The sequence below is a fragment of the Homo sapiens genome, chromosome 7 (genome assembly GCF_000001405.40).
Source record: "Homo sapiens chromosome 7, GRCh38.p14 Primary Assembly".
In the NCBI taxonomy this organism is placed as follows: domain Eukaryota; kingdom Metazoa; phylum Chordata; class Mammalia; order Primates; family Hominidae; genus Homo; species Homo sapiens.
The window spans coordinates 68,111,767-68,400,124 of NC_000007.14; the positions used below are offsets into that span (position 1 = coordinate 68,111,767).

The 288,358-nt window shown below is 42.7% G+C and overlaps 1 long non-coding RNA gene and 1 pseudogene across 3 annotated transcripts, besides 4 other annotated features; both read right to left on the reverse strand.

Moving 5' to 3' along the window:
- Positions 6,640-7,839: an enhancer, noted in NCBI's record as "CDK7 strongly-dependent group 2 enhancer chr7:67583393-67584592 (GRCh37/hg19 assembly coordinates)". NCBI's record gives its function as "activates an origin of replication core promoter dependent on BRD2, BRD4, P300/CBP, MED14 and CDK7 cofactors, with strong dependence on CDK7, by STARR-seq in HCT116 cells {active_cell/tissue: HCT116}" and the evidence as "EXISTENCE:reporter gene assay evidence [ECO:0000049][PMID:35650434]".
- LOC105375341 (uncharacterized) lies at positions 37,782-207,928 on the reverse strand. 3 transcript variants are annotated; one of them, NR_187905.1, is made up of 6 exons: positions 207,850-207,928; positions 176,289-176,467; positions 124,533-124,670; positions 73,024-73,150; positions 43,263-43,418; positions 37,782-38,557 (listed from the first exon to the last, which is right to left on the reverse strand). It is a non-coding gene; the product is annotated as an uncharacterized LOC105375341 (long non-coding RNA). The 3 variants fall into 3 exon arrangements; NR_187906.1 differs by lacking the exons at positions 37,782-38,557; positions 43,263-43,418 and adding an exon at positions 67,368-67,836; NR_187907.1 differs by lacking the exons at positions 37,782-38,557; positions 43,263-43,418; positions 73,024-73,150 and adding an exon at positions 122,360-122,530.
- Positions 126,544-127,301: an enhancer, noted in NCBI's record as "OCT4-NANOG-H3K27ac hESC enhancer chr7:67703297-67704054 (GRCh37/hg19 assembly coordinates)". NCBI's record gives its function as "activates a minimal SCP1, AML or CMV promoter by ChIP-STARR-seq in naive and primed H9 embryonic stem cells {active_cell/tissue: H9 hESC(naive and primed)}" and the evidence as "EXISTENCE:reporter gene assay evidence [ECO:0000049][PMID:30033119]".
- Positions 133,941-135,140: an enhancer, noted in NCBI's record as "MED14-independent group 3 enhancer chr7:67710694-67711893 (GRCh37/hg19 assembly coordinates)". NCBI's record gives its function as "activates an origin of replication core promoter dependent on BRD2, BRD4, P300/CBP and CDK7 cofactors, and independent of MED14, by STARR-seq in HCT116 cells {active_cell/tissue: HCT116}" and the evidence as "EXISTENCE:reporter gene assay evidence [ECO:0000049][PMID:35650434]".
- On the reverse strand, positions 154,553-155,096 carry MTND4P3 (MT-ND4 pseudogene 3; annotated as a pseudogene).
- Positions 177,457-178,008: an enhancer, noted in NCBI's record as "NANOG hESC enhancer chr7:67754210-67754761 (GRCh37/hg19 assembly coordinates)". NCBI's record gives its function as "activates a minimal SCP1, AML or CMV promoter by ChIP-STARR-seq in naive H9 embryonic stem cells {active_cell/tissue: H9 hESC(naive)}" and the evidence as "EXISTENCE:reporter gene assay evidence [ECO:0000049][PMID:30033119]".
- Positions 207,929-288,358: the final 80,430 nt, after the last annotated feature.

Genomic DNA, 288,358 nt, shown 5'->3' on the forward strand with positions numbered 1-288,358 from the left:
ATTAGATTCTCATAAGGAGCATGCAACCCAGATCCCTTGCATGCGCAGTTCAAAATAGGGCTCACATTCCTGTGAGAATCTAATGCCACTGCTGATCTGACAGGAGGTGGAGCTCTGGAAGGAATGTGAGTGAAGGGGTTCAATTGTAAATCCAGATGAAGCTTCACTTGCTCGCCCTCCACTCACTTCCTGCTGTGCCATCCAGTCCTAAGAGGCCATGGCCTGAGGGTTGAGGACCCCTGCCCTGGGGGATAGTCTATTTCCTTGCCCTTTTCAGCTTCTAGAGGCTGCTCACATCACTTTTCTCAGTTCATACCCCTTTCTCTGTTTTCAAATCCAGCAACATTGCATCTCTCTGACAATTCTCCCATAATCACAGCTCCCTCTCTGACTCTTTTTTTTTTTCAGACGGGGTCTTGCTCTCTTGCCCAAGCTGGAGTGCAGTGATGCTATCATAGCTCCCTGCAGCCTCAACCCCCTGTGCTCAAGTGATCCTCCTTTTTCAGCCTCCCAAGTAGCTGGGAACTACAGGCATGCACCATGATGCCCAGCTAATTTTTAAATTTTTCTTTTGTAGAGATGGAGTCTTGCTATGTTGCCCAGGCTGCTATCAAACTCTTAGGCTGAAGCAATCCTCCTGCCTCAGCTTCCCAAAGTTCTGGGATTATAAGCATGAGCCACTGTGCCCAGCCTCCCTCTCTGACTCTGACCTCAGCTGGAAAAGTTTCTTTTAAGGACTCATGTGATTAGGTTGAGCACACCTAGATAATCTGATATGATACCCTCATCTCAAAGTCCTTAACCTTAATCACATCTGCAAAGTCATTTTGTCCATGTAAGATAACATATTCACACGTTCTGGGGATTAGGAACATCTTTAGGGGGCCATTATTCTGCCCACCAAAGAAATGAACTGAAATATTTTGGGGTGAAATGATGCCAAAGGAGAAAGATGGAGTTCTTCCTGGGCTGGGTAGAAAAGAAGGGAATTTGCTGATGACATTGGTGTCCACGTGACCTCATGTTTAATTTAAACATTGATGAAGTCTGCCAACATTTGAGTTACACTTAGAATAGAGTCATTTGCAAAAGATCAAAAAAGATCCTGGAAAAAGAATAAGAGAATCAAAGGGGTTGAGGGAAGCAGTTTCCAGACTCAGATTAACCGCAGAGTGGGGAGGGTAGAGGTGGAGGGTGTGGTGTGGGAGGGTTGAAGGGGGCAGTGTGAGGGTGGGGAGGAGTTGCAGGCTCCCCAGATGTACTGTGAAATGTGAAAATGAATGGGTGAAGAGAAGAAAAAAGCTGAAAAGTATACATTTCCTTGTCTTTCATAAAATAAAGCTAAGATAGGTTGGGCACAGTGGTTCATGCCTGTAATCCCAGCACTCTGGGAGACCGAAGCGGGTGGATCACCTGAGGTCAGGAGTTTGAGACCAGCTTGGCCAACATGGTGAAACCCCATCTCTACTAAAAATACAAAAAATTAGCCAGGTGTGCTGGCAGGCACCTGTAATCACAGCCACTCAGGAGGCTGAGGCAGGAGAATCACCTGAACCCGGGAGGAGGAGGCTGCAGTGAGCCAAGATGGCGCCATTGCACTCCAGCCTGGGCAACAAGAGCGAAACTCCATCTCAAAAACAAAAACAAAAGCAAAACAAAACAAAAGACCAGAAAGCTAAGATAACTAAGCTCTCCAATAAAAATAGCAAAACCAGCTATTTTTTATTAGAGAGCTTAGTTATGGAGAGAGAATTTTGGTGTTAATGTTTTAAGGGAATTCCTAGCAGAATCAAAACTGCACGTTTGTCTTCCAAATGAGTGACAAAAATGAAAACAAGTAGAGCATTGCCCAGACATCAGAAGGCCAAATAGAAGATTCAATAGCAGAATATTAAAATACAGCATGAAATAGACTGACAGAGGCTGGATCTGTCAGTCCTCTGTCAGTCTATTAGTGTAAGGAGGCACTTACACTAATGATTTGTACCTAATGGTGTAAATTCCACTGCCAAGAAATGAAGACTCTCACACTACAGGACTGTATTTGTTTAATGAATTGCTGCTTGTGAGACATCTCGCTAAAGCTAAATGACCTCAACAGTCTGAAAGCAAAGTTGAGAAAGGCAATATTAATTTAAACAGAAAAGGTGAATTCTAGTATAGAAAATAGTAAAATAACATCTAAGGCAAAACTATTGACCATGACAAACAGGAAAATTACTTATGATAAAAATCTATAATCAATAATATAATTTTGAGATTATCAAAGTTTTATTCTTTGAATCAATATAATAAATAAAATACAACCCATGGGAAACACAATTCATAACTAGAGAATATACATATATATTTTTTTGAGACAGAGTCTCGCTCTGTCGACCAGGCTGCAGGGCAGTGACATGATCTTGGCTCACTGCAACCTCTGCCTCCCCAGTTCAAACGATTCTCCTACCTCAGCTCCCAAGTAGCTGGGATTACATGCACCTACCACCACGCCTGGCTAATATTTGTATTTTTAGTAGAAACAGGACTTCACCAGCTTCACCATTTTGGCCAAACTGTCTTGAACTCCTGACCTCAAGTTATCCACCCACCTCGGACTCCCAAAGTGCTGAGATTACGGGTGAGAGCCACCTCACTCAGCCTAGAGGATGATTTTGATTGTTATATGTTAATGACAAATTAAGGATCCAAAAATTAAATATGGATATAAATTATATAAACAATGAAAGTAAATTAGATGGAATGAATAGAATAAGGTTTTTTTACTTCATTGAAAATATACCGTCTTTTCTTTTGTTTATGATTATTTATACAAATGGTTATATGATACACACTAAAAAGCACAAAGATTCAAAAAAAGCATTCAATCAATATAGAATTTTGACAAACGTTTTATTAAATAACAATTGTCTCAAAACTCAAGGTTAAAACCACAGATTATTCAGAAAATAAGAAAACTTCTTTTTATTTTAAAACACTATAGAAACAGGCCTGGTGTGGTGTGGTGGCTCACACCTGTAATCCCGGCGCTTTAGGAGGTCGAGGCAGGTGGATCACCTGAGGTCAGGAGTTTGAGACCAACCTGGCCAACATGGCAAAACCCCGTCTCTACTAAAAATACAAAAATTAGCTGGGCGTGGCGGCACATGTCTGTAGTCCCAGCTAATTGAGAGGCTGAGGCAGGAGAATTGCTTGAACCTGGGAAGTGGATATTGCAGTGAGCCGAGATCGTATCACTGCACTCCAGCCTGGACAATGGAGTATGACTCTGTCTCAGAACACACACACACACACACACACACACACACACACACACACACACACACAAATAAAACAAACCCTGCCACCAAAACCACTGTAGAAACATATATTCAGTCATGTGCCACATAATGACATTTGGATCAATGATGAATTGTTTCTATGAGCCTGAGCAAAAGAGTGAGACTCCATCTCAAAAAATAAATAAATAAAACGCCAACAATTTCAAAAAATGAAACTAAATACTTGAAATTAGAAAAAAGGAGGTGTAACAATAGAAAATAATAATGCACTTATAACGCATGATTACAGATGCAATTATGAGATGTACATAATTACATTCTATTAATAATGAAACATCTTAATGAGATATATTATTTTTACATAACATAAATTGACAATGGCAAATTGATATAAGATCAAATAAGAATCTGAAATATACTAGGGGATGAAACAACTGAGAAATATTTAATGTGGGCGTTTTCTGCTCCCTGTCTTTACAAAAAGACAGAAAGCTATAAAATTTATCCTATGGGCCGGGCGCGGTGGCACATGCCTGTAATCCCAGCACTTTGGGATGCTGAGGCGGGCAGATCACCTGAGGTCAAGAGTTCAAGACCAGCCTGGCCAACATAGTGAAACCCTGTCTCTACTAAAAATACAAAAAATTAGCTGGGTGTGGTGGCCGGCGCCTGTAATCCCAGCTACTCGGGAGGCTGAGGCAGGAGAATCGTTTGAACGCGGGAGGTGGAGGTTGCAGTGAGCCAAGATCGTGCCATTGCACTCCAGCCTGGGCAACAAGAGTGAAACTCCATTAAAAAAAAATTATCCTATAAGGTAGATGTTTCTGTTCCCAATATCTAACCAAAATAACCAAAAGTATTTTAGAATAATCTCACTTGTGAATACAAAACTATGTGATTAATAACAATGTCAATAAGTAGAATGTAATGATACATTAAAATAATAAGATAAAAGCACAAAGGGTTTATCTTAAGTATAGAAGTGACCAATATTAAGAAAAACATTAATATATTACTATAGCTTATATTACCATCTCTGAAAAATGAGTCTATAAATCAATAAATGAGTAGATATTAAAGGGTGTTTTGTCAATTCAATCCATTATTATTTTAAGGTCTTAGAAAGACATATAGGAATAAGAGAACACTTCCTTAATATTATCAAGAATATATTATAAGCTATTAAGAATAATTGACACCATGCTCCAAGGAGACGTAAGCCCTCTAAGGATTTCTCTTCAAACAAAGCACCTAAGAAAAATACCTTGCCTGCCTTTTTAGTTAATTCACTTTTGAAAGTTATGAGAACCAGTTTTGTGTATCTTGGCTATCAGGGAGGTTAGGGTCTCAGCTTTTATCTGAAAGAACTCTAAGTATCTGATATAATTTGAAAGTATGTCCCCTTGAAATCTCATGTCAAAATATGATCCCCAGTGTTAGAGGCGTGTGGGTCATGGGGCGGATCCCTCATGAATGGCTTGGTGCCTGCCCCAGAGTAATGAGTGAGTTCCTGCTCTGTTAGTTCACTGAAGAGCTGGTTGTTTAGAGGAGCCTGGCACCTCCTCTTCCTCTCTTGCTTCCTCTCTCTCCATGTGATACACTGGCTCCCCATTCACCTTCTGCCATGACTGGAAGCTTCCTGAGGTTCTCACCAGAAGCAGATGCTGGCACCATGCTTCTTGTACGGCCTGCAGAATCATGAGCCAAATAAACCTCTTTTCTCTCTAAATTACCCAGTCTCAGGTATTCCTTTATAGCAATTCAAAATGGACTAACACAGTAACCTCGAGGCACAACTCTCTTCCTGCTGCCAGGTGGGGCACTGCTTGCTTTCCCACCAGGTACTGCTTTGGAAACACAGCACAATGAAAAGCAGAGAGCTCACCTTGATTTCTTAGGGGTGATCTAGTCTTAACCCCTCATTTTGCACATGAGAACACTGAACTTCAGAAAGGAAAAGTGAGTTACATAAGAGCAAACACCTACTGGCAGAGCTAAGGATAAAAAATCACAATTTACAGAACACCCGCCACTCACTCCTCAAACAGCCTTAGGGAAAAAATGCACTGCCTGTTACATTCTGTTATTTTGTTTTTTGTTTGTTTGTTTTTTGAGACAGAGTCTCGCTCTGTCACCCAGGCTTGAGTGCAGTGGCATGATCTTGGCCCAGTACAACCTCCAGTTCCTGGTTTCAAGCAAGTCTCCTGCCTCAGCTTCCCGAGTAACTGGGATAGCAGGTGCCCACCACCACGCCTGGCCAATTTTTGTATTTTTAGTAGAGATGGGTTTTCACCATGTTAGTCAGGCTGGTCTCGAACTCCTGACCTCAAGTGATCCATCCCCTCCTCGGCCTCCCAAAGTGCTGGGGTTACAGGCCCTATGACGTTCTTGCAGGTGAGAAGAGTGAGACTTGGAGGCATTCAATAACTGTCCTAAGATAAAACAGTAAGAAGAAGCAGAGCAGACAGAGCACCCAGGATGTTTGTTATTTTTATTTTTCATAACATTTCATAAAATAATGTTATAATGCTTATCTCTCTCTCTCTCTCTCTCTCTCTCTCTCTTTTCTGAGACAGACTCTTGCTGTCACCCAGGCTGGAATGTAGAGGCACAGTCATAGCTCACTGTAGCCTTGACCTCCCCTGCTCAAGGTATCCTCCCACCTCAGACTTATGAGAAGCTGGGACTACAAGTGCGCACCACCACACCTGGCTAATTTTTTTTTTTTTTAATTTTGCAGAGATGGTGGTCTCGATATGTTGGTTGGCTGATCTCGAACGGGGTTGAAGCAATTCTCCTGCCTCGGCCTCCCAAAGTCTTGGGATTACAGGTGTGAGCCACCATACCCAGTCTTGTACCTCTTTTAAATATTTGTTCACTATTTATTCAATGAGGTCAGGATCAGCATATCACCAACCATGTCAAGGGCAAATCACCAAAGCAGAAGTCCAGAGCAGAGACCACATTTCTGATTTAGTATGACAGGTTGACCTGCCCTGGGACCCTGTCTCTTAATCTGGTTCAGAGACAGAGTTTTGGATTGGAACTCAAATTTGCTGGTTCCATAGCCTGTGTACTGGGCTATGGCACTCAGACCTCCTGATTCCTGGACAAGTGTACTTTCCTTGTGAACCCCTCTCTGAAAATCGAAAATGAACATGGCACGGTTTTCTCCATCCAGGTCATTCCAGAGGTACTTCTTGTCCACCTACTTTGTGCAGAGTAATAAGCATGGGACCAGGCAGGCAGGGTCTAGCCTCACCTAGAGGATAAGACCAGGCTGAAACATGCAACTGCATTTGCAGGCTGTGGTTTAACATTTGTCTCTGGAAATTCCAGCCAGGTGGGGCTGGTCTTGACTTTTCTGGCAGGAATTTCTTTAGGAAGCTTTCTTTTCTGGTTCCTGATGTTTGGCTTTCTGCAGGAAGGTGCCTGTAAACCTTCTTCCCATGGATTCTGACCTTGCTGCTTGTAATCTGATCTTTGCTTTGCTCTTTCTTGCAGGAAAAAGCTTCCACTGCACAACTGGAAGAAACCACTGCCTTGGGAATTTTCTGTCCTGCAACCCTCAGCTACCCCCTTCTGGAATGCTGCCACCATGACTGCTAGAGACACTTCGTGGAAGCCCACAGGACGTGTCACCTTTTCTCATGGGCTCATTTTGTGGGCCAGGCACAAGCTTCTGTTCATTCCACCTATGGGGTTTGTAGGTCAACTCTCTGCAGCACCTGTTTAATCTCTAGAAGAAATGCTGATAAAACTTGGAAATGTCGTAGCTTAGGTATCTTCATTTTGATTGAAACAAATTTTGCAAAAATTATGACCGTGAGAGAAATATGACATAGAAAAATTACGACAGGGAAAGAAATCTCACCTAACTCATTCCATCTTGCTTCTAACCTCCAAGCTGCTTTTGTTCAATCCTGGACATAGACCAACCTAACCATGGGAGAAATTTAATTTATAGTTTAACTCTGAATCAAGGATGAGTGTCCCTTTCTAAAACAGACCCCCTCCTTGTCCTGATACTGAAACCACCTTTGTAAGACCCAGGAAAGACCACGAAATTGAGATTATAGGAAGGGTCTGAATTCTGCTAAGATGTAGGCATAGTTAAATAATAACCTGCCATTGTTCCATAGCTTGCTTTCTTATAATCCCTAATCACTCAGGATTCATGAAGCCACAGGTCATAAGATTTGTGACTTCCCCAATTGCTCATATAAATAACATCACTACTGTAGAATCTCAGAGGGGCCTTTTGAGATGTTTTCCAGACTTTTGCATTGTGACAACTAACTCCACTTGAACCCATGACTCATGACTCAACCAGTCCTGTGGTCCCCACCCAAAGGCTGACTCAGCAGACGAGGACTGTTTTCCACACCCCTATGATTGTATCTCCAACCAATAAACAGCACCCATTGCTTAGCCTCTCCCGGGCCAAATTATCCATGAAAACCTTAGCTTCCAAGCTTTCAGGGAGACTGATCTGAGTAATAAATTTCTATCTCCTGCTTAGCTGGCTCTGTGTTTATTAAACTCTTTCTCTATTGCAATACTGCTGTCTCGGTAAATTGGCTCTATCTGTGCAGTGGGGGAGAAGAATCCATCAGGCAATTACACGATTACTCCTTAATATTTAATTAACAGCAATAGTCATAAAGCACTATTTCCACACAGTCCTCAGAGGCCCAGTGACATAACCATGACACTCAAGTTCTTCAAAGTGATGCCTTAAACTTTCTGGGCTTTGTTCGCGTCCCAGATATGATGGAAATCGTTTCATTGCTTCCCTTTAGGAAGTTAAACTTATTTCTGATTCATGCCCTAACTGCATCCAGTTCTCTCTCCTGTAGTATTTTCTGCTCAAACCAAATGGGGCTTGTTGCATTTTTATCCTCATCCACAGCATGTATTTCTACACTGCCACCCCTTTGTCCAAGCCATTTCTTTTGCCTGAGATGCCATTCTCATGGATGGATCTCTGCCTTCCCACAGTCCACTCATGCTTCAAAATGCCTCTGAAAATAAAGATATCAAAAAGACACCTGCACTTGTATGTTTATCACAACATTATTCACAGTAGCAAAGATGTGGAATCCACCTAAGTGCCCATCAATGGAAGATTGGATTTTAAAAATGTGCTATATAAATACCATGAAATACTACTCAGCCATTAAAAAGAATGAAATGAAATCTTGTCGTTTGTAGCAACACGGATGGAACTGGAGGTCATAATCCTAGGTGAAATAACTCAGGAACGGAAAACCAAATACCTCACAGTCTCACTTGTAAGTGAGAGCTAAACAATGGGTACACGTGGACATACAGAGAGAATAATAGACAGTGGAAACTACGAGAGGTGGGAGGCTGGGAGGGGCTGAGGGCTGAAAAAGTACCTACTGGGTACAATGTTCACTATTCGGGTGATGGGTACATGAAAAGCCCAGACTTCACCACTCCACAATATATTCCCTAAGAAACCTGCACTAGCACTCCCTAAATATATAGAACTACAAAAAAATTTAACCCAAAACAAACAGAAAAGCGCTTCCAAATGACAGATGTTTTATGCTGTGCTATGGAATGTGGGGAACACATTCAAAATTCAGAGATTTTTTATGTCTGCCTCAGCAGGTTCTTTCCGCTGGGCTCCCTCTTGTCTCTGACAAACTAGGATGCATGGAGAGATCACACACACACACACACACACACACACACACACACGCATAAATACATATATACATACTTATAACTACATATATACATATTTATAACTAACATATGCATACATATGTATCACATCTGTCTGTATCTGCTTATCTATCTCTATATCCATCTATAACTATTTATCTACCTCTGTATCCATCTATTTCTATCTATCTGTCTATCTATCCGTTTCTCTCTCTCCATCTATACATATCTATCTATGATCTATGTATCGATCTATTGATCTCTATCTATGTATCTATCCCTATTCATCTATCCATATTCCTATCCATCCATTTTTTCTCTCCATCTATACATATCTATCCATCTCTTCCTCTATACCTGTCTATGTATGTATGTATGTATGTATGTATGTATCTATCTATCTATTCCTATTCATCTGTTTCTCTCTCTCCATCTATACATATCTATCTGTTATCTATCTACCTATCTATTCCTATCCTATTTATCTCTCCATCTATACATATCTATCTACCTATCATCTATCTATTATCTATCTACCATCTATCTATTGTCTATTATCTTTCTATCTATCATCTATCTATCTATCTATCTATCTATCTATCTATCATCTATCTCTCTATCTATGTATCTAATTTATTCTTCACAGTATGGCTTTGTGTCATTTATCTTTTATTGCTTCCAACAACACTCTGGGGTATAAACTAGTGTTATCCTCATTTTCAGAAGCAGAAACTGAGATGCAGAGAGATAAAGCAACTTGTCCATTTTTCCTCTGAGTTTATCCCATTGGAACTTTGGGACCCGATCTCTTATAAATATATTCTCCAGAGCATCTAGCACCATGCTTGCTTATTAAACGAATGAACACAAGTGTTCAAATAATAAGAGAATGTCTCAGGATGCTACAGTCTGATTTGCTTCCAGGCCTACTGCTGGTTGGGTCCGTGCATGTAATGTCAGGGGTGGATAACTTGGCTGCTATGACATATTCCATTTGAGGAATAATTTAGAAGTGTGGCCGCAAGATAAAAATGTCAGTCTGGCTCTGGGTTAACCGGTGTTTCTAATTAAGCCACGATATACAGTGCTCACAGCCAAATACAGTGTGGCTCCGGCGATAACTCAGCAAATAGTGTGTTGTCTTCATTATCTCATTCCCTGACATTTCCCTGATGAGTTTATAAATCCCTGTGGAATCATGGCCTCGATCTCTTTAATGAGGCCTTTAAAAACCGGGGAAAATTGTAGCAGCAGATAAGGTTGGCTCCGCTGTAGACCTTCTTTATAGAGATTTCTCCTCCCCTTAGTGAAGTAAACACCATTTGCTAGACCAAGGAGTTTAATTCCATGTGAATTGTTCAGGGCATATGATTAATTCAAGCAGCAAACAAATATTAAAAGCAGTTTCTGTCTTCCCTGACCTAGTGGGTAACAGAAATGGAAATATTCCTTTGCTCTAGTAAAGAGAAGAGTAGAGGTCAGTGGCTCACGCCTGTAATCTCAGCACTTTGGGAGGCCGAGGCAGGTGGATCACCTGAAGTGAGGTTCAAGACCAGCCTGGCCAACATGGTGAAACCCCATCTCTACTAAAAATGTAAAAATTAGCTGGGCATGGTAGTGGGCACCTGTAATCCCAGCTACTCAGGAGGCTGAGGCAGGAGAATTGCTTGAATCCGGGAGGCAGAAGTTGTAGTGAGCTGAGATGGTGCCACTGCACTCCAGCCTGGGCGACAGAGTGAGACTCTGTATCCAAAAAAAAAAAAAAAAAAAAAAAAAAAAAAAAGGGTAGAGTGGAGAGTCTGGCTTTCATAGTCATGAACCCAAGTAATAACTTTCTAATATTCAATGTTTACTGACCCCCTACTGTGTGCTAAACCATGGGGTAGGTGCTGAGGTTACAGCAATGAGTAGGGAACTTGGAGAAAGCTATGCAGTGGCATGAAAAGTACTGAGAACCATCAATCCATCAATGAGTAGGAGGAATACATAACCCTGATGGGCCAGACATGTGTCTGCAGCACACAACCCTATTTCCAACCCCTTATATGCCCCCGTTGGGATTTCAGGTGCAGAACAGGACCTGGGGCCTTGTTTTCCCCATTTCCTTGCCAGCAGGATTCTGGTTTACATGCTGCTCTGAGAGTCACACATGCAAGATTTGGAAGGAGGAAGAGAAGCAGAAGCCGTTTCCACTCCCCTGCCAGTGACAGGCAGAATCAACGGTTTGGGCAGACGTGCAATTCGGCACTGCAACACCTGTTGGCGGTGCTGCGGGCAGCTGTGATCTTCCCTGTGAGTTCCTGGCCTGAGCGACACTGGTGGTTTCTTGTTTCCTTGAATAGTAGTGCTGTGCCTTAGAGAGAAGAAGTCTTTCCTGACTTTTGCTGCTCTGCCCTTGATACTATTGCTTGGAGAAGACGGGGGCTATTAGTATTAGTGATTCTAATGAATATGAGCGGCTTGTCTTCCCCTCCAACCATCTGCCCAATTCTACTGAGACACCTTAAAGGCAGAAGTAGCTCCTCCACGCCTGAGGAATCCCATCTCTCTTTGCTTAAAGTCTGCAATGATGTTATCTGAGAGAGTCATCTGGCAAAGAACCAACCTCAAGAAGTCTCTCAAGAGCCACCACTGCCACCTCTCATTGTCTCTAGGTGAAACCTCAGTTTTTCCTAGAGAGATGTGTGCAAGGTCTGACCTATTGTTATCAAAATAATAGCAATCATTTGTAATTAGTGTTGTTAGAATTTCAAGGAATATGGATGGGAATAAATTCGAAGAGGTGCAGATCTGAAATCTGGGAATATTTTTCTTTTGGGAGAGGCTCCTAGTAATTCCATTCCTTATAGTTTAAGTTGATTGAAGAGTGTAGCAAATATAGCCATGGCCACGTTTCATGAGGGATCTGATATTTCATGATGTAAAGTTTGTTACCCAACCGGAGAGAAACCAAAGCTGAGGGAACATGGTGTGGATAGTGGAAAAAGGGAGTTCTAAATAACACTTGTGGCCTCACAAACAATTATAAGCAAACAAGCAAAATGGAGCACTGTAAAATATATGCACCTCTTCCTCTTCGCTTTATGTAAATATTTGCTTACAATAATCAATTACCTTTTAAGATTCTTCTCTTCTCTTCCAATTATACATAAGGAATATTGGTGGTGGTTAAACCAAGTGTTTATTTTTTAGGTTAAAGAATTGATATGGTTTGGCTCTGTGTTCCCACCCAAATCTCATCTTCTAGCTCCCATAATTCCCACCTGTTGTGGGCAGGCCCAGTGGGAGATAATTGAATCATGGGGTCTTTCCATGCTGTTCTCGTGATAGTGAACAAATCTCATGAGATCTGATGGTTTTAAAAATGGGAGTGTCCCTGCACAACCTCTCTCTCTCTTTGCCTGCCACCATTCATGTGAGATGTGACTTGCTCCTCCTTGCCTTTGATTGTGAGGCCTCCCCAGCCACGTGGAACTGTGAGTCCAATTAAACCTCTTTCTTCTGTAAATTGCCAAGTCTCCTGTATGTCTTTATCAGCAGCGTGAAAATGGGCTAATACAAGAATACTTAAGAGAGATTGGAACTGAGTAGAAGAACCAACATCTGCCAGAGATGGATACAGTATCTGATGGGACTAGAACCTTTTTCTTTTTGGGTAGAGAGTAAGTACATCTTTGTTTATACAATGTAGAGCTATATTATGTTAAGAGGAAGCATGATATTGCTGCTTTCTTTGAAGTTAAATATGAAGAATATATGCACAGATAAGGAGAAGTCAGAGGGTTGTCTGTGCCAGGTTTTCATCTGTTGGTATTTGGCACCATTCTCGCTTCTCTCTGTGTCTTCCCCACAGTGCAAGGCTCATTCTTTAAGATTTATTTAATCATTGTGTAGAGCGTGGACCATTTTCCATCACAAAGGACCAGTGAATGTGAGAAGCTGCAGAATTTACCTTCACATTAATTCACCATGAATACATAAATAAATAAAAAGATGGATTCTCTGTTGGGTGCTAAGCAATTGGAAAGAAATCCTGTAAATTTTTCTAATCTGTGGTCTTCCCCCCAAATCCAGCACATCTGCTCAAAACCTAGAAAAAAAAACAAAAAAAATTCTGTTTTCTTTTTGCCATATTAGTCTGGTTTGTAAATAATAAAGAATTTTAAAGTGAAAAAAAAAAAGAAAAAGTAAACTTCTTTCACAGGGCTGGAGGAAAGGGAGAATGAAGATTTTCTGGTCAATAACTCAACCTTTCACCATGTTACAAACCAGATTATGGTAATGCCTCTTGCTTTCCCTGTATTTTCCAGTTGATTCCTCATTGTGCTGGATGTTTTTAAAATAACTTTGCATCATCACAAACCCTTCTAGAGTCTTTCCTACACTGCAGGAGAGAGGTCTGGAGATATATTTCTTAGAATCTCCATCTCCATGTGGTTCTAAGTTAGAACTCTCCAAAGACAGGGCAAGCAGAAAAAAAAAGAAAGTAACACAAGCCAAAAAAAGGCAAAAAAGAAAGAGGAGCTTTTAGTAGCAGAAGTAGTAGTAGTAGTAGTATTGATGGCAGGTGCACATAGTCACATGGGCAGACAGCCAATATGAAGTTTGTAGTGCCTCTTGAGAAAGCTCCTGGAAGTTACCGGGCTTGCAATTGTGGGCAGCTGACATTGGTGGTGTTGGCATTCTCTGAGCTTCCCGAGATTTGCTGTGGGTTCCAGATGAGCTCTTGTTAATTACTTCCTTCTCAAAGCTTCCCAAACAGTCATTCTTGCAGCCCTTCCAATAATTATGTAAGCCCTTGATGCCCTCTGTTAAAGGCTTTTTTACTTGGAATACCTAGGGTGGCTTCTGTTTGTTGATGGAATCTTGATTGCAAGACTATAATCATGAGGTGGAGTTTTCATCTAGTGCATATTTAAACAAAGAGCAAAATGTGGAGGAGATACTGATGCAGGTCTATAAGAAATTGGCAGCAAAACAATGTTTTGAGAATTACCAAACACATACTTCATGGGAGGAACCCTATATACTTTTCTCTGAATACGTATATTTAATGAATCACAAGAAATGTTTATTCCAGTTTATGTTGCATGGGAAGTAACAATAAAACTGAAGCTATAGGGCTAAAGCTCTAATTCTTCTTCAGAGTACACTTTTGCTCTTTCCGGTTCAGGAAGATCTCATGTGTCCAACAGTTTACTCATCCAGACTATGCGTCAGCTTCAGAACCTGCATTACACATCTCAGAAAGGATATGGTGTTAGTTGAAGCTCAGCTTGCAGTCTCTAAACATCGAGGTTTTTGCCTTGTTTTGTTTTGTGCCAAAGAGAACTCAGGTGCACAGAATAGATTCATTGTAAGCCTTGGTTCTTGGAGCACTCATTCTTGGTCCATGCATGGTTATTTGTCATTTATTTATTTGTCAATTAGTGTATCTTAATAATGCAATCAGCACTCATGAACCCATTACTCTTAGATCCTGTGAAAACTTTCTCTTCTTCAATGTGCTCTGAAAAATGCTGGCAGAATTTTACATCTTAGCAAAAAGAGCTATGTGATTTTGCAGGTGTCTTTTTAACTTCATCGCTGGATCTATATCTTAGACAGATTCTACATTTTTTTCCCTTTTATGTGAAAACAAGGACTAGACATTTCAAATCCCTTTTGGCAGAAAGAATAATGTCCTCCTAGTAGTCAAAGCTATAAATGGATCAGTCTTGGGCAAAAATATAAATGCTTTGACGTTTCTGTTCTTCACGGTGATTTCTACATGACCAGGGTGGCGTGGCTTGCATTAAAACTTTGGAAACTCTCTTTTTGGATTAATAGCTGGAATGAACCTTTTAAATGTACCTATTCATTTTAATAGTAGATACTCAAAAATATTAAACAAATAAGTAAATACTGTTTAAAGGTTCTTAAGTGGCACATCTGTTAGACTTTAATCAAAGGAAATTATATCAGAAGGCACGACAAAATATAAATGTAAAAAACGTGTAAACAATTATCTCACTACTTGATTGCAAAGTTTCGACTTTTAAAAAGTATAGATTTGAACTGAACTGATAATGAAATATAGAAAACCACATTTAAATATAAACAATTTGCTTACCACTAAATTGAACAGAGAATATATTTATGTACAAATAATAAAACAAAATAAAATTTGGGAATTCAAAACAAGTGAAAATAACAGCAAATGAAATAGTTGAATCAATTGAAATCCAAAGTGAAAAAAAAGTTTTCTGAAGTGATTGTTATGTAACCAAAAAGATATTCTCTTTTTTCTTTTAAAATTATTTTAGAGAATCATCTCTACATGAAAAGATAGTCTCTAAAGTAAATGTAAACCACAAGGCCAATTCTTTAAGATTTATTTAATTATTTCATAGAGAGTTGATCAGTTTTCATCATAGAGGGCTAGTTAATTTGAGAAGCTGCAGAATTTACTTTTATGTGAATTCAACATGAATAAACACATAAGTAAATAAAAAGATGGATTCTCTGTTGGGCACTCAGCAACTGAAAAGAAATCTTTTAAAATTTTCTAATCTGTGGTCTTTCCCCCAAACCCAGGACATCTGCCCAAATCTCCAGGAGTAATAGCTAAGCATTCAACCATGTTTATGATAAAACAGGGATTTCTCTTATGATGGACTAGACCTAATGTAGACATCAAAGGAACCCACTCATGTGCAATTAGCACCACAGATCAAGTCCACTTATGTTTAAGGGATCTTCATTCTCAGCCTCCAAATCTGTGCCTTCTCCAGCCACAGCACATATTCAGAAATTTATAGGTTACAGTTACATCTGTAAGAAAATGTGGAGGTCCCCATGTCTTCTAACCTACTAAGCAATAAGATAATAATTGCAATCACAACAACCTCTGTTGGACAGTGTACTAGTCTGTTCTCATGCTGCTAATAAAGACATACCTGAGACTGGGTAATTTATAAAGGAAAGAGATTTAATGGACTTACAGTTCCACGTGGCTGGGGAGGCCTCACAATCATGGCAAAAGGCAAGGGAGGAGCAAAAGCACGTCTTACTTGACAGCAGGCAAGAGAGAATTTGTGCAGGGAAACTCCCTCTTATAAAACCATCAGCTCTCATGAGACTTATTCACTATCATGAAAACAGCATGAGAAAATCCCACCCTCATGATTCAATTACCTCCCACAGGGTCCTTCCCACAACACATGGGAATTACGGGAGCTACAACTCAAGGTGAGATTTGGGTGGGGACACAGCCAAACCATATCAGACAGTGTCAAATACTTTCATTTATCTCTCATCCTCATGCCTGCAGGGTAAATACTGTTATTTGAATTTCACAGGTAAAAAAAAAAAAACTGAGGAAGAAAAGTGATGTAACTTGCCTGCAGCTGCACAGTAGCTGAGTGATGGAGCCAGCATGTTAACACCAATCTTTCCCTTAAACTCACATTTGCGTGTGTGTGCTACATTACAGCGCCAACCACATGATCTTTCCAGATGCTCCAACCCTCCCAAGGATGGAGAGAAGGCAGCCTGGCAATTTGTTAGCCAACTAAAATTATTAGAAGAATCTGTCCTGTCACTTTCAGTCACTAGTACTACCCTCTGAGGCAAAAGAAAAAATATCTTGTACCTTTTCTCCATGTGACAGATCTTCAAGTATTTAAAGACCCCTCTCTGGTACTCTAGGTTTTCTCCTCTCCAAGTAGGTAGATGTTCCCAAGGAACATGTATCACTCAGAGTTTTGAGGAGAAACAGGATCCATAGGATGTCTATACATGTTCACACTAGAGTCACACTAGAATTCACAGGCTCAAACTAGATCTATTCCATATATATAATATACATATATATATATAGAGAGAGAGAGAGAGAAAGACAGAGAGAGAGAGAGAGAGAGACAGAGAGAGAGAGATTAAGATTTATTTATTTATTTATTTTTTGTCTTTTGAGACGGAGCCTCGCTCTGTCGCCCAGGCTGGAGTGCAGTGGCGCGATCTTGGCTCACTGCAAGCTCCGCCTCCCGGGTTCACGCCATTCTCCTGCCTCAGCCTCTCGAGTAGCTGGGACTACAGGCGCCCGCCACCACGCCCAGCTAATTTTTTGTATTTTTAGTAGAGATGGGGTTTCACTGTGTTAGCCAGGATGGTCTCGATCTCCTGACCTCGTGATCCACCCACCTTGGCCTCCCAAAGTGCTGGGATTACAGGCGTGAGCCACCGTGCCTGGCCAAGATTTATTTTAAGGAATCCACTCACATGATGACTTAGGGAACTGTCAAATTAGTAAGTAAATCTGTAGGGCTGACCGGAAACTCAGGCAGTTATAGCCTTGAGGTAGAATTCTTTCTTCTCTAGAAACCTCAGTTTTTGTTCTTAAGGCCTTCAACTAATTGGAGGAGCCCCTTCCAGATTGTCTCCTTTGCTTGAAGTCAACTGGTTGCAAACATTAATCACATCTACCAAATACCTTCACAGCAACATCTAGGCTAGTGTTGAACCAAACAGCTGGGCATGATAACCTGGATAAGCTGACACTTAAAGTTAACCATCATAGAACAGTTAAATCGGAAAGCCCTGGGGAAGAGAGTCATGTTTTGTTTCTAACAAAGCAATAGCTGAAGGAAGTAAGAGTCAGCTATTAAGAGGGCTGGGAACAGAAATGGAAAGAGAGACCAACCCATTATACTCAACTTGGAAAGATTATCTGCATTCTGACAGCCAAACACATGAGAAGTTTATAAGACCTTTTCCCCTCCGCAGAAGGAAAAATCATTTCACTGACGAGAGCCACAGTGCAATCTCAGGGTCTGTTTCAATGTGTAGGGCAGCCCATTGGGAAACATCTCTTAAAAAGTCGCTAGATTGCATCAATTGTGAGGTTACACACACACAAAGAGATAGAGTTCCAGGCACCTCTTATTCTATTCTTGAGACTCTTTTACCAGCCAGTTACCAATAAAAGTGAGCCAGGTTTCCACAGGCTTCTTCCTAACAGATCCTCTTACCCTGTGCCTAACGTGTTCCTGTTCTCACGCTTCATGCTTGGCATCTTCTTCTGTTTATACTTCTCTTCCTGTCCCTTAAACCTAAATTAGCCTTTAGTGTCTCATATCCCTAACTTTACTCAAACAGCTCTGCGAGAAATTGGGTCAGATTCACACTAGATCTCCTTATCTTCCTCTGTCTCTTCTCTTCATCCTCGTGTGAAATCAGGGGGTTTTACTATGGTTAATCCTCTGGGAATACATTCCTAACTCCAACCCACTCTATATGATAAACCTATCAAGCTCCCCTCATGGAAGTGATCAGACAGTTGAATTTTGTGCTTCTGATGGTATACAGTGCATAGTGTATTAATCTGTTTTCACACTGCTGATAAAGACATACCCAAGACTGGGTAATTCATAAAGAAAAAGAGGTTTATTGGCCGGCGAGGTGGCTCACGCTTGTAATCTCAGCCCTTTGGGAGGCCAAAGTGGGCGGATCATGAGGTCAGGAGATCAAGACCATCCTGGCCAACATGGTGAAACAAATTCTAGTTGTTCATGCTGGAAAACAGAGAAGAAATTGACATTTATGTATTAACTTTGGATACTGCAATCTTTCTATACTCACTTACTAGTTCCAGGAGATTTCTGTGGATTCTTTTGTATTTTCTATATAAGCAATCATATCATCTATGGAGAAAGGTAGTTTTATTTCCTCCTTTCTAATCTGTTCTTGTCTGATTGCACTAACTAGAACTTCCTTTAAATGTTGGTTGATGCAACTTGATATAGATACGTTAACTTATAAAATTCTGTAAGATAACAGCATTGTTCCCATTTTACAGATAAAGAACTTGAGGTTTAAGACATTTAATTGGTTGGGTGCGGTGGATCATGCTTGTAATTCCAGCACTTTGGGAGGCCGAGACAGATGGATCACGTGAGGTCAGGAGTTCAAGACCAGCCTGGCCAACATGGTGAAACCCCATCTCTACTAAAAATACAAAAATTAGCCAGGCATGGTGGCGGGTGCCTGTAATCCCAGCTACTCAGGATGCTGAAGCAGGAGAATCGCTTGAAACCGGGAGGTGGAGGCTGCAGTGAGCCGATATTGCGTCATGCACTCCAGCCTAGGCAACAGAGTAAGACTCTATCTCAAAAATAAAAAATAAAAAAAGACATTTAATTAAGTCAGAAAAAGGATAAAAACCTAGGTGTTCTATCTTTAAGTAGGCAAGCACATAGCATGGTGCACCTGTCTTTGCCACTTGCTATCTGTGAGAGACTGAGCAAGTTGTTTAAACTCTTTTAAGTGTCAGTTTCCTCAAATGTAAAATGGGGATGATGATAACAGGCCCATCTTGTTAAATTAAGTTAAATTAAATGTGTTAAAAATTTTAAGTACCTAGAAAGGTATGTTGCACTACTGTAAAAAAAGAAGAGAAACCAAAAAAGCCCGAAGCTTTTCCTGTTTCAGCATCTGCCTTTGAACCTGTCTTTATCTGAGAGTGAAAGATATTAATAGAATCAATTTCCTGAGTTTATTGTCTGTGAAATACAGACTAAAGAGACAAGCACCAGGTAAGTACTCAACAAATATTGTCTGTAGTTATTAAAATATTTACTAATGTGGGTGTTCTCCCATATTTCACTATTACAGATATCCCTAAAATGAGCATTTTTACACACATATTTTTGCATGAGAATGATTTTTCTGCAGACTGAAATCTGAGAAGTGGGATTGCTCGGTCCAGGATATGGATGTTGTAAATTTCAATAGATGTCACACAATTTCCCTTTAAGAATTGACTACTTTAAATCCCTCACAATGTTTTTATCACAACTCCACCAAGTTTTTTTGTTGTTCCTGTTGTTTTAGACTAGGGGATCTTACTTTGTCACCCAGACTGGAGTGAATTGGCACAATTATAGCTCACTACAGCCTCCAACTCCTGGGCTCAGGAGATACTCCCGCCTCAGCCTCCTGAGTAGCTGGGGATACAGGTGTGCACCACCATGCCTGGCTAGTAATTTTTTTTTTTTTTTGTAAAGACAAGGGTTTCTCTGTGTTGCCCAGGCTGGTCCCAAACTCCTGGTCTCAAGCAATCTTCCTTCTTTGGCCTCCCAAACTACTGGGATTGCAGGCATGAGCCACCTCAACTGCTCTCAATTCAGGATATTACCAACGGTTTTCCATTTTTATCAGAATAAAAGCAGAAAAGTGGTATTTTAGTTATTTCATTATAACTTATATTTATTTCTTAGTGAGATTAAGCATGCTTATATGTCCTTTGGCTTATTCATGTTTTTTATCCATTTTTAAAATTTTAATTTAATATTCATTTCTTAAACTTACGTATTATTATTATTTTTTTGAGACCAAGTCTGTCTCTGTTGCCCAGGCTGGAGTGCAGTGGCAAAATCTCAGCTCACTGTAACCTCTGCCTCCAGAGTTCAAGCAATTCTCCTGCCTCAGCCTCCGAGTAGCTGGGATTACAGGCATGCGTCACGACATCCGGCTAATTTTGTATTTTTAATAGAGACAGGGTTTCACCATATTGTCCAGGCTGGCCTCGAACTCCTGATCTCAAGTGATCCACCCACCTCGACCTCCTGGGCTCAAGCAATCCTTCTACCTCAGCCTCACAAAGTGCGGGGATTAAGGCATGGGCCACTGCGCCCAGCCAAACTTAATATTTTTTAGATTTTTTTTTTTTTTTTTAGAGCAGCTGTTATATGCCAGCATGGTTTCTGGGCACTAACCAAGCAGACAAGATTTCTGGTCTGGTTGGTCTGAGCTTGGGTACTGACATTTTTGCTTATCATTTTGTAAAGGATCACTGTCAATTCTGGAAATTCATCCTTTGTCTATGATGCGCTACAATTTGTGGAGGGGGAAGAAATTGCATTATGAAGGCAGAGACACACATGGTACGTCTTACAGATACAGTACACCCCATCTTTACAATATAAATAAATAACTGCCATAAGTGTGACAAAATCTTAATTCTTGCTAGGCATAGAGGTGGCTTTTCCAAGCTGGAAATGCAATCACGATTGAGTGTCAATGATGTTCTTGATTTACCAGGAAGAATCAGATGCTGAGGCCCTGACGGCATCCTTGATCGCAGCTGAAGCAGGGTAGGAACAGCAGCGTCAAGGTAATATCACAATCTGGAATGCCCTGATTTACAGCAATTCTTTCTTTTTATTCTATACTAATTAAACAACGCTGAGTGTTATGGCCTGACAATGAAATCTCAGGCCCAAATCCAAAAGTCAAAATTGAAGCAAGTTACCCAATGTGGCCTGATGATAGAGTCCTTCGGGTAGTAGATTGGAAATCAATAGTTTTCATCTGAGTATAAAGTGCTTTTATTCAAGGGGACAATTTGTATCTAATCCGTGCCAATGACTTAGCACCAAACATGCAGGGCGCTGATACCTGATGTTGATAAATGACAGCAACGTTTCATTACCATTTGCGTCAGAGGAGACTGGGATGGGCACCAATTCTGCTGACTAGGACAGTTCCTGGCAGTTTGCCTGAAAAGGTGAAATTAAGCTGCTGTCCTGGAGACAGCTATAAACACTTCTTCCGTCTTTTCTGTCAGGTGTTTTCTCACAAGGCAACCACATCCACCATGAGAAATCAGGTCAGGATCTGAAAAGCTATGTTCTCTGAGAAAAAAACAGAGCATGGTCCATATGACCTGGAGGGAAAGGATATTAAGGAAAGTTCTCAAGGCTCACACCTGTAATCCCAGCACTTTGGGAGGTGGAGGCAGGAAGATCTTTAAGGTCAGGAGTTCGAGACCACCCTGGGCAACATAGAGAGAACCCCCCCCCCCATCTCTACAAAAAAATTAGCCAGGTATAGTGGTGCATGCCTGTAATCCCAGCTACTTGGGAGGCTGAGGTGGGAGAATTGCTTGAGTCCAGGAGTTCAAGGCTGCAGTGAGCTATGATTGCACCACTGCACTCCAGCCAGAGGAACAGAGCAAGACTCCATTTTTAAAATATGTCTAATAATATATAAATTAATTAATTTAAGGAAAGGGAAACTTTCCACAACACACACACACACATACACACACACACACACACACAGACACACACACACACCCCGAATCACCTTTGAAATATCCTTCTTTAACCTGAAAATATCCTTAGAGAAGTGATCCTTTAGATGTTTGTTTATTATAAGGTAACATCTTAAAAGGTATAATTTCCACTTGCCTCTTGCTGCCTCAAAGGGCCAAATTGTGACTTTTGTGACAAGTCCATGTGATTTGTATATTGGACATTTGGGGCTATGGAATATGATGTTGAAACCAACAGTGTTTGCTTTTCTCACAGAGTTGTAAGTAAGCATTCTTAGCCCAGAATTATGTTAACGAGGCAGGTGGATCACCTGAGGTCAGGAGTTCGAGACCAGCCTGGCCAACATGGCGGAACCCCATCACTATGAAAAATACAAAAATTACCCAGGAATGGTGCCAGGCACCTGTAATTCCAGCTACTCAGGACGCTGAGGCAGGAGAATCACTTGAACCCGGGAGGCGGAGGTTGCAATGAGCCATGTTCTCACCACGATACTACTCCAGCCTGGGTGACAGAGTGAGATGCCATCTCAAAAAAAAAAAAAAAGTCTGTTCATTGGAAAACACTATAGAACACAAATGAGATGTTACAACAGACTAGTGACCCCCAAATATTTTCTCCATGTGAGCTTCTCAGGTTTATGACGCATTCTTCTGATTTTAGATTTAATAACAGATATTTTTATTTAGCTTATGCTATGTAAATTTATAATGTATGTATTTTGCTTATACTATGCATCTATAAGTTATATATTTTGTTTATAGTATGAATGTTATTTATAGATAAACATATAGACACTATGTAACTATATATGTATATTATATATGGCTTATATTATTTTAATTATTATATAATAAGCCATATGTAATACCCAATTATATATTTGAAAATTCCCAATTATATATTAAATCATATATGTATACCATGTATATTTTATATGTATGCATTGTTTGTAATCCTTAATCTTCACAAGAACCACAAAATATCCATTATTATACTCATTTTTGTAAATTAAAAAATTGAATTTCAGCAAGGATTGTTAGCTTGTTAAATGTCACACAGCTGATATGTAACACAACTTTGATTGAAATACCTATCATTCTTCCTCAATCTCAATGCTAGTATTAATAACAATGATAATGCCACTATGTTCTAGGCACTGTTCCAAGTACTATGTGTGTATATATATGTGTATATATATATATATATATATATATATATATATATATATATATATTCATTTTACCTTCATGAGATCGGTATTATCACCTCCCCATTTTATAGGTGAGAAAACTGAGACACAGCGAAGTTAAGCAAATTGCTGGAAGTCACGTACTTAATAAGGGTGGAAATGGTATTTAGACCTATGACGTTTAACTACAAAGACTAGAGATCTTTCTATTACATCTTTAGGATCTATTTCCTTTTTTCTTTTTTTTTTTTTTTTTGAGACGGAGTCTCACTTTGTCACCCAGGCTGGAGTGCAGTGGCGCAATCTCAGCTCACTGCAACCTCTGCCCTCCGGGGTTCAAACAATTCTACTGCCTCAGCCTCCCGAGTAGCTGGAATTACAGGTGCCTGCCACCACGCCCAGCTAATTTTTGTATTTTTAGTAGAGACGGGGTTTCACCATCTGGGCCGGGCTGGGGATCTATTTCTTAATGTAGAATTGAAGGATGGAAGGAAATCACGTTGAACCTTTTATGAACATTGCCAAGTTGCTTTCTTAGCAGATTATTCATATTTCCTCACCTGCCAGCAAGGTACATGAATGCCCATTTCAGCACACTCCTACTAAACACTTATTTTCTCAAAGAAGAAAAAAAAAACAACACCCAAACATCTTAGCTACTTTGGAAGATACAGTATGTTATATCGTTAATGTTTAGTGACTTTGCAAGTTTGTCACATATTTTAGTAGATATTTATAATCCCTCCCTAGAATATAGTTCTCCTCCCTTAGGACAATCGTCTTGAGTGATCATTTGATCACCCGGAGGACTGGAGTCGTTGAGAGCTGTGGCATCTCCCTCGTCTGGTCCTGTTGACCCTGGATGCTTCCAGCTTCCTTGCTGACTCCAAATGTCCCTGACAAAATACCCATGCCTCATTCTAGATCCACATTGAGTTCATCCATTACCATTTTGCCAGATTGGTCTTGTCTTAGTGAATGTATTTGATCCTGAAGGAAGAAAAGAAAAAAATCTTTCTTGGGGTCCAGGAACCAAATAGCCGTCTCTTTCCTCCATCTCTGTAGGCTGTTTGTTGTTGTTGCTGTTCCTTTCTTGTGTGACTCACTAAAAGAAGAAGAAAAGAAGAAGGAGGAGAAGGAGAAGGAGGAGGAGAAGAAGTAGAGGAGGAGGAGGAGAAGTAGAGGAGGAGGAGAAGGAGAAGGAGGAGGAGAAGAAGTAGAGGAGGAGGAGAAGAAGTAGAGGAGGAGGAGAAGGAGAAAGAGAAGGAGGGGGGGAGGAGACAGGAGGAGGAGAAAGAGATGAAGAAGAGGAGGAGGAGGAAGGGAAGAAGAAGAAAAAGGAGGAGGGAAGAAGAAGAGAAGGAGGATTAGAAGAGAAAGAAGAAGAGAAGTTGAAGAGGAGGAGGAGAAGGAGAAGAAGGAAGGAGAAAAAGAAGGAGGAGGAAGAAGATGGGAGGAGGAGGAGAAGGAGGAGGAGGGAGGAGGGGAAGGAGGAGGGAGGAGGGGAAGGAGGAGGGAGGAGGGGAAGGAGGAGGATGAGGGAGGAGGAGGATGAGAAGAGGAGGAGGAGGAGTAGAAGAAGAAAAAGGAGAAGGAGGAGGAGGAAGAAGAGAAGAAGAAGAAAGCCATTCCTCTGGCTTTGGAAATGACACTCAAGTGCCAGGTTCTACAAGCATTTCTTTGATGAAGGAGCCAATGAGACTCACAGCATTCTCCAGAGAAGAGGCAGCATAGTGCAGTTATGACCACAGTTTTGGAACCAGCCAGCCCTTGGTTTGAATCCTGACTCAACCACTCATAACTGGGGTAATGTAAGGAGATACTTATAATGTAAGAAGAATTTAGCACAGGGCTGGCACATAATATGTGCTCAACCAATTCTAGCTATGATCATTATTATTATTAGATTTAGGAGATTTATATTAGGGGTATATGGGAAGAAATAAAGAAGAGAAATGTTAAGAGGAAAGGGGAGAGAGAGTAGTTCAGTAGTTCCTTAGGAAAAATAATGTCCCAACTTTACAATTTTTCCAGGAAGCAAAATACCACCATCTCCAATTTTAGTCATTTAGGCTATTAGCCATGTCCTCCTTCTTCTGATTATAATTTACAACCAAATGATGTGGCTTCCGTTTTTGAACAAATGGTGCAAAGGGCAGAAACCTGAAATATCCCCTTGACTAATTAGGCCACTCATCAATTGGGCTTTAGCTTATCTATTGAGTCAGAAGGCAGTCAGAAGACATCAGACTCAGAGTCGTTACAACGGGCAAAGACATTACTAAGGGGTCAGAGATTGGAAAAGTTGAACTGTATCTCCTGGTAAGATTTTTGTGAGAACTTCATTTTCTAAACCTGCCTCTCCATATCCCAAAGATTTATACAGATGATTTAATGGTTTGATGTGAAGCTGAATATGCCTGTGGCTTCAGAAATGTCAAAAATATTGCTTGAAAATGAATTTCAGGCTGCCAACTTCATGGTCTACATGGAGTCATAGAAACTGTTTGGTTAATTCTTGCCATCATATTATTTCCATAAGTTCCCTACTCCACTTCCCATATACAAAGAAAATAGCTGAACCCTTCTTTACATACACATGCATTTATTTACTCAGTGATCATCTGGATTGGCACCCTCAATCAGCTTAGTCGTACAACTAACTGGTCAACACAGTGATAAAGCTTGGCTTCCTCCACCTCTGCCTCTCTCACATCTGCCTCTTCTATCTCATCCTCACTGCTCTTGTAGTTTTGTGAAATCTTGTGTAGTTTTGCATGCTATTTTTTCTTATTTTTCCCCAAATTATCCTCCTGCCAAAGCTATTTTTCTAAAGTGCAAATAGTCACATAGCATTTTCCCACTTATGCAAATTTTAAGGCTCCCAAACATCCATGGTAGTGCTGCCAATAGACAATGATGATGGGAATGTTCTATAACCGAGTTATTCAATATGGTAGCCACCAGTCACATGTGGCTATTGAGGATGTCAAGACTGGTTGGCTAGAATTTAAAATGGAATTTTTAAAAATTTTAATTAATTTTAATTTTAATAACCATATGTGGTTAAGGTGGTCCATATTGGATGCTACAGATCTGTGGGATAAAGTCCAAGTTAAGCACAGTACAGGGATGCCATGCTAATGGAAAATGATGGAGAGCCTCCAAGATTTAGCTTCTGACTGCCTTTTTAGTCTTAGCTACCACTCTTCTCTGCCTTGTATTTTTGCCAGCAATACATATACCTTGCAGCTCTTCCAACATACTTTTCCAGGCAATGCTATGATGTCTTTGTACAACCCATTCCTTTGGCCTTGAATATCCGCCTCTCCTGACTTTGTAAAACTGACATATCCTGTAGGATCCTTTAAAATAGACGTGGGAAAGAAATCACTCTATCAAAAAGACCTGCACTTCTATATTTATCATGGCACTATTCAAAACAGCAAAGATAAGGAATCAACCTACGTGGCCATCAAGGGAGGACTGGATAAAGAAAACGTGGCAGTTATCTACCATGGAATACTACTTAGCCATAAAAAAGAATGAAATTATGTCTTTTGCAGCAACATGGATGGAACTGGAGGCCATTATCTTAAGTGAAATAACTCAGAAATGGAAAGTCAAATCCAACATATTCCCACTTATAAATGAGAGCTGAACAATGGAGGTAGGAGGCTGGGAGGAGGGTGAGTGTTGAAAAATTGCCTATTGGGTACGATGTTCAATATTTGGATGACAGGCACACTGAACGCCTAGACTTTACCACTACATGATATTTGCATGGAAGAAATCTTCACTTGTACCCCCTAAATATATAAATTAAAATAAATAAATAAATAAATAAATAAATAAATAAAATGGACCTGAGACTTATCCCTCCAGAGAATCTTTCTTATCTAACCCAGAAAATCAATTTCTTTCTTTTGATTATTTTTTCCTCTGTAGGTGGTTTTACTATTGCACTGAAAACATTAAATTATAATTACTTACCAAATTGTCATTTTCTTAAGAACAAATTCATGACTTCAGTTGTTTGTTTTTCTAGCATCTGCCACATTACCCAGGATAGAGTGGTCACTTAATAAATGTGTGTTCAATTAGATGTCACTGAATTATTTCATTGACCTGACACAGAAAAAAAATTATTATTTAACTCATGCTTTTCTAGTTCAGTGAATATCCTTTAGACTCAGTTTTAAGTACAGCACCAAGAAATCTCATTTCCTTAGCAATAGAAAAAGAGTTGGGGATAGAGTGAGATTACTGAATAGAAAATTGGCCACAAATGTCAAATATCCGGTTTCACCTGTCCATTCAGCCCAGTTTGAGAATCAAAACACATTAAAAGCACAAAGCCTCTTTTCAAAAAATACTTTTTTTAATTGTAAAATTGTTTCTCCTACAACCTCTTACCAGATTTTGGTTGCATTTAAAATATATATAGTGCCGGTGTTTTCAGGAAACATATATAAATTAGATCTGTCCTTTGCACGGGTTAAAATATTGTAGTTATTTCTCCAGGTGGAGGGAATCAATTTTTCTTTTAGTGAGTTCATTCCTTTCACAGATGTCCATACAATTCACGGACTCCATGTGGGTATCTATGAATCTGACCTGGAAAACACCATGAATTGCTCTCTCATTTTTCCCTGGCTGCTCTTAAATCTAGCACGTAGTACTAGCCAGCAGAGTTTAGAGGCACACCTAGGCTTTATTCATAGGGCACTACAATAATATTGGGTTCTCAAATCCAAAGGATCTAGCGGACTCTGAAAGGCAGAAGTCAAAAGTCAGACATGAGACTGAAGCCTCACATCTGTACATCATTTCACAATTTGCCAAGCACATTTAACCCTATTATCTCATTGGATTGTTACAAGAAGCTTTTGAAATAAATAGCAAAACCCATTATCTGCTTTAATAAGAAAGAAAGAAAGAAAGAAAGAAAGAAAGAAAGAAAGAAAGAAAGAAAGAAAGAGAAAGAAAGAGAAAGAGAGAAAGAGAGAGAGAAAGAGAGAAAAGAGAGAGAAAGAGAGAAAAGAGAGAGAAAGAGAGAAAGCAAAAGAGGGAGGGAGGGAGGAAGGAAGGAAGAAAGGAAGGAAGGAAGGAAGGAAGGAAGGAAGGAAGGAAGGAAGGAAGGAAGGAAGGGAGGAAGGAAAGAAGGAAGGAACTGTTGGCCCTGTGGCTGATCTGACATGTCCAAGTTCTTACAGCCAGCACGGCAGGGATAGAAATCTTCTTCAGCCTGGCCAGAAGTCCAGAGCTATTTTCCCTACTCACTCTGCTGCTCAGATTATGGGTTGGCCATATCCCCTCTGGGACCAGGATCTTGCAGCCAACCATCCAAGTCTTCCCAAAACTGCAGTCTCAAAGTAAAAGTGTGTTCTCACCATGCCATCCCGCTATTTTCTTCCTGGAATGTTGCTTCTAGTAAATGAGGGGGAAAATTGCCAGTGATGGCTTGATAAGTACCCCCAGCCATGGTCGACAGAGGTTACCTTCAGCCACTAGGTGGGAAGTGGTCTCCATGGAAACCCAGAAGCAGAGCTATTTCTCAAACACTTTCCAGCAGCAAGAGCTCAATTATAAACTTTGTCAAGAGTTTGAATGTGCTAAAGTTTGAATCAGACTGGAGTCATACTTCTGAATAGGGGAAAAGGACTCCAAATAATCAAGAGATATATTTCTAAAATTTGTCTTTGGGTCACTGATGTGTGTGTGCCTGTGTGTGTGTGTGTGTACATCATATTGTATATCCTTTTAATCCAATTTGATACAACAATACCTCTATTTCATTGTCTCCTGGATTCAGGATTTTGGTAATACCCTAAAGGTGAAGGCATGTTATCATGAGGATATTAGAAACATTCTTTAACCAAACCTTGTATGGAGTCCAAATGGGACCTACTTCATAATAAACGTGACTTTGTCTCACATGTTCATACAGGGTTCTCTAGTGTTTTACATCAATGGATCAGTGAGTCTTACAAAACATTCCAGTGAAATACTGTACTTTTTTTGCCAGATGCATTTCATACGCAAGAAAATAAAAGTATCTCTATTTTCCACTAAGGACCTGGAATGAAAAGGGAAACTTATTCAGTCCTTCCCCAAATACCAATGGCTTGCCCTACAAATATGAACTTCCCACTACATCTCTGGGGACCTCATGTTCTTTATGAGGGGCCTGCTATAGACTGTCCTCCAGATGAAAGACTCTCTTAATTTGTATTTTGTGTCACACAAAATAAGTAGTAGACCATTGGCTAAATGTTTCCACTTGAATTCAGATGCCTTGGCAAAATGTAAATATAGAATAACACAGAGATAAGTGATATGGTTTGGCTGTGTCCCCACCCAAATCTCATCTTGAATTGTAGCTTCCATAATCTCCACGTGTGGTGGGAGGGACCCAGTGTGAGATAATTGAATCATGGGGCCAGGTTTTGCCTATGCTGTTCTCATGATAGTGAATAAGTCTCATGATATCTGAAGGTTTCATAAAGGGCAGTTCCCCTGCACACGCTCTCCTGCCTGCTGCCATGTAAGACATGGCTTTGCTCCTCTTTCGTCTTCTGCCATGCTTGTGAGGCCTCCCCAGCCATGTGGAACTGTGAGTCCATTAAACCTCTTTTTCATTATAAATTACCAGTCTCAGATATTTCCTCATAGCCATATGAAAATGGACCAATACAATAAGTAAAGGTAAAATATAAAATAGAACAAACTCTTAGTCATTCATGAGAGAATTGTCTACAACTTATGTTCAGTACCAAGCAGGTAACCTCCCTTTCTTCTGCTTCTAGATTGCTCACTTAAACCATGAGTTGTTATGAGTCTAAGCAAATGATACAATTTCAGTTACAAAAAAACCATTGTGAGAGCTTGTATCAGTTATTTATTGCTGTATAACAAATAACCCCAAGCCTAATTGCCTAAAATTTATAATTTCTCATGGTTTTGTGTTCAGCTGGATGTTTCCTTCACTCCATGCCCTACTGGCTGGGGTCATGTATTCAGCTGCATTCAGCAGGGAGTTTGACTGGGGTTAGGACATTCACGATGATGTATGTCACTCACATGCCTGGAAGCACATGTGGTGTAGCCTGAATGGCTGGTGGTTGGTGGGTCCCCTCTCTCCACCAAGGTACCTAGATTCTTAAACAGGGATTCAAGAGAATAAAAACTAAAGATACTAGAACTTTTAATGACTAGGTCTAGAATTGTTACAATGTTATTTCCATTGAGTTCTTTTTTTAAATTATTTTTTGAGATAGGGTCTGGCTCTGTCACCCAGGCTGGAGTGCAGTGGTGCAATCATGACTCACTGCAGTCTTAAATTCCCAGGATCAAGTGATTCTCCTCCCTCAGCTTCCTGAGTAGCTGGGACTCCAGGTGCATGCTACCATACCCAGCTAACGTTTTGATTTTTTGTAGAGACAGAGTTTCCCCATGTTGCCCAGGCTTGTCTCAAATGCCTGGGCTCAAGTCATCCTCCCACCTCGGCCTCCCAAAATGTTGGGATCACAGGCATGAGCCACCACACCCAGCCTGTACTGCCTTCTGTTGATCACAGAGAGTTAAAGTCGAGGCAAGATTCAAGGGAAGGAGAGGGAGAGTCTACCTCTTAATGGGAAGAGTTGCATATGCATGCAGGGATGTAAGAATCGGACATGGAGAGAGTTATTTGTGGTCATCTTTGGAGATAATCTACTAGTCTTCCCTATAGCCACAACAATTTATGTGCCCCCATAAGCAAATTTTACCCTTCCACCCCAAAGACAATCAGTTTCAACCGAACAGTGCGTCGATCTCAGGCCCAAAATCCAGGATTTAAACCAAGTTTGGATGTGGCTGGATATGGATGGAGCTACTCAGATATGGTTCCTCTTGATCTGGAAACTTGGAAACCAAAACAACAACAAATATCCAAGCTATCAGCTCCCCCTACCCGAAAAATCCACTCAACATACATGGTGAAATAACATACCCCTGTTGAAAAATTATCTGTCGTCAGTTTCCCTAACTGTGGGGGCAGGAAACATTCCTTGATTAGGGCTCATTTCTGCACTCTGGGAGTGATTCCCTAATCCATAGTTCTCTGCTGTAGGTTTTGCACTCAGAGCCCTTGGGTCTGCCCTAGAAATCATTCTTCTTCTTGCATAAGAAAGAGCCAATGCTTATGGCCAAGTAGCTTTCTCAGCCTGCTTTCTGCCAATATGTTGTCATTTTGAATCTTTCATTTCAGTTCAAGTGTAATTGCCCAAGGGGTTCTTCTTGCCTGCTGCACAGATAGAGCCAATTTACTGAAAAAGTGGTATTGCAGTAGAGAAAGAGTTTTATAAATGCAGAGCTAGCCAAGCTAAAGGATGGGAGATTATTGCTCAAATAAACCTCCCCAAGAACTCAGAGGCTAGAGTTTCTGTGGATAATTTGGCAGACAGGGGGTGAAGGAATGGGTGCTACTGATTGGGTTGGGGATGATGTCATAAGGTTGTGGAAAACAGTCCTTATGCACTGAGTCAGCTTCTGAGTGGGGCCCACAGAACCTACTGAGTCATGAGTCACAGATCTGGGTGGAGTTACTTGGTCACCAGAATGCAGAAGTTTGAAAAACATCTCAAAAGACCAATCTTGGCTTCTATGATAGTGATACTATCTACAGCAGCAATGGGAAAGTTACAAATCTTGTGACTTCTGGTACAGCAAATGATTATAGAAAGGCAAGCTTTGCCTACATTTTCAGAATTCAGACCACCTCCTACAATCCTACTTTTGTGGGTTTTTATTAGTCGTACAAAGGCAGTTTTGGTCCCAAGCAAAAAATAGGTTAGTTTTAGGGAGGGACTACTATCATCCTTGCTTCAAAGTTAAACTATCAACTAAATTCCCCCCATGGTTAGCTTGGCCTACATCCAGGAATGAGTGAGGACAGTTAGCCCGTGAGGCTAGAAGTGAGATAGAACCAGCCATGCTAGACTTCTCTCTCTGTCATAATCTTTGCAAAGGTGGTTTCACAAGCAAGGGTTGTTTTGCTGATACAATTGTTTTAAAACTTTGTGGGTTTCCTATGAATCTTAAGGAGTTCAATCCTTACCCTCAAAGCCACATTCATAATTCCCTCTAAAACATGCTTCTCTCTACTTGAGATCTGTCAGGGTGATGTGGAACACATCTTTAAGGTTCTTGGATGGTCTATCGTCTAGCTTTGAGAGTCTACTTTCAAAATCTTTCAAAGGTCTTAAAAAGAGGTCTTGCAACCCAGATTCAAGACGAACATACTGACACTTGTGCAGGATGGGTGTTGTGATGGTTAATATTGGGTATCAACTTGATTAGACTGAAGGATGCCTAGATAGGTGGTACAGCATTGTTCCTGGGCATGTCTGTGAAGATGTTGCAAAAGGAGATTGATATTTGAGTCAGTGGACTTGGAGAGGAAGACCCACCTTCAATGTGGGTGGGCACCATCCAATTGGCTGCCAGCATGGCTAGAACAAAACAGATAGAAGAAGATGGGATAATCTGGCTTGCTGAGTCTTCTGGCTTCCGTCTTTCTCTCATGCTGGAAGCTTCCTGCCCTTGGACGTCAGCCTCCAGGTTCTTCGGTACTTGGACGCTTGGACTTATACCAGTGGATTGCTGGGGGCTCTTGGGCCTTTGGCCACAGACTGAAGGCTGCACTGTTGGCTTCCCTACTTTTGAGGCTTTTGGACTTGGACTGAGCCACTACTGCCTTCCTACCTCCTCAGCTTGCAGATAGCCTATTGCAGGACTTTACCTTGTGATTAGGTGAGTGAATTCTCCTTAATAAAGTCCCTTTCATATATACATATAGCCTATTAGTTCTGTCCCTCTGGAGAACGCTGACTAATACAGGTGCTATGATGCTCATGGATGAGAGGCATTACTGGTGGCTATCTTTGGAAACAATGTACCAAAGAGTTGAAAGGGACCTTAAAGATCATATGACTGTACTCATTTTGGACCAAAATTAGCCCATTTTATTTATTTATTTATTTTTTGAGATAGACTCCTGCTCTGTTGCCCAGGCTGGAGTACAGTGGTATGACCTTGGTTCACTGCAACCTCCACTTCTTGGGTTCAAATGATTCTTGTGTCTCAGCCTCCAGAGCTGGGATTACAGGTGTGCACCAGCACACCTGGCTAATTTTTGTATTTTTAGTAGAGATGGGGTTTCACCACGTTGGCCAGGCTGGACTTGAACTGCTGGCCTGCCTCAGCCTCCCAAAGTGCTGGGATTACAGGCATGGGCCACTGCACCCGGCCCGAGCCCATTGTAGAGATTAAAAACTCAAGGCTTAAAGAGAAGAAAGGAGTTGACCACAGTAACAAAGCAAGAAAGATAAATCTTGTCTTGTATGTAGGTTCGGAGGGCTTACTACTACATTTCCCTTCATGCTCAGTTGAAAAGAAAAACTGCTTTAAAACTCATTATTAGGCATATCAAAGATAAACTATCTTTGATGTATCTTTTTAAAAAATTCATAACATTGCCATCTTCCTTTAATATGCAGAGTAGAGTTGACTGTATCAGAAAGATATAAAACCAGAGAACAGCAAGCAACACAAAGTGAGAAAGCAATGTCCGGATTCTTGTATTTTTAGTGCATCTGGAGGAAAAAGAAAATGTCATTTACTGGGAGGTTATAAGGGTGCTACTTTTCATTCATTCTTCATCCATTCATATCACACACTTTTTAAACACCTTCTATGAGTCAGACTATATTCTTCACATGAGATATTGGGCCTTTGATAGACTTTTAAAGGGTTGCAGGCAGTTGATAGTTGGAAATATAAACATATAGTGAGAACAGAGCAAGCAACTCTACCTGGAGCCGCTGAACAATATCTTGCAGAAGAAGGAGCAGAAATTCAACAGGGGTCAGTGCTTTCAGGGAGATCTGGGAGAACAGGCTGCCTGCAGTTGGACACGATTAGAATGGAGTGTGAATGGTGGGCAGTGATGGGAAGGGAGATGCTGGGGAGGTTGGAAACATCAAGCAGCACTTTGAGTTGAACGAGGAAGCTGCAGAGTCAGTAGCTTCATAAGCAGAAGTAGAAAGAAGGCAACATAGCAGTTTCTGTGCCAACCTCAAATTAGAGTTTCTTTCACCCTAGATTAGAATGTAGAGTTTCTAATTTATTGGTCAACATAATGTCTACTCAACCAAGTTTCCTTTTGTCTTTTCCTTTTTTTTTTTTTTTAGACGGAGTCTTGCTCTGTCACCCTCGCTGGAGTGCAGTCGTGCAATCTCAGCTCACTGCAACTTCTGCCTCCCAGGTTCAAGTGATTCTCCTGCCCCAACCGCTGAGTAACTGGGACTACAGGCATGCACCAGCATGCCCGGCTAATTTTTGTATTTTTAGTAGAGATGGGGTTTCACCATGTTGGCCAGGCTGTTCTCGAGCTCCTGACCTCAGATGATCCGCCCGTCTTGGCCTCCCAAAGTGCTGGGATTACAGGCGTGAGCCACTGCACCCGGCTTCTTTTGTCCTTTTTTTTGTTTGGTCATTGATGTTCCCTATGATAACACAACCTCATCATGGGAACCATGGCCAGAGATATTTGAAGGAGGCAGCTGGCAGAAAGACACACGGTCATAATATGAGCTAATCTTAGCAAAGACACATGAGTGCTAAGAAAGAGTCCATGCTGAGTGCACCTACATTTTCCATTTGGGTCACACCTTTCACCTCCCTGCTCCCCCGCTAGCCCCCACCCCCCCAAAAAAAACCATGTAGAATTTCCTTTTAAATCATTTATCCCTGCCTCAGGACCACTGCCATGAGACAGTTGGAACAGAAGTTGTAGAACATGCTTTAAGCAAAGTGAGTATACATTATTTGAAAACATCATTCATTTTTAGAACCTGCAGCATTTCACCAAAATGAACATTAGGGATCGTTTAGCTGAAAAATCTGTTGCAAGATAAAAAAACAAAAAACAAAAAGGCCTCATTGTTCTGTGCCCAGATAAACCTGGGCAGGGTGACTTTGATCAGATTTGTGTTCAACCTCCAAAGGCTGGCTGCCTGTTTAACCTCAACTGTGGCTCAAAACAAGGCTGGGGCCAGACCAGTCATATTCTCAAAGAGGCAATCAAGCCGCCTAGCAAAGACAACAGAGGCAGCAAGAGGGCATGGTGCCATGAAATAAATTAGAATGAACATCCCATTTTTATCTCCATGGCAGTCAGCCCATTCCATTCTTTGCATGCTATTTTCATATGTTAACAGCAGTTTGAGAGCTGAATGGGAAGGGAGGAAGAATAGTTTAATGAAATGAGAGGGGAAGAGAGAGAGGGGAAGAGAGAGAGGGGAGAGAGAGAGAGGGGAGAGAGAGAGAGAGAGAGAAACATTTGTTGACTATTAATCCAGACCTGGTAAAACCTGGTTGTGTCTATTGCAACCAAAAGTAACTGGAAATTGTTTCAGGGGCTTGCACTGAAATGATGGTATTTTCCTCACTCATCTCGACCCTCTCTGCCTCTCTCTTCAACCTGGCTTCCACGATTTTTGCAAGCTTTTAGTAAAGACATTGACATTCCCTTGGGTCTTCTCCAGGGATCTATCCAGTTGGGATTATGGAACCCTGATCTGGCGCTTAGAACTCTTTCTGGTGGAGGAAGGAGAGACTGTCACTTCTCATCCTTCTCTCTCCCAAGGGCTCAGCGGTCCTCCCACTCACACATCCCTCTGTTTTCCCGCACTCATGAAGCACTGCAGAGAGCATGATACCTCATGATGGGCTGGGTGCCAAGCCCTGAGATTGCATGAGAAAATGGCCAGTTTCAATGGCAGATTTTGTCCATTAAAACCTATTACTAGTTTCCTCCCAGAGCCCAGCTGGTTCCATTATAGAAAATTGGAGTGAAATGATGTCAGGTTTGTGCCATAAAAATGAATAGGAATCTTGCTTTTCATTATTTTAAATTGCAGATTGTTGCACTGATAGGTATTTATTTTTGTCATTTCTCTCTGGCCCTGGTGAGGGTCTGACCCCTGAATAATGAATAAACAGAAAGACACATGTTGGCACTTGAGCCTTGCCTGTGTCACCCTGGCTTTTCCTTCCCATTTGTGACAAATTCAAAAAATGCAACACTCTTAAATGGGTTTGTAATCTGTACTCTTTTAAACTGTCACTCAATCTCTGTCTCAGAAAATAGGCTATTGAAACTATGGAGGAAATATTTCACAGAGACTTCAACATTGCAAACTTGCTTTCAGGATTAGAGGCAGTCCTTTGGTAGCTTTAGAATTAAAATAAGAACTTGGAGTAATTGTTGCTTATTGAGATAAAGGAGGCTCATTTGGAAATGCCAAATGCACTTTAGCAACCTTAAACATGATGACTTCTTCTGTTTGGGAATAATCGAGTTTTTTAGATATTTCTTTCAGACCTAGGATTTTAACATGGTGAAACTCACAAGTGGACAAAAAGGGAGAGCAACAGTGACTATAATAGTAATGAGTGTGGGTGTGGTTTTGTCTTTCAATGTTACCAACATTTTTTTATCTTGTTGATTTAGCACTTAAGTGGCTACTTAAAGTATAAGGACTAAAAATATAATAAGTCCTGGAACTACTAGACATATGAGAAGCAGCTGAAGTACTATAGAGATAAGAGAACTTATACCCCAGGGCAGCCTTGATTTTCACGAAAATGTACAACTCACAATGGCCTCGAGCCTTAGAATCACAGAACAATACAAATGAAAAACCCTAGCAAACAAATAGTAATTGCTTGCCTTTAAAAAATTTTTAAACACCATTGTTTTAGTTTAGTTTGTTTTGTCTTGTTTGAGACAGGGTCTTACTCTGTTGCCCAGGCTGGAGTGCAGTGATGTGGTCACAGCTCACTGCAGCCTTAACCTCCCAGCCTTAAGCAATCCTCCCACCTCAGCCTCCTCAGTAACTGGGACGACAGATGCGCACCATCATACCTTGCTTATTTTTAAATTTTTAATTTTTTGCCAAGATGAGATCTTGCCATGTTGCCCAGGCTGGCCTGGAACTCTTGGCCTCAATTGGTACTCCTGCCTCAGCCTCCCAAAGTGCTGTGATTATAGGCATGAGCCAGCATGCCTAGCCTAAATACTATTGTTTTCATAGATGCATAAAATGTCCAGGCATGTATTTTTTTTTCTCAGTTTACTAATTAAAAAACGCAGCTAGTAGATCTCAGGGAAGACGGTGGCATGAGGAGCAATCCCACAAACGTCTTCCACTCAGTCCCATTCTCCTAGATGAGTCAGAGTCCACTCTTATTAGCAATGGCCACAAGAACTGCAGAACCTGGGCTGTCCCTGAAATTGTGCCATCTTTTTTTTTTTTTTTGAGAGGAGTCTCACTCTGTCACCCAGGCTGGAGTGCAGTGGCACCGTGTTGGCTCACTGCAACCTCCATCTCCTGGGCTCAAGCAATTCTCCTGCCTCAGCCTCCCTAGTAGCTGGGATTACAGGCACCCACCACCACTCCTGGCTAATTTTTATATTTTTAGTAGTAACTGGGTTTCACCATGTTGGCCAGGCTGGTTTTGGACTCCTGACCTCAGGTGATCCGCCCGCCTTGGCCTCCCAAAGTGCTGGGATTACAGGCATGAGCCACCATGCCTGGCCAAAATCATGTGACCTTTATATTCAGCCCTCTGGCCAATGGTTAAAAGCCTGGGCTTCAGAGAGATGGAGAATGAGGGTGGGGGGCAGGGCATGATCCTCCCATTGTCAAATTTGAATGTGAGAAATACAGAAATGTCAAAAATCTCTTATTCCCCTTAAATCAAAGTAAATCCTATCCTGAGATCTCTCCTGGTATGTTGAGAAATTCAAATTTGGTCATTATTGGAACTCCCTACCCCTAAATTCATGACTGTGTGAGAGAAACTTAGGGTTTCATGAAGACTCGAATATTTAAAAAAGGCTTCCAAAATGTATGTCTGTGCTGGTTATCCATGATATGAACTTTTTTTTTCTAAGTAGAAAGTCCTTTGCATAATTGCATCTTCACCATTGTGTGTCATAGTTGAAATGAGTTCCTTCTTGAGACGAGAAGTTCCCCACACCCAGGCGTCATGACCTTGGTGTGACTCAAGATCATTCATCTCTGAGATCCACCAACTTGCCAGGGAGTTGAACAGAAGTTAGCCTTGTTCTCTTTCCAGTCTTGGAGAAGCTCTTCCTTTCTCTTGTTGGCCAATTGTGTCTTCCTTTCCAACATCTTTCCTCCATTCTTTTTCTTCTGGGAAGATCTCCTGCCAATAGCCTTTGGAAACACAAAGAAAACATTGATGTCCTCACCCCATCCCTTTGTGAAAGGAGGAGCTGAAACTTGACAACTCTAAAGCATCGTCTTAAATCTGGATTTCTTTTATTTATTTATTTATTTTTGAGATGGAGTCTTGCTTTGTTGCCCAGGCTGGAGTGCAGTGGCGCGATCTTGGCTCACTGCAATCTCCACTTCCCAGATTCAAGGGATTCTCCTGCCTCAGCCTCCCAAATAGCTGGGATTACAGGTGCGTGCCACCACACCCTGCTACTTTTTGTATTTTTAGTAGAGACAGGGTTTCACCATGTTAGTCAGGTTGGTCTCGAACTCCTGACCTCAAGCAATCCACCTGCCTCGGCCTCCCAAAGTGCTGGGATTACAGGCGTGAGTTACTGTGTCTGGCCTTATATCTGGACTTAAATTTTCATGCCATCACTTACTACCTCTGGGACTTCGGAAAAGTTAAATAAGCTCTTTGTGCCTCAATTTTTTTTTTTTTTAGTGGCACAATTTCAGGCCAATATTATAAGATTACTGTGACAATTAAATGAAAGAAAAAAAGGCATGTACATTTCTTAGCTCAGTGCACACAAAACACTCATACAAGACCAACCATCAAGATGGAATTGTGGGCTGGGCACAGTAGCTCACGTCTGTAATAACAGCACTTTGGGAGGCTGAGGCACGTGGATCACCTGAAGTCAGGAGTTTGAGACCAGCCTGGCCAACATGGTGAAACCCTGTCTCTACTAAAAATACACAAATTAGCCGGGCATGATGGTGTGTGCCTGTAACCCCAGCTACTCCGGAGGCTGAGGCATGAGAATCACTTGAACCCTGGAGGCAGAGGCTGCAGTGGGCCGAGATGGCGCTGCTGCACTCCAGCCTGGGTGACAGAGCAAGATTCTGTCTCAAAAAAAGAAAAAAAAAAAAAAGGTGTAATTGTGGCTTAGCTATTCATTAGGCTTCAGATCTTGGTTGCAGTAGTTCTCCTGAATAAACTGTATTTCTAAAACTAGATGGTGATTTCTACCAGGAGGTGCCAATAACAAGATACAGGCTCTCATAAAAAAGAATGAGATCGTGTCCTTTGCAGCAACATGGATGGAGCTGGAGGTCATTATCCCGAGCAAACTAACGCAGGAACAGAAAACCAAATACCTCATGTTCTCACTTAAAAGTGGGAGTTAAACACTGGGTACACGTGGACACAAAGAAGGGAATAACAGACACTGGGGCCTCCTTGAGGGTGGAGAATGAGAGGTAGGAGAGAATTGAAAAACTACCTATTAGCAACCATGCTTATTACCTGGGTGACAAAATAATCTGAACACCAAACCTCCATGATATGCAATTTAGTTATATAACAAGCTTGCATATGGACCTCTGACCCCAAAGTTAAAAAAAACAAACAAACAGATGCAGAATCCAAAAAATAAGAAATAAGGTGCCTCTCTGTGACTTGTTCTCCAGCCAGAGCTCAAATAGGACAAGCCACAGAGGGTAGATGCATGCCCCATCATGTGGCTTTATACATGGGTGTTTCTCTTTATGTGTAACTATGCTGTGCTCATGGGCTCAGAGACCTACACCTACACCCAGGATGCTCTCCAGCCTCAGCTCAACACAGAATTCCTGCACACAACTCACAGATCATTGCTTTTCAAACAAAGCTAACACAACAACAGATGCAGATGTTTTAGAAAGAGGTCTTCAGAGAAATTATTTCTCTGGGTCATGGGTCTTGGCAGGATCGTTTCTGAAGGGTGTTTTAAGCTGAACAGTGGTCACCTACAGATATTGGTACCAGATTTTAATCATTGGAACCTCTAAATATTATGCGATTTGAACAAAGGGATTTTGCAGATGTGAATAAGTTGAGGATCTTGAAATGGGGAGATTATTCTGGACGATTCTCTGGGCCATAAATGCTCACAAGCATTCTTCTAAGAGAGGAGCAGAGAGAAATTAACACACAAAGAGAGAAGGTAATGTAAAGGCAGAGCAGAGAGAGACTTGAAGATGCTGGCCTTGGAGATGAAAGTGGTGTGACCACAAACCAATGAATACCAGCAGCCACAGGGGACAGGAAGTAGCAAGGAATGGATCCCCCTCAAGGGCTTTTGGAGGAAGAGTGGCCCTGCCAACACCTTGATTTTGGTGTAGCAATGCTGAGTTTGGATTTTCGGCCTCCAGAGAGAATAAACATCTGTTGTTTTAAGCCAACAATTTGTAATTTATTATAGCAGCCACAGGTAACTAATACAGTAGGAAGAAAAAAGAAAGCTGATGACAAGAAGACAAGAATATTTGATGACAATAGAGGGAAGAAGACAATGTATCATCCTTCCTAAAATTAATGCTTCATTCCCTTATGAAGTTAAACAGAGTTCTGAATATGGGATCTGTGGGGTTTTGAAGGTACATAGACGTGGTATATAGGGTATGAGGATATATAGCTTTTGAGGGTATATAGGCATTTATTGAAATGGCTGTGAATTAGATATAGGCATAGAGCAAATCACTCTATAAGCACAAGAGAGTCTGGCAGAGCAGTTTATAAGCCAAAATGAAAGGGCTTCCACTGCAGTAAACTATCTCAAGTGTGGCATCAATGAACAAGGCCAAGGACATGGTGATGGAGAGGAGAATGTTTTTCCCCTTCCATCCATAGCTACTGAAATAATGTTAAATTTTGTGTTTGCTAATGAAACAATATAATTCTGTGCCAGTAATACTTGCAATATCTATTCCTGGTATATGACCACCACCTGCTTTATTGTAATAGGAAAACAGATTAAACAAAGTTTAATACTCATAACATTTTTCAGTTGGGTCCTTTGAGTCAACAATGGGAAATGGCAGAGGATACATAAACAAACTGGGATAACTAGAAAAAATCTACACACACACACACACACACAGACACACACACCATAGATATAACATTTTCCTCAGAAAATAAAAACTTATTTCACAAAACAGAACAATATTTGAAAGTGGAAGTTTTCTATTCTGTTTGGAAAAAAAAGTACCACTATCGCTTAAATAAGAAGAGCTTAGGTTTTAAAAGATAAAGAAATGAAGCAGATAAAAAGAAAGTAAATAGTATGCAGAATAAGCTACAAAACATGCTCAGATTTATATCTAAGAAATATCTCCAGACTATAGAAGACAACTTTAAAAATAATTGAAAAGAATGTGCAGAAAGATAAATGGACATGTTGTAAGAACTCAATCCTTTTATTTTTACTTTGAAAAGTAAGATGGTGGATATAGAAGTTAGAATAAAAAGATCCAATCTGTTAATAAGAAAAGATTCCTTTTCCCCCTGAAATAAAATAAGTAGTTTAAAATTTTATCTTTAAAACTGATATGGAAGAAAAAAAAATCCAGAACTTATAAAAAAAATCCAAAGATGAGAAATCAGGTGGACAAAATAAGTTCAAATAAACCAGACAAATCTCTTGCAAAAATTTGAAATGTAAAGGATAGAAATACAATCCTGTAAGCTTCAAACAAGCAACCATTTACTTTCAGAGGAGTTAAAACCAGATTGGCTTCAGATTTTCTTGCTGGTACTATTAATATTTAAACATCTAGTTCTACAGCACTTGTCAAGGCCCATATAGACACTCTCAGCTCTTCAGGGTCTCAGGCTATATGCTGTTCAATGTGCCTTTTCAAAAAATATAATAATAGTAAAATGGGAAAGTGTTTTGCATGGTGCAGAGATGACAATTTTAAAGAACAGAAAATGGTCATTGAGATAAAGAGTTATTATATGGATGATTAAAGATACTGAGCAGTAATGAAATACAGATTGTTGCAGATGTAAGCTGAGTACCCCCAAATCCTCCAGCATGCTTTCCTGTAGAATCCAAATACAGTAGCCAGAGGCTCATCCCACAAACCCAAAGCATGCCCAGGGCCCACCTGTCCTTGTTTTCTTGTGGGGGGAGGGGGTCCCTGGACCACTTCACCCCCAAATGTGAATATAACTGACCGTATCCATTCCTTAAGCAACTACAAAGATGGTACTAAAATATAAATCTTACGAAACTAGGGATTTTGTCTGTTCCATACATCATGGTATCCCCAGGGTTTAGAGTGATGTTGCATGATTGAATGGATAAATGCTATTGTCAATGACATTTTTTTTTTTGAGGATTTGACAGTGGTGTTGGAGGTCAACAGCATCAAGCAAAAAATACTCAAAATTGTATTTAATGCATCACTGTTCTTAAAATTCTATGGCCATTTCTACCATTGTGTCATCTTTTTCATACAACATTCTCTGTCCTAAGGCTTCTGACCTCCTGCCCAGTAGCGAGGCTGGTCCTCTCTTTCAGACTTTCTCATCTCCTTCCTTCTCTGAGCAAAACGGGCCCAAAGGCTTTCTGTCTCAAGCCCTCAATAGGGAAAGTGGAAATCCATTCATGTTGAAGCACATCCTTATTTTTACTTGAAGCAGCCGTGTTAGCCCGGCCTTATCTACCATAACCCAAAGACCTTTTATCTATACTCTAAGGCAAAAGATGTGTTTACCATCCCAAAACAAAACGTTCCATTTGACTAAAGTTCAAAAAAATAATATATTTCCCTACATACATGGCTTTATTTTCCTTGGTCCTGTGCAATTGGTAATGACATGCTGAAAGAAAGAAACACTTGACTTCCAGGGTTCAGGCGATCCTCCTACCTCAGCCTCCCAAGTAGCTGGGACTACAGGTGCACACCACTGTGCCTGGTTAGTTTTGTTTATTTTTTGTAGAGACAAGGTCTCGCTCTGTTGCCCAGTAAAATCAGGTCTTTAATACAAATGTTCTGACTCCCATGCAGAATTCTTTCCTGTTGGCTGGGGAGAAAGAAAACATTACTCTCCATATTTCCTATATCTAGATCTATTATATCTATGTTTATCTCTGTTGCTATGTGTATGCCTGTGTCTATCTCTCTCTCTCTCTAGATCCCCTCACATTCAAGTTTTCTATTTAAGAGAGAACCACAAATTCAGAGTATTTAGCAGGATCAAGAGGTCCCATAGGGCAGACCAGAAGGAAGATACGCTCTCTGAAATCAAGTTTTTTATTATTATTATTTTATTTGTATAAATTTAGGTAGTACAAGTACAGTTTTGTCACATAAACATATGGCCTAGTGGTGAAGTCTGGGCTCTTAGTGTAACCAATATACGCAGTTTAACAATCTTGATGGACTAACTGGTTAGTTTAACTACCTGCTCTTTTTGTTAGACTGTAGAAAGGTAACGTGATATACCATAGAGATCTCTGAACCAGGAGACAGCCGAACCTGGTTCAGTTCCCCACTCACCCTTTCACCAGCTGGGTTACCATAGACATGTTAATCCACCCCCATCCCCATGCCATAATTTTAACAATTTATAAATAAGCTACATCAGTGTTTTCCAAATATTGACTCATGTAGCAGCAGGTGCATCAGGCTCCACATTCAAAGATACTGACTCAGAATCTGTTCTATTTAAGCTCCCCAGGTCATTCTGATGTAGAGGCAGGTTTGAGAATGACTCACATCGATGACCTCTGAGGTCACTTGGCTAATTCTGTATGGTGCTCACTTACATGAATACACCACAACTGATTTATCCATTCTCTTATTGAGGGATGGAGTTTATTTCCAAATGTTTGCTATTATGAGCAATGTTGATATGAGCATTCCTTCTTGTGTACGTGTAAAACTGTGCACCTGTGCAAGAACTCTGTAGGGTAAATTCCTAAGAGAAAAATCACTGGGTTATAGGATATGTGCATCTTCACATTTCCTAACTATTACCAATTTGTTTTCTAAAGTGGTTATACCAATTTACACTCCCATTAGCAGTGTACAGCAATTCTTCTTGTTCTATATATATGCTTACTCCTGATGTTGCCAGACGTTATCATTCTAGATATTTTGAGTAAATGCTTTGTATGAAATTCATCAAAAATAAACTGTTAGCCAGGTATGCTGGCTCACGCCTGTAATCTCATCACTTTAGAAGGCTGAGATGGGAAGATCCCTTGAGCCCAGGTGTTAGAGACCAGCCAGGGAAACACGAAACACAGAAAGACCCCATATCTACAAGAAAAAATAAAATGAGCTGGAAATGGTGGTGCACACCTGTTGTCCCAAATACTCGGGAGGATGAGTTGGGAGGATCACTTGAGCCCAGGAGTTTGAGGTTGCAGCAAGCTATGATTGCACCACTGCACTCCAGTCTGGGTGACTGAGTGAGACTCCATCTCTAAAATAAAATAAGGAAAGAACTTTTATTTTTTTTTTGGAGATGGAGTCTCACTCTGTCATCCAGACTGGAGTGTGGTGGTATAATCTCGGCTCACTGCCTCCTACACCTCCCAGGTTCAAGTGATTCTCCTGCCTCAGCCTCCCAAGTAGCAAGTATTACAGGCAGCCACCACCATGCTTGGCCATTTTTTGTATCTTCAGTGGAGACGGGGTTTCACCATGTTGTCCAGGCTGGTCTTGAACTCCTGACCTCCAGTGATCCGCCTGCCTCAGCTGCCCAAAGTGCTGGGATCATAGGCGTGATCCACTGTGCCTGGCCATGAACTGTTGTTAATGTCTGGTGTTGGCTGGTGTCCTTTTGCTGGTGCTGCATGTATGCGCTCAGTCTGCTTCAAGAGTAAGTTTATTAAGCAAGCCCTTGCCTTAATATTCTGTGCACTCAGCACATAAACAATCTGAACCAAACTTGAGAAGGAGAAATTCTTTTCTGGTGTCTCTTGTTTAGATTCCCGCTTGTTTGAAGACACCAAGTCTATAGTTGTCCATGATGGTGTTTATTATAGCTTACTATGAAATTAATAAGATAATAAATAAAAGTTTGTGAGGTTTAGATCAATGTTAACTGCAGTGGTAAATGTAATAGTGATTTAGAAAATGACTTTATGTTACTAGATCAATGGAAAAGAGATATCCTCTAAGTGGGTGGTTAGAATATGCAGGTCGTATGCTACCAGAATAGATGGATGGCTAAAGAATTTCTTCTTTGTATGTACATGGATGTATATATGTAAAGTCCTTTAAAGAACTTCTCCAGTGACAGATCCCTTGAAAACTGTATCCTTAGCCTTTGGAGACCTTGAGGGGATGTCTTAGGAGAATACATGTAGGAAATAGAGAATGAACAGGCAGCTGCCCTTGACCATAAAAAGTTAGACATAGAGTGCTTTTAGAGAATGAGAAGCTACCCTGCAACTAATAGGTTAAAGCTCATAAAAATATTAAAATATGGGCTGGGCGCGGTAGTTTACACCTATAATCCCAGCACTTTGGGAGGCCGAGGTGGGTGGATCACAAGGTCAGGAGTTTGAGACCAGCCTGGCCAACATGGTGAAAGCCCGTCTCTACTAAAAATACAAAAATTAGCCAGGCATGGTGGCAGGCACCCATAATCCCAGATACTCAGGCGACTGAGGCAGGAGAATCAACTGAACCCAGGAGGTGGAGGTTGCAGGTAGCCGAGATCGCACCACTGCACTTCAGCCTGGCGACAGAGTGAGACTCCATCTCAAAAAAAAAAAAAAAAAGAAAAGAAAAGAAAAGAAAAATGAAAATATGAATCCCATGAAGGTATCATAGACTTTTTTGTGTCCCTTTTTGTGTCCCAATATCATGGGATATTGAAAGAACCATTGGAGATAGCATGATTTTGAGAATGTCTTGCTACATTCCCAAATGCCACATTTGACAGGTCCCTGATTCATAGTGTGAGATGTCAGTCTGCTTTCAGATTCAGGAGCAAAGTTATTTGGTTGTCTGCCTGCCTGGGAGCTATGAGAAGATGACTTGGAAAGAGACACATTCAGAGTGTTCTGATTGTCTAGGAGCTGTTTCGTGTTTCTCTCCTTATGCCAGCATACCAATTCAGGGCTCAGAAATCGATATCCCGAAAAATCTCACTTTGTACATGCTGAACTGAAAAAGGAGGCTTAAGTTGTCTTTGACATTCTGTCCACCTTCCACACCCCACCACCATCTCTCCCAAAGCACAGGACAAAGTTATTCTCTGAAATTCCTTTATCTGCTTAAAGTTCAGCCCTACCAAAGAAGAAGACAATTACCTCCAGTATTGTCCATGCCCTGATTTTCATTAACTAAACTTATATGGCAGGAAGAATGGCTGAGGTCAACAAACCTGGACAGATTTTTGTCACAAACCATTGTCTGCTCTGCAAGCCCAGCAGACTTTGCCAGAGGCCATTGTATGTTCTTCAAGCCCATTGAAATCTCTCTAGTAATCATTTATTTCCCCTCAAAAAAACTCCTCTTTTTCCCCTCCTATAACCTGTTTTGCCAAGATCCAAGCCCCATTCTTTCTGTAACCTCAAGATGGTTTATAAGCTTCTGCACCCCACTGGGGGATTGAGTCTTCATTCTGAAGGCTCCTGTGTAAACACATGAAATAAATTTGTTTGCTTTTTCTCCAATTAATCTGCCTCTACAAGCTGATTTTTAAGTGAACCTTTTGAGGGTGAAGGAAAATTCCCTTTTGTTCCTACACCAGCCTCTAAGCAGCAGTGGTGTGGGTGGTTCAGAATTTGTACAATAAGGTAGGCATAGTAGTGGAAGGAGATCCAGACAGAGAATTCAGAATGAAATAAATGACTGAGGTAATGAAAAGAACTTGAATTTCACTGAATGTTTTTCTGAGAGAACCTCAGATTTTTATAACCAGATTGAATTGCAGACATCATTGGACTGGACTAAGATTTAAGTGGGAAAGGAGCAAAAAATGTGATGTTTATTCTAGTGGTTCAAGTTTCAGAACAGAGTGCAGCTGTGAGATTAAAACTAGCTCTGTGTTTAGTCACGGCTGAGATGAGATTCCTCACACAGGCTGACGATTATTGTAATTTTCTTATTATAAAAATAATACATATTTCCCACAGAAAATGCACTTTGTCTTTCCTCTTGAGTTTTCTATAATTTTAGTTGTTGGTTCCTGCTTATTCTGGGAGTCTTTTAGAGAAGGTATGGGCTAGGTCACCTAGAATATGATGACTTTCACTGCTATATTAAGTCTGTGTGTACAGTTAAGGTTTCCTTCATTGTTGGTGACCAAGAGAATCAAAAGGTTTTTTTTTTTTTAGGAGATCAGTGTATTTTTATGAGGAGATCCATGTAGTCCATTCTCACACTGCTATAAAGAATTGCTGAGACTGGGTAATTTATAAAGAAAAGAGGTTTAGTTGATTCACAGTTCTGCATGGCTTGGGGGGGCCTCAGGAAATTTACAATCAAGACCAAAGGGGAGGCAGGCATGTCTTACATGGCGGCAGGAGAGAGAGAGTGTGCGAAGGGGAAGCACCCTTTATTAAATCATCAGCTTCTGTGAGAGCTCCCTCACTGTCACAAGAACAGCATGGGGAAAACCACTCCCTTGATCCATCACCTCCCACAATGTACCTCTCAGGACACATTGAGATTATGGGGATTACAATTTGAGATGAGATTTGGGTGAGGACACAGAGCCAAACCATATAAATCCATTAGGGGAAAATATCTATGTGATAAGGCAGAGAAAGAACAGGCAGTTACATGCTACCATATAAATGTAGAGGCAGAATTCCTCTAGAATTTCATTTAGAATTTATCTACTCTGGCCTGGTGCAGTGGCTCATGCCTGTTATCCCAACACTTCAGGAGGCCAAGGCAGGCAGATCGCGAGGTCAGGAGTTTGAGACCAGTCTGGCCAACACAGTGAAACCCCCTCTCTACTAAAAATACAAAAAATCAGCTGGGTGTGGTGGCAGGCACCTGTAATCCCAGCTACTTGGGAGGCTGAGGCAGGGGAATCACTTGAACCCAGAAGGCGGAGGTTGCAGTGAGCCACGATCATGCCACTGCACTCCAGCCCAGGCGACAGTAAAAAAAAAAAAAAAAAAAGAATTTCTCTATTCCTATAACTTCATCCTATGCACCAGGACTACAGGCATGAGCCACCATGCCAGCCTAAGTGGTAACTTTTAGGGCATGATACAGATAATCCAATCACCTCCAGGTACAAGTCATCAGGAAATAGACCATCTGATGAATTAAACTCTTGTCTTCACAAACACCCCTTCACGTCTGTTAAATGCCTACTTGAGCTAAAGCATTGAAAGGAATAAACTACCAGGAATAAAGGTGTTGGAGCTTGATTCTTAAAGGTCAGCTTGGGGTGAGGGGGAGCAAAATTTCTTTCCTTTATGTCTAAGTTGCAAAAAAATGATTGACCTCTGATATTTCCTACAAGTTAATCTTTGATTTCATGAAAAGAATTGACTTAAGTACTAGAAATTCTAAAGAAAATTCTAAAGGAATTCTACCTCTAGCTTCAAATGGTGAATTTCCTTTATGAATTCCTTTTGGGGAGAAGACATGGCAATTTTTGTTGGCTGAATTCACATATCTTGAGCTTTATGAACTAAATGATGAGGAAGACTGTTGAGGACTGTTGGAGCAAATTCCTCCTACGCAACTAAGTCACATAAGTAGATTGTGTCATTTGAGAAATGATAGCTCAGAACTCCAACACGTTACAGAGAGGTTGTTGAGAATATATTGAAGGCCAAAGGTAGTGAATCACCAGACAGGCGTAAGTGTGCATTGAATGGTGTTTTGGGCTCTTACCGTATTCAAGGCAAAACACATTTACTTGAATTACTTCATTTAACCCTCACAGTAACCCCACTGAGTTGAGTGTTATTGGCCTCATTTTATAGGTGAGTAAACAGAAACTTTAAGAGATTTAATAACTCTCTCAAGTCTCTGAACAAGTGAGTAGCAGATTCAGCCCTCAAATCCAGTGTATAGTTTTGCTCTTAACCATTTTTTTTCATATTTGGTTGTGTTATATGCAGTCTGGAATATGATCTTGCTTTCATAGCATGATTTTGCTGTCAAACCATATTTTTATCTGGACTGAAAGTTACATTCTCCAGAGAACCAGAGTGTTATAAATGCAGATTTTCTAATAAATCTGGACTCAAGAAGGGAGGTTCTTATTGCAGAGTTTGGTTTCATGCACAGAAAAGGTAGAGTTCCTTATTTTCCAGGTATCTAGGAAATGGTGATGAATACCAAGAAGGATCTTAATGGATGTGCTTGTTTATTTTATTTATTTATTTGTTTTTGTGATGGAGTCTTGCTCTGTTGCCCAAGCTGGAGGGCAGTGGTGCAATCTTGGCTCACTGCAACCTCCGCCTCCTGGGTTTAAGTAATTTTCATGCCTCAGCCTCCTGAGTAGCTGGGAGCGTGCAACTACACCTGGCTAATTTTTGTATTTTTAGTAGAGATAGGGTTTCACCATGTTGGCCAGGCTAGTCTCGAACTCCTGACTTCAGGTGATCCACCTGCCTCGGCCTCCCAAAGTGCTGGGATTCGAGGCTTGAGCCACTGTGCCTGGCCTACAAGTTTATTTTTGATTTCATGAGAAGAAATCAACTTAAGTATTAGATAACCTTAACTCTGGTTCCACTTCTCCCATTATCTTGTTGTGTGGTTTTGGAAAAGTTAATGAACCTCTCTGGATGTTGGGTTTCTTAAAGCAGGCAAAGCACATTTACCATCCTTCATTCACAGCATTATTAGGAACAAATAAAATATTATGTGTACAACGACAAATATTTCAGTCCCCAGTAGTGAATGGAGAAGGCCATAGTTGTGTTTGAGGTGGTTTTTATGTATCTGTGGCCAGGATGTAGCCTTGGGCTGAATGTATTTTTAGGTTCTTGCATTTGTAGGAAAAGCAGTATAGATACAGGAAGATTTGGGCTCAGACTGGGTGCAGTGGCTCACACCTGTAATCCCAGCACTTTGGGAGGCCTAGGTGAGAGGATTGCTTGAGGCCAGGAGTTTGAGATCAACCTGGGCAACGCAGCAAGAGCCCATCTCTACACACACAAACACAAAAAACAAAATTAGCCAGGTATAGTGGTGCACACCTGTCATCCTAGCTACTTGCAAGGCTGAGGCAGGAGAATTGATTGAGATCAGGAGCTGGAGGCTGCAGTGAGCTATGATTGCACAATTGCGCTCCAGCTTGGGTGAGAGAGCAAGACCCTGACTTGCTTTCTCGATATAGGGAGACTCCATCTCTACAAAAAATAATTTTTAAAAATGAGCTGGACATGGCAAGACATGCCTGTGGTCCCAGTTACTCAGGAGGCTGAGGCAGGAGGATCGCTTGAGTCCAGGAGGTCGAGGCTGCAGTGAGCTCTGATCATGCCACTGTACACTGATCAAGCCTGGGTGGAGTACTCCCTCCCTTCAGAGGGAGACCCTGTCAGAAAAGAAAAAATAAAAAGATCTGGGGTTGGTGTTTCAAGTAAATAAAAATTTGCCAGTGAGTAGGGGGGCAATTGGATATCACTAAAGGGGGACACTTCAGGGAGGACTTTGATCACCACTTCAATGTTACCTAGAATTATCCTCCACCCCTACCATTAGAATAGCGACCCAGCTTGGGAAGGATAGGGATTCCCGCCTCCACCCCCCGCCTCCCAGTTTGGGTAGTTTCTTCATACACATGCACAGAGCAGTATTCAAAGATTCAGACAGAGGCTCACTCCTTCTGTCGCCTAGGCTGGAGTGCAGTGGTGTGATCTCAGCTCACTGCAACCTCCACCCCCACCAGGGTTCAAGCCATTCTCCTGCCTCAGCCTCCCCAGTAGCAGGAATTGCAGGCGTGCACAACCATGCCCGGCTACTTTTTGTATTTTTAGTAGAGACGGGGTTACGCCATGTTGCCAAGGCTGGTCTGTGAATCTCTGGATCTCTCTCTGGCTCGGCTTCCTTATCTCCAGGAAACATCCATGCAAACTCCAGCCTCCTGGCCTCCTGCCCTAGAACCACACTCTGTCCCCTTGATTCTGCAAGGCTTTGCTGTGCTCCCTGGCCATTGGGATTAGCCATGGTACCTCTCTGCAGGGAGTGAGTTGGGGCACTCCTACAGGTCACCTCATTGGCTGGTCTTCTTGCAACGATCAATGTCCTGTGTTGTCTATTGTTCAATCTCCGAAAACTCTTGTTTCTTCCATTTATCTGATGTTCTAGTCATTTAAGGCTGGAGTGGAACTCTGATCCTTGTTTTTCCTTCATGGCTAGAAATGGAAATCTTTCACTTCATTTATGTATTTATTTAATTTCATTTTATTTTTTTTTTGAGATGGAGTCTCACTCTCTCACCCAGGCTGGAGTGCAGTGGCGTGATCTCTGCTCACTGCAACCTCTGCCTCCTGGGTTCAAGCGATTCTCCTGCCTCAGCCTCCCGAGTAGCTGGGACTACAGGTGCATGCCACCACACCCAGCTAATTTTTGTATTTTTTAGTAGAGATGGGGTTTCACCATGTTGGCCAGGATGGTCTCAATCTCTTGACCTCATGATCTGCCCACCTTGGCCTCCCACAGTGTTGGGATTACAGGCGTGAGCCACTGTGCCTAGCCTTTATTTATTTATTTATTTATTTATTTATTTATTTGAATTTTTTTATTTTTTGAGACGGAGTCTCGCTCTGTTGCCCAGGCTGGAGTGCAGTGGCGCGATCTCGGCTCACTGCAAGCTCCACCTCCCGGGTTCACGCCGTTCTCCTGCCTCAGCCTCCCGAGTAGCTGGGACTACAGGCGCCCACCATCACACCCAGCTAATTTTATGTATTTTTAGTAGAGACGGAGTTTCACCGTGTTAGCCAGGATGGTCTCGATCTCCTGACCTCGTGATCCACCCACCTTGGTCTCCCAAAGTGCTGGGATTACAGGAGTGAGCCATCACCCCCAGCCGGGCCTTTATTTTTAATATGTGATTCAGGATTGCCTTTTCCACATAAATTTCTCCAACTATTTCAGTACTTATGCTCTCTCTCTCTCTCTCTCTCTCTATTTGGGGGGACAGGGTCTCGCTCTGTCACCCAGGCTAAAGTAGTGGCACTGTCTCAGCTCACTGTGACCTCCACCTCCTGGGTTCAAGCGATTCTCCTGCCTCAGCCTCCCAAGTAGCTGGGATTATAGGCGTACGCCACCACGTCTGGCTAATTTTTGTATTTTTAGTAGAGATGGGGTTTCACCATGTTGACCAGGCAGGTCTCAAACTCCCGACCTTGTGATCTGCCTGCCTTGGCCTCCCAAAGTGCTGGGATTACAGGCGTGAGCCACTGCACCTGGCCTCGCCTTGTTTTTAATACATGATTCAGGATTGCCTTTTCCACATAGATTTCTCCAACTATTCCAGTTCTTATTCTCTCTCTCTCTTTCTTTAGCGGGGACAGGGTCTCACTCTTGCCCAGACTGAAGTACAGTGGCACGATCTCAGCTCACTGCAACCTCTGCCTCCCAGGTTCAAGGGATTCTCATGCCTCAGCCTCTCAAGTAGCTGGGACTACAGGCACACGCCACCACACCCGGCTAATTTTTGTATTTTTAGTAGAGATGGAGTTTCGCCATGTTGGCCGGGCTGGTCTCGAACTCCTGGTCTCAAGAGATCTGCCTTCCTCGGCCTCCCTAAGTGTGGGATTACAGGTGTGAGCCACCGCACCCTGCCCCAGTTCTTACTCTCTATCTGTCTCCTGATAGATGGGGTGATGTGCAGCAGCCCCTTGTCCCTGTGCTAGGCAGCCAATTAAAACAAATCTCACTAATTCTGTATGCAGCAACTCACAGGAGATTCACAAGCAATCTGTATGGTAGGTGAGATCATTTTTGCTTCCGTGAATCAAAAGTAACATAGCTGATGGCAAAGACAGGATTTGGACCCATGTCCTCTGAGTCTTCATATGGCATGTTAAAATAACATCTATATAGAACAAAGGGTTAGAAGGAAGAAATGAGGGCCAGGCACAGTGGCTCATGCCTGTAAACCCAGCACTTTCAGAGACTGAGGCAGGAGAATTGCTTGAGGCCAGGAGTTTGAGATCAACCAGGGCAACATAGCAAGACCCTATCCCTACACACACACAAAAAAATCCCTACAAAATTAGCCAGGCGTGGTGGTATACACCTGTAGTCCCAGCTACTTGGGGGACTGAGGCAGGAGAATTGCTTGAGCTCAGGAGTTGGAGGCTGCAGTGAGCTATGATCACACCATTGCACTCCAACTTGAGTGACAGACTGAGACCCTGACTCTGAAAAAAAAAAAAAGAAAAGAGAAAAAGAAAGAAGAACATCAGGCCAGGCATGGTGGCTCATGCCTGTAATCCCACCACTTTGGGAAGCCAAGGCAGGCGGATCACTTGAGGCCAGGAGTTTGAGACCAGCCTGGCCAACATGGTGAAATTCCATCTCTACTAAAAATACAAAAAATTAGCCAAGCGTCGTGGCATATGCCTGTAATTCCAGCTACCTGAGAGGCTGAGGCAGGAGAATTGCTTGAACTTGGGAGGGGGAGGCTGCAGTGAGCCAAGATTGCACCACTGCACTCCAGCCTGGGTGACTGAGCAAGACTTTATCTTAAAAAATAATAATAATAAAAATAAAAATCTAGAAAAAAATACAACTGACTATTTAGCTTATCTACAGATATAAACAAAAGCACTGGGTGAAAGAAATAACATATTTTGTTGTAGGACTCTACTGTGACCAAACCAGATTTCTAGATTGAGTCATTTTTAATTTTTCACCCACTTTACCCCAGTAATAACAAGAGTGTAACCAATGTCTTTTTGCATAAAACTGTTCTTTCCTCACCAATCTTGAATTATTGCTTTAAGATAAGTTTTCAGAACCAGAATTCAGAGATAATGTTTCTGTGTACTTTTACTATTCTTTACAGATAATTCTGAAAAGAGGGAACTAATTCATATTCTAACCAAAAGTATATGAGGCTGCACATTGCATTATATATTCCTCACAATTTGGATCATCATTTTTCTATCTTTGCTAATTTCACAGACAGAAAAGGACCTCCTACTTTATTGTATTTTTCCATTTCTGCTGTGGCTATATATTGTTCTAAAAGTTTGTTAGAAATTCTTTGTGTTTTTTGTTTTATGAGTGGATCTCTAAGTGTTTATTTAAATTATTCATTTGCTCTGTAGAAGATAATTAAATATTAAATACACGAATCATTTGTTATATTTGTTGGAAAATGTTAATTATTTTAACCCCAAATTTTTTTCATGTAAAATATGGAGGTTGCCTTCCCGAAGCCCTGATATTTAAGCAAGCAGTTTAGAAGAAAGCAAGGCTGTGCTTGTATGAAATAAACATCTCTGCTGTCAGTTAACTATATCCACCTAATCCCCCGGATTTTACCTTGTATGTAACTGGCTTCCTCCCCACCCCATCTCCGCCTTCCATTTTTGAGCTGCAATTCCTCCTCTAAGTGGGATTTGAAATATGAACAAATGGTAATTGTCTTTTATCTCATCTCCATCTCTCTCTCCTCCCCTCCCAGACTCTGCTTATGCATTAAGTACCATAACATTCACAGGATGGGCCTGCGAACCATCTGCCATTACACAGAGAGAGCAGTTGAGAAGAAATCATGTGTAGATTAAAGGCTGTCTCCTTCTGTCACTTAAACAAGCACATCCCAGATTTGTACTGTAATATAAATGAGAGAGGTAAGCTAAATGTCTGGGCCGTTTAAGTTGTATGAAATTAGTACCGTGTGGTTGGACAATTCCCCAGAAGGTACTGGGAGAAACATCATCCCATGAATATCTCGGTGGAATTTTTTAAAATATAGGATGGAGGGCTGGGCACAGTGGCTCATGCCTGTAATCCCAGCACTTTGGGAGGCCGAGGTGGGTGGACCACGAGGTCAGGAGATCGAGACCATCCTGGCCAATATGGTGAAACCCCGTCTCTACTAAAAATACAAAAATTAGCTGGCATGGCGGTGAGTGCCTGTAATCCCAGCTACTCGGGAGGCTGAGGCAGGAGAATTGCTTGAAACTGGGAGTCGGAGGTTGCAGTCAGCCAAGATCATGTCACTGTAAAACAGAGAGAGACTCCGTCTCAAAAAAAAAAAATTTATATATATATATGATGAAGAGCAAGAGAAGATAGCAGCAGTTAATCAAGGCAGAAAGCTAAAGACAGCGAAATAAAATATTTGTTCAAAATCTGTTACACGTGATTGCATCTGTGCCATGTGAAAAATCATTTGTTCATTGATTCATTCACTCATCCACTTATTCACTCAACACATGGGCATGGCATGCTAAGGGCAAGGTGGTGACTGTGTGTGAGTTTGGTACAGTCTTGGCTCCTATAAACATCACGGGCTAATGGAGGTGTAGACAAGCAAATAAATAACCAAGTGCTATGATCAGGATGAGGTTCTTAAAAGGGCCTGCCCTTTGCAGCTGACACATCTCAATTAGACTTTGAGCCTAGGAAACTCACTGGCTGTATGACTTTGGACTTAAACTTTCTGAGGCTTAAATCTATCATTTATAATATATGCATAAAAACATCTCTCTCTGGCCAGGCGTGGTGGCTCACACCTGTAATCTCAGCACTTTGGATGCCCTCCTAGTTTTGGTAGTTTCTTTTTCCTCAATTTGGAGGCTGAGGCAGGAGGATCTCTTGAGATTGGGAGTTCAAGACCAGCCTGGGTGACATAGGGAGAACCCCATCTCTACAAAAAGATTTTTAAAAAATTAAGCAGGCATGGTGGTACATGCCTGTAGTCCCAGCTACACAGGAGGTCAAGGCAGGAGGATTGCTTGAGCCCAGGAGTTTGAGGCTGCATTGAGCTATGATCATGCCACTGCACTCCAGCCTGGGTGACAGAGTAAGACCCTGTCTCAAAAAAATAAAAAAAATCTCTAAAAGGCATTTTTGTGAGAATCGAATACACAAAATAGCAAACTCAGAGCCTATATTCAACAGGTATTTAATAGGTGATTAAAAACAAAGGCACAAAGTACAATGGTAATTCCAAAAAAATTAAAAATAAAAACACTTTAAAAAGAGTCATCACAATAGAGGGGATATTTGGGTTTTGGGGGAAATGTAGGAGTTCTCCAGGTAAACAAATCAGAGAGAAAATTCCAGGCACACAGATGAACATACACAAAGCCTGAGAAGAATGAAACTGCCAACAATTTGGGATAATACTTGAAGAAAGTCCTGTCGTAAATGTGGAAAGTCACCAAGAAAGTTTGACATATTTCCTGTCATGAGGCTTTGCATGGGGTCATGGTCAGTGAAATGTCCCTCTGTTTGGCAAGCCTAGAAACTTGATATTGTCATTGCACTCTCAGGGGAACTGATCTTCAGAAAGACTAACACTAACCCAACTCTCAATAGACTGATGTATAACCAGAAAGCCTGTGTTACCTCCCATTGAGATCCCTATAAATAAAGGGTACTTACAGTAGCATATCAACACCTTTCCCCCCTCTACATAGGTGCATGGAAGATGGCTTCTCAGATCAGACAGCTTGAGATACATTTTTGTCTAATAAGAAGAGTGAAAGGGCTGTAGTGCGCTCTCTCTTTTCTGCTGAGGGATATCACCAAGACAAAAGATGCCTCTCTGAATCTTGGCCATACTGACCAACAACTGCCTGTTCTAGTTAAAAAGAGAATAATTTTTGAGATTGTTAACTCATTCGCTTAGATCATGGTTAATCTTGCTCCTGTCTGGGAGGCAGTCAGTACCCCAGCAACGACCATATGCCTTTTTGCTCTGATCCTTCAGGTAACTTGCCTCTCACTGTAGCTATACTTCCTAGAACAGTGCCTCTCCACCGTCAGCACACAGCAGATATCGCTTAAAGAATGAATGAGTGGCTCACGACTGTAATCTGGCATTTTGGGAGGCTGAGGTGGGAGGATCGTTTGAGCCCAGGAGTTTGAGACCAGCCTGGGCAATGTAATGAGACCCCATCTCTAGAAAAAAAAAAAATTTTTTTTTTGAGACGGAGTCTTGCTCTGTCGCCCAGGCTGGAGTGCAGTGGCCTGATCTTGGCTCACTGCAACCTCCGCCTCCTGGGTTCAAACAATTCCCCTGTCTCAGCCTCCTGAGTAGCTGGGATTACAGGCACACGCCATACAAAAAAATGTTAAAGGAACCAGACATGGTGGCTCATGTCTGTAGTCCCAGCTACTCAGGAGACTGAGGTGAGAGGATTGCTTGAACCCAGGAGTTAGAGGCTGCAGTGAGCCGTGATCATGCCACTGTGTTCCAGCCTGGGCAACAGAGCAAGACTCTGTCTTTATAAAAAATAAATAAATAAATAAAAAGATAGAGAGAAAAAAATGAATGAGACATTTAACTGAAGAAGATATACAGAAGGCAAATAAGCACGGGAAAAGATATTCAATATCGTTAGCCATTAGGGAGATGTAAATTAGAACGGCAATGAAATGTCATCCCACACCTATCGGGATGGCTGAAATTTTTTTAAAAATAGTAATAACAAATGCTATTGATAATGTGAGGAAACCAGATCATTTATACACTGCTGGTGAGAATGTAAGATGGAAAAACAGTTTGGCTGTTTGCTAAAACAAGTCAATAGAAAAGAAGGTTGGAGGGAAGTGGGCGTGGCTATAAAAAGCAACAGGAAGGATCCTTGTGGTGAAGGAAATGTTTTGTATCTTGGTTGTATCAATATCAATATTCTGATTTTGTTATTGTACGGTACTTTTGCAAGAAATTTCTATCAGAATAACTGGGTAAAAGTTACATGGAATCTCTGATTTATTCTCTATAACTGCATACAAATCTATAATTATCTCACAAATTAAAGAATACATAAATTATTGGGTTTGCAATATTCTGATTTTATACCTAGCTTTCAGAAGGCTGTCTTTTGGCCGACTGAGGTGACTTCAATTCTGCTCCCTTTCCTCAGTGTTCCCGCTGCAGCCTTGTGCAACTAGAATTTAGAGAGTGTGCGGGCTGGTGGGAGACTTGGGGGAGAAAGTTGGGGTATAAAGAGTCTTGTTTTTTGTTTTTTGTTTGGTTTTGTTTTTTGAGACAGAGTTTCGCTCTTGTTGCCCAGGCTGGAGTGCAATGGGTGCAATGGCGCAATCTTGGCTCGCGGCAACCTCCACCTCCCAAGTTCAAGCAATTCTCCTGCCTCATCCTCCCGAGTAACTGGGATTACAGGCGTGAGCCACCGTGCCTGGCCCTAAAGAGCCTTGTATTTTAAGCCAAGGAATAATAATCAGAGACCTCAGTGAGGTCTTCCTCTATGTCTTCCTCTTCTGCACTGAGACAACTATCGTTTCTTCTGCCTTAGTTGGGTAATTCAAGCCTCTATGATGGTTAATTCCCAAATCTCAGAGGTTAAACACACTCTGGCTGGTCTCTCACTCAGAGCCCCAGGTTGGTATTTGCTGGTTGACCTTTCCTGTGTGATAATTCAGGAATTGAAGCTACTTGCATCTACTTTTCTGCCACCCTTGAGAGCAGAGTTTCTCTAAATGTGGTCCTGAGTCCAGTTGCATCGAGACCACCTGGGAATTTGGAAGAAATGCAAATTCCTCTGGGTGCGGTGGCTCACACCTCTAATCTCAACTCTTTGGGAGGCTGAGGCTGGAGGATCACTTGAGGCCAGGAGCTCGAGATTAGCCTGGGCAACAGAGCAAGATCCCATCTCTAGAGACAAATTTTAAACATTAGCCGGGTGTGGTGATGCATGCCTGTGGTCCCAGTACTGGGGAGGGTGAGGTGGCTGGAGGATCACTTGAGCCCAGGAGCTGTGGGCTGCAGTGAGCTATGATTGCACCACAGCACTCCAGCTTGGGCGCACGAGAGAGAGAGAGAGAGAGAGAGAGAGAGAGAGAGAGAGAGAGGGAGGGAGAGAGAGGGAGAGAGAGAGGGAGAGAGAGAGACTCTTTCTGAAAAACAAAAAAATAAAACAACAACAAAAAAGCAAATTCCTGGGCCCCAGTGCAGACCTACTGAATCAGCAATTCTGAGGGGTGTGCCCAGCCATCTGTGTTTGAACAAACCCTTCAGGCAATTCTGATAAACCTGACGATTTAGAACCACCTTTCTAAGAGGAAGGTGGCATTTTAGTGACTTGAGTTGGAATTTGTTCCAAAGACATAATTTTATTTTGAGAAATTAGATGTAGTAGAAATGGCAATTGTACTGTAATTCAACAAGCACTCAACCGAGCGCCTGCTGTGTGCCAGGCCCTGTAGCAGGCACTGGAGATGCATCAGTAATCAAGATGTTGGTCTAGTGGGAGGGAGGTAGGTGAGGGATGAGATATTATCTAATGGGTACAAGGTACATTGTACTGGTGATGATGGTTACAATAAAAGCTCAGACTTCACCACTACGCAGTATATCCACATAAAATCCTCAAGTGGATCACTTGAGGCCAGGAGTTCGAGAGCAGCCTGCCCAACATGGTGAAAGCCTGTTTCTAATAAAAATACAAAAATTAGCTGGGCGTGGTAGCACATACCTGTAATTCCAGCTACTTGGGAGGCTGAGGCAGGAGAATCGCTTGAACCTGGGAGGCAGAGGTTGCAGTGAGCCGAGGTTGTGGCACTGCACTTCAGCCTGGGCAACGCAGCTAGACTCCATCTCAAAAATAAATAAATAAATAGAAAAGAAAAAGAAAAAGATGATCATGGTAATGATAAAGTGAACAATTAGTGATCACGGGCTGAGTGCCAGGCACTTGACACGTGTTATTTTACAGAATCTTCACAATCTTTGGGGTGAAGTCACTTTCGTTTCTTCTACATCAGAGATGAAGGTATCAAGACAGAGATTCAGAAAATTGGCCAAAGCCACACATTTAGTAATTGGGCAAACTGGGATTCAAGTTCAGGCTGTGTGTGGCTCTAAAGTCAGTGTGTGTAACTTGTAGCTTCAACTATGGAACCGACGTTAAACTTATGGAAATAGAAGAAAACCCTTATGCCACAGTGTGAAGGAGGTGAAACAGAAGAGGAAGAAAGCTGTTGATGAAAGCTTCTGTTGCATATTGATAGCAGATGTGTCGGGGCAGTGAGAGAGGCCCTTTGGGAGAGACACACAAGAGTAAGGAAGCCTCTAGAACAGAGAGATGAAGGTTCAAGCCTCTGTGCGCCTGGATCCTAGCACAGCCCCCACCTACAGGCTGCAGGACCTTAGACAAATCAATTAACCTTTATGAGCTTTACGAGCATATGGCCTATAAAATGAGGGTGATACCTTTAATGACTGTCTTACAAGGCCATTTTAAGAGTCCAGTGAAAAAAATTATAGCTCACATAAAAATTGTACCCACAGAAGCCGTTCTTAGAAAGCCGAGTAGTCCGGGCACTTTAGCTCACAACTGTACTCCCAGCACTTTGGGAGGCTGAGGCAGGTGGATCACCTGAGATCAAGAGTTTGAGACAAGCCTGACCAATATGGTAAAACCCCGTCTCTACTAAAAATACAAAAATTAGCCAGGCATGGTGACGGGCACCTGTAATCCCAGCTGCTCGGGAGGCTTAGGCAGGAGAATTGCTTGAACCCGGGAGGCGAGGTTGCAGTGAGCCGCTATCGCACCACTGCACTCCAGCCTGGGCGACAGAGCGAGACTCCATCTAAAAAAAAAAAAGCAGAGTGGTACTGCAGGCCTTAGTACGAAGCATCTAACATTGCCAGGTTAACATTGGTGGGTTAAATAAGGAGATCCTTGAGCTGGTCAAAATAAATTCCTGGAAATTCTGCAGACAGGTGAGAGAAAAACATCCAGCGCAGAGAGAGGGACAACCCCACGCAGAGACGCGGGGGCAGGTAACAACATGGTGTGTGTGTGGCTATCATAATTGACTTGTGTGAGTGGAAGGGTGAAATGTGACTAAGGAATGAGAAGCCAGGGATGGAAAGAGACAGGTTGCAGTGATGCTTCTGATATTTTCCATGAGAATGAAAAATCGGTATATTTATATTGAAATGAAAACAAAAATACTGCTGGAGCGTAAATGAGAAAATGTTTCCTGAAAAACCTGTGCTGGCTTTAGAGCACCAGGCAAACATCAGTTATTGCTGCTGCTGCCCATGTTGTCAAGTGACAGAAAGCTAGAGAATGCTATCCTTCAAAGATTGGATGTAATTTCAAACCGTTGTAGGAAATGCAAACAAACAAACTAGCAAACAGAACAAAAAAAGCATGCATAAAACATCCTTAGCCAGTGGGGAGGAGGGATGCCATCTCGATTTAAATTGAAGGTGATTTATTACTGTGAGTAATCAATAGTAGTAGGTCCACATCAATTTTATATCTAATTTAAAATTTTGAGGTCTCCATGTGCTCATTAAAGAATATAATGGATTTACATATTTTAATTACTTTTTATGGATTGTGAACATAATGTAATTAAGAGACTTTTCAGGAGGTGTGATTAATGAACAGGGTGGCCGGACATATGGCAACAGACGCCACACCGAGTGGACTTGGGTGAGAGGACTCCAGCCCCCCCAGCTGACAGCCCAGGACTGAGCGTTTATGACACTATTCACGGGGATGGGTGATTGGAGCCTCGTGATGCTGTGTAGCAGCAACATGGCAGAAACAGAAGCGATGGGGAGCAAGTGAGGCCAGCAAGAGGCCAAGTGCAAAGTCTGAATGAGTGTGCATGCCTGTGTGCCACAAAAGATCCTTGCTTTCTGCCTCTTCAGCCTCCCCCAGTCTGCCCCCCATCACCTTCCCCACTGCTGCTGCCTTAGTTTCCAAGCCCATTAACTCTTTTTTTTTTTTTTTTTTTTTTTTTTTTTAATTTTGAGACAGTCTCACTCTGTCACCCAGGCTGGAGTGCATTGGTGTGATCTCAGCTTACTGTAACCTCCGCCTCCCGGCTTCAAATGATTCTCCTGTTTCAGCCTCCTGAGTAGCTGGGACTACAGGCATGCGCCAGCGTGCCTGGCTAATTTTTGTATTTTTAGTAGAGACAGGGTTTCACCATGTTGGCCAGGCTGGTCTCAAACTTCTGACTTCAGGTGATTTGCCTGCCTCAGTCTCCCAAAGTGAACTCTTTTACTTTATTTTTAATTGCAAAAAAAAAACCCCACATAACATAAAATATACCATCTTAACCATTTCTAGTGTTAAGTATATTCACATTGTTGTGAAACAGATCTCCAGGAATTTTTCATCTTGCAGCTCTAAAATTCTACCCGTTAAGCAGCAAACTCTTTTTTTCTCCTTGCCCCAGCCCTTGGCAAGTATCATTCTACTTTCTGGCTCTATACATTTGAGTACTCTAAGTACCTCGTCTAGGTGGAATCATACAGTCTTTGTCTTTTTGTGATGAGCTTATTTCATGTAGTATAATGTCCAAGAGGTTCACCTATGTTGTGGCATGTGACAAAATTCCCTTCCCTGACTTTTTTTTTTTTTTAACGTCGGGGTCTCACAGTTTTGCCCAGGCTGGGGTACAGTGTCAGGATCATACCTCACTGCAGCCTGGAACTCCTGGGCTTAAGCAATCCTGCAGCCTCAGCCTCCCAAGCAGCTGGGACCACAGGTGCATGCCACCATGACCAGCTACTCATTTTTTTTTCCGTGAGACAGAGTCTTGCTCTGCACCCAGACTGGAGTGCAGAGGCACATGGCTCACTGCTGCCTCATCCTCCCAAGCTCAAGCAATCCTCCCATCTCAGCCTTTTGAGTAGTTGGGACTACAGGCGTGCATCACCACACCTAATTAATTTAAAAATACACATATTTGTAGAGACTGGTCTAGAACTCCTGGACTCAAGCAATTCTCCTGTCTTGACCTCCCAAAGTACTGGGATTACAGGCATGAGGCACCATGCCCAGAAGATTCCCTTCCCTCTTAATGACGAATAATATTTTGATGCATGGGCCAGGCACCGTGGCTCACGCTTGTAATCCCAGCACTTTGGGAGGCTAAGGCAGGTGGATCATGAGGTAAGGAGTTCGAGACCATCCTGGCCCACACTAAAAAATGCAAAAATTTCTAAAAATACAAAAATTAGCTGGGTGTGGTGGTGCAGGCCTGTAATCCCAGCTACTTGGGAGGCTGAGGCAGGAGAATCTCTTGAACATGGAAGGCGGAGGTTGCAGTGAGTCGATATCGCGCCACTGCACTCCAGCCTGGGAGACAGAGTGAGACGTCATCTCAAAAAAAATTTTTTTTGATGCATGTATATACTGCCTTTCTTCTGTTCATCCCATGATGGACTTGACAATTTCATTAGCTCTTTCTGCTGTAGTGATGCCTCTCAGCTGGCCTTTCCAGCTCCAATCTCAGGAATCCTCAGGCTCACCTCTTGATAACCCACAGGTGGGGTCTTCCTAAGATGATAGGTCACTGTCCTGCTTAAAGCCTGTTGATCTTTGGACATTTGTGATCCCATAGTCAGGTTTACGGCACTCTCATGGCCTGGCTATAGGTTGGTGCAAAAATGATTGTAGTTTCACCTTTAAAGTAATGGTAAGGCCGGGTGTGGTGGCTCATGCCTGTAATACCAGCACTTCGGGAGGCCGAAGTGGGCGGATCACCTGAGGTCAGGAGTTTGAGACCAGCCTGGCCAGCATGGTGAAACCCCGTTTCTACTAAAACTACAAAAATTAGCCGGGCATGGTGGCACGTGCCTGTAATCCCAGCTACTTGGGAGGCTGAGGCAGGAGAATTGTTTGAACCTGGGAGGCGGAGGTTGCAGTGAGTTGAGATCGCACCAACACACTCCAGCCTGGGTGACAGAGGGAGACTGTTTCCCCCACCCCGAACCCCCTGAAAAATTAGTGGCAAAAATCGAAATTACCTTTGCACCGATCAAATACTTCATGGTGCAATTCTGCCTCTGCTTCAGTCATGCGGTACATCTATTCCAGGCTCTGCCACCTGCATCCAACATTCACCATTTCCAAATACACTTGCACCTTCAAGTCTGTGCACACCTGGTTTCTGTGCCTGGAAAGTCTGAGTTCACTGTGTGTTGGCCTTTCTGGATCTACCTTTCTCTAGGCGATCTTTATTTTTTTTGTGGGGGGATGGAGTTTGGCTCTGCCACCCAGGCTGGAGTGCAGTGGCACAGTAATAGCTCTCTGCAGCCTCAATCTTTTAGACTGAAGCGATTCTCCAGCCTCAGCCTCCAAAGCAACTGGGACTACAGATGTGCATCACCATGCCCGGCTGATTTTTTTATTATTATTTTTTGTAGAGATGGGTTTGCCTGTGTTGCTTAGGCTGGTCTTGAACTTCTAGTCTCAAGCAATCCTCTTGCTTCAGTCTCCCCAGGTGCTGAGATTACAGGCCAAAGTCTAGGCCATAATTTTATTTTATTTTACTCACTCTGTTGCCCAGGCTGCAGTGCAGTGGCACAATCTCGGCTCACTGCAACCTCCACCTCTGGGGATCAAGCGATTCTCCTGCCTCAGCCTCCCAAGTAGCTGGGATTACAGGTGCCTGCCACCACGCCCAGCTAACTCTTGTATTTTTAGTAGAGATGGGGTTTCGCCATGTTTCCCAGGCTGGTCTCGAACTCCTGACCTCAAGTGATCTGACGGCCTCGGCCTCCCAAAGTACTGGGATTACAAGGATGAGCCACTGCGCTGAGCCAGTAGTAAGCATTTTAAAGATGATTTATGGGTTTAAAACATGCTACACAGCAGCAGCAGAAAACAGACACTCAGGAAAAGTCAGTTTCCTCTCTCCTTTCCTCCAGTCTATCTTCTAATGATGAAATAGGCAATTCACAGCTCTCATGGTTTGCTTTGCTCTAATAACTTTACAACATCCTTCTTCCTACAAGATCATCGTGAAGGGGCCTCCTGGACTGATGCGCCTGAGCGAGCCCCCTCTCCTTTCTCTGGGTCCTCGTGCAGCCTCGCCCTCCCTCTCCAGGGCAATGATCTAATAATGACTGTCTTCTATATTGGCCTGCAGTCTCCTCTCCGCTTTCCCCGCCTTGGAATTGCTATTGGCCTCTAGGGGGAGCTCAAGACCTCATCATGTTGTAGGCCCATGTCCAAGGCAGGAGTCAACTCACAGATATTCAGTAAATATTTGTGGAATGAAGGGACAGATGACTGAAGGGATGGATGTCAAAAGTAAGGATAAACCTTGGCTTCCGAAGCTTTTTCTCCGTCAACATTTTATGCTTTTGGATTCTCTCCTCTTTGCTTCGTGTTTGGCTCTGGGGCACTAAGGCCATCTTCTACTTGGATGGAAACAAATAGACCTGCCATTCCCCCCACCATTTCTCTTTAGAAAGCCAGGTGCCCAGCCGGGTGCGGCGGCTCATGCCTGTAATCCCAGCACTTTGGGAGGCCCAGGCGGGCAGATCACCTGAGGGCAGGAGTTCGAGACCAGCCTGACCAATAATTTACTAAAAAGTACAAAAAATCTACTAAAAAGTACAAAAAAATTATCTTAATTAATCTACTAAAAAGTACATTTACTAAAATTAAAAAATTAAAATTAATCTACTAAAAAGTACAATAAAGTTATCTGGCCGTGGGGGCATGCACCTGTAGTCCCAGCTACTCGGGAGGCTGAGACAGGAGAATCACTTGAACCCGAGAGGCGGAGGTTGCAGTGAGCCATGATCGCGCCACTGAACTCCAGCCCGGGCAACAGAGCGAGACTCCATCTCAAGAAAACAGAGGGCCAGTTGCCCAGTAAAGTGAGGTCCAGAGGCAAAGAACAGCTCGGTGTGGGCACTTAGGCCAGCTATTCCAGGTCTTCTAGAGAAATATTTTCATGCCAGAAGTATTTTCCTTCATGTCTTTAAAAATTGTATTTTAATTTTTTTAGACAGGCTTTGTTGCCCAGGCTGGTGCAGTGGTGCAACCATAGCTCACTGCAGCCTTGAACTCCTGGGCTCAAGGGATCATTCCCATTAGCCTCCCAAATAGCTGGGACTATAGGTGTGTGCCACCACATGGGGATAATTTTTAAAATTTTTGTAGACGTTCGGGTGCAGTGGCTCATGCCTATAGTACCAGCACTTTGAGAGGCCAAGGCGGGTGGATCACTTGTGGTCAGGAGTTCAAGACCAGCCTGGCCAATATGGTGAAACCCTGTCTCTACCAAAAATACAAAAAAATTAGCTGGGTGTAGTAGTGTGTGTCTGTAATCCCAGCTACTCAGGAGGCTGAGGCAGGAGAATCGCTTGAGCCCAGGAGGCGGAGATTGAAGTGAGCTGAGATCGCACCACTGCACTCCAGCCTGGGCGACACAGCGAGACCCCATCTCTAAAAAAAAAAATTTTTTTTAAGACGTGGTCTCCCTGTGTCTCCCAGGCTGGACTTGAACTCGTGACCTCAAACTCCTGGCCTCAAGTGATCCTCCAGCCTTGACCTCCCTAAGTGCTAGGATTACAGGCTTGAGCCACCACACCCAGCTGATTCATTGGTCATTGCCTTGGCTCATCCCAGAGTGATGAGGTCTTCTGACTCCAGAATTGCAGTCCTCTGGGAAAGAGGTAACAGTGGCTACTGAGCCTTGGTTCTTTTTTTTGAGACAGAGTCTTGCTCTGTCACCCAAGCTGGAGTGCAGTGGCATGATCTCGGCTCACTGCAACCTCCACCTCCCGGGTTTAAGCGATTCTCCTGCCTCAGCCTCCTGAGTAGCTGAGATTACAGGTGGACACCACTACCTCTGGCTAATTTTTGTATTTTTAATAGAGACGAGTTTTCTCCATGTTGGTCAGGCTGGTCTCAAACTCCTGACCTCGTGATCCACCCGCCTCAGCTTCCCAAAGTGCTGGGATTACAGGCGTGAGCCATTGCGCCTAGCAAAGCCTTGGTTCTTTGTTCACATCCTGGCGACACATAAAATCTCTGACAACTTATTTGGTGACTATGCTGCTGCTTGAGAACAAAAGTTTCAAATAGCAATAAAATGTTGCTTAGCCTGGACTTTTTCTCTGTTTCATGAAAATGACTTAAGCCTTGTGTGTGCTTGGTTGAGGATTTTGGAAACTGAATCTTAGCTTACTCATGTAGATACATATTTTTTTTTCTCTCTCAAACCTGGAGACAAACAAAAGAATGGTTGCATGGAGGAAGGATTGGTTCATTGTCAGGAAAACGTCAGAGAAACTTTCTCAAAGGGAATTACGTTTTGAGAATAAAGGAAGGGGGTTCCAAGTATAACAGATTGTATGGGAGCGAGATTCTACCACGTGGGAATGCCATGTACAAAGGTAAACAGGTGGCACAAAGCACAGGACATGGTGTGTTGATGTCAGGGATGGTTGAATCTTAGGATCTAAGGAAGGAGTGGTGAGAGATAAGGCTAGAAGTTGAGAAGTTTCTTGTAATAGCAGACCCAGGATTCATTCTTCCAACAAGCAATTTTCTCAGCCTCTATTCTGTCTTCTGTCCCAAGGGCTGTGGGTGAGTAAATAAGAAGACTCGTTTTTTGTTGTTGTTGTTTTTTGCTTCAAGGAGTGTAAACTCCTCCCCACCCCCCACAAAACCCAGAGGGGCTCCGATCCCTCCAATGGTATTGGAGAGTTAATAGAGAAAATGTCCTGCAAAATGGTCACATGATCACTGCTGTGTTTTTGTTGTTGTTGTTGTTGATGTTGTTTTTTTCGTTTGTTTGTTTTCGTTTTTGGGACACAGTCTTGGTCCATGGCCGGGGCTGGAGTGCAGCAGCGTGATCTCAGCTCACTGCAACATTGTTCCCCCAGGTTCAAGTGATTCTCCTGCCTCAGCCTCCCGAGTAGCTGGGATTACAGGTGCCTGCCGCCATGCCCGGCTAATTTTTGTATTTTTAGTAGAGACGGGGTTTCACCGTGTTGGCCAGGCTGGTCTCAAGCTCCGGGCCTCAAGTGAGGCCCACCTTGGCCTCCCAAAGTGCTGGGATTACAGGCATGAGCCACCTCGCCTGGCCCAGAGCTGTGTTTTAGAAATGTTGGTGATGCTGGTGTGGAGGATGGACTGGAGGCAGGAGACCCTAGAAGTGGAGAGTCCATTGCAATGACACAATGAAGAGAATATTTGGCTGGGCATGGTGGCTCATGACTATAATCCCAGCACTTTGAGAGGCCTAGGCAGGAGGATCACTTGAGCCTAGAAGTTCAAGACAAGCCTGGGCAACATAGTGAGACTTGTCTCTATTAAAGAAAAAAATAGACTGGGTGCTGTGGCTCACACCTGCAATCCCAGCACTTTGGGAGGCCAAGGCGGGCAGATCACTTGAGGTCAGGAGTTTGAGACTAAAAATACATCTCTACTAAAAATACAAAAAATTAGCCAGGCATGGTGGTGCGCACCTGTAATCCCGGCTACTTGGGAGGCTGAGGCAGGAGAATCGCTTGAACCCAGGAGGCGGAGGTTGCAGTGAGCTGGGATCACGCCACTGCACTCCAGCCTGGGTGACAGTGCGAGCCTCCATCTCAATAATAATAATAATAATACTTGAGGCAGATTGGGAGGAACAAAACCAGGGGATAGAATTGGAAGTTGTTTCAGAGCTAGATTTCAGAAGTACGTTGGGAAGAACTTGATAATATTTTATAATCAGTTGATCACTGGAGGTTAGGGATAAAGGAATGGACAAAGTGAGAAAGGTCTCGAGTTGTAAGGAAGAGATATATGACACAATATACCAAGATAGGTGATACAGAAGGAAAAATAAGTTTTCAGGGGAAAGGAGAAAGGAGGGTTTGGAAATTTGAATTAGCTGTGCCTGACGTTCTTACAGAAATACGTCTGGTAAACAGCTGGATGTTGTCAGATGTTCAAGATCCTCTCAGCAGGATTCAAGATACAGATTTATAAGTTATAGGGGATTTCTCCAAGCAGGGTAAGGAGGAAGAGCTTGAAATGACAACATAGTAAACAGCACTCAGAAAGGAAGGAACAAGACTGAGAGCGTGTAGTAGGGAAAAATAGGAGTAGAGAAACTTGAATGAGAGAGTGGTGAGGCTGGGTATGGCGGATCTTGCCTGTAATCGCAGCACTTAGGAAGGCTGAGGTGGGAGGATCACTTGAGCCACTAAGTTTGAGACCAGCCTGGGTAGCATAGCAAGACCCCATCTCTACAAAAAATACAAAAAAGTATCTGCTGTGGTGATGTGCACTTGTGGTCCCAGCTACTCGGGAGGCTATGCCGGGAGAATCACTTGAGTCCAGGAGTTCGAGTCTGCAGTGAACTATGATTGAATCACTGCACTCCAGCCTTGGTCACACAGGAAGAACCTGCCTTAAAAGAAAAAGAAGGAAGAAAGGAAGGAAAGAAGGAAGGAAGGAAGGAAAGAAGGAAGGAAGGAAGGGGAAGGAAGGAAGGAAAAAGAAAGGAAAGGGAAGGAAGGAGAGAGGGAAGGAAGGAAGAAAGAAACGAAGAAAGGAAGGAAGGAGGGAGGGAGGGAGGGAAGAAAGGGAGGGAGGGAAACAAGGGAGGGAGGGAAGGAAGGAAGGAAGAAAGAAAGAAACAGGGAAAGGAAAGGAAAGAAAGAAGGAAGGGAGGGAGGAAGGAAGGAAGGAAGGAAGGGAAGAAAAGGAGTGGTGAAAGGTAACAAAATCCTTGGAGAGATCTAATCTACAGACAGTGAGAAAGGATATTGGTGGCTAAGGCAGGCCATGTCACTGTTGAGATAAAGACCATGGCCACAGACTGAAGGATAGATAACAGTAATTCAGAGAATGATATTAAGAAGCTAGCTAATGGTGGTAACTAACCTTTAGGCTAATGGCTTGAAAGTCAGGAAGGGTTGAGAATAGGAATTTTCAAAAAGGAAAAGTAGCTGGGTGCGGTAGCTCACACCTGTAATCCTAACACCAGAAGAGGCCAAGGCGGATGGATCGTTTGAGCCCGGGAGTTTGAGACCAGGCTGGGCAACATGATGAAACCCTGTCTCTACAAAACATGCAAAAATTAGCCGGGCATGGTGGCACACACTGTGGTCCCAGCTACTCAGGAGGCTGAGGTGGGAGGATCACTTGAGCTTGGGAGATCGAGGTTGCAGTGAGCTGAAATCGTGCCACTGCACTCCAGCCCAGGCAACAGAGTGAGACCCTGTCTCAAGAAAAAAATAAAAAAAGTGACTGGCCTTACTGTTGAAACCTTCCCAATGCCATCGGGTGGGAATTTTGACAAAATCATTATTTTTCTTGGGTAAAACTGCTCAAATGCTGGTAATAAGTGGAGAAAGCTTCTCAATATACATCTCCCATTTCTGTCTGCTTAAAGTGTCATGTCGTGTCGTGTTATGTGACATTATGTGTAATATCTGTGAGCATTGAAATACCTGGAGTGTTGAGTACTCTCTGAAAAAAATTAATTATGCAGAGAAATGGCCTTTCTCACTAAAGAAAATCAGTGTAGGTGAAAACCCTGCTTCTCCGTTTTTTTTATTTTTAGGTTACGGTGCAGTGGCGTGATCACCGCTCACTGTGGCCTTGAACCCCCGGTCTCAAGTGATCATCCTGCCTCAGCCTCCTGTGTAGCTAGGACTACAAACACATGCCATGATGCCTAACTCATTTTATTTTCTTTTTTGTAGAGATGGAGTCTTGCTATGTTGCCCAGGCTGGTCTTGAAATCCTGGGCTCAAATAATCCTCTTGCCTCTGCCTCTCCAAGTGTTGAGACTACAGGTGTAAGCCACCACATTTGGCCCAAATTTGGCTTCTTGACTTTTGTGGCCACCAAAGCCTCTGCCTCTTACTAGTCATGTGACAATGGGCTAGCTACTTATTCTCTCTGAGTCTCAGTACTCTTATTTATAAAACAGCAAGAATATCACATTATGAGGATGTTTCTGTTGACACGCATTGTGCACCATTAATTTTCTTGGAGCCTGGCAGAGTTAGGCACTCAATAAATGTTAGCTCCCTCTTCCCCATCCCCTACCTGCATTTGATTACCAAGCATTTGATTACTTTGGCCTGAGCGAACTCCCTTAACAAATGTTTCCACCTTAGATTAAAATTAATTCAAAGACAGGGACGGGCAACACATCCTGTAAGGGACTAAGAAAATGGCATTAATTTTGCAAATTAATAAATATGCAAATGGCAGCTTTGCATAGACTAGGCTATATAAGCAGGAGTTAAATTGTGCTGTAAATTATGCAGTGCCATATGGAGCAGATACCCTTGACTTCGCATGCAAGGCAGAGAAAGCAGAAGCAGCCCTTGCTGTAATGGCTTCTGAGAGTGAGTGGCATGTTCGTCCAATGGCAAGCCCGGTGCTGAGTCACGCAGCTGACTCTGGAGTGGCAGTGGGAGCCCCATGGCGAACAGGCTGCAACCCAGTTATTGCTGAGAATAGTCTGGTAAAGAACACTCTGTAGTCACCAAGAGGATGGTCACCCACCAGCTCATGTGAGACAGCCACTTGTGCACTGATCGCACCGCTTGGGGGAGGTGGTAGGACGGGAGGGCTCTCTTGGGTTTCCAGAGCCTGAGCTGGTATCGCCACCATTCCAGCTTCAAGGCAGGTGTGACTGGCCTGGGGACATGTGAGTTGCTGCTAGATTGATACATCAATCACTAAGAAACAAATAGTCTAAGAACGGTCCAGGTGTTCTGCATTTTGCTAAATAGATGCTGGAGGGCAGCAGTTTCTTGTTGTGATTATTCAGCAGTATCACCCAGGGAACTTTTTAAAAATAGATTCCTGGGCTCCTGCCTCTGGAATTCTCATGCAGCTGGTCTGGGCTGGGATCTGGGAACCTGTTTTCTTTTTTTGAGACAGGATCTCACTCTGTCGCCCAGGATGGAGTGCAGTGGTGCGATCATAGCTCACTGCAGCCTCAACGTCCAGGGCTCACGCAATCCTCCCACCTCAGCCTCCTGAGTAGCAGGAACTACAGGTACACACTACCATGACTGGCTAATTTTTGTATATTTTTCTAGAGACAAGGTCTTCTTATGTTTCCCAGGGTGGGCTTGAACTTCTGGCCTCAAGCAATCCTCCTGCCTTGGCATCCCCAGTAGCTAGGATTATAGGGTACACCATGACTGTCTAATTAAAAAAAAATTTATAGAGACAGGATCTTGCTATGTTGCCCAGGCTGGTCTTGAGCTTGTAGCCTGAAGCCATTCTCCTGCCTTGGCCTCCGGAAGTACTGGGATCCACCAGTATTTTCAATGTGGCCTCCCCCTCACACTCCTGCAATAAAAGAGGTTTAATTGGCTTATGGTTCTGCAGGTTGTACAGGAGGCATGGAGCTGGCATCTGCTCAGCTTCTGGGAAGGCCTCAGGAAACTTACAATCATGGTGGAAGGCAAAGGATAAGTAGATACTTCACGTGGCTGAAGTAGGAGCAAGAGAGAGAGGGAGGATATGTTACACACTTTTGAAACAACCAGGTCTCAGGAGAACTCTGTCATAAGAACAGCACTAAAGGGAAGGTGTTAAAGCATTCATGAAGGATCCATCCCCGTGATCCAATCACTTCCCACCAGGCCCCACCTCCAACACTGGGGATTACAATTCCACGTGAGATTTGAGTAGGGACAGAGATCCAAACCATATCACCTGGACTTATACACTTGGCATGATGGAAAACACCCATTCAGAAAACCACACAGAAAACAACGCCTGCACAACTGTGGCACTTACCACGCAAACTCAACACTGCAGTAGAAGCGTGGGCTTTACGGTTATCACGACGTGCCAATAAATCCTGCGTTCTTCATGTTCAATGCTGGAACCTTGGACATAATTCCTCAAGTCTTGGTATGTTTAACTGTAAAATGGGAATGATTAAAAAAGACATGATCTCCCAGAGCAGCTAAGAGGGTTAAAAGAGAAAACACGGCCGGGTGCGGTGGCTCATGCCTGTAATCCCAGCACTTTGGGAGGCCGAGGCAGGCGGATCAGGAAGTCAGGAGATCGAGACCATCCTGGCTAACATGGTGAAACCCTGTCTCTACTAAAATTTTGTAAAAAATACAAAAAATTATCCGGGTGTGGTGGCGGGCGCCTATAGTCCCAGCTGCTTGGGAGGCTGAGGCAGGAGAATGGCGTGAACCTGGGAGGCAGAGCTTGCAGTGAGCCAAGATTGCACCACTGCACTCCAGCCTGGGCGACAGAGCGAGACTCCAAAAAAAAAGAGGAAACACATTTTTTTTGTTTTTGTTTTTGAGACGTAGTCTCACTCTGTCACCCAGACTGGAGTGCAATGACCCAATCTCGGCTCACTGCAACCTCTGCCTCCCAGGTTTCAGCAATTCTCCTGCCTCAGCCTCCCAAGTAGCTGGGACTACAGACGCCTGCCACCACACCCGGCTAATTTTTGTATTTTTAGTAGAGGCGGGGTTTCCCCATGTTGGTCAGGCTGGTCTCGAACTCCTGACCCCAGGTGATCCACCTCCATCAGCCTCCTAAAGTGCTGGGATTACAGGCGTGAGCCACCGCACCTGGCCTAGGAAACACGTTTAAAGGCAGAAGGGATTTAAGGAAGTAATGAGGTGTTTTAAGTAATTAAGTAATTAAGACTATGTCCTGAGTCCGATCTGCCTCTCTAAAACATCCACTGAATCCGGCTGCTGTTTCTATCCTCTGAGCCAACCCTTTTCTACTTGGCAGGGCTTCATATCCTCTCTAAAGCCTGAGATCCTGCCCCTCCGCATCTCATTTCCGGGCTAAACATTTCCATGGATCCATGAGAGCTGGCTGTGTTTGCCATCCCTGGAGATATCTCATTTTACAGCTGGGCAAACCCCAGCATGCACAGTTCATGTCTTTGAAAAGTCGTGCCGTTATAGAAATGTCTGGGCAGCAGGTGGCAAAATGGTGTTGTTATCGGAGCCACATAGATAATCACGCCTTGCTACTAATCATTCTCCATCTCTTTCGCGCTTTGTAATTTACAAGGGCCTTCCACGTCCATTACCCACCCCCCCACCCTTCCAGCAACCGGTGGGAGGTGATTGAATATGGAGATGCTAGCCATGCCCTTGGACAGCACGCTGTCCTTTTCAAAGCACTTCTACTCCCATTATCTCACTGGATCTCCCTCACACCCTCAGAAGATGGAAACTGCGGGAATGATCAGAAGAAGAAACCAGGAAACAGAGCACTTGCTGGCAAAGATCCCATACAACCAATGACTACATCCAGGCCTGGACTCAGATGCAGCCTCTCCTAACACCGTGTGCTGATTCCTAGACATAAAATCCACTGCCCCTACCACTCCTTTCCTAAACAAGTGGATTTTTTTTCTTTCTTTCTTTCTTTTTTTTTTTTTTGAGACAGGGTCTCACTCTGTCACCCAGACCGGGTGCAATGGCATGATCACGGCTCACTGCAGCCTTGACCTTTCCTGGCCCAAGTGATCCTCCTGCCTCAGCCTCCTAAATAGCTGAGACTACAGGCATGCACCACCATATCAGGCAATCTTTTTTTCTTTTTCTCCTTTTTTTTTTTTTTTTGAGGCGGAGTCTCACTCTGTTGCCCAGGCTGGAGTGCGCGGTGCGATCTCAGCTCACTGCAACCTCCGCCTCCTGGCTTCAAGCGATTCTCATGCCTCAGCCTTTTGAGTAGCTGGGATTACAGGCACGTGCCACCATGCACAGCTAATTTTTTTGTATTTTTAGTAGAGATGGGGTTTTGCCATGTTGACAAGGCTGGTTTTGAACTCCTGACCTGAGGTGAACCACCCGCTTCAGCCTCCCAAAGTGCTGGGATTACAGGCATGAGCCCCTGCACCACATTCTTCAAGCTATTATAAAATATACACTTAAGTTATTATTGACTATAGTCACCCTATTGTGCTATGCAATACTAGGTCTTGTTTGTTCTTCTATTTTTTTTTTTTGTAACCATTAACTACTTTCTCTTGCCCCCAACCAAACTTATTTTTGGAAGCTTCATCCTATGATATATAAAAATGTACCATATCCTGCAATAAACACTCACACACACACACACACACACACACACACACACGTGTACGTATGTAGGTCAGTGGGTTGCAGTTGGTTTGTCACCTTAAGATCTGTAAACAAGGGCTGGCGTGGTGACTCACACCTGTAATCCCAGTACTTTGGGAGGCCGAGGCGGGTGGATCACCTGAGGTCGGGACTTCGAGACCAGCCTGACCAACATGGAGAAACCCTGTCTCTACTAAAAATACAAAATTAGCCGGGCGTGGTGGCACACGCCTGTAATCCTAGCTACTTGGGAGGCTGAGGCAGGAGAATCAACTGGTGGAGGTGGAGGTTGCAGTGAGCCCAGATAGAGCCACTGCCCTCCAGCCTCCAGCCTGGGCAACAAGAGTGAAACTCCATCTCAACCACAACATCAATAAAAGATCTGTAAACATTTAATTAGACATGCATATTAATGTTTGGCTTTGTAGTTTTCTTCTCACATTTTGGGACCATTTGGGAAACTGTCTCAGGTGCGGCTATGAGGCTCTACGGGGTTCTTTGTTTTCTGCCAAAGCATTCTGGTGAAATATTTCTCAACATGAGCCTCCGTGTGCTTTTCCATATGCTTAACGCGATAGCTCAGGATGTCTGCACAAGTGACTTCACTCCTCGGGGACTTTCCCCCTTCTTACATCTGTGTGCCTGAGGCTAGAGTCTCCCTCCTGAGCTGCTCCCATCTGCATCAGCAGATTGGGAGGCCTGTGGCACGGCTGTCTCCTGAGGTCCTCTTTCATCATCACCCTGGTGAAAGCATTCATCTCTCTCTGATGTTAGATTCTTTGTTTTGGGAATCCCAGACCTTCCACTTTCTTAATGCACTCCCTCATTTTAGCAAAACAACATCATATAGGGGAATTCTCTCTCTGTCTCTCTCTCGCTCGCTCTCTTCTGTTTTTTAGAGATGGGATCTTGCTTTGTTGTCCAGGCTAGTCTCGAACTCCTGGACTCAAGTGATCTGCCCACCTTGGTCATATAGGGAAGTCCCGAGAAAGGTGCTTGAAAGTGTGGGAAGTCTTTTCCTTTTATTTTTAGGTGTCTTTTTTTGTTCTCAATAATCTCAATAAGATGTATTTGTGTCTGTGTGTGTGTAAGGACGTATTTGTGTCCTTATACACATGGACATAAATATGTCTTCACCCTCTCCCTTCCCAACACACACATTAAGAGGTTTGTTTTATAAATGTGGAATAATAGACACTGGAGGCCTAAAAAGGTGAGGGGGTATGTTGCGGGGAGTAAGCATTGAAAAATTACTTATTACTATTACTATTTAGGTACTATTTTTTTTTTTTTTGAGACGGAGTCTCACTCTGTCCCCAGGCTGGAGTGCAGTGGCGCAATCTCGGCTCACTGCAACTTCCAGCTCCCGGGTTCAAGTGATTCTCCTGCCTCAGCCTCCCGAGTAGCTGGGATTACAGGAATACACCACCATGCCCAGCTCATTTTTGTATTTTTAGTAGAGATGGGGTTTCACCATGTTGGCCAGGATGGTCTTGATCTCCTGACCTCATGATCCACCCGTCTTGTCCTCCCAAAGTGCTGGGATTACAGGCATGAGCCACCTAGCCTGGCCTGGGCACTATTACTAACGGTACCCAAATTACTATTTTAGCAATGGCTGAACTAAAAGTCCAGACTTCATCACTATGTAATATATGCATGTAAGAAACCTACACTTCTGACCCTTAAATATATAAACATTTTTTAAAATTACTGTTTGCCCCATGAATATGTACAATTATTATTTTTCAATTTAAAAAATTAAAAATATAGGCCAGGCGAGGTGGCTTACACCTGCAATCCCAGCATTTTGGGAGGCCGAGGTGGTTGGATCACCTGAGGTCAGGAGTTCAAGACCAGCCTGACCAACGTGGTGAAACCCCATCTCTACTAAAAAATATAAAAATTAGCCGGGCATGGTGGCTCCCAACTGTAATCCCAGCTATTTGGGAGGCTGAGGCCGGAGAATCACTTGAACCCAATAGGTAGAGGTTGCAGTGAGCCGAGATAGCACCACTGCATTGCAGCCTGGATGACAAAGTGAGACTCCGTCTCCCAAAATAAAAGAAAATAAAATATAAAAAATACCCCCCCATAGAGTTTTGTTTTATAATATGACAGTTTTGATCTTGGATTCTATTTACATTTTTCTTGAAACAATCTAATTTGCCTCAAGGCAACGTAGATGACTTTGACTATTGTAAGGCGTATACATGTAAAGGTACGGGAAATAAAGCAGAAAAGTGAATGTTATTTAGTGAGTTGTGTACCCCACACCAAGATTCAGATGTTGAAGCCTTAACCTGCAATGAGATTGTATTTGGAGATAAAGTCTTCAAGGAGGTAATTACATTTACACGAGGTCATAAGGGTGGAGCTCTAATCCAATAGGCCTAGGGTCTTTATAAGAAGAAAAAAGGCCAGGCGTGGTGGCTCACACCTGTAATCCCAGCACTTTGGGAGGCTGAGACTGGCGGATCATCTGAGGTCAGGAGTTTGAGACCAGCCTGACTAACAAGGTGAAACCCCGTCTCTACTAAAAATAAAAAAATTAGCTGGGCATGGTGGCACACGCCTGTAATCCCAACTACTCGGGAGGCTGAGACATGAGAATTGCTTGAACCTGGGAGGCAAAAGTTTCAGTGAGCGGAGATTGCACCACTGTACTCCAGCCTGGGCGACAGAGCAAGAGTCCATCCCAAAAAAAAAAAAAAAGAAGAAGAAGAAGAAGAGACACCAGATACCAGGGACGTGCACAGAGAGAAAGGGCCATCTGAGAACACGGTCTGCAAGCCAAGGAAAGAGGCCTTGAGAGAAAGCACAAAAATAAGTGTTACAGAGTGATTGTGTCCCCTGCCCCAAGATTCAGATGTTGAAGGCTTAACCTGCAATGTGATTGTATTTGGAGATAAGGTTTTGTTTTTTGTTTTGTTTTGTTTTTTGAGACAATGTTTCACTCCAGTCACCCAGGCTGGAGTGCAGTGGCGCCATCTCGGCTCACTTCAATCTCTGTCTCTCAGGCTCAAACGATCCTCCTGCCTCAGCCTCCCAAGTAGCTGGGACTACAGGCACACACTACTGTGCCAGGCTAATTTTTGTGGTTTTTTGTAGAGATGGGGTTTTTCCGTGTTGGCCAGTCTGGTCCTGAACTCCTGATCTCAAGTGATCCACCGGCCTCAGCCTTCCATAGTGCTGGGATTACAGGCATGAGCCACCGGTTCCCAGCCAGCATAAAGTCTTCAAGGAGGTAATTAAGTTTACATGAGGTCATAAGGTTGGAGCTCTAATGGTATCAGGACTTAGTGTCCTTATAAGAAGAAGAAGAGGCCAGTCGCAGTGGCTCACGCCTGTAATCTCAGCACTTTGGGAGGCTGAGGGGGGCGGATCACCTGAGTTCAGGAGTTCAAGACCAGCCTGACTAACATGGAGAAACCCAATCTCTACTAAAAATATAAAATTATCCAGGTGTGGTGGCGAGTGCCTGTAATCTCAGCTACTCGGGAGGCTGACGCAGGAGAATTGCTTGAACCCGGGAGGCAGATGTCCTGGTGAGCCAAGATCGTGCCATTGCCATTGCACTCCAGCCTGGGCAACAAGAGCGAAACTCTGTGTCAAAAAGAAGAAGAAGAAGAGCTCTATGCACACAGAGCAAAGTCCATCTGAGGACAGTCTGCAAGCCGAAGACATAGCCTTGGGAAAAAGCAACCCTACTTGCACCTTGATTTCAGACTTCCAGCCTTCAGAGCTGGGAGAAACACATTTCTGTTGTTTAAACCACCCAGTCTGTGGTATTTTGTTACAGCTGTCCTAGCAGAGTAATACAATGAGTATTTTAAGGTTTGTAATCTCACTCTGTGGTAGTATGTGTTCATCAGCATCTTATCTGATGCTGAGAGAAATTCACTGAAATAGTTAAAAAAATAAACAGAAAAGTAAAGGCCTCGCGGTGGCTCACATCTGTAAACCCAGCGCTTTGGAAGTCTGAGGCGGGAGAATTGCTTGAGCCCAGCGGGAGTTTGAGACAAGCCTGGGCAACATAGTGAGACCCTGTCTCTACAAAAATATAATCAAATTAGCCATGTGTGATGGCGGGTGCCTGTAGTCCCATTTACTCAGGAGGCTGATGTGGGGGATCGCTTGAACCCAGGAGGCAGTGAGTTGTGGTGGTGTGCCATTGCACTCCAGCCTGGGCAACAGAGCAAGGCTCTGTCTCAATCAATCAATCAATCAATCAATCAAGGGTCCTACTAAGAGACATATTTCCAAGAATGATCAGGACCAGCTGAACAGCTCAAAAGCAGCCTCCTGTAAACGCTTTCTTCCCTAGTAGCTGCACAGCTCCCTGGAGTCTTCTAACCCATAGATCTCACCTGCCTGTCTGGATCTGCTGGGTGAGTGTTCTTTGTGCTGGTGGGTTGCAGCGTTTGTGTCTTCTGCTGTGATGGAGTGATTTGGGAGCTAGGGAATGCCCGCGTGTCATTGATTTGTCATTTGAAAGTTAAATCACAGACCTGGATGGTGGCCAGGAGTTGGGGCTGGCTCTCCCCTCTTCTTCCGTTTTACGCACCTGTGTATTGACTGATAAGTTGCAGTGCTCCCTGCTGCATTTCACAAACAATCCGGCAAATCCTCGAGATTTATTTTAACGATTGATTAGAAAAGTCAATGTTGTACACAAAGGATTAAAAAAAAGAAATATTTGGAATCTACTTAAGTACCTGTTATCGCAAAGACAGTCTAGACTGCTCCAAATTTATATGCCACAGACAGGAAGAGAAGGAAAATTTCTTTTTATAAATTGCATAGTCTATAAAACGGAAGGAACATGAACTGGCCTCCAAATGACATTAATCCTACCCTGTTTCTATCTACTGGTCAATAGAGTGACCTTGATCAATTTGTTTAACCTCCCCAAATCCCAGTTTAGTTATTTATTTTGTTATACTAAAGAAACACATATGGCTTCAGGATTCCTCAAGGATCTAGAACCAGAAATACCATTTGACCCAGCAATCCCATTACTGGGTATAGACCCAAAGGATTATAAATCATTCTACTATAAAGACACATGCACATGTATGTTTAATGCAGCACTGTTCACAATAGCAAAGACTTGGAACCAACCCAAATGCCTATCAATGATAGACTGGATTAAGAAAATGGGCACATATACACCATGGAATAATATACAGCCATAAAAAAGAATGAATTTATGTCTTTTCAGGGACATGGATGAAGCTGGAAACCATCATCCTCAGCAAACTAACACAGGAACAGAAAACCAAACACTGCATGTTCTCACTCATAAGTGGGAGTTGAACAAAGAGAACACATAGACACAGGGAAGGGAACATCACACACTGGGGCCTGTCGGGGATAGGGGGAAAGGGGAGGGAGAGCATTAGGGCAAATACCTACTGCATGCAGGGCTTAAAACCTAGATGACGGGTTGATGGGTGCAGCAAACCACCATGGCACATGTATACCTATGTAACAAACCTGCACATTCCGCACATGTATCCCAGAACATAAAGTAAAATAATAAAAAGAAAAAAATGCATAACATAAAACTTATCCTACTTTTTTTTTTTTTGAGATGGAGCCTTCCTCTGTTGCCCAGGCTGGTGTGCAATGATTCGATCTCAGCTCACTGCAACCTCCGCTTCCCAGGTTCAAGTGATTCTCCTGCCTCAGCATCCTGAGTATCTTAACCATTGTTAAGTGTACAGTAGCATTAACTACAAGCATGGTGTTATGCAAAAATCACTGGAATGTTTTTGTCCTGCAAAACTGAAACTCTAAACCCATTGAACAACTTTTTCTCCCTCCTCCTCTCTACCCCTGGCAACCCCCATTCTACTTTTCATTTCCAAAAAGCTAGACTTTTTTTTATCATTATTAATAAAACCCATCTACAAAAAGAGAGACGCCATTCCAAACTTTCCTGCCTCCAGTCTTTGTTGTGAGGCAATGCTGAGTCAAGGTCAATGAAATTGCTCTGGAAGCAAAATCACTCTTCGAGTGCCAGCGGTTATTTAAAACATGAGCCCGCCTCACCAAGTTAAGTAAGGAGGATCTTGATGTAAATCTGGCATTAGGCTTAAAAATTCTAACAGTCTGGTTATTTGGAGATACGCAGAATTTCTTATTGTGTTTGTACACTCACAGTTTTGAGGAGAACTGGAAAAAGAGATTGAAAGGTTGTGTTTCAGGGAAACCTCTTTTTTTAAATATAGATAAGCAAATGTTAAGTTGAAAATTATTCTGGCTGGGGCCGGGTGCAGTGGCTCACGCCTGTAATCCAAGCACTTTAGGAGGCAGAGGCAGGCGGATCGCCTGAGGTCAGGAGATCAAGACCAGGCTGGCCAATATGGCGAAACCCTGTCTCTGTTAAAAATACCAAATTTATCCAGGTGGTGGTGGCGGCGGGGGCCTGCAGTCCCAGCTACTCAGGAGCCTGAGGTAGGAGAATGAATCGCTTGAACCCGAGAGGCAGAGGTTGCGGTGAGCCAAGATCTTGCCACTGCACTGCAGCAGTTTGAGAGGCCGAAGCGGGCAGATCAATTGAGGTCAGGAGTTCGAGACCAGCCTGGCCAACATGGTGAAACCCCATCTCTACTAAAAATACAAAAATTAGCCGGGAGTGGTGGCACCTTCCTGTAGACCCAGCTACTCGGGAGGCTGAGGTGCAAGAATCGCTGGAATCGGGAGGCAGAGGCTGCAGAGAGCTGCCATTGCCCACTGCACTCCAGCCTGGGGGATAGAGCAAGACTCTGTCTCAAAAAAAAAGAAAGGAAATTGACTTGGACTTTCATCTTTGTTTATCCTGGTTCAGTTCTTATTATATTGCAATCATTGTAGTTTGACCTTTGTCACCTGTCACCTTGGTCAGCTGATTTCCAAAAACTGTGAGGATGCCTTGGTGAATGCACAAAGGAAATGCTTCAACTTTGAGTTCCAGTTATTTATTTATCTATTTTTTTAGACGGAGTCTCACTCTGTCGCCAGGCTGGAGTGCAGTGGCATGATCTCGGCTCACTACAACCTCCACCTCCTGGGTTCAAGCGATTCTTCTGCCTCAGCCTCCCGAGTAGCTGGGATTACAGGCACCTGCCACCACGCCTGGCTAATTTTTGTATTTTTAGTAGAGACGGGATTTCAACATCTTGGCCAGGCTGGTCTCGAACTCCTGACTGCAGGTGGTCTGCTTGTCTCAGCCTCCCAAAGTGCTGGGATTACAGGCGTGAGCCACCGCGTCAGGCCCATAGTTCATCCTTTAAAATTAATCTATTTTTGTGTTTTATAACGTATACAACATATTAGTACTTGGGTACATGTAAATAATTTCTAAATAAAAATATATGTATATTGAAGTGTAATGTGTCTTCTAAAATTTAATGTTATTTTTAACTTATGGCATACACCAACAAAAAGCTTCAAAGGCCAATAACTGATTTCCTGTGTCATTCAGTTCTCCAGAGAAAGAGAACTGATAGGATTTATTTATCTCTTTCTTTCTTTCCTAGGGATGAGTATTATGAGAGACAGAGAAACAGAGAGAGTGTAAGAAATTGGCTTATATGGGCCAGGCACGGGGGCTCATGCCTGTAATCCCAGCACTTTGGGGGGCCAAGGAGGGTGGATCACCTGAGGCCAGGAGTTCGAGACCAGCCTGGCCAACATGGTGAAACCCCATCTCTACTAAAAATACAAAAATTAGCCAAGCATGGTGGCAGGCACCTGCAATTCCAGCTACTGGAGAGGCTGAGGCTGGAGAATTGCTTGAACCCAGGAGGTGGAGGTTGCAGTGAGCCGAGATCATGCCACTGCCCTCCAGCCTGGGCAATAAGAGTGAGACTCCATCTAAAAAAAAAAAAAGAAAAAAAAAAGAAGAAATTGGCTTATATGATTATAGGGACTGGCAAGTCCAAAATCTGTAAGGGCAGGCTGGAAGCTAACTGGGGCAGAATTTGTCTGTTACAGTCTTGAGGTAGAGTTTTTTCTTCTCCAGAAAACCTCAGTTTTATTCTTTTTTTTTTTTTTAATGGAGTTTCCTTCTTGTTGCCCATGCTGGAGTACAATGGCACTATCTTGGCTCACCACAACCTCTGTCTCCTGGGTTCAAGCCATTCTCCTGCCTCAGCCTCCCAAGTAGCTGGGATTGCAGGTTCCTGCCATTATGCCCAGCTAATTTTTTGTATTTTTAGTACAGACAGGGATTTTGCCATGTTGGCCAGGCTGGTCTCGAACTCTTGACCTCAGGTGATTCACCTGCCTCGGCCTCCCAAAGTTCTGGGATCAGAGGCGTGAGCCATCGCACCCGGCCCTCAGTTTTATTCTTAAGGCCTTCAACTGATTGAAAAAGGCTCTGCCATATGACAGACTTTACTTAAGCCCACTTCACTTAAGTCTACTTTAAAGTCAACGGATTGGTCAGGCATGGTGACTCACGCCTGTAATCCCAGCACTTTGGGAGACTGAGGTGGGAGGATCACCTGAGTCCAGGAGTTCGAGAACAGCCTGGTCAACATGTTGAGCCCCTGCCTCTACTAGAAATCCAAAAATTAGCCGGGCACAGTGGTGTCTGCCTGCAATCTCAGCTACTCAGGAGGCTGAGGCAGGAGAATTGCTTGAATCTGGGAGGCAGAGGTTGCAGTGAGCTGAGATTGCACCACTGCACTCCAGCCTGGGCAACAGAGCAAGACTCTGTCTCAAAATAAATAAATAAATAAATAAATAAATAAATAAATAAATAAATAGTAAAGTCGATGATTGTAGTTGTTAATCACATCCACAAGACACCTTCACAGAAACACCTAGATTAGTGTTTGATTCCATAAGTGGGTACCACAGCCTAAGCAGGTTGACACATAAAACTCACCATCACCCTACCCTATTGCCAGGTTCCCTAAATTGGCATCCCAACTCTAGTCTATGCCTATTCTGAGCGCCTTCCATGCCATTTCCAGGCTCAGCTTACTGAAGGAAATCTCTGGCCAGGTCTCTCCTCTGCTTAACTTCCACCACCCCCAGAAAAAGACCAAGACTGACATCTGCTCCTTTTTAGACTGTGGTCCAAGCTCTCCCTACCCCTCTCCCCTGGCTTTCTGTCAACATAAACATCTCATTCATGCTCACTCTTGCTCCCTGCTGCTCTCCATCCCATCGCACCCCCATGCCTAGGCTTTTCTGTTACTGTGCCCTGTATTAGGCCATACTCGCTTTGTTATAAAGAAATACCTGAGACCAGGTAATTTATAAGAAGAGAGGTTTAATTGGCTTCTGGTTCTGTAGGCGGTATAGGAAGCATGGCGGGATTTGCTTTTGGGAAGGTCTGAGGGAGCTTTCAATAATGGCAGGAGGCAAAGGGGGACACAGGCACTTCACATGGCTGGAGAAGGAGCAAGAGCGGGAAGAGGGGGGCGGAAGTGGTGCTACACACTTTCAAACCACCAGATTTCGAGATAACTCACTCACTATCATGAGAACAGCACCAAGTGGATGGTGTTAAACCATTCATGAGAAATCCACCTCCATGACTCAATCACCTCCCACCATGCCCCACCTCCAACTTTTGGAATTACAATTGAAAATGAGATTTGGGTGTTGACACACATCCAAACCATATTATGGCCCCTGAAAACATGCCATTCCCATCAGTTGTCACATCTTCTTCTGGCTTTACCTGTCAAAATCCTACACTCTTCAATCAATATGTCCACTCTCCAACCTTATCTTACTCTGAAATGTGCTTCTTCCACTGTATTTCTGGGGCTCAGTTAATGTATTCCTTCTCCTGGCATCAGCTAGAAATTGCAAATACAAATTATATAGATGGCAGAGTGTGAGAAGATATTCCCAATGCCTAAAACAGTCAAGGGAATAATTTCTAGAATATACAAAGAAATCCTGCAAACCAACAACAACAACAAAAAGGACAAAAAAAAAATAGAAAAATATTTCTATTGCCTAATATATTTCAAGGCAATTCACAGAAGAATGAGCTGTGGTAGGCAAAAAGAATATAGATAAATACTTAAATAAATGAAAAGTAGAACAGCATTGAGATGGTTCTACATCACTACAGATGGCAAAAATTAAAAAGACAGGTAATACCAAATATTGTATAGGAGGTGGCTGACTTCATGTCTTTCTCTGTCTTTACCTATCACTCTATTGATTTTATTGAATTCCTTAGCTCAGCTTTGTCTCTGAACCCTACACATGCAAATCCAACCCATTTTAGATATCTCTGCTTCAAAGTTCCATTGGTTTGTTAAATGCAACATGTCCCATACTGAACCTGTGCTATGCTTCTCTAAATGTGTTTCTCCTCCTCTGTATCCTGTCCCAAAGAGCCACCCATCATTCTCTACTCTACCTAAGTCATTCAAATCCCTGGCTCCTCCTTCCCCTTCACCCTCACTGTCCGTGACAAAGTCCTGTATATTTTCCAGCTAAAGTGTAGCAGATATCTGTTCCCCACGTTCCATTCTTTTTTTTTAATTTTTGAGATGGAATCTCACTCTGTCACCAGGCTGGAGTGCTGTGGTGCGATCTCAGCTCACTGCCACCTCCGACTCCCTGGTTCAAGCGATTCTCCTGCCTCAGCCTCCTGAGTAGCTGGGATTACAGGTGCACATCACCATGCCCAGCTAATTTTTGTATTTTTAGTAAAGACAAGATTTCACCATGTTGGCCAGGATGGTCTCAATCTCCTGACCTCATGATCCGCCCGCCTCAGCCTCCCAAAGTGCTGGGATTACAGGCGTGAGCCACCGCGCCGGGCCTCCATACTTTACAAATGTGACCCTAGCTCAGGCCACTCTCATTTCTTGCCTGAACTACTGAAATTGTTTGTCATTTGTTTTTCCTCCGTACAATCTTGCTAGCTAATATAATACTGACAGATTTCTAAGAATATGGCCCACTCCATGACCTGAAAACACTTGGCTTTCTCTCTGGTGGGAGGGAAGGACATGTGAGCAAATCATTACAATCCTATCCCATGAGAGGCTTGCAATGAGGGAGGGGAGAAGCGTAGTAACTACGGGAGCAGGGAGGAAGACTAGCCAATCCTACCATCCACCCATCTCTCAAAAACCATGCAAGTGATCTTCCTAAAACGCAGGTCTCACCAAATGCCCGAGTCTTTAAACTTTCCAAAGGCTGCTTTTAGGATGAACTCCTTGACACAATGTAAGCCCATGCATGGACAATCTTTGCCTACTTGTATAAATTTTTTCTTTCTTTTTTTTTTTTTTTTTGAGATGATGTTTTGCTCTTGTTGCCCAGGCTGGATGGAGTGCAATGGTGCGATCTCGGCTCACCACAACCTCCGCCTCCCGGGTTCAAGCAATTCTCCTGCCTCAGCCTCCCGAGTAGCTGGGATTACAGGCATGCGCCACCACACCCGGCTAATTTTGTATTTTTAGTAGAGACGGGGTTTCTCCATGTTGGTCAGGCTGGTCTTGAACTCCCGACCTCAGGTAATTCGTCCAGCTTGGCCTCCCAAAGTGTGGGATTACAGGCATGAGCCACCGCACCCACCCTTTGTATAACTCTTTTACAAATTCTTGGGCAATGATAGACTACTCATAATATTCAACACACACACAAACCATCCTTTCTATTCCCCTTTGATGGACCAACCTTTACAAACTGCTTTAAATTGAATGTTAATTTGAGTTGGTAAAAAAAAAAAAAGTTCCAGTTTGGATGAAGTTGCATTTAAAATATTTCCAGTTGCCTCCTGTCACTTCCTTGATAAAGGAGGTAAATAATAATGCAACACACATTACGGTCATGAAATGCCAGCAGTGTGCAATGCATTATACTAAACATTATGGGGAAGGCAAAGAGAATTTAGCCAAACTCAATCACCTGCTCTCTCCCAATCTCCCCAACTCCACATCAATAAGCTGTCTCTAGACAGACTTGCAAGCTCTCTGTCCTTTCATCACTCCACACTGAACTCCTGCCTCACCCATGCAGCACGATTCCTTCCTATTCTATGTTATTCCTGCTTGTGTACACGGCCAATCCCTGCCCACGTTCAGAGTCTGATCTCCTTTAATGTAGGGGTGCTTTCTGATTTATCTTTGTATGGTGTCTGGCACTACAGTCTACTACTGAATAAATTCACTGAATTAATGAGAGATAGTTCTTGCTTTCTTTTTTTTTCTTTTTCTTTCTTTCTTTTTTGTTTTTTGAAACAGAGTCTCACTCTGTTGCCCAGGCTGGAGTGCAGTGGCATGATCTTGGCTCACTGCAACCTCTCCCTCCTGGGTTCAAGCAATTCTCCTGCTTCAGCCTCCCGAGTAGCTGGGAGTCCAGGTGCCCACCACCATGACTGGCTAATTTTTGTATTTTTAGTAGAGATGGGGTTTCACTATGTTGGCCAGGCTGGTCTCGAACTCCTGACCTCAAGTGATCCACCTGCCTCAGCCTCCCAAAGTGCTGGGATTACAGGCATGACCCACTGCAGCCAACCAATACTTTTTGTTTTCTAGGAGCTCACAAATTGTCTACTGACTATGATATTAAGAGCAAATTTCCCAGCAAAGATGTCAGAGTCTTCTGGAACTAGGCACTGCCTTACCTGTTCAGCTGGCCTGACTCATTCATTCACTTAAACAATATTCATTGAGATGGGTAGTAAAGACATACATTCAGAACCGACCCCACGCTAGGCCCAGCTCTAAGATGCTCAGGATAAAATAATAATAATAAAAAAAGATTGGATGTGACCCTTGCCCTACTAGCATGTATAGGAGAAAGAGGCTACCAACCCTAAATAAATGAACAATAATTACAAATTGTGAAAAGCTCTATGAGAGAAACAAGTGGTGTTTTATGAGAGAGCTTAGAGTGGGGCGCTCAGCTATTCTCCTGGCTGGAATGTTCATTGACCTCTCTCTGCCAGTCTTAACCCCAGACCTCTTTTAACCCATGGCTGAGTTCCCGGAAGTCTTCCCTGATTACTGCAAGCCCTGCCTGACTCCTAAAACATTTATTATGTGCACCACAAAATACGCATAACTCTTCCAGCCAAGAAAGCTGCATTGGAGCCTGTGACACATGCTTATCTAGTACACGAGCTACAGAGGTGATCACTGTAGCCACCAGGCCTCCTTTCAGTCATCCATCACGCAGGCCCTTCCATGCTAACAGAACCAGGCTCATGGGCAAAACAGTGCAATTTCTGGGATCTTTTTGTATACTCTTTTAGCGACGGAGAGAAAGGTCCCATCCACCGCAGCCACCCCAAACCCACAATCGCAGTAAGCTGATTGCAAAGTTCAATATCCATCCGTCTAACTTACCCTTTCTTGACCCTAGCTTGACTCATCCTCACTTGGAGGTAGCCATAAATAATCTTTCTTCCCTTTCCCGCTATCTCTACCTCATGCTGAAGACTTTACTCATGATTAACTCATTTGTAATGGCTCAGTCATTCCTTGTTGATGCTTGGAATAGGCCGCTTATTTCCCAAAACCCTAACAGACTCTTCTCCTGGAATTATACCTCTTGGATGGGTCTATTTGGCAAGGTAACGGGCAGTTTCATATGAAGACCATCACACCAGCCAACCATGAATACAGAGTTTGGAGGTGAGAGTGGAGGCGTCTGGAGGGAATTAGTGCTTGAGATGTTTATTAATTCTAACTTTAAGCATTCCTGTAACGTAATATCGTGTTCAGAATTAGTGGGTTCTTGGTCTCGCTGACTTCAAGAATGAAGCCACGGACCCTCACAGTGAGTGTTACAGTTCTTAAAGATGGTGTGTCCAAAGTTTTTTCCTTCAGATGTTCAGATGTGTCCAGAGTTTCTTCTTTCTGGTGGGTTCATGGTCTTGCTGACTTCAGGAGTGAAGCGCAGACCTTCAAGGTGAGTTTTACAGCTCTTAAAGGTGGCAGGTCCAGAGTTGTTCATTCCTCCCCATGGGGTCATGGTTTCCGTGGCTTAAGGAGTGAAGCTGCAGACCCTCGCAGTGAATGTTACAGCTCTTAAAGGTGGTGTGGACCCCAAGAGTGAGCAGCAGCAAGATTTATTGCCAAGAGCAAAAGAAGAAACACTCCACAGCACAGAAGCGGACCCCAGCGGGTTGCCGATGCTGGCTCCTGAGGCCTGCTTTTATTCCCTTATTTGGCCCCACCCACATCCTGCTGATTGAGCCATTTTACAGAGAGCTGTTTGGTCCATTTTACAGAGTGCTGATTGGTCCGTTTTACAGAGTGCTGATTGGTCTGTTTTTACAGAGCGCTGATTGGTGCATTTACAATCCTTTAGCTAGACAGAAAAGTTATCCAAGTCCCCACCCCACCCAGAAGCCCAGCCACCTTCACGTCTCAATATGATCATTCCTTTTTTTTTTTTTTTGAGATGGAGTTTCGCTCTTGTTGCCCAGGCTGGAGTGCAGTGGTGCGATCTCAGCTCACCACAACCTCCACCTCCCAGATTCAAGCAATTCTTCTGCCTCAGCCTCCCGAGTAGCTGGGACTACAGGCATGCGCCACCATGCCTGGCCAACTTTGCATTTTTAGTAGAGACGGGTTTTCTCCATGTTGGTCAGGCTGGTCTCGAACTCCCAAGCTCAGGTGATCCACCTGTATCGGCCTCCCAGAGTGCTGAGATTACAGGTGTGAGCCACCGCACCTGGCTAATCATGCCTATTTTTAACAGATGAGGAAAATTAGGACACAAGAAGGTAAAAGAAGTTGGCTAAAAGCCAACTCTTATAGGACAGAGTCATATGTTTAAGCAAGTGATTTTGAAAGTGTAGGAGGCAGGGTAAAGTGGAAGTTTGCATCGAGCTATTGTTCTCTAATGTGAGTGTGCATCAGAATCACGGGAAAGGCTCCTCACACAGGTTGCTGAGTCCCAGCCCCAGAGTTTCTGGTTCAGTGGGTCCACGATGGAGCCAAGTAATTTGCATTTCTAACAAATGCTAAGGTACAAAAAGCTCACTATAATAATAATAATAACAATAAGTGGTATTTCTCAAGCCCTTACTAAAGTGATACTGGCCTAATATGTGCCCAGATGATATTGCTTCTGGTCCAGGGACCACACTTTGAGAAGCACTGGCATAAAATATGCTGTGAGCCCAGAGGAGAGATAAATGACCAATGCTTCAGGGAGGCCAAAGGATGGCTTCATAGGGAAAGGGGCATCTAGGTTGGGCACTGAAGCTCATATAGGAGTTCTAATTCACTCTCCCATCTACATTTGTTGGTCATAGAGGAAAGGACTGAGCACATGCTGTGTTCAGACTTATAGGTACAAGTCAAGCTCAAATGTGGTGAATGTTCAGTGAGTTTGTATAATTTCGGGTGGCTCAGCAGAGCTTGTACTGACAGGGAGAAGGCCGGTAGGTAAGCCTGGGGCCAGATGGAAAGCCACACGAAAGAGTTCAAATTTCATCCTTTGGGTACCAGGCTTTTAATCAGAAGAGTAATGCAATTCTCTTTGCTTAATTGTGTTCTAATTGTTCATTCATTAACTATAAGAAGGTGTTAATCACTCACTACACCAAGGAATGCTAAGGTATAAAAGCTCACTATACAAATAATAACAACAACAAGAGGTGGTATTTCTCCAGCTTTCACTACAGTGATACTAGCCTTGCATGTATATGACTTATTCCCTACAGCAATCTTTTGCAGCAGATGCTACTGTTATCCCATTTTAGAGAAGAGGAAACTGAGGTGTAGGGAGGCAAGGACACAGTGCTTGAAAGTAGCTGAATGCCAGTTGGGCACGGTGGCTCACGCCTATAATCCCTGCACTTTGAGAGGCCAAGGAAGGAGGATCACTTGAGACCAGGAGTTCCAGACCAGCCTGGGAAACCTCTCTACAAAAAATAAATATTTACAAAATTAGCTGGGCCTGGTGGCTCATGCCTATGTACCAGCTACTCGGAAGGCTGAGGCAGGAAGATCGCTTGAGCCCAGGAGTTTGAGGCTGCAGTGAGCTATGATCATGCCACTGCATACACTTCAGCCTGGGCAGCAGAGTGAGATCCTGTCTCCAAAAATAAAATAAAATAAAATAAGGAAAGTAGCTTATAGGGATTTTGGTTTAAGTTTAAAGGGTCATTTTTGCATCTTAAACCTTGCTTTCCATTATGACATCCTTGAGTTCAAGGACTGTATCCTTACCTTCCCTTTCACCCAAACTTGTTGCCTCTAATATGAAGCCGTTCCTGCTGTGCTCGGTAAAAGTAGCCCAGGCTCTCCCAGCAATGCCCTTTCCCTTGCAGGTATCCTGACCTCTATACAAAGGCATGAGGCAAACAGGAGCTACTGCTTGTTATCGGAGGATCTGTGGTCTTCATAGTGCAGGAATGTCATCCCGGGGGGACTGTAGGATCTATCACTGTCAAACCCGAGGCCTTTTTTTTTTTTTTCTTATTCTTGCAAACTCAGGGCTTTTCAGATCTTTAGGGCTGATCAGAGATAGGGCACTACAATAGACGGCTTAAATCGCAGCAAGTGGGGAGAAGAGGCAAAGAGAGGTACCACGCATAAAATAAAGTACACTGACTCTTTTTGGGAAGATAACACATAACTCTTGGTACACGCAGCACAATAAAAGTCCTTGGAGAACAGAGAAGATCTTTGTCAGAAATTGTATCTCATTTAGCAACATTGTTTCACTGTGTTCCTTTCAGAATGAAAGTGATTCATCTTGCTTTTGTTTCGGGTCGCCTTTTATTTTTTCCCTTCCTGGGAAATTTCTTTTCCATTAGGAGGCAGGCACTTTTTCCTTTCACCTGTCTTCACAAACCAGGACTTTGATCTGCAACGTGTTTATGCTCAGCTCTCACAGTCCAATTTAACTCTCTCTCTCTCTCTCTCTCTCTATATATATATATATAATTTTTCATTTTGCCAAGTAGTGATTCACATAACACGGACCATATTGACGTGAAATGGGTTAAAAAATATTTTAATGATCCCTTTCCTTGGAAATGGTGTGTGTCTGTTTGTGCATCGCATTACAAATACCATCATCATTTATTCAGTCAGGAAGTATTTTTGCATTTTTTTCTAACTTCATGGCGCTGCCGAGGACATGAAGTATTTGCTAGGAGGCAGTCATTGCACTGGGAATATCTCTAAATGAAAGGCAACACAAAAAGTAGTTAATTCCGTTGCAGATGTTGAAGAGCAAAACGTCATGATACGAGACACCCCAAGGGCAACTTTAGAGGCTGTGTTCACCGCATCGAGAGAAGGAAGAAGAGGATTCATAATGAAAATTCATAATTCATTTTGACTTGTATCAGAAGCCTTTTTGACAAAAGACAGAGACTGAAGTAACACGAATATCTTCTTGGAGGCCCGTGTCTGCCAGGTATTAACCACTTTATTTCATTGTCTCTGTTCAGCTTCAAGCAGCCTTAGTAACGAGGTGCAGTGGCTCATACCAGTAATCCCAGCACTTTGAGCGGCTGAGTTGGGAGGACTGCTTGAGGCCAGCAGTTTGAGACCAGCCTGGGCAACATAGCAAGACCGCATCTCTACAAAAGATTAAAAAAAATAAATTAGCCAGGTGTGGTGGTGCACACTTGTAGTCCCAGCTACTCAGGAGGCTAAGGCAGGAGGATCCCTGGAGCCCAGGAGTTTCAGGATGCAGTAAGCCATGATTGCACCACTATACTTCAGCCTGTGTGACAGAGTGAGACCCTGCCTCAAAACAAAATAAAGCAAAAAAAAAAAAAGCAGCAGATTGATTAAACCTAAGTTTACAGCAATTGAGCACCTAGATTTATTTACAGCAATTGAGTGACTTTCAGAAAGCTCTATAGCTCAAGGACTGGTACGGTGGCTCACGCCTGTAATCCCAGCACTTTGGGAGGCCGAGTCAGGCAGATCACTTGAGGTCAGGAGTTGAAGACCAGTCTGACCAACATTGTGAAACCCCATCTCTACTAAAAATACAAAAGTTAGCTGGGCATTGTGGTGGTAATACCAGCTACTTGGGAGGCTGAGGCAGAAGAATCACTTGAACCCAGGAGGCGCAGGTTGCAGTGAGCAGAGATCACACCATTGCACTTCAGCCTGGGAGACAGAACAAGCCTCCATCTCAAATAAAAAAAAAAGAGTCCTTTCAGCATTGAATGGTTTTGGTTCTAAGTCATTTGACCACATATACAAGGGTTTATTTCTGGAATTGGTTCTATTCCATTGATCTGTTGGTCTGTCTTCATGCCCTATCAGTTCATTGTCAGCACCAGAAAGTTAGTTCCATGAGGGCAGGTGCCCTGCCTGGCTTTCCACAGCCCCACCCCTGACACAGAGGAGCTCACTGAATTTCCAGCAGCTGACGAGCTGTGATAGTTTCTAGCCTTCCCTTGCACAGCCCAGATGGACTTCCCTGCATGCCTCCAGCTTGTCCTGTGTTGGGCATATCACCTCCCCTGGGCAGTCTGTCATGCTCTTCTTCCTCAGACTTAAAAGGGTCCTGCCTTCCCTCTCTCCAAACTCATCTCAGTGTCTGCTGGATTAGTTTGACCTTGCCTAGCCCCGTCCTCATTCTGTTCATAAGTGGAGCTTGTGCATCCAGCATTTGCCATTTGCTCACCCTTCTTCCAGGCGTCCTTCTTGCACCTATGTTCCTGTCCTCCATAGACCTGTGTCCACCAGTCTCTCATGGACCCCCGCCTGCTTTCTGGGATTTCCTTGTTTCACTTGAGTCCTGGCATTTCAGGGGCATGTGGGGACAAAGGAAAGCTAAGCCTTGGGCTCTGTTCCAGCCTTGTTTAAGTCACATCAAAAGGCCATCCTGGTTTTTTTCTTGTTTTTGTTTCCAGTCTCATAAATAAGGCCTCCGTAATGGCAGGGAGGAAATCCAGAGGGCAGGAACACAGCATTACATCATCACATTACCTACAGGGATGCATTTTCAAGGCCAGCAAACTCAATTAGCTCGTTGGTAATAGCAGTTCCAGCACCAGGACGCACACAGCAGAGCTCATCGTGCTGAAGAAGGACACGGAAGACAGATGACAATGTGGTCCACCATGCAGACCCGCCAGCAAACTAGCCCAGAGAGACAGCTCCGTACCAAATGTGGTTTGCTTTCAATAATTTTGGGCTGCTATTTTTTATATATTTAAGTCTTGAGAAATAGAATGCTCTTTGTAAGCTTCATCCTCATTATTTGTTTCATCACCTGTCCCTGAGCAACCTTTCTTTTCTTCTGCAAATTTCCAGCTATTGTGCTGGACCCTTGTTGACTCCAATAGAGATGGCACCATGTCCCAGAAGCCAAAGAGGAGACCTGGAGCCAGTGAAGGTGACATAATATCAGTGGCAGGAGGCAGACAAATTCCTAGGCAGACAGGGCCAGGTCCCTGGTGAAATCCGACCTTCAAGCCAAAGACAGCCCAAAGCCTGAAAACCTAGCTACTACAGCCCAGGACTGGAGTGAGAACTTCCTCGATGGCTTTTTAGCCAATCAAATGATGCTTTTTCCAGGTCCACCCACAGACCAATCAGCACGCACTCGCCCATTCTGAGCCCATAAAAACCCCAGACTCAGCCACACACTGGAACTACCTGATTTGGGGAAGGGGCTGCTTACTTCGAGTTACTCTCTCATGTTGAGAGTTGTTATGTTGCACAGTAAAACTCTTCCCCACCTTGCTAACTCTCTGGTTGTCCATGTAACCTTATGTCATGGGACAAGAACCCAGAGCCTGCTTAACAGCAGCAGTGAAAAGGGTTGTAACATGTTCCTGCCTGGCTTACCAAGCTGTGGGTGGTGACATGCTCTCATTTGCTGGACTGTGAGGGAAGACCGGTAACCCTTCTGGGGGCCCAGGTCTTGGGACTCCCTGAGCCAGAGCTGTGACACGCTGTAACACCCACTTAGGCCTCTGTGGTTGCTGGTGTCTCTAAATTTTTGGGCACCAACATGTTCCCCTCATCCAGATGCCAGCACCCAAGGCAGAAACCGCTTGAGGCACATCTGGTCCAACCACAACCTTGTACAAAGCTCGTGCACGTGCTGGCACCTGGAGCTGCCCGCCCCGCCATAGCAGCTGGCACACTTGGCTGTGCCCCATGCTTGCTTGATCACACACCCCTCACCACTCTGTACCTGACTCACTCACAGTGGGTGTGGGATCTGGGTCGGTAGCGAGAGCCGAGCAGAGCCAGCCCAGCACAGCTTGCTGGGCTAAGTGGGCAGAGCCAGCCTGGTGGTCATGGGTGAAACTCGGGCATCTCTGCCAACCGCAGAGGTTTCCAGCTGGTGAAGCAGCATCCAAAGAATCCTGTGTCAATAGGGTTTATTGAGGACTTAAAAATGGGGCAGTCCAGGAGTGGCAGGCTGGACAGGAGACTCCCTGCTTTTTAAAAAAATGCACACAGGGGCCAGGTGCAGTGGCTCACGCCTGTAATCCCAACACTTTGGGAGGCCGAGGCAGGTGGATCACCTGAGGTCAGGAGTTCGAGACCAGCGTGACCAACATGGTGAAACCCTGTCTCTACTAAAAATACAAAATTAGCTGGGTATGGTGGTGCATGCCTGTAATCCCAGCTACTTGGGAGGCTAAGGCAAGAGAATTGCTTGAACCTAGGGAGTGGAGGTTGCGCCGAGCCAAGATCGCGCCATTGCACTCCAGCCTGGGTGACAAGAGTGAAACTCCATCTCAAAAAAAAAAAAAAAAAAAATGCATGCAGGTTGTAATACTTTGTCACTTAGCAACCTCCACCTAGCAACCTCCATGTATCCCAAAACAAAGGGCCTCGAACCCCTGTAGAGCCTGCATTTCAAGGGATGGTCCAGGGATTCTGATGTCCTTTACAGATAAGCAATGAATCTTCAGGTTGGCCACTTCTGGATTCCTTAGCTTGGAGCTTTTTTTTTTTCCTTTGAGATGAAATCTCACTTTGTCGCCAGGCTGGAGTGTAGTGGCACGATCTCGGCTCACTGCAAACTCTGCCTCCTGGGTTCAAGTGATTCTCCTGCTTTCAGCCTCTGAGTAGCTGGGACTACAGGTGCCCACCACCATGCTCAGCTAATTTTTGTATTTTTAGTAGAGACGGGGTTTCACCATGTTGGCCAGGATGGTCTCTATCTCTTGACCTTGTGATCTACCCGTCTCAGCCTCCCAAAGTGCTGGGATTACAGGCGTGAGCCACCGCGCCCAGCCAGAACTTTGAACACACATTTCCTTAGATGATAGTGTTATTTTCAGGGTGTGCTTAAGTTATTGCTCTCAAGTGTGTCTTCCATACACTAACATTGAGGCCTAGAGAGGTTAGAACGCTTACCTACATACATTTAGTAAGTGGCCTTATCTCAGTCACGGTTTAGTCATTGTTCAGTGTGTCAGATCATCAGCTGTGCTAATGTTTTGGGTAAGTTAGAGCAGGCATAAAATCCTCATCCAGAATCAGTGGGGAAGAAGGACAGTCAGGATTACTGAGAAGTCAAAATAACATACTATTTTAACCAGAGTGTCATGACAGCAGAGAATGTTTTGGGCTAACAGTTCTGAGAATTTAACTTGTCCAACCTTGTAATTTTATGGATGAGGAAACCAAGAGCCGTAGAAAGTTAAATTGTGTCTGCCAGGCAGCCATGGCTCATTAGCACACGTGCAGAATGACTATAAATAAGCCACAGTCCACTTACAGCTTTTCTAGCCACTCTTGCAGAGTCTCTTCAGAGCGTGCTTTATCACCCAGAGATGAGGCGGATTCCAAAGCAGCACACAGTGGGCCTTCAGGTGCTGTCAACTTTATGTTGATAGGTTATTTGCTTTTATCTGCAAACTAAGCAAGCCCTTCAGAATTTCAGTTAACTTTCTATTTTCAATAAGGAGTTCTTTGTTTATAGTGCTAAGAGAAGTGTTGGTTATGCTGGTAAACAGCAAAACTGTCGAATTAGAGGCATTCAAATACTTTTGCAGGAAGGTTATGTGAACCTGAAAATCTGAGACCGGTCTCAGTTAATTTAGAAAGTTTATTTTGCCAGGGTTGAGGGCACACACCTGTGACACAGCCTCAGGAGGTCCTGATGACATGTGCCCAAGGTGGTCGGGGCACAGCTTGGTTTACACATTTTAGGGAGACATGAGACATCAATCAATAAGTGTAAGGTGTACATTGGTTCAGTCCAGACAGGTGGGACAACTCTAGGCAAAGGCCAGGCAACTCGAAGTGGGGAGGGGGCTTTCGAGTCATAGGTCAATAAGAGAGAAATTGTTGGATTTTTTTGTTTCTGATTAGCCTTTCCAAAGGAGGCGATCAGATATACAGAGGGGTGACTTTGAATAGAATGGGAGACAGGTTTGCCTTAAGCAGTTCCCAGCTTGGCTTTTCCTTTTAGCTTTGTGATTTGGGGACCCCAAGATTTATTTTCATTACATCATACTTCTCTCAAAGCAACCTCTGTTTCCCAGGCCTCTTTAGCCCTAAGATGCATTTTTCATCTCCTGCCTTTTCTGGAAAAAGAAGACGAATCCTGTGTACAGAGGCCTTTATATCTTGGCTACCAACAATCCCTGCTTCTATGCAGAACACACTTAGAAAGCATGTGGATTCCGGCCTGTGTTCTAAAATGGCTCATTAATCATGCATTTCCTTAAGAAGGATTCTAAAGAGCTCCGATTTAGTGGGGAGCATTCCCCTTCTTCCCTCGGGCGGACTAGCAAGTGCAGAGTCTTGCAGTTCTTTCATCTATTTACAGCTCACAGAAGCCACCCCGAAGGGGATGATGGTGATGTGTGATTCCTAAGGAGAAATCACTCAAATTCATGAAGATTATCCCTGTGCCTTTATAACGTAGGTACATCGTTAAATGTGCTTTGTTGAAGCTATGCTAAAGTGTTGGACATTTCAGTGGATAAACAAAACAATAAAAACAGACAAGATGGTTTTCTAGTTATGGGACTCTTAAAACTCTACTTGAATTTAGCAGGGATTAGGTATATGTGTTTGTGTTGCTTCCTTTCTCCTCCCTCCCTTCCTCATTTTCTCTATCTTTATCTTTGTAACGAGGCCATGCGTGTTACTGGGAAATACAGTAAATTTGGAGACAGGCTTGGGTTCCCATCCAAGGTTCATCATCACTCATAATTGAGTGACCCCGTACACATTATGTGACTGTTCTGACTCTTAGCAATTGAAGGATAACAATAGAGAAAAAAATTGTGTAAGATTATGTATAAATGGATAAGATTATATATAAATTGTATAAGACTATATATAAATGGATAGATAGATGGATAGATGGATGGATGAATGGATAGATAGATAGACGGATGGATGGATGGATGGAAGGAAGGAAGGATGGATGGATGGATGGATGGATAAATGGATGAATAGATGGATGGATGGATGGATGGACGAATGGATAGCTAGCTAGATGGATAGTTGGTTGGATGAATGGATAAATGGATGGATGAGTGGATAGATGATAGACAGATATGTAGATGGATAAATTGATAGACAGATGGATGAACAGGTAGATGGATAGATAGATAGATGAATAGAGTCCACAGGACAGTGCATAAATAGATCATAGACTCTTTTCATTCTTTTTTTGTTTATTCTTTTTTAGTGATGAAGTCTCACTCTGTCACCCAAGCTGGAGTGCACTAATGTGATCGTAGCTCATTGCAGTCTGGAACTCTTGGGCTCAAGCAGGTATTTGTCATCATGCTTAGCAGATTTTTAAAAATATCTGTAGAGATAGGGTCTTACTATGCTGCCCAGGCTGGTCTCAATCTACTGGCCTCCAGCAATCCTCTCACCTTGGTCTCTCAAAGCGCTAGGATTACAGACATGAGCTACTATTCTTTATTCAATAAAAATGTGTTTCATTGAGCACGTTCTTTGGCCATCCCACTTGTAAATGCTAGGGATATAACACTGAATAAAAGCGACAAGCCCCTGCTGTTGTAGAACTGATATTCTAGTGAAGGAGCCAAACCTGAATTATAGTATATAGAATGCAACACCCGTCATAGAAAGAAACAAGTCAGGGAAGTAGGGCAAGAAGTGTGGCTGGGGAAGAGGTGTTTCAAATTTTAAATGGGTCATCAGGGAAGGACTTATGCAGAGGATGGCATTTGAATAGAGGCCTTGAGTGGTGCTGGAGGGTGCAGCAGATAATCCAGGGAAGAGGGATCCCTGGCAGGGGCCTACTGCAATACATAGTGATAATTTATATGTAAAGAGAAGCTGTTCTGCCTTCTTGTGAATGGGATGAAGTTACAAAGCAAGCGCAGTTCTTTATACCAATCCCTTTCCTACTTATCTTCCTCAGATGTTGGAGCACAGGGGAATGAGTTGACCAGTGACCCAGCTGCTGCTCTCAGAAATCTACCAATCGCCATGTTTCCATGGAGGCCAAGCTTTCCCGACTGCTCCCAGACAGTGATTGAGCATGGCAGGATTCTCAGGCAAGCCCACTCCTGGGAAATGCACCACTTCTATCATGGGCTCCCCATCAGCTTTGCAGAAACTTTTGCAGAACCTCGTGCGAAGTCTTGCCCTGCCCTGTGTTCCCATCTTTCCCTTCTCCCCTGGTGCTAGACTTGCGCTGTGGTCTGATGACTCTCCTGGACTCCGCTGGCTTCCTTCCCATTTTCCCTTGCAGGAGTTTTCTCTAATAAGTCTCTTACACTCTTATTAGAGTTTTCCCTAATAAATCCAGACTTAGCATCTGCTTGGAATACCAAGACTGACACAGGCACCATTGAGGAACTTTAGGTGCCCAGGTAACAGCCAGCACAAACTGTTGGACCTTTGAGTGAGGCCAGCTTGGACCTTCTTGTGCAATTGATAAATTACAGCCATGTGAGATATTGAAATCCTTGTGAACTATTGGTAGGAATGTAACATGCTACAGCCATTTTGAAGAACAATGTGGTGGTTCCTCGAAACATTAAAAATAAAATTGGCCTGGCATGGTGGCTCATGTCTGTAATCCCAGCACTTTGGGAGGCCGAGGTGGGCGGATCACCTGAGGTCAGGAGTTCAAGACCAGCCTGGCCAACATGGTGAAACCCCACCTCTACTAAAAAATACAAAAATTAGCCGGGCGTGGTGACGGGTGCCTGTAATCCCAGCTACTTGGGAGGCTGAGGCAGGAGAATTGCTTGAACCCAGGAGACGGAAGTTGCAGTGAGCCTAGATTGCACCACTGCACTCCAGCTTGGGCAAGAGAGAGAGACTCATCTTAAAAAAAAAACAATAGAATTACCATATGATGCAGCAATTCTACTTCTGGTTATATACCCAAAAGAACTGGAAGCAGGGACTCACAGAGATCCTTCTGCAGTCACGTTCATAGCAGAATTATTTACAATGGCCCAAGTGTCCATTGCACATGAATGAATAAGCAGAATGTGGTATATACATACAATGGAATATCATTCAGCTTTAAAAATAATGGAAATTCTGACACATGATACAACATGGATGAAACTTAAGGACATCATGCTAAGTGAAATAAGCCAATCCCAAAAAGGCAAATACTGTATAATTCCATTTATATGAGGTACTTAGAGTAGTCACAATCGTATAGACAGAGAGTTGATTGGCAGTTTCCAGGGACAGGGGAGACAGGAAAATGAGGAGTTACTGTTCAATGTATATAAAGTTTAATTTTTTTATTTTACTTTATTTTTTTTTTAGATGGAGTTTCGCTGTTGTTGTCCAGGCTGGAGCACAGTGGCACAATCTTGGCTCACTGCAACCTCCACCTTCCAGCTTCAAGCGATTCTCCTGCCTCAGCCTCCTGAGTGGCTGGGATTATAGGCATCCACCAACATTCCCAGCTAATTTTTGTGTTTTTAGTAGAGGCGGGATTTCACCATGTTGGCCAGGCTGGTCTCAAACTCCTGACCTCTTGATCTGCCCACCTCAGCCTCCCAAAGTGCTGGGATTACAGGCGTGAGCCACCATGCCGGGCCTAAAGTTTAAGTTTTTAAAATGAAAAGAATTATGGAAGTGGATAGTGATAAAGATTGTACATTATAAATGTATTTAATACTACCAAAATGTACACTGAAGAACTGGTGAGTTAGTCTGTTTTGCCATGCTGTAAAGGAATACCTGAGGCTGGGTAACTTATAGAGAAAAGAGGCTCACACCTGTAATCCCAGGGCTTCGGGAGACTGAAGCTGGTGGATTGCTTGAGTTCATGAGTTTGAGACCAGCCTGGGCAATATGGTGAAACCCTGTCTTTACAAAACATACGACAATTAGCCAGGTGTGGTGGTGCACACCTGTAGTCCCAGGTACTTGGGAGGCTGAGATGGGAGGATGGCTTGAGCCTGGGAGTTTGAGGCTGCAGTGAGCTATGATTCCATCACTGCAGCACTCCACCCTGGGTGATAGAGCCAGAACTTGTCTCAAAAAAAAAAAAGGCTGGGTGCAGTGGCTCACGCCTGTAATCCCAGCACTTTGGGAGACTGAGACGGGCAGATCACAAGGTCAGGAGATCGAGACCATCCTGGCTAACATGGTGAAACCCTGTCTCTACTAAAAATACAAAAAAATTATCCAGGCGTGGTGGCAGGTGCCTGTAGTCCCAGCTACTCAGGAGGCTGAGGCAGGAGAATGGTGTGAACCGGGAGGCGGAGCTTGCAGTGAGCCGAGATTGTGCCACTACACTCCAGCCTGGGTGACTGAGTGAGACTCTGTCTCAAAAAAAAAAAAAAAAAAAGAGGTTTATTTGTCTCATGGTTCTACAGGCTGTACCTGCATGCCACTAGCATCTGCTAGGCTTCTTGTGAGGCCTCGGGAAACTTACTTACGATAGAAGGTGAAAAGAGAACAGGCAGGAACATCACATGGGGAGAGAGAGAGCAAGAGAGGGAGAGAGAGGGAGCAAGAAAGAGAGAGAGAGAAGGAGCTCCTTGAAACAACCAGCTGTTGTGTGAACTAACAGAATGAGAACTCTCTCATCACCATGGGGAGGGCACCAAGCCATTCATGAGGGATCCGCCCCCATGACCCAAATACCTCCTGCCAGACCTCACCTCCAACATTGGGGATCACATTTCACCATGAGATTTGGAGGAGACACACATCCAAACCCTATCAGATGGTAAATTTTAAGTTGTGCATATTTTAGCACAATTTAAAAAAAGAAAAAAAATTATAGCCAGATGAAAGAGCCCAGGAAAGTCAGCAAAGTAAACTTGTACCCAATGCACAGAAGTGTAATTTTGTTTTTGTTTTTGAGATGGAGTCTCGCTGTGTGGTCAGGCTGGAGTGCAGTGGTGCGATCTGGGCTCACTGCAACCTCCGCCTCTCAGGTTCAAGCGATTCTCCTGCCTCAGCCTCCCAAGTAGCTGGGACTACAGGCATGCACCGCCCCCAAGCCCAGCTAATTTTTGTATTTTTAGTAGAGACGGGGTTTCACCATGTTGGCCAGGATGGTCTTGATCTCTTGACCTCATATTCTGCCTTCCTCAGCCTCCCAAAGTGCTGGGATTACAGGCGTGAGCCACCGAACCCGGCTGTATAATTGTTTTAAGGCACTTATGTTTGGGGTGCCTTGTTAGGTAGCAAAGGCTAGGGACACAATACCAGGGGAAGACTTAGAGGAACCAGGAACAGAGGAATAAACTAGCAGCTGAGGCAGGAGAATCCTTGAACCCAGGAGGCAGAAGTTGTAGTGAGTTGAGAGTGCACCACTGCACTGCAGTCTGGGAGACAGAGGGAGACTCAGTCAAAAAAAAAAAAAAAAGAGAGAGAGCTCTCAGTTCTGCAGGCTGGCTCAGGTGTGAAGAGAAGATATGACCAACCCAGCACGTGCTGAGGAGCCCTGCCTGGGTCCTTAGCTGAGCAACCATTCCCAGACCAAACTGTCTTTCCACAACCTACTCCTGTTGACCTGATTGTTTAGTAGAGTGTCATACTATGCCTGTGTTCACACTTTGATTTAGGCCTCAGTAAGTCCCACATTGGATTCTGTTCCTGCCTCTAACTGGGCTCTTTAATGTCCACCCATTCCTGTCTTACCAATGTATATTCAGACTTGGGCTTTTTAACTAAATATTTGGCTGGGCACAGTGGCTCACACCTGTAATCCCAACATTTTGGGAGGCCGAGGCAGGAGGATTGCTTGAGGCCAGGAGTTTGAGACCAGCTGGGGCAACATAGTAAGATCCCGAGGTCTACAAAAAATAAAAATACTAGCTGAATGTTGCGGTGCATGCCTGTATTCCCAGCTACTTGGGAGGCTGAGGCTGGAGGATGATTTGAGCCCAGGAATTCCAGGCTGCATTGAGCCAGCAGTGAGCCATGCAGCCTGAAACTTCTGAGCTCAAGCCATCCTCCAGCCTCAGCCTCCCAAGTAGCACTTGTACCACTGTCCACCAGCCTGGGAAACAGAGCGAGACCCAGTCTCAAAAAATAAAATAAAATAGAATGAAAATATTAAATATTCACCTGCATGCCCCATCTTTTGCTGTTTCCTGCTGATCTCCTAAATCTGACCTGGCTCGCCACCTCCTTGTTCTGGTCCTTGGTTTTACCTTCTTACTCCAACCCATCAAGTGCCTTGGCAAACTCTGCATCAAGAAATTGGCATCACAGCTGAACCTTGGGGCTGGAACCCAGCCTTGGTTGTCTTTCATCATTTCCTTCTCAACATTGCACTCCCTTCTGCCACTGGAAGGCTGTCTTCTTCATTTATTTATTTATTTTTTTTTGAGATGAAATTTTTGCTCTGTTGCCCAGGCTGGAGTGCAATGGCACGATCTCAACTCACTGCAACCTCTGCTTCCTGGGTTCAAGCAATTCTCCTGCCTCAACCTCCTGAGTAGCTGGGATTACAGGCGCCTGACACCAAACCCAGCTAATTGTTTTGTATTTTTAGTAGAGATGAGTTTTCATCATGTTGGCCAGACTGGTCTCGAACTCTTGACCTCAGGTGATCCACCCGCCTCAGCCTCTCACAGTGCTAGGATTACCAATGTGAGCCACCTCGCCCGGCCCTGAAGGCTGTCTTCTAATGCGTTCCTGAATCCCTCACTGTCCCTGTGTTCTCATGGCTAACCTGCTTTCCAGCACATCAAGATGTCACTTACTGAGAATTTCAACTTCTGCCAGCCAGAAGTTGAAGGCAGCCAGTGGCAGGCAGTCTGATGCAGGCAGCTCTCTCCACCTGACCCCACAGAAGGGCTGCATTTCCAAAGTCAGCGGCTACTTCCTCCAAAGGATTACTCAGGACTTTCCTGGCAAGGGGGATGATTATGCCTGCCACAAAACTTATTAACTTGTCAATCCTTGGCAGAGGGGTTGCGCCTGAAAACTGTTTTCAAGTAGCAAGAATGCACTTGATTCATGGAGAGAGGCATTTTTTATTTGAGAAAAAAAAAAGTAAATCCCTTTTCTGCACTCCGATAAATTAAAAAATCCATACTATTAAATAGCACTAGGAAAAACTAGCTCTTAGAGGACTCATGAATACTTTCAAATTATGGTGAAACAAAGACACACAGAAGGCAATGTCACAAATATAAGATACTCTTTTTTTTGAAACAGGGTCCTGCTCTGTCATTCAGGTTGGAGTGCAGTGGTATGATGATAGCTCAAAGCAGCCTCTAACCCCTGAGCTCAAATAATCGTCCTGCCTTAGCCTCCTGAATAGCTGGGATTAGAGGTGAGCACCACCATGCCTGGCTAATTTTTGAATTTTTTTCTAGCAATGGGATTTCACCATGTTGTCTAGGCTGGTCTCGAACTCCTGACCTCAAGAGATCTGCCCACCCTGGCCTCCCACAGTGCTGGGATTACAGGCGGGAGCCACTTGCCCAGCCCATATCACTTTTTGATCCTAAAAATCCCTTTATGTGTCTTTGGGATATTTAAGGAGATAGGTATTAAAGAGATTTAGTGGGCCAGGCACTGTAATCCCAGCACTTTTGGAGGCCGAGGTGGACAGATCACCAGGTCAGGAGATCGAGACCAGCCTGGTTAACATGGTGAAATCCTGTTTCTACCAAAAATACAAAAAATTAGCCAGGTGTGGTGATGGACACCTGTAATTCCAGCTATTTGGGAGGCTAAGGCAGGACAGTTGCTTAAATCTGGGAAGCGGAGGTTGCAGCGAGCTGAGATGGCGCCATTGTACTCCAGCCTGGGCAACAAGAGCAAAAGTCTATCTCAAAAATAAATAAATAAATAGTAGAAGTTTCCAGGTGTGCATTTCAGGGTGACAGGAAGCTTTACTCCATGTAGTAGCTCAGGAATTCAAGCTGATGGCTTCAAAAGTTACTGAGTGTCACCTTTTCTGACAATGTGAAGATGGAAAGAGTGGAAGTTTAAACCTCCAAATTTCCTTTTCAGTAAATGAGGCAGAAATTGCACATATTACTTCCTTTCCAGTTCCACCAGCAGTATAGTTATACGGCCACCCTAATCAAACAGGGCTGGAAAATGTAGTCTCAAGTTGGACTCAGGTCTACTACAACAATAGCAATAGATGTGTAAAACTGATTACAATTGCAGCTTGCATCTCTACCACACCATGACTGGCATAGACAAATTGTGATTCATACCCCATCGTGGATGAGGGACATTCCTTCTTGAGATCAAAGGATGAGATACTACTACCTGCACTCAGCATGGAGATTTCATTAGGAGAAAAAGTGAGAATTGGCTATAGGTGAGGTAATAAATAGTGTCTAGTGTATACTTTTCATATAAATAACTGACAGTTGGGAAAAAGTAAATTAAGGCATTATATCTCTGCTTTGGTTTTATTACACTGTGTCTGACATGTTTAATTCTACATGAGTCTTCAGGACCAGACTCTGTCCTCTGAGGACAAGGATTTTGTTGGTGACATCCCTTTGCCCCCAACCTCTCCCTGTGGCTCTATGCTTGAAACACTGGAGGTGTTCCATGTTTGCTAATGACCAGAATGTACAAGGTTCAGGTTTCCTGACTGTTATGCATGTGCATGTGAAGAGACCACCAAACAAAAAAGAACTGGAATTGGAAGGACAAGGAGATTGAAGGGTAGTGAGAGAGGGTGGAGAAGAGAGTGAAAAGACTGCTTCCCTGATTTGAAATTGGTGAGATGTTCCTTGGACTGGTCTGAGGACCCGAGGTCGTAGGTGGATCTCCTCACGGAGTGAGGACGAGGACAGGGAACCAGTCTCCTGAAGGAGTCCTCCTGTCCCGGGTTTTGGCACCAAATGTCACGTGCGTCCATGTGAAGAGACCACCAAACAGGCTTTGTGTGAACAATAAAGCTTTTTAATCACCTGGGTGCAGGTGGGCTGAGTCCGAAAAAGGAGTCAGCAAAGGGAGATAGGGGTGGGGCAGCTTTATAGGATTTGGGTAGGTAAAGGAAAATTACAGTCAAAGGGGGTTGTTCTCTGGTGGGCAGGGGTGGGGGTCATAAGGTGCTCAGTGAGGGAGGTTCTGAGACTCATTGTCCAGGAGAAGGAATTTCACAAGGTTAATTGATCAGTCAAGGTGGGGCAGGAACAAATCACAATGGTGGAATGTTATCAGTTAAGGCAGGAACCAGCCATTTTCAATTCTTTTGTGGTTCTTCAGTTGCCTTAGGCCATCTGGATGCAGGCTTGGGCTCGGAGGCCTGACAATGGCCATAGCCCTGGGCTGTGTATCTACCCACACCAAGGAAAACAAGGAGTTGGAAATCAGGGTGGTTCATGGTTTTAACCATTGAGCCAACTTATACCAATGGTTGAGGACAGAAATGGAGTGATAGTAAAGTGAGCACATGTGGTTATAGTAATTGCAACATTGGGTTGGTATCATCCTTGACCTCTGTGTGTTGGGTTGGTTCTATGTCTATGTATTGAAATTTTCTCTGCTTCCCCCTGTCCTGTGGTGTATACACTTGGTACATTGCTTTGTATAACTCAGTCTTGTTGCCAAAATAACCAGCTGTGTGCATATCCCTTCTCTTTCCTTGAGAATTTAGGATCCTCAAAATCAAGGGACATTTATTAATCTTATTTTTTTCCAGCATCTTTTATAATGCCTAGGAGGAAGGGTTTTTTTTTTTTAATGTTGAGAAAACTGAATGAAAAAATAGTTTGCTTATGCTGACATAATACATCTTTCAAAACCCCTGACATGATTGGCCAATTATATAAATATTACTCACCACGACTTTAGGACAATAAGCAACACTATTGAATTTATAGATTAAACACATATTTATTGAGCATGTATTATGTGCAATAAAGTCGTCTACTACACAGCAGGGAGTAGTTCAAATGCAAAGTGGCTCCATGCAGCGAAGGCATTATCTAACACTCCTAACTACAGGAATATGGGCCCTTTTTCTATTTAAAGTTGAATTTAGGGATTAGTTAGATGTTATGGGGATTTCTACCAATAGTGAACTTTCTATAATTAGCCTTATCCAAGTAGATGGTGAATGATCACCAGAACAGAATATTACTCAAGGGAGGTAAAGCTCCATTTCTGAAAAAGCCCTTCCAAAACAAAGTTTCCATAATTATAAGGGGCAAAGGGTGATGCTTTGGCTACATTCTATAGGAACTAAACTTACACCACCTTGTTCAACCATTGGTAAGGACTTTGACCATTCACTAATGAGCTGAAATATCAGGATAATTTTTTTTCTTTTTTTTGAGACAGAGTCTCACTCTGTCGCCCAGGCTGGAGTGCAGTGGCATGAACTTGGCTCACTGCAACCTTCCCCTCCTGGGTTCAAGTAATTCTTGTGACTCAGCCTCCTAAGTAGCTGGGATTAGAGGCATGTGCCACCATGTCCAGCTAATTTTTGTGTTTTTTGGTAGAGATGGGTTTCACCTCATTGGCCAGGCTGGTCTCGAACTCCTGACCTCAAGTGATCCACCCACCTTGGCCTCCCAAAGTGCTGGGATTACTGACATGAGCCACTGTACCTGGCCAATGCCAGGAGAATTTGATAGTGATAATACGGTGTTTAGGGGCTAAGAATGGTCTAATTTTGTCCAATGCCCTAATTACTCATCATGGTGATATAGGAGTTAAGAAGAAATTACTTAGGCAGATAGTGAGGGTATGGGTGTCTTCGGTAATGTTTTCCTTTTTAATGAAAAGCAGCATGAAAATCATTTTCTACCAAAGAGCAGCCTGTAAAGAACTGCAGACAGAGACAAGCAAGCTGGAAGCTTGCACGGGTGAATGACGGTAGGAAAAAGGTACCTGGGACTAGACATGTTCAAAATAACCATCTTCCCTTCCCCTTGCCAGCCATGTGTGCAGTAAGGAGCAGACAAGACGGCACCTGTCAAGGGGACAGTCCATTTGCATGGTAAGATTAGGGTGGGATGGCCAGACTTCCTAGAGACTATGTGTACCTAACACCTGATCAGACCAATCCGTGAGCCCTGTGTAAATCAGACACTGCCTCCTCGAGCCTGCCTATAAATCTGGTGCACTCCACTGGTTTTTTTCCTTTTCAGAAGCCCCTCTCTCTCACTAGAGAGAGAGCTTTTCTCCTTCCTCTTTCCTCTGCCTATTAACCTTCTGCTCCTAAACTCCTTGCATGTGTCCATGTCCTAAAGTTCTTGGCACAAGACGACGAACCCCAGGTATTTGCTCCAGACAATGATGCCATGTCAATGGTGAGTTTCAGAAGGAAATGTCCTCACTTTAGGGGCAAAGCCAAGAGAAAAGAAGAAGAAAAAAAAAACCAACATGACTAAGGATAGCTGGGCCTGGATCCTAGACCCCAATTCAGAGCTCAGGTAAGCTCTACTGGACCACATGTTAAAACATTTATCCTAAATTCTTAGGTATTAGCTTTTTCACATACAGTCCAGTTTCTTATACCTGCCAGTCCCAGTGGAGAATCAGTCAGGACATATTCATTAAGATTGTCAGTGCTGGCTGGGCACAGTGGCTCACAACTGTAATCCCAGCACTTTGGGAGGCCGAGGTGGGTGGACTACCTGAGGTCAGGAGTTCTAGACCACCTTGGCCAACGTAGTGAAACCCTGTATCTACTAAAAATACAGAAATTAGCCGGGCGTGGAGGTGGATGCCTGTAATCCCAGCTACTCGGGAGGCTGAAGCAGAATTGCTTGAACCCAGGGAGCGGAGGTTGCAGTGAGCTGAGATTGCGCCATTGCACTCCAGCCTGGCTACAGAGTGAGACCATATCTGAAAAAATTTTTAAAATTAGCCAGGTGTGGTGGCATACACTTGTAGTCCTCCTAACTACGCAAGAGAGTGAGGCAGGAGGATTGCCTGAGCTCAGGAGTTCGAAGTTTCGGTGAGCTATGATTGTAGCACTGTACTCAGCCTGAGTGACACAGAAAGAGCTCATCTCTAAAAAATTTCAAATATTCGCTGGGCATGATGACATGTGCTTGTAGGCCCAACTACTTGGGAGCTGGCTTGAGCCAGAAGTTTGAGGCTGCAGTGAGCTATGATCATGCCACTGCTTTCCAGCCTGGGCCATAGAGCAAGACCCAGTCTCACAGAAATTAATAAATAATAATAAATAAATAAAGGGCTGGGGGTTGAAGGGAGGGCTCTCTCTTGTTCCTCTTCTCTTCTGCTATATCTCTTCCATCCAGAGGGTATAGCAATAAGGCATCATCTTGGAAACAGAGAGTAGCCTTCACCAGACACCAAGCCTCCTGCTGGCACCTTGATCTTGGACTTCCCAGCCTCCAGAACCAGGATACATCAATCTCTATTCTTTATACATCACCCAGTCTGTGGTATTTTGCTATAGCAGCACAAACGAACCAAGACACTATTGACACATGGAAGAAAAATGGGTCCCAGAGGCCCCCCTCCCCCGATCTGGCTTTCACCTGTACCCTTTGTCATGGAAGCAAGAGAGGTGGATGTCGCTTTCTAGTCTTCAGGTTTCCAGAGCATAGACAGAAGAGTGTTGATAAAGGGGGGTGTCACAGAAAGTCAAATAACTTCTGGAAGGTCTCCACTAGGATATTATGTTGTAAATGACTTTAATAAGGAGATTTTCAGGCTGGGTGCAGTGGCTCATGCCTGTAATCCCAGCACTTTGGTAGGCCAAGGTGGGAGGATCACCTGAGGTCAGGAGTTTGAGACCAGCCTGGCCAACATGGTGAAACCACATCTCTACTGAAAATACAAAAATTAGCCAGGCGTGGTGGTACATGTCTGTAATTCCAGCTACTTGGGAGGCTGAAGCAGGAGAATCACTTGAACGTGGGAGGTGGAGGTTACAGTGAGCTGAGATGTGCCACTGCACTTCAGCCTGGGCAACAGATTAAGACTCTGTCTCAAAAAAATAAAAATAATAAGGAGACTTTTAGAGGCTGCAACCTAGAAACTCAGCCTCGGGTTGGCAACAGGCAGACACTTAATCAAGTTGGAAAATGCATTCTAATGCAAAAGGAGAAGAATTGGCAGACAGCTGGCAGGGATGCTGTACCCTGGCTGGGCTCTGGAAGGCCCTGCTGGGCAACTTTAACAGGTTGCAGCTGAGAAACAAGAGATGGGTCACATAAAGTAACTTTCAGTGGTCTTCAGCAAATGTGGCTGGCCAATGGCTTACAATGCAACTCCCTGAGATTCTTTCCCCTACTCTGGATGTGGAAGGGTATAGAGGGGTATGAAATAGTGTCCCTCTAGGTTGAGCTCATGGGCCAAGTGTGATGAGATGGAATGTAGTAGATATAAATGCAAACTTCCTCCCTTTAGTTCTAAAAACAATTGCATGAAAATCAAACAGGGAACTTGGCTTTGACTTATTGGTTTTGACTGGCTCAACAAAGGTTTTTTATTCTGATGCTTAGTTGTGTAGAGATCTGCCTTATTGTGCATGGGCTGGACAAGTTCAGATTTAAATGCTATATTTAAGAGGAGCAACACAGGCAACCTATATATTGTTTAGAGGACATTAATAAATGGTATAGGAAATTGAATTAGCAAGTGCCTAGTTTATTTAATCTTTAATATTCCAGGATCTCAAGTTTGTGAAAATATAGCTGAAAAGGATGTGGTCCCTGGCATAGTGGCTCATATCTGTAATCACAGTGTTTTGCAGGGCTAAGGTGGGAAGATCACTTGAGCCCCTGGGTTCAAGACCAGCCTGGGCAACATAGCAAGACCTCATCGCTACGAAAATTTTTAAAAAATTAGCTAGGCCTGATGGTGTATACCTGTATCCCAGCTAGTCAGGAGGCTGAAGCAGGAGGATCACTTGACCCCAGGAGTTGGGGGCTGCAGTTAGTTATGATCATGCCCCTGCACCCCAGCCTGGGCAATAGAGCAAGACCCTGTCTCTAAAAAATAAATAAATAAAATAAAATAAAAAATAAGGGGGCTTGGGGTTGTTGAATTCCCACCATATCCTAAGCACTATGGTATATAATGCTGTGGCTATGTTCTCCAGTTTGATCATTCTGGTCATTGTTCCCATTTCACAGATGAGGAAACCAGGGCTTTGAGAGGCTAGGCAGTTTTCCTACTCACCCAGCCAATCAACAGCATACCTTCTTTCTGCCCAATTCAATTCCACAACATCAAGCATGTCACATTCTGTGACTGTAAGATTCTTTGCTTCAGTGATCCTATGAATGATTCTTTGTATTTTTTGTTGTTGTTGTTTGTTTTTGTTTTTTTTGGGACACAGTCTTGCTCTGTAACCCAGGCTGGAGTGCAGTGGCGCTATCTCGTTTCAATACAACCTTTGCCTCCCAGGTTCAAATGCTTCTCCTGCCTCAGCCTCCCAAGTAGCCGGGATTACAGGCAAGTGCCACCACATCCAGCTAATTTTTGTATTTTTTGGTAGAGGTGAGGCTTCGTCATGTTGGCCAGGGTGGTCTCAAACTCCTGACTTCAGGTGATCTGCCCACCTTGGCCTCCAAAAGTGCTGAGATTGCAGGCACGAGCCACCGAGCCCGGCCCCTATGAATGATTCTAACATTGCAGTGTTCAGAGACTGCACAGAATGGCTGTGCAGGAATAGAAAGGTTACAAAGGGGCACGGGGAGCACGAGGTGGAAGAAGGAACAGAGAAATTACAGAAGTGGTCATTCATTAGGTCCCCTGCCCCGCAAACAAAACATTCTTGTTTATTTCTCTGCATTTCTGCCAGGCAGCCATGTGACCTGAGAAGAGCTCCCTTGTGAGACAGGATTTTTCTCATTTCCTGGCTCCTAATCTAATAGAAATGTCTAAACTAATTGGCTGGCTCTGCCTGAAGAGGGGGGAGTGGGGAGAAAAGGTAGAATCAATCACTCCATTTGAAACTGCATCTGCTGAAAAGATGTCACGAAGAGGCAGGGAGGACCAGAATTCTGTTTACCCAAGCACTTCTCCTAGCAACCGCTGGCCCATTTCTTGTTTCTTGGCTGCAACCTGTTAAAGGTGCCCAGCAGAGCCTTCCAGAGCCTGGCCAGGGCACAGCGTCCCTGCCAGCTGTCCGCCGATTCTTCTCCTTTTACATTAGAACGCGTTTTACAACTTGATTAAGTGCCTGCCTGTTGCCAACCCTAGGCTGAGTTTCTAGGTTGCAGCCTCTGAAAGTCTCCTTATTAAAGGCATTTACAAAATAATATCCTAGTGGAGAGCTGCCAAGAGTTATTTGAAACTCCAGTTATTCCCATGGGATAGTCAATGTGAGTTTTCCCCAGTTAGAATTCATTTGGCTGGAAGACAGAGTCTTTGATACACACTTGTAAAAGTAACTTAATATTTGTGGGGTTTTCTTTTTTACTTTTTATTAAATCTTTTTTTATTTGTACAGATTTATGGGGTTCAAGCGTGATTTTGTTACATGCATAGATTGCATAGTAAGGTTAGAGTTTTTGGGTATCCATCACTCAAATAACATACATTGTATCGATTAAGTAATTTCCCGTTATCTGCCCTCCCTCTCACCCTCTCACTCTTCGCAGTCTCCATTTTCTATCATTCTACACTCTACATCCATGTTTAAATATTTATAATTAAAGGAACTGCAATTGTGATTCAGCTCCGACGTGGGTGGCAGAGACCTTACCTGTGTCCTAGCTACAAACGAAAGCTGCAGAATCTAACAGTTCTTGGTCATTTGTAGTGCCAGATCTCAGGAGGCAGATGAGTTCTGCAATAAGCTCACACTTCCTTGGATGTTTAAGATCATTGCACAGGCTGAGCATGGTGGCTCACACCTGTAATCCCAACACTTTGAGAGGTTGAGGTGGTTGGAACACTTGAGGTCAGGAGTTCGAAATCAGCCTGGCCGGTATGGTGAAACCCTGTCTCTATTAAAAATACAAAAATTAGCCAGGTGTGGTTGTGCACGCCTGTAGTCCCAGCTACTCAGGGGACTGAGGCACGAGAATCACTTGAACCAAGGAGATGGTGGTTGCAGTCTTGCCACTGCACTCTGGCCTGGGCGACAAGAGCGAGACTCCATCTCAAAAAAAAAAAAAAAAAAAAGATCTTGTTGCTCAGAGTTTGGCAGAGATCACAAAGGCCAAGACAAGCATGAAATGTGTCAAGGACACGAACATCCTTCATTAAGGTCCTAGACCTTGTTCAGGACATGCTAAGAGATGCCAAACCGCTTCAGCTAGCATTGGTCTTGTGACAGGCTGCTTATATAGGAATGGATTAAGAAGGGTATGGAGGATTTCTCTGGAGAGACTTGTTAGTATGCCATATCTCCACTCAGGGCCTCAGGAGGCCTCAGGGCAAGAGAGTGGGCTAGAAGAAAGCCATCTGGGGGTATTCTGTGTGGCTCTGGGGTTGGAACATCATAGGGAACTAGGCATCTGACTCACTTGTGACTGAGCTGCAGAAAGGGGCTTGTACTCTCACACCTGGCCATCACACAGAGAAAGAACTGTACCAGAATGGCCTGTAGGTCTAGAGTGGGCAGGGCAAACTCTAGTGAGATCTCTACGTGCCAGATATGGACCTGCTAAAGGGGCTCCTCCGTAAGGGTCAAGATAACTCCAACAGAGGGTGAACTTCAGGACAGGAGCTGAGCAGAACACTAAAAGCCGTGAGGGGAAGAGGCATTGCCCACTTCAAGGGAAGCTCAGGTGCAGGATTCCTGATGACCGAGAGGGGATGCCCAAAGAACCCTCAAGAGACCCCCATAAGGAAGAGAATTAACACACACCCAGCAGTTCCAATGGTAAATCCAATGGCATCAGTCAAGTGTACCTTTCCTCTCCTCCTTCATCCTTTCCAACTCACAGAGACCCAAAGTACAGTCAGAGAGTGACAGAGGGAAGGAGAAACAGGGAAGGAGGCCACCATCATCTACTGCCCACTCCCACTCCCCACTGCAGGTTTCCCAGCCACAAAAAGGCTGAGCTAGAGACTGAAAGGGGGACATTTTTTTACTCAAGAATGACCTTAAAAGCTGAAGGAACCTAACTGAAATTTCATGTAGCATTAGTGGAGATGAAAAAACCAGGGAAGTGGTCAAAAGTTAAAGTACAGTGACAGATAGAATCGTGTTACATCCAAGTCTACATCCAAGTCCAGTTTAATTATTAAATCTGTTGGTAGAGTCTTCCTAAAAGACAGAAGACTCCAGAACCAAAACAACAACAAAATAAAAATATGTGCATTATCAATCAAAAACTACAGTAATCATATGATTGGGACATATAATATACATTTTTTCGGGGAGGTTGTTTTTTGTTTTTTTGTTTGTTTGTTTTGAGATGGAGTTTCGCTCTCATTGCCCAGGCTGGAGTGCAATGGTGCAATCTTGGCTCATTGCAACCCCCGCCTCCCGGATTCAAGCGATTCTCCTGCCTCAGCCTCCCGAGTAGGTGTGATTACAGGCATCTTCCATCTCACTCGGCTAATTTTTTGTATTTTTAGTAGAGACTGGGTTTCACCATGTTGGCCAGGCTGGTTTCAAACTCCTGACCTCAGGTCATCATCCACCTTGGCCCCCCAAAGTGTCGGGATTACAGGCTTGAGCCACCGCACCTGGCCTGAGTTTTTATATGAGAAAAACTGTTAGCACAAGATCATGCCTCCTTCCTGCTAACTAAAAACATTCTCATGAGTCATTGAAGGGATAAAATATTCTAACACTTAGGCCATCTTAGTCTCAATCTCACAATGTCCCTGTTTTACTCTTATAATGCTATATACCGCTGGAAATGTTCTGTTCAGAGTGTTACATTCAATACCCTGTCACTGATTTCTTTAAGAAACAGAATATGGTTTTATAGCTTATGAAAGCATTGGTGTGCAGAAAAACATACTGTAGCCACATATTTTCTTTCTCATACCCTCACATTTCTGGAGAAACATAATCTACCCATTTAATAAGAAATGCAGAATTCTGCATTTAGTTGAAAGAAGCCCCTTTTTCATAAGAGATTTTATAATTCCTGAGTCTCGTGTGCAAATGGCAGAGAGTTACTCCCACAGCTCCCCTGCCAAACCCTCTCTTGCAGTAGATGAGATGTATCATTCCTTTTCTTATCTTGCATACAGAGTTGGCCACTGACAACTTATAATAGCTCCAGCTGACATGGGTTTCTCACATCTGGCCAGACACTCATTCCTCTTTTCCTTTTTATATGTAGTGGTCTTAAGACATGTGTTTAAATTTTTTGACATTTCTACCCATCAAGTCTAGTTCTCCTTCCCTAGAACATGAGCTGGTCTTAAGGATTCACTTCTCAAAAATAGAAAATGGCAGAAGCAATATTGCGTGGCATTCAGAACTAGATCAAAAAAGACAATACAGCATCAGCTTGGAATAATTTGGAACTCTTGCTGTTGGAACCCAGCCACCAGGCTGGGTCCCAGGCCACACAGAACAAACTCATGTCAGTGATCTGGCCAACAGCATGGCTCAGACCCCAACTCACAACTAGCATCACCCATCAGACAGGTGAGTAAGGAAGCCTCAGCTATGGTTTGACTACAACTCCATGAGAGACTACAACTGCCCAGCTGAGCCCAGCAACATGAGAGATTATAATACATAATCACTGCTGTTTTATCCCACAAAGTGTATGGTGGTTTGTGACACAGCTGTAGGAAATCATCACACTATCAAGATGCGATTCTTTAAGCATGTAAAGAAGTAATACCCACAAATTCCATATCTGGCAAAACTATCCTTCTGCAAGGAAAGAGAAATAACATTCTCATAGTAAAGAAAACTCTTTAAAAAGTCCCTGGCTTAAAGAACTGGCTAAAAGAAGTTCTTCATAGAAAAGAAAATGATAAAAGAATAAATCTTGGAGCATCAGGATGGAAAAAAGAACAATGGAAAGAGCAAATCTGGGTACATACAATAGACCATTGTTTTCCTCATGTGCTTTATAAATCATATTTGATGATTGCAACAAAAATTATGAAACTATCTGATACTCAGGACTGACACGTGAAAAGGCAGAGAAGGCAAAGAGACCCCACTGGAAGTAAGACTTTCATGCTTCACTCAAAGTACTGGAAATTCTGGTACTCTTAGACCATGATAAGTCACATTATGTATATTTTAATTTCCACAGCAACCACTAAAAACATTATACAAAGAAATACAGTCAAAAACATTATAAATTAACTGAGATGGAATATTTAAAAAATATTGACAGGATCTTCAGGAAGGTGAGACAAGAAAAACAGAGAGAACAAATCAGGAAAAAAGGTATATTTAAGCACTAATAAATCAATAATTACTTTCACTGAACGTGGCCTTAAAACATCATCAACAAAATTTAGACCTTGGTAGGGTAGATAAAAACATTGTGACACAACTATATGGTGTTTACAAGAAACTGACATCAAATCCAGATAGGAGGTCAAAAGTGAAAGGATAGAAAATATATACCAAGAATACTATAATAAAAGAAAATCAAGGGTGGCTATAATAATATCTGTTAAAGTAGACTCTTGGGAAAGGAAATTACTACAAAGAGAGACATATCATTATTATATATGATAAACAGATCAGTTCTCCAGGAAGACCTGGATGTGTATGGACCAAAGAATAGAGTGTCAAGATCCCTGAAGCAAAAATCAATAGAGCTGAGAGGAGAACTAGACAAATCCACAATTAGAGTTTAAGAATTTAACACTTCTCTCCCAACCACTAATAAAACCACTAGGTAGAAACTGGCAAAGATATAGAAGATTGGAATCATGCAATCAACCAACAGGTTCTAATTGACATATGTAGAACGCAGCAAAAAGCAAAAAAATAATAAGCTATGTTTTTCCCCAGTGCTCATGGAACATATTCTAAGATAGGCCATATCCTGGACCACAAAGTACACTTCAGCAAATTTTTAAAAACTGAAATTATAGCCGGGCACAGTGGCTCACACCTGTAATCCCAGCACTTTGGGAGGCTGAGGTGAGCAGATCACGGGGTCAGGAGTTTCAGACCAGCCTGGCCAACATGGTGAAATCCTGTCTCTACTAAAATTACAAAAATTAACCAGGTGTGATGGCGTATGCCTGTACTTCCAGCTACTTGGGAGGCTGAGGCAGAAGAGTTGCTTGAACCTGGGAAGCTGAGGTTGCAGTGAGCCAAGATCATGCCACGCACTCAAGCCTGGGCAACAGAGTGAGACTCCATCTCAAAAAAAAAAAAAAACCACAAACAACAACAACAACAACAACAAACCACCACCACCAACAAAAAAAACAACATTGAAATTATATACAGTGTGATCTCTGGTCATGGATTCCAACTAGAAATCAATAAGACAAAAACAATGAAAACTAAACAGGAAAAATTAAACAACACACTCCTAAATAATCCATTGGCCAAGTAGGAAGCTTCAAAACAAATAAAAGTGCATACAAGCAAACAAAAATAAAACATAACAAAATATTGGGATGTAGTTAAGAGATTTTGAGAGGAAAATTTATAACACTAAATGCTTACATAAAGAAAAAGGAAAGATCTCAATAAGTAATCTAAGTTCCTATGCCTCAGGAAATCCAAAATATCAAAATCTAAAGCAAGCATAAGGAAGGAAATAATAAAAATTACATCAGGAATTAATTAAATTAAGAAAAGAAAAACAATACAGAAAAATCAATGAAACAAGAAGATGGTTCTTCAAAAGAGTACATTTGATAAAACTTTAGGAAAAACTGACAAAAATAGAAGACACAAATCATCAATATCAAAAATATAACACCGTACATATAGAGTATATTAATATCATATTCTGGGATATCGCTGCAGATTCTGTAGCCATTAAAACATTAAGAGAACACCAAAAACCACAACTTAGGAGAAATGGACAAATTCCTGAAAGCCACATACTGCCAAAACTCAACCAAAATGAAGTGGATCACCTGATCAGCTCCATAATGATTCAAAAATTGAATTTGTAATTTAAAATCCTCCCCAAATTAAACTACAATAATATATTTCTAGACACCTAGCAAAATGACCAAATCAAAAAATAGTAAGAACACTAAATGCTGGTGAGGATATGGAGAAACTGAATCACTCAGTCACTGTTGGTACAAATGTAAAATGGCACAGTCACTCCATAAAACAGTTTGGCAGTTTCTTATGAAGTTAAATATACAAATGTTACACAATCCAGAAATTGTGTGCTTGGTCATTTAACTCGGAGGAATGGAAACTTATGTTCACAAAAAATCCTGAAAATAGTAGCTTTATTAGTAACAGTCTATGGAAATAACCCAGTGTATTTCACCCAGGAATGATTACACAAACTGTGGTATACGTATACTGTGGGTACTATGCAGCAATAACAAGGGAATAAATTATTGATTTTTTAAATGAAAAAATTGGGATGAATCTCCAGAAAATTTATGCTAATGAGAGGTGTGACAGCGTTCTGGCAGTCCTCACAGCCCTCGCTAGCTCTGGGCGCCTCCTCTGCCTGGGCTCCCACTTTGGCGGCACTTGAGGAGCCCTTCGGCCCACCGCTGCACTGTGGGAGCCCCTTTCTGGGCTGGCCAAGGCTGGAGCCCACTCCCTCAGCTTGCGGGGAGGTGTGGAGGGAGAGGCGCGAGCGGGAACTGGGGCTGCGCGCGGAGTTCCGGGTGGGCGTGGGCTTGGTGGGCCCCGCACTCGGAGCAGCCAGCTGGCCCTGCCGGCCCCGGGCAGTGAGGGACTTGGCACCCGGGCCAGCGGCTGCCGAGGGTGTACTGGGTCCCCCAGAAGTGCCGGCCCACTGGCGCTGTGCTGGATTTCTCACCCCCAGCCTTAGCTGCCTTCCCGCGGGGCAGGCCTTGGGACTGCAGCCTGCCATGCCTGAGCCTTCCCCCGCCTCCGTGAGCTCCTGTGCAGCCCGAGGCTCCCCGACGAGTGCCGCCCCCTGCTCCAGGGCGCCCAGTCCCATCGACCACCCAAGGGCTGAAGAGTGCGAGCGCATGGCGCGGGACTGGCAGGCAGCTCCACCTGCAGCCCCAGTGCGAAAGCCACTGGGTGAAGCCAGCTGGGCTCCTGAGTCTGGCGGGGCCTTGGAGAACCTTTATGTCTAGCTCAGGGATTGTAAATACACCAATCGGCACTCTGTATCTAGCTCAAGGTTTGTAAACACACCAATCAGCACCCTGTGTTTAGCTCAGGGTTTGTGAGTGCACCAACTGACACTCTGTATCTAGCTGCTCTGGTGGGGCCTTGGAGAACCTTTGTGTGGATACTCTGTATCTAACTAATCTGATGGGGAGGCGGAGAACCTTTGTATCTAGCTCAGGGATTGTAAATGCACCAATCAGCGCCCTGTCAAAACAGACCACTGGGCTCTACCAATCAGCAGGACGTGGGTGGGGCCAGATAAGAGAATAAAAGCAGGCTGCCGGGACCAGCAGTGGCAACCCGCTGGGGTTTCCTTCCACACTGTGGAAGCTTTGTTCTTTCACTCTTTGCAATAAATCTTACTGCCGCTCACTCTTTGGGTCCACACTGCTTTTATGAGCTGTAACACTCGCTGGGAAAGTCTGCAGGTTCACTCCTGAAGCCAGAGAGACCACAAACCCACCAGAAGGAAGAAACTCCGAACACATCCGAACATCAGAAGGGACAACCTCCAGATGCGCCACCTTAAGAGCTATAACACTTACAGCGAGGGTTCGCAGGTTCATTTTTGAAGTCAGTGAGAACAAAAACCCCCCCAATTCCGGACACACACTAAGTGAAAAAAGCCAACCCCGAAGTGTTAACGTACTACTGTATGATTTTATAGAATATTTTTGAAAAGACAAAATTTTAGAAAAAATAAGATTACCAAAGATTAGGGGTGGGAAAGGAAAGGAAGATGGGTGTAGTTATGGAAGAGTGACATGGCCTGGCGCTGTGGCTCATGCTTGTAATTCTAGCACTTTGGGAGGCCCAGGCGGGTGAATCATGAGGTCAAAAGATCGAGACCATCCTGGCCAACATGGTGAAACCCCGTCTCTACTAAAAAATACAAAAAATTAGCTGGGAGTATTGGCGGGCGCCTGTAATCCCAGCTACTCAGGAGGCTGAGGTAGGAGAATCACCTGATCCCGGGAGGCGGAGGTTGCAGTGAGCTGAGATCGCACCACTGCGCTCCAGCCCAGGCAACAGAGTGAGACTTTGTCTCAAAAAAAAAAAAAGAAAAAGAGTGACATGATGAGGTGTCCTCCTGGTAATGGTGTTGCTCAATGTCTTGATGGTGGCCGATAAAGCTTCAGATATGATATCTTTGTATAAAATTAAATGTGCATGCACACAGACACAAATGAGTTATACATACAATTGGAGAAATCTGAAAAAGATGAATTGATTATATCAATGACATACTGGTTGTAATATTGTACTATAGTTGTTCAAGATGTTACCATCGGGAAAACTGGATATAGAGTGCTCTGTAATTTTTCTTAGAACTGCATGTGAATCTATAATTATATCAATAAACCTTTTTTTTTTTTTTTGAGACAGAGTCTCGCTCTTTCACCTAGGATGGAGTGCAGTGGCACAATCTCAGCTCACTGCAGCCTCTGCCTCCCGGGTTCCAGTGATTCTCCTGCCTCAGCCTCCGGGGTAGCTGAGATTACAGGCGTGCATCACCATGCCCAAATTTTGGTATTTCTAGTAGAGACAGGGTTTCATCATGTTGGCCAGGCTGGCCTCAAGCTCCTGACCTCAGGTGATCCGCCTGCCTGTGCCTCCCAAAATGCTAGGATTACAGGTGTGAATCAATAAAACTTTTAACTAAACATTATGTTTATAAAGTGGTTGTGATAGTATGAGATAAATTGTTTGTAAAATAGCCATAGGCTTAAAAAGCTAAAATGTTCATGAAATTTACCTACACCGTGAATATAGTTAAACAGAAAGCAAAATAAAAAGGGTATAAAATGTAAAATTGGGCTGGGCGTGGTGGCTCACGCCTGTAATCCAAGCACTTTGGGAGGCTGAGGTGGGCGGATCACCTGAGCTCAGGAGTTCAAGACTAGCTTGGCCAACATAGTGAAACCCTGTCTCTACTAAAAATACAAAAAAATTAGCTGGGTGTGGTGGCAGGTGCCTGTAATCCCAGCTACTCGGAGGCTGAGGCAGGAGAATTGCTTGAAACCGGGAGGCAGAAGTTGCAGTGAGTCGAGATCCCGCCATTGCACTCCAGCCCGGGCAACAAGAGCGACACTCCATCTCAAAAAAAAAAAAAAAAAAAAAAAAGTAAAATTAAAAAGGAGGCCGGGCATGGTGGCTCATACCTGTAATCCTAGCACTTTGGGAGGCCAAGGCGGGTGGATCGCGAGGTCAGGAGTTCAAGACCAGCCTGGACAACATGGTGAAACGCTGCCTTTGCTAAAAATACAAAAATTAGCCAGGTGCGACAGGCACCTGTAATCCCAGCTACTCGGGAGGCTGAGGCAGGAGAATCGCTTGGACCCAGGGGGTGGAGGTTGCAGTGAGCTGAGCAAAGATTGCACCACTGCACTCCAGCCTGGTCAATAGAGTGAGACTCTGTCTCAAAAAAAAAAAAAAAAAAAAAGAATGGAAAGGTCAAAAGGAGGTGAAGGTGAAGTATACTATGTTAAAACTTTTGTTTTTCAAATTTTTTATAATGAGCATATGAGACTTTTATAATAGGAAAACATTAATTTGATTAAAATATATACTTTTATTCATTCTGATCCTTTCTGGGTCCCTGGTACTTGTCGCATTATCAGAATCACCCACTTTTCTCTTGCTTAAGGCTGCTTACATGGCTTCCTTATGGATTTCTTCCCCATTCCTCTGCTAATGTACTTTGGGCTTGTCTTGAAATTATCCAACTGTGAAGACACAGAATTTCAAATTTGCCTGCCTATGCACAAACATTGCCACAGCTGGGAGGATTCTCTAGGGAAATGTTGAAAGCAAGTCGAGATGCTAGAGGAGTTTGGAGAAGATTTTTTCACATGGAGAGTTCCGGCTGCAATTAAGTTGTACTCAAAACCAGATAGGCTAGAAAATATTGGGGAGGAAAATGTGGTTCCATCCTTTATACAAAGAATAGTGTTTCATATCCGGATAAAAGAAAATCTTCAATGAATTGCAAAATCTTTAGAGGCAGAAGGCACCCAAGAGACAGGTCACCATGCAGAACAATTCTAGGTGGCTCCATTCACATTTAGCCTATGTACGTGGTGGCCCCTGGGATTGTGCAGTGCGCAACTTACACAACTGTATGCAGGGATTCTGCTGAATCCAGTCATTACCACCCTTGCCCTTTCTCACACACAGATTTAGGATCCTTTTACAGAGGAGGCAAGTGAGGCCCAGAGGAGGAAAGCAAGTTGTTCAAAGCCACCCAGCTAACCACAGAGCCAGACTAAAATCCAGATTATTGAATTTTAGAGCAATATTCTTTCCTCTCTACAATGATGACTGGAAAGGATATTGTCACTCAAAACAGCCACCTCCACCACAGCAATAAGTTCATTCTTAAACGTATTTGTTTCAGGCCAGGCATGGTGGCTCACGCCTGTAATCCCAGTACCTTGGGAGGCTAAGGCAGGCAGATCACCTGAGGTCAGGAGTCCAAGACCAACCTGGCCAACAAGGTGAAACCCAGTCTCTACCAAAAATACAAAAATTAGCCGGGCGTGATGGTGGATGCCTGTAATCCCAGCTACTCAGGAGGCTGAGGCAGGAGAATTGCTTGAACCTGGGAAGGCGGAGGTTGTAGTGAGCTGAGATCGCACCATTGCACTCCAGCCTGGGCGACAAGAGCAAAACTCCATCTCAAAAAAAAAAAAAAGTATTTGTTTCAGATCCACATGACTGTAGGCTAAACCAGGGCTATTTTTATAGCATCTCAAATTCTAAATTGAGTGAAAATTCTAAGTACACTTTTCTCACATACGAAATGACAATAATAGTACCTACCTCTTAGGGTTCTTCTGGAGATAGATGAGTTAATATTTGTGGAACACTTAGAACAGTGCCTGTCATAAAGTACTATATAGGTATTGGATATTATTATTATTACTATTAGCATGTATTTCTCCCCTATTAATACGTGGGTTCTTCAGAGACCACATGTTTTATCTGTGGTTTCATTGGACCTCGCATGACTTTGAGGAGTGATGTATCAATGTTGTTTGATGATGGATGGACGGATGGGTGGATGGATGGATGAATAGATGAATGGATGGATGGTTGGATGGATGGATAGATGGACAGATGAGTGGAGAGATAGATGGATAAAAGAGTATGGATGAATGAAAGGATGGATGAATGGATGGAAGGTGGATGGATGGATGGATGGATGGGTGGATGGATGGATGAATAGATGAATGAATTGATGGATGGTTGAATGGATGGGTAGATGGACAGATGAATGGAGAGATTAGATGGATAAAGGAGTATGGATGAGTGAAAGAGGATGGATGAATGAATGGATGGATGAAGGGGGATGGATGAATGGATGCATGGTGGATGGATGCATGGTGGATGTATGATTGAATTCAAGCTCTTGTTAGTAACACAACGGAATGAGTATTTCATTGGACTTTTTTTCATGGAGAACAAAGATATGACACCATTCACAAGTGATATGTGAATGCTTTAGTTTCATTGAATTCTAGACAGTTCAAGGCCTTTGATGACTCATCTTACCCAACTTATGGCTTGATGCAGGAAATCACATGACCAGTAGCCTGAACATGCAGCTCTAGTTTAAAAACTGTGGCAAAGTGAGAGCTCATTCCATGGGAGGCAGACAGTCCTGTGACTGTACCACTGTAATGATTAGCAAGTTCTTCTCAGGTCCATTCTATGCCTTCAACTTACCTGGACCTCCTGGTGACACCAAGAAGGAGTCTAATTTCACCACCACCAGGTTTTTTGTTCACTTGTTCAGCAAATATTTAGGGAGCATACAATGATTAAAGAGTAAACATGGTTCCTGCTGTCTTGGAGATGACTTTGCTATGGAAGAGACAGAAGAGAAAATGATTTGCTGAAGATATAAGGACACACTATGGAAAGTGCTACAGAGGAAATGCACAGGGGAAGCTGTTTTGACCAGGGCACCCCTGAATCTGCCCTGAGATGCAGGAGAGAGGAGGGGTGCTGGTTTTCAGTGCTGCAGAGTCTACTAATAGTGTAGATAGAAGCAAGGCGCAGTGGCTCACACCCATAATCCCAGCACTTTGGGAGGCTGAGGTGGGCAGATCACGAGGTTGGGAGTTTGAGACCACCCTGGCCAACATAGTGAGACCCCATCTCTACTAAAAATACAAAAATTAGCCAGGCGTGGTGGTGAATGCCTGTAATCCCAGCTACTCAGGAGGCTGAGGCAGGAGAATCACTTGAACCCAGGAGGCGGAGGTTGCAGTGAGCTGAGATTATGCCATTGCACTCTAGCCTGGGTGACAGAGCAAGACTCCATCTCAAAAGAAAAAAAAAAAGTATATATAGAGTGTAGATAGAAAAGTGTCAGGACCACACATTAATTCAATGATTGTTCAACTCTCAACTAGGTGAGGTAAGAAAGACAGTGTCAGCCAGGCATCTGCTTGCAGATGCTTAGGTATTCTGAAAAAAAGCACCCCAAAATTGAACAGCCAGATGGATCATCCAAATTGGAACAGACTTTGGAGATCACCCGGGTCATACTGCTCCCTCAGCATGTGCTCCTTGTGCACACACCCACACACACAAACTGACGACACTTAATAAGAGAAAGGGGTAAACTTCAGATGTCCTGACCCCAGCTCTCTCTCTCTGACCATTGGTACATTGTCTTTGCTTATGCTAACTCCTATATGCTGTGGTCCTCAGGATTTTCTTAATGAGTTTAGAAATGTCATTTTACTAACTCATTCAATCATTTATTCGTTCATTCATTCATTTGGCAAAACTGAAGCTGAGATGTTCCAAAAAGCACTATCTACCCCTCCCTTCCCTTCCAAATCCCCTACCACAGTTTTTTTTCGGGGGTTTTTTTGTTTGTTTGTTTGTTTTTGTTTTTTTTTGAGGCAGTCTTGCTCTGTTGCCCAGGTGCTGCAGTGCAGTGCTGTGATCTCAGATCTCGGCTTACTGCAACCTCCACCTCCTGAGTTCAAGCAATTCTCGTGCCTCAGCCTCCCAAGTAGCTGGGATTATAGGTGTGTACCACCACACCTGGCTAATTTTAGTATTGTTAGTAGAGACGTGGTTTCACCATGTTGGCCAGGCTGGTCTCAAACTCATGAACTCAGGTGATCCTTCTGCCTTGGTCTCTCAAAATGCTGGGGTTACACGCGTGAGCCACCATGCCCGGCCCCCTATGTCCTCTACTATAGTCTTAACCCCACAATGTGCCTAAACAACTAATCCCAAGAAGGAGGCTATATTAGAATCAATATACTGGTATATTGATTCTATACATATATACCTATATATATACCAATATATATTGGTTTATATCAATATATTGGTATATTCCTAAGATACCAATATCATTTGTTTTAATTATCAGTTTAACCCACTGAGGGTTGATCATGCCCATTTTACAGATAGAAAACTGAGGCACAGTGAAGGAGAAAAATTTGTACACAGTGGGTTCAGGAGAAAACCCAAATAGCCTGGCCTTACAGCCTTATGACATTGGCATTAATGCTGTGTTAAATAATGTTAAATAGATGGGTGTCTGTCTGAGTGAATGTAGAGCTGAATAACCGTTCAGGTCAGGTCAGTTCTTATAAGGAAGGAACATGGACAGTAACAATCTTTGAGTCAGTGGTGTATACTCCTGGACACAAATGAATTCCTCATGGAAAGGGTTAGACATTTCTGCCCTCTGGACCTTAAGGGTTCCTGACAAGTCTTTTACATATGTTTCCCTAATGGATGGCTCGGAAAAATCACTGAAATATATTATGTGTGGGAGGGAGGAAGAAAGAAAATAAGTAAGCGGGATGGGGGTGTCAGAGACATTCGAACCAGAGTGACTCCATTTGGAATAGGGGCTGGGTAGAATTAGGCTGAGACCTGCTAGGCTGCTTCCCCAGGAGGCTAGGCATTCTTAGTCATAGGATGTTTATGGTTAAGGGAACAGGTTAACAATGTTTGCCAAACAGATCTAGGAGTTAACAGACCCAGGAAATGGCCTGCTGTCTTGATATCTTAAGAACAAAAGCATGATTTGTTTAAGAATAAGTTTTGCCGCCTGGCCTGCAATCCCAGCACTTTGAGAGACAGAGGTGGGAGGATTGCTTGAGCCCAGTAGTTTGAGACCAGTCTAGGAAACCCTGTCTCTAAAAAAATACAAAAATTAGTCAGGCATGGTGGTGCACCCTTGTAGTCTTAACTACTTGGGAGGCTGAGGTGGGAGGATTACTTGAGCCCAAGAGGTTGAGGCTGCAGTGAGCTATGATCACACCGCTGCACTCCAGCCTGGGTGACAGAGCAAGACCCTGTCTCAAAAAAATAAAAAAATAAACATAAGAACAGAATGAGTTTTGCTTTAAATATAGTAACATAGATTCTTGCAGAAAACAGTAGTTACAGAAAGATGAAAAATCCTTTGTCCCAGCACCTTGTAGTAGAGTACACCACCCCCGTGAGTTTTTGCCTTTTTTATCATATACGAACAAACGTTGCAACTAAGGTGGGCGCATTCTTCCTTTTGCTTTGGGGGGATGTCTTGCTGTTGGTGGAGCAGCCTTTCTTTTATTTCTTTCTTACTTTTTCGTTTTGTTTTGTTTTGTTTTGTTGTTTGTTTGTATTTTTGAGACAGAGTCTTGCTCTGTTGCCAGGCTGGAGTGCAGTGGTGCTAGCTCAGCTCACTGCAACCTCCACCTACTGGGTTCAAGTGATTCTCTTGCCTCAGCCTCCCGAGTAGCTGGGTCTACAGGTACACGCCACCATGCCCAGCTAATTTTTGTATTTTCAGTAGAGATGGGGTTTCACAGTGTTGGCCAGGATGGTCTCTATCTCTTGACCTTGTGATCTGCCCGCCTCAGCCTCCCAAAGTGCTGGGATTACAGGAGTGAGCCACTGCACCCTGGCTATTCCTTTACTTTCTTAATAAACTTGCTTTCCCTTTACTCTGTGGATTCACCCTAAATTCTTTCTTGCGTGAGATCCAAGAACCCTCTCTTGGAATCTGGATAGGGTCCCCTTCTGATAACAGGGGGAGAAGATGGAAGAGGTGGCAGTGAAGGGAAGGAGGAAAGAGAAGGTTTAGAAAAGGAAGACAAAGCAATTCAAATTCTATTGAGGGTAGAGAGTCTTCCATTTGTCTCTGGCAACCACTGATCTCCTTTCTGAATGTAGAATTTTTTTTTTTTTTTCGAGATGGAGTCTTGCTCTGTTGCCCAGGCTGGAGTGCAGTGGCACGATCTCGGCTCACTGCAAGCTCTGCCTCATGGGTTCACACCATTCTCCTGCCTCAGCCTCCCCAGTAGCTGGGACTACAGGAGCCTGCCACCACGCCTGGCTAATGTTTTGTGTTTTTTTAGTAGAGACAGGGTTTCACTGTGTTAGCCAGGATGGTCTTGATCTCCTGACCTCGTGATCCGCCTGCCTCGGGTTCCCAAAGTGCTGGGATTACAGGCTTGAGCCACCGAGCCTGGCCATGAAAGTAGAATTAATGTGTCTTTGCAAAGGCTTGGAGCATCATCAAGGCTCATTGCTGAACAAGGTAAGGAAACTATAGCCTGTCTTGTATCTAAGCCCTGGTCTTTACTGGCACTGCCTCCTCTAGAGTGGGTAAAGGGTCTGCTTGGTGAGACCCTCACAGATTCCCCATTTTTCAAGAATAGGAGCCTGTAGACAGTGCAATACTACATCCTAGACAGAAGAAAATCTCCTTGGCTTTCTTAACATCCTCCCTCTATGCCCAACTCTGCTGACACTATTCAACAACCCACATTGACTTTGGGAGGAGAAAGAAAAAATGTAATTGTTAAAGTGTAAATCCCCTTAAATGCTAAGATCAAAAGGAAAGTTTCCATCCAATGACATGTAATTAAACATGCAGATGTGCCCCACTCTGATTCATGAATGCTTATGCACTTCTAAATTGTTGCCAGGGAGATCAGGGCCTGAGAAAATTAAAACCATCACATCTTAAAAGAATACATGATTTTCACAGCTTTCTAACGTGATTTCCTGTCGTGCAGAACTTTGTGTTTTCCCATATTCCACTCTTTGCCTCTGTACTGCTGTTCAGGACTGAACGGAAGCAGCTTTGCAAACATCTTTCAGTCAAGAATTTCCGCAGGCCCAGGCTGATGTGAGCATAGAAACAGACAGCAAGGCCCAACATTGTCCTACTGCTTCATGTTCAACCAGAGGATAAATGCCCCCATTACAAAGTACACTGAGGGTAGTCTCAGGGGCGAGGGGTGGGGAGAATGTAGCATTGTAAGTAAAGTTACAATGTAACTCAAAGTTATGAGGTGTCTCAGTTTACATCAGGGTGACCTGCACAATTTATTTAGTTTCTCTACGTCTTAATGTCTTCTGTTGGGTTCCCCTAGAAGTAGACAAGGAGACAAGTATTTTTGGACAGAAAAATACAGGAAACAGCAGTAGAAGACTGGGCAGAGAAGGGGAAGTATACTAATAAAGCCAATTACCACTGTGGATCCTACCAGGGATTGCTGGGAAATGGTAGAGAAGTTCTGATATAGTTTGGCTCTGTGTCCCCACCCAAATCTAATGTCTAACTATAATTTCCAGTGTTGGAGGAAGGACCTGGTGGGAGGTGTTTGAATCATTGAGCAGACTTTTCTTTTTGCTGTTCTCACGATAGAGTTCTCACAAGATCTGGTTGTTTAAAAGTGTGTAACACTTCCCCTTTCACTCTCTTTCTCTCCTGCTGGCCATGTGAAGATGTGCCTGCTTCCCCTTCACCTTGCACCATGATTGTAAGTTTTCTGAGGCCTCCCCAGAAGCAGAAGCCTGTATAGCCTTAATGTTATTGGTTGGGAACCATGAGCCAATTAAACCTCTTTTCTTCATAAATTGCCCAGTCTCAGTTATGTTTTTATAGCAGTGTGAGAGTGGACTAATGCAAGTTCACTTCAAAAAGCTTTCTCTCCAAAGAGGCAAGGGAGTTGGAAATTTATCTAACTCGCATTGGACATTGCCTGAGGTTATTCACAGGTAACGGTAATACTTCTCTTTGCCTTGAAAGCAAGTAGAGAGGACCTTCCTGGCATCAGTAAAAGGCCCCCAGAAAAAGAGACACAAGTACTAGCAATTGCAAATTATCCAGAGCCCTTCTAAGTTGTAAGATCTGAAGGAAATGCCTGCCATCTATAGTCTCAGCCACACTTAGTTTCTTAATCTGCAAAATGGAATTAGTACTTACTTTATGAGGCTGTTGCAGAAATTCATTGAGTTGCTACATGCAAAACACTGAGAACTCAGCTGGGCATATAATAAGCATTCTATTGCATGGCATTATTGCCATCGTTTTTACTTCTGTTACTGCTGCTACTGCTTGTATTACTTGTGCTTTTTTGATATGAAAGTCCACCATCAGGGAGCACTGTAGTGGAAAAGGTATTAGGCCGGGCATAGCCTTTAGTTCTCTGGCCTTGAGTCCTTCATTTGTGATATTCAGTTAACAATCCTGTGCCAGTAGGGGTATTAAAGATTAAATAAATGTGAGAATGTGCCTGATGCTAAATCTTCCTCAAAGCATTATGGACTCTCAGAGCCAGAAGGAGCTCATCTCTCCTGTGCCCCTGATATGCTGGGATCTGCAATATTACTGGCAACAGGTGGGCCTCCAGAATCTGCTCCAGGGCTTTTGGAAGTCCTGACACCCTCTCGATCTTCTTCTCTGTAACATGCACACTTTGGCCTGTGTCAGTTTGCTGGACCCACATCAGGCCAGCCCTCTTCCTAGGATAAAATTTTCTTTCTTTCTTTCTTTCTTTCTTTCTTTCTTTCTTTCTTTCTTTCTTTCTTTCTTTCTTTCTTTCTTTCTTTCTTTCCCTCCCTCCCTCCCTCCCTCCCTTCTTTCTTTCTCTTTCTTTCTTTCTTTCTTTCTTTCTTTCTTTCTTTCTTTCTTTTCTTTCTTTCTTTCCTTTTTTAGACAAGATCTCACTCTAGTGCCCAAGTTGGAGTGCAGTGCAGTGAACATGGCTCACTGCTGCCTTGACCTCCTGAGCTCAAGCAATCCTCCCACCTCAGCCTTCCAGTAGCTGGGACTACAGGTGCATGCCACCATGCCCAGCTAATTTTTGTATTTTTTGTAGAGACAGGATTTCACCACATTGCCTAGTCCAGTCTCAAACTCCTGGTCTAAAGTGATCCTTACACCTTGGCCTCCCAAAATGCTCAGATTACAGGTATGAGCCACCACATCTCTGCCCAGGAACAGAATATTGACTGTCATTTTAAAAGAATTCAAGAAGTTTGCTTGAATTCATGATCTAGCAGCTCACCAGCTGGGAATAATATAATGCCAATTTTTAGAGTAATGGCAAAATAAATCAGGATATAGCCGTAGAACAGAATACTATGTAGAAAGTGAGAAAGAATGAAGTATTCCTTTATTTCTTCTTAAGGAAATAACTCTAAGCATAACATTGAGAAAGAATGATGTATTGCTTTATTTCCTATTAAAGAAATAACTCTGAGCATAATGTTGAGTGATAAAAGCAGGTTGTATGCTATAATAACATTTAAAGCATGCAAAATATAGCATATTTTAATTATATAGGAATGTTTATATGCATTCCATATTGCAACAGTTAATTTTAAATATCACATGGTTAGGCCATGGCTGAATACTATCTTAGATGTTTCTGTAAAGATATTATTTAGATGAGATTAACGTTTAGATCAGTGTGCTTTAAGTAAAACAGCTTACTCTCCATAGTGGGGTGGGCCTCACTTAATCAGTTGAAGACCTTAAAAGAAATAAGGCTGACCTCCCCCAGGGAAGAAGGAATTATTCCTCCAGGCTTTCTTTGGACCCAAGTTGCAACATCACTTCTTCCCTGGGTCTCCACACTGATGGTTGGAGCTACCCTGTCTGCATATTTTGGACTTACTAGCTTCCACGATTGTGTGACCCAATTCCTTACAATAAATCTCTTTCTCTTCTCTCTCTTTCTCTCTGTCCCTCTGTGTGTGTGTGTGTTTGTATATATATATATTTTATATATATAATTATATATAATAATATAATTATATATTATATATTATATATACATATATGGGTATATATGTATATATGTGTATGTGTGTATATATCAATACATACACACACATAAGTATGTATCGATATATACATGTATGTATATATAAATAAATCTATGTATACATATATATTCCTTACCAATTCCTTACGATAAATCTCTCTGTTCTCTTTCTCTCTCTCTATATGTATATATACATATACATATATAGATATATACATGTATGTATACATAAATCTATGTATGTATACATAGATATGTATGTGCACATATCTATGTATACATACATAGATTTATGTACACAGATATGCATGTGTTTGTACACATATATTTGTACGTATATGTATATTTGTATATACATATGTATATGTGTGTATATATGCATGTGTACGTCATGTATATATACATATATATGTATATATATGCACATACATATACACACACACACATATATACACACACACACAAATTCTCACCCATGCACCTGCACATACACACTTCTGGAACCAGATAGGGAAGGAGGGACAGTAGGAACTAGGGACATTTTAGACTTATCTGTATTGTTTTCACTTTTTAACAAAGAAAACTTATGCAAGCATTAATTTTGCAATTAAAAGGCGTTCAAACATTTTGCTGCAGGCATTGAGTAATATCACCTGTGAACTGTCACTAATGTCATGCTACCACTGTCAATGTTACAAAATAACACTATTTCTGTTTTCTGCTTTCCTAGTTTCCTGTTGCGCCGTTTTTGATCTCTGCATGGTTCCACTGTCATCTAGCTTTTTGAAAAAAATCATTTTGTTTGCTCTTCTTCCAGGTCCTGGCTTCCTGTCCTGGCCATCCAATCTAATCCACCACAAACAGGCCTCGTTCCCCTTTGTCACTGCAGGCCAACTCTGAACCGTTTATTTTCTTTCACTGACATAGAAAGATGAGATGCGTCAGCATCCTTGCAAACATGAAAGCCTAGCCGGTGAAGTGCTGAGTGCTGGAAACTTTGACTGGGCATGAACAGGTAGAGAAACTGGAGATTCTGTATCAGATGAAGTGACTCAAAGGGACAGAATGGCCATCGTTGGACAGTTTAAGTGCTTTCATAAGGAAGAGGAATCAGGACTCACTTCATGTGGTGCATGGTGCAGAATCAACGGGATGAATGTTTCCAGGAAGCAGATTTCAGCCCATGATAAAGAAGAACTTTCTGGTACATGGAAGGACTCCACAGTGGAAGGGGCTGACACTACAGAGTGAGCTTCCTATTACAGGAGATATTCAAACCAGATAGACGTATCATTCTCAGGTTCCTAGACTTAGTGTAAAGTAAAATTAGATAGCCTATAAGTTCTAATACTATGATTCTCAAAAAACACCAGTTCTGTAGTTTAGATCACACCAAGATTTCAGTTAGACCATGGAAAAGAAGGAAATTCGATCTGGTGTTTTCAAATCAATTATTGGGCAAAGAATCAAGATATCCAGTTTCTGCAGTAGAACTTCGGGGCTTGAGGCTTGATATGGTTTGGCTATGTGTCTCCACCCAAATCTCATCTCCACCCAAATCTCATCTCAAATTGTAATCCCCACGTGTTAAGGGAGAGACCTGGCGGTAGGTGATTGGCTCATGGGGACAGTTTCCCCCATGCCGTTCTTGTTATAGTGAGTAAGTTCTTAAGAAATCTGATGGTTTTATAAGGGGCTTTTCCCACTTTGCTCTCGTTCTCTTTCATGCCACCTTGAGAAGAAGGTACTTGCTTCTCCTTTGCTTTCCGCCATGTTTGTAAGTTTCCTGAGGCCTCCACAGCCAATCAGAACTGTGAGTCAATTAAGCTCCTTTCTTTGGTAAATTACCCAGTCTTGGGTATTTCTTTGTAGCAGTGTTAGAATGGACTAATACAAGGCTCCACGAAGGTTCTACACCACACCAAATCGGATTAGTCACTGGGGCATTATGCAAAAAAATTTCTCTTGATGAAAATTGTGTGGATCCAGAGTCATCCGCAATAAAAGGGATGATCTGATAGAATTAGCAAATGTTCCAAACACTTCACCGGTTTCCTAAGAAGTCCTCTTGAGTTCTTGGAGCATGTGACTCATTGGAGCATCTGTGGAATCCATTCCTTTGCTTTGACATACATTCGTGTTGAATTTAGAGAGCTCTGGCTTTGCTAGTACTGGTCTAGACTGAAGACAAAAGGAGAATTGATGGCTGTAGTTGGTTGAAGTCAAGACAGAAGGCTGGAGTAGCAAGGGCACTCCCCGAGCTGGGAGTGCAGGGACCTTGACAGTCTCATTATCTCATCCCTTATATGGAGCCTGCTATGGAGTAAGTGTGATTCATGCTTCCATTTGAATGATAAATGAAGCCTGAGGAATGTGTGATAGCCAGGGGTTGGCAACCCCTTTTCTTAGCCCATAGTTTCTTGCAGCTAATTATGGTGGTTCCCCAAATGCAAAACTCATTCTGGCTCTTTCCCCAGCCAGAGTAAAGTGGGAACATCCTCATATTCCACACGAATAAGAAGCAATTCCTCTTGCCCTTCAAGTAAAGGCCCAAAACTACAGCCAGCTGTCTCATGTGATACCACGGACTCTGCCATTGTGTCAGCCCACCTGGGCACTGCTATTCTGTATCTGTTACAAGGAACAAGTTAAATGGTGGGAAGTTGCCCAGACTGAAAGAGCCCCAGGGGAGAAAGGAGCAGTCAGCATCAAAGCATTCCCTGCTCACTCAGTGACTTTCAAATGTACTTCAAGCAGGCAGTCACGCCACTCTAGCTAAGCAGGGGGAAGATGCAGGGAGGATGCGCTGGCTCTTGCAATTAAGCATACTGAAACCCTGCGGCTCAGGCTGGTGTTGTGGGAGGAAGGCAGGACTAAGTGACTCATTTATGACTTGGCACTTATGTGTTCAGCCAAGCAGCTGGTGCATGGAGATCAACAGGTTCAGCAAGCTCAGGTGTGGTTCTGGCAGGTGTCTGTGACCAGGAGACAGACAATACTCAGAATCATGATTGTCGCAGGTGGGCTGAAAGCAGACTCCAGTTCCCTGAGAAAGAGTCAAAGTGTGTATAGTAGACCTCATCATTAAGCAGGCTGCAATCCAGGCAGAGCATATATTCCTGGAAGGCACCTGTAGGGTTGGGCAGGAAAGCTGAGCTGGAAGCCCAGGTATACTGAACTGATGAAATCTACTGAGCACTGGGATGATAGGGGGTTCATGCCAGTATATCTGACACGTAGTGCCAGTAACTCCACGAATGCCCCTTGTCCCTCGCTCAGGTAGGGGACATCCACATACCTTGCTTAGGATCATTTCAGGGCCCAATCAAGACTGAGACTATAAAGAAGGCACCAAGGACTCCATGCAAGAGGGGCTCAGGGCTATAAGATTGTTCAGAAGTCTAGGAAAATTGCATCATCCTCTAGCAGGACACATCTCTGCCCCAAACGGGCAGCAATGGCAAAATCGCCAATGCAGCATGGTGTCATAGAGAGTTGATTGTGGCTGCTTTCCATCCTGCGCCAGTGGGATGGACCATTAAATGAACACGTTGCCAAATAATGATTTTGTTGTAGCATGTTATTGATAACGAGAAAAGACTAGCTCACAGACTCTAGCTCACGGACTCTCCGTGTCGATCCAGCAGACAGCCCAACTCCCCACTTCCCACAGGTAATTATCTGTTCCTAATTGGGTCTGAAAGCAGTGAGTTTGTATTTAAAGGTAGGAGTACAGAACACTTTGTATTTTTTTCAGAGACTGCATGGAGTTGAGTGCTCTGTGTAACTGTGGCTTAAAGAGCCAGATGGGTTCTCCATGCAACCCAGGTCCTGCTCATAAAACTCTGTGTCCTTGGGCAGAATGTGTCACTTCTCAGAGCCTATGTTTCTTTATTTATAGATAGAAAAGGAGGGCTATGATATTTAAATAACGAACACAAAAGCAACTGTCCCAGTGTCTAACACATGTGAGGTGTTCAGGGATTGCTAACTGGACCTGAATCTTTCTTGTTCAATGAACAGAAATGTTTTTTCAACTCTACCTCTTGTTGCTGTGGTGTGTGTTGTAAATACTGTCATCATTGGCCAGGCATGGCAGCTCATGCTTGTAATCCCAGCACTTTGGGTGACCAAGGCTGGAGGATCACTTGAGACCAGGAATTCAAGACAAGCCTAGGCAACACAGCAAGAACTTGTCTCTAGAAAAAAATTAAAAATTAGCCAGATGTGGAAGCATGTGCCTGTATTACCAGCTACTTGGGAGGCCAAGGCAGGAGGATTGCTTGAGCCCCGGATTTTGAAGTTACAGGGAGCTATGATCATGCCACTGCACATCAGCCTGGGTGACAGAGTAAGACTCTGTCTCTGTAAAATATAGTGTGTGTGTGTGTGTGTGTGTGTGTGTGTGTGTGTGTATTATTTTGTATATTATCTCATTGAATTTTCTGTCTTTTTTTTGAGACAGAGTCTCACTCTGTTACCCAGGCTGGAGTGCAATGGTGCGATCTCAGCTCACTGCAACCTCCACCTTCCGGTTTCAAGAGATTCTCACGCCTCAGCCTCTATCACGCCTGGCTAATTTTTGCATTTTTAGTTGAGACAGGGTTTCACCATGTTGGCCAGGCTGATCTCGAACTCCTGTCCTCAGGTGACCCACCCACCTTGGCCTCCCAAAATGCTGGGATTACAGGTGTGAGCCACCGTGCCTGGCCTACCTCATTGAATTTTCAATACAGCTCTGTCACACAATCAAGACAGGCAAAGTTATTTTCAGTTTACAGATGGGAACATCAAGGTTGGCAGAGGGGTTGTGCCCATAACTAAGATGATAATGTCAGAGTTTGTCGCAGCAGGGTCCAAAAGAAATATTGAGCTTCAAGGAAGAGGAAGTAAGAGAAAAGCCTGCATGGATGCCAAGAAGATTCAAGGAAGCCACAGCCTTGAAGAAGCTGGACAATAGGTACAGTTCTCAGCCATCCCTTGATGAGATGAAGGGGAACAGAAGCAAATTCCAGTTCCCAGGACAAGAGATACATCCTTTCACTACCATGGATGAAATGTAGGATGGCTGGGGAATAACACAGGGTTTCCCTTCCCAAGGGACTATTGCTCTGGGGGAATCCTGAAAACTCAAAGGCCCAACTAGAACTGGGGGCAGGTATGGCGAAGCCACTGCCTAGCCTTAGCTTGAGAAGTCTGAATTAGCTGATGAGCCCCGGAGAAGGCAGCAGATTCCACCTGCATTTTGCTGCATGCTCTTTGAAACAGCAGCATTGAGACCAAGATGGGGCAAAGGTTCCTGCTGAGCCTGCCCTGTTCAAGCCCTTTCCATTCACCAGAAACATTCTTGGAGGTTTGCTCATGGAAGGCACAGAGGCCACTCTGGGTGCCTGCCCTTGACCTGGGGAGTTCTGCTAGGCTACCTGCCACCTTCCTGTCTAGCTTCCCTGGTCTCCTGTCCCACTTTGGTGCTAGATCTTAACTCCCACTCTCTAGTGAGTTCTTACATAATGCTGTGGATAGATTTAGAACAAGCATGGCTTTTGTCCCAGTCTCAGAATGCAGTTATGTTTTTTACCTACCTTACTTTCTTGCTGAAATGTAAGTACCTCCAGGGTGAGGTCTTGTCTTTCTCACCTTTGAATCCCCCAGACCTGCTGCTACACCTGAACCATGGTGGGTGCTTCTTGAATGAGTGAATGAATGAATGAGTGAATGAGTGAATGAGTAAATGAATGAGTTAATGAATTAGTGAGTTAATGAATGAATGATGGTGACTAACTGAATGAACTAGTGGATGAATGGGTTAATGAATGAATGATGCTGAGTGAATGAATGAATAAATGAGAGAGTGAATGAATAAATGAGAGAGTAAATGAATAAGTGTGAGTAAATGAGTGAGAGAATAAATAAATGATTGAACAAATTAGTGGGTGGATGAATGAATGAGTGAGTTAATGACTGATGAGTAAATGAACGAGTGAATAAATGAATGAGTGGATGAGTGAGTGTGTGGATGACTGAATGAATGAATAAGTGAGTGAATGAATAAGTGAGTGAATGAATAAATGAGTGAATGAATGAGTGGGTGGATGACTAAATGAGTGAATGAATGAGTGAGTGAATGAGTGAAGTGAGCAAATGAATTAGGGAGTGAATAAAGTGAGTGAATGAATGAGAGTGAATGAATGAATGAGAGTGAAAGAATGAAGGTGAATGAATGAGTGAATAAATGAGTGAGTGAATGGAGTAAGTGAATAAGTGAATGATGAATGAATCTGGCATCCCCCAAATCACTAGAATTTAAGCTTCACAAGGACAAGGAATGTTATCTGTCTTCTTGTTCATTGCTGAATTCCATGCCTGGTACCTGATCGACTTTCAATAAATATTGCTGAATGGATAAAAGATGGGTCTTAGCAGCACTGACCTTCACATTCTCTTCTGATTTCTATAGCACTGAAGCTGAGGGAGACTTTAAAGAAGAATTGGGCCTCAGGAAAGTGTGGCTCAGTGAAGGGAAAGGCATTGCCCAAGCACACATGGCTGGGCTGGAACCGGAGTGGGGATTCTGGCTTCCAGTCCAGGGCTCTCTACTTACCACCTGCCCCTTCTTCATGAAGCTTACACTCTATAGAAAGTGCATTGGACATCCAGCCTCACATTTGCTCAGCGCCATACTTGTGGCAGAGCAGTGGAAGTGCATGCTCACTGGGTGTCTGAGAATGAACTCTGTCTGTTCTGTTTCTTGGTCAGAGGGACCCAGGCCCTACGGTATGCATAGAGCAAGGCCATAGCAATAGCAAGAGCTGGAGCTTGAGCTAGGAAAGCCCCCAGGGCAGACTGCTCACACTGCCGGGGGGCCCTGGGAGCCTTGGGTTCACTTGTTTTTCCCTCCGGGTTTGTCTCTTCTTGAGCTCCCAGGGCTCACAGCCTTCATCCTCCACAGAGGCAAGTGCTGCAGAAATAAACAGGTATACCACTTGGCTACCTCCCTGAAGGCAAGAGGTTAGCCCAGCAGCACTGGCTTCGGAACACCTGGATTCAAAGGTTGGCGCTGCCGCTTCCTTGCAAGGAAAACTTGGGCAAGTTACTGATCTTCTCTAGGACTCGGTTTCGCCATCTGTAATAACACCCATGGTAATATGTTTAGGGGAATAAACAAAATGAAACATGTGAAAATACTAAGTACAGTGTATGATGTGTGGCAAGCATTGAAGCAGGTGATACACTCAGCTGGAGAGATGATGTAGTAGGGTGCTTAGAGCAAGACTGCCTGGGTACAAATCCCAGCTCTGCTCCCTAGCAGCTATGAGCCTGGGTGCAGGTTACTCAACCTCTCTGTGGTTCAGTATCAATATCAATAAGATAAGGCTCATAATGGAGCAATTTCATTGGGTTTACATCTGACTCAAATGAGCTAATTCACAGAAAGCATTTAGGACAGTCTGCCATGTGCTAAGTGCTGAATAAGCATCAGCAATTCTACTCTTTTTACTTTCTAGTTTTAAGAATGAATTTAGAGAGCCAGATTCTTTCTACTGAAAGCCTCTGCATTGAAGAGATTAATGCAGGCACCAAGACATTGGTGCCAACATTGAGCTTATTGGCTGGTAATCTCATTTGTTTCTCCTTGCTGTTTTCGAGCGTGACCCATACCTAGCAGAGCAATATGCTTGTATGATACTCACAAGCTGGGCTTGCTGGGCAGTGACTTCTCCACTGCATGCTATAAATGGCTGCCAGCAGTGAAATTACATTTGTATTGATCTAAAGAACATTTTATTGATCAAACACAAGGAATGAAACCTTTGAAACATAAACCCATTATTTTAACAATTTGTTGCCAGGAGTAGGCAAAGGCGGCTTTTCCATTTCTTTTGGTGACTTGGCTTTCCAAGGACAGTTTCTGGTCTATATAGAGGGTCTGGAGACCCAGCCCCATGAGCTTATTAATGACCTTCTCGGTGTCTCCAGCTCCCTTACCCTCATCTTTCTTCTCCATGGTTCTGTTCCTCGAGGCATATCTGCAGGCAGGCCTTTCTGCCCCTAAACACATTTTCTCTCTCTTCCTTGCCTGAGTCACCCTTTCACAGCCTTTAAAACTCCTTTCCATCCTTATCTCATGCACTGGGTTAGAGGTCCTACCCCTCCATGTTCCTGGATCATTCTGAGGAATCAAGGATGATGGTGAAGGCACTAGCTTTCCAGGACTCCCCTGGGAAGCTCTCAAAGCTGTCTTGGCAGGTCTGGAGCACAAAGTCATCTGAATCCATTATTCCTCTGGCTCCTGCATCTGATTTCATAATCGAAATTAACATTGTTGAGGGCTATCCAAGAAACTTAGGACCTCTAGGTGAAAAAATACTCACAAGGGGGTAGTAGCTCAGCAGCAATTTCCAAAATATTCAATTAACATGTGCACTCAGTCTTTGAATAAACCTGTGCCTGGTCTCTTGGGAGGAGCCAAAGATTCATCCTCTGTCTCAGTGGGCTGACAATCTAGCCTGAGAGAGGAGAAATCCACATAAAGGGGTGAACCATAGAAGAAAGGATTTTACTAGGAGTTATAAGGGTAGCACAACAACTCAACGAGGGAAAGAGTAGTCTCTTTAACAAATGGTGCTGAGACAACTGGATATCCACATGAAAAAGAGGGAAGTTGAACCCCTGCCTCACACCGTATACAAAAATTAGCTTAAAACAGAGTAAAGACCTTAATGTAACAGCTAAAACTATACAACTCTTAGAAGAAAGGATAGGAGTAAATCTTCATGACATAGGATTAGGAAGTAGTTGCTTAGATATGATGCCTAAAGCAGAAGCAACCAAATGAAAAAAATAATTAGGTAAATTGGACTTGATCAAGATGAAAACATTTTGTGGTTCAGAGGATGGCCATAGAATATGCAAATCTCATATCCAATGAGTCTAATATCTATAATAAAGAACTCTTACAACTCAACAATAAAAAGACAAATAACCCAATTTTATAAATGGACAGATAATTTGAACAAACATTTCTCCAAAGTAGATATATAAATGGCCCATAAACACATGAAAAGATACTCAACATCACTAGTCACTGAGAAAATGCAAATCAAAACCACAATAAGATATCACTTCATACTCACTAAGATGGCTATCATCAAAAAGACAGAAATAACAAGAGTTGGCAAGGCTACAGAGAAATTAGAATCCTTGTACATTGTTAAAAAAATGCAAAGATGGTGCAGCCACTTTGGAAAACAGTTTGGCAGTTTCTCAAACATTAAGCCTAAAATTAACATATAACTTAACAATTCCACTTTTTGGTATTTATTCAAGAGTATTGAAATATTTTTACACAAACGTGTATACAAATGCACATATCAGCATGAATGATACAGCCAAAAGGTGTAAACAACTCAAATGCCTATCAACTGATGCATAGATAAATAAAATATTGTATATTTATACAATAAAATATTATTTAGTCATAAAAAGAAAAGAAGTACTGATGTTTTCAAGGTTTACTAATGAACCTTGAAAACATTCTGCTCAGTGAAAGAAGCCAGACATAAAGGCCACATATTATATGATCCCATTTATTTATTTATTTTTATTTATTTATTTATTTATTTTTGAGACGGAGTCTCGCTCTGTCGCCCAGGCTGGAGTGCAGTGGCGCCATCTCGGCTCACTGTAAGCTCAGCCTCCCAAGTAGCTGGGACTACAGGTGCCTGCCACCACGGCCAGCTAATTTTTTTGTATTTTTTAGTAGAGACAGGGTTTCACCATGCTGTCAATCTCCTGACCTCGTGATCCTCCCACCTCAGCCTCCCAAAGTGCTGGGATTACAGGCGTGAGCCACTGCCCTGGCCTATATGAACCTATTTAAGTGAATTGTTCAGAATAAGAGAATCCATAGAGTCAGAAGTAGATTAATGGTCGCCTGGAGGTGGGAGGAGGAGAATGGGGACTGAGCACTAATGGGCATGCAGTTTCCTTTTGGGGCAATGAAAATGTTCTGGAATTAGTGAAGATAGTTGTGTAACGGTTTAAATAAATGTACTAAAAGACACTAAATTGTACATTTTTGAAAAGTAAATTTTATGCAATGAAAATTATATTTCAATTAAAAAAAAATTAGTAGCGTAGGACCCAGGTTGCTTTAGATGATGGGAGAAAGGAGAAAGTGGTCAGACCAGGGCATCACTGGAGCTGGGCTGGAGTGAGGGCTCTCTCCCCTTTCCCTGCAACTTTGCCCTGAGGGCTTCTGTCTCCCCACAATGACCCCTGTGACTGAGAGAACAACAAAACCATGATTTCTGGCAAATAGAAGTCCTATGGCCCAGGATGCTCATTCTTGCATGCAATTTTAAAGGGAATTTACTTTTGTTTTTGAATTTCCATTTTCTCTTGGAGAAGAGAGGCAGAAACTGTTGACAAGTCTGGAAATTGGAAATGTAAATGAAAAAGGGAGTCCCTGGGGAGAGCGTGGGTATCCAGCCTCCCCAGCTCAATCACCTCGTGCCAGGGAGGCTCACGGCTCAGGGACTCAGCAGCAAAACTGGCTGAAACGATTTCCCATCCATCTCTCAGACAAGGTAAGCTACCCTGGGAGTGATGCCACAACGAAATGGAATAGATCATTCCTTCATGTACACCACCAGGCATGGTAGCAAGAGAGTGCCAGTCTCTATTACCTCTGCATAGAACACAGCACCAGTTTAGGCAGTGGTTTTGACCTTGACTGGCACGTAGTTATGGTATAGTGTGGACAGCCACCCGGGAATTGATGGAATGGGCTGACTCTGTTTATGGGGAAGTGGGACAAATCTTGCGCATACACTCTGGGCAGTGGCAGACAGGCTGGGTGTGTGCCCGGAGAGCATGTGCAGGCACCTTCATCTCACAGGGGTGCAGAACGGCTGAGTGGCTTGGCCAAGGTGACAAAGCTTATTGCTAATAGATCAAATGCTAGAAGCCAGATCAGCTGTCTCCGGATTTATTCTTTACTCCCTTACTTCACGCTTCTCAAATGAAAGATGCAATGACCATGGACTCAAACCCTGGCAAACACCCTGACTTTGACTATGTCTCTCTTTAGACAGAATTTCTCTTTCTCTTCCTCCTCCTTTTCTTCCTCTTCTTTTCCTCCTCCTCCTTCTCCTTCTTCTTCTCCTTATTCTTCTTCTCCTTTTCCTTCTTCTTCCTCTTCCTCTTCTTTTCTCCTTCTTCTGCCTTTCCTCCTCCTCCTTCTCTCCTCCCCTTCCTCCTCCTTCTATTCTTCTCCTTTCTCTTCCTCCTTTTTCTTCTTCTCTTCCTCCTCCTCCTCATGCTTCTTGTCCTTCTCCTCCTCCTTCTCCTCTTTTGTCCTTTTCCTCCTCTCCTCTTCCCCTCCTCCTCCTTCCTCTTCTTCTTCTCCTTATTCTTCTTCTCCTTTTCCTTCTTCTTCCTCTTCCTCTTCTTCTTTTCTCCTTCTTCCGCCTTTCCTCCTCCCTCTCTCCTCCCCTTCCTCCTCCTTCTATTCTTCTCCTTTCTCCTCTTTCTCCTCCTCCTCCTTTTTCTTCTTCTCTTCCTCCTCCTCCTCCTGCTTCATGTCCTTCTCCTCCTCCTTCTCCTTCTCCTCCTTTGTGCTTTTCCTCCTCTCCTCCTCCTTTTCCTCCTCTCCTCCTCCCCTCCTCCTTCTCCCCTCCTCCCCTTCCTTCCTCTTCTTCGTCTTCTTCTTCTCCTTATTCTTCTCCTTTTCCTTCTTCTTCCTCTTCATCTTCTTCTTTTCTCCTTCTTCTGCCTTTCCTCCTCCTCCTTCTCTCCTCCCCTTCCTCCTCCTTCTATTCTTCTCCCTTCTCCTCCTCCTCCTCCTTTTTTTCTCCTCTTCCTCCTCCTCCTACTTCTTGTCCTTCTCCTCCTTCTCCTCCTTTGTCCTTTTCCTCCTCTCCTCCTCCTCCCTCTTCTTCTTCTTCTTCCTCTTCCCCTTCTCCTTCCCCTTCTCCTCCTCCTCCACCTCCACCTCCTGCTCCTGCTCCTTTCTCCTTTTCTTTCTCCTCCTACCCACCTCTTCCTCCTTCTTCTCCTCCTTCATCTCTTTCTGTAACCATCCAATGGGTTCACTTTGCCTGCTGCCTAAACAGAGCCTATTTCTCAAGACAGGGGAACTGCAATAGAGAAAGAGTAATTCATGCAGAGTCAGCTGTATACAGGAGACCCGAGCTTTATTACTACTCAAATCAGTCTCCCCGAGCATTTGGGTGAGGAGAGTTTTTAAGGACAACTTGGCGGGTGGTGGGGAGCCAGTGAACCAGGAGCACTGATTGGTCAGGGATGAAATCATAAGAAATTGAAGCTGTCTTATTGCACTGAGTCAGCTCCTGGGTGGGAACCACAAGATCAGATGAGCCAGTTAATTGATCTGGATGGTGCCAGCTGATCCATCAAGTGCAAGGTCTGCAAAATATATCTCAATTGCTGGTCTTAGGAGGAGTTTATGGAGGGTCAGAATCTTGTAGCCTCCGGCTGCATGACTCCTAAACCATAATTTCTAATCTTATGGCTAGTGTTAGTCCTACAAAGGCAATCTAGTCCCCAGGCAAGAAGGAGGTCTGCTTTGCTAAAGGGTTGTTATCATCTTTGTTTTAAACTATAAGCTCAGTTTCCTTTAAAGTTAGTTCAGCCTATGCCCAGAAATGAACAAGGACAGCTTGGAGGTTAGAAGCAAGATGGAGTTGGTTAAGTTAGATCTCTTTCACTGTCTCAGTCATAGTTTTGCAAAGGTGGTTTCAGTTCTCCTTCTCCTCCTCTCTCTCTTTCACTCTCTCTGCCTCCCTCTCTCCCTTTCTTTTCTGACTGCATCAAGTATAATTCACCGATGTACATAGTGAACTATGTACATCGATGTACATAGTGTACAAAGGCAACTCTAGAGCAGTGATTCCCAAACCTGAGAAGCATCAGAGTCACTTGCAGGGCTTGCTAAGAGAGATGGCTGGGCCCCAACTTCAGAGAGCCTGACTCAATAGGTCTAGGGTGGAGCTGAGAATTTGCATTGCTAATCATTTCCCAGGTGACAAGACTGCTGCCTTAGGGATCACACTTTAAAAACCCTGCTCTGGAGTATAAAAGATCCACTGCCCAGCCTGCAGACAGGACTCCTCCTGCACCATTTTACACAGGTGAACACCTCTCTCATTTTTATACGTTTCCAGAAAATGAAATTCTACAGGCAAGTAATTATTATATCATAATAATTTATTAAACACTTACCAAATGTCAAGTGAACTAAATTCCATAAGGAGGCTTTTCTGATTCCAAGCCCCTGTACTGCAGTGAGTTTAAACTCATTGTTGGTTAAGAAGCAACCTCCCTTTGCCTCTCAGTGCTGAGAGCAGGACTCACGTGTGACTGAGGCTGGAGATATTGAGTGATGGAAATGATGCAATTGTCACTCACTGACTTTTCAGCTGCAGTCAGTTCTGGGAGCACTTGTTTAAGGATTTTGGTTTACTTGCTCCCAAAATATCCCTAGAAACCCAGAATCATAGACTTGCATATCTGGATAGGAATCTAGATATCACATCACCTCTCTTCATATAGCAACATCTACCTTTCTCTTGGTTTTCTGCTACAATCCTTCATTAGCTCCTATCTACAATGCCACAGCTTCCATAAAGCCTTCCCAATACCCAGAAGGAGATGGGCTCATTCCCTCTTCTGTGTCTTCATTGCATTACTCCTTTTTGATATATCTAGAGAGGAAAGCAAGTAAATGCCAGCTCTTAGAGGATTCTTACAGACTTAGTATGATTACTTTATTTGATAGGATGGAAAACTTAGGCCCAAGGAGAAAATTAGAATGTTAAGGACACCTGCACTCATATGTTTATCACAGCACTGTTCACAAAAGCAAAGACATGAAATCAACCCAGGTGCCCATCAGTAGTGGGTTGGATAAAGAAAGTGTGGTATATATACACCATGGAATACTATGAGTCATAAAAAAGAATGAAATCAGCTGGGCACGGTGGCTCACGCCTGTAATCCCAGCATTTTGGGAGGCCGAGGAGGGTGGATCACAAGGTCAGGAGTTCAAGATCAGCCTGGCCAAGATGGTGAAACCCTGTCTCTGCTAAAAATACAAAAAATTAACTGGGCGTAGTGGCGGGTGCCTGTAATCCCAGCTACTCGGAAGGCTGAGGTAAGGAATTGCTTGAACCCGGGAGGTGGATGTTGCAGTGAGCCAAAATTGCACTCCAGCCTGGGCGACAGAGAGAGACTCCGTCTCAAAAAAAAAAAAAAAATGAAATCATGTTTTGTTTTGTTTTGTTTTTGCAGCCACATGGGTGCACCTGGAAGCCATTATCTTAAGTGAATGCAGAAACAGAAAACCAAATACCACATGTTCTCACTTATAAGCAGAAGCTAAACATGGGGTACACATAAATATAAAGATGGGAACAATAGAGACTGTGGACTACTGAGTGGGGAGACAGGGAATAAGGGTGAAAAAGCTACCTATTGGGTACTAATTTCACTACTTGGGTGATGGGATCATGACAAATCCAAACCTCAGCATCACAGAATATACCCATGTAACAAACCTGGACATGTGTTAGCCTTCCTTGGATCTGTAACATTTTTCTAACCATCTCCCATATATTGGGTATTGAGTGATCATGGATTGTTGCCAAATAGTTGGTAGAAATGATGGTTCAGAGAAAAGAACATTAAATACAGAGTCAGGAGACTGGAGTGGGGTCCCCATCTTTTGAGACATTACTTAATGTGTCCAGGGAAAAGTTGCCTGAATTTTCTGAGCCTCAGTTTCCTTTGTGTAAGAAATGAAGGTTGAAGGCAATAGCTTCCAAGGTCGTCTCCTCTACACTTAATAAAAAATGAAAAGATCTGGTGATATTTGATACATTACCAATGATACCACCAACTGAGGGCCAGGAGTCCCTGCCTTAAGAACTGACCTCCTACTACCCAGACTCTGTGTTCTACCTTTAGGGTTCTGAAACGAAAGAAGTACCGCAAAGCCCAGGAGCTGGGTCAGGAAGTCTGATGGCTCCAGGCAGTGACAGCTTCGTGCTCCAGTGAACTCACAAAATGCAGTGTAATTTCCTCTTCCATTTAACTATCAGCAGCACGGAAGGAGAGCCACTCTCTCCTGCCCTCCTCTCCCTGCCTTCGTTAGTCATGACTCATTAATTGCCACCGGCGAATGAGTATTATTCTAATTTTCCAAATCTAATTCGCAGATGTTTTCAGCTAAAGATCAGGATATAGGTTTTTGGCTTAGCTAATGAAATATCTAATGAATTTGCATTAGTGACAATTACAGACAGGACACCCATAAGAGAAGGGCCAATCACAGCCCTCAGCTGATGCCACTTGCTAACGGCTGCTTTAAGGAGAAAAGTACAGTTCTTGAGGTCCTCTCCCTCACTGACAATGCCATTCAGGAGACAGGGGCCAGAAGAAGGGAATTGAAGAAGAAGCACTTGCCTTTCCTTTATCTTCTTTTGTGCCGTGGCTCTGCCTTCAAACCAACAGCCGGAAGTGAGAGTTCAACCAACGCCTTTCAAATGTAAAAATGGCGTCCTCAAAATAGGATCCATTTATAAACTTGGACGCAAGTGAGATTATCTTAATCTCAACAAACAGACAAGCAAGCAAAAAAACCTGGACCCTAGAATAATGACTCAACCAGGGAAGGCAGATTATTTTCCTAATCAGATAGGAGTCTAAGGCAAATAGTCACTATGGAAAGCTAGTGAGCATTTAAACTACAGTCTTGGGACCTGCTCATGCCTGTAATCCCAGCACTTTGGGAGGCCAAAGAGGGAGGAGCACTTGAAGCTAGGAATTCAAGACCAGTCTGCGCAACATAGCAAGACCACTATCTCTAAAAAACGAAAAAAAAATTTAGCTTGGCATGGTGGTACACACCTGTAGTCCCAGCTACATAGAAGTCTGTGGTGGGAGACTTGCTTGAGCCCAGGAGTTCAAGGCTGCAGTGAACTATGATCACTCTCTAGCCTGGGTGACATAGCAAAGCTTGCTTTAAGAAAATAAATAAATTGATTAATTAAACAAAACATAGTCTTGGAATTCTTGTTCAGCCCCCATGTAAAAGAGGGTGTGAGTCTGTGAGATTCCTCTTTTGCCCCCACACTCCTCTTTCTTTGTTTCATAGGGTGCAAATCTCAGTTGAAGTCTGCAAAACCTAGAGATAGAAAAGCCTTTAAAACCACAGAGCTCGATCAGTTGGCATTGACAATTTTTATGATCTCTGTTCCACTGCAAGCCAGTTGTCCAATCAGAGTCTAAGACAAGGTCTAAGCGAGTTAAGGCTGTGAAAGCAAACTAAAATCTTGGGACCTCAAGCTTCTCATGCCAAAGAGAAAGTTAAGCTTGGAAATTGAATCATGCAAAAAAACTACCTTCCTTTTGTTCCCAAGTGGATAGCTGTAATTTTACATGCTGACTTTATCTCATGTAAAATGTAGATTTAATAAGTGGGAGACAAATGCATGATTGACTTTCACCCCACTCCCTTCGTTTCACACGTAAAATGTAGATTCACTGAGTGTTAATTAAAACAAGAATGTGACCACTTGCTTCATTGCCTACCTTCCCTTCCTCCTTCTCTTTTGTCTCTTTCCTTCCTGCTTACTCTTTCTCCTTTAAATACTGAAGATCCCAAAACCCTTTTTGGAGATATCACAGGCCACAGATCCTACTGTAACTTGTGTTTCTTTTTCCCAGGGACATCCTAAACCTCAGCAAAATAAACCTCTAAATCAATAGAGATCTGACTTAGTCACTTTTTGGTTTACAAGGCATAGGCTGTAGGAACAGAAAAAGCAGTCCCTCAGTGAGCTGAATGTATGCCAACCTCCCTGTTACCTGGTTGTGCCCATCTCCCTATATAAGCCCAAAGTTGTAGGGGAACAAATGGGTCATCCCCCATGTGCAGGTCATAGCCCCCAAGTTAAATGCAATCATCACTTTGGGGAATGAAAGTTGGAGGGGTTTGATCTATTTTTTTTCTTCCTCCCTTGCTCTCCATCCTCCTTCTTCTTTCCCTTCACTTGGATATTAGATCACCTCTGTTGACCTCCTTGGATCTTTTACTGGCCCTATTACTGGACATTCTTTTCTATATGAAGGTGAAAAATGATTTCTTTAATCTCCTATCAGCTCCCTAATCATGTGGAGTGCCTGGTTTGGCCAGTTCTTCTCAGGAGTTTGACAGCCTTGTGCATGAGCTAGTGTTTCTTATGTAACCTTGATTGATTTTTTTGTAGTCAGAGAGTAGCTCTCTTAAATGTAAGAGATGAAGATGGGTCAGGCACAGTGGTTCATGCCTACAATCCCAGCCCTTTGGGAGGCTGAAGAGGGAGGATCACTGGAGGCGATGACTTTGAGACCAGCCTGGGCAACAGAGGGAGACCCCCATCTCTACAAAAATTAAAAAGAATAAATTAGCTGGGCATGGTGGCAAATGTCTGTAGTCCTAGGTACTCAGGAGGCTAATGTGGGAGGATTGCTTGGGCCCTGGAGTTTGAGGCTGCAGTGAACTATGATTGTGCCACTGCACTCCAGCCTGGGTGACAAGGCAAGACTCTAACTCTAAGAAGAAAAAGAGAGAGAGGGAGAGGGAGGAAGAGAGATCAAGATGGTGGCATGAGAGAGGGATCTAGTACAAGGATAAAAATAAAAATTATTACCTGCTTGGGGAAACCATCATACATTCTCTGGCCCTGGTGACCATGGCGGTAAGGAGAGACAAGCCATGTCTTACCCATTTATGTTGCCCCAACACTTTGCATAGCACTTAGTACAGTTTCGGGGCTGGAAATGTGTGTGGAGTGAATCAACAGATGGATGAATTCTGGGCTGTCTTCCTAGAGTAAGAAAGCTGGAGGCCAGGCATGGTGACTCCCGCTTATAATCACAGCACTTTGGGAGGCCGAGGTGGGCAGATCACCTGAGGTCGGGAGTTCGAGACCAGCCTGACCAACATGGAGAAACCCCGTCTCTACTAAAAAAATACAAAATTAGCCGGGTGTGGTGGTGCATGCCTGTAATCCCAGCTACTTGGGAAGCTGAGGCAGAAGAATCGCTTGAACCTGGGAGGTGGAGTTTGCAGTGAGCCAAGATTGTTCCACTGCACTCCAGCCTGGGCAACAAGAACAACACTCTGTCTCAAAAAAAAAAAAAAAAAAAAGAAAGCTGGAGATAGACCATCATCACAATTGAGATGTTAATCTCTAGAGGAAAAGAAAACAAGAGTCGCTGATGTAGAGATCAAATTTGGGGTTGGCGTTGTAAACTTAAGCCATTCTGTGTAAGAAGGAAGTTGACTGCCAAAGAAATTTCATCTTGATTATCCTAAACACAGGCCAAAACTTAGCCTTTGCTAAGCCCCTTGCCCTTTCACATGTACTTCCCATTTTAAAAAGAGACAAACAGGATTTCAAAAACATATGCCATCATGAAAAGCTAGCACTGGAAGGAGACAGAGTGATCCAGCCCATTGGTAGGTAGGAGGTTCCATGCCAGGCATCCTAACTGACTCCAACAAGGTGTTTGACCCAACGATGGAGTGGCCTGAGCCAGTGCTGAATGTGCAGACTCGCCAAGCAAAAGAGGAGAGAGAAAAAACCAAGGGGGACAGGGAAGAGAAGCAGCAATCTCTCCTTCTGCTTGGGTAGAGGCCGGAAGAGGAGCAAGGCATTGTCCATCTTTGCACCAGACAGGGTGTGAGTTCAGATGGTGAAGGCATAGATGAGTGTGGTAGTCACACAAAGAACGTGAGCTATTGAATAAAACAGGTCTGTTTTCTCAGCTGAATAGATATGCAGCCTACTCGTTGAACCTTCTGGAACCGTTCTTATTTATTTGAGATGCAGTCTCACTCTGTCGCCCAGGCTTGAACACAATGGCGCAATCTCAGCTCACTGCAACCTATGCCTCCCAGGTTCAAGCGACTGTCCTGCCTCAGCCTTGCGAGTACCTGGGATTACAGGTGCCCACCACCACACCTGGCTAATTCTTGTATTTTTAGTAGAGGTGGGGTTTCATCGTGTTGGCCAGGCTGGTATCAGACTCCTGGTCTCAGGTGATCCACCCACCTCGGGCTTCCAAAGTGCTGGGATTACAGGCATGAGCCACCATGCCTGGCATCTTATTTTATTTTCGAGATAGGATCTCACTCTGTTACCTAGGATGGAGTGCAGTGGAGCGATCTTGACTTACTGCAACCTCTGCCTCTCAGGCTCAAGTGATCCTCCCACCTCAGCCTCCCAAGTAGCTGGGACTACAGGCCCGTGCCAACATGCCTGGTTAGTTTTCATATAAATATATTTTTTAAATATATATATTTAAAATATATTTAAAAAATATATTTATACATATATATTTGAAATATATATTATATATATAATATTATTATATATATTATATATAAAATATATATTTTATATATATATATTTGTTGTTGTTGTTGTTGTAGAGACAGGGTCTCAAACTCCTGGGCTCAACCAATTTGCTGGCCTTGGCCTCCCAAAATGTTGGGATTACAGGGATTACCTCATCCATAAAATGGGCATAATTATAGTCTGCCACTGCTGGGATTATAGACAGGAATAAATTAGATACTTAAAATTTTTACTGAGGGCTGAGCATGGTGGCTCAGGCCTATAATCCCAGCACTTCGGGAGGTCCAGGCAGGAGGACTGCTTGAGGCTGGGAGTTCAAGACCAGCCTGGACAACATAGTGAGACAACATCTCTAGAGAAAATAATAAAAAAATAAGCCATGCAGGGTGGCATGCACTGTAGTCACAGCTACTGGAGCAGCTGAGGCAGGATGATCGCTTGAGCCCAGGATGCAGTGAGCTATGATTGTACCACTGCACTACAGCCTGGGTGACAGAGCGAGACCCTGTCTCAAAAAAACAAAAATATTTCGCTGAGACTCCAAGCCAGGAAGTATTCTGAGCTCAGGGGATAGAGAATAAGACAAATAAGTCTCTGCTTTTGTGGAACTTACATTCCAGTGAGAGGCAGCACTTAAACACTCAACAGAACAAGGTAACTTTAGGTTAAGATACATGCTATGATGAAAATAAAAAGAGCTGATGTGTAGTAGCTCCAGACTCAGGGGTAGAAGGAAGAGAAGATGTGAATGGGGTGAGCAGGAGAGCAGGCCAGATGACAAGGGCCGCTAGAGGATCCCCGGGAGGGGGAGTGGGATCTGGTTTATGTCTTTAAAAGATACCTTTAGGGCCAGGCGCGGTGGCTCACACTTGTAATCCCAGTACTTTAGGAGGCCAAGGTGGGCGGATCACCTGAGGTCAGGAGTTCCAGACCAGCCTGGCCAACATGGTGAAACCCTGTCTCTACTAAAAATGCAAAAATCAGTCGGGCGTGGTGGCGCATGCTTGTAACCCCAGCTACTCGGGAGGCTGAGGCAGGAGAGTGGCTTGAACCCGGGAGGCAGAGGTTGCAGTGAGCCAAGATTGCGCCATTGCACTCCAGCCTGGGTGAAAAAAGTGAAACTGTCTTAAAAAAAAAAAAACAACAAGGTGGCTTTAGGTAGTAAGGTTAGGCATATAAAACAGCTAAAGCCATATGTTAGGTGTGCATTGTTGGTGGAGATTATAGAAATGTTTGTAAGGAGTTTAACAGCATCAGGCACATAATAAGGGTTATCAGAGGTTTTTACAAAGCATGTAATGTGTGTTTAGCTACTTCTGAAAGATTGTAATCCAAGGATAATTAAGATAGCGACCTGCCTTTTGCAGTTTATAGTCTAGTGAAGACACACCAACCGATCTTTAAAATCCACAGCAGTAAGTTTAAGAAGAAAGGTGTGTGCATGGGGTAACATTTGGCCACTCAGAAGCTAAAAATGTTGGAGTAAGGTGGGAAGGAGTTAGCCAGGAGGAAAAAGAGAAAGATAGTTTCAGTTGAAAGAGAAACTGGATGATGCATGCTGCTATGTGATGTTTTGCATAAGTTCAAAGTGCTGGGTGGTGCTATGAGAGGCTGGAAGCCAGGTAGGGCTCCCATCACGGGGTATTTCTGAGTCCAGATAATGAGCAGAACTGTGTCCTATTGGTGATGGGAGTCATCAGAAAGTTTTTGACAAGTGGACCTTGCCAAGTGCTGCTTCTTTGAAAGATCCCTTGGGGCTGGAGGATGGTTTGAAGAAGACAGAACGGAGGCAGAGAGATCCTGTCAATGAGAAGATTTTTTGCTGTTGCCTGGGTGATAGAGAGGAGGTGACGGCTGGACCAGGGCAGTGGAAAATATATGGAAAACAGGCAAACAGGTTAAATAGATACTTTGGAGGCAAAAAAAATCAGCAAAACCTGATACAGAGTACACACTCAATGATTATCTTTAATTAAATTGATGGGATTAGAGGAATAGAGTGGAGATAATATCCTTCTCCTAGGGTGGTAGCATGACAGTTAATGGTCAGATGCTAAGCAAACACTCAATAAATACATGCTATGGCCATAATTGTTAACAGACACAAGCTATGGCCATAATTGTTATCAGAGTGGCAGGCTATCCAGGGAGATCTTTTCAAGGCAGTAAAGAAGCTCAGGAGACGTTCCTGGACTCAGGAGCTTTGGGACTGAGGAATGATGGGTAGGCTGGTAGACTAGGATCTGGGCATTATTCCAGGTTCAGGGAAAGAGAGTCAATAATTATGGACGTCACAACATGCCCTGTAAACTATTATTGATCCCAATTCCCTGCACTCAATATGTCAGTTTCCACTCACTGTCAGCAGTTTCTACTCACTGTCAGCAGTTTCTACTCATTGAACAACATCCACGTTTGAAGCTGTAAGGGAATGGATTTGGGGTGATCCCCTGAGGAAATGTCCACTAGCATTGCCCTTTTATGTCACCAGGAGGTCTCTCACAATAGCTCCAGGCTATCTTCACCCTCACCTCCTCTTGGCCTTCAGAAAAGAAACCAATCCACACCATGGGATCACTGAAGGGGCCCATGGCAACCTTTGCATTTCTGTGTTTGCCCCAAACATCACTGGACCTTGAAACTATTAAATATAGTGAACCCCAAGTTTCTCTTCAAAGAATCAGTATGTCAGTATGTTCAGCTCTCTTATTCTTTGACTCTCTATTTTAAAGTGTAACTTCCTGATTCTCTTTGCCTCCTTGCTTCTAGTTTCATTAAACAACTTTTTCCACCAGTTATAATCAGTAGTTCACATCTGTTCCAGGGTCGCCTGCTCCATCCTGACTCATCTTGGCCACCTTCTTTGACCTGAGTCACCCCTGGTCACCTGCTCTGACCTAAGTCACCTGTTCCTAACCGTCCTTCCCACCAAACTACTCACTCCGCCACTCTGGCTCATACTTCTGCTCTCTTTAAAATAGCCAGTTGGAATTAGCTTAGACTGTGAGGTCCAACCCTAACCAATAGGGGAATGACACAGCAGTAGGGGCTACCTGCATCAGCAATAAGAACTCCTTCCCCTCCGCTGTTCAGGTGTGCTCTCGCCATTGTTCCATCTGTGAGGAGCACCCTTTCTGCAGAAAGTAAAAATTGCCTTGCTGAGAAAATTAAATTTATGTTCAAGTGCTATTTCTTTGTGGCACTGAGGAACAAGCATTTCTAACAAAGCCATGATATGTTCTGTTAGGGAGTTGAGGATAAGGGTAAGCCATATTATACCATAGTCGCCTAACTTTAGGAATACCGCTGCAAGTACTATTGATCCATTGATAGGGGCTTCTACGTGGGCTTTGGGGAGTTATAGGTGATGTCTGTATAGGGGTATTTTTACTCTAAAAGCCACAATGCATGCTAATCGTATAAGGTTATTGGATCAGGAGGCTAATAGCTCTTGGGTGGTAAGTATTATTACTAGCGCATTTAATGAACCTGAGTCATAAGTGAAGTCTGTATAGGGGTATTTTTACTCTAAAAGCTATAATACATGATAGTCATATAAGATTATTGGATCAGGAGGCTAATAGCTCTTGAGTGGTAAGTATTATTACTAGCACATTTAGTGAACCTGAGGTATTTTGAGTATAAACAAGTGTAACAAGTAGAGGAAGGGACCCTACTAGCGTATAAAATAAGAAATATTAGTTTGCATTGAGGTGTTCTGGTTGGTTACCTCAGCGGATGATGGTAGTTAGGGTAGGAATTAGTGTAGCTTCAAGCTTTGCTGGACTTTAGGCATCTGCTTTAGCTGAATTCATTTGATTTTGGTGACTCTTCATCTGATGTTTCTGCCACATCTGATCGTTGCCTTCAACACAAGCAAGACTCTGTTCACCTTTGCTGAACAATCTAGACAAAGAGTTGGCTCCTTCCCTGTGCATGGGGCAGGGAAGGAGCCACATGGGGCATGTGTCTTAGGAAAACAGCCACCCATTGCTGACACTGTGCCTAAGTCTCTGAATCCTTTTGTCTTCTGTGGACTATCAGATGCTGAAAAGTCCCATTTCGTTTTGGGTTGAAATCTAGTCTTCTCTTTGGCTAGCATTTCATCAGCTCCAGGCCTGGGAGGAGCAGTCTGATGTCTGGATGGTCTTTGCAGGCATCAGGTGGCCATTCCTGACCACAGTCCTCAGCTCCTACCCACCCTGGCATTTTCCTTATCTCACTCTACTGATAGCGCCTTGTGGGAATGCTCAATAATGAACCTGGGCAACTCCCTTCCAATAGCAAACTAAAGCTGATGCTTTCTCATCTCATTCTTCTTCTTATTATTTTTTAAAAGAAATGAAGAACATTGTCACATCAATAAAAGAGAAAAAAACACCTTATCTCAAAATAAAGAACAGTAATCATAAAGAAAAAATATTTGGCAATGTTTCACCACTGGGTACGTTGTAATATCCATATTTTTCTTTTACATTTTCTCCTGAGTAGTGAAAACTCCATTACAGATGCTGAATGCTCAGAATTGCTGTTCTTGATTCTCTAGGGAAATCCTCTTGCTGAAAGCTCCAGGCAGCTTGTGGAATACAGTCAGGGTTGGGTGAGTGGGTGTGGGAGGGGGTGGGGAACTCACAGAATCACAAGGACGTTTTAGAAGTAGAAGTAAGTTGAGTATTAGCCACAGCTCCACTCCTATTTAATAGACAGAGAGACTAAATCCAATGATGTTGCAATAAAGTATCCAAGGTCACTATTTTTTTTTCTTTTTTTGAGACAGGGTCTTGCTCTGTCACTCAGGCTGGAGTGCAGTGGCACCATCTCAGCTCACTGCAACCTCTGCCTCTCCGGTTCAAGCGATTCTCCTGCCTCAGCCTCCTGAGTAGCTGGGATTACAGGCACCCACCACCATGCCTGGCTAATTTTTGTATTTTTAGTAGAGACGGGGTTTCACCATGTTGGCCAGGCTGGTCTCAAACTCGTGACCCAAGTTGATCCACCTGCCTCGGCCTCCCAAAGTGCTGAAATTACAGGCCTGAGCCACTGCATTTGGCCCTTAAACACTTATGAACAAACTAGCTTGAGAATAGGTCTCACCTTGATGCCCATAGTTTCAGGAGTGCAAGTGATTGTGAGTACATGGCCCAACCACTGCATTGCGAGTGACTCTCCCTCTCCCAACCAAAGACCACATGAGAATATGGGCCTCATGGTCTGAGCTAGACAAAGCCACTAAGCCCTCTGAAGCCTCATGCACTGAGAGACAGCCCTCAGGGTGAGGTCTCTGTGTTCCGGGTGAAGCCAGCTCCATCCTTCATGCCTCAGCTCATTCATTGATCAGAAAGATGGTGACATCTCATCACCCAACTCAGGACCCTTCATTTGCTGTTTATCTGGCATAGCTTTCATTTCTGGATAGAGAGAAAGAGCTATCTTAGGTACAGTGAATTAAATTCCTGTCTATCTGAGAGCAAAGTACAAAAGAGCCTGGCAGAACCCAGTCACTTCTGCCTCCAGCTCTGGGATCCCCTAGACACTCTGGTCAGCACTATCATGATCACTGTGAGGTGAACTTGCAGTGGCATTTTCCTTACAGCCCCTCTGAGGTCTTCTCTCAGGCAGCAAGAATGTCAGTAGACTATGGACCTACCTTTTCTTTTTCTTTCTTTCTTTCTTTCTCTCTCTCTCTTTCTTTCTTTCTTTCTTTCTTTCTTTCTTTCTTTCTTTCTTTATTTCTTTCTTTCTTCTTCTTTCTTTTTCTTTCTCTCTTCTTTCTTTCTCTCTCTTTCTTTCTCTATCTCTCTCCCTCCCCTCCCTCCCTCTCTCCTTCCTTTCTTTCTTTCTTTTCCTTCTTTCTTTCTTTCTTTCTTTCTTTCTTTCTTTCTCTCTCTCTCTCTCTCCCTCCCTCCCTCTTTCCTTCTTTCCTTTCTTTCTCTCTTTCTCTCTCCCTCCCTCCCTCCTTCCCTACTTCCTTTCTTCTTTCCTTCCCTCCTTTCTTTCTTCTCTCTCTCTTTCTTTCTTCCACTTTTGAGAAATAGGATCTCAGGGTGGTGTGCAGTGCTGTGATCATAGCTCACTGAATCCTCAAACTCCTGCACTCAACAGATCTTCCTGCCTCAGTCTCCTGAGTAGATGAAACTACAGGTGCATGCCACCACGCCTGGCTAAATTGTTATAATGTTTTTAGAGATGAGATCTTGCTATGTTGCCCAGGCTGGTCTCAAATTCCTGGCCTCAAGTGATCATCTCATCTTGGCTTTCCAAAAGACTATGGACTTTTTAAAAGACAAAACCTTGGAGGGAACTGATCCTCAGGGATGAATGTAACACTTCCTTTCACCTAGTCCTGGCTAAGGCACAGTTTTGGCTCATCCCTCACCCTAAGTTCCTAAAGTCTTTAAACCAAGTCTGACCATACTAAGCAGACCCAGGTTGCTGCAAAAGAACAGCTCACAGTTATTTTCCAAGAGCCTCCTCTCATCCATGAGTCTGCATTGGTCTGACTCATGCATTTGAGGCAGATTGTGGACCCTGGCCAGGAACTCACAGAAGCAAATTCTCCCTCCACCACTGCCCACTTGCTGTCTGACTCTGAGCTCGTGACTTAAATGTTTACCCAGTGTTCTCATGTATGAAATGAGGTAGAGGGACTAGGCTTGTGTGTGTGGTGTGTGTGTGTGTGTGTTGCTAGGGGTTTTTTTTCTGGCTTAAAAAATAAGTGTATTCACTTCTTCTCATGCTGCTAATAAAGACATACCCAAGACTGGGTAATTATAAAGGAAAGAGGTTTAATTGACTCACTGTTCCACATGGCTGGGGAGGCCTCACAATCATGGCAGAAGGCAGGGAGAAGCAAAGCCACATCTTACACGGAGACAGGCAAGTGGGTGTGTGCATGGGAACTCCCCCTTATAAAACCATCAGATCTCGTGAGACTTATTCACTATCATGAGAACAGCATGGGAAAGACCCACCTTCATGATTCAGTTACCTGCCACCAGGTCTCTCCCACAACACGTGGGAATTATGGGAGCTACAATTCAAGATGAGATTGAGGTGGGGACACAGTCAAACCATATCAACAAAATTGCAAATATGGGGAAAAGAATTCCTGTATCCCCTTGGTTTAGATGCCCCAAATGCTTTGGCTTTCATAACCACAGAAAAATTATCAAAATTCAGGATATGAACATCGATACCACACTATTGTCTAATCTATAGACCTTATGCAAATTTTTTTCCAATTGTTCCATGGATATTCTTTTTCTGATCCAGGATCCAACCCAAGACTGCACATTCCACTTGGTCGTCAAGTCTATTCAGTCTCCTTTCATCTTTTAGTCTCTTTTATTTTATTATTGTGTTACTATTGCTATTATTATTTATCATCTTTTCAATGTTATTATTATTCTCCTGAAATCTTTAGTTTTCATGTCAAATAATTTAGATTGATAGTGTGAAAATGAACATGTTACCTTAACTTGTTAAATCCCAGCTAAGCTCATTGGTCTTAAACATAAGTATCTTTCACCCAAAGAAAAGGGAGGTAGCCAACTGGGTGCAGTGGTTCACACCTAGAGTCCTGGTTACTTGGGAGGCTGAGGCAGAAGGATTCCTTGAGCCAAGGAGTTTGAAGCTGCAGTGAGCTATGATTATGCCACTGCACTCCAGCTTAAGTCACAGAACAAGACCTCAACTCCAAAAAATAAATGGGTGCTAGAGAGGGGTTGCACCCTGCAAGGGGGTGGGAAGGAAGTAACCAGGAGGAGAAGAGGGTGCTGACATCCAGCCTGATTTCTGCTCACCACATTCACCCCCTGGCTCTAGGCTGGATCTGACCCCAAGGGTGCCTGTAATCCCAGCACTTTGGGAGGCTGAGGCAGGTAGGTCACTTGAGGTCAGGAGTTTGAGACCAGCCTGTACAATATGGCAAAACCCCGCCTCTATTAAAAATACAAAAATTAGCCTGGCATGATGGTGCATGCCTGTAATCCCAGCTACTCGGGAGGCTGAGGCAGGAGAATTGCTTGAGCTCAGGAGGTGGAGGTTGCAGTGAACCAGGATTGCACCACTGCACTCCAGCCTGGACGACAAGGAGATACTCTGTCTCAAAAAACAAAAATGAGAACACATTGCTGTAATTATATACTATCATGCTTTTTATCTTTCTATTAAATCATGGATATTTTGATGTTATGACATTAATTAATGTGTTCCATCAATTTTACAATATTTTTTTCAATTTTAATAACTGTATAATGTCACATCAAGTGACTAGACTCTGGGTTTTGTAACTTTTGCATCATAATGGAACATCCATGTGGTCTTCAGCTTTTGCCATTATAAAATACACGCTGCCCCTTATTTAGAACTATTCTCTTAAGATAGAGTCCCATAAATACTATTACGTGGTGAAAGACCACTGAGCCATAAAGCTGGTGTGCACAGCAATACTCCATCATCAAATGGAAGTGGTGTATAAGTGATTGAGCACAAGTGGGCCCTGTAGGCATAAGTGAGTTACATAAAGAAGTGGCCCAGGCTGGGCACGGTGGCTCACGCCTGTAATCCCAACATTTTGGGAGGCCGAGATGGGTGGATCACCTGAGGTCAGGAGTTGGAGACCAGCCTGGCCAACATGGTGAAACCCTGTCTCTGCTAAAAATACAAAAACTAGCCGGGCGTGGTGGTGGGTGCCTGTAATCCCAGCTAGTCGGGAGGCTGACGCTTGAACGCAGGAGTTAGAGGTTGCAGTGAGCCGAGATCAGGCCATTGCACTCCAGCCTGGGCGACAAGAGTGAAACTCCATCTTAAAAATAAATAAATAAATAAATAAATAAATAAATAAATAAATAAAAAGAAGTAGCCCAAATACCCATGGTTCTTACTCCTCCTCCAATGCCTTCTCTCTCCCAGTCTGCAACTATGACCTTATGGAGAGTTCTTTGTGATCAGCTGACAAAGGAAGAGAAGACTCAGGCCTGGTTTACAGATGGTTCTGCATAATTTGCAGGCACCACTTGAGAGTGGACGGCCCCTGCACTACAGCCCCTCTCCGGAACATCACTGAAGGACAATGGTGAAGGGAAATTGTCCAACGGGTAGAACTTCACACAGTGCACCAGGTTGCGTATTTTGCTTGAAAGGGGCAATGGTCAAACATGTGATTATGTACCAATTCATGGGCTATAGCCAATGGTTTGGCTGGATGGTCAGGGGCTTAGAAGAAACATGGTTGTAAAATTGGTGACAGAGAAATATGGGGAAGAGGTGAATAGATTGACCTCTCTGAATAGCCAAAAAAAAAAAAAAAAAAAAAAACATGTCCCATGTGATTGCTCACTGAAGGGTGACCTCAATAAAGGAGCATTTTAATAATTAAGTGGATAGAATGACCCATCCTGTAGATACCAGTGAGCCTCTTTCTCCAGACAACCCTGTCATCATCACACAGTGGTCTCATGAACAAAGTGGCCATGATGGCAGGGATAGAGGTTCTGTGTGGGCTCAGAAACATGGACTTCCACTCACAAAGGCCAACTTGCCTACAGCCACTGCTGAGAGTCCAATCTGCCAGCAGCACAAACCATTACTGAGCTGCTGTTATGACGTCATTCCCTGGGGTGATCAGCCAGCTACCTGGTTGCAGGTTGATTACATTGCACCTCTTCCATCATGAAAGGGGCAGCAATTTGTCCATACTGGAATGGACACTTAACTCTGGATATGGATTTTCCTTCCCTGCAAAGAAAACTTCTGCCAGGATTATCATCTGAGAACTTACAAATTGCCTCATTCCCCATCATGGTATTCTACACAGCATTGCTTCTCATCAAGGAATTCACTTCACAGCAAAAGCAGTGCAGCAATGGGCGCATGCTCGTGGGATTCAGTGGTTTGATCAGGTTCCCCAGTATTCATAAGAAGCTGGCTTGGTAAAACAGTGGAATAGCGCTTTGAAGACTCAGTTACACAACCAACTAGGTGATGATACCTTACAAGACTGGTACAAGGTTCTCCGGAAATCTGCACGTGCTCTGAATCATCATCCAATATTTGGTAGTGCTTCTCCCATAGCCAGGATTCACAGGTCCAGGAATTAAGGGGTAGAAATGGGAGTGGCACCACTCTCTATTACTCCTAGTGAGGCACTAGCAAAATTTTTCCTTCCTGTTTCTTCAAGTTTATACTCTACTGGCCTAGAGGTGTTTTTTTTTTTTTTTTTTTTTTTTTTTTTTTTTTTTTTTTTGAGACAGAGTCTTGCTCTGTTGCCCAGGCTGAAGTGCAGTGGTGCAATCTCAGCTCACTGCAATCTCCACCTCCCGGGTTCAGCCAGTTCTCTGCCTCAGCCTCCCGAGTAGCTGGGATTACAGGCACCTGCCACCACGCACAGCTAATTTTTGTATTTTTAGTAGAGATGGGGTTTCATCATCTTGGCCAGGCTGGTCTTGAACTCCTGACCTCATGATCCACCTGCCTCGGCCTCCCAAAGTGCTGGGATTACAGGCGTGAACCACCGTGCCCAGCCTCGCCTAGCAGTCTTAATTCCAGAGGAAGAAATGCTTCCACCAGGAGACATGACAAGATTCCATTGAATTGAAAATTAAGCCTACCACCTGGCCATTTTGTGGCACTTTATGCTTCTGAGTCAATAGGTCAATATAGGGGTTACGGTGTTGGTTGGGAGAAATTGGACTGCTAGTCCATGATGGCAGTAAAGAAGAGTATGTCTGGAATACAGAGGACCCCTTAAGGCAACTCTTATTGTTACCATGCCATATGATTGATTATAGGCAATTAAAAAAAACCACAACAACCCAATTTAGGCAGGACTATTAATGAAGGTTTGGGTCACCCCATCAGATAATGAACCACAACCAGCTGAGGTGCAGCTGAAAGCAAAGTAGGTACAATTCTGTACCTACTACAGAATAGGTAGTAGGAATATATAAGTATAATAAGTATGTAAGTATAAATATAAGCTATAACCACATGACCAGTTACGGAAATGAGGGCTGTAATTATAATGAGTATTTCCTTTTTATTTTGCATGAATACAAATATTACATATATACACATATCTATACATATTATACACACACATACACAGAAACACACACACACGTACATATAAAGCGAATAGCTTTGTTTTCTTTTCTCTCTTAGTCCCTTATCATGTAACAGAAGATGTATTAATATTATGTTAGTATTTAAATATTGCTAATTTTACATCCTAGTATTTAAGTTAAGGTATATCAGGAAAAGAGGAAGCATCACTGAAAAACTTTATTTTCTCTTCTGAGGAAGGGATTTGTGCATTTTTCGTTGTATGAAGGATAGTCGTATCATGTTCAGTGGAAGCATGATCTTGTTAATGTCTTTATTTGGAGACTACTATGGTTTAACAAGATTCACCTGGGTGCCAACTGACAAGGAGGTGACTTCCGATGGTTAATTTTAAGTATCAACTTGACTGGGCTCAGGGATGCCCAGAGACCTGGTAAATTTCCGAGTGTGTCTGTGATGGTGTTCTCGGAAGAGATTAGCATTTGAATCAGTAGACAGAGTAAAGGTCATCCTCACCAGTGTGGGTGGCCGTCACGCACTTCACTGAGGCTCTGACAAGAACCTAAAAAGCAGATGAGGGGTGCATTTGCTCTCTCTGCCTGAGCTGGGACATCCATCTTCTCCAGCCTCAGACATTGGTGCTCCTGGTTCTTTGGCCTTTGTGTTTACACTAGAATTATGCTACTGACTTTTTTGATCTTCAGATTTCAGATGGTAGATTGTGGAACTCCCCAGACTTCATAATTGCATAAGCCAATTCCTTATAATAAATATATTTCTATATATTTGTATCTATTTATATAATCTATCTATGTAATCTATCTGTCTGTCTGTCTGTCCTATCTATCTAGCTAGCTAGCTAGCTATCTGTCTAGCTATCTAGCTATCTATCTGTCTAGCTATCTAGCTATCTATCTGTCTGTCTGTCTAATCTATCTATCTATCTATCTATCTATCTATCTATCTATCTATCTATCTATCTATCATCTATCTATCTTCTATCTTCATTCTATTCTATTCTATTCTATTCTATTCTATTCTATTCTATTCTATTCTATTCTATTCTATTCTATTGTTTCTGTTTCCCTGGAGAACCCTGACTAATATAGTCATTGAGATATTGGAGCTGTTTGTCACAACAAGAAGTGTTGATGTACTTGATACTTTGTACTGCCATGTAATACTTGGAATTAAGTAAACTGATATACAGTATGATAATTCTGATACCATCTCATGGGCTAGATGCTGCAGAAGAATATATATTGAGAAATGGAATGAATTGAAGACAGAGTACAAACAAATTTGTATGCCTGCTAAGACATTTATTCATTGTGTTCTAAAAACAGAGAGCAAATAGCCTTTTTTTTTTTTTTGAGATGGAGTCTCACTGTATCGTCCAGGCTTGAGTACAGTGGCATAATCTTGGTTCACTGCAACCTCCACCTCCTGGGTTCAAGTGATTCTCCTGTCTCAGCCTCCCTAGTAGTTGGGACTACAGGCGTGTGACACCATGCCCGGTTAGTTTTTGTATTTTTAGTAGAGACGAGGTTTCACCATGTTGGCCAGGCTGGTCTTGAACTCCTGACCTCTGGTGATCCACTGGCCTCGGCCTCCCAAAGTGCTGGGATTACAGGCTTGAGCCACCATGCCTGGCCACCAATAGCCATTTTCAAGCACAAGAGTATCAAGATGAACTAGGACTGTCAAATGCTTTTTTATTCTCTCTCTTCCCACTATTTGCTCCCTGACATCATGCTGTGATCACCATCAGTGTTTAGTAAATAATTATTTAAAGCAACGCAGGAAGGAGCCATTTGGAATGGTGTCATCAGTATCTTCATAATTCTGCTGTGCTTAGCAGTTACATGATTTTCATTCTTTATTAATTACACCCATTACTTTGAGTTACAGTGTCAGAATTTCTTACTTGAATTTAGTTTAATGTCTGTAGCTTTGCTTTGCTCCCTTTTAACCCTCTTCAAGGAATGCACTAGGTCTCTGCTCATCTTTGGAAGGACTCGCTGAAATAGCTCCCAACTGTGAAATGCATATCTCTTTATTGATTTCTGTAGGAACCTATCAGCAGGAAGCCAGCCTGAGCCTGATGTGAAGTTTGTATATTCTCCTCTTCCTTTCATAATAAGGGACTCATCATCTTTTAAGGATAACATTAAAATGTAAAGTTCAGAGAAGGTCTATAAATCACCATAAACCTTCACGTTCTCTTTCTTCTTTCCTTTACTATAGATTTCTGTGCCTAATTCGTTACATTCAATGAGAAATCAGTTATACGATCCTCCTTCCCCATCCATTCTCCATCCACTTTGTATGCGACTTCCTTTGCCCTGACTTGTTCATGATTATTCTGCCCGGTGAAATAGAAAGCTCCAGGCCGCTCACAGTATATTTATAGTATCATTTAGTTAAAGAGAAGATACTGAACATAAGCATTTTTATTTTATAAGGTCTTCCCATCTGGTCTATGACTAAGAAATTAGTAGATTGACCCTTAGTTGAAACTTTAGCTCTCCTATTAATGGTTTGTCCACTTAACTAGCCAATGATTGCCGGCCTTATTAAAGGATGCTAATGAATAAAAAACGTTATCAGAAAACAATAATTAACCTTGAATATAAAAGCATTAACCAGAGGCGATCAATCACTTTCCAAGGCTTAGTAAACACTTAGAATGCATTAAGTGTCCCTAAAGGAGCAATTAAAGAACACAGCTATTCTGTTTCAAACCGGAGTAGCAAAGGGTCAGTCATACAGACATGTAAATTTGGTGGTTGCTGGTGAAATGTAAACCAAATGGTTGACCCTGGTGTTGCACTCTTAGAGCCTGAGGCTTCATCATAGGTGAGTCTGTAACATATCTAAGCATGCGTTTCTCTAAAAGGACAAATCGGAGGTTAACACCACCTGACACAAACCGCTTTGATCATCGCCTACTTTGGCTGGTTCTTTTACATTTTTACCCATATTATAATAAGAATAGTAGTAACAATTTATGATATACCTCACAAAATTGCTTTCCTTACAGGTGATAAGCATGTGCACTGTTATTAAAAGTGTGTAGTTGGCTGGGCACAGTGGCTCACACCTGTAATCCCAGCACTTTGGGAGGCTGAAGCGGGCGATCACCTGAGGTCAGGAGTTTGAGACCAGCCTGGCCAACATGGCAAAACCTCGTCTCTCCTAAAAATACAAAAACTAGCCAGGCGTGGTGGCATGTGCCTGTAATCCCAGCTACTTGGGAGGCTGAGGCAGGAGAAATCACTTGAACCCATCGGGGGAAGGTTGCAGTGAGCCAAGATCATGCTACTGCACTCCAGTCTGGGCGACAGAGCGAGACTTCATCTCAAAAAAAAAAAAAAGAAAAAACAGAAAAAAAGTGTGTGGTTATACAGGTTTCACTCCACACTGGTCAGTATCGTGTAGTATTATGTTTCCCAGCTGTGTTGAGAAATAATGAACATACAGTAAGTGAAAATATATGAACTGTACAATTTGATACATTTTGACATGTATATACACACATGAAACCATCACCACAATCAAGATGAAGACGATACCTATCACTTGTCAAAGTTTTCTATTCCCCTTTGTAATTCCTCATTCTCCAAGCCCCTGACCCCTTTCCAGGCAAGCGCTGATCTTTCTGTCACTATCGATTGGTTGACATTTGCAAAATTTTAAATAAATAAAGACATACATTATCCTTCACTCAGAACACTTATTTTGAGATTCTTGCATTTTATACAGGTCTCAGATCTCAATATATCATCTATTTTTATTGCTGAATAACATATATGTATTTATTTATTTATTTATTTATTTATTTTTTTGAGACAGTCTTGCTCTGTCACCCAGGCTGGAGTGCGGTGGCGCGATCTCGGCTCACTGCACGCTCCGCCTCCCGGGTTTTACACCATTCTCCTGCCTCAGCCTCCTGAGTAGCTGGGACTACAGGCATGCACCACCTATGCCTGGCTAATTTTTTTTGTATTTTTAGTAGAGATGGGGTTTCTCCGCTGAGTAATATTTTATTATACAGATATGCCACATTTTACTCACTCATTCACTTTTTGTGAGACATCTGGGTTGGTTTGAGCTGTTGGCTATTACGAATAAAGCTGTTATGAACATTTGCATGCAAATCATTGTATGGACACATGACTATTTCTTTTGGTAAACATCTATGGGTCATAGAGCATGTATACTTTTAATTTTTTAAGAAATTGCAAAACTGTTTTCCAAGGTGGCTCTACTGTTTTACATTCTAAGCTGCCATGTATGAGAGTTTCAGAATCTCCTGAAATAGAATATAAAATATTACATTTATTATAAATGCTCATTTCTCTTAACAGGATGTCCATAACTTAAATATTTGCAGCTGCTGTATTTCCAAGGTGTTATTTTTCATTTTATTTCCTACTTAAAATTAATTTTTTTTTTTTTTTTTGAGACAGAGTCTCACTTTGTCACCCAGGCTGGAGTTCAGTGGCGCCATCTCAGCTTACTGCAAGCTCCGCCTCCCGGGTTCACACCATTCTCCCGCCTCAGCCTCCTGAGTAGCTAGGACTACAGATGCCCGCCACCACACCTGGCTAATTTTTTTTGTATTTTTAGTGAAGACGGGGGTTTCACCGTGTTAGCCAGGATGGTCTCGATCTCCTGGCCTCGTGATCCGCCCGTCTCGGACTCCCAAAGTGCTGGGATTACAGGTGTGAGCCACCGCGCCCGGCTTTTAAAATTAATTTTAACGCTTTAACATGAAATCAGTTTATCTTTTGTCACTGGGTCCCGATTTAAGAGAAAAAGTAGTTACTTATTTCTACCTTTCTCCACTTTATGAAATAAATCTATTTCATGGCAAAGATTTCCCTCTTGTCCTCACATCTTTTATCCTCAAATCTTTTTTTTTTTTTTTTTTTGAGACACAGAATTTCACTTTTCTTGCCCAGGATGGAGTGCAGTGGTGTGATCTTGTGAGGCTCACCGCAACCTCTGCCTCCCAAGTTCAAGCAATTCTCCTGCCTCAGCCTCCACAGCAGCTGGGATTACAGGCGTGCACCACCATACCCGGCTAATTTTGTATTTTTAGTAGAAACGGGGTTTCACCATGTTGGCCAGGCTGGTCTCAAACTCCTGACCTCAGATGATCTGCCTGCCTCGGCCTCCCAAACTGCTGAGATTACCAACGTGAGCCACCGCGCCCGGCTGTCCTCAAATCTTACATAATTTGAGGAGAGATTTCAAGGTATCTGACTGCATGTATCTGACACTCACCTCTTCCACGGAGAAGAACCAACATAGTGAGTAGATAATCACACTTCGAACAGATCATCTATGAGAGTCCAGTGGGATTCAACAGAGAAGTGATAAGAAACACCTAGGCCGGGCACGGTGGCTCATGCCTGTAACCCTAGCACTTTGGGAGGTCGAGATGGGCGGATTGCCTGAACTCAGGTGTTTGAGACCAGCCTGGGCAACATGGTGAAATCCGGTCTCCACTAAAATACAAAAAAAATTAGCCGAGTGTGTTGGTAGGTGCCTGTATTCCCAGCTACGCGGGAGGCTGAGGCACGAGAATTGCTTGAACCCAGGAGGCGGAGGTTGCCGTGAGCCAAGACCGTGCCACTGCACTCCAGCCTGGGCAACAAAGTGAAACTCTGTCCAAAAAAACAAAAAAAACAAAAAAAAAAACACCTAAAGCAAGGAAAGAGAGGGAAGTGAGGCAGCATGTTTGTCTCAGATTGACAGGAGCCTGGCAAGGATAAATGGGAGACGCCCCCGCCCCCCAACCCGTTGTTCCACGCTCCTACCACAGGCTCCTGAGTCCTCCCCACAGGAGAGCCCCTCCAGCCTTGCAGGCCCTGAGAAAACAGAGAGAGCTGCCCGGAGATGGCATGACAGCTTTGCTCCAGAGAGGGAGCTCACCCTGAGTCCCCCACCCATCCCCAAGCCCTAAGCAGCTACAGCACGTTGCCATTTTGGGAGCCAAACCCCCACCAGACTGCATCCTGCCTTGGAGCCCAACAGCCCCTGCGAGTCCACATCCATGGAGCCTCATGACATCACCTTCACAGCTGGCTGCTGCCACCAGGGCCAAAGTACATATCATTGGCAGCAACCTTCCTGCTCCCAACATCAAAGCCTCCATGCATTCTCACACGTTTCGAGGACAGAATCCCCCACCCAGAGCTGCTGCCACGGGCAGAGCCAAAGTGTGAACAACAGGCAGTGACCCCACTGCCTCAGCGTTGAAGTTGACACACATTTATAAGCACCCCAAGGAAAAGACAATCCATCCACAGCTGCCATCTAGGGCCAAAGCACGTGTTCCAGCTGCCTGCCTATGGCTGCTGCCACTGAAAGCTATGCTGTCATGCCCAGTAGCAGGGCTACAGTACAGTAGCCCAGCCACTGTGCCTCCACCCAAGCATTTTACCAGGAGCCTGATGATCACCCTGCCCCTGCCTATCACAGCCAACACCTGCACACACCACTGGGGACTTGAGGACAGGTTCGTACAGTCCAGCTCCACACCCTCCTGTGCCCAAACATGCTGTCTGGGGGCCTAGTGATCACCCAACTTTGTCCATCACCATTGGCACCTGAGCATTCCTTTCAGCGATCTAAAGTTGGGCCCATCCAACCTGTCACTGCCACTATTGCCGGCATCCACCCTTATGTGCCACCTGCAAGCCTGGGGGCTGGCTCATGCAATCCATAGCAGCCACTGCCAACACCAGTGTGGACCAATGGGAACCAGAGGATTGTTCTACCATTGCTGCTTCTGTCATTCATGCCATGCTTGCTCCCAGGGGCCTGAGGACCCGCCCAACTGCCTGGCTCACTGCTGTCAATATCAACTTCCAAGAAAGCTTCCTGGAGGCCCCAAAATCAGCCTCCCTAGACTCACTAACACCAGCGCCAGTGTGCACCACATTAGGACCCAAGAACAGGCGTGTTCAGAGTACTGCAGCCACCACTGGAGCCTGAGGACTGACTCATCTTGCATTCCTGTCACCAGAAACACTTTACAGCCTCCACTAATAAGCACACCTGAAGCCACTGAGAAAACCACAGATGCCACTGATGCTGTTTACAGCTGAAAAAATCATAGGGAAACTACATACTGCATACACTTAGAATTAAAGCCAAAGTGGGCCAGGTGCGGTGGCTCACACCTGTAATCCTGGCACTTTGGGAGGCCGAGGTGGGTGGATCACCTGAGGTATAGAGTTTGAGACCAGGGGAGTTTGAGACCAGCCTGGCCAACATAGAGAAACCCCATCTCTACTAAAAATACAAAAATTATCTGGGTGTGGTGGTGCACACCTGTAATCTCAGCTACTTGGGAGGCTGAGGCAGGAGAATCGCTTGAATCCAGGAGGCAGAGGTTGCAGTGAGCTGAGATTGTGCCACTGTACACATTGTGCCAGGGTGACAGAAAGAGACTCTGTCTCAAAAAAAAAAAAAAAAAAAAAAAATTAAAGCCAAAGTGCACTACTCAACCAACATCAGAGATACATCTTCAGGAAAAATTCCTTACCTATGAAAGCAAATTTAAAAATTGGAAGAAGCAACTATTACACCAGATGTACAGATATCAACATAAGTGCACAAAAACATGAAAAAGCAAGGAAATATGATACCTCCAAAGGAACTCAATAGTTCTCCAGCAACAGATTCCAGGGAAAAAGAAATGTATAATATCCTGGAGAAATAATTTAAAATAATGATATTAAAGAAGCTCAGGGAGATACAAAAGGACATAGATAATACAAAAAATTAGAAAAACAATTCAGAATATAAATGAAATATTTACCAACGATATAGTTATAATAAAAAAGAACCAAACAGAAATACTGAAACTGAATAATTTATTGAAGGGAATGCAACATAAACATTTGAAAACTTTGGCAATAGTCTACATCAAGCAGAAGAAAGAATTTCAGAACTTGAAGACAGGCCTTCTGAAATAACACAGCCAGACAAAAGTAAAGAAGAATAAAGTAGAATGAATAAAGCTTCTGTGACATATGGGACACCATAAAGTGATCATATATTTGAAATTTTAGTATCCCAGAAGTTGAAGAGTAAACAAAATGGATAGAAAACTTAATTAACCAAATAATAACTGAAAATTCCCAAGCCTAGCAAGACATTTAGACATCCAGACATAAGAAGCTCAAGAATCCCCAAATACACACAATTCAAAAATACCTTCTTTATGGCACATTATAGTGACACTGTCAAATGTCAAGAAAAACAAGATAATCCTAAAAACAGCAAGAGAAAAGTGTCTAGCCACTAATAAGGGAACCCCCATCAGACTAACAGTAAATTTCTTAGCAGAAACCTTATAAGCCAGGAGAGACTGCGATGACATATTGAAAGCGCTGAAAGAAAAAAAAAATTTACCAGCCAAGGATACTTACTATACTCAGTGAAGATAGCAAAGATACCCTTCACAAATGAAAATGAAATAATATCTTTCTCAGACAAGAAAAAGCTGAGAAAATTCATCACCACTAGACCAGTTCAACAAAAAATGCTTAAGGGAATCCTACACATATAAGTGAAAGGATCATATCTACCTTCATGAAAACACATGAAAATATGCAATCCACTGATAAAGCAAACCTACAAATAGGGAAAAGAAAAAACTCAAATGTTACCACTACAGAAAACCACCAAACCACAATGATAAATAATAAGAGAGAAAGAAAAGGACCAAGGATATACAAAACAACCACAACTCAGTTAATAAAATGACAGAAACAAGCCCTCACATATCAATAATCACCTTGAATATAAATGAATTGAACTTTCCACTTCAAAGATATAAAAAAGGATTTTTTTTTAAAAAAACGACCCAACTATATGCTGACTACAAGAAACTCATCTTATCCGTAAAGTCACATATAGACTGAAAGAAAAGGAATGGAAAACTATATTCCATGGAAACGGAATCTAAGATTAAGCAGAAGTAGCTATACATTAAGTATACTTTAAAACGTACTTTAAGTCAAAAACGGTAATAAGAGACAAAAAAGTCATTATACAATGATAAAAGGATTAATTCAGTAAGAGGATATAAAAATTCTAAACATACATGAATACAACACTAAAACACCCAGATATTTAAAGCAAATATTATTAAGTTGAAAAGGATAGACTCCAATACTATAATAGTCAGATACTCCAACATCCCACTTTCAGTAGTAATCAGGTCACCTAGACAGGAAATTAACAAAGATTTATTGGATTTAAACTGCACTTTAGAACAAATGGACCTCAAAGACATTTACAGAACATTTTATCCGACAGGTACAGAATACACATTCTTCTCATCAGTACATGGAACATTCTCTAGGACAGATTATATGTTGAAACACAAAACAAGTCTCAACCATAAAAAAAATTGAAATCATGTCAAGTATCTGTTCAGACAATGGAATACATCAAAATCAATAACACGAGGAACTCTGAAAACTGAAAAAAATACATGAAAATTAAACAACATGAAAATCAAAACACAACACACCAAAATCTATGGGATACAACAAATGCAATTCTAAGAGGGAATTTTATACCAATTAGCATCTACATCAAAAAAGTAGAAAGATTTCAAATAGACAATCTGATGACGTACCTTGAGGAACTAGGAAAGCAATAATAAACCAGATTCAAAATTGGTAGAAGAGAAAAAATGATAAAGATCAGAGCAGAACTAAACAAAATGGAGACTAAAAAAGTTACAAATGGTCAATGAAACAAAAAATTGTTTTTTGAGAAGATAAACAAAATCAATAAACTGCTACCCAACTAACCAAGAAAATAAAAGCAAAGACTCAAATTTTTAAAAATCAGAAAAAAAACCAGGAGGCATTGCAACTGGTACCACAGAAATACAAAAAATCATCGGAGACTTATGAACAAGTATACATTAACAAACTAGAAGATCTAGAGGAAATACATACACTCCTGAACATATTCAACATATCAATATTGAACTGGGAAGAAATAGAAACCTGAACAAACCAATAATCAGAATAATCAGATTGACTCAGCAATAAAAAGACTCCCAAAAAAAGAAAAGTCCAGGACTGATGGCTTCATTGAATAATTCTATCAACCTTACAAAGAACTAACACCAATTCTCCCTATTCCAAAAAAAATGGAGAGAAGGGGATTCTCCCCATTCATTCTATGAGACTAGTATTACCCTGATGTCAAAACCGGGCAAGGATGCAATGAAGAAAAGAAAAATACAAGCCAACATCCCTTTTGAACATAGACACAAAACTCCTCAACAAAATACTAGCAAACTGAATGCAACAGTACATCAAAAAGATAGTACACCATGATCAAGCGGGATTTATCCCAGGGATGCAAAAATGTTTTGACATACACAAATAACTAAATGTAATACATCACATCAGTAGGACAAAGGACAAAAACCACATGATCATCTCCATAGATGCAGAAAAAGAATTTGATAAAATTCAACATTTCTTCATGATGAAAACTCTTAACAAACAAGGCACAGAAGGAAATACCTAACATAATAAAAGCCGTATATGACAAATCCATGGCTGATATTATACTGCTTGGGGAAAAGCTAAAAATCTTTCCTCTAAGAACTGAAACTAGACAAGAATACACATTTTCACTACTCTTATTCAACATACTACTGGAATTCCTAGACAGAGCAATCAGGCAAGAGAAAGCAATAAAAAGTATGCAAATTGGAAACAAAGAAATTAAATTGTCCTTCACAGATGACATGATCTTACCTCTACAAAAACTTAAAGACTCCACCAACAAACTCTTAGATCTGATAATTAAATTCAGTAATGTTGCAGGATGTAAAACCAACATACAAAAATCAGTAGCATTTCTATACATCAATAATGAACTAGCTGAGAAAGAAACCAAGAAGGTAATTCCATTTACATATCTACCAAAAAAAACCCTTCCGAGTAATATATTTAACTAATGAGATGAAAGAGCTCTACAAGTAAAACTATAATACAAAATGCCAATGAAAAATTTGAAGAGGATGCAAACAAATGGAAAGACATCTCATGTTTATGAATTGGAATAATTAATATCATTAAAATGGCTATACTGCCCAAAGCAATCTATAGATTCAAAACAATCCCTATCAAAATATCAATGCCACTTTTCTTAGAAATAGAAAAGCAATTCTAAAGTTCATGTGGAACCAAAAAAGAGCCTAAGTAGCCAAAGTATTTCTGAGCAAAAATAATAAAGCTAAAGGCATTACACTACCTGACTTTGAAATATATTTCAAGACTATGGTAACCAAAAAAGCATGGTACACATCAATGGAACAGAATAGAGAACACAGAAATAAACCTATGTATTTACAGCCAACTGATTTTTGACAAAGTCAACGAAAACAGGCACTAGGGAAAGAACATGGTCTTCAATAAATGGTGCTGGGAAAATTGGATATCCATAGGCAGATGAATGAAACTGGACCCCTATCTTTCACCATATACAAAAATCAACTCAAGATAGATTAATGACTTAAAAGTGAGACACTGGACACAGTGTCTCACGACTATAATCTCAAAACTTTGGGAGGCCAAGGTAGGAAGATCACTTGAAGCCAGGAGTTTGATACCAGCCTGGGCAAATAACAAGAACCCAACTCTACAAAAAAAAATTAATAAAAGTAAGACTCAAAACTATAAAAATACTAGAAGAAAACATAGGGGAGATACTCCAGGACATTGTTCTGGGCAAATTCTATGAAAAAGGTGATGGCTAAGGAAACAATCAACAGAGTGAAGAGACAATCTACAAAATGGGCAAAAATATTTGCAAACTATGAATCTGACAAGGGATTAATATCCAGAATATATAAGGAACTCAAACACCACAACAGCAAAAAAACAAAAACAAAAACAAAACAAAACACAAATAATATGGCTGATTTAAAAATCAGTAAAAGATCTAAACAGAGATTTCTCAAATGAAGACACACAAGTGGCCAATAAGTTCATGAGAACATGCTCACCATCACTAACCATTAGGGAAAGGCAAATCAAAACCAAAGTGAGATATCACTCACCCTGGTTAAAATGTCTATCATAAAAAATAAACAAAATAAGAAGTGCTAGCAAGGATGCAGAGAAAGGGAAACTCTTATATACTATTGAAGGGAATGCAAAACTACACTTACGAGCAACAGTAAGGAGGTTTCTCAGAAAATTAAAAATAGAACTATCATATTATCCAACAATCCTACTAGTGTGTATATATCCAAAGGAAATGAAATCAGTATGTTGAAGAGATAATGCAGTCCCATGTTCATTGTAGCATTATTCACTCTAACCAAGCTATGGAATCAACGTAAGTGTCCACCAATGGCTGACTGGATAAAGAAAATGTTGCATATGTGCATAATGGAATACTATTCAGCCATAAAAAAGATGAAATCCTGTTATTTGTAACAACATGAATGAACCTAGAAAACAATTACGTTAATGAAATAGGCCAAGCACATAAGGACAAATGTTGTATGATCTCACTCATGTGTAGAATCTAAAAAAATATTGATCTCATAGAAGCATATAAAAGAACAGTGGTTACCAGAGACTGGCGAGTGTAGGTGAGGAGAGGGAAAGAAAGAGAAGTTGGTCAATGAGCACAAAGTTACAGTTAGACAGGAGAAATAAATTCTGGTGTGCTGTTGCACAGCAGAGTGACTATAGTGGACAATACTGTATGGTACACTTCAAAGTAACTCGGAGAGAGGATTTTAAATGCTTTTTTTTTTTTTGAGACAGACTCTTGCTTTGTCTCCAGGCTGGAGTGCAGTGGTGCAATCTCGGCTCACTGCAACCTCTGCCTCCTGGGTTCAAGGGATTCTCCTGCCTCAGCCTCCCAAGTAGCTAGAACTACAGGCACGCACCACCAGGCCCAGCTAATTTTTGTATTTTTAGTAGTGACGGGGTTTCACCATGTTGGCCAGGATAGTCTTGATCTCTTGACCATGTGATACCCCTGCCTCAGTTAAGTGTTCTTACTACAAAGAAATGGCAGGCATTTGAGATGATCAATATGCTAACCATTCTGATTTGATCATTACATAATGTACAGCAAACATCACACTACATCTCATAAATATATATAATTATTATGTGACAATGAAAAACAAAATAAAACTTATTACAAAAAAGGAGTATGATTTGACTGCCACCCCTGTCCCCGACTTATTTCTCCTGGTGCCTTATACCTGGTTTATCTCCTCTCCTGCTGGTGTTGGTTGTTTCTAGCAGTTGTGGCTGCTGCAGCTGGAGGTGGGCTTGCCTGGGCAGAGGTAGGAATATCTATAGGCATCCCTGGAGGCAGTATCTGACTTCATCCAGAGGTTCCAGAAACTGGACACTGAGCTACAATTCATTGTCCTAATATCCCCCACTGGGAACCAGCTGGAGAGGTAGTATGTATACCCTTCTATCCCAAATAGCCCCTTCTCCATTCTGTCAACTTTCTCTTATTCCAGCCCTCTGACATCCTTTCTTTAGATGCCCTAGAGCAAACCACTTCAAAGAGACTCCAGGGAGAAAGAAGACATCCACACTACATTGATTAATTGGCTTTAAATGAAAAATAACAAATCACTATCCTTAAAGTGAACTTACATAGATAAGTCTTATCTTAACAACAACAGAAAAAGATTTACTTCTTTTCTCGGTCAAATGAAGATTGACTTCCTCATTTTCTCAAAGGGACCTTTAATTAAAACTGATTTGAGCAAAGGATGGGAGCAAATGTTTACTGATTTCCCACTCTGTGCCAGACATTGTGTTAAGCTCTTATGTAATCCCATCCCATGGGGTATGTGTTTTTACCTCCAGTTTATGGGTGAGGAAACTGAGGCCCAGAGAAGGTCAATGACTTGGCCTTGTTCATCCAGATGGCGATTGAAGGGGAAGGAATTGAGACTTTGCTGGGCTTGGCTCCAAAACAAAGACTGCTTCCAGGCCATTATGCTGTAGATCTCTGGTACAGGATGATCTATAGGGCAGACCTGGCAAAATAAATATGTTACATCGTAAACATCAGACAAGTCAGATATTTGTCAAAGCAAACAAATTCTAATGTGAGGTGAAACAGGAGAGATCCTCTTGTCTCTGAATCTCCATACTACCCTTGAGTGAACAAAGTAATTATTGGTTGAGGCAAAATCATGGCATCTGTATAACTCATTAGCTCTTATTTGTTTAAAGTCTGATGGTGTATGACAAAAGAATTTGTTCCAGATGTCAAATCAGCACAATAGAGCCTAACAGTCTGTGTTAGAAAAGCTCCAATGCAGAAGACTCAGGAGGCTACCGAGGCAAAAAGAGCAGCTGGTCAAAACCGGTAGAACCTCTCGGAGAGTCCCCACCTCCGGTCCAGGGAAATCGCCACATCCCACCCACCCCTCAATCCAAGTTCTGTCCCTCCTCAGCCATCAATTATTTGCCTATGACTCTGAATGTTAATGCTTTTTCCATTCTCTGAAGTTAAGGTATTTAAAAGGATTATTAAGGTACATACTCTTTAGCGTTTGATGCTGGAAAAACATCTTATCTGAAAAAAATATGTATACATGAGGACTAAGCTCTGATTTTTTTTCTTGCCCAAATTCCTATCCAAGGGGTCTGGAGAGTCATGGCCTACAAACCATAAATTCTCATCAGATGGGTTTTATTTTACATTTTTATTTTATTTATTTATGTATTTATTTTTTTGAGACGGAGTCTGTCGCCTAGGCTACAGTGCAGTGGCGCAATCTCGGCTCACTGCAAGCTCCACCTCCTGGGTTCACGCCATTCTCCCGCCTCAGCCTCCGGAGTAGCTGGGACTACAGGCACCTGCCACCACGCCCGGCTAATTTTTTGTATTTTGTTAGTGGAGGCAGGGTTTCACCGTGTTAGCCAGGATGGTCTCCATCTCCTGACCTCGTGATCCGCCCGCCTCGGCCTCCCAAAGTGCTGGGATTACAGGCGTGAGCCACTGCGCCCGGCCCAGATGGGTTTTATTTAACCCTATATTTTGTGACTTACTTTCTAATCTAACTCTGGCATAACATTATGTGACAAAGAAGAAAGTCAAAATATTTTACCCCAAAATACGTTTCTTTGCCATATCTTGAAATGGCCCTGCAAAGCTGTCCTTTGTGGGCAAAAACTTGCATCTGTAAAGAATCTCTATCAACATAGCTAGATCTTTTTGTTACAGGCCCTCTCAATCCTAAAGACATTAACTAAGAGTCTAGCACCTTTTGATGATCTGAATAGGAAACATTTGTCATCTATTGTCTCTAAGGGCAGCCACTATAACACTTCAAAAGAACCTTGGTCTCCACAATCTTTTACCTTAACCTGGACATTTCTTTTGTATGGATCCCAGGTCTTTAGACAAACTCAACCAATTGTCAACCAGGAAATGTTTAAATTTTCCTATAGCCTGGAAGCCCTTGCTTGGAGTTTTCCCGCCTTCCTGAATGTATTCCTTAAATGTATTTGATTGATGTCTCATGCCTCCTAAAAATGTATAAAACCAAGGTGTACCCTGACTACCTTGGACACATGTTCTCAGGACCTCCTGAGTGCTGTGTCATGAGCCATAGTCACTCACATTTGGCTCAAATCAAATCTCTTCAAATATTTTACAGAGCTTGACTCTTTTTGATGACATACATATGTCTATATTTTTTAATTGCGTAAGTTAAATGACCAAATTCAGTATGTTTTGCTCACTGCTTGTCAGAAAGCTCAGTGCCCACTTTTCTACTCAAGTGCAAAGTGCAGCATTGCCTAATTTCCTCATAAAATTATATGCTGTATTAGGGTTTCTCAGAAAAACAGAGATTATATATAATCTCTGCTGTTGCAAAGGTTTTATTTTAAGAGCTACCACGGTTATCTGAACTTGGCTGTTGCATAGAATTTATTCTAAGACCTAAACTCTCCATATATATTTGGAGCACTTTGCATTGTTTTGCAAATAATTATAAAATTATGAAAATTGGTTTATGTGATTATGGAGGCCAGGAAGTCCAATGATCTGTTACCTGTAAGCTGGAGAACCAGGAAAGCTGATGGTGTAACTTTCAGTCCAAGGACAAAGGTCTGAGAACCAGGGCAGGGGTTAGGGGACAGGCTGGTATAAGTCCTGGAGTCCAAAGACCCAAGAATCAGTAGCTCCAATGTTCAAGGGCAGGAAAAGATGGATGTCCCAGCTCCAGAAAAGAAAAATAATTAGCCCTCCCTCAGCCTTTTCGTTCTATCTGGACCCTCAATGGATTGGTTGGTATTCACCCACGTTACTCTTTTTTTTTGAGATGGAGTTTTGTTCTTGTAGCCCAGGCTGGAGTGCAATGGCGTGATCTCGGCTCACTGCAACCTCCGCCTCCGGGGTTCAAGCAATTTCCCTGCCTCAGACTCCTGAGTAGCTGGGATTACAGGTGCATGCCACCACACCCAGAAAATCTTTGTATTTTTAGTAGAGACGGGGTTTCATCATGTTGTCCAGTCTGGTCTCGAACTCCTGACCTCAGGTGATCCACCCGTCTTGGCCTCTCAAAGTGCTGGGATTACAGGCATGAGCCACCGCACTCGGCCTTTTCCCACATTACTAAGAGCAGCTCTTTTTCACTCAGTCTACTGATTCAAATGCTAATCTCCTCCAGAAACACCCTCACAGACACCCCCAGAGAAAATGTTTTGCTAGTTGTATGGGTATCCCTTAACCTAGTCAAGTTGACATATACAATTAACTCTCACTTATGCCCACCCTGTTATATGTCTTCTTTTATCACTATTTAAGTTTTCCTCTATTGTTTGTATGAATTGTTATTCCTTTTATCCTAGTTTATTGTTTCCTTAGTAATTATGACCACCTGGCATATTATTTATTTGTAAATCAGTTTGTTATCTATCTTCTAACTTAAATGTAAAACCCCAAACTATAAAAATCCTGGAAGAAAACCTAGGCAGTATCATCCTGGACCTAGGAATGGGCAAATATTTCATGACAAAGACATCAAAAGCAATCACAATGAAAACAAAAATTGGCAAGTGGGATCTAATTAAACTTAAGAGCTTCTGCACAGCAAAAGAAACTATCAACAGAGTAAACAGACAACCTACAGAATGGGAGACAATATTTGCAAACTATGTATCTGACAAAGATCTAATATCCAGCATCTATAAGGAATTTAAACAAATTTACAAGAGAAACCACCCCATTGAAAAGTGGGCAAAGGACATGAACAGACATTTTTCAAAAGAAGACATACATGCGGTCAAGAAGCATTTAAAAAAAGCTCAATATCACTGATCATTTGAGAAATGCAAATCAAAACCACAATGAGATACCATCTGAAACCAATCAGATTATTAAAATGTCAAAAAATAACAGATGCTGGCAAGGTTGTGGAGAAAAGGGAACACTTACACACTGTTGGTAGAAGTATAAATTAGTTCAACAATTGTGGAAAGCAGTGTGGCAATTCCTCAAAGAGCTAAAAGCTGAACTACCATTCAACCCAGCAATCCCATTACTGGGTATATACCCAGAGGAATATAGATCTTTCTACCATAAAGACACATGCATGCAAATGTTTGTTGCAGCACTGTTTACAATAGCAAAGACATGTTATCAACCTAAATGCCCATCAATGACAAATTGGATAAAGAAAATGTGGTATATATACACCAGGGAATACTATGCAGCCATAAAAAAGAATGAGCTCATGTTATTTGCAGGAACATGGATGAAGCTGGAGGCCATTACCCAGGAACAGTAAACCAAATACTGCAGGTTCTCACTTGTAAGTAGGAGATTAATGTTGAGAACCCATGAACACAAAGAGAAGAACAACAGACACTGGGGTCTCCTTGAGGGTAGCAGGTGGGAGGAGGGAGAGGAGTAGAAAAGATAGCTATTGGGTACTGAGCTTAATATCCAAGTGATGTAATAATCTGCCAAACAAACCCTTGAGACACGAGTTTACCTGTGTAACAAACTTTCACATGTACTCCCGAACCAAAAAAAATTTTTTTAAAAAGAATTCCCATTAAAAGTATGCAAGGTGGAGACAACCATACACCTCACATTCATAAGCCTTAGAAGTAAGAAAGGAAAGTCAAGACGTGGGTAGCATTTGAGCAATCATGATCCTTTCCAATATTCTTCCTTGGGAGATTAGAAAACCATCTATCCGGCCGTGCACGGTGGCTCATGCCTGTAATCTCAGCACTTTGGGAGGCCGAGGTGGGTGGATCACCTGAGGTCAAGAGATCACAACCATCCTGGCCAACATATTGAAACCCAGTCTCTACTAAAAATAAAAAAATTAGCTGGGCGTGGTGATGTGCACCTGTAGTCCCAGTTACTACGGAGGCTGAGGCAGGAGAATCACTTGAACCCGGGAGGCGGAGGTTGCAGCGAGCCGAGATCGTGCTACTGCACTGTAACCTGGGTGACAGAGCAAGACTCCATCTCAAAAAAAAAGGAAAGAAAAAGAAAACCATCCATCTGTTATTAAACCATTGTAACCTATACACATGCTTGATATCTGTGGCCATAGAATGATGGTCATTCCAGCTTTACTGGTTGCAATTGCTCAGGATCCTCTGATCTTTTTCTCCCGTTACAGCTCATCTAGTTTCCTCCCCCTTTATTTTAATTTTGTCCATTTTTTTACTTTCACCATAGCTCTTCTTTAGACTTTGTGTCCTTTCAGCTTGTTGACTTGATTTCCTTGCTTGACGCTGTTTTCTCTACGAAGAACTTGGGAGAGAAATTAACCATTTGACCAGCTTACTCTTGAGTGTTGCCTATAAAACTCCTGAATTTTTTACCCCAGGAGTCCTCTGAGAAGGAAGGCTTGGTGTGTGTGCAATATTCACAACCCTACCCGCATTGACCTGCACTCACCAAGTCCCTGGGAACCTGAACTTCTCAGTTCTCTCCTTTTTCTGCCTGGGTCCAGCATGGTTGGGGAGGCCCTTTGGCAGCTATTAAAGTGTTTCTGGTATTAGTGACAGTGCCATTCATCTGTCACCAGCTTTATGACTTGATTGTGTGATTTCTGTTTTGTAAGTTTTCTTCTTTCTCCATAACTACCTTAATTTGGCCAAAACAAGAAGGGATATTCTATGAACTACATTCTCAGCCTATTAATAACTCATGTAAGGGTGCCCACATTTTTCTGCGAATAAATAGTTACCTATACTAAAGAAATTAAGACAAGTTGCCAAGACTAGGCTGAACAACCATTCTATGACCAACCCCTATTTATTGTTTTCTGCTATTGACATGGGCCAAGTCTTCAATCTTCTCCTCCCCTTGGGTTGGCACAGCTTCAGCCATCATTTCGAAAGCCCTCACTGGCACTTAGAATGTTTAGTAGATCCTCTTTAAAATAAAACAACTTTCTCTAATTTTCCATAGTTATAGGGTGACATGATCCATCCCTCACCAATATCAAATATGAAATAATGCCCTTATTGTGTGACACATACAAGCATTGATCCTTCATTTTTGTGCTTTGTTCTCCCTCATCTGTGAGGGCTGTCTTTCTGACAGGAATATGAGATCCTCAAAGACAGACAATGTTTCTTAACATTCCTGCATTTTCAAATAACCTAGAACAGTGCATCTTACATGGGGAGTGATTGATAAATATTTGTCATTGGAAATAGATATTCACTTTTATTTTATTTTATTTTGAGACAGAGTCTTGCTGTGTTACCCATGCTGGAGCGCAGTGGCATGATCTCAGCTCACTGCAATCTCTGCCTCCTCAGTTCAAGTGATTCTCGTGCCTCAGCCTCCCTAGTAGCTGGGATTACAGGTGTGCGCCACCACGCCTGGCTAATTTTGTATTTTTAGAAGGGCAGGTTTTGCCATGTTGGTCAGGCTGGTCTCAAACTCCTGATCTCAAGTGACCCACTCACCTTGGCCTCCCAAAGTGCTGGGATTACAGGCATGAGCCACCAGGCCTGGCCAATATTCACTTTTAGATTCATTAATTACCTTTGTATCTTTTTGGAACTGGCACTAAGAGAAGAATGGGATACACATAATTTTAGGATAAAGTGTTATCCTAAACTCAACTTGGGTCCACCCACCCAGTGCAGCAAAGCCATCAGGACTGGGCATCAGAATTGCAGCAAGAGAAAGTGAAGCATTTATTTGCAGGGTGCTGAGCAAGGAGACTAGGGCAGCTCATTCTTAAGACCTGAACTCCTACCTGGCTTACAGGTAAGAAATTTTAAAGGCAAGGAAGCAGAGGTAACAGGAAAGTTATTAATCAATATGTGAATGCCATACATTGGTTTGACCTAAAAAAAGACGGGACATCTCAAAGAGGGCGCCCACAGGTCGTACGGATTCAAAGATTTTCTGATTTGTGATTGGTTAAGGAGGTAAAGTCTTGTCTAAAATTCTGTGGTCAGCAACGAAGACTACTAACTCTGGCCCACAGTGTGACCCCTCCAGACCCCTCAAAAAAGAAATTCAGGGGCAAAGGAGGTGGTTAAAGTTCAGTCCTCAGTTTCTCTTTATCTGACATCTATTTGATGGGGGTGTAGGTTTTTAAAAAACAACTCAGGGATATGTGTTAAGACGTTTCTTTAGTTTCTATAGGGAACCAAACTCTAACTTCCTTGGCTATTGTTTTAAGCTACTGTCTTCTTGCTTATCAAGTTGCTCACTTAATCTTCAAGGTTAGCTAGGTGCCTGGGACTTCCCTTGGGGAAATCAAGATTTTCCTTTATTTTTATGCTTGGGAGTGAGGGGTGTCCAACAGGCCCCTAAGAGAGGATTTCTGCTCTGTCTTAAGTGGAACCCCTCTAAGCAGTCACCCCAACATTCTAGAGCAGAGGTCCCCAATCTTTTTGGCACCAGGGACTGGTTTTGTCAAACACAATATTTCTATGAACTAGGGGTAAGGATGGTTTTGGGATAATTCAAGTGCATTATGATTACTGTGCACTTTATTTCTATTATTAATACATTGTAGTATGTAACAAAATAATTATACAACTCACTATCATGTGGAATCAGTGGCAGCTGTGAGTTCGTTTTCCTCCCATTTGGGGGTGATGGGAAACCGTGACAGATCATCAGGCATTAGATTCTCATCAGGGGTGCGCAACCTAGATACCTCACGTGCACAGTTCACAATAGGGTTCATGCTCCTGTGAGAATCTAATGCCATCACTGATCTGACAGGAAGCAGAGCTCAGGCAGTAATGAGACTGGTGTGGTGCAGCTGAAAATACAGATGAAGCTTCCCTTGCCTGCCACTCACTTCCTGCTGTGCAGCCCGGTTCCTAACAGGCCACGGAGGATCGGTTGCAGTCTATGGCCCGGGGGTTGGGGACCCCTGTGTTAGAGGATTCCATGGCTTTCAGTTTCAGTCTTGTTGGAGCTGCCTGCATTATTATATCTTCCCAGCCCAGGCATTCACTGATAGAAGAAGATGTTGCCCTCCAGCTAGGTCTGCTCAATACCTATTGTTGAACTGAAGTGGTTTGTGTAGCTGACTTGCAGCCTGTCTCCATCAGCTCAAATGCTCACACACGTTTTCCAACCTTAGAGCCTTTTTATTTTCCCTTTCACACCTCCCCTGCTTCTCTTCAATTCTCCAAGCACAGTTATCTGAACTTGGCTATTGCAAAGATTTTATTCTGTGTCTTCAGGATATCTGTGCTGCTTCAATCAGTCCGAACCTCCTTTGTCCAAGGCTGACCCTCCCTGCTCTCCAACCCCTCCTCTCAATTCTCTTCCCTTAACTCCTTCCTTTGCCAATACTATGCATTTCTCAGCCAGGTGAGGCTAAGTGCTATATAGCACACAAACCCCAAGACTCAGTGGCTTAAACCCAGATCACAGCCCAATATGTATTCATGGGGTTGTCAATGGAAAGAGTCAAACTCTAAAATATTTGAAGAGATCTCTTCTGAGCCAAATGTGACTGACCATTGGCCTGTTGACATAGTCCTCAGGAGATCCTCAGAACATGTGCCCAGGGTGGCTGGTCCACAACTAGGTTTCTTAACATTTTAGGGAGATAAGTAAGGCATCAATCATACACAGAAGATGTACATTGATTCAGTCCAGAAAGGCTGAACAAACGGAAGTGGGGGCTTCCAAGTTGCGAGTAGATTCAAAGATTTTTGGATTGGCAGTTGGTTGAAAGAGTTATTATCAATAGAAAGGAATGTCTGGGTTAGGGTTACAGTAGGGGGTTGTGGAGACTGAGGTTTTATGATGTAGATGAAGCCTCCAGGTAGCAGGCTTCAGAGACAATAGATTGCAAATATTTATCAGACTGAAAGAGTCTGTTTTATAAGTAATTCCAAAGGGGCGGCGGGTATAATGAAGCACATCTGGCTCCCCCTTCCCATCATGTCCTGAACTAGTTTTATCAGGTTAACTTTGGAATGCCCTTGTTGGAGAGCAGGGGTCCATTCAGGTGGTTTGGGGAAGACCTTAGAATTTTTTGTTTGTTTGTTTACAGGGTCATTCAAGGACCCACACTCTACTATCCCCTAGAACCCCAGAGTTCTCTACTGGATATTCTGCAGTTGTCTAGAGATCTGAGGGTTAGAGAGGCATGCAGTGTGCATCATTCTGTTCATATTCCATTGTTCAGAACTCAGCCACCGGCACTTTCCACTGCAAGGGAAGCTGGGAGGGTTCTCTTGCTCTGTGCCCAGGAGGAAAAGAAAGTGAGCGTAGAGCAGTCTTTGCCACAATCAAAGTCACAGGATATATTGAACAATACCTTATACTTTTTTTTTTTAACATCCTGGGATTATTTTGTGGTTAGAGGGACTAAGCTAGAGGAAAGAATGGGGTGCATTTAATATTGGAAAGTCAGTTACTTCATAGTTGTAGTGGGTTTATTAGCAGAGATTAACCAAAAGATACAAGTCTTTTGATGATACTCATAGCATTATTTATGCTGTACCATACACTGTTTTCTTTTTGTTTGTTTGTGTTTGTTTTTGTTTTGTTTTTCAAGACGGAGTCTTGCTCTTATTGCCCAGGCTGGAGTGCAGTGGCGCCATCTCTGCTCACTGCAACCTCCGCCTCCCAGGTTCAAGCGATTCTCCTGCATCAGCCTCCCAAGTAGCTTGGATTACAGGTGTGTACCACCAGGCCAGGCTACATTTTTTTTTTGTATCTTTAGTAGAGACGGGGTTTCACCGTGTTGGCCAGTCTGGTCTCGAACTCCTGACCTCAGGTGATCCGCCCACCTTGGCCTTCAAAAGTGCTGGGATTACAGGCATGAGCCACCATGCCCAGCCCATGCACTGTTTTCTAGGCACTTAAATATTATTTCCTTCACAACATTTCTGTGAGATATGTACTACTATTGTTCCCATTTTATAGATGAGCGAACCAAGAAAGAGATAGGTAACTTTCTCAACATCAAGCAGCTAATAAATGGCAGAGCTGAGATTTGAACCCAGTCAGTCTGATTGCCTAGGATTTATGGATATGGCAATTGTGCCTATTCACAGCTGGGATATTCTGCCCTAAAATGGGATGTAGTTAGCCAAGGCATTTTCTTGGAGGCTAAAATATATGTGAGAAGATGTGAGTGTCCCATCCACGAGCACTGAGATATGCTGTATTTTTACAGCCCACGTGTAGGAGGAGCCCATTCTCCTACTTTTCCGTCTCTTTATTTTTAAAATTTATATTATTTGTATTTTGAAAATAGAGATGGGGTCTCAATGTGTTGCTCAGGCTGGTCTCGAACTCCTGGGCTAAAGTGATTTTCCCATCTCAGCCTCTCAAAGTGCTGGCATTACAGACATGAGCTTTTAATTAATTTCATTTAATTAAGATGAAAGGTGCCTAGCCTTTTCAGTCTTTTTCTCACACAAATGGTTACAAAGAACACATGGTGTTTAGCAGTTTGCCCTTTAAATTATATCTGTTGACCCTGAGGGGTATTAAAGGGGAATCAGAATGCTTCACCTTCCAGTTTCTATGCTCTTTCTCCATCTCAGCATTTCAACAATAAGAGATGTTTAATGAGCAACTACTATGTGCCAGCCATTTTTTTTTGGGGGGTACCGAGGATTGGAGAAGATGGAGGCAACATGACAACTAAATGCAATGCATGCTCCTGGATGGCATTTTGGATCCTCAAGGAAAAGAGGCATCATGGAGCAATAAACCAAGCATATCAAGTGCCCACCTCTGTGTGGCCAATAGGTAATTACCTAGTATGATGTTGGCTGCTTATGAGTGCCGCAAAGAAAATAGCTAGAAACAAGGGTAGCCAGGGGCATTCTTTCCTAAGGATATTTAAGCTAAGACATGAATGGCACGAGATAATCCACCCTTTTAAAATGTGGGGTTAGAGGTTGGGTGTGGTAGCTCACACTTGTAATCCTAGCACTTTGGGAGGCCAAGGCAAGAGGATTGCTTGAGGCCAGGAGTTTGAGACCAGCCTGGGGTAACATAGGGAGACCCCATCTCTACAAAAAATAAATAAATAAATAAATAAATTTATACAGGTGTGGTGGTAAATGCCTATAGTCCCAGCTACCTGAGGGGCTCAGGTGCGAGGATCACTTGATCCAGGGAGGTTGAGGCTGCAGTGAGTCATGACTGCACTACTACATTTCAGATTGGGTGACAGAGCAAGACTGTATTAAAACAATGTGGGGTGAGACAATTCAGGGAGGAAGAATAGCATGTTCAAAAACCCTGAGCCAACAAATTCTTCTCTGTTGATAATTATACCATTTTCTTTTTATTTACATTGTCCCCCCCCCTTTTTTTTTGTGAGATAGAGTCTCACTCTGTTGGCCAGGCTGGTGTGCAGTGGCGTGATCTCGGCTCACTGCAACCTCCACTTCCTGGGTTCAAGTGATTCCCCTGCCTCAGCCTCCCAAGTAGCTATGATTACAGGCATGCACCACCACGCCTGGCTAATTTTTGTAGTTTTAGTAGAGGCAGGGTTTCACCATGTTGGCCAGGCTGGTCTTGAACTCCTGACCTCAGGTGATCCACCCGCCTCGGCCTCGCAAAGTGCTGGGATTACAGGTGTGAGCCACTGCGCCCAGCCCATTTTTCACATTTTTAACATTTATATTCTGCTATTTAGAAATACTGTATTTTGAAATTATTACAAATGTATAGAAGTTACAAGTACAGTTCAAGTTATTCCCATAACTGCTTCATCCATATTTCCCAGCTGTTAACCATCTTATTGCATTTTTACATATCTTCCTCCCTCTCTTGTCCCCACTCTCCCTCCCTTGCTCTTATTCTTTCTCTTTTCACACACACACACACACACACACATGCACACACACACACTAGTCTTTTCCTTCACCACTTGAGCTAGCTGTGGGAACAGTATACCTTCACTTGTAAACACTTCCGTGTGCATTCTCTAAAACAAAGATCTCTCATGCAAGCTTCTAAGTCAGGAAGTCAACATTTTCACTATGCTCCCATCCAATCCATTTAGAGCCCATTCAAATTTTACCAACTCTCTCAATGATGTGTCTTTTTCCCTTGGGGTCCAAGATGCCATCTGGGAAAATGTATTGCATCTATTCTAGTTGTCATGTCTCCTAGTGTCCTCCAACCTGGACCAATTCCTTAATCTTTCCTGTCACTTATGTCCCCAACAATTTTAAAGAATACAAGCCTCCTATTCTGTGGGATGACGCTGAGTGTGGGTCCATCTGATGTCTCTCTGTGACCAGACTCAGATCAAGGATTCCTGGTAGGGATGTCACTGACATCATACTGTGTTCTCTGCATTAAGAGTGCACGATGTCAGCCAGGCGCAGTGGCTCACGCCTGTAATCCCAGCACTTTGGGAGGCCAAGGCGGGCGGATTACCTGAGGTCGGGAGTTCAAGACCAGCCTGTCCAACATGGTGAAACCCCGTCTCTACTAAAAATACAAAAATTAGCCTGGCATGGTGGCACACGCCTGTAATCCCAGCTACTTGGGAGGCTGAGGCAGGAGAATTGCTTGAGCCTGGAGGCAGAGGTTGCAGTGAGCTGAGATCGTGCCACTGCACTCCAGCCTGGCCGACAGAGCGAGATTCTGTCTCAAAAAAAAAAAAGAAGTGCACGATGTCAATCTGTACCACCCACCGCTGGTGACACTAATTTCCAGTCACCTGGTCATGCTGGAATCTCCCGGTTTTCTCCACCAGAAGGACACTAGTTTTGCTCTTGCAATTGGTTATTGTTTTGTGGGAGCATATTCTGAGATCATGCCAGCATCCTGTACATCATCAACATACCATCCGCCTGCCTTAGCATGCCTGAATGTGCGACCACAGGTCCACTATGGCCAAAGGCCACTACAATGGTTGCCAAATGGTGACTTTCTATTTTCTTTTCTTTTTTTTTTTTTTTTTTGAGAGACGGAGCCTCGCTCTATCACCCAGGCTTGAGTGCAGTGGTGCGATCTCAGCTTACTACAACCTCTGCCTCTCTAGTTCAAGAGATTCTTCTGCCTCAGCCTCCCAAGTAGCTGGGATTACAGGCACCCACCACCACACCCAGCTAATTTTTGTATTTTTAGTAGAGATAGGGTTTCACCATGTTGGCCAGGCTGGTCTTGAACTCCTGACCTCAGGTGATCCGCCTGCCTCGGCCTCCCAAAGCCCTGGGATTACATACATGAGCCACTGTGCCCAGCCTATTTTCTATTTTCATAAGTTCTGTTACATTTATTAGCTGAACTTTTATTATAAGGAAGAGCTTCTCTTTCGTCCTCTGTTTATTTATATCAGAATGAACCCAGATTCTTTTTTTTTTTTTTTTTTGAGATGGAGTCTCACTCTGTCGCCCAGGCTGCAGTGCAGTGGCACGATCCCAGAGATTCTTATTTTATTGAATGGATTATAATCTAGAACACTTACTGTTTTGAAACCACTTTTTTTCTTTTTTAGTTTAGTCCCACAGTTAAATTGATTCAATGTTTACAGCCAGTCTGTTTACCATAACGTTACCGTTCATTTCTTGGTTGGCTGAAGTTTATCATCTAGTATTTCTTTAACAAGACCCTACGGGATTTACATTCTTTAAATTCTTAGCCACCTTACAATGGTCTTCTTTTTTTTCCTGTAACAGCTTTATTGAGTTATAATTCACATACCATGCAATTCATCCATTTAAAGTGTACAATTCAATGCTTTTTAGTATATCCACAGAGTTGTTCAACTATCAACACATTTTTAGGACTTTTTTATCACTTCCAAAAAGAACCCGTTACCCATAAGCAGTCACTCCTCATTTACCCCAGCCTTCACCTCCCCCCCAAATCTAGATAACAACTAATGTACGGTAACAACAAATGTACTGTACTTTCTGTCTCTACAGATTTGCCTATTCTGGACATTTCATGTAAATGGAATCATACAATATGTGGTCTTTTTGACTGACTTCTTTCACTTAGCACGTTTTCAAGTTTCACAAACGTGGTAGCGTGTATCAGTACTTCATTTATTTGTATGTTAAATAATATTCCATTATATGGATACACCACAGTTTATTTATCCAAAATGTGTATAAAGATTTGGGTTATTTCTACCTTTTTGGCTGTGATAAATAAGGTGATATAAACATTTGTGTACAAGTTTTTGTGTGGACATACACTTTCATTTGTCCTGGATACATACCTTGAAGTGGAACTGCTGGGTCATATGGCAATTCTGTGATTAACATTTTGAGTATCAACCAAATCAACCAAACTGTTTTCCAGAGTGGCTGCACCAGTTTACATTCTTACTAGCAATGCACAAGGTTCCAATCTCTCTCCATCCTTACCAACACTTATTATTATCTCCCTCTTTATTTTATATTATAGGCATTCTAGTGGATATAAAATGCCATTTCATTGTGATTTTGATTTGCTTTTCCCTGGTGTCCACTGAAGTTAAGCATCTTTTTATTTTTCTATTGGCTATTTGTATATTTTCTTTCTGTTTATTTATTTATTTAGACCGAGTCTTGCTCTGTCACCTAGGCTGGAGTGTAGTGGTGTGAACATGGCTCACTGCAATCTCAATCTCCTGGGCTCAAGCAATCCTCCCACCTCAGACTCCCAAGTAGCTGGGGCCACAGGCACGTGCCACCATGGTCAACCTTGTATATTTTCTTTGGAGAATGGTCTATTTCAATCTTTTGCCCATTTTTAAATTGGGTTATTCTTTCTTATTATTCTATTGTAAGAGTTCTTTACATATTCTAGATACAATTCCTTTGTTAGATATATGATTTGCAAATATTTTCTCCAATTTGTGGGTTGTCTTTTTACCTTCTTGATCATGTCCTTTGAAGCACAAAAAAATATTTAATTTGGATGAAGCCAATTTACCTGTTTTTCCTTTTGTTTCTTGGGTTTTGGTGTCATATGTAAACAATTATTGCCTAATCCAAGTTATGAAGACTTATGCCTATGTTTTCTTCTAGGAGTTTTATAGTTTTAGCTCTTAACATTTAATCTTTTAATGCATTTTGAATCAATTTTTTGTATACACTGTGAGGTAGGGGTCCAACTTCATTTTTAATATGTGGATATTCTATTTCTTCAACAAAATTTGTTTAAAAAATTGTTCTGGCACACTTACCGAAAATCAGTTAACTGTAAACTTGAAGGTTTGTTTCTGGACTTTCAATCCTATTACATTAATCTAAATGTCTATTCCTATGACAGTGCCAAAATGTTTTTTTTTTTTTTTTTTTGCCTTTATGCTTTAGCAAAAGTTGTGCTGGGTTTAAAATGATTGGGTCACTGTTTCTTATCTTGAAGATATTTGGTATAGCCCCACTGTCTCTAGCACTGAATATAGAGAAGCAAGCCTAAGGCCCATCCTGTAATTTTTATGCACAGGAACAACTTGATATTTTGATTCAATGACCAAGGAATTATTTCTTTATCCATAATGTGTACTATTTTTGTTCTTTTTTTTTTAATTGGATGATAGGGATGCGGGTGTCTGAACCTGGAATTGGAAACAGTTATATCCTTTGATAGTCCCTTTTGAGAATGATTTTTTTTTGTTTGTATGTTTGTTTTCTTTGTTTTGTTTTTGAGACATGATCTCGCTCTGTTGCCCAGGCTAGTACAGTGACACAATCACAGCTCACTGCAGCCTTGAGATTCTGGGCTCAGGTGATCCTTCTGTCTCAGCCTCCTGAGTAGCTGGGACTACAGATATGCACCACCACACCTGGCTAATATTTTTTTAATTTTTACTTTTGTAGAGACAAGGTCTCACTATGTTGTCCAGGCTGCTCTCAAACTCCTGGCCTCATGCCATCCTCCCATCTCAGCCTCCCAAAGTACTAGGATTACAGGCATGAGCCATCATGCCCAGCCATGTTTACTATTTCTTAGGAAATATTTTGGTGCTGATAGTTGCATGTCAGCTTTCCTGAGAGCCATGGTTTGCTGTTTCTGTTACATAGATTTAAACTTTTTATGGAAAATTTTCTTACAGTAAATCTTAAAATATATATTTTTGTTTTGTTATTTTAATCTTTTTCTTGGGGACAACAATTATGACATGTTGGAACTTTTTTTTTTACTTTATTCTCCGCATAGATAGATAGACAGATACATGATACATAGATATAGATTATATAGGTACTCTCTATATACATATATGAAATAGGTGTATAGGTGTTTGTTGGTTTGTTTGTTTGTTTGAGACAGGGTCTCACTCTGTCACCCAGGCTGAAGTGCAGTGGTACAATCATAGGTCACTGCAGTCTCAACCTCCCCAGGCTTAGGTGATCCTCCCACCTCAGCCTCCCGAGTAGTTGGGACTACAGGCACGCACCACCACACCTGGCTAATTTTTTTGTAGAGACAGGATCTTACCATATGGCCCAGGCTGGTCTCAAAGTGATCCACACACCTTGGCCTCCCAAAGTGCCAGGATTACAGGCGTGAGCCGCTGTACCCAGCTATTTTGCTTGCTGTTCTCAACTCTTTTCTTCATAATAATTCCTGTGCTTTCAGCTATGCTAATTCTTCTTTGTCCTTCCTTTAACACAGCTTATGTTTCTCAGTAGCTTTATCTTTCTCTTCTTCTTCCTGCTTGTTCACTACTTTCTTCCAGCTAACATTTCATCTCTGTTGTCTTGCCATATCTTCTCTGCATGCTGCTATTTCTGCTTGAGCTCTAGTTTCATAAATGCCTCTTTAAGCTTTTCTTTACTGAATGAAAGCCTGGTGATACTGGTCCTCTTGCCAAAGACCCTATTTTTCTCCATGCATTTCTCATTTGCCATTTCCCTCTGTCCCTTTCCTCCTGTTTTCTTTTATAGCTTCTATCTTGGTCTCTTTTATATTACAGTTTGTCTTTGACTGAAATGAGCTTTTTTTTTTTTTTCTGAATACAATTTATGGAAGCATCCTCCTGTGGTAGGAGGGCCAGGGGCTGTGATTCAGGCCAGAAGTTATTCCCCCTGCTTAGGACTCTTGATGCCCATGTGAGCAGACCCTGACTCTTCCAAGGCAGCAGGAGCCCTCGTGTTCCAGTCCCTGTGACTCACCCTGCCTCGGGGATGGACTTCTTCCTATAATGAGGATGCACTTGTCACAGAGATGTTCATTTTTTAGTGTTCTTAAGCAGACACAGAAAATGAGTCTAACAATATGACATCTGTGGCTGTCTCTGCAGCATGTGTTATATGATGCTTTTATTCTTTTTGGTTGGCTTGTTGGACTTTTCTATATTTTCTTTTTTTTTTTTTTTTTTTTTTTGAGACAGGTTCTCACTCTGTAACCCAGGCTGGAGTGCAGTGGCATGATCTTAGCTCACTACAACCACTGCTTCCAGGGTTCAAGTGATTCTTCTGCCTCAGCCTCCCGAGTAGCTGGAACTACAGGTGCTCGCCACCAAGCCTGGCTAATTTTTGTATTTTTAGTAGAGATGGAGTTTCACTATGATGGCCAGGCTTGTCTCTAACTCTTGGCCTCAAGTGATCTTCCCGCCTTGGCCTCCTGAAGTGCTGGGATTACAGGCATGAGCCACTGCACCCAGCCTATATTTTCATTTTTAACAAAAATGTATATTCCTTCTATAATCATAAAATCAATACATTTTATTAAAAATGGAAGCTTGATCGGTACAAAAATAGAAAGACTAAGAATTGTTATGTGAGAGCACAACAGGGTGACTATAGTGAACAGTAACTTAATTTTACTTTTTTTATTAGTTTATTTTTATTTTTATTAATTAATTAATTTATTCATTTGAACTTTTATTTTTAAGTTCAGGGGTACAAGTGTAGGTTTGTTACCTAGATAAACCTGTGTTGTGGGGGTTTGTTATACATATCATTTCATCGCCCAGGTATTAAGCCTAGTACCCATTAGTTATTTCTCCTGATCCTCTTCCTCCTCCCACCCTCCACCCTCTGAAAGGCCCCAGGATGTGTAGTTTCCCCCTATGTGTCCATGTGTTCTTACCATTTAGCTCCTACTTGTAAGTGAGAATATACAGTATTTAGTTTTCCATTCCTGCGTTAGTTTGCTAAGGATAATAGCCTCCAGCTCCATCCATGTCCCTACAAAGGACATAAGCTTGTCCTTTTTTATGGCTGCATAGTATTCCGTAGCATGTATGTGCCACATTGTTTTTATCCAGTCTATCATTAATGGACATTTATGTTGATTCCATGCCTTTGCTATTGTGAATAGTGCTGCAGTGAACATATGCATGCGTGTGCCTCTACAATAGAAAGATTTATATTCCTCTGGGTATGTACCCAGTAATGGGATTGTTGGGTCAAATTATATTTCTGTCTTTAAGTTTCTAAGGAATTGCCACACTGTCTTCCACAATGGCTGAACTAATTTATAGTCCCTTAATTTTACATTTTAAAATAACTTAAAGAGGGTAGTTTGATTGTAACTCAAAGGATAAGTGCTTGAGGGATGGATACCCTATTCTCCATGATGCACTTATTTCACATTGCATGCCTCTATCAAAACATCTCATGTACCCCATACACATATACACCTACTATGTTCTCACAAAAATTAAAAATTAAAAATAACATAAACATAAATAAAGCTGATGATCCTCCCTTGTCCCCTCAAAAAGCGGAAGTTTGCACAGCTACAGTGGAATGATTGACAGACTTGGGTGAGTGGGAAAGTCGGAGCTACAAGCCTATGCCTCTGAAGCACTCATAGACAATGATGGGAAAATCGGAGTCATAGAGCTCAGACCTGGTAATGCAAGATAAGCCACTGCAGTTAAAGAAATCACTGGACTAAGGAAAAAAAAAAAGAAATCCCGACTTGATGCTGGACAGGGAAAATCTTATACATCCGGATTATTATCATAATATCGATAATTCCCAGGTGAGAGGAAGCTGGAACTCGGAGAGGTTTGGTTAATTTCCCCAAGACTCTCTCTCTATTGTAAAGATGTCAATTACATCCTGCTTTTCTAATTCCATATCCTCAGGCCTTTCTACTCCTTCTTGCCTACTTATTAGCTCTCCAGCTGGGGTGACTCAGTATATGGTGGTGCTATTATCCAAGAGAGGGAAGACCGAGGAGGGAGAGATAATGAGCTCTGTTTTGGACAGGATGAGTTACTGTGAATGTCATGCTTGCAGCTCTGCTGCAGGAATAACATGAAGGGAGAGGCATCATTTTATGTGAAAGCCCACTGTTTCTGTCACCTCGTTCCTGTCAGTCAAATGAGGAAAGAAAATCATGTTTCTAGAACCCTGCTGGTGGCTGTCTTTCTCCCAGGATGAAATCACCTAGTGAGGATGACATTGGCAATCAGGCTCTGACAGCACCTTCTCTGAGTCATCCATGAGCCAAATAGCATCAGGATCATTTCTCGGCATCCACCCTCCTCCCAGCTCTTGGACAGGGGCATTCCTGGCACCCTTGGGTTGGAGGTGGAATGGGAGAGCAATGACAGCCTTATTGAATTATCCCCGAACCTTACAGATTCAGCTTCCCTGTTGTCGCCCTAAGCAGCTAGCCTTATGGGAATTTTACCAGGGCTGAGTTTTTTCCTTAAGGTTCACAAACACAGCATCTGGAATAATTCTCTGTTTTTGCACACAGATCATTTTGCCAAGACTGATTATGAAGCTTCCAAAAACAACCACCACAACAAAAATATATCCAGCCAAACTAATGCAACCTGTGTGTGATACACTTTTTGCCCAAGAGCCAGTTGTTGAACTTCAAGCCTATTTTTTTTAAGCGTATCTATATGGAAAACAATAGTAGTGTACTATTGTATTTCCAGTTGAGATTGTATTATATGCCTGTATCCTGTATATTTTTATTTTTGTATCAGATGGGGATTCGAACTCACACTCTGCCACTTTTCGGTTCTGTTCCCCTGGGTAAGTAAGTTAGTTTCTAAACCTTAATTCCCTCATGTATAAAATCGTTATAACGATATCAATTTTACTCTTGTAAGGATCCTATTAAACGAGATAATGCATAGAAAACATTAGCACAAATCTTGGAGCATCGCAAGTGCAAAATAAATAGCAGCTATTATCAATATTCTTCTGCAAAAGACAATATTGACAAAATTTACCCCAATTGTGTATATAAGATGCTCTTTCTTTTTTTCTTTTTTCTTTTCTTTTTTTTTTCTGAGGCAGAGTCTCACTCTGTCACCCAGGCTGGAGTGCAGTGGCACCATCTCTGCTCACTGCAAGCTCCACATCCTGGGTTCACACCATTCTCTGCCTCAGCCTCCCAAGTAGCTAGAACTACAGGCGCCCACCACCACGCCCGGCTAATTTTTTGTATTTTTTAGTAGAGATGGGGTTTCACTGTGTTAGCCAGGATGGTCTCGATCTCCTGACCTCATGATCTGCCCGCCTCAGCCTCCCAAAGTGCTGGGATTACAGGCGTGAGCCACCACGCCTGGCCCATATGATGGTCTTTCATGAGGACATTGCCTTGTACACAATTCCAGTGTGGTTTTTGTGTTTAAGAATGAATGTGGCTGCCATGATGCATTTCAAGGCCTTCTTGGGTCTTCCTCTATGACTGCACAGAACTCCCTACTCCAGCATTTATGCAAGTAGAGTCTGTTATCAACATACAACAATAGCAGTGTCTATCAACTCTAGATAGTAAAAAAAAAAAAAAAAAGAGAGAGAGAGCAGAGATCACTTTTTGTTTTATGTCCCAATGTGTCCCAAGCATCTGGTACATAGTAGGATCCTAAAGATTGAATAAATAAATCACCTTCTATAAGCCAAACACCATGCAAGAGGCTTTGCCGCTCTGCTTCTGTAGAGGAGTCAGAGATCCCCTCCAACACACATTTAGCTCTTAGCCGGTGGGCTTTATAGTTGGATCTAGAAACCAAACTGACATCAGGCAGATTAACAAGAGCAAACTATATAAATTTTCTTAGTTTTATGCGTACATGGGGATCTTCACAAGAGAGTGAAGACCAAAGAAGTGGCGAAAGCAAGATGCTTTTGTACTATTTAGACAAAGAATAATAAAATTGAGAAGAAATGGCAAGACAAAAGAAAATCTGGCTGGGGGCAGTACATTTTCTGGAGGAGTTACTAGGAGATGTATAGGGGAGTGAAAAAGAGGTTGAAGATAAGGGTTACATTTTTTTTTTTTAAGACTGAATCTTGCTCTGTCGCCCAGGCTGGAGTGCAGTGGTGTGATCTCAGCTCACTGCAACCTCTGCCCGCCAGGTTCAAGCGATTCTCATGCCTCAGCCTCCAGAGTAGCTGAGACCACAGGCACGTGCCACCACAACTGTCTAATTTTTGTGTGTGTTTTTAGTAGAGATGGAGGCAACATGGGTTACATAATTAAGTACGTTTATTCAGGTCCTTTGAAGCTTTCCATCCCAAGTCTCTGGTGATAGAGCTATTTTCTCACCTGGTGTGAGAAATCTTTCACACTTGCTACATGTAGGAAGAGACAGGCCAGCCAGCCCTTTCTGAAACTACAATTTCTCTAATGTTTTCAACTTGAAATAATCAAGATCCTAATCTGGTATGTTTTGAGATGGCACACGCTTCACTCCTTTATGTCCTTTAATTTTCCTCTATCTCCTTGAAAACTAACTGATTCTTGTATCAGGACAGGCTAACTTGTGCTATGGTAACGAACAACCCTCCAATCTTAGCAACTTACAACAACAGATTCTTACTCACACCACATCTCTAACTGTTGATCAGCTGATAGCTTAGCTCCCAGGTTTCCTGACCCTAAGACCCAGGAAATGGAGCAGCCACTCTTGCTAGTATCAGGGATGCAGAGAGAGAGAGACAGAGAGAGCAGGTGAATAACAAGCTGTCTCTCAGCTCACAGCCAGAAGTGACACGTGTCTGTTGCACCTCCATTTCTTTGGCCTAGCATGTCATCTGGCCATGCCTAATATCAAAGGGGATGGGATAAGGGAAATGGCATTCTGTTAAGCTCCTGGAAGAAGAAATAGAATTTCTGTGAAGAGTCCTTGCTTCCTCACAAGGGAAACTGAGGTTCTCGGTTAAGTCACTCCGCCAGTTGTTCAGGAATTGAATATTGATCTGACTCCAAGGCACCAGTGTACAATTTGTCTTTTTGGTCAGCTTGCTTCTCATGTCTTCATGGTGCCCGATAAGGAGATCTGCTTTTTCCTAGACCTGAATAGTCTGACTAAACAAAACCAGGTTGCCATTTCCTATAAATATCAAATTCCAGGGAATTGTCTCCTAGGCAAGAGGGATCTCTCCAGAACCACAGGAATTGCTAGTTGGGAAGGCCCCAGGTAACACCAAGAAGCTTGCCTTTGTCACTCGGATGTGGCCCAGATTTCCAAGCTGTCGAGCTCCAAGTGCCAAATGATATCAGGATTCGTTGTGGAGAAGCTGTCCTTGTAATCCCGGGAGATAATCTCTATTATCTAAGAGAGGAAGGGAGCTTGCCAGAGATAAAAATGCTCACACAAGGCCAAAATTCCCCCGAAAGTAAGTTTAAAGGGACAGTGGTGACAGAACAAAGTTTTCACATGACCACAAGACCACTTAATCCAATCCCAAGCCTCCATTTCCAAAATGGCTGGCTGGCTCAGCTTTCTGCCCTACAAAATCAAAAGGCAAATATTGTTACTGGTGCTCCAATTTCAGCAAACTCTTAGAATATTTCTACTTATATAAATGTAATGGAGGAGGAAAAAGTGTATACCTTCTTTTCTTTCTAAAACAATCACTTAGTAACTCATTACTCATCAGCTGACATTTGGAAATAGCATGGTAGCCTGAAGTCAAATCTTTTTTCGTTTCTTCAATCACTCTCCTTCACTTACAGAGTGAGTCTCAGTTGTATTTTTTAAGCAGACTGTGGAAACTCACAATTCACAGGTCATGAATTGTTGGTTTCAGCATCATCAGCTACTGAAACCTTATTCAAACCACTTATAATAATATGAGTATTGGTTGGTGTTTTTAGCCTTTTATGTTGCCCAGCCATCTCTTATGCATTAGAGTATCAGGCTGGGCACAGTGGCTCACTCCTGTAATCCCAACACTTTGGGAGGCCGAGGCAGGCAGATCACTTGAGGTCAGGAGTTCCAGACCAGCCTGACCAACATGGACAAACCCCGTCTCTACTAAAAATACAAAATCAGCCAGGCGTGGTGGCGCACGCCTGTAATCCCAGCTACTTGGGAGGCTGAGGCAGGAGAATCGCTTGAACCCGGGAGGCAGAGGTTGTGGTGAGCCGAGATCGCTCCATTGCACTCGAGCCTGGGCAACAAGAGCGAAACTCTGTCGCCAAAAAAAAAAAAAAAAAAAAAAAAGTGTAAGTTTAATAGGCGAGAGAAAGAGAAAAAGCTCTCTGCCCTGCAGAGATGGAGGGGCTCCTAAGTGGGTCTTCCAGTTCCATGGTGAAATGCACGGGGTTTTATAGACTAGCTTGAGGAGGTGGTGTCTGATTTACATAGGGCCCAAAAGATTGGTTGGACGAGTTGTGCCATTTACATAGCGTGTGAAGAAGCTGGCCATCCCATCCTCATCCTGCATTATGAATATGGGGTCTCTACCTGGCTGGCGCCATGTTGCCTGTTCCTTTACTGTACACAAGGTTGACAAAGAAGAGAGAAGATGGAGCCGCCATGTTGAACATGCCTGGCCCCCAGGTAGCTTTTTCCGATTGGCACAGCTGCCAGCATTTCACCCGTGCAAGCTTCCAGCTTGCTTATCTATGTCAGCAGCTCGATTTTACAGGCTGCTTTTTGTTAGAGAAGAAAAGATTTGGCCGGGTGTGGTGGCTGAAGCCTGTAATCCCAGCACTTTGAGAGGACAAGGCCGGCGGATCATGAGGTCAGGAGATCGAGACCATTCTGGTCAACATGGTGAACCTCTGTCTCTACTAAAAATACAAAAATTAGCTGAGTGTGGTGGCACGTGCCTGTAATCTCAGCTACATGGGAGGCTAAGGCAGGAGAATGGCTTGAACCCAGGAGGCAGAGGTTGCAGTGAGCCGAGATTGCACCACTGCATTCCAGCCTGGCAACAGAGCAAGACTGTCTTTCAAAAAAAAAAAAGAAAGAAAGAAAGAAATGATTTGTGGTGAAACCCCATCTCTAATAAATATACAAAAAAAAAAAAAATAGCTGGGTGTGGTGGCGGGCACCTGTAATCCCAACTACTTGGGAGGCTGAGGCAGAAGAATTGCTTGAATCCTGGAGGCAGAGGTTGCAATGAGCTGAGATCATGCCATTGCAGTAAAGCCCGGGTGACAGAGCGAGACTCGTCTCAAAAAAAAAAAAAAAAAAGAAAGAAATAATTTGAGGGTTGCTTTTTATTAAAATGGAAACCTTACGAAGGACTTACTTACCCTCACTAACTGCCTAAATGATTTTTTTTAGCTCCCGTGTCTCTACTGACTGCTCACACCATGCTTACGTGAGTCATCTACAAGAGGGCACTAACCTGCCCTTAAACTCTGAATTTTCTGACATTGACGACATGCCTGTCCTCCCACATCCACCTATCTCCAGGTCTCTGACATTTACCTTTCTCATTGGCATGCAAGAAAATGATTGCCCTTACTTATTATTTATGTTAGTATCAGGGGTAAAATGAGGTGGTACTTGGCACCCATAGCTGAGTCACTTTGACCATCAGAGACACAGTTTTAATGAGATTGGCTGTGTAAGGCTATGACGTGGAAGGTGAATCTCTAAAGTTCTGGGATAATTCAATAAGGTTGTCACTGCTCTTCCACCCCAGCTTCATCCCCCAAAGTGCTTGGAATGCCCCCATCCAAGAGCCAGGAGCAGGGTGGACGTCAAAAAATAATCCTGATGCTATTTGGCTCATGTATGATTCAGAGCAGGTGCTGTCAGAGCCCTAATTTCCCTTGTTTTTGAACTATCATGTCATACTCCTTCGTGCATAACATTTTATCTCTCAGGATCTTCCTTCTTTCCCCCCATAAATAACTTTCCATTGCTTTCCCACCCGTAATGTGGACTATTTAGAACCTCCCCTCCTCTTGCTCTTTCACCCAGGCTGAAGTGCTGTGGTGTGATCTTAGCTCACTGCAGGCTCAAACTCCTGGGCTTGAGTAATCCTCTCACCATAGCCTCCCAAGTAGCCGGGACTACAGGTGTGTACTACCATACTCAGCTAATTTTTTCATTTTTATTTTTGTAGATACAGGGGGTCTCACTATGTTGCCCAGGCTGGTCTCGAACTCCTGGCCCCAAGTGATCTTCCCACGTCGGCCTCCTGAAATACAGGGACTACAGGCATGAGCCACCATGCCTGGCCTTAAATCTGCATTTTGTATTTTCTTCCCATTATATGGTTTGCCTCTACTGGAGACAGTCAGGCAGGATTTCCACTGTAGAAGAGGGACTTCCATAGAGTCAGCTTCCAGATCCACAGGGCATAGATTTGCAGCTCAGATCAGAAAGCAGGCTGACAGGGAATGAGGAGTGAGGAAGGATTGAGATGGGAAGTTATATTAGAATCTTCCTTTTTGGCTCTTTCCAGTGTCTGGATAACTTTTTGTGCTAGCCAGGATGACAGACTTCCCGAGAAAAGAAAGAACAGTGGAGCATGAAGGTAGACTAGTTGCTTCCTGCCTCAGTTTCCATTTTATGCCAATGTTAGTGTTACTGGTGGAGGGTGTCCAGGTTCTTGACCTCTTGAACAAGGAATTGGACAAAACGCACAAACAGAACAAGGAAAGAATGAAGCAATAAAAGTAGAGATTTATTAAAAATGAAAATATGCTCCACAGGGTGGGAGCGGGTCCAAGCACAGGGGCTCAAGATCCCCGTTATCCAGAATTTTCTGGGGTTTAAATATACTCTCGAGGTTCCCATTGGTTACCTGGGGTATGCCCTGTGTAAATGAAGAGAATGAAGTAAAGTTACAAAGCTGGCCGAGTGCGGTGGCTCATGCCTGTAATCCTAGCACTTTGGGAGCCAGAGGCAGGCAGATCACCTGAGATGGAGAGTTCGAGACCAGCCTGACCGACATGGAGAAAACTTTTCTTTACTAAAAATACAAAATTAGCTGGGCGTGGTGGCACATGCCTGTGATTCCAGCTATTCAGGAGGCTGAGGCAGGAGAATCGCTTGAACCTGGGAGGCAGAGGTTGTGGTGAGCCAAGATCGTGCCATTGCACTCCAGCCTGGGCAACAAGAGCGAAAATCTACCTCAAAAAAAAAATGTTACACAGTCATTTACTTAGTGTACGTCCTGTGAAAATGGAGAGGATATTTCCTGTCATAGCTGAAGTGTTTCTATTTGATTTAGTTCTAGGAAGTCCCCATGAGTCAGCCTTATGTTACCTGCCTCCAAACCCTATTCTCCTGCCTCAATAGTGTTTGGTTTCAAATTGAGAATGAGGTAAATCTGCATATGCTGCTATTTTCAAGGAAATAAAGAGAATCTGTACTGTGGATTATCCAGGGTACTCACAGGGGCCAGAGTGAGTGCTGCAACAATATTCCTACAAAGGGGATCTGTCGTGCTGAATCGCCCCCTGTAAAGGAGGTAAAGGAAAGAGAGTTTCAAAAGCACCATTCAGAATTTTAAAAAGTGCTCCCTGCTTTTGGGAGACACTGGGGAACTGATACCTGAGAATGTTAAAGTGCTTTGTGAATGGAGTCAGACTCGTAACCCAAGATACTGGAGGGAAGGGCTGACCACCTGCCCTGAGGGTAGAGCCTGGGGACGATGGACTTGGGATTGGCCAGCAAAGGGTCTGCCAAGCACAGGGAAGACGAGTGTTTCCTGTGGCGCACACGTGGCCAGTACTGCAGATAGAGCAGCTGTGGGTCATCTTGGGTCCTTTTCAATAAGGCTGTCCCAAGGGGCAAAGAGATTCCAGCGAAAAGAGGCTGGAGAATAACAGTTGCACACACAGGGCTGAAGAAATACTTGTAAGTCATGACCTACTAGGTGCCTAGACCCCAGGTGGACTTTTCCTATTGGCACAGCTGCCAGCATTCATTCACCTGTGCAAGCTTCCAGCTTGCTTTTCTATGTCTGCAGCTTAATTTTACAGGTTGCTCTTTGTTAGAAAAGAAATGATTTGGGGGCTGCTTTTATTTTTTTAAAGGAAAACCTTACTGAGGGCTATCTTACCCTCACTATCTGCCTAAATAATTTCTTTTTAGCTCCTGTATCAGAATCAAACCACCATCCATAGCCAACTTTCCCAGGAGACACTAGGAAGACACAGAAGTCAAACTGGGTGAAGATAATGTTTAGATAGAGCTTTACTTTGGGCAACTGAACACAGAAAACTTTAACTGTGGCTACCTTTCATCACCGGAAGATTTATTACATTCTATAAATTTGCCTGGAAAAAAGCAGGTTGAAAATATATGAACGCCATTAAATTTAGTGGAGTGGAAAACTTCCCTGAAGAGGAGATTGGTGGCCGGGCGTGGTGGCTCACGCCTGTAATCCCAGCACTTTGGGAGGCTGAGGCAGTTGGATCACCTGAGGTCGGGAGTTCAAGACCAGACTGACCAACATGGAGAAACCCTGTCTCTACTAAAAATACAAAATTAGCTGGGCGTGGTGGCGCATGCTTGTAATCCCAGCTACTCGGGAGGCTGAGGCAGGAGAATCGCTTGAACCCAGGAGGCAGAGGTTGTGGTGAGCCGAGATCGCGCCATTGCACTCCAGCCTGGGCAACAAGATCGAAAATCTGTCTCAAAAACAAAAACAAAAAACAAACAAAAAGAACAAAACAAGAGTAGAGTGGCTTCAAGGGTTTGTGCTAAATAAAGGAGAATTTAAATGTGCTTATTTGGGGGTTTGGTTTTCTTTAAAAGGGGACCTTGTCTACTCCTCCCTCGTTGCTACCCTACAAACTAGCGTCAACCTATATAGTCTTGTTACCAGAAAGGAGTCCTGATCCAGACCCCAAGATGAGGGTTCTTGGATCTCAGGCAAGAAGGAATTTGGGGTGAGTCCATACAGTAAAGTGAAAGCAAGTTTATTAAGAAAGTAAAGGAATAAAAAAATGCCTACTTCATTGGCAGAGCAGTGGCATGGACTGCTTAACTAAGGACGCTTATAGTTATTTCTTGATTATATGCTAAACAAGGGGTGAATTACTTATGAAGTTTCTGGGAATGGGGTGGGCAATTACTGAAACTGAGGCTTCTTCCCCTTTTTAGACCATATAGGGTAACTCCCAGACATTGCCATTTGTAAACTGTCTTGGCATTTGTAAACTGTCTTTGGTGCCGGTGGGAATGTCTTTTAGCATGCGAATGCACTATAATTAATGTATAATGAGCAGTGAGGATGACCAGCAGTCACTTTTGTCGCCATCTTGGTTTTGGTGGGTCTTGGCTGGCTTCTTTACGGCACCCTGTTTTATCAGCAAGGTCTTTGTGACCTGTATCTTGTGCCAACCTCCTATCTCTTCCTGTGACTAAGAATGCCCCTATTCAAGATGGAGTTGCTGTGGTTCAAATGCCTCTGACAGTGTCACTGAAGAGATGATTTGACTTAAGTTGAAAAACAGGTACATAGTATTGATTGAAGATGTAGGGACAATGCCTGGGTTTAGGTGCCAGCACGGTGTAGTCAGCCTTACCATCTCATTCCCTGCCTTCTGGGTGGGGAAGTGAGTCCAGCAAGGCCAAATGCCCCCCACATTTGTGCATCTTCTTGGAAATTTCCACTTTATCACGGGAGGCATGTATTTCAAGTTGCACCAGCTGTGTTCTGGGCAACTCTTTGGATGCCTTCTTTTATAAAGTGGCATTGAGAAGTTGAGAGGATGCTGAGATAGCAATTTGCAAACTTGGTTCAAATTTTGACTCTGTGGCTAGCTCTATGAGCTGAGTATGTCACCTAATGGTGCTAGGTCTCTGCATGATCAACTCTAAAACCATGAAGGGTTGTTCTGAGGATTCAATAAAACCATGTCCAGTCCTCCCTTGATATACATGGGGGATTGATTGCTTTCAGGACCCCTGTCTTCCACCTTCTAGTCCCCACCCACCTCGGATACCAAAATCCAAGTATGCTGAAGTCCCTTATGCTACAGAATGGTGTAGTAGTTGTGTATAACCTACGTACAACCTGTTGTACACTTTCAATTTTATCTTTAGATTGCTTCTAATACCTTATACAATGTAAATGCTATGTAAATGGTTGTTATACTGTATAGATTTTTTAATTTGTATTTTTTTATTGACTTTTGTTCAGTTTTTTTCTTTTTTTTTTTGTTTTTTTGATAGAGACTGAGTATCTCTCTGTCTCCCGCTGGAGTGCAGTGGTCCCATCATAGCTCACTGCAGCCTCAAACTCCTGGGGTCAAGTGATCCTTCCCACCTCAGCCTCCTGAGTTGCTGAGATCACAAGCACAAGCCTCCCACATATTTTTAATCCTTGGTTGGTTGAATCCATGGATGTAGAACCCACAAATACAAAGAGCCAATTGTATGTAAAAATCTTTTGCATAATGCTTGACACATAGCCAGTCCTTGATAAATGATAGTTGAGTATTATGAGTCTATTTTGATAATAAAACAATAACCCTGGGAGTTCACTACTAAGATATTATAGCTCACAAAGTCAATAAATAATAATAATAATAATAATTGTTATTTTGAGACAGAGTCTTGGTCTGTTGCCCAGGTTGGAGTGCAGTGGCACAATCTTGGCTCACTGCAACCTTCACCTCCCAGGTTCAAGTGATTCTCGTGCCTCAGTCTCCCACTCAATAAATAATTCTTGAATAGGACTCAATCAATGGCTGCGAGTTAATGGACAATCAATGCTCAGCTTACTTGAAGTCCAGGTAGCACTGAGTGTGGTTGCAAAGGGAAAACTTAATATTCAGCCTATTCCAGAATGCTTACATGATCATGCGTTTCTAAACACTAAAACTGAAGAAGACTTTTGGACATTCTGTCTCTGCCTTTCCACTCCCTTTTACCTGGCTGCCAGCCTACTTAAACATTCTTCTACTTCTCATTGGTTTGTTCCAGTGAAAAGGTTTGTTGAGTAAGCCACTGAAATTTTTAAAGCCATGTTGGAAATACCTAAGTAAGCAGAGCACAGCTTTACAAACAGAGGATATTAAAGAGATAAATTGTGGATTGAAAGAGATAAAGATGTGCTACATGGCCGTGTGTGGTGGCTCACGCCTGTAATCCCAGCACTTCGGGAGGCCGAGGCAGGGGGATCATGAAGTCAGGAGTTCGAGACCAGCCTGGCCAACATAGTGAAACCCCATCTCTACTAAAAATACAAAAAATTAGCCGGATGTGGTGGCAGGCACTTGTAATCCCAGCTACTCAGGAGGCTGAGGCAGGAGAATTGCTCGAACCCGGGAGACGGAGGTTGCAGTGAGCCAAGATTGCACCATTGCACTCCAGCCTGGGTGACAGAGTGAGACTCCAACTCAAAAAAAAAAAATGTGGTACATATACACCATGGAATACCTTGCAGCCATAAGGAACAAGATTATGTCCTTTGCAGGGGACGTGGATGGATTTGGAAGCTGTTATCCTCAGGAAACTAACACAGGAACAGAAAACCAAACACCACAGGTTCTCACTCATAAGTGGGAGCTGAACAATGAGAACACATGGACTCAGGAGGGGAACGACACACACTGGGGCCTGTCAGGGAGGGGGAGTGGTGGTGGAGGGAAGGACATCGTCAGGACAAGGACAAATAGCTAATGCATGCAGGGATTAATACCTAGGCGATTCGTTGACGGTTGCAGCAAACCACCATGGCATACATTTACCTATGTAACAAAACTGCACGTCCTGCACATGTACCCTGGAACTTAAAATAAAATTAAAAAAAAAAAAAGGAGAGAGAGAGAGAGTGGCCAATAAAAAGTATGTGAAGCATTGCATGGAGCCAGTAGCTCTTTAAGGCATCTCGAGTTCTTCACATGCCACATAAGCCTTCCAATAGGTACAATGTGTTGTCCCTGGAAGTTCCCAAAATGCTCTTCGTGGAATGGGTTAACCCCTTCTCTGCCAAGAATTCTCACTCAGGAGGAGCAAATGTTCACTGAACTGCCTGCCAAATGACTCAGTGTCATGATTTCGAGTCCTTCCCACCCTGGTGTCTCTCTCCTGTAGCCTCCTGAGCTTTCCCATGTTCCTCTTTCTCTTCCTTTGATGGGAGCACCAGGCTGTGTTAATGGGGCTAGGGTTCCCGTAGGCTTCTATGGCACCCGGGTGAGTCTTGTTAAGCCTGTGGCCCATGTTCCCATCCCAACTTATTTATGTGAACAACCCTTCTCTTGAAACACTTAAAAGCAGATATTTAGTTTTATCGCCATTACAACAACACCATTTTATGACTGCCCACCAAATTCCAGATTCTGTATTAAAGGTTTCACATGTATTACCTTGTTTAATCCTCAAACCAGGAATTAGCAAACTCTTTCCATAAAGGGCCTGATAGTAACTCTTTGAGGCTTTGCAGGCCATCTGGCCCCTGTCTTAGCTGCTCAGTTCTGCCACTGAAGCATAAAAATAGCCATAGACAACATGTAAATAAGTGAGGTTGGCTGTGTTCCCATAAAACTTTATGTAGAAAAACAGGCTGCAGGGGTGAGCTTGCACATAGGTGGCAGTTGGCTGACCCCTGCTCTAAACACCCATGGAAGTAAGCAGGTTGTTAATACCCATTTCACAGATGAGTAAATGAAGCATACAGGAGATCAAGCAACTTTGCAAAGATTGGAAGGATTGTAAATGGCAACCCAGGGTCTGTGTGATACCAGGTCCTATGTAAACACTATGTCCTAGCGGCTGCAAATGAAAAATACATGAGGCTTAGAAAACAGAGAGAAGGAGGACAGGCACTTTCTCCAGCAGCCTGCCCCTTCCTCATGACCACAAGCTTCCCCCTGAGTTCTGCACCAGCAACTCACCTTTCCTTGTGGGCTGGGATCTTGCTCATGGCAGCAGTTGCTTGTAGTGCTCTGATGTGATTGTGAGGTAGGCAGGTTGACTATTGTTCTCTATTCTGTACTAGAATGCAACTTCCAGGAGCTCTCTAGATAAAGACAATAGCTATTTCTTACTTTTCCAGGAATGTAAATAATATTTATTGCCACATGTGTTAATGGCATTTACTGATTGAATAATGAAATTATTCAGTGTGTGTGTCTCTAGCATGTGTCTATATGCCAGACTAATATATATTATATATTATATAATTATTATTATGATATAATTATTACATATTATATTATATAAAATAATACAATTATTATATAGCATATAAAATAATATAATTATTATATAGTATATAAAATGTATAATCATTATATATTATATTATATAAAATGATATAATCATTATATATTATATAAAATGATATAATCATTATATATTATATAAAATGATATAATCATTATATATTATATTATATAAAATGATATAATCATTATATATTATATTATATAAAATGATATAATCATTATATATCATAAAATGATATCATTATATAGTATATAAAATGATATAATCATTATATAGTATATAAAATGATATAATCATTATATAGTATATAAAATGATATAATCATTATATAGTATATAAAATGATATAATCATTATATAGTATATAAAATGATATAATCATTATATAGTATATAAAATGATATAATCATTATATAGTATATAAAATGATATAATCATTATATTGTATATAAATAATGTAATTATTATATAGTATATAAATAATGTAATTATTATTATGTATTATATATTATATAAATAATATTATTATTGTATAGTAGATCATATATTATATGAGGTAATATAATAATTATATATTATATATAATATAATTATAGATTATTATCTATTGTCTATTATATATACTATAATTATTATATATTACTATAAAATATGTATTATGCATTATCTATTACTAAATTATCATATTTTATCTATTATATCATAAAGTCAATAATTCTTTTTTGAGACAGTCTTGTATATACAAGACTGTATATACAGCTGTATATGCTGTATATACAAGACTGTATATACAGCTGTATATGCTGTATATACAAGACTGTATATACAGCTGTATATGCTGTATATACAAGACAGAGTCTTGTATGTATAATACATACTATATTATATATTATATTATATAGTGCACTAAGTACTGGAAATATACCATGAAACAGTAAAAATGACAGGTCCTGGTATTAGCCCTGTTGAAATGATCATCTTCACATGTGTGTGACATTTTCACTTAGGTCTCTACAGTTTATCTGGTTCCTGTTTGAATTATTCTGATGGACTCTTACAACCTGAGATCAATATTATTAATTCCACGTTAAGGGTGGAAAAGCTCAGGCTGAGAGTTGCACAGAGTTGCAGAAGGTCATACAATGACAACGTCGGTGCTTAAGCTTAGTCACTGGCTGGGGGCCTCTGTCTCCTGACCCCCACACCCTTTCCTACCACACCTTGCTGCTCCACTATTACACAGCAATGCCCTGGGCCATTCTCCCTCACCACCTCCAGCTGGCAGCATCTTTGTCTGAACTTTATTTAACCTGGCTCCCTTCCAGGCCCTCTGGCAGCTGTCCCATTTCTCCTTTGCTATCTGCCCAGCATCTCCCAGGTTCGTTTCTTAAGCTCTTATCCTTCTTTGACAGCCAAATGCCCTCTATTTTGTTTTCTCCCTTGGGCACACTCATAGGATGGAGAAAAGCCGAGAGATTGTTCACTTTCTTAACAGGAGCTGCTTTCAATTCAGCCACAGCTGCTATACCTTTCAGAAGTGAGATGGATCCCAAGACAGATGGCTCAGCAGTGACTATTTTAAGCCCCAGAGTCACAAGAACAGATCCAAAATAACTCAGTCCAGCAGGGGTCAAATGCAGAGCAGAGCTTGCTGGCTTTAAAGAAAGCATGACCCTAGATCTTTGAAGTCACTGAGTTAAGTCAGCACTGGTGTTTTCTAGTTAATAAGACTTTTTCAGCACAGTTTTCTGTGCTGATGTTTCAGGACAGACTCGCTCCTATGTCTGAAAAAATCTTCCTCTGATACTTAAAAGCTCTTATTTGAATATTTTTTGCTGCTATCAAGATTTGTACCAGGGGATGTTCTGTTTACCCTTATGCATCAATGAGAAAATTGCAACAATAACACCGTGTAAGAAAATATCTCATAATTCAGTGACTTTCAGCAACACTGATTCTTTTTCACATGCCTGGACTTGGCTTGGGGTCAGCTGATCTGGACTCAGCTTGGCTGATCTTGGCTCCAAGTTGTAGATTTGCTTCTGTTGCCTTACTTAGCTGTCATCCTCCTTGGATCAGCTGCAGGCTATACCGAACGTGTTCCCGTGGTTGTGGTGGAAATGCAAGAGGGAAAGTTAAACTACACATGCATGTTTCCAGCTCTTGTTGGCATGTGTCTGCTAACAACACATTGGTCAAAGCAATTTACATGGCCATGCCCTCTATCAATGGGGCAGGAAAGATACTCTACCCAAAGTGGAGGTGGGGAGGAACTGCAAAATCACATGCTGAAGGTTGAGGCTAGGAGAGGAGTGAATCATGGGAGCCACAATGCTATTCATCATGCCCGGGTGGCAGAGCACCTGGAGAAGAAGGCTATCTAGAGGGCAACAGAGAAATCAGGTGATTCTTTTCCCTTCTAGCAGCTGTGGCTACTCATTACCCTTTCCTCTCCAGGGAGGAGACAAGGCCACAGAAGATGGTTTGACATCTCCCTTTGGAATGACCTTAAGCTATCTCTGCACTCTTTTGTAAAGACCACTTTCTTGTCTTCTGTCTACTGAGTGAGCTGCCCATAGCTGTTGAATTCTTCAAGCTGGCTCCTCGGAGGTATTTAAGAGATTTCAGGAGTTCAGAGATGCACACCGGATGGAAAGTATAGGGTCGTTTAAAGGAACCCTTTTCTTATCGTATCTCCATCCCTGCGTATAAGAGTACCTTCAGTTTCAACAAGAAGACTATTACAGAACCATACCGGGGGCTGTTTACCTGGCACAGTAAGACCACATATCCACACTGAGGCTTTGCAGTCATAGAAAGAAATGTGGATATTTGCAGAGTGCCCAGCAAGGAGGACCAGGCGGATAATGCTTAAATCCTGACTTCCCCACTGATAGCTTGCAGATAAGGGATTTTAAAGGCAGGGGTAAATTTCAGGAAAACAGAAGTTACAGGCAAAATCATAACTCAATACATGGAGTTTACACATCAGTTTTGGCTTAAAGGGGCAGGATGTCTTGAAGCAGAGGCCCGCAGATCACAGGGGGAGTCAAAGATGTTCTGATCTGCAATTGGTTCTGGAGGCAAAGCTTTGTCTACAGATTTGGGATGGGCAGAGAAGAATGTTAGCTCTGCCTCACGGGTGTGACTTCTTCCAGATCTCACAGGAAGAAATTTAGAACCAAGAGCAGGGGCCCGATTTCAGTCCTCAGTTCCCCATTATCTGAGGTCTATAAGCCAGTGGACTGATTTGATGGGGGGCTGGATTTCTGAAAAACAATTCAGGGATATGTGTTATGTGTTAAGATGTTATATTTAATTTCCATAGGGAACATCTCATGACTCTAAAGGCTTGAAACTTCCCTGGCTATTGTTTTAAGCTACTATTACCCTCTTGCTTATTAAGTTGCTTATTTGTTTCTCATGGCTGGCTAAGTGCCTGGAACCTTCCTTGAAGGAACTTAGGATTTTCTTTTATTTTCATGCTTGGAGGAGGACCACAGGCCCCAGTAACAAGGCCCCTGCTCCCTCTCAAGACCAGAGGGGTGAGCTCTCCATCAGGTTGCTAGAGATAAAAGCATATGGGATAAACACTGCCCTGTTTTGGAGGCCATCGTAATGTGTCTGAGGGCTGTCACTGGGGGTAGGAGAAGCCCTGCCTACCTGTAGGGATTTTTACATAGAAAGACTGTGTAACACTAGACTGCACAATTGATAGAATCCCACAGAGCTCTCCATCACACATGCCTCCATGTAGTGTACTGAGCTTTGGTGATAGTGAGAGACAGGACTAGCTGGATTTCCTAGGCCGACTAGGAATCCCTAAGCCTAGCTGGGATGGTGACCGCTTCCACCTTTAAACACAGGGCTTGCAACTTAGCTCACACATAACCATTCAGATAGTAAGGAAAGCTCACTAAAATGCTAATTAGGCAACAACAGGAGGTAAAGAAATAGCCAATCATCTGTTGCCTGAGAGCACAGCGGGCGGGACAATGATCGGTATATAAACCCAGGCATTCTAGCTGGCAACGGCAACCCCCTTTAGGTCCCCTCCCTTTGTATGGGAGCTCTGTTTTCACTCTATTTCACTCTATTAAATCTTGCAACTGCAATCTTCTGGTCCATGTTTGTTACGGCTTGAGCTGAGCTTTCGCTCACTGTCCACCACTGCTGTTTGCCACCATCGCAGACCTGCTGCTGACTCCCATCCCTCCGGATCCAGCAGGGTGTCTGCTGTGTTCCTGATCCAGCGAGGCGCCCATTGGCACTCCTGATTGGGCTAAAGGCTTGCCATTGTTCCTGCACAGCTAAGTGCCCGGGTTCATCCTAATCAAGCTGAACACTAGTCACTGGGTTCCATGGTTCTCTTCTGTGACCCATGGCTTCTAATAGAGCTATAACACTCACCGCATGGCCCAAGATTCCATTCCTTGGAATCCCTGAGGCCAAGAATCCCAGGTCAGAGAACATGAGGCTTGCCACCATCTTGGAAGCAGCCTGCCACCATCTTGGAAGTGGCTTTCCGCCATCTTGGGAGCTCTGTGAGCAAGGACCCCCAGTAACAATAGGAGCACCTTCCCCCAGGATCATGGGACAACATTCAGCACCTTCTGTCTCTGATCACTCTATCCCTTTTGGCCTCTTTAAAGTGTTTATAAAATTTATCACCATACGACATTATTTATGTTATCTATATATTTATTTATTTATTGCCTGACTCTTCCACCACTTCTTGTGGGCAAGATCGCTATCTTGTTTAAGGCTATATGCCCAGAACCTAGACGGTACACATGGTATTTATCAAAAAGGGATGTAATAGGTATTTGTTAAATGAATACGTGAATAAATATGCAGACTTGTTACACTGTGTAGTACTGGATTGGAGCTTAATATATATTCATTCCCTCCCTCCCTCCCTCCCTCCCTCCCTCCATATACAGATTAATATCCCTGCCCAAAACCCTACTTCATTTTGCATGATTCTGTAACATGTTCTCCAATGCGCAATGCCAACTTCCCTTTAGCTATATTAACGTTTGGAGCCAATGGTGATTTCAGAGGGGAAAAGTAGTGAGTCTTGGCTCAGGTAGGCCCATGAATTTTGAAATTCAGATATGAGAGGGCACTTTACAAGCATTGGTATAACAGGACACCCTCCGTTTCTAAGAATGGCCTCTGCAGTTTGTCCTAGAAGAAAGGAATGCAGGCCGGGTGTGGTGGCTCATGCCTATAATCCCAGCACTTTGGGAGGCTGAGGCAGGTGGGTCACTTGAGGTCAGGAGTTCAAAACCATCCTGGCCAACATGGTGAAACCCCGTCTCTACTAAAATACAAAAAACAAAACAAAAAAAAATTAGGCAGGCATGGTGGTGCACACCTGTAGTCCCAGCTACTTGGGAGGCTGGGAGGCTGAGGCAGGGGAATCACTTGAACCCGGAAGGTGGAGATTGCAGTGAGCCAAGATTGTACCACTACACTCCAGCCTGGTGACAGAGTGAGAAGCTGTCTCAAAAAGAAAGAGAGAAAAAGAAAGAAAGAAAGAAAGAAAGAAAGAAAGAAAGAAAGAAAGAAAGAAAGAAAGAAAGAAAGAAAGAAAGAGAAAGAAAGAAAGAAAGAGAGAGAGAAAGAAAGAAAGAGAGAGAAAGAAGAAAGAAAGAAAGAAAGAAAGAAAGAAAGAAAGAAACAAAGAAAGAAACAAAGAAAGAAAGAAGAATGAAAGAATGAAAGAAGTGCAATGACTGTCTGTTGCATAAGCTGGTGCCTGGCTGCTGTGATAGGAAAGATACCCTTCCTTTTTTTTTTTGAGACAAGGTCTCACTAAGTTCCCCAGGTGAGAGAGCAATGGCATGATCATAGTTCACTGTAGCCTCCACTTTCTGAACTCAAGTGATCCTCCTGCCTCAGCTTCCGAAATACCTGGGACCATAGGCACACACCACCATGCCCAGCAAATTTTTAAAATTTTTTGTAGAGATGAGGCCTCATCATATTGCCCAGGCTGGTATACCCTTCTTTTTTTAGCCAAAAGAATAAGGATTTGTAGAGAAGTTTTAGGATTTGTTTGTTTTTCCCATTTGTGATAACCTTAAGTTCATAGATTCCACTGGGAGAAGGGATAGTCATTAGATATTCACAAATTATCTTACTCTTCATTCACAAGAAAATATTTAGAAATGGGTGAAAGAGGACATCATCTGGGAATTAGACATCTTACATTCTGGTATAAACTTAAACTGACCAGCTGTGGTCAACAGAATATTGGTTCCCCAGTGATGTCCACATCCTAGGCCTCAGAACCTGTGAATATGTTGGATTGGATGGCAAAAAGGGAATTAGGGTTACAAATGGAATTAAACCTTCTAATCGACTGACCTTGTGATAAGGCGGTCCTACTGGATTATCTGGATGGACTCAACTGTTAAAAAGATAAGGGTATTTTTTTTTCCATGGAGCAGAGGGAGGCAGAAGAATCAGTGACAAAATGATGTTATGTGAGAAAGATTGAGCAAGCCACTGCTGGCTTTGAAGATGGGAATGAAGAAAGTCAAAATACTTTACACTACAATATATTCCTTTAATATATTTTGAAACGGCTGCTTCAGGGCTAGCAGACTGAGATGGAGAAAATTTGCATCTGTAGAAAATCTCTGTAAATTTAGCCATACCTCCCCTTTCTATGCTTCTCTTGGATCTGGGAGAGATTGAGAATATGACACCTTTAAAAGTCTAAAAAGACACATGCACCTGTATGTTAATTGTGGCATTATTCACAATAACAAAGACATGGAATAAACCTAGATGTCTATCAGTGGTGGATTAGATTTTAAAAAAATGTGGTACATATACACCTGGAATACTATGCAGGCATAAAAAGCAGGAAATGATGTCCTTTGCAGCAACGCAGATGCAGCTGGAGGCCATTATCTTAAGCAAATTAACTCAGAGACAGAAAACCAAATACTGCAGGTTCTCACTTATAAATGGAAGATAAGCATTGGGTACACACAGACATAAAGATGGGAATGATAGACACTGGCATCTACAAGAAGAGAGAGGAAGGGAGGGGGGTAAAGGTTGAAAAAGCACTTACTGGGCCAGGCACAGTGGCTCACGCCTGTAATCCCAGCACTTTGGAAGGCCAAGGTGCGTGGATCACTTGAGGTCAGGAGTTGGAGACCAGCCCAGACATCATGGCAAAACCCCATCTCTACTAGTAATACAAAAATCAGCAAGGTGTAGTGGTGCACACCTGTAATCACACCTACTCAAGAGGCTCAGGCATGAGAATTGCTTGAACCCAGGAGGCGGAGGTTACAGTGAGCCGAGATGGTGCCACTACACTCCAGCCTGGACAACGGAGTGAAACTGTGTCTCAAAAGTGAAATAAAATAAAATAAATAAAAAGTACCTATTGGGGTGCTATGCTCACTACCTGGGTGATGGATTTGATTGTACCCCAAACCTCAGCATCATGCAGTATACCCTTGTAATAAACCTGCACACATACCCCTGAATCTAAAATAAAAGTGGAAAAAAATATCTGGAAAGAAACCTTAACCACCTTTTCTCTCTGAGGGAGACTTCATCTACGTAACAAGACCACCTTTGCTAGCCAGGCCTCTTCCTTTCTCTCTTTCTCATAACCTGTCTTGCCACTAAACCTGATTTATCAACATAACCTGCTTCTGGCTTCACTGGGTCTGCATTCTTTCAAATATAAGCTTCTGTTTCTTACTGTTGGGTTGGGTGTTCATTCTGAAGGCTCCTTGTACACACATTGAATAAACTTGTATGCCTTTCTCCTATTAAGCAATCTGTTTCATGCCAGTGAAATTTCAGCAAACATTTAGGGGGACAGGAGCCTGTGGCCCCCATGGGGACCATCAGCCAAGGAATATGGAGACTTCCAGAATTGCAAAAGGCAAGAAAATGTACTTTTCCCGAGAACCCTCAGAGATGAACAACCCATGCTGACACCTCAGTTTTAGTCTATTTTGGACTTTTGACCTCCAGAACAGTAAGATAATTCTGCATTGCTTTAAGCCATTAAGATTTTCTTATGGCTTTAATTTGTTACAGCAGCAATGGAAAACGAATACACTTATGTACTAGACAGGATTTTTTAAAAAAAATATATTTAAAACCAAGGGAGTTGAGCTGGATAGCTCCAACGATTGTTTCAGTTCTAATCTCCTGTCTTTAGAAAAATCTTCAGTTTTCCAAACTCTCAAGGAAGCAAATGCGGTAATGACAGGACGGTGGAGTCGAGCTGACCTTGGATGACCAGGGGACCCTCAGCTCCATCTGAGCCTGCTTGCTCACTGGCGGATCACCCAACCTCTTCCCACAAGGCTGCAGTGAGCAATGATGAATCCATCATAGTTCAATATGCTGTGTCTTCTTCCATCTTTCTTTCTGTCTTCCTTTCTTTAATGAATATAGGGGAAGGTTGGCAGCAGGGAAAGTATGGAATACAGTAAACAGTGAAGAGACCAGCCTAACATTAACTAAAGCAACAATGCTGGGTGCGTTGTTCGGTTTTGTTTGTTTACTGCTGTATCTTAGTCAAGTAAAGGGAAATAAAAATCTCAGGGTCCTGCAAACTACTTATGCAAAAGAGAAGGTCATTGCAACACCCTCTTCCAAATGAATACCTGTCACTAATATTATGCATCAGCCAGGTTGCCCGTGGAGAGGTAAAAGACCTAAGGCATCTGGGAAGGACAGCCTCCACATCATTCATAAGCAAATTCTTTTTTTCTTTCTTTTTTTTTTTTTTTTGAGACGGAGTCTCACTATGTCACCCAGGCTGGAGTGCAGTGGTGCCAACTCGGCTCACTGCAACCTACGCCTCCCAGGTTCAAGTGATTCTCCTTCCTCAGCCTCCTGAGTAGCTGAGGTGTGTGTGTACTCCTGAGTAGCCAGGTGGTGTGCCACCACGCCTGGCTAATTTTTTGTATTTTTAGTAGAGATGGAGTTTCAGCATGTTAGCCAGGATGGTCTCGATCTCCTGACCTCATGATCCACACGCCTAGGCCTCCCAAGGCGCTGGGATTACAGGCATGAGCCACCGCACCCAGCCCATAAGCAAATTCTTTGCTGACCTTCCATAAACAAAGACATACCAACTGTAACTTTAAATCTGCAACCTAATTCTAGCTCCTAAAACTCCACACTGACAATGTTGATTACAAGCTCATCTTCCCAGGTGCAGAACAAAGTCAAGATTCCTTCTTCCATGTACCCAGAGAGGTCTGCATAACTGACTCTTCCTTTATTCCCCTTTTTCTCTCTGGACATTCACATTATCTTATGTAAAATGTAGATTTACTAAACTAACTAAATTCTCTCAGGAATGTAGCTATCCGCTGCCTGCCTGCCTCTCTTCCATCCCCCACTCTTTAAGGAAATCTATAAGTACTAACCTCCTGTTTGGGCGCCCTGGTTCACACCTGTAATCCCAGCATTTTGGAAAATACAAAAATTAGCTGGGCATGGTAGCTGGCACCTGTAATCCAAGCTGCTTGGGAGGCTGAGGCACAAGAATTGCTTGAACCTGGGAGAAGGAGGTTGCGGTGAGCTGAGATTGCCTCCGCACTCCAGCTTGGGCAATAGAGTGAGACTCAGTCTCGAGAAAAAAAAAAAATACTAACCTCCCTACCAAAAACCTTTTCTGAAGAACAGCCACAGATTTATCTGTGGCTTGTGTTTTTCCTGGAGCTGCCCTGAAGTGGCTTGATGAACCTTGATGATCGAGGCAGGGCGCTGTGGCTCACATCTGTAATCCCAGCACTTTGGGAAGCCTAGGCAGATGGATCACTTGAGATCAGGAGTTTGAGACCAGCCTGGCCAACATGGTGAAACCCCACCTCTACTAAAAATACAAAAATTAGCCAGGTATAGTGGTGTGTGCCTGTAATTCCAGTCACTCAGGAGGCTAAGGCATGAGAATCACTTGAACCCAGGAGAGGAGGTTGTAGTGAGCCAAGATCGCACCACTGCACTCCAGCCTGGGCGACAGAATGAGACTCTGTCTCAAATAAATAAATAAATAAAACAAAACAAACAAACAAACAAAAAAACAAGAAAACCACCCACAAAAAAACCTCGATAATGGAGACTTATGCCTCACTCACTCATTTTGGTTGTCAGCCATATTCACTTTCTGTTTCCATCTCTGTGCTCCTCAGCAGTGACATCTCAGGGACATTTTTTAAGAACAAAGATGATTGTGTCATGCTGCCATGGGCCAGGCTGTCAAGGCTCTCTCCTCCTCCACCTTGATCAGCAGTTTCTTCTTCAGAAAATGCTCCTACTACAGCCAGAAGAACAATGAGAATCCTTGAAGATGCACTGGTTCAGAAAAGAGTCTGAGGTTCTCCCCTTGGACTAAAATTTTATGAATTTGGTTAAGGGGAGAAAAATAAAATTCAATTAGGCATGCAGTACAATCAGTAGTCCTTGTTAAGACAGCTTGCCCTTTGTTACACTTCCTTTAGCTGGATGCTATTTATCCCAAGACTCTTTATTTGTTCTGTAAATAAAATCAAAGACATTATGAGATGATAAACTCTCTGTTTGAGTTTCTCCTTTAGGTTCTGCATACCAACAAAGCTACCTTACACTACTGACAACAGCTGGTCTGCAGGCTCCACAAGAAACTGACTCATGGAAGAATGCATTTTCCACATCCTGATAATTTCATCCCCCTTACCTCAACCAATCAACAATCCCAATTTTCCAGCCCCTCACCCTCCGTGATTTCCTTAAACACTGAAGCCCAAAACCCCTTAGTGAAATGGATTTGAGGCTCAAGAATTCCTCCCATTTCCTTGTTTGGTGGGCTTGTAATTATTAAACTCTTTCTCTGCTGCAAACCCTGCTGTCTTGGTGTGTTGGCATGTTGCTGTGCAGTGGTCATACCCACCTGGCAGTCCTGTAACAACCTCAGAACCACTGACAAAAGCACAATGGAGTCATATTGTAGGATATCTGCACAGGTTCTGGACAGGAGAATCTAAGGAAGGGAGGCAATTAGGGTTGAAGAGAAGGCAGCTTGGAAGGTTACGAGACTTTGGTGTGACCTCACTCAGAGGCAAATAACCAAATTATCAGAAGGTTCAATTTGATGAATTATTGAGAAATAATTCATCAAATTATTGAGAAAGGCCCCCATCCCAGGTGACGCCTTTAGTGTCTGCAGTTACACATTTTTCTTCTTAAGTGCAATTCATTTTTAATCCAAAACTAATTTATATCTTTCATAGGTAGTTTACAATATTTAAAGTGATTCTGTACTTTTGTTTCACAGATAATAAAACCTTATATTTTGGTCTAGCACAGTGGCTCATGCCTGTAATCCCAGCACTTTGGGAGGCTGAGGTGGGAGGATCGCTTGAGCCCAGGAGTTTGAGACCAGTCTGGACAACATAGCAAGATCCCATTTCTACAAAAAAAACAACTAAAAAAATTAGCCTGGTGTGGTAGGAAGCACCTGTAGTCCAAGCTACTCAGGAGGTTGAGGTGGGAGGATTGCTTCAGCTCAAGGGGAAAAGGCTGCAGTGAGCTATGATCACACCACTGTACTCCAGCCTGGGTGACAGAGCAACACTGTCTCAAAACAATAAGCAAAAAACAAACACACACAAAAAACTTACATTTTATATTAGAGATCAGGTTTAACATACAAATACTGCAAATACCTCTGAAAAGGTAGGACGGTTAGGTAAGCCCATGAAGGCATAAATACCTGGCATGTTGTTCTTGCCAAGGGCTGAAAACTCAGGCAAAAGCAGACACGCAGGGTTTCTCAAAATCAGGCAACGTTGACCTGAGGAGAATAACCAGAAAATAGGATGCAGAAAGAGAAAGCTGAGGGGCATTAAAGACAAATTTTACTGACTTCCTTGTTGGATTTCTTCAACCAGGTCATAAACACTTCTCCAGAAGGGAAATCAGGAAAGCACTTCTCTGGAAAATGTTTGCAAGGAGAAAATAATCCCTTTTGTTATATGGGAGTCATTCTTGTCTAGGTGTTAATGCTTTGGTTTCCTACATGGTTAGCCCATAAAAGCCTGAAGGGAGAGTAAGTGAATGTGGCCTCAAGTAGGAGGAACATTCTCCTTATAGACATCAAAGAGGAAACACAGCTTCAGACACATAGTCTAAGGGGAGGTTCCAGGTATGCAATAAAAGCGTTTCTTTTTCTTTTTTCTTTTATTTTATTTTAGAGACAGGGTCTTGCTCTGCCCCCAGGTTGGCATGCGATGGCACTATCACAGCTCACTGCATCCTTGAACTCCTGGGCTCAAGCAATCCTCCCAACTCAGCCTCCCAAGTAGCTGAGACTACAAGTGACCAACACCACACATGGTTAATTTTTGTATGTTTATTTTTGTACAGATGGGTTCTCACTATCTTGCTCAGACTGGTCTCAAGCTGATGGCCTCATGCAATTCTCCTGCCTCTGCTTCCCAAAGCACTGTGATTATAGATGGTGAAGTCCTAAAAGGGTCCCCACCATGGGGAGGCAGAATGGGAAGCAACAGAGGACCCTGATAGGGGACTAGTGGCCCTCTCTACCTTAACATGAGTGTGCAATTACTCAGATTCGTGACCTTTTCTGTGTTTATATTTCTAGCACCAAGTCTCTATTAAAAGATGTACACTTTTAAACTCTCCACTTGCTTTTCTTCAACAACATTGAGTTGCCTAGTCCCTTTCTCTCCTGGTCTAGGTAAGCATCAGAAACAGAAACTCAGGTTGGATCTGGTTCCTGCTCATTAGCAACTCTTGGCTACGCCTACACAGTATTAAAATGTTAGCCCCAGCAAACCTTGTACGGTAGATTACAAAATTCACCACAATATAGTACAGCTTCTGCCATCAAGGAACTGGGTCTACTTCTCCAGTCTTTGAATACAGGTTAGCCTTTTGATTTACTTAGTTTTTTTGTTTGTTTGCTTGTTTTTGTTTTTTGTTTCTTTGTTTTTGAGACAGAGTCTCAATCTGTCACCCAGGCTGGAGTGCAGTGGTGCAATCTTGGCTCACTGCAACCTCCACCTCTCACGTTCAAGTGATTCTCCTGCCTCAGCCTCCTGAGTAACTGGGATTACAGGTGCCCACCACCACACCTGGCTAATTTTCGTATTATTAGTAGAGACGGGGTTTCACCATATTGGCCAGGCTGGTCTCTAACTCCTGACCTCAGGTGATCCATCATCCTTGGCCTCCCAATGTGCTGGGATTACAGCCATGAGCCACCATACCTGGCCTTGGATTTGCTTAGAATGTGGTGGGAATTACCCTGTTTTTTGTTTGTTTGTTTTTTAAAGGAGACAGGGTCTTGCTCTATCACCTAGGTTGCAGTGCAGTGGTGCAGTCATAGCTCACTGCAGCCTCCACCTCCTGGGCTCAAGCAACCTTCCCACTTCACCCTCCTAAGTAGCTAGGACTACAGGTGTGCACTGCCATGCCTAGCTACTTAAATTTCTTTATTTTTTTTTTTTTTTTTTTTTTTTAAAGAGAGATGGGGTATCCCTATATCACTATGTTGCCAGGCCTGCCTTGAATTCCTGGCCTTAACCAATTCTCCTGTCTCAGCCTCCCAAAGTGCTGGGATTACAGGCATGAGCCACAGTCCCTAGCAGCCCCTGTTTGTTTCATTCCTAGGCCTGAAGAGCACTTGCAGCTTCCTCTCTTCCTGCTCTTACAAACCCTGCAATCACCAATTTTTGAACCAGCCTGGGCTAGTGATGAAAGGTAGAGTTTTTAATCTACCAAATGGGGCTAGTTATTAGGCAGCAAAAGCTAACTGATACACCTTGAGCAAATGATGAAAGAGAGAATCTTGAAAACAATGAGGTTCCACTTATGAAGACATTGTGAAGAATAATCATTTATTAATTGAAGTCCTACCTAGAGACTTGATTATGAATGTTTCTAGCAGGGGAAAAACAGTGTGGCTCAGGATAAAAGAGAAGAGGTTTTGAGGTTCAAATTCACCTTTTTTTTTTTTTTTTTTTGAGATGGAGTTTCACTCTTGTTGCCCAGGCTGGAGTGCAGTGACACGATCTCAGCTCACACAACCTCCACCTCTCGGGTTCAAGAGATTCTCCTGCCTCAACCTCCTGAGTAGCTGGGATTACAGGCACCTGCCACCATGCCTGGCTAATTTTAGTATTTTTGGTACAGATGGGGTTTCACCATGTTGGCCAATCTGGTCTCAAACTTCTGACCTCAGGTGACCCACCTGCCTGAGCCTCCCAAAGTGCTGGGATTACAGGCGTGAGCCATCGCACCGGCCTCAAATTCACTTTCTTTTATTGATGGACACTAATGACTTTGTAACTTATATAACTTGCTCTTTTTTTTTTTTTCCATTACAGCAGTAGCTGAGATGATACAAAAAATCAGCATAGCCTCAAGTGATGACTTTAGTAATTGTTTCCTGCTGGAAGGGATTTGGCCTTAAAATATATAGGCTAAATATCCAAATTCTGTCATCATAAGAAAATGTCCCCCACCCATCCTGACCCAGCACTTGCCATGGAATGTGTTTGCTCCCACCCTCAGCACAGTGGGTATTATTGGCTGACAAACCAGGGGAGAAATGTTCTCAAAAAGAGACCCTGGCTCTCCATTTCTTTAGGCAAGTTCTTGTGTCATTGCTTCTTTTTGGAAACAGAGCTCCCACTGACATCAAAAAGAATCTTTCTCAAAGTGCCTGGAAACCAGAGGGCAGGCAGCGGCAGAGATTCAGCCCCTGATGCATTCACTGGAGATCAAATTGGATTAAATGCCCCCTTCTAAGCAAACCCGCAAAATTGCCCAACACAAGGTCTTTCATGCATTAGACCTCGAACGAAGGGCAAGCCTCAAAGCCTGGCCTAGTTCTAAATTTAGATAAGTAATTTTACCCAAGAATGTAACCGTGTAGTGACTATTTCTGCTTTTCCTCCTCTTTGAATGCCCGAGTGGGGAGGATAGGTCTACACTGATGCCTTGACAATTTTGAGGAGGTATCACGTGGATATTTCTCGGTGAAAAGAGCAAAAGTAATAGGAGACCAGCTTAAAATGTCAAGTCACATTATTGGCAGACACCTGAGGTGATCTTTGCAGCTTTCCTCTGCTCTTAATTCAAGCAACATTACATGTGCTATGACAACAGTGAGCAGTCTGGAACAGACTGTTTGATCTCCGGGAACTGGCTGCTCTGGGGACAACCTCAATGCTTCTTCATGTATTTTCACCTCCTTAAAGAGGAGCTTATTATTTGGGGGACAGTTTATATACTCTAAGGGCTATGGCAGTGGAGATGGGGTGCAAGGCTGAGAATCTGGGTATGACTGATTTTAAGTTGAATTAATATATGAATATTTCATAGACACACACACACACATGCACACTAAGGATGCATGTCCAATTAAACATCCGGTGTCTCTGCTTTGTAACAGAATTCTCTCAACTCATCCTGACTATCTGATGTGGAAAAGAAGTTCTTGGCTGGGGGCAATGGCGCACGTCTGTCATCGCAGCATTTTGGGAGGCCAAGGTGGGAGGATCACTTGAGCCCAGGAGTTTGAGGCTAGCCTGGGCAACTTAGCAAGACCTCCATCTACCCAAAAGTGAAAAAAAGAGTTAGTCCTGGCATGGTGGTGCATGCCTATAGTCCCATCTACTTGGGAGGCTGAGGTGGGAGGATCACTTAAACCCAGGAGTTTGAGGTTGCAGTGAGCTAGGATTGTGCCACTGCATTCCAGCCTGGGTGACATAGTGAGACCCTGTCTCAAAAAATAAAAAAATAGAAAAGAAGAAAGCAAGCGAGAGAGAGGGAGGAGAAGGACAGAGGGAGGGAAGGAGGGAGGGAGGGAAGGAGGGAGAGAGAGAAAGAAGAAAGAATAAAAGAAAGAAAGAAAGAGAGAGAGAGAGAAAGAAAAAGAAAGAAAGACCAATTGGCAATTCTATATATATTCATTTAACAGAAAAGTAAGACAAAACTAATGATTAGGCTACAGATTCAGTATGTTTAGGACTCAGGGGGAAGAAGAAAGAGTCTGTTTATCCTGCTCTGGAATTAAAAGCTCTCCTAAAAGGGTGAAGCCAAGGAATTAAGCGGCTGCTTTAGGAGAGGTTAGTGTTTCTTTCCTTCTTTCTTTCTTTTTGAGATAGGGTCTCACTCTGTTGCCCAGGCTGGAGTGCAGTGGTGTGGTCATGGCTCACTGCAGCCTCAACCTCCCAGGCTCAAGTGATCCTCCCACCTCAGCCTCCTGAGTAGCTGGGACCACAGGCACACACCACCACGGCCTGCTAACTTTGCTTAGTTTTTGTAGAGACAAGTCTCATTATATTGCCCTGGCTAGTCTGGAACTCCTGGCTTCAAGTGATCCTCCCCTCTCAGCCTCCCAAATTACTGGGATTACAGAGGTGAGCCACCATGACTAGCCGAAGCTCTTGTTTCTGCCATGGTTAACAGTGTAACCACTGGAGATGCAGATGTCTAAATGAAGATTTTTCAGAACCATCCGCACACTCTAGAGGCAAATCTTGGACTTACCTGTCTCTCTTATAACCTGAAGAGTGGGGCATGGGGTTTGGATTGAATTGCCTAGTAATTCTGTCGTGAACGGCACTGTGTTTTTCTCCCTTGAACACATTACTGATGGTAACAAGGGAGCTATTTTCAATCAAGGCATGCTACAACGAAAAAGACTTCTCCTAACATTGTGATCCCTTCCTCTGAAATCCATTTCAGATTGGCGGATAAAATGTGATTATATTTACACTTCCCTGACACAATTCAGGCAGCAAAATAACAGCCTGTCGGAGACATTTTTCTTCTTCGTATTTAGATCTGTCAGTGTAGTGCTCAGGGAACGGGGAGGGGTGGCGGAGGCAGCTGGGGCTGCTGATATGCTTTTGTTGGCTCACAAATAGAGATATTCTGTGTACTGTAGGGCTCACTATCTCCTTCTCATCTCAGAGTTCCTTGAATGCCGTCTTGAATGGTTTTCAGAGCGATGATTCAGTATGCTAATCAATAGTACTCTATGCAAACAGAATTTCTCATTTTTGCCTTGACACAGCCCATACATTATTTCAGTGTAATCCTTTAATTGCTTCATACTCATTAGTGAATGTACAATGTATAACTCGTTAGTATCTGTGGAAGTCACAGTTGCCATTTGTGTTAAAAATCCAGATTGCAAGGCTAATATGGAGGATGGGGCAGGGTTGAGGCAACACAGGATTGCAGAGAAAGAGCCCGGGATGGAGTGAGGAATTCTGGTTCCAGTTTTCAGCCCATAAGGGATTCGCCAAATCTGAATGTAGGCAACTCATCCAACTTCTCTGAGCCTAGGCGTCCTCATTTATTAAATGAGTGGGTTGGTTTAGGGACCGTCAAGTTTCTATGTGTGTGTGATAGCTCTGCCTGTACTCCTCGGGGAGATAATATCAAACTTCTATTCAAGTTTCTATGTACAATTACAAGTTCCACTCTCAGTAAAGGATGTATTGTACATTCTATTTCAACGAGACTAGAAAGATCATAAGAATCTCATGTACATCACCTTGAAATCTTCCTAAGCAATCAGTGTTTCTAACCAAATATAACACTGGACCCCAGAAAAGAAGAGGACACTACTCTTTAACAGGTCTTCTCTGAGCTCTTGATATACAGGGAATGTCGTGGCCCAGGAATAAAACATGTGTTATCCCAGTTGCTGGGATGCTACCAACAGATACTCTCTATGGGAACTACCTTAGCAGCAGAGAGACACCTCACCCCAGGCCACACCCAATTCCTGGAACAGCCTACATCCCATGACTGATGGATGTCAGGATGTAAAGGCTAGGTCCTCTCACCCTAATATGGGCTAGCTGTAGAGGGTCATTCCATCTTGAGAACTCCCCAAAGGGTTGGCTGAAGCTTCTGTTGAGACTTCAACATGGCTCAACGTCTCCCTCTGCTCAACATTGCTTCTTTCCCTTCCTTTCCACTGGTGTTGGTCACAATGAAGCGGTGTTGTTGTGTGGGGTAAATACCTGAGGTTCGTCAACTCACACCAAGGAAATTGGGGATGCAGACACATAAGAAGTGAGTTTAGGAGCAGAGGTTTAATAGGCAAAAGGAAAAGAAAGAAGAATAGCTCTCTCTCCTATGAGAGGGGCGCCTGAGTGGGACTTCCGGCTTTGTGGTGAAGTTCATCTGATTTTATAGACAGGCTTGAGGAGGTGGTATCTGATTTACATAGGGCCCAAAGATTGGTTGGACCAGGTGTAACATTTACATAGCGAGCAAAGAAGCTGGCCACCCCACCCTAATCTTCTATTATGCAAATGGCTTCTCTACCTGGCCGGCCATGTTGCCTGCTCCTTATTTTACACATGGTTGGCAAAGGAAAGGGAAAATGGAGCCGCCATTTTGAACATGCCTGGTTCCCAGGTAGCCCCTTTCCTATTGGCATAACTGCTGGGATTCACTCTTGCAAGCTTCTAGCTTGCCTTTCTGTGTCTGCAGCTCAATTTTACAGGCTGCTCTTTTTAGAAAAGAAAATGATTTTGAGGGTGCTTTTCATTAAAAGGGAAACCTTACCAAGGACTTCCTTACCCTGCCTACATAATTTCTTCTTAACTCCTATATCAACAAGAGCATTTCCTAGTCAACTTCTTACATGCTTATCTCCATCTCAGTGTCTGCTTGCCAGGGAGCCCTACCAGCACCATGACAGAGTGTTTCCTCTAGGAGAGGAAGTTTAAATGCCTTTCATTCAGCCATACAGTGTGGACCCTAGACCTGGGTTCAGTACTAAACCTTTGAAAAACAGGAGACATTATAATCAACCTACAGATTGATGGATTAAATCCAAACTACAGATTTAAAAGATTACATCAATTATTTATTAATTTAAAATATTACGTAAATCCACACTACAGATTTTGCAGATTCTTTGGGAAAACTGAAAGGTTTCCCAAAACTGAGACAAACCCAACAATCAGCTGAGACTGAGTATCTTCTACCCCTGAGACAGGATGGATCCCTCCTCCCAAACTTACCACACTCCTCCTCTCTATCCTAGAGAGGGTGCAAAGCAAAGCTCCCCAGTGCAAAGCTCAGTGCTGACAGCTACTTTTCATTGTATTTGCAGAATTTATTTTATTTTGGTAAACTCAGAGGAAAATAAAACATTCTTTATTTTTATTAAAAGTGAGGTTGAGGTTGATTGCATAAAGAAAGTGTGGTATTACACACACACACACACACACACACACTCACACTTACCATGGGATACTATGCAGCCATAAAAAAGAATGAAATCATATTCTTTACAAAAACATGGTTGTATCTGGAGGCTATTATCCTAAGTAAACTAACTCAGAAACAGAAAATTAAATACTGCATGTTCTTGCTTATAGGTGGGGACTAAACAATGGGTGCATGTGAACATAAAGGTGGAAATTATAGACTCTGTGGACTCCAAAAGCGGAGGAAGAGGAAGATGGTTAATGGTTGAAAATTACCTATTGGGTACAATGTTCAATATTTGGGTGATGGATAAACTAAACGCCCAATCCCCACCATTATACATGCAATACCCATGTAAAAAACAAGCACATGTAGTCTTTTTTTTTTAAGTGAGGTTGAGGTAGGAAGGGGTGGTGTGTTTTTAGAAAAACAGGGGAGAACATATTTATCTGCGGAAGTAAAAGATACTTCCTTATATAATAGCCCCAGACTTCATTCATTGATTGACATTCCCTGTGCAGCAATTTTGGGCAGTTGAGTTTCAACACCTCTTCTGGGGCCTTAAGCCATCAGTAGGCCTTCAGCATATTTTCTTCATGTTACAAATCTATGTACCTGCCCCAGTAGTAAGAGGAAGGAGGAATAAAGGCAGAGAAGGGAAAGAGAAAGAGGAGAACAAAAACAAGAAATATATTCCTGTGATCTTTATCACCTTTTAAATACACTCTCCATGTTTTCTAGAATCTTTGGAAGTTCCCACCTTCTCACTCCCTCTCCCAAAGTCTTCAATCACTGCAGTCGTCCTTTGTCAACATTATTCTGGTCAGGCACTGTGGCTCATGCTTGTAATCCCGGCACTTTGGGAGGTTGAGGTGGGAGGATCACTTGATTCAGGAATTTGAGACCAGCCTGGGCAACATAGTGAGACTCCTTTTGTGCAAAAAAAAAAAAAAAAAGTTAGCCAGCCATGGTGGAATGTGTCTGTAGTCCTAGCTACTTGGGAGGCTGAAGCAGGAGGATCTCTTGAGCAAGGGAGGTCAAGGCTGTAGCGAGCCATGATCACACCACTCAACTGCAGCCTGGACCACAAAGCAAGACCCTGTCTCAAACAAAACAAAACAATAACACACACACAGATACACACACACACACACACACACACACACACACACGCCATCCTTATACTAAAAGTGCACCAAGAAAAGTTACTACTGAAGACAATGGTTGGTCAGTTTTAAAACATGGCTGCAAATTCTTAGGTATCCATCTAGTCAAGAGGTGGGCTCTAAGTCCCCTCTCCCTGAATCTTTGACCAATAGGTCAAGGGTCTTCAAACTATGGCTTGGGGGTGAAATCTGGCCAGCTCCCTGGTATTTTATGATGTGACCTGAAAATGGTTTTTATATTTTAAAATGGTTCTGTTTTAATCAGTCATGTAAGAACCTGCCTAATACCCTTCTTTTTGCCTCTTGTCTCACAAAACTTAATATTTTTACTACCTGGCCTTTTAAGAAATAGTTTGCCAACCCCTGGAATGGGTTATGACAGGAGTGATGGTGATGCTATAGGACTTCCAATGCTAGGTAGTTTTCTCTGTTTTCAGTGGAATATTTACTCTTACAGCCATGGGCCACTAGGTAAGAATCCTGACCACCTTGAGGTGGCCATGTTGTGAGGAAGCCCAAGACACAGAGAGGCCATGCACATGTGTTCTGGTTAATAGTCTCAGCTAACCTCAATCTCCAGTAGTTCAAGCCCCAGCCATTTGAATTTTCCCATCTTGTGCTCTCTATATTATGGAGCAGAGACAAGCCATTCATTCTGCGCCCTGTCTAAACACCTGATCCACAGAATCTTTAAGCATAATAAAATGATGGCTGCTTTATTCCACTAAGTTATAGAGTCATTTACTAGGCAGCAGAAGCTAACTGGAACAAATATCATATAATTTATTGTTGAAGCCAAGACACTTTGAAAGGGAAGTTGTGAATATAGGAGGACCACAGACATTGCCTAGGATTCTTTAGGGCAAACCAGATTGTATGATTTCTCTGCCAATGAACCCCAAATTTTTGACCCACTGCGTTCATTTTAGCTCTCACCCTATTTAACTCTCTGCAGTATTTGAAGTCATTAACCACCTAATCTTGAAGTTCTTTCATACAATGTTTCCTAAGGTATTACTACTTCTTTCCCTTTTTACATTTTTGAGAATTCTCTTTCAATATTTTCCTACTGACATTCTTCCTCAGACCACTGAGGACCCCAGGATCCAGGCTGTGTTCGATTTTGTCAAACAAGGAGAAGCCAAGATGGGATTAGCCATGCAAGAGATGGATTGGGGTAACAGCTGTGAAGGACAAAGCAGGAAAAGCAGGCATTGTCAGAAAGAGCTTTCAGACCATGCTGCTGGTCTGACATCTGTGCTAAAGTAGGGGGAAGGAAGGGTGATTGAATAGAAAAGGGCTCAGACTGCAAGAAAGTTTTGCCCAGGCCACTGAAAAGCCAAACTCACTCATTAAAAGAGTCCCACATCGGCTGGGGACGGTGTCTCACGCCTATCCCAGAACTCTGGGAGACCAAGGTGTGTGGATCACGAGGTCAGGAGATTAAGATCATCTTGGCCAACATAGTGAAACCTCGTCTTTACTAAAAATACAAAAAATAGCTGGGCATGGTGGTGCGTGCCTGTAAGCCCAGCTGCTAGAGAGGCTGAGGCAGGAGAATCCCTTGAACCAGGGAGTCACAGATTGCAGTGAGCCGAGATCACGCCTCTGCACTCCAGCCTGGCGACAGAGTGAGACTCCTCTCAAAAAAAAAAAAAAAAAAAAAAGAAGTCCTACATTGTGCAGGAAGGAGTCTGTACTACTTCCCCTACTATCCCCGTTAACTGGATGGGAGCAGCCTGGGTGAAAAGTGACCTTAGAATGAACATGATGATAGACCCAGAAGCTGGTACTATCAGTTGACTATCTTTCTGGCAGCAGGGATCTAACCAGGGAATTTTGATGGTGACCACAGTCTACCTGTCCACATATGCATAGGGAACAGCTACACTATGGCCTCTCTTTCTAAAAGAAATTTGGTTTGTGGGACAAGGTACTGCCCCATTGCTACAGTAGGTCTTGCAGTTAACAATACTTGACTAGATACATGTTACAGTGAGAATACTCTTGACCCTTTGTGGATGGAGGGGATCCAACATAGTTGACTTATCAACAACAGTCAGTTGATCTCTTTGAACTCTATACCACCCCCACCCTCTATACCACCCCCACTCTCAGCTTTCAGTTTGGCAGGTAATAGTGGCTTGATTGGCAGATGATGGTGGCTTCATTGGCAAGTCATGGTAGCTTATCTGGTGGTTTGATTCAAACTTGGTTTCTCAGGGAATGAGATACTTGGCAATCATACCCTTCTGAGGCTGGAGTTGCTGCATGTGTTCATTCACAGTTACAATGGTGCAGGGAGTCCCAGGAAACACCCAGGAAGATCACCTGGGTCCCCCTGCTTTTGTCCTTGTCCTCATTGGATAAAGTGGCCCTACAACCTCCTGCCAATGACACTTAATCACACTTGCCAAGTTGGTGACTTTCTTTGCATCTGCTGATTGCTGGACACAAGGAGTCCAAAGTACCTTCGTCACACTTGTAGAATGCGGTTCAGCAGGACCCTTACTGTGTCCTCTGTTAAGTATGTTCCCTTTAGGGACCAGCCGCTAGAGTCCAGGATTCCAGGAAAAGAAAATACAAAGTCCCCAGTGGGTCAATGGGAGTGATGAGAAGTGGGGAAAAGCCTACCCCTACCCCTTTGTTTCCAGGTCCATATTTTCTTCCTATATGGGGCACAGTACCATATAAAGCACTCTAATTTGATGTGTATACTGCATCCTAAAAAATGCCGCCATATCCTTGAAGACTATTGGCTACACAATGGTACTTCCCCGGTGCCTTTAGAAGTCTGTTTCTGCACTCTGTGAGGCTATTTCCTTCTGGATGATGTAGCGCATCATATTATAATAGTCGACAATCCACCCATGCCCACATTTTTATTATGATTTGGGTCCCTGGCTGGATGCTATGTGGTGTGGGTTTCCATACCTGCGGATCCAGCATTTATAAGCCTCCAGATAGGTGACTGACTGGGGCTTTCTGGGCAAGAGAAAGCAAACAATACTTGACTAGATATATATTACTGTGAGGATACCCTTTACCTTTGTGGATGGAAGAGATCCAACATAGTTGACTTATCAACAACAGTCAGTTGATCTCTTTGAAGCATAGTGCCATATTGGTAGAATATACTAGAGCCAGTTTATACCAGCTCCCAGTAGTTACTTGTGCACATCTTTTTTTTTTTTTTTTTCTTATGAGACGGAGTCTCGCTCTGTCACCAAGGCTGGAGTGCAGTGGCGTGATCTTGGCTCACTGCAAGCTCCACCTCCCGGGTTCATGCCATTCTCCTGCCTCAGCCTCCCAAGTAGCTGGGACTACAGGCACCCGCCACCATGCCAGGCTAATTTTTTTGTATTTTTAGTACAGACAGGGTTTCACCGTTTTAGCCAGGATGGTCTCGATCTCCTGATCTCATCATCCACCCACCTTGGCCTCCCAAAGTGTTGGGATTACAGGCGTGAGCCGCGACGCCCGGCCACTTGTGCACATCTTTTTGAAACTTTGTGTTCAATAACATAATGTTAAGCACTTAGAGGTTGCTATGGTAAAGTACTTACACCCTAGAAATTGGAAAATATAAGTGAGAATCCTGACTCTTCCCCAACTCTGCCAGAGAGCTGGTTGTTAAACATTTACCAGCATACCACTGCTTATAGTTTAAGCTTCTATATACATTGTAGCATCATTCCTAATCCTTAGCCTAACTGAACAATTTTGGTGGCTGAAGTCTAAATTATTGAGGGTATCTGCTTTTAGTTATAATGGCCATCTTCTATTAGAGGTATCATCTGACAAGAACAACTATGAATTCTTGACTAAATCGAAAACCAAATAAATTTTTTAAAAAACTTTGGGCCAGGCACAGTGGCTCATGCCTGTAATCCCCGCACTTTGGAATGCAAAGGCGGGCAGATCACCTGAGGTCAGGAGTTAGAGACCAGCCTGGCCAATATGGTGAAACCCCGTCTCTAGTAATAATATGAAAATTAGCCAGGTGTGGTGGTGGGCACCTGTAATCTCAGCTACTCAGGAGGCTGAGGCAGGGGAATCGCTTGAACCCGGGAGGCAGAGGTTGCAGTGAGCCGAGATTGCACCAAAGTACTTCAGTCTAGGAGACAGAGTGAGACTCCGTCTGAAAGAAAAAAAAAAAACGTTGATAGCATCAGACAATTAATGCAACCAAGTATTGAAAAGCCAAATGAGCAGTATTTTTTCTTCCTTAGGGCATTTTCTGAATCCCAACCTGAAGTCTACAGGACTAGCAGGAAGTAACAGCCCAGAGCTCTTAGAACTATCATGGGAATTGATGAAAATGAGAGTTCAGGGCTTCTGAGACTTCCATGACTGAGGGGTAAGATCCTGGAGAAAAGGAACTAAAGAGACATTCTATTCCACTCTCCCCCTCATGGACAAAAAGCTGATAAACACAGCATAAAATTGTGACTAAGGGAAAAAAAATTTATATATATATATATATATATATATATATATGCAGTATTTTTAGCAGGCTCATGGTGCCAGGAAAACAAAATTATATTTCAGAAAGAGCCAAGAAGTTGATGAAGCACTCATAGCCGCATACCAATTCAGACCCAAGCAGGAGTAAGTATAGACCCAAAACAAACAAGCTCATGTAGAAGCTTAAACCTAACCTCAAATCATTTCACTCCCTGATTGAATAAAGGCATTTATACCTATTAACCAGAGTAATTTTAAATCCTCTACAGAAGAATGGAGCATAATGCAGAACCTTACAACTTTTTATGCAAAATATCTGGCAATGAAAAAATTATCATGCGTGCCAGGAGACCTGAGAAAGTAAATGACCAAAATCTCAGGAGAAAAACTAAAACAGAAGAAAGAAACAGACCTAAAGGTGATGCAGCTATTAAGGCAAAAACTTCAAAATAACTGTGATGATATGTTTGAGAAAATAAATGGCAAGATAGAGAATTTCAACAAAATATTAGAATCTATAAAAAAAACCAAAGAGAAATTCTAGGACAAAAATAATAGGAATGGTCAAAATTAAAATTCAATAGATGGTTTAACAGTATATTAACATAGCAGAGGAAAGGAGTCATATATTGGAAGAGAGCTTAGTAGAAAAACATATAGACTTAAACACGAAGAAAAAGTGCTGAAAATTACAGAAATGAGGCTGTGGGGCATATGAGACTCGGTAAGCGGTCGTACATACTTAGATTCCTGGAAGGAGAGAAAAGAGAATGGGACAAGTAATGTTGGAAAAAATAATGGCTGAAAAATTTCTCAAACTAATAAAAGACATCAAGCCACACACACATTCGAAAATCTGTCTGGGTTCCTATCAGGACAAAAACAAAGGATGCCACATGTAGGCATATCATAATAAAACTCCTGAAAGCTAAAGAAAAACTCAAAAGCAGTCAGAGAAAAAAGACATGTTACCATCAAAGGTACGAAAAAAAAAAAGCCTAAGAGCTGTTCTTTCAGTAGAAATTATGGATCAAAAACACAAGGAAATGTGCTTTTTAAAACTTATTTCTAGGCTGGGTATGGTGGCTCATGCTTGTAATTCCAGCACTTTGGGAGGATGAAGCAGATGAATCACTTGAGGTCAGGAGTTCGAGACCAGCCTGGACAACATGGCGAAATCCCGTCTCTACTAAAATACACAAAAATTAGCCAGGCATGGTGGTGGGCACCTGTAATCCCAGCTATTCAGGAAGTTGAGGCTGGAGAATCGCTTGAACCCAGGAGGTGGAGGTTGCAGGGAGCCCAGATCATGCCACTGCTCTCCAGCCTGGGTAATAGAGCAAGACTCTGTCTCAAAAAAAAAAAAGAAAGAAAATTGTATTATTATAAAACTGTGCTTATTAGGACCATTGATATGATTACAAGGCTAGACCAACAATAGACCAATGGAATACAGTGAAACAAGCCCAGGCATACTGGCCACCTGATCTGGAATGAATGTGCTGCAGCCAAATTCTTGAGATATCATTTCACAAAAGACAGCATCCAAATGTCCAGTAATTAAGTGAAAATTGTTCAACGTCACTGGTTAACAGAGAAATGTATATTAGAACTATGAGATACCTACTCACATGGTTAAAATTAAGGGGTAAAAATTGGCAATGCTACGCATGGGTGAGAATGTGGAGCAACTGGAATTTTCAGTCTGATGATGAGAGCATTGTTTGATACAACCACTTTGGAGAATGTCCCATCAGGTATGGGGAAGAGGGAGGGCAAGGAGTAACATTGGAGATGACAATGACACTCGATCTGGTCCTGCTACTCAGCATTAAGAGCCAAGGGACTGCCCCCTCATATACCAACTGCTGTGAGAAGGAAAAACAGACTGCTCAATCTTTCTCCCCTGCTCAGACTTGGGGTTTGATAAATCCCAGTAATTAATCTTACCAAGAAATACCTGATTTCCTGGGAATAACATTTTTCTTTTTTTTTTTTCTTTTGAGACAGAATCTTGCTCTGTCACCCAGGCTGGAATGCAGCAGCATGATCTCAGCTCACTGCAACCTCTGCCTCCCGGGTTCAAGTGATTTTCCTGCCTCAGTCTCCAGAGTAGCTAGGATTATAGGCACACACCACTACACCCAGCTAATTTTCGTATTTTTAGTATAAATGGTGTGTCACCATGTTGGCCAGGCTGGTCTCGAGCCCCTGACCTCAGGTGATCCACTCGCCTTGACCTTGCAAAGTGCTGGGATTACATCACATAGAGTTTTTCAAGAGATCTCTGTATCATAGCTCACTGCAGCCTTGAACTCCTGGGCTCAAGTGATCCTCCTGCCTCAGCCTCCCAAAGAACTGGGATTGCAGGTGTGAGCCACCACAACTGGTTCTTTTTTTTTCTTGGTAGAGATGGGGTCTTGCTATGTTGCCCAAGCTGGTCTCAAATTCCTGGCCTCAAGCAATCCTCCCACTTTGCCCTCTGAAAGCACTGGAATTACCGGTATGAGCCAACACAACTGGCAAATTTATTTTTGGTTTGTAGAGATGAGGGTCTTGTTGTGTTGTTGAGGTTCGTCTCAAATTCCTGGCCTCAAGCAGTCTTACTGCCTTGGCCTCCCAAAGCACTAGGATTACAGGTGTGAGCCACTACACCTGGCAACTTTTTAAAATTTTTTGTAGGGACAGGATCCCACTATGTCGCCACAGGCCTCAAGCAATCTGCCCAACTCACCCCACTTCCCTTAAAAGCATGAGGCTGAATCTACTTGACACTGAAACAGTGGCTCACTGTAGTCAGTTCTGGTTGCTTTCAAATGCCAGGGTCCTTTTCCTGGATTCAACCTGCAGGCTCAGTTCTGGAACAATGAATGAGGAAACTGTCAGGCTCTCTTTACTAGGCTGCCTTCTGAAATTTGATCAGCTCTTCCTACCTCGTATCAGTCCTAGATGAGGATAAGTAAGGTAACGACTTCCATACTTAATCCCCGCCATGATGTCTTTGGCCCTGATTCCTGGTTTTTCTTTTCACCTGCTAAAATAGAAGCTCAACTCTAAATTCTGGCACGCTGGGCAGAATTCCTAACAATCTTGCTTAGTTTCTTCTAGCACATTTCATAGCCCCAGAAATGGACACTGCTTCTGTAATATCTAGCTATTAGTGTTATTATTATTATTGAGACGGAGTTTCATTCTTGTTGCCCGGGCTGGAGTAGAGTGATGTGGTCTCAGCTCTCTGCAACCCCGCCTCCTGGGTTCAAGCAATTCTCCTGCCTCAGCCTCCCAAGTAGCTGGGATTACAGGCAGCCGCCACCACGCCCAGCTAATTTTAGTATTTTTGGTAGAGACGGGGTTTCACCATGTTGACCAGGCTGGTCTCAATTTCCTGACCTCAAGTGATCTGCCCGCCTAGGCATCCCAAAGTGCTGGGATTACAGGCATGAGCCACTGCATCCAGCCATATCTAGCTATTATTGATTGTTTTCTAAATAAATGCTGAAAGATATTTCTGCACCACAGGTAGGTACTTCTAGAGCAGAAGACACGGATAATTCCACCTAATATCTTATCAATACACTCAAATTAGATTCTTCCACCCCACTCCCCTAAATTTGGCCATCCTACATCAGGCTAAATCTCACTATATCCCCAAGATTTTGCGCTCCCACTATCTGGTTTAATAGCCTCACTCCATTCTTAGCCTCTTCCTTACAGGGTGTTTCTAGCCTGCGATATGACTCATGGAAAATCTGTGAAAAATTCATCAAGCCAGTTGTTGGAATTCATGTGTGCTTGTCTGGCAAGAAATTTAACATTTCAGAAGCTTTAGGGAAAATTGTGTCAGGACAGAGGATACTTAGGATAATGGATTTACAACATCTCTGTTCAGTGCAGCCTTGCTTGGTTCTGTAAGTTGTTACTTAAAGATAAATTTTTCAGTTTGATTTAGTTTAAACATTGCCGCTGAGATTCATACACATTCCCAAAGGCCACCGCGCAATCAGTACAACTTAAATAAATTGGGCATGTTTGAATCGATAAATAAATGCATGTGTCTCCACCCACTTGAGCGTCATGTGCACGGAATATACCCTGGGAAAAGTCATAAGAAAGCCTTCAGAATTACCACCAAGCAGCAGAAAATATACTTCCAGGGAAAATGTAAAGTGGTACACAGGAGTTACTGTGAGATGATGAGTCAGGCTTACATCAAAGATACTGGACAGAACTGGGCATGGGTGGTGGCTCACACCTGTGATCCCAGCACTTTGGGAGGCCGAGGTGGGCAGAACACTTGAGGCCAGGAGTTAAAGACCAGCCTGGCTAACATAGTAAAACCCTGGCTCTATTAAAAACAAAAACTAGCTGGGCATGGTGGTGCACATCTATAATCCCAGTTACTCAGGAGGCTGAGGCAGAAGAATTGCTTCAACCTGGGAGACAGAGAGGTTGCAGTGAACCAAAATCGCACCATTGCACTCCAGCCTGGGCAATAGATTGAAACCCTGTCTCAAAACAAAACAAACAAACAAACAAACAAAAGATACAGGACAGGATGTATTGCTGGGATGACATTGGATTACAATGAGCAGGTTAATTTTTTTTTTTTTTTGAGACAGAGTTTTGCTCTTGTTGCCCAGGCTGGAATGCAATGGCACGATCTCTGCTCACCGCAACCTCTGCCTCCCGGGTTCAAGCGATTCTCCTGCCTCAGCATCCTGCGTAGCTGGGATTACAGGCATGCACCACCATGCCCAGCTAATTTTGTATTTTTAGTAGAGATGGGGTTTCTCCATGTTGGTCAGGCTGGTCTCAAACTCCCAATCTCAGGTGATCCACCCGCCTTGGCCTTCCGAAGTGCTGGGATTACAGGCGTGAGCCACCGCGTCCAGCTGAGCAGGCTATGTTTTATGAATTTATGACTACCAGTCACAATGGAATTTGAGCATGGTTAATTCCTCTGAAGAATTACAAATTAAGAAAATCATGAAGTCTTCTTTGTGTGTGTGTGTGTGTGTGTGTGTGTATGTGTGTGCTTTGTTTTGTTTTGTTTTTGCTGTAAAGACTGTAGTGCATAGTGGTTATCTGTAGCTGGGACGGAAATGGGAGCCACTGTCAGCTCTGTGTCAGGCTGCCTGGGCTCAAATCTTGGTTATCTTGGTTCTAAAACATAATTGCTATGCGATTTTGGACAAGCTGCTTAACTTTCTCTGCATTGGACTCTTAGCCTGTAAAAATGGGAACAAGTAAATGCGAAGCATGTAAGGACCGTATGAATATATGTAAGGCCCTTAGGACATAATCAACATTTCGTGAGGACCAAATAAACAGCAGCTGTTATTATAATGCAGAGATCCCCAGATGGCTATTTTTGGAGATGCAGGAATAAAGATATCTATCCTCATGGAAATCTTAGAACTTCATTGCAAAAGAAACCTGAAATGCAAAATACAGAAGTGACAAGAGAAAGTGATTATGGGCCACTTATGAAAACATTTTGTGGCCCTCCCAAAAGCAAGCAGAAAGTCCAGAATATGGTAAATTCTTAATGTGTTTTTAATTAATCCATCAATTATTTAATACAAGGGCTAAGCTGTGTTGTATTTAATTAAAGTGAAGGATACTTCGAAAATAGAACAGTTGGCCAGGCGCATTGGCTCATGCCTGTAATCCCAGCACTTTGGGAGGCGGAGGCAGGCAGACTACCTGAGGTCAGGAGTTCAAGACCAGCCTGACTAACATGGAGAAATGCCGTCTCTACTGAAAATACAAAATCAGCTGGGCGTGGTGGTGCATGCCTGTAATCCTAGCTACTCGGGAGGCTGAGGCAGGAGAATCCCTTGAACCCAGGAGGCGGAGGTTGCATTCAGCCAAGATGACGCTATTGCACTCCGGCCTGGGCAGTAAGAGCAAAACTCTGTCTCAAAAAAAAACAGAAAACAAAAAACAAAAAACAAAAAAACCAAACCAAAACAAAAACCGTCAAAGATGATTTCATGAATGAAGGCGGAATAGAATCAAATCTTGAGGGATTTAGTCACATTTGGATCAGTAGAAGGAGAGAGGGCCCTGCAGTTGGGTACAGCATGTTGACAAATGGCTGGAAGGGTGGAATGAGCTCAGAACATTCAGAAAACAGAGAAGAGACCAGCCTGGCTGTAGAGGAAGTGAGGTAGGGAGAGAAGAGACAGATTACTCGACAATGAATCGTGTCAGCTGCCAATTTCCAAACCAGTTTGTACACATAGAAACTATTTAATTTTTTTAATGCTAGATTTCAGCTTATAAAACAAATGTTATTTAAAAATCTTATCTAAAAAATGCTTATTGAATGCTGCTTTTAAAATAACCAGAGGTTGGCTCATACCTGCAATCCCAGCTACTCGGGAGGCTGGGGCAGGAGGATTGTCTGAGCCCAGGAGTTCAAGACCAGCCTGGGCAAGATTGGAAGACCCCAATTCATTCTTTCTTTCTTTCTTTTTTCTTTCTTCTTCTTTTTTTCTTTCTTTTCTTCCTTTTCTTCTTTCTTTCTTTCATTTTCTTTTTTCTCTATTTCTTTTTCTTCTTTCTCTCTCCCTCTTTCTTTCTTTTTTCTTTCTTTCTTTTTTCTTCCTTTCCTTCTTTCATTTTCTTTCTTTCTTTCCTTCCTTCCTTCCTTCTCTTCTTTCTTTTTTCTCTGTTTCTCTTTCCTCTTTCTTCCTTTCTTTCTTTCTCTTTCTTCTTTCTTCTTTCTTTCTTTCTTTCTTTCTTTCTTTCTTTCTTTCTTTCTTTCTTTCTTTCTTTTTCTTTCCTTCCTTCCTTCCTTCTTTCTTTCTTTGACAGAGTTTTGCTCATGTCACCCAGGCTGGAGTGCAATGGTGTGATCTGGGCTCACTGCAACCTCCTTCTCCCAGGTTTAAGCGATTCTCCTGCCTCAGTCTCCTGAGTAGCTGGGATTACAGGTGCCCACTACCACGCCTGGCTAATTTTTGTATTTTCAGTAGAGATGGATTTTGCCATGTTGCCCAGGCTGGTCTTGAACTCCTGACCTCAGATGATCCACCTGCCTCAGCCTCCTAAAGTGCTGGGATTACAGGTGTGAGCCACTGCACCTGGCCCCCATTCCTTTAAAAAAATTAATAAAAATAAATGAATATTCAGGTATTCTATTGTGCTCCCTTGGACATTCAAGACCAAACTCCCCCAGATAACTTATTTCCCCTTCTGGCACAACTGTAAGATCCATTTTTCCACCCTTGGGAGAATGCAGTATAAAGGTGTTTTGGAATTCTCTTCACATATTCAGAATCGTAGGTCATTCAGGCTTCTAGTAACGTGTTTAAGTATTTACCCCCACTAAATGTTTAACTATTGGTTAAAATTAAATTTGATATCCCACTAATTTGAAAACACACTGATGAAAACATGCATGTTTATGGAAGCTTAATTCATGGTTGCCAAAAACTAGATGCAACTAAGATTCCTTCCCTAAGTGAATGGATAAACAAATGGTGGAATACTATTCAATGAAAACATTATTCAGGCCAGGCATGGTGGCTTACACCTGTAATCCCAGCACTTTGGGAGCCTGAGGCGGGTGGATCATCTGAGGTCAGGAGTTCAAGATCAACCTGGCCAACATGACAAAACCCTGTCTCTACTAAAAATCCAAAAATTTGCCGCTCATGATGGTGGGCACCTGTAATCCCAGCTACTCAGGAGGCTGAGGCAGGAGAATTGCTTGAACCTGGGAGGTGGAGGTTGTAGTGAGCCAAGATCGCGCCACTGCACTCCAGCATGGGCAACAAGAGGGAAACTCCATCTCAACCAAACCAAACCAAATAAACAAACAAACAAAATTATTCAGCAATAAAAAGGAATATGTTATCAAGCCATGAGAAGATATGGATGATTCTGAAACGCACACTGCTAAGTGAAAGAAGCCAGCACTGAAAAGACTTAGAGACACTATATTTTTTCCATTTATATGATGTTCTGGAAAAGGCAAAACTATAGAGATTGTACACAGATCACTGGTTGCCAGAGACTTAGGGGGAAGAAGGAGAGCTGAGTGAGTAAAATGCATGCGATGTATTTGTGGGCAGAAACTATTCTGTTTGATACTGTAATGGTGGATCCTTGACACTACACATTTATTAAAACCCATAGAATTTTACAATGCAAAGAGTGAACCTTAATGTATGCAAATAGAAACAATCATTTAGAAGGTCAGGGGATCCCAGGATAGAATACAGATTATCATGAAAAAAAATTCTAAGTGAATTGCAAATGTATTAAACAACCTCATTAGAGAAGGTTGAAAGGAAATGGTGCTGACTCTAGAATTCTAGAAGAGAGCAGACACAAGGCCTAGCCTACAGCACTTGTGTGTGGGTGGCCCTTACCTTCCCAGGGCTGCTGGGTCAGTTGATCAGACCCACCTTTGGCACCCTGAGAAAAGCCTCTCCCCACACCCTCAGGAGGAGCCTTTGCCTTGTAAGTTAGCCAATTCCCCCAGGTGCCTCCAAGATCCTTTGCCTGCATGCTGGGCACGTCGTACGTACCAGTTCAGAATGTTTGCCCAGACTACAGCTACTCTAAGCTGTGCCAAAATCCTGCAATAGCTCCCTTTGGGTCCTGCAATAGTTTAGGGTGGGAAACCAAGGTCAAATTCAGCAGACGCACCCTCAGGCAGTGGTGGCTAAAGTACAGGTAGGTCAATAGACTGTGGTGCCCTTTCTAGACAGCATGTCATTTTATGCATTTAATTAGTAAGCCAAGGGTGGTGCAGAGACACATTCTCACAGGCTGTCAACTCAAACACCCTGTTCTCTGTGCCAATTGTTTTGAACTGTACTTGAGATTTGTTTTAATCAGGTAGAGTAAGATAACAAACATGGAGACATCTGCCTTGAAAGAAGTTTATTACTCACAGTCCCGAGAGGAGGGGGCACGACACACCAGGGCCACATGAGGAGCAGCAGGGACAGTCAAGATAAGGCAGGAGACCACTAGTACTCCTGCTGCCCTCCTCTCCCCACCTTGCCTAGTTCGCAAAACAGGAGGAGAAAAAAGCAAAAAGTTGGAAAAAAACAAAAGTAAGATAAACAGCCAGACAATCTTGGCACCACCACCCGGCCCTAGGAGTTAAAAAAAAGTAGTAATAATAACATCAACCCCTGACCTAAACTACTTGTGTTATCTGTAAATTCCAGACACTGTATGAAAAAAGCATTGTAAAACTTTTTGTTCTGTTAGCTGATGCATGTAGCCCCCAGTTGTATTTCTCATGCTTGCTTGATGTATCACGACCCTTTCACGTGGACCCCTTAAAGTTGAAAGCCTTTAAAAAGGCCAAGAATTTCTTTTTTGGAGAGCTCGGCTCTTAAGACGCGAGTCTGCCGACGCTCCCGGCCGAATAAAAACCTCTTCCTTCTTTAATCCGGTGTCTGAGGAGTTTTGTCTGCAGCTCGTCCTGCTACAAAGAGGCTGGAGAAGTTAGGGGAAAGCCTGGGTGAGAACCTTTATTTCTCTAATGGTGGAAAGTTGTTAGGTCAGGATGTCCATCCTCTATTGGGCAGAAAGCAAAACACAGATGTTTGGGGTTCATGGTTGAAGGGTTTGTTACACGATTTCTGTGCATCTGCAATATACAGAGATGGTAGGAATGTAAACAGCTTTGACTGCCAGTTTGGTCTATGACCACAAGATGCCAAATAATCAACTATAGGAAATAAAAAATAATTATTACAACATGATCCTGAAACAGAAAAATATTATGTAAAAACTAGGAAGAGGTGGATAAAGTATGAAATTTAGTTTATGATAATGTGTCAGTACCAATTCATCAATTGTAACAAATACACCATATTAATGTAATACAGTCACATACCACATTATGATGTTTAGGTCAATGGTGGACTGCATATACAATGGTGGTGCATCTATAAGATTATAAGAGTATAATAAGGCTGGGCACGGTGGCTCATGCCTGTAATCCCAGCACTTTGGGAGGCCGAGGCGGGTGGATCACCTGAGGTCAGGAGTTTGAGACCAGCCTGGCCAACATGGTGAAACTCCGTCTCCACTAAAAATACAAAAATTAGCAGAGTGTGATGGTGTGTGCCTGTAATCCCAGCTGCTCAGGAGGCTGGGGCATGAGCATTGCTTGAACCAGGGACGGGGAGGTTACAGTGAGCCAAGATGATGCCACTGCAATCCAGCCTGGGCAACAGAGTGAGACTCCATCTCAAAAAAAAAAAAAGAGTATAATGAAGCTGAAAAATTCCTATTTCTTAATGACATTGTAGCTGTTATAGTAGTGCCATTACTTTATTATTTTATAAATTTAACGTAACCTTAGCCTACAGTGTTTATAACATCTACAGTAGAGTACAGTAATGTCCTAGGCCTTCGCATTCAACCAACACTCACTCACTGCCTCACCCAGAGCAACCTTCAGTCCTGCATGCTCCATTCATGGTAAATGTCTTATATAGGTATATTTTCTTATTATTTATTTATTTTGAGACAGAGTCTTGCTCTCTCTCCAGGCTGGAGTGCAGTGGTGCGATCTCGGCTCAATGCAAACTCTGTCTCCCAGGTTCAAGTGATTCTCCTGCCTCAACCTCCTGAGTAGTTGGGATACAGGCACCTGACAACATGCCCAGCTAATTTTTGTATTTTTAGTAGAGACGGAGGTCTCACTCTGTTGCCCAGGCTGCTCTTGAACTCCTGACCTCAAGTGATCCACCCACCTCAGCCTCCCAAAGTGAGAGGATGACAGGTGTGAGCCACTGTGCCCGGCCTGGTCTACCATTTAAAAAAAATCATGTATAAAGTATTTTTACTGTTTCTTTTCTATGATTAGATATGTTTAGGTACATAGATACTTGTCGTTGCAGTTATCTTCGGTATTCAGTACGGTCGCATGCTGTACAGGTTTGTAGTCTGGGAGTAGTAGGCTCTACCATCTAGGTTTCTGTAAGTTCACTCTATGGTGTTCACATAATGATGAAATCGCCTACTGATACATTTCTCAGATTGTGTCTCTGTCATTAATTGGCACATGACTACATGTTAACAGTATGGAAAACGGGGGCAGGTTCAGTAGCTCATGCCTGTAATCCCAGCACTTTGGGAGGCAGAGGTGGGTGGATCACTGCAACCTCCGCCTGGATCCACACCCAGTTTTCCCTACTTGTTTGTAGGGAAATGAGATCGCGCCACAGCACTCCAGCCTGGGACAGAGCAAGACTCTGTCTCAAAAAAAAAAAAAGCCAAAACTTATTTTACAAAATTAACTTTGAGAACAATCTATACATTTTAGTTATCTCCTCTAAGCTGTATTTACATTAGATCTGTGTGCTTTCATGGGAAGAATAAAAAGGAGGGAACAGATACTATCTCTTTCTAATGTTTATTCATTTCATTTATTGAATGCTGATTGAGCATCTGTCTATGTTCCTAGCCCTGTGCCAGGTAGGGTGTGGATAAAATAAAAGAAATATCCTAGGTTTTCTCTTAGGAAAATCCCTGACCAGGCGTGGTGGCTCATGCCTGTAATCTCAGCACTTTGGGAGGTGGAAGTGGGTGGATCACCTGAGGTCAGGAGTTTGAGATCAGCCTAAGCAACGTGGGAAAACCCTATGTCTACTAAAAATACAAAAATTGACCGGGTGTGGTGGCAGGAGCCTGTAATTCCAGCTACTTGGGAGGCTGAGGCAGGAGAATCGCTTGAACCCGTAAGGTGGAGGTTGCGGTAAGTTGATATTGCACCACTGCACTCCAGCCTGGGCGACAGAGCAAGAGTCCATCTCAAAAAATAAAATTTAAAAAAAGAAAATTCCAATTTAATGGAGGAGATTTACCCCCAAATCCCCAAATTGCCTCGCAAGGTGACGAGTGCAGTGTCAGGATTTTGTGCACAATACCTTTAGATATTCAAAGAAATGTCTGGAGGACTCCAGGAAAGCTTCTTATCAGAGCCAACATTGAAAGAGCACCTTGAAGGGTAAGGAACAATTTAAAAAGTGGAGGCCAGGAGCGGTGGCTCATGCCTGTAATCCCAGCGCTTTGGGAGGCTGAGGTGGGCAGATCATGAGGTAAGGAATTCGAGACCAGCCTGGCCAATATAGTGAAAACCCGTCTCTGCTAATAATACAAAAAGTTGCTGGACGTGGTGGCACGAGCCTGTAGTCCCAGCTACTCAGGAGGCTGAGGCAGAAGAATTGCTTGAACCTGGGAGGTGGAGGTTGCAGTGAGCTGAGATTGTGCCATTGCATTCCAGACTGGGAGGCAGAGGTTGCAGTGAGCCAAGATTGCGTCACTGCACTCCAGACTGGACAACAGAGTGAGACTCTGTCTCAAAAGAAAAAGAAAAGTGGAACAAGAGGAGAACAGGCGTGAGAACAAGGCTGGAGACAGATACGGGAACAAAGAATCATGATGTTTGAGAGACAGCATTGGACAAGAACATAGTGCTCATGGTTGGGAGTGGTAGAAGATGAAACTAGAAAAGAGTATAAGGACTCCAGCCTCTAGGAGACATTTAATGAATATCTGCTGCTTGGCTGATTGACTGAATAAATAAATAACTAGAAGCTGAAAAGCCTGGTGTGATTTGCAAGGAGTCTAGACTTTATTCTGTAGTCAACAGGGAACCATCTGAGGTTTTCAAGGCGGGGAATAACATGACGTGCTGATGGTTAGACTCTGGCTACTGAAGGTGTGGTTTACGGTTCAGTCATAGCAGTAGCAGCAGTATCACAGGAGTACTTATAGGAAACAGAGAACTCCAGGTTAGACCCAAGACTTAACTGCATTAAAATCTGCACTTGATCAAAATTCTCAGGTAATTCGTATGCATGGGCAAGTTCCAGGAGGGTGACTTTTAGAAAGATCATTTTGTTGGTAGATTTCAAAAAAAAACGTAGCTTTTTTTTAAATAAAAAAAATACCAAAAAAAGAAATAATGGGATGAAGGGAGAGAGAAAAAAGAGTGGGGAAAGAGAAGGGAGACCAAGAAAAGAGAAAGAAAAGAGAGAAAAAAATAGTGACTCACATAAACTGTATGGACAAACAGCATTGCTCTAACTGCTTTCTTCCACCTATCTCCTGGAAGCAGCATCAGTGTTTCTAATTAGAAGACTTCTGGCCTGGCGTGGTGGCTCACGCCTCTAATTCCAACACTTTGGGAGGCCAAGGTGGGTGGATCACCTGAGGTCAGGAGTTTGAGACCAGCCTGGCCAATATGATGAAACCCCATCTCTACTAAAAATACAAACAATTAGCCAGGCATGGTGGCGGGTGCCTGTAATCCCAGCTACTTGGCAGGCTGAGGCAGGAGAATTGCTTGAACCTGGGAGGCGGAGGTTGCAGTGAGCTGAGACAGTGCCACTCCACTCCAGCCTGGGCAACAAGAGCGAAACTCCGTCTCAAAAAAAAAAAAAAAAAAACCAAAAAGAAGAAGAAGAAGAAGACTTCCAGATGCTAGCCAGCCTCCAGAAGAGGGCTGTGTGGTTGCCCTTTGGAAGGGCTACCCTGGAACTGGGAGGGAGGGGAAGCCGAAATGAAACGGCTGGTGGCAGAGTGACAGGCAAACTTGTAACTCTTATTCCTGCTGCAAGCAAATGAAACATGCACTTAATTTCCAGGAAAGAGGCTGCTGGGGTGGCAGATGAGGGAAATGAAAGGCTCAGCAGGCCCCCATAATTCACACTCATTTTGTGTAGCCAGAACAGATGATGGGATGGCAGGGTAAAAATGTCCCCAGTTCTTGCTAGCACACTGCTGCGTTGAGGCCGGCCCCACCCCTCTGTCTCCCTCTGCCTACATGCCTAGGGCAGCCAAAAATCTGGGTTCGTGCAGGGAAAGAAAATGGAAATGTCCTGTTTTGCACATGCTCAGGGCTGCTCAGGCAGCTGGTGCAGACAAGTGACCCACTTCCACCACCTAAAATCTGTATTGTCTGCGCTGTTGGGTCGTCCTCCTCCGAGCGACACTCATTGTGATCTATTCTATTTACCCACAAATGCTGAATTTACTTCTGAGGAGCGATGCATGATAATGATATCACTGTGTCGAAGACTTTTATTTGAGATGAAAGACTAAACAGAGTCTGGCTTGTCTGATTAGTGCCTGAAGTTCTGAGATTATTCACAGAATAGAGGCAGGGATTTATTGGGGGATTTTGTTCTTTCCATCCCCTACATGATTGGGTTACTGAGAGCTAAGCTCATCTTCCATTGAAGCCTGGTATCTGGTAGTCAGTCATCTGCTCTGTGTCAGGCACGTTCACATACATATTTTTTTTCCTTAAAACTTCTCATGATGACCGGGCAGGGTGGTTCACGCCTGTAATCTCAGCACTTTGGGAGGCCGAGGCAGGCAGATCACTTGAGGTCAGGAGTTCGAGACCAGCCTGGCCAACATGGTGAAACCCCTTCTCTACTAAAAATACAAAAATTAGCCGGGCTTGGTGGTGCGTGCCTGTAATCCCAGCTTCTCGAGAGGCTGAGGTAGGAGAATTGCTTGAACCCGGGAGGAGGAGGTTGCAGTGAGCCGAGATCGCACCACTGCACTCCAGCCTGGGCGACAGAGTGAGAGTCTGTCTCAAAAACACACACACACACACACACACAAAAAAGAAAAACAAACAAACAAAAAAACTTCTCATGAGCTTCTCTTGCCCTCATGAGCACATTGTAAGATGGTTTTCTTTTCCCTGTTTTACAGACAGGGAAATTGAGGTTGACAGCCAACTAGGAGCCTAGTCAGAATTCTGTCTAGGACTCTGCTCTTTTCTCGGTACAATTAGTTACTATGTTAATTTAGAATCCAAATCCTTTAGCAGACACCATCCAGGTTCCCTGAAATAATATTCTCCCAACTACCAATCTTCACCCATGTGATGTTAATTTAATGTGTCAAATTGACTGAAATACGAGATGCCCAGATAGCTGGTTAAACATTATTTCTGGGTGTGTTTGTGGGGGTGTTTCCAGAAGAGATTCACATTGGAATTGGTGGACTAAGTAAAGCAGATGGCCCTCTTCAATGTGAGTGGACATCATCCAAGCCATGGAGGCCCTGAATAGAAGAAAAAGGTAGAGGAAGGTTGAATTAACTCTGTGTGACTTTGAGCAGGACATTGATCTTCTCCTGCCCCCTGTGCTCCTGGTTCTCAGGCTTTTAGACTCAGAATGAAATCTATACCTTTGGCTCTCTGGCTCTCAGGTCTTCAAACGACACCAACAACTTTCCTGGGTCTCCAGCTTGTACATGTGAGACTTTTCAGCCTCCATCATTACATGAGCCAATTCCTTTTCATGTATCTATATATATGGTCCTTGACTCATACAACCCAAAAGGGTGTCAAGTTTCTTATAATAACACTGATACATCATGTTTGTCAGAGCTTTGCACTTTTTTTCCCCCCTCTCTGTCACCAGGCTGGAGTGCAGTGGCGTGATCTTGGCTCACTGCAACCTCCGCCTCCTAGGTTCAAGCAATTCTCTCCTGTCTCCGCCTCCCCAGTAGCTGGAACTACAGGCTATAGGCACGTGCCACCATGCCTGGTTAATTTTTGTATTTTTAGTAGAGATGAGGTTTCACCATGTTGGCCATGATGGTCTTGATTTCTTGACCTCATGATCTGGCTGGGCCTCCCAAAGTGCTGGGATTACAGGCGTGAATCACTGCGCCTGGCCACTTTGCACTTTTTGAACTGTGTATCACATCTAGTCTCATTTAATAATCAAGATTGTATCATAAGGTCTACAGAGCTAGATTAGTATTCCTTTGTTTGGAGAGAGGGACTGAGAATCCCAGAGAGCATTAGAAGCATTAGAAGCAACATGATGTGGAGAGAAGAGGTTGGCTGAAGGACTCAGGAGGCATCAGGCACCTCGCCTCCCTACCTGTGTGCATTTGCACATGACCTCACTCACCAGAAATTGAAATGTGTAGCCTAGAATTAACCAGAAATTGAACTGGAAAAAAATACTTGGTGCCTTTGAAAAGCTGAAAATTGCCACAAGGAAGAAACAATTGTATATGTGTGTGCGTGCGCGTGTGTGTTCTAGAAGGCATATGACAAGTGAGAGAGTTCAGCCACTGACTAGGTTCCCAATGAATGCCAGTCACCTCCCAGCTCAAATAGAGTTGATTAAATTCAAAGATAAAAGCGCTGAGTGGAGTGTGTTAACAATTTTTTTTTTTTTTTTTTTTTGTAGAGATGGAGTCTTACTCTGTCGCCCAGGCTGGAGTGCAATGGCACAATCTCTGCTCCCTGCAACCTCTGCCTCCTGGGTTCAAGTAATTCTCCTGCCTCAGCCTCCCGAGTAGCTGGGACTACAGGTGCATGCTGCCATGTTCTTTTGTATTTTTAGTAGAGATGGGGTTTCTCCGTGTTGCCCAGGGTGGTCTTGGACTCGTGAGCTCAGGTAATCCACCCACCTCAGCCTCCCAAAGTGCTAGGATTACAGGCGTGAGCCACCAAGCCCAGCCAACAAAAACATTTTTTAAAAAGTAAAATTTTTAAAGAGATTTATTCTGAGCCAATATGAGTGACCATGACCAAGAGAACAGTTTCAAGAGGTCCTGAGAAAGTGTGCCCAGGGCTGTTGAGTTACAGTTTGGTTTCTTGGTTTGTTTTTTTTGTTTTTTGTTTTCTGGTTTTTGAGACGAGTCTCAGTCTGTCATGCAGGCTGGAGTGCAGTGGCCTGATCTCAGCTCACTGCAACCTCCACCTCCCAGGTTCAAGTGATTCTCCTGCCTCAGCCTCTCAAGTGGCTGTGATTACAGGTGAGCGTCACCACACTCAGCTAATGTTTGTATTTGTAGTAGAGACGGGGTTTCACCATGTTGGGTAGGCTGGTCTGAATCTCCTGACAGGCAATCCACCTTCCTCAGCCTCCCAAAGTGCTGTGATTACAGGCGCGAGCCACCACACCTGGCCCTATACAGCTTGGTTTTATACATTTTGTGGAGATAGAAGTTATAGGCAAAGACATAGATCAATATATGTAAGGTATACATTGGTCTGGCCCAGAAAGACAGGACATCTTAAGGCAGGCACATACCAATCATATGTAGATTCTAAGATTTTCTGATTGGCAATTGGCTGAAAAGAGTTAAGTTTTGTCTAAAGACTTGAAGTCAGTGGAAAGAAATGCTAGAGTTAGGATAAGGAAGAACTGGAAGCCAGGATTGTAGCCTTCAGACAGAATAGATGGTAAGTGTCCCTTTTTGGATCTTAAGAGGTGTCAGACTTTGAGTTAATCACTTCTAGATTCAGGAAAGGCCTGGCTGCATTAATGGAGATTCTCTACAGATACAAATATCCCCCATAAAATATGGCTTTATGGGGCCATCTTAAAATATGACAGGCGGGGCGCAGTGGCTCACGCCTGTAATCCCAGCACTTTGGGAGGCCGAGGTGGGCAGATCATGAGGTCAGGAGTTCGAGACCAGCCTGACCAACATGGTGAAACCCCATCTCTACTAAAAATACAAAAATTAGCCAGGCATGGTGGTGCGCACCTGTAATCTCAGCTACTCAGGAGGCTGAGGCAGGAGAATCACTTGAACCTGGGAGGCGGAAGTTGCAGTGAGCTGAGATTGCTCCGCTGCACTCCAGCTTGGGTGAAGGAGTGAGACTCCGTTTCAAAATAAAATAAATAAAATAAAATAAAATAAGACAAAGAAATAAATTTGGGGGTAAAATATTTGGATTTTCTTCAGGGTCTGCTATCTGTCATGTAATGCTAACCAGAGTCAGGTTAGAATTTGGTACCTTACTTCAGTAAAGTGTCTGTTTGGTCAGTCCTAGGATCTCTATTTTAATGTTACTGCTGGTGAGTTGTGCCTACATCCAAAAGGAGAGGAAGTATAAAGAGGCTTGCCAAACCTCCCTTCCCATCATGGCCTGGAATTCAGTTTTTCAGATTTCTCTGGGGTCCCTCCTTGGCCAAGTCGGGGTGTCCATCCAATTGGTTGGAACACTTAAGATTTTATTTTTTGCATGCAAGTGTATTGCAAGAACTGGGAGGACCTGACAAAGCAACCATTTATCAGGGCACTATTCGCCTGAAGATTTCATAAGCTTTGTGGGTAGAAAGCTCTTGGGACAATGGTCATCCAAGACTAAGATTCTTAAACCAGTTGGAGAGTAGAGCACCTCCCCTACACTGCTCGCCTGGACAATATAATAAAAATGCTAGTCATGGGACTCAGACCTGAGAAGATTGTTGGTTGTTGGTTAGGAGGACACATTTTCAGGCATTTGCCATCTCTTCTGAAGGGAATTGATTCAAGATCCTAAAGAGAGTGATCGTAAGACCCTAGGAAACTCAGAAAGGGTGTACAAGAAACTGGGTGAGCAGAGCTATCCATCACAGTGGCCTCTAAGGAGGTATGCACCACAGCTAGGCAGAGGGCCATTGCCTACCCCAGTGTGAACAATTGGCATGCAGAAGCTGCAAAAAGCATGTGGCAGTAACATCGACTCAGCCTACTGTGGTGAAAGGTCGCATGAGACCATGCATTGGCGAGGACAGGAAAAGAGGAAAAGGCACAGTGGGAGTGTCCAGCTGTGACCTTGGAGCAGTTGAAGAGGCAGGAGTGGCTCAGGCTAGGAGGTAGGGAAGAGCTGGGTGGGATCAGTGATAGCTAGAGAATTTCAGTGACCTCCTGAAATTCAGGAGTGTAAGCTGCTCTGCGATACCTGAAGGTGGAAGTCATAGAAGGGGCTGAGAGATCAGAAGTTTCCTCTTTCTACCTGACTATATCTTACTCAACCTTTGAAATCCAGTTCCAAGGACACTTCTCAAAGTGTTTTTTTTTATTTTTTTATTTTTTAGAACTGGGTCATCTTCTTTCAAACTCCCCAAGCTCCCAGAGCTCTTAACCTTATTGCAATATTATCTTCTGTCTTGTACTTTGGCTGTCTTTGGTCTTATTTTCCCTGTTAATTTTTCTAGACCATAAATCCCTGTGTTAGGTTCCTTTCTCCTTTTTACATTAGGTATCTCCTAGATCCTACACTTATTAAGAGAAGAGACCGTGTTTCAGAATCTTGCCCACAACCTGGCCAGAATGCTTCACAACTTAATGACATGGTGATTCTTTTCTTCTCCTCTTCCTCTTCCTCCTCCTCCTCCTTCTTCCTCCTCCTCCCTCCTCCTCCTCCCTCCTCCTCCTTCGCCCTCCTCCTTCTTCTTTTTCTCTGCTTCTTCTTTTTTTTTGAGACAGCGTCTCACTCTGTTGCCCCAGCTAGAGTGCAGTGGCACGATCTCAGCTCACTGCAACCTCCGCCTCCTGGGATCAAGCGATTCTCCTGCCTCAGCCTCCTGAGTAGCTGGGACTGCAGGCACGCACCACCACACCCAGCTAATTTTTGTATTTATAGTAGAGATGGGGTTTCACCATATTGGCCAGGCTGGTCTCGAACTCCTGACCTCGTGATCCGCCCACTTCGGCCTCCCAAAGTGCTGGCATTACAGGCGTGAGCCACCACACCTAGCTTCTTCTTCTTTCCTCTTTCTTCTTTCTTCTTCTCCTCATGACCTGTCCACCTCGGCCTCCCAAAGTGCTGGGATTACAGGCGTGAGCCACAGCACCTGGCTTCTTCTTCCTCCTCCTCCTCCTCCTCTTCTCCTTCTCCTCCCCCTCCTTCTTCTTCTCTTCTTCTTTTCTTCTTCTTCCCCTTCTTCCTCTTCTTCTTCTTCCTCTTTCTCTTCCTCTTATTTTTTATTTTTATTTTTTGGAGACAGAGTCTTGCTTTGTTCCCCAGGCTGGAGTGCAGTGATGTGATCATAGCTCACAGTAGCCTAGACCTCCTGGGCTCAAACAATCCTCCCACCTCAGCCTCTCAAGTAGCTGGGATTACAGGCACACAATGCTATGCCCAGCTAATTTATTTTATTTTATTTTTTGTAGAGATGGGGTCTCACTGTGCTGCCCAGACTGGTGTTGAGCTCCTGACCTCAAGTGATCCTCTCACTTCAGCCTTCCAAGTACTGAGATTCCAGGTGTGAACTACCATGACAAGCCATGATATTGTTTTTGAATGAATGAATGAATGCCTAATGAAGGAAGTCAGATGGAGACCAGATTAGGGAAGAGAATGGAGTGTTCTCGTTGGTTCTCCAGGAAAGAAATCACTGTGGCTTTGACTCCACTGCAGCCTTATTTTCCCAGGAGGCGTCAAGTCTCACTCCTATTGAGAGAGCCAAGAGATGGAGGGAGGGAGACAGCCAGTGCCTGTGGATCAGTCCACATCAGAGGAAATGCTCTTGACAGGGTCAACATGGTGCCTGGCAGGCATGGCCATGGGTACTTGTCATTCCCAAGGCATTCCCATGAATTAGAAGCAGAGGACGCAGGGAAAGAAACTCATCCCAGAGGCTAGGGATGGAGGGAAAAACACTCATCTGGGAGGCTAGAGGATGGAGGGAAGGGGAGGGGAGCACTGTGGCCGGAGACAGCACCTAGGCTAACTAATTAAACCCTTTGGTATCTGGGCCCTCCAGCACAAGCAGATTATCACTGCTGAATCAGCTTCCTGCCAAGACGAGACTCACACTCTTTTTTTTCCTGCTTGATTTGCTTAATGGAAGCTGACAGTGAAGTTCAACCCTGATTGTCAGATTTCAGTAGGAACCTCAAGGGGGGAGAAGAAGGCAGACATTTGAGGAATTAAAAATAGCACACATAATGAGATCCTTTATTTAGCTGAACCACTTCTTTAATATTTCACTTCTCTCTCTCTTGTACACACACACACATACAGAGTTGTGCACACAAACATCTGATTTTCACTTAGGCTGGAGGCCTTGCCAGAGTCCTGTGGGGAAGCCAGAACATTCATCTTAGATAGTAGAAATCTGCAAAAGAGGAGGTCCTTTTTTTTTTTTTTTTTGAGACAATATCTCGCTGTCACCCAAGCTGGAGTGCAGTGGCATGATCTCGGCCCCCTGCAACCTCCACCTCCTGGATTCAAGTGATTCTTGTGCCTCAGCCTCCCACGTAGCTGGGATTACAGGTGTGCACCACCACGCCTAGCTAATTTTTTTTTTGTATTTTTAGTAGAGACAGGGTTTCGCCATGTTGGCCAGGCTGGTCTTGAACTCCTGACCTCAAGTGATCCGCCCACCTCAGCCTCCCAAAGTGCTGGGATTACAGGTGTGAGCCACCAGGCTGGGCCCAGGAGCTGATTTTAACCAATTAGGTCACTGCATTCCACACAGAGTTTAGAAAGAAACAGGCTACAGGGCAGGAGGCTGTGAAATAGGCTGATTGCTCAAGTTGAGTAAAGTCCCTGGAGCCCCTCCCTGTTGGCTTACAGCACTATCAATATCTAAGGGCTTCACATGTATTAATTTGTGTAAACCTCATCACAGCCCTGTGAGATGCAGATACTCATGTCCCCACCTTACAGATGAGGCAACTGAGGCACCAAAGAATTAAGTACCTTGCTGCAAGTTGTCACAATGAATACATGCTGAACCTGCACTACACACTTTTGACACCAAACTTGTGTGGGTTTTCCACACCCAACAATTCTCCAGTTTTCTGTGGATACCAGTTGGGTGGTTCACATGGGTTTACTACATTTGTTGATTTATTATAAGAGATTTATTTTATTATTTTATTTCAGTAGTTTTTGGAGAGCAGGTGGCTTTTGGTTACATGGATAAATTCTTTTTCTTTTACTTGAGATTCTGGGATACATGTGCAGAACTTGTAGGTTTGTTACACAGGTATACATGCGCTGTGGTTGTTTGCTGCACCTATCAACCCATCATCTGGGTTTTAAGCCCCGCATGCATTAGGTATTTGTCCTAATGCTCTCCCTCCCCTAGCCCCCCACCCCACAACAGGCCCCAGCGTGTGATGTTCCCCTCCCTGTGTACATGTGTTCTCATTGTTCAACTCCCACTTATGAGTGAGAACATGCGGTATTTGGTTTTCTGGTCCTGTGTTAGTTTGCTGAGAATGATGGCTTCCAGTTTCATCAATGTCCCTGCAAAGGACATGAACTCATTCTTTTTTATGGCTGCAATGGACAAATTCTTTAGTGGTGATTTCTGAGATTTTGGTGCACCCGTCACCTGAGTAGTGAGCCAATGTGTACACTGTATCCAATGTGTAGTGTTTTATCTCTCACCCCTCTCCCACCCTTTCCTCTGAATTCCCAAAGTCCATTATATCATTCTCATGCCTTTGTGTCCTCATAGCTTATCTCTCACTTACAAGTCAGAACATACGATATTTGGTTATTTGGTTTTGCCTTCGTGAGTTACTTCACTTAGTGAATAATGGTCTCCAACTTCATCCAGGTTGCTGTGAATGTCATTATTTCATTCATTTTCATGGCTGAGTAGTATTCCATGGTGTATATATAACACATTTCCTTTATCCACTCATTGATTGATGGGCATTTAGGTTAGATCCGTATTTTTGCAACTGCGAATTGTACTGCTATAAACATACTTGTGGGAGTGTCTTTTTTATATAATGATTTCTTTTCCTTTGGATAGATATCCAGTAGTGAGATTGCTGGAACAAACGGTAGTTTTGCTTTTAGTTCTTCAAGGAATCTCCATACTGTTTTCCATAGTGGTTTTACTAGTTTACATTCCCACCAGCAGTGTAAAAGATAAAAATGAAGAGTAGATGAAGAGGTACCTAGGGCAACGTCTGGAAGGGTTCTGGGAACCGGAGCTTCTATCCTCATGTAGTTGGGATGCACCACCCTCCAAGAACATAGAACCCTTCATCAACTCAGAAGTTCTCTGGATCTCACAGTTAAGGGACCTTATGGGGGCTTTGTAACATAGGTTTGATCAATTATTATTAACTTAATCTCTAGCCTCCCTCCCTTCCCTAGAAGAGAGAAGTAGAGCTGAAAGTTCCAAGCTTCTAATCATGGGCTGGTCGTTCCCTAGTGGCCAGCCCCCATCTTAAAGCTCTCCAGGAGCCCACCAAGAGTTGACTCATTAGAATCAAAGATGCCGTTATCACCCAGGAAATTTGAAGGGATTTAGGAGCTCTGGGTAAGATGCTTCTTTCACCCCTATCACTCAGGTAATTGCAAGGGTTTAAGGAGTTCTGTGTCAGGAACCAGGGACAGAGACCATGTCTATGTTTCTTATTGTGCTATGGTGTTCACCACAGAACACTAGGTACAGGACAGGCAGGGAGGTAAAAAGAAGAAAACCCAATTAATGACTCAAGGAACTTGAACTTACTACTCTCTGTTGACCTGTTTATATGCTGCTAATGTGGCCATGTTTGGGAACCACACAGATCACCACTTGAGATGCCTGCATTTCTCACCGTGGACATCTTCATGGTTCTGTTGGTCTCTCCACCACAGATAAATCTCCACTCTTATTTTTAGGATTCTGAACTCAAAGTAGCCCTGGCAAACTCACCTACTCTCTTCCTTCCCCACTGATATAGTTTGGCTCTGTGTCGCCACCCAAATCTCATCTCCAATTGTAATCCCCATGTATCCAGGGAGGGACTTGGTGGGAGGTGATTGGATCATGAGGGTGGTTTCCCCCATGCTGTTCTTGTGATCCTGAGTGAGTTCTCACAAGATCGGATGGTTTAAAGTGTTTGACAATTCCCTCCCACCCCCTCCTGCCACCTTGTGAAGAAGGTGCTTGCTTCTCCTTCACCTTCCGCTATGATTGTAAGTTTCCTGAGGCCTCCCCAGCCATGCAAAACTGTGAGTCAATTAAACCTTTTATCTTTATAAATTACCCAGTCTTAGGTAGTTCCGTATAGCAGTGTGAAAATGAACTAATACACCCACCCTATGAAAAGGACAATTTTCATACACATTTACATTTGTGATTATTGAGAAAAAATTTGTAAATTCACCCTCTACTCATTGTTATGCAAAGCCACCAAGCCGCCCACTTTTTCAAGTGTATCTGAGTGATGTTTAATTAACACAAATATTTAACTGTATTTCCAAGAAGCAGGCATTATTTTTATTATTCATCAGTTTCCAATTGTCCATGGAGTGGTAACTTTCAAGACAGAACAAATAATAATAATCATGACAGGAAGAATTTCCCAATCTTTGCTCACTTCATGTTCCATCTGCTCCACTACCAAAGTGACTAGGAAATTGGCCAGAGGGCTGGGGATAAGACGCCAATAGCAAGAGAAGTCCCACTCAGTGAAACCAGTGGGACCCAACCAGCTCCTCACCTGTCAGTCAAGCTCACTACCTCCCTGCTTCTCCTATGCCTAGTATTCTATGGTGAGCACTATGGCACAATGAGAAACATAGATATGATCTCTGTCCCTGGTTCCTGAAACAGAACTCCAGAAATGTTTGTAGTTTCTTGAGTGATGAGGGTGATAGAAACATCTTACCCAGAGTTCCTAAATCTCTTCAAATTTTTGGGGTAATAAGAGCATCTTTGGTTCTAATGAGGCAACCCTTGGTCAACTTATGGAGAGCTTTAGGATCACGACTGGTCACTAGAAAGCCTAAGCCATGGTTAGAAGCTTGGGATTTTCAGCTTCATTCCTACCCTCCAAGGAGGGGAGAGGGGCAGGAGAGTAAGTTAACAATAATGATCAAACCTATGTGATGAAGTCTTCATAAAGTCATTCAACACCTATCACAGCTTCTACTTTCTCCCTACCATAGAATTGAACTGATCACCACCAACACTGCTACAGAGATCCCAGAGGAATGCAAATAAAATTAAGAGAATGTACATGCCCAGCTCTTAGGGAGGTGGAAGTGGTAAGATCGCATGAGCCCAGGAGTCCGAGAGCTGACTGGGTAACATAGCAAGATCCTGTTTTTCACAAAAAGGAGGAAAAAAAAAAAAGAAAAAGAAAAGAATGTACACACAAAAGAGAAAGAAAGAAGGGGCATGGATGTGGGGGGGCTGTTGTTAGTTGTTGAGGGGGTCTCAATGCATGCAAGAAGATGAACGTCAGATGAAAGTACATGGATGGATACAACAGAAACATCCCCAGCCCAGAATATGCTAAAGAAGAGATGTCATGGTGTGGGAACTTGTCTCCTGGGAAGAGCTCAGGACATACCCTAGACTAGAGGTCTGGGAGAATAGAGGTTGAGAGTGAGAGGGGGAGCCTAAGCAAAGAACTGAATTGAGCATGTATTTGTTCTCCAAACAGATACTCCACTTAGGGCTCCACTCTATGCTTTGTTCTTCATAGAGTAGAAACTAGTGAGGTTCCAGGATAGAACCCAGGAAGCAGATGGACTGAGATGGAGAAAAAAACTTGGGAGGTTCCAGGAAAGTTTTTTTCCAGTAAGCAAATTGGGGCCAGGCACCTGGCTCACACCTGTAATCCCAGCACTTTGGGAGGCCGAGGTGGGTGGATCACAAGGTCAGAAGTTCGAGACCAGCTTGGCCAATATGGTGAAACCCCATCTCTACTAAAAATAAAAAAATTAGCCGGGTGTGGTGGCAGGTGCCTGTAAATCCCAGCTACTTGGGAGGCTGAGGCAGGAGAATCGCTTGAACCTGGGAGGTGGAGGTTGCAGTGAGCTGAGATTGCGCCATTGTACTCCATCCTGGGCGACAGACTGAGACTCCATCTTAAAAAAAAAAAAAAAAAAAAGAAACTGGATGCTCCCCAATAGCTGGAATTATTGACAGACTGGATAATTTTGGAGATATGGCAAAGACGTAATAGAATTTTACTAACAAGAAAAGGGAGGAAAAAAAGGAAGGATAAAGGAAGGTAGGAAGGAACTTCAAGTTGGAGGGAAAACCAGAATACGAATCTCAGGACTAAATATAAAGCAAAATAAACCAGGAGTGTTTCTGAGCCATGAATAGTGTTTAAAAAAAAGAGCGAAATCAATTTGATATGCATGATAAGAACATTTATTCTTGAGAGGCATTAACCCTTCAAAAGGAAATGTAACCCTAGATTACTATCTGGCTCTGCAATCTGAGAAATTGACGTAGTCATGATAAGTGAATGTTTTTGTTGTTTTTCCTTTCGTTGTTTTTGTTGTTGTTGTTGTTTTGTTTTGGATAGGTTTGGTTTTCAAGATTTAGAATTAATCTATGGGAAAAATAAAGAAGTTCTCTTTTTGGTTATGAGGCACAATTGCATTTGTGTTTTCCATCTTAATAGTGTAAAAACTGTGATTTTATTTCTTAAAAGAAGTTGGAGAACAGAGAGAAGGATAGAATCAAGGAGAGAAAGGGATGTGATTGCTAAAAGCCTCAACTTTGATGGTCTGGAGTCAGCACTCCTCTAAAATTGAGACAAGAAAAAACAAAAGTTTAAATATGTTATTTAAAATTGTAAGGGGTAACCATGAAAATAACTACAAAATATAAATATAAAAAAGTAAGGCCGAGTGTGGTGGCTCACACCTGTAATCCCAGCACTTTGGGAGGCTGAGGCAGGCAGATCACCTGAGGTCAGGAGTTTGAGACCAGCCTGGTCAACATAGTGAAACCCTGTCTCTACTAAAAATACAGAAATTAGCCGGGCATGGTGGTGGGCACCTGTAGTCCCAGCTACTCAGGAGGCTGAGGCAGGAGAATAGCTTGAACCCGGGAGGTGGAGGTTGCAGTGAGCTGAGATCATGCCACTGCACTCCAGCCTGGGCAACAGAATGAGACTTCAGCTCAAAAAAAAAAAAAAAAAGTAGGACTGAAAGAGTTTTGGGGGCACAGCATGGATCTATTCCAGGGAATGTTGTTTTACTGTTGTATTCTATAGAAAGTAAAGGCAGGGACCCTGGAGGTAAGGGACCAACATTTTCCTCTTCTATATCAGAGAGTCTGCATATAATCTTTATGGTTGATAAATCACAAAATATTGGTGTTAGTATATTATTTGCAAGAGAAACAGAAACAGGAGTTAAAAGTTGTAATTTCTATCAAAGGAGAAGCCTGTTTCTTTGTTGTTAAAGACTTTTTGAACTCTGATGTTTTTATAGGTACATTTGATTTTTTCATTAAAATTTAAATTTCAAAAATTAAAAGGTCATTCTAGCAACAAAATGTAAAAGAAAATAACAATGTGAGCATTACATTCTCTCCTGGGAAACTGTGACTTAGCTGAAGATAACAGATTCATCTGCTTTAGACCAAATTTGAGAATCTTAAATTTTGCACACGACTTGGATTTTCATAAATTAATAAAAATGCACCAGTGACTCTTGCACTTTACTTTTGACCTCGGTCTCACTGCGTGGGTGACATGCTTTTGCAGAATCTTCTCATGCCTGTTCCAAGGCACCATGCAGTCAGCTTATCAAATAACCCTCCATTTGGTCTCCCTCATAAATCACACCCAGAGCCCCATCACGTAGGAGACACTCATTTTTCTGCTCCTGTTCCTTTCCCATGTAAGATCCTGACCTTCAGATATCATATAAGTTCATCTCATACAGAGGCTTCCCGTCTGATTTTAATTCCCTTCCCTCCCTGCTTCCTGCAATTATTCCCCACTGCCCACTCGCGCCTGCTACAGTCATCGGCAAGACCATCTCTGATTCTCTTTCTTTTATTTCTTCCAAGGCCAGTCAGATAGCAGCCTTCAAAGCCACAGCGATGGCAAAGAAAGAGAAACAGCTAAGAAATGCAGCTGGTGATGCAGGTATTACTTCCTTTCTATTATAGACAAGAAATCAAACTTTGTAAAAGTTAGGCACCTGCTCTGGTCACACTGCTGCTATGGAAATGCTTAGTTTGCTAGATCCAGTTTTTCTTTTTAAAGAGACAGGGTCTCACTAAGTTTCCCAGGCTGGTCTGGAGCTCCTGGGCTCAAGCAATCCTCCTGCCTCAGCCCCTCAAAGTGCTGGGATTATAGGAGAGAACCACCACGCCCAGCCCCTAGGTCCAAATTTGAAATCATGTCTATCTAACTTCTTGTGTCTTTTAAAAATATAAACCCACAGTGCAATTCCTTTGTGGCTAGCTTTTAACATAAGGTAACTGACATTGAATAACAAAATGGAGTAGAATATTGCTGTATTTTTTATGTAAATTTTTTATTTCCATAGGTTTTTGGGGAACAGGTGGTATTTGGTTACATGGATACGTTCTTTAGTGGTGATTTGTGAGATTTGGGTGCACCCATAGCCTGAGCAGTATATACTGAACCCAATTTGTAGTCTTATCCCTCATCCCCTTCCCACCCTTTCCCCCGTGTCCCCAAAGTCCATTGTATCATTCTTATGCCTTTGCATATGCATCCTCATAGCTTAGCTCCCACTTATGAATGAGAACATGCAATATTTGGTTTTCCATTCCTGAGTTACTTCACTTAGAATAGTAGTCTCCAATCCCATCCAGGTTGCTGTGAATGCCATTAATTCACTCCTTTTTATGGCTGAGTAGTATTCTGTCATATATATGCCACAGTTTCTCTATCCGCTCGTTGATTGATGGACATTTGGGTTGGTTCCACTTTTTTTTTTTTTTTTTTGAGACAGAGTCTTGCTCTGCTGCCCAGGCTGGAGTGCAGTGGCGTGATCTCGGCTCACTACAAGCTCCGTCTCCCGGGTTCAGGCCATTCTCCTGCCTCAGCCTCCCAAGTAGCTGGGACTACAGGCACCCGCCACCAAGCCCGACTAATTTTTTGTGTTTTTAGTAGAGACGGGGTTTCACCGTGTTAGTCACGATGGTCTTGATCTCCTGACCTCGTGATCCGCCCACCTCGGCCTCCCAAAGTGCTGGGATTACAGGTGTGAGCCACCGCGCCCAGCCGGTTCCACATTTTTGCCATTGCGAATTGTACTGCTATAAACATGCATGTGCAAGTATCTTTTTCATATAATGACTTGTTTTCCTCTGGGTGGATAAACAGTAGTGGGATTGCTGGATCGAATGGTAGTTCTACATTTAGTTCTTTAAGGAATCTCCGCACTGTTTTCTGTAGTGGTGGTACTAGTTTAAATTCTAACCAACTGGCTTGTAGAAAATCAGCAACTTGGAGCTGGTACCACATGTTGGGAATGAGAAAAAAATCCAGGATTCTTTTATGGATCTGGGGTCTGATCTTGGTTCTATGAGCAATTAACGCATTTTGTTTGCATTTTTCTCATTTATAAAACAAGATGGTTTACTGGATAATCATTAAGTTCTCTTCCGACCCTGAATAATTTATATTCCAGAAAGAAATAAAGCCCATTAAGGTAATTTTCAAGTTCAGATATCTTGCAAATCACTGAGGTGAATGCGGTGGAAAAGTGGATTTAACGTTAAATAGTAAGACAATAATTTAACTAAAAATAAAATCTTCATATTCTAACACAAAGCTTGATATTGTCCAGTATGAAATGGATTTAAGGTACTGTAGTGTATTCATCTGCTTGGAGTGCCATAGCAAAAAGCCACAGGCGGGGTAATGTACAAGAAACAAAAATTTATTTCTCACAGTTCTGGAGGCTGGGAAGTCCATGACCATGGTGCCAAAAATGTAGGTTTTATTCTAGGACATCTTGTCTTGGTTCCTGGGTAACCGCATCTCACTGCCCACTCACATACTTTCTGGGATAAAGACATCTCTCTGGTCTTTCTTCCTTTCTTTCCTTCCTTCCTTCCTTCCTTCCTTCCTTCCTTCCTTCCTTCCCCTTCCTTCCGTCCTTCTTTCCTTCGTTTCTTTCTTTCTTTCTCTCTCTCTCTCTTTCTCCCTCTCTCTCTCTTTCTCCTTCCTTCCTTCCTTTCTTCCCCTTCCTTCCATCCTTCTTTCCTTCCTTTCTCTCTCTCTTTCTTTCTCTTTCTTTCTCCCTCTCTCTCTCTTTCTCCTTCCTTCCTTCCTACCTTCCTTCCTTCCTTCTTTCCTTTTCTTTCCGTCTTTCTTTGAATATCGAGAGGCAAAGATGATGTGTCTTCTTATAAGTTCACTAATTCTATAGAATCAGGGCCCTACCCTTGTGATTTCACTCAACCTCAACTACTTCCTTAGAGGCCCCACCTTCAATTACAGCCATACTGGGGGTTGGAACTTCAACATATGAATGTTGAGGGCACACAAACATTCGATCCATAACACAGAGCATCAGAAGATAGTGGCATGGGCACATCAGATTTGAATTGCTAAATTATTTCTCCTAAGAAGAGTGGGGAAAAAAAAGGCTGGGCGTGGTGGCTCATGCCTATAATCCCAGCATTTTGGGAGGCTGAGGTGGGCAGAAAACTTGAGCCCAGGACTTCCAGACCAGCCTGAGCAACATGACTAAACCCAGTCTCTACAAAAAACACAGAAATTAGTTGAGCATGATGGCACACAGCTGTAATCCCAGCTACTCCTAGGGAGGCTGAGGTGGGAGAATCATCTGAGCCCAGGAAGGTTGAGTTTTCTGTGAGCTGAGATTGTGCCATTGCACTCCAGCCTGGGTGACAACAGGGAGATTCTGTCTCAAAAAAAAAAAAAGGGAAAAAAAAGTGAAGAAAATACCCTTGTATAAACTTTAAGTCCAAAATAATACAGAGCTATGCTGTCTCAGATTTTAGAATGCATAAGGAACATCTACAGAGATTGCTTAAACATATAATTTACTGTGAAATTAGCTCTCGGATTGCTTGTGACCAGAGCAAAAAAGAAAACATGCCGGTTATATACCTTCCAGTGTCCATAAGGAGGTTTTATATGGATCCTTTATGGGAACTAAATTTTTGCCATTAATTAATTCTAAAATAAATGTATCATCTTTACGTCAATGAGAAATGAATGAACGGTGCTCTTAACAAAATCCTGATAGTAACAAAGCTATTTCTCATATCATCTCTCAATAAACTATAATGTCAAAACACAATCAATAAAACCATTTTTCTGGAATGATGGATTATAGAATGTTTTTTAATACATATAATTTTGTTTCTTCCAAATGCATAGAATAATTAAAACTAGGTTAACAAAACATTGCATAACCAAAATCCACGGGCAACATACTTTTAGATAAATAAGACATTAGTGATAAGCATGACTCTCTCTCTCTCTCTTTTTTTTTTCAGAAACGATATTTCTGCAAACCTTTTTTAAAAAGTTGTTTTTCCTTTAAGCAGTTTAATCATTCTCCTGGGGCTTTGGTTTATATGAGTAATTTGCATAGAAACTCTTTGCTTTTGGAGGCCCATGGGTTGTATTTTGAAGTAGGAATGTTAATGAGAGGACAGGCTGTATCAGATTTGGAAATACTATGTTCCATATCTTTTATATTTAGTGTATGTAACTAAATGTAGTTTACAACTAAATGTACCCTGACGCTTGTCTTTGTGGTATCTACCGACACGTAGCGAAAAGTCTTATTGATAAAATATTCATGAAATTTCACCTTGAGATAACAGATTGCAATGGATGGGACATAGTTCTCTAGTCCTAAGTCTTCTTCATAATATTGGCTAAAAACATTCCCAGACAAATGTTTTTGTGTTTAGCAATTATGTTACCGGGTGATGTTGCCTGTTTTGAGCCAAGTGAGTAAGTGGCTTGGTACTGTCACCTTTCTAGGACAGATACTTGCATTTCCTAAATTTCTGCTGTGTGGCTGAATCTAGTCACTGAAACTGAAAATGTTCACAGACTATGTTTGTCTCCCATTGACATGGATTGGCCACAAAGATTTGTGATGGGTTCCAAAAGCATGCATAGACTCAAATTATCTATTTTTAGATCAGGACTGTCTCATTAGATCACATCAGTGGAAATTCAGCTCAGAATCCAGTACATACAATCACCCCTAATTGCACTAGACATTCCATAGACAAGTTCATATTTTTGATCTTTGCTATCGTACCTACCCAGCCATTTTTTCACCCAGTCATTTATTCAAAAAATGTAAACTCTGTACTGAGGGAAATATAAGACCAAACCTCACTGTGTTTGTCCTAACCCTTTATCCTACAGTATTTATATTAGGAAGGGAGAATAATTCTACTATTCAGGGATCTGGTGGACAATATCAGCAACTCTTTTCATATCCGTGAGGATTTTACAGACTTGAATTATGTTTTCTTTGCCTTTCCTATCTAATTCTAATCCTTTTTATGTTCCTCCCTGGAAGCTGTTTGAATCATCTGATACTTAACTGGCAGAAAATCATTCCAGACCCAGTGTTTCAGGGAATCAAAGAAATCCAGGAAAAAAGAGACCCAGATTCTCTAGTGTCTCCTGTCAGTCACCTTTCCTAATGCTCTCCATTTTCAGTTAGCTTCTCATTTATACATCCAGGCCAAAAAGACCCCAAGCCCCTGCTACACATATAGATGCCAATTTCATTGAATGGATCACTGAAATCCAATTATGGTGCTGTAATAATACACACCAATATTATTTGATATATTTAATTCTAATAAAAGCCGAGGTGGGAGGGTCACTTAAGGCCATGAGTTCAAGACCAGCCTGGACAATATAGCAAGACTCCATCTCTACAAAGAATTACAAAAATTAGCTGGGTACGGTAGTGCACATCTGTAATCCCAGCTACTCAGGAGGCTGAGTGGGAGGATTGCTGGAGCCCAGGAAGTCACTGGTACCATGAGCTATGATTCTGCCACTGTACTCCATCTTAGGTGACAGAGTGAGATCCTGTCTCTAAAAAACTTAAAAAAGTAAAAAAGTGAATGTATTTATCAGGCAAAATATGTAAAGCTGAAAATGTCCCAGAAAATTTGTAATGTACCAAAATGCCAGCACAGAGCAAGCATTTGACCCTTTAATAAATAGAGGTCATGTTATAGTCATAAATATGATATGCAATAGAATGGCTATACCTAATTAATTTTAATAACCTAGGTTTTACGATTATTCATCCTGGTAAGAAACTGAAGTTTATTTTAAGAAAGAGAACTCTTACCTGACTTGTCAATTCACATAAATATTCCTTGGGCATATTTAAGCAATCTCTGTGTGTATAGGTTTGAATTAAATTTGTAGGCAAAAGTAACCCTGGACCGTAGGACTCAAAATAAAAAATAACCCAGTGCTGCAAATTCTGTTAGTTCTTCTAAGATTCCCTCCCAATTTTATTGCATTAATTGACTCATGGGTGCTTGGAATGCTCCTTAGCTTGCTCGGAGAGAGTAATAAGTAGAGACTTTAATCACTTAGTTTGCAGAGCCTTGATCACCTTGGCCCCCAAATTGTTTAATTCCTGATGAATGTTCTAGAAATAAAATTGGAAGAGGCATGTTATCCTCTTTGGTCAGTCAAAATACCATATGAGTGTCAGCATTTCCACCTGTGTCCTCCTAAAGCATTGCTTCCCTCTCTCCGACAAAATTGGGCTCTAAAAGGCTCCACCTTCTCTGCAGCCACTCAGATGAAGGTGCTGCAGGCCAAGCCCCACACCAGTGTCATACACTGCTTGTATATACTCAGGTCCACCAGGCTTCTCCTTCCATGAAGAAACAACATCTTAGCATGCAACAGAGAAGCTCAAACCAAAGCCACCAGAGGTAGAATGTTCCCTTGCAATAAAAGATGCTACATCTGCTTCCTGCATGTTGCTCTTCTGTTATACACTTCCCTGTTTTCTCAAAGGCAAAGTGGACACCACTCTCTACTGCCTCTATCATTAGATTTGGTGTGTTAATGTTGGCTGAGCCCACTCTTCTTGCCAGCACTATCCTACATTCCCAGCACATTCTTCTCACCCGCAATGTGCTGAAGCAGCTTATGGAGCTCAGAATAGATCGTAATATTTCTCTGACTTGGGCATAAAAGGATGCTGATTCCAAGATGTGGCCTTTCTGAAGCCAATTCTTTGGAGGGGAGTCTGACACTAGCTCTATTTTCTAGGGTCCTTCACTTCAGTGGAAAATATAAAGAAATAATTGCTTTCTTAACTTCTGCCACTTGGTTTCCAGGTAATTGATCCTGCCACCAAAACTAACGCCATTTAATATGAATTCACTACATTCTAGGCACTATACTGCGATCTTTGCAAGATGTATGCTAGGGTTTGGATGTGGTTTGCCTCCGTCAAAATTCATATTGATATTTGATTTCCAATGTGGCAACGTTGGAAGGTGCAGCCCAATGGGAGGTGGTCTCCCACTAGGGTGAGAGTGTTCTCACTGTAGAGGACCGATTAGTTCCTGCAAGGGCAGTTGTTAAAAAGAATCTGGATTCCTCAGTCTCTCTCTTGCTTCTACTTTCACCATGTGAACTCTTCACATAAGCCCACTCACCTTCCACTTTCTGCCATGAGTTGAAGCAGCATGAGGCTCTTACCAGATGCAGCTGCCCAACCTTAGACTTTTCAGCCACCAGAATCATGAGCCAAATAAACCTCATTTTTTTTTCACAAATTACCCAGCCTCAGGTAGACTGTTATTGCTACACAAATTGGACAAAGATAATATAACTCCTTAAATTTTCTTCAATTCTCAAAACTACCCTTCAAAGTAGTTGTTGAAGTATCTTCCTCAGAATAGTACTTGTGTTCACTGAGGTTAACTAACTTAACTAAAGCTGCACAGCTAGTAAGTGACCAAGTGACCTTATGTCCAATTTTTCTCTTCTCCACTGATGCCACAGTACCTTGTTATCTTAAGAATCTCTTTCATGACAGAGTTTTCTATTTTTATAATCATTTCTATTGTTAGTATGTAATAATTCTTAATAATAGCAAACTTGATTTGAGACTTCTTAGATTGACTTTTCTAATGCCTTCGTCTTCCTGAGTTTCAAATGCACATAAATATAGGGCCTAAGACCATTAGTTACCCAGCCTCTTCTCTTAAAGGTGAAAAGCATTTAGTTAAGTGCCTACATGGCTAAATGACTATGAGTTCCATTGGCATTTAATAAACAAATCATAAATGACCTTAAATCCTTCAAGTGGACTCAATAGGACTTTCAAATCAAGAAGTTGGGAGTGCGTGCTAATCAGGTTTGAGGAAAGATACACCTGCAAAAAAAAAAAGGCACAATCTTTGCAGTAGCTATGAATGGCTTTGTAGCTTTGGGGGCTCAGCTTGGTCACTAGGCAGGAGCTGTGATGTATGAACCCGTCTAACTAGTTCAAAGGGCTGGAGGCAGGATGGATGACTTCAGATTAATAAAACTTAATTTTTCAAAAGTATTAAACACTCATATTAGGTCAAAATGGAATGTAGTCAATCCTCACAAGTGTAGAGTGATTGTGGAGAATGAAAGTTGATTCATATGATATTTCAATTGCTACGTATTTTTTAGAGAAATGTGTATTTTTGATGACTCATTCTCTTGCTAATAACAAAAAGTATGAAAATGCGAAAGTCCTACTGAGTCTGCTTGAAGGGTTTAAGGTCATTAATGATTTGTTTATTAAATGCTAACGGAACTCATAGTCATTTAGCCATGTAGGCATTTAACTAAATGTTTTTCGCTTTCAAGAGAAGAGCTTGGGTGACTAACGGTCCTGAGCCCTATATTTATGTGCGTTTGAAGCTTAGAGAGATCCAGGCAATGGAAAAGTCAACCTAAGAAGCCTCGTAGACCAAGTTTGCTATTATTGCACACAAATGATGCAATGCATTATTGCATACTAATGATAGAAATGATTATAAAAATAGAGAGCTCTTCCATAAAAGAGCTTCTTAAGATAACAAGGTGCTGTGGTATCAATGGAGAAGAGAAAAATTGGATGTAAGGTCACTTGGTCACCTACTAACTATGCAGCTTTGGTTGAGTTGGCTAACCTCAGTGAACATAAGTACTATTCTGAGGAAGATAATTCAATAGCTACTTTGAAGAGTAGTTTTGAGAATTAAATTATTGACAATTGGCACTTAGTCTGCTTTTATCCGCTGTTGCCCAACTTTCCTGTCTTTCTTTATTGGCACTTGGTTTTCAAGCTATCTGCATTCCAGTTTGAAAACTTTGTAAACTCAAAATATTCAAGTTTATTTTAATTTTTTTTGGGAGGGGAGGTTCTGAGCAAATGTGAGAAGGCATGCCCCGTACTGTATAGATCATATCTTTGCCATTTTTAGATACTTAGAATCATAGAGCAAGTGTATCATCTGGTTTCAGGGGAGATAGAACTTCTGAGCAGGGAGCAGGGTGCTAATACTGGACACATTTTTGACTTTGCTGGAGCCAGATCTCCAGATTTGGCTCTTTATTGTTGGAAAGGAATCCAACAACATCACACATGCCTAGGTCTATGGTAGAAAGAGTAAAACACATTTTAAAGCCAAGCGACTCTGAGTTTGAAATGAACCATGTCCAAACTCACTTCCAACATGATCAATAATCAGAATAGGACCCATTGTCTCTGTTGCAGTGTGGCTGAAACTGCTGCAAGTTTACCAACACCACTATCCTTTGCATAACCTTTGCTTGAGCATGAACATGGAATACAGACACGTCTATACACGGTGCTCATTTAATACTTTTTCCCAGACCTCTTTTGGTCAGTCTTCCAATTTTGCATTTTTCAATTCCTGACCATCCAGCCAGAACCTTAGGAGCTGTGCATAAATCAGGGTCAATCCAAATCACTGATCTCTTAGCCCAGGCAAAGTGGACAACCCAAAGACTGCCCCAAGTCTTGCCTTCTGGGAGGATTTCCTTTCATCAATATCTTTCAAGAATACTCCCGAACAGGGGGACTATAACACTGCATCAGTTTGTTTCAGGTTGGTCACTACACACTGTGCAGAACAATGTGTATGCCAGGCCCTGGCCTTTTCCTCTTCAGTAAGTGCCCATCTTTGAGGCTGTCGATGTGGATTGAAGGAGAGGAGTTGCCGCAGCAGAACTAGATATATTAGGAGTCTGAGCCTCCTGCTCATAGAGCATATTTATCTTTCAGACCTGCTTAAGCCTAATCTCTTTTGTTACATTTCAACTTTATGGTAGATGGATGCTGTACATATTCAAATATGGTGAGTCAGTTTAGACCTAGTGTCTTAGTTGGTAGAGAAATAGGTACTTTGGCGGCCCTGCCCAGATTTTCCCAACACTCACCATTCTAGTACATGCCAATGATCTCCTCTTGCAATCACCAGTAATTCTCTGCTTTAGGGCTTTCTGTGAGGCTGTGCACGTGGCAGGGTGGGAGTACAAAAGAGTTAACACCCCAGGGAGCATCCCTCAGCAGTGACAAACAGAAGCTGGAGAGCAAGTACACTGGCTTCCTCATCCCTCAAGTACTACGTCCCACACTATCTCCCAGGGGATTATAGTGTGACTGAGCCATTATGAGTTATTCATGGATGTACCCACATTAGCTTCTTTCTCTTTCCTGTCCCCCACACCCACTTCCCTACCAGTGCTTTCTGAGATCAACTTTCAAACAAACTACATGCACTCAAATCCTGTCTCAAGGTATGCTTTTGGGAGAACCCAGACCATGACAGATAGCTCCAATTACATGGCAACTGGATGTCAGGTACTCAGTTTCTTTTCAAGCACAAGTCAGGAACGTTTTAATCTCAAGAAAAGAATATTTATATGAAAAAGTATCCATGGCATTGCTCCAACACTTTGATCAGTTTATAGCTGGACTATATCTTTTATATCCCTTAAAGTTTAGTGTAGAAAGATCTGAATTCTAGTCAATGGAATGTTAGCAGAACCAAGAAGAGCCTTGGAAGCGGAACCTTCCAAGCCCAGCTCATACCGAAAAAATAAAAAGAAGAAAAGGAAAGGTAAGACTTTCATGAGTGCATTTGTTCATGCTCTATTTCCCCTTTCTGCTATCTGCAATGGCAACACTCAGTGATATGGTCTGGATGTTTGTCCCCTCCAAATCTCTCATTGAAATGTGATTCCCAGTGCTGCAGATGAGGCCTGGTGAGAGGTGTTGGGTCATGGGAGAGGACTCCTCATGAATGGTTTAGCACCATATCCTTGCAGATAAGTGAATCCTCACTCAGTTAGTTCATGCAAGATCTGGTTAAGAGTCTGGGACCTACCCCTGCTCTCTCTTGCTCCCTCTCTTGCCATGTGACAACTGCGGCTGTCCTTCACCTTCAACCATAATTGTAAGCTTCCTGAGGCCCTCACCAGAAGAAGATGCTGGAACCATGCTTCCTGTACAGCCTGCAGAACTGTGAGCTAACTCTTCTTCTTTTTTTCTATAAATTACCAAGCCTCAGGTATTCCCTTACAGTAATGCAAAAACGGGAAACACCCACTGTGGCACTGGGTGGTAAATGATGAAGATGGCAAAGACATGTCAACCTGGGTGCCTGAGTGACCATGTGGAACAAAGCACCCCTCTTCCCAGCTGCCCTGGAACTGCACTAGACTGTTAGGTGAATAAGAAATAAATTCCTATTTCCTTGAGTCAATTCATGTTCATGTCTTTGTCTTACTGTTGCCTAGTCTACCTTGATTGACATATGTAAACCTCCAAATTACTGTTTGAAATGGAAAAAAATGGGAAACCATAAGCAATAAAAAGAACTTCAGAGAAAATTAGATCACTAAACTATGCTTGATTTTGTTATTCTAAATCTCTATTTTTTCTACATTACAGCATAAAAACAAAATAAAACAACAAACAAATTTACAAATGTTCATCAAACTTAAACCTCACAAGAACTCACTGGTCACTCCAAAAGTTCTGCAGAATTATTCGACTCTTCCTGAGAACAACTGCTCATATATTATCTAACCTTTGCCTACTTCATTAAGAGGAAATCTTTGTTCTCACCCTCATTATTTTCTACTTAATTTGTTTTCCTGCCAGGAAACCCATCTATAGAGATTTGTTTTTCCGGCCATCTATAGAGATTTGTTCTCTTCAAACATTTCTCATAAGCCTCATTTCTTCATAGGCTGCCCATACCACCATTGACAGGTTCAAATCATAGATTGGAAGTCACTTATTAGATAAATCAATTAAAGACAGAATGAATGAGACTTTCAATTCCAGTAATTTTGAAGCAGTTCATATTTAATTAAACTGCATGCAGATAACAATGAAAAAATTGAGACCAAAAAATCCCTCAGAACAAAGATCAACCTTTCTGATGGCACTGGAGAACAATCAAAAGGCATGCAGAAGTTGGAATTAATTCAACCTTGAATAAAAGAAACTCTACTAGGTGAGATCTGTGCTTATATAGCTTTTCCCTTGAAGGCTTCTCTGGTATGCTTAGCGCAGATTGCCTAGAACTCAGGCAAAGAAATACATGGCCTTGTTTGTCTGATGTGTCAGAATTTGAGTATTCCAGACTGCTGGAAATTTTAGAAGATGATGTAAAAATGTGGGAGCCACAGAAAGGAAAATTCCCAAATCTGCATATAAATTTCCCTTAAGTCCTTGAGTGACATTTGAATTATGCATATGCAGAGGGAGATACCAAGACACTCAGCACAGTGCAATAGCTGGAAAGTTGAAAGACTTGAGCAGAGATCTTAGCTGTGACTTACTTAAGGAGAGATAGAATTTGGAGTTTGAATCCTATCAAGTTATAGGGTTTTGATAAATACCTTGGACTTTTCATTAATTTTAAAGAGAGCTATCCTTATTTGCAAAAGACTGCTTCCCAGGAATAAGGATTTAGCCTAAAACTAAAAGAAGAATAGAAATAGACCCACATTAATAAAGAATTTAAAAAAGCATCCACATGGTGAAGATAGTTATCCAGCAATTAAATCACTCACTAGAGCAAGAAACAACTCACCCAAGGATGATAATAGTATCTTGTGTTTCTGCAGCATAACATCCGCAATGTTCAGTACACAATAAACAATTATTGGACATGGAAAGGACAGCTAAATGTGATCTGTGGTCAAAATAATATCGGTCAATGGATAAAGACCAAAGACAACCTCAATGTTGTAATTAAAAAATAAGGACTTTCAAGCAGGAAGTAAATATATGATCAAGGATGTCAAGTAAAGCAGGATTATTATTAGTAAACAGAAGAGGAATATCAATAGAGAATAGAAAAACTATTAAAAAGTCAAATTTAAATCCTGGAACTTAAAAATATAATGTTTAAAATAAAAATGTTATTTGATGGGCTGAACAGCAGATTAGATACCATAAAAGAAAGTCACTGTGAACTTGAAAGAGAACAAAAGATTGAAAGAAAATTGAACAGATTTTTCAGAAACATATGAGACAATATCAAATACTTTAACATATGCATAATTGGAGTCTCAGCAGCAGAGAGTAGAGATAAAGATCCAGGGGTGTGGCAGCACGCACCTGTAGTCCCAGCTACTCAGGAGGCTAAGGCGGGAGAATGATGTGAACCCTGGAGGCAGAGCTTGCAGTGAGCCAAGATTGTGCCACTGCACTCTAGCCTGGGCGACAGAGCGAGACTCCATCAAAAAAAAAAAAAAAAAAAAAATCCAGAAAAAAAAAGTTTAAAGCAGCAACTGTGAAGTTCACAAAATTTGGTAAAAAACATCAACTTACATATCCAGAAAAACTCAGATAGCCTCAAACAAGATAAATATAAAGAAAATCATAAGTATATTCTCCTAGTTACATTGCTGGAAGCCAAAGCTAAAGAAACTGTCTTGAATGCAACTGGAGATAAATGATACATTATATATAGCACAGGGGAATAGTGATACTATTTATGACTGACTTCTCTTTTGGAACAATGAAGAAGACAAAGAAATTGTCTACCCAGAATTCTATATCTAGCAAAACTATCCTTCATATAAGAAAACAAAATAGACACTCCAGATTAATAAAATTTAAAAAAAGTCATTGCCAGCACACATGAATTAAATAAAATGCTGAAGGAATTTATTTGGGTTGAAAGTAAATGAAACCAGATAGGAACTCAGATCTATAGAAAGAAATGAAGAGCACCAGAAATAGTAAATACAGGTGACCCTTCATATCCACAGATTCTGCAGACATGAATTCAAATAACTATGTATCAAAAATATTTTTAAAAAGTTAAAAATAATAATAAAATATAATACAGTATAACAACAATTTACATAGTATTTATACGGTATCAGCTATTATAAGTAACCTAGAAACATCTTAAAGTATATGAGAGTATGTGTGCATGTTATATGCACATTTTATGCTATCCTATTTTATATGAGACTTGGTGTCTGTAGATTTTGGTATCCAAGGGGGATACTGGAATCCATTCCCCACAGATACCAAGGGATAACTGTACAGTCAATCTTCATTATTTGTAGATTCCATATTTGTGAATTTGCCTACTCGCTAAAGTTTATTTGTAACCTCAAAATCAATACTGGTGGTGCTTTTGTAGGCATTTTCGCATATAAGCAACTCAAAATATTTGAGCTGTTTCATGTACATGTTCCCAACTGAGGTTGAACAAAGCAACACTCTGCCTTCTTCTGTCAACTTTCATGCTATACAAAAGTAACCCCTTTGTGTTCTATTTAGCACCACATTTTTTACACTTTTGTGCTTCTTTTGGTAATTTTGCTGTTTAAATGGTCCCCAAACAAAACACAAAACGGCTTTCTGTGAGTGCAGATAGGCTGTGATGTGCCTTATGGAGAAAATACATGTGTTAGGTAAGCTTCATTCAGGTGTGACTTCTTGGCCATGGGATCACTGTGAATGAACCAACATAACTGAGATGTCTATAAATACAAACACACAGAAAACAAAATTAAGTACCGATCAGTTGATGAAGATTTTGTTACCAGAGTCTCATAGGAACTTAACCCTGTATTTCCTCTAGAACCAACAGTTTAGTATTTGCTAATTCAGTTTTCACAATGACCTCATAGAATGTTCCTGTGAATAATAAGAATTGAGTGTATATGGGTAAATAGAGAAGTCAATCTTTTTTTTAATTCTTTCTTTATTCTTTTTTTTTTTTTTTTTTTTTTGAGACAGAGTCTCACTCTGTTGCCCAGGCTGGAGTGCAGTGGCGTGATCTCGGCTCGCTGCAAGCTCCACCTCCTGGGTTCAAGAGATTCTCCCGCCTCAGCCTCCAGAGTAACTGGGAGTACAGGCGCCCACCACCACACCCGGCTAATTTTTTGTATTTTTAGTAGAGACGAGGTTTCACTGTGTTAGCCAGGATGGTCTCAATCTCCTGACCTCGTGATCCACCCGCCTAGGCCTCCCAAAGTGCTGGGATTATAGGTGTGAACCACCACACCTGGCCTTATTTTAAATTATTTAAAGACACATGACAATGTAGTGCAAAAATGTTAACACTCTTCTGGGTTTATAAAGTATGCAGATATAAAATATTTGCCAACAAAAATACAGAAATAAAGGAAAGGAGTAAATTAAGTTATACTGTACTGTCGCATGATTCTTACATTTCATATAAAGTGGCTGTTCTGTGTAGGAAATGCACAAGGGGAGAATAAAAGACACACACACAATACCTTTAAGGGTAAACAACCTTTATCCCATGTAAATGACAATGCAGATATAATAAGCAAATCACATAATAAGCAAATGATATAATAAGCAAATTGTAATGGGAAAGGGAGAAGGGAAAAAAAAAAAAAAATATATATATATATATATATATCCTCTGTAGTCTGGTGAGTGTGTGTGTGTGTACACATATATATATATGTACACACACACACACTCACCAGACTACAGAGGATTCATCTCTGGGAAGCTATAGCCTGGGCTCCAGTGTCGGCCACCCATCCGTGCACAGATGAGGGGAGGTCTCGAAGCTTTGGTGCGGTCTGGGGCCCTAGCTCTTTTTGTAATGAGTTGTTTGGCATAAGGCCCAGTCACGAGGGCCCTTTGTGACTGAGCTCAAGGGACACAAAAAGATCATCTTGCTTTTGCGATTGTCTATTGTTTTTCAATAACTAATGTATCAGAATAGGTTAAAATAGACATTTCATTGAAACAGTGCTGGATGAATGCCTCAAGGAGCTCACAAAACCTGTTCTGGGATTCAGTGACGACTGTTTGTGTCCATGTTCAATTGAATTCAATTTTAATATTTAACTTTTCCTCCACAGTGGCACAATATTAAATCTAAGTAGATAACAAAAATGAGACATATTATAATCCTTAGAACAACCACCAAAAATTTAATATGGAAAATAATATCTTAAAAGTCTAGTGAATGAATTAAAATAGAATCTTAAGAATATTTGATTAATTCAAAAGAATTCAGAAAGAATGAACAGAGGAACAAAAAACAAATGGAACAGATATAAAATAATTAGTAAAATGGTGGGCCTAAATACCACCATATATCAGTAAGTACATTAAATATAAATAAACACTCAGATGAAAAAGCAAAAAATGTCAGACTGAATAAAAGAAGGTTGCATGAATTAGTAAGCAAATGAATGAACACGCTATCTTGGAACAAATGAACCAAATGGCGTTAGCAAATATTTTCATCATTAAAGGAAACCAGTTAAGAAACTATTATCCCACATTCTCTGTTCATAACAGTGTATTTCTGGGTCAAGTCCCACTCCTGGCTTCAAAACTGGGCATGTAACCCAGATATGGATATTTAGAGCACAGTCTCTCCCTATCTATAGTGATTGAATAAGAAACAGTATATGACTGAAAGTGTACTAATGTGAATTATGGCAAATATTTTTGCTGGAATATTGAGAAAAAGAAGCTATTTTCTCACACGTTTCCAAGCTAATATGATGTAAACCTGAATCTGCTGGTTGCCTCTGCCTGTTTGATAATGAAGACAACACAGAAAAAAACAGAATTGGAAAACATGAACATACTTCCGATGTCATCATTTTAGCCATTGGATCCAAGCATGCCTGAAGCCATATACACTCTGTCTTTTCAGTTATTTGAGCAATCAAAAAAAAAAAGAAAACCACCATTTGTTGGTTTCTATTCTTTATAGCCAAAAGAGACAGGATGAACACAATTAGCAAATGAATTATTTTCCAAATAATCAATAATATCAATTGAATAAGATACAACTATTGAATGAGTTTGTTTCTAATTCCTGACACACTTCCTTCAACCATAAGAAATCTCTGCAAACTCATGCACCAGAAATAATATAGAGGGTTGGCTTCAATCCTATTGTTCATGAAAACATTGTGCCCTCTAATTTCCACATGACATATTAGTAGGGCCCAGAGGGTGTGCTCTCAACCAACCGAAGTCCCCCCCTTGGCTGTTGTCCTTAGAAGGATTCTTTATCTTTTTCCCAGACTATGCAATCTCTATCACTGTGGGTTTCACTCGCGTCTGTGTGAAAAGACCACTAAACAGGCTTTGTGTGAGCAGCAAGGCTGTTTATTTCACCTGGGTGCAGGCGGGCTGAGTCCAAAAAGAGAGTCAGCGAAGGGAGATAGGGGTGGGGCCGTTTTATAGGATTTTGGTAGGTAAAGGAAAATTACAGTCAAAGGGGGTTGTTCTCTGGCGGGCAAGGGCGTGGGTCACAGGGTGCTCAGTGGGGGAGTTTTTGAGCCAGGATGAGCCAGGATGATCGAGGAGAAGGAATTTCACAAGGTAATGTCATCAGTTAAGGCAGGAACAGGCCATTTTCACTTCTTTTGCGGTGGAATGTCATCAATTAAGGCAGGAACCGCCATCTGGATGTGTACGTGCAGGTCACAAGGGATATGATGGCTTAGCTTGGGCTCAGAGGCCTGGCAGTGGGTCTATGTATAAGGATATTGACCACCTCCTTCTCACATCATTGAAACACTGACTATTGATATACACAGAAACTAAAGCAGGATAGATTTCAAGTAGATCTCTGTTAATCGCTGATGTTTAAGGGAATTTGACACAATTAATAACGTGCATGACTGAAAAGGGAAATTATCTCCTAATCTTGATAAATCACCACCCAAATAATTGATTTTCTCATATCTCCTTACTCTTTGGAATGAACGTATTTTTAGAAACTTGCAAAATTAGCTGTTTTATGTCTTAGGATCTTCCATGAATCTCAGATTTTTGTGAAATGGACAGACACCAATGGCGTCTACAACTATTTACTGTCACAGATACAGAGAATGAGTACAATGCCAGCTGATTAATACATGTACACCAGTGTAGATATGATATATTGACCAGAACTGGCTCTGCACTCAATTCAAGAAAACTGTCTTGGGAGGCTTTGCAAGTAAAAGCAAAATGGCTGCAATACTCTGTGTTTATTCATAAAACATGGTACATTCTCCATAAATGCCTGATGCATTGAACTGGATATATATTAGAACACAGTTATTGTATTAGTCTGTTCTCACACTGCTAATAAAGACATATCCAAGACTGGATAATTTGTAAAGGAAAGAGGTTTGGTTGACTCGCAGTTCCACATGGCTGGGGAGGCCCCACAATTATAGTGGAAGGCAAATGAGGAGCAAAGTCACATCTTACATGGCAGCAGGCAAGAGAGCTTGTACAGGGGATCTCCTCTTTATAAAACCATCAGATCTCATGAGATTTATTCACTACCTTGAGAACAGTATGGGGGAAATCACCCCCTATGATTCACTTATCTCTACCTGGCTCTGCCTTTTAGGGATTATTACAATTCAAGGTGAGATTTGGGTGGGGACACAGACAAACCATATCAATTGTACACAGAATATGACTGGAATACATCTGAGAAAATGATTTTCTCAGATAGCTTAGAAAGCTGAAAGAGAGGGTATTACTGTCCCTGCCTTAAATCATAGAAACAGAGTCCTCAGAAGGAAGCACAAGGCTGGATTGAGAAATGAAAGGGATGAATGGGGCTGGGACTAGAGTGAGCCAATTGAGGGTCTAGGGGTACCAAATAAAGGAAGTGTGTGCTCTGTGGCACTTTCATGACCTTGGCAATGACGACCTGCTTCCATTTTGCAGTAGGTGCCTCCCTTGTCTTGCTCCAGTCCTGTCCCTGAGTGTGGGGCATGCATTGTAGGAAAAGAAGGATGGAGAAAGCATTCTACATATGAAAAGCAATGTGTGTTGAGAACCAGAGATGTGACAGAGAAGAAAGAAGAAAGTTCTTTTAACTACAGCAAACAATGCAGGAGTTGGGGGTGGGGTGTAAAAGATGAAGCTAGAGAGGTGGGCTGCTGGCAAACTGGGAAAAGTCTCATATGCTGTGATGAAGATCTTTGACTCTTCACCCTTGACAAAGGTGAACCGATGCAATCTTCAAGGTTAGGATGGTTTTTATAAAGGATAATTGTGATAAAGCAGTGTGAAAAATGGCTTAGAAGAGAAAAACTAAAGCTTGTGAATCTTAGGTAGCTGCAGTAGCTTCTTCAGAAGAGTGGGTGGATGTCCTGGAGGCATAGAGGGTGGACTTCACCTGGACTTGGTCACAGAATGTGTCTGATGAGGCCACATGTAACTCAGTGGTCTCTCGCCTGGACAAGTAGGCACTTCCACCAACTAAGCAAGACAAGAGCAAGAGCTGATGAAGAGAGCAAGCTGTTAAGTTTTAGTTTGGGACATGTTTTAAAACATTTGAGTAAGTTAGCTCAGATACCTTTTTGATTTAGTTGGCAAGAAAACTGATCCTAGTTTTCTGACACTCCATAAACAGAGAAACCAGAGTTGTCTTTAATCTGTTTTTCACATTTTTTTTTAGCTGGTCACCAGGACTTGGTGGGCAAATAAGATCTCACCAGTGACTTGAACCACTTTAGCTGAGAAAATATTTAAAAAGCAATTCCCAGTCTTACTTGGAAAAAAAAAGTAAGCAAGCTTGTTCCCAGAACCCTGAAACTTAACTCATGGCTACCACTGATAATTTCTTAGCTTTGGAAATCCATGAAAAGCATCTCCAGGGCCTTACCATTTTTCATAACCTTTATTTTAAAATCAGCTTCTTGTTGCTGATCACCTAGGCCCCTGCTGAATAAAAGTTGAACTAACTTAAAACAAAAGCATGCACGCAGAATGCATACTACTCTACCCTATTAGTGAAATGTCAAATTCTCCTGCTGCCTATTTTCAAAACGTACCTTTTATCTCTGCCCTCATCATCCTCAAATAAAATCCTCATTAAAAAAAAAATCTTTTGGCTCTCTCATGGCTCAGACTTGACATCAAAACCATAGACTAAAACGTAGGCGGGTTTTAATTTATTTTTTTAATTTCACCTTTTGTTAGCAGAAAACACACACAAACAGAAACTCCATTCTCAGCTGTGATCATAACAACAGTTCACTTTTTACCTGGTGAAGTGGTGTCTTTGTCTGGGGTAAATACCCAGGGTTCATTGTCCCACACCAGGGAAATTTAGTACGTAGACACACAAGAGGTGGGTTTAGGAGTGGTCATTTAATAGGCAAAAGAAAGAGAAAAGGCCAGGTGTGGTGGCTCACGCCTGTAATCCCTGAACTTTGGGAGGCTGAGGGAGGGTGGATCACCTGAGGTCAGGAGTTCAACACCAGCCTCACCAACATGATGAAACCCCGTCTCTACTAAAAATACAAAAAATTAGCCAGGCCACTGGTGGCCGGAGCCAGCTGCTCAGGAAGCTGAGGCAGGAGAATCCCTTGAATCCAGGTGGCAGAGCTTGCAGTGAGCTGAGGTAGCACCACTGCACTCCAGCCTGGGCAACAAGAGTGAAACTCCATCTCAAAAAAAAAAAAAAAAAGAAAAGAGAATAGCTCTCTCTCTTGCTGGAAAGAGAGGCCCAGTGGGACTCCCTGCCCGCAGCAGAGTGCACCGGATTTTATAAACAGGCTTGAGGAGGTGATGTCTGAATTACATAGGGCCCACAGATTATTTGGACCAGGTGTGATGTTTACATAGTGCAGAGGAAGCTGGCCACCTGCCCTAATCTTATTTTGCAAATGCAGTCTTTGCCTGCTGGGCGCCATGTTGTCTGCTTCCGACTGCACCCGTGGTTGGCAAGGAGACGGGAAGATGGAGCCGCCATGTTGGACATGCCTACTCCCCAGGTAGCCCCTTTCCTATTGGCATAGCTGCTAGGATTCACCCTTGCAAGCTTCTAGCTTGCCTTTCTATGTCCGCAGCTCGATTTTACAGGCTGCTCTTTGTTAGAAAAGAAAATGATTTGGGGGCTGCTTTTAATTGAAAGGAAGACCCTGCCAAGGACTCCCTTACCCTCACTAGCTGCCTAAATCATTTCTTTTTAACTCCGATATCACTTGTATAGCACCTTCTCTGTGGAGTTTCTCCAGCTTTCACATTGTGGGCAGAGCCTGACCTCACAGCCCTTGTGCATTTTGCAGCTCTTAGCACACTTTGTGGTGATTAATCTGTTCCCTCCCCTGGCTTCTCCATGAGAATGCGGAGACCTGAACTCTTTTACCTCCAGGATGTAGGTAAATATTCCATAAATGAATGAGTGACTGATGAATAGGCACTAATGGGATGGAAAAATTGTCCTGTCTCTGAAAAGTGGTGTCATAGCAGGACTTCTTTCCTTTGCCGCTGTCATTGGCAACAACAAAGGCTCTGCCCTCCCTGGTCCTTATCACCTTCCATGTTGACAGGCTTGCAGGACAGCAGGTGGGGGTAAGGGCTGCCTTTTGAGGCCCACGCAGAGCCAGGTAATAGGTTTGCTGGTGGAGGAACACACTGCCCTGACCTCATTAGCTCTGAGCTCTGGCTGCAGGAAGTCATCCTTGCCTCACCTAATGGCCTTCCCTCATCTTCCTCTCAATGCACTCCCAGGGAGACCCTCCAAAGCCTGTGACATAAGCAATGAGAAGGGCACTGTGCCTTCACAGCTGCCATATGATTTACTTTGAAGCCCATAAGCTCCAGGATTGCAAATTCCAATTCAAAAACAGCAGGAAAAATGATTAGAAAAGGACGCGCTGATGCTCCAGTTTAGAAAAGACATGTTCTCTCCTGATGCTCTGAGACATGCTAGTTCCTCTGTCTGCTGTCGTTGGCCCCACTTTTCTAGCTGATGAAAATCTGTTCTGCGTGGGCCCTTCAGGTGCTCGTGCATTCAGTCAATGAACACTGCCAAGCCCTGTAATGGGGCCAAGTCTATCTCATACATCACTCCTTTGAGGAAGCCTTCCCCAACTTCCTCAGTCTAAGTTGATTCAGGCATAGTACATTTCATATTTGTTTTAATATGCATTTGCTGCTTTGACTCTCCTGCCTCCATTGGGAAATGGTTGGGGAAACAACCATGAATGTCTGTATTTCCAGCACTGAGAATGTCATTCGGTGCACAGTAGAAATGTAGCAAATGAGAAAGTGGTGTTCAGAATCCCACATTAGCTGTAGAATCCCACTTTTCAAAACCAGAGATTTTTCAGAGATAAATATATTTTTTCGCTATGGGTTTTGAAGAAAATGCACATATTTCCTACTGTTTGTTCTTGACACTAATAATTGGGTTTTTTTATGAAGATCCCTGTCTTGCATCGATATTTAAGGTGCATCTCAAACTATCATCAGTGTTACTGGAGAATAACCCTGAGCAGATATCTACAAGTATTGGGTCCTAGAAAAGCAATAAAAACACAAACAACAAAAGAAACATCACTTCCTGAGAATACTTAAGGTTCAAATCTGGAGTACACAAGAATTTCAGATAAAAGTCTACAAATTGGATGTAGCATATAGTGCTCGGGTGATGGGTGCACCAAAATCTCACAAATCACCACTAAAGAACTTACTCATGTAACCAAGAATTTCAAGAATTTCAAGACACTAAAGACAAACCAATAGTTCTAAATTTGTGGTCAATTCATAGCTGATTGTTATGCTGGAATATCTTGTGTCCCAAGTTTATAAAAAGGACCATGGCGTTATTAGCCAAATGTCATAAGGCATTTGCACACATTATTAATTAACCTATGAGATGTAGCATGCCTAAGAAGGCCCGCCATAGGACATCAGCATCCTAAAATAGAGCAAAGAATTGGTAGCATCTTAGTTTATAAAGTCTCTTGTAGAAATAGGTATGTGCTCACCTATAAAATAAGCGGTTAGTAGGTCCCTTTATAAGTGGCAGCACTTTGTTGGTGATTCTATGGGGTAAATAGATGGGTTTTCCAAGGATATGGGGTTGAGGAAAAGAGAGAAGGATAGATGGATAGAGACAGAGAGGCAGAGAAAGAGGAGAGATAAGGAGAGAGACAGAGGAGAGAAGAGATTAAAATGTTTCTCCTCTTAGCTATAATCTTAAGGTTAACAAGAAGGACAAATAAGGTACATTGGTACCCACAAAATGCAAAATAAGCATTGGATGATGCTGAAGGGCTTGCCTCACGTCTCCTACCTAGTTATAAACTTGCTATCTTTTGTTGGCGTAGATTCGGTGAGCAGGGAACACTTCTACACTGCTGGTGGGAATGTACACTAGTACAACCAGTATGGAAAACAGTGTAGAGATTCCTTAAAGAACTAAAGGTAGAACTGCCATTCAATCCAGCAATCCAGCTACTGAGTATCTACCCAGAGAAAAAGAAGTCATTATACAAAAAAGATACTTGCATACACATGTTTATAGCAGCACAATTCGCGATTGCAAATATGTGGAACCAACCCAAATGCCCATAAATCAATGAGTGGATAAAGAAAGTGTGAGAGAGCTATATATATACACACACACACACACACACATTATATATACACATATATATACATATACACACATATACACATATACACACATATACACATATATACACATATACACACATACATACACACACATATACACATATATGTATATATACACACATATACATATATGTATATATACACACACATATACATATATATGTATATATACACACACATATACATATATATGTATATATACACACACATATACATATATATGTATATATACACACACATATACATATATGTATATATACACACACATATACATATATATGTATGTATACACACACATATACATAAATGTGCATATACACACACACATAAATGTGTATATACACACATACATATATGTGTATATACACACATACATATATGTGTATATACACACACATACATATATGTGTATATACACACACACATACATATATGTGTATATACACACATACATACATATATGTGTATACACACATACATATATGTGCATATACACACACATACATATATGTGTATATACACACACATATATGTGTATATATACACACAAACATATATGTGTATATATACACACAAACATATATGTGTATATACACACAAACATATATGTGTATATACACACACATACATATATGTGTATACACACACATACATATATGTGTATACACACACATACATATATGTGTATATACACACACATATACATATATATGTATGTGTATATACACACACATATACATATATATGTGTGTGTATATATATGATGGAATACTACTGAACCATAAAAAGGAATGAATTAATGGCATTTACAGCAACCTGGATGAGATTGGAGACTATTATTCTAAGTGAAGTAACTCAGGAATGGAAAATCAGACATCATACATTCTCACTCATAAGTGGGAGCTAAGCTATGAGGATGCAAAGGCATACGAATGACACAATAGACTTTGGGGACTCAGGGGGAAAGGATGGGAAAGGTGTGAAGGATAAAAGTGAATAATTGGTTGTAGTGTATACTGCTCAAAATCTCACAAATCACCACTCAAGAACTTACTCATGTAACCAAACACCACCTGTTCCACAATAACCTATGGAAATAAAAAATTTTAACTTAAAAAAAAAAAGCGAATAAAACACCACCACTTCAGCCATGTTCTTTTTTTTTCTCTCTCTCTTTTCTTTTTTGAGACAGAGTCTCATTCCGTCGCCCAGGCTGGAGTGCAGTGGCGTGATCTCAGCTCACTGCAACCGCCACCTCCTGGGTTCAAGCAATTCTCCTGCCTCAGCCTTCCAAGTAGCTGGGATTACAGGCATGCACCACCACACCTGGCTAATTTTTGTATTTTCGGTAGAGACAGCGTTTCTCCATGTTGGCCAGCCTGGTCTCAAACTCCTGACCTCAGGTGATCCTCCCGCCTAGGCCTCCCAGAGTGCTGGGATTACAGGCATGAGCCACTGCACCTGGCCAGCCATGTCTTATTTCATACCCAGACAGTTTTTGGTAACAATCCAAAAGTTGAATAAAGTTAAGTTTTTCAGTACAGAAAATCAAAATAGAAATAAAATTGCCATCTTTGCCACTTGGTTGCTGCGAATAGCTCACCCCCATTGTAAGCGGAGTTGGGACAAGTTCCCCAAACCTCTTTAAGGAAGAAGGGTATTTTGAGAGTGGAGCATTATTGCATTGAGAATTCAAAAAATACAAAATCCAGTCTTCATGGCCAGGGGTTGTGACTCATTAGGAATGAAGTGGGGGGCAGCAAACTGTAGTTTATTTATTTATTTTTTAATTTTTTTTTGAGACGGAGTCTCACTCTGTCACCCAGGCTGGAGTGCAGTGGCGCAATCTCGGCTCACTGCAAGCTCTGCCTCCCGGGTTCACGCCATTCTCCTGCCTCAGCCTCCAGAGTAGCTGGGACTACAGGCACCCGCCACCACGCCCGGCTAATTTTTTGTATTTTCAGTAGAGACGGGGTTTCACCCGTGTTAGCCAGGATGGTCTCGATCTCCTGACCTCTTGATCCGCCCGCCTCGGCCTCCCAAAGTGCTGGGATTACAGGCAACTGTAGTTTTAAAACTCCAAAAGACAGCTCTTGCTTATAGGGGAATGCCAAGGGGTCAGCCAGCCAACGTGGAAGGAATGCAGGAACAAGAAAATCACTATTTTATTACCTCCATAGTAAAGATAGGACCAGGCAAAAATCATCAATGGGTATTATATCTGGTGGTGGCTGAATGGGGAGTTCTGATGAGAAGCATATTTACAGGATGTTAGAGTGTCTCTTCACAGGCTGCTTAGTAGAGACAAGGGCAGCAAAAAGATATCACTTATATAGTAGAGGAATCGGATCATGTGTAATGTACATTTGAAGGATAATATGCAAGATTCAATGGTAACATGTGGAAATTAACTAGCCCTGGGCTGATACATAGTAGATGCTCAGGAAATGTAGAGATCATTAATGGCAACTGCATTAGTCAGGGTGTAGTTCGCAAAACAGAAGCCTCTTCAGGTAATAACAACAGAGAGGGCTGGGTGTGATGGCTCATGCCTGTAGTCTCAGCACTTTGAGAGGCCAAGGCAGGAAGATTGCTTGAGCTTAAGAGTTAGAGACCAGGCTGGGCAACATAGCGAAATTTGTCTCTATGAAATAAAAAGAATTAACGAGGTGTAGCCCAGAGTTGGCACAGCAGCCTGTACCCTTGACCAAGCTCCACCAAACCAAGGGCTATGCATACAGAGGACAAGTAATTGAACTCTTTTTTTTTTTTTTTGAGCTGACGTCTCGATCTTGTCATCCAGGCAGGAGTGCAATGGTGTGATTTTGGCTCACTGGAACCTCCGCCTCCCAGGTTCCAGCAATTCTCCTGCCTCAGCCTCCCGAGTAGCTGGGATTACAGCCATGTACCACCACACCCAGCTAATTTTTGTATTTTTAGTAGAGACTGGGTTTCACCATGTTGGCCAGGCTGGTCTCGAACTCCTGACCTCAAGTGATTGACCTGCCTTTGCCTCCCAAAGTGCTAGGATTACAGGCGTGAGCCACCGCATCTGGCCTTGAACCTTCTTTTTAAAGGAGCCACTGCTGGCAATAAATGCCTTGAAGATATGCATTCGTCTCTGTCTGAGTAGAAGTGAGCACGGTGTCTTGCAATTCCTCTTTACCCGCATGAGCAAATGGGTATTCAGCCCAGAAATGCAGCCCTCGCCTTGGGAAGCAGCCTGGGCTCATCTGGGACCTCAGGGACTCTTAAAAGTCTGAAGCATCAAACGACCCTATGAAGGGAACCTGCTGAGCCGGGGCTAGCACATACTCTTCCCTACTGGGCTCATTAGAGTGCCAGTTAGATGGAATATATTAGCACCTCTGAGAACCCTCTTCCTGTGCAATGACACAGTGAGAAAAATGTCTTGTCTCCTACTCCCAACATGTGTGCTAGTGTGGCAGGGGCAGGAAGGGAAGGAGGGGCTTTTGCTTCTGTTCATGGAAAAGATGAAGGATGCTTTCCATGCCCTTCTTTCTAGCAGTGCAAGAGAGTAAGAGACCACCAGGAAGGGTGGACAGCAGGTGCATACAAAGCTACCCAGCCCTGCCCCTAGCTCAGGACTCACCTCACCCCCAGAGAATATCATCACAGGAGCAAGAGGGTAAAGTTGTGAGATTTAAGGTTTTTAGGCCCAGAGGAGCACCAACTATTAGTCTTGCTTGATTTAGGAAACTTGGCTGGAAATCTTGGCTCTATCCATTTTTTTTTTTTTGGTTGTTGTTGTTGTTAAATAACTTTGAGGCCCATAAGCTGAATCTTTTTGAGTCTCCATGTTCTTCTCTGCAAAATGCCATTCCTTGCACCATCATTGGGAAGACTGAATAAATAGGACACCAGAAATGTGTAAGTGCTACATAGGATCCTATATGCCTTCTTGTTAACTTTCAAAAGATGGGGTTGTGTGGCTATTGTTGACTTGACTCAGACCGATGATGATGATGCTGATTTCTTTTTTTCTTTCTTTCTTTCTTTCTTTCTTTCTTTTTCTTTTATGAGATGGAGGTTTGCTCTTGTTGCCCAGGCTGGAGTGCAATGGCGCGATCTCGGCTCACCGCAACCTCTGCCTCCCAGGTTCAAGCTATTCTCCTGCTTCAGCCTTCCGAGTAGCTGGGATTACAGGCATGCACCACCATGCCAGGCTAATTTTGTGTTTTTAGTAGAGATGGGGTTTCTCCATGTTGGTCAGGCTGGTCTCAAACTCCTGACCTCAGGTGATCTGCCTGCCTCGGCCTCCCAAAGTGCTGGGATTACAGGCGTGAGCCACCATGCCGGGCGACAATGATGCTGATTTCTATAGTCATTTTGGAAAAGGCAAAGGAAATACCTCCTGCACTTTAATTCTATAAATGGAGGCATCTGAGCATGAGAAAATGGGTGGACAGTGCTCTTGGGATGTCATTGGAATGACAGGTTCCCCCTGCCTCTCTTCTTCTCACTCAGCAAAACATTGCTTTGTTTACAGTAAAAGTCTGGGGAGTGGACACTTTATTTGTCCAGCATGCGGTGACTGAGAATGAAGCCCTCCTGCCCTGGAGGGATGTTGACTGACAGCTGCATCCTCCAGCCAGATTTATCTCCCTGCCCCTGTCTGCCTGTCTGGCTAGTCCCTGCCCCTCTGTCCCTGCAACACAGCCCTCTGTCCACCAGTCTCCATGACAGCAGCTTCTGAGAGTAATGGGAGGTGCCATAGGGAGATGAGGGTCACATAATATGTTGAGACCCCTTTTAAGGCTGCCGATTTATCACTTTTGGAGAAGCAATGCGATAATTGCTGAGCCATAGCCAGACATTTCTAGTGGGTGGGTGGAGAGCCCTCTCCTGCTCCGCTCATGCC